The sequence below is a fragment of the Mytilus californianus genome, unplaced genomic scaffold (assembly GCF_021869535.1).
Source record: "Mytilus californianus isolate M0D057914Y unplaced genomic scaffold, xbMytCali1.0.p SCAF_5, whole genome shotgun sequence".
NCBI classification, from domain to species: domain Eukaryota; kingdom Metazoa; phylum Mollusca; class Bivalvia; order Mytilida; family Mytilidae; genus Mytilus; species Mytilus californianus.
The window spans coordinates 74146370-74410158 of NW_026262701.1; the positions used below are offsets into that span (position 1 = coordinate 74146370).

General features: G+C 33.6%; 4 long non-coding RNA genes across 4 annotated transcripts; 3 read left to right on the plus strand and 1 right to left on the minus strand.

The window, feature by feature from the left end:
• Positions 1-81409: 81409 nt before the first annotated feature.
• Positions 81410-198927, plus strand: LOC127701443 (uncharacterized). Its single transcript, XR_007982038.1, has 2 exons — positions 81410-81563; positions 198821-198927. It is a non-coding gene; the product is annotated as an uncharacterized LOC127701443 (long non-coding RNA).
• On the minus strand, positions 112078-128298 carry LOC127701446 (uncharacterized). The gene is made up of 2 exons (XR_007982040.1): positions 128245-128298; positions 112078-112258 (listed from the first exon to the last, which is right to left on the minus strand). It is a non-coding gene; the product is annotated as an uncharacterized LOC127701446 (long non-coding RNA).
• On the plus strand, positions 120927-128253 carry LOC127701435 (uncharacterized). Its single transcript, XR_007982028.1, has 3 exons — positions 120927-121061; positions 125015-126507; positions 126904-128253. It is a non-coding gene; the product is annotated as an uncharacterized LOC127701435 (long non-coding RNA).
• Positions 189800-193162, plus strand: LOC127701442 (uncharacterized). Its single transcript, XR_007982037.1, has 4 exons — positions 189800-189828; positions 190772-190920; positions 191684-192318; positions 192971-193162. It is a non-coding gene; the product is annotated as an uncharacterized LOC127701442 (long non-coding RNA).
• Positions 198928-263789: the final 64862 nt, after the last annotated feature.

The window sequence follows — 263789 nt, forward strand, 5'->3', positions numbered from 1 at the left end:
TTTTAACCAAACACTTGTGCCTGTTAGGATATCTTTGACGGTAAATAATATTGAATCAAATTGGCCGTTAGGATATCTTTGACGGTAAATATTATTAAATTAACTCCGTATTTTTTAGTCATGGGCGGTTTTGAGCTTATTATTCTGTATAGGCATCTTTCTATTACAAAAGACTGTATTGACTCTTAATGTTTTGATTTGTCTGTGTCGTCGGGTTGCTGTCGCATTATTGTATACCTTTATATCCTTTTATTTCAAACCAAAGGATTGACTTGGGTATAGAAATATTGAAATCTCTAGACTTCTCCTGTCCGACAGTATACCTTGCTACAGGGGTGCATTCGTTTGGCTGTTCGGATGTATAAATACGCAGCTTTGTCCGTCCGTTCGGCTGTTCGGATGTATAAATACGCAGCTTTGTCCGGTCGGAATAAAAATGTCGTATATCCATTGCCTGGTGTAGTGAGAGTTTCACGCTATCTATACGTTAAAGAACCATTTAAATAACTCGTTGAGGGGGAAATACGATCTACGCACAAGATAAATGATTGAAACCTCTAAACAACAACAAAGATCAGCTAAAGCTTCAAATAAGTCACATTGTTTGCGCCTTTTGCAAGGACAATTGTAGATGAAAACAAAATTAAAAATAACAAAACCGACCAGTAAGACAATATCTAAAGAATAAATGAAACTGCCAAAATAAGTTGAATCCTTCTATAAATTGTTGCCAACATTTATTTTATCCATTTTTGCTTTTATGACTATACCAGATATAAAAAAAATTGACACAGCAAATTTTGTCACCTAGACGAGACTGTCGTTAAGATATGAGTTAGTGCCACTCAATGAAGATTTTTTTTCTGTTCTACTCCCTTCCTTTTAGTTTGGCTGGATAGGATACAATGTAACCCCTGATGTCGACTACGTTATTTATTTTTAAAAAATGAAAAAAAAGAGAAAAATGAGTAAAGAAATGTTGAAATTTACACGTAAAAAAATCAGATATAAATAAAAATAAAATATATAAAAATTGGAAAACAGTTTGAGACAATTATCAACTGAAGACTAATTATTATACATCACCAGAAGTCCATTACTGTACAACCCTCTATATAGTAAGGCGACCACGCTGTCCCCGTACTTCCAACGGTAATTGAAACGGGATTTAATCGATATTTCTATTAATAGTAACAAAAATCACTGGCTAGAGATTTTTCAATGCATTCTGGGTAGAGATAATTTATGCAAAACACCCTTTAACTCAATTAGCACACAGTTGAAAATAATATTTGAAAATCGACGTGTTAATGAATAGCAGATCCTAGATGCCATATTTTAACAGTGTCATGAGCCATGGTGATGGTTTTAATGTTAAACAATAAAAATGTTGGTATTATTTATCAATTAAAAACTACAATTATAATCGTCGGAATAAAAAAAATCTTACTTTTTTATACAAATCACGTTTTGTTTGAAAAATGTGCAATTAAAAAAATTAGGTCGGAAAATTGTGCATCCATATACAGTACAGGTAACCCTAATTTATGAATGAGTTGAAAGGAAAAAACATAACATTATATTTATTTTAAGCGTGTATTTTACGTTTTATAAATTTTAAGAAATAAGAGTTTCTATTTTAATATTGAACGGGAATTCTGCAGATATATAAAAATAAAATTGAGAATGGAAATTGGGGAATGTGTCAAAGAGACAACAACCGGACCAAAGAGCAGAAAACAGCACAAGGCCACCAATGGGCATTCAAAACAGCGAGAAAATCCCGCGGGCCTCAGCTGGCCCCTAAACAAAAATGTGTACTAGTTCAGTGAAAATGGCAGTCACACTAAACTAAAATTAAAAAAACATACAAGACTAACAAAGGTCCGAGGCTCCTGACTTGGGACAGGCGCAAACATGCGGCGGGGTTAAATATGTTTAGTTTAGGTTAAACATATTCATTTTTAGCAAACTTAGCAAATTTTACTCTCAATTTTGAAAATAAAAAGAGAAAACATTAATATTATGCCATTTCTTCAATTTAGAATATCTTCAATCCTGCGTAAGATCTTAACGGTAATTCTACCTAGGATAATGGTGTGGATTGACAAAGGTTGTCATTTCAGTCGGATCCGTTAAAATATATGTTTGCCATATACATGTTATAGAATAAAAATTGTAGGAAAAGTTGCAATCACGATCTTTGTAAACAAATAAATATTGAATATATAATGTTTATGTAAGTATACTTCATACTTGATTATGATAGTCTTACTGTAGGACAATTTGATTTAGTTTGTTCGAATACAAAATCAATCTCAAGGGTTGAGTTGGGTATAGAAATATGGTAACCCCTGGAATTGTCCGGTTTATACAGTAAATCCCTTTCTTACAAGCGTGTGATGTGTTCAGCAAACAACACATGATAAATCAAAACATAAATCCGAATGATATGCAGGCCTGAGGTGTCTTCAATCTTGTGTTTATAAAACGACTTAAAAAAATACCATAATTATGGACGTTGCATTGATGACTCCCGCACATCTCGCGAGGGAGAGCATAATGACAGATAGACAGAAGTAAAGTATATGCCTCTCACTTTAAAATAGATTGAAAACAAGAGAATTTTGAAATTCGAAATTGTTTTCAAGCCATCTGCAGCAACTAATATTCGGTTATTTTTGACAGATGTATTTTTGTACTAGCGAAGAAGAAACCTGTCTTTCGCTTATACATCACGGTATAAAGCTAGCTTCCTTGATGCCGTAAATATTAAACCGAGACATAATTCGTCAACACAACGTTCCATTTAAAAATGGAAGCAATTATGACTATATTTTGACAAAAGGAACTATATCTTTTAAATAGACGATACATTTTTAGTCACGGCAGATTTAATATAGTTTTTTTATAGTTTTTATTTGCCTCATGCGCAATTTAATGATAAGTGGTACCAATGTATTCTTTTATAAAATTTTATATCATTTTCTTCATGTTGAAAATGAAGTTTAAATAGATGGCAATAAGAAACTACCGAACTAAGTTGGCTCATTTTATTTTCAACAAACCGATCATTAATCAAACACTTAAGGATATTAATTAACATCTATCTGTTTGATAATAACATTTCTACCCATGATTCCATAGTTGAAAAACGAGATTTGGTAGGACCACGTATAGCGCTTAGACGGTTGCCAAAAACAAATCGACATGTAATTACAATCAATAACGGCAACTATAAATAAATGAGATATGGACGTATTTGTAAATAAATTCCTATTGCAGCCAACATTTCCCGGTTTCTGACAGGTTTGTATTTCCACTTACATACCGTCAGATTATTGGTCGGAGATAATCAACCAAAAGCACTTTGATCCTCTGAAATTGTAAATTATAGTATTTCGCTGGCTTTTTTTCCCGATCCTATTTTGGATCCCCTGATTCTAAGAGGGCGTGTCTAATTAGTCATGCCCGATTAACCTTTAGTAAATTGAATCTCAAATTAAAGACCTTCTACACCGGGTTAATAAGTTCGAGGTACAATAAGTAAACAAAAGAAATTCTTTATGAAATGAGATCGTCCCAGGTATCTTAGATAATTATTTTGCGTTGAATAAAAATGAAAAATGCACGAACAGGTTTGTAAATAACTTATCATCATTGCGTATTGTCATGTATTTACAAAGGACAAATGTATGTAACTTCTTAAAAGTAAATCTGAAGCTATTTGTTTGCTTGAAAAAGTATCCATATCATCAATTCATACACATGATATATATTTAATCATCGACGAGCTAAGTTTTTTGACGATTTTAAGAGTTAAATGATAAATGCAAAAATAATGATGTTTGCGTTAACCCATTCTCCTTATCAAATGGACAGTTGCCGCGTCAAAATGCACATTGATAATGACCCAGAATTTTGTTTCCTTCTGCTCAACAAAAAGGAACAGGTTTTGGGTTATTTTCTCAAATAATCTGAATCAACTTTGAATTGTAAATTCTTTCTTTTTTACGCCTATTAGTTACAATCAACCATTAAATATTAGGGGCGCAACCATTTTATTAAGATAACATGGTATTCAGAATTAAGAGTATAGCTAATCCTGATTGGTCGATATGTACACCCGTTATTTTTATCATTAGAGACTTCGTGCACTCTGCATTATACCGAAGGCAAAATAATATAGTTTCCTTAGCCCTAACGGAACTGAGATGTCTTTTCTACACTAGAACGGCACACGTGTTTTTGAGTGCAAAATTGATAGGCAAGGGAGAAAACTACAAATTACGTTAAGAAAAGCCACGACAACCTATATTTTTTGGACCAAAATTTACTGTCCGAATAATTTTTCTTTAATTGTAGCAAGGTTTCGTTAAAAACAATCCACTTTCTAAAGTCTGTATCTCGAAAAAGGCTATCATTGTCGCCTATGGGGAAATTAATTGTTTATTGCAATCTATACAGTGTCGACATTTCTTTATCACAGTGCTCAAAAAGTGCCAAAAACAGTAATTTTATTTGATATTTGATGTGAAACCGTATTTTTTGGTGACAAATGAATTGCTGATCATCTTGTTTTCAAGCTATAGTCTGTTTCATACTTGTATTGCGTGTTACAGTAGAAACAAGGGTTGGCTCGAATTTTGACTTACTGTGGCGAGACTATGTAATTTTCAGAACTTCTGCTGATTTGTTTGAAGCAAGCACGTACACATCTAGAGTTTGGATACAAAAATCGATTCTTAAACATGACGATATCGACCCAAGTGCTGTTATTGAAATTACCAAATTCAGTGAAAATGGACAGAAATGACCCCCTTAAAACATTAAAATGTTCAATTGAATTGCAAACTATAATAATTGCAATAGGCATGGCATTTTGAAGTTAAAGAATAGTTTTCAATGTTAGAATGCAAATATATTCACATTTTTCGTATTTTGAAATGCTATAGTCTGTTTCAAAAATGTACTTTTATACGAAAATGGTTTCATTTAAAACTGTCGTTCAAAATTGAACCGTAGCAGTTACATATTGGATCGATTTTGGTATCAATATAATCAGTACTTGATGACCTAGAAAGAATCATGGAAGTAAATGGTCATTATCTTCAGATCCTTTATAGCAGTACCGCATTTCCTAAAAAAATCAGGATTTTTTTCTTCTCCATTTTTTAGACTGGGGTCACCTGTGATAAATAATTGTGAAAATTCAGAGAGTAATGAGAGAACGTTTTGATGTTGATATATCTGTAGCATACATGTTTGTGCATCTTATGCATCATAAATTGCACGATTTTAGAAAATATTAAATACCGTATAGGTTACAATCAACCATTAAATATTCTGGGCGCAGCCATTTTATGAAGATAACATGGTATTCAGAATTAAGAGTATGGCTAATCCTGATTGGTCGATATGTGCACCCGTTATTTTTTATTATTAGAGACTTCGTGCACTCTACATTATGCCGAAGGCAAAATAATATATTTTCCTTAGGTCAACGGAACTAAGATGTCTTTTCTACGCTAGGACGAGACACGTGTTTTTGAGGGCAAAATTGATAGGCAAGGGAGAAAAGTACAAATTACGTCAAGAAAAACCACGACAACATATATTTTTTTAACCAAAATATACTGTCCGAATATTTTTTCTTTAATTGTAGCAAGGTTTCGTTAAAAAAATCCACTTTCTAAAGTCTGTATCTCGAAAAAGGCTATCATTGTCGCCTATGGGGAAATTAATTGTTTATTGAAATCTATACAGCGTCGACATTTCTTTATCAAAGTGCTCAGAAAGTGCCAAAAACAGTAATTGAATTGCACACTTGAATAATTAGAATAGGCATGGCATTTTGAAGTTAAAGAATAGTTTTCAATGTTAGAATGCAAATATTTTCACATTTTTCGTATTTTGAAATGCTATAGTCTGTTTCAAAAATGTACTTTTATACGAAAATGGTTTCATTTAAAACTGTCGTCCAAAATTCAATGTAGCAGTTACATATTGGATCGGTTTTGGTATCAATCTAATCAGTACTTGATGACCTATAAAGAATCATTGGAGTAAATGGTCATTATCTTCAGATCCTTTTTAGCAGTACCTTATTTACTCAAAAAATCAGGAGTTTTTTTTCTCCATTTTTAGACTGGGGTCACCTCTGATAAAAAATTGTGAAAATTCAGAGAGTAATAAGAGAACGTTTTGATGTTGATATATCTGTAGCATATATGTTTGTGCATCTTATGCACCATAAATTGCACAATTTTAGAAAATATTAAATAACGTATACAGTGTCGACATTTCTTTATCACAGTGCTCAAAAAGTGCCAAAACAGTAATTTTAATTGATATTTGATGTGAAACCGTATTTTTTGGTGACAAATAAATTTTTGTTCATCTTGTTTTCAAGCTATAGTCTGTTTCATACTTGTATTGCGTGTTACAGTAGAAACAAGGGTGGGCTCGAATTTTGACTTACTGTGGCGAGAATATGTCATTTTCAGAACTTCTGCTGATTTGTTTGAAGCAAGCACGTACACATCTAAAGTTTGAATATAAACATCGATTCTTAAACATGACGATCTCGACCCAAGTGCTGTTATTGAAATTACCAAATTCAGTGAAAATGGACAGAAATGATACCCTTAAAACATTAAAATGTTCAATTGAATTGCAAAATAGAACAATTAGAATCGGCATGGCATTTTGAAGTTAAAGAATAGTTTTCAATGTTAAAATGCAAATATTTTCACATTTTTCGTATTTTGAAATGCTATAGTCTGTTTCAAAAATGTACTTTTATACGAAAATGGTTTCATTTAAAACTGTCGTTCAAAATTCACCGTAGCAGTTACATATTGGATCGGGTTTGGTATCAATATGATCAGTACTTGATGACCTATAAAGAATCATTGGAGTAAATGGTCATTATCTTCAGATCCTTTTTAGCAGTACCGCATTTACTCAAAAAAATCAAAATTTTTTTTTCTCCATTTTTAGACTGGGGTCATCTCTGATAAAAAATTGTGAAAAATTCAGAGAGTGATGAGAAAACGTTTTGAGGTTGATATATCTGTAACATATATGTTTGTGCATCTGATGCACCATAAATTGCACGATTTTAGAAAATATTAAATACCGCATAGATTACAATCAACCATTAAATATTATGGGCGCAGCCATTTTATGAAGATAACATGGTATTCAGAATTAAGAGTATGGCTAATCCTGATTGGTCGATATGTGCACCCGTTATTTTTTATCATTAGAGACTTCGTGCACTCTGCATTATACCGAAGGCAAAATAATATATTTTCTCTAGCCCTAACGGAACTGAGATGTCTTTTCTACGCTAGGACGAGACACGTGTTTTGAGTGCAAAATTGATAGGCAAGGGAGAAAAGTACAAATTACGTTAAGAAAAGCCACGACAACCTATATTTTTTGGACCAAAATATACTGTCCGAATAATTTTTCTTTAATTGTAGCAAGGTTTCGTTAAAAAAAAATACACTTTCTAAAGTCTGTATCTCGAAAAAGGCTATCATTGTCGCCTATGGGGAAATAAATTCTTTATTGCAATCTATATATACAGCGTCGACATTTCTTTATCACAGTGCTAAAAAAGTGCCAAAAACAGTAATTGTATTTGATATTTGATGTGAAACCGTATTTTTTGGTGAGAAATAAATTTTTGTTCATCTTGTTTTCAAGCTATAGTCTGTTTCATACTTGTATTGCGTTTTACAGTAGAAAAAGGGTGGGCTCGAATTTTGACTTACTGTGGTGAGAATATGCCATTTTCAGAATTTCTGCTGATTTGCATGAAGCAAGCACGTACACATCTAGAATTTGGATACAAAAATTAATTCTTAAACATGACGATCTCGACCCAAGTGCTGTTATTGAAATTACCAAATTCAGTGAAAATGGACAGAAATGATCCACTTAAATCATTAAAATGTTCAATTGAATTGCAAACTAGAACAATTAGAATAGGCATGGCATTTTTGAAGTTAAAGAATAGTTTTCAATGTTAGAATGCAAATATTTTCACATTTTTCGTATTTTGAAATGCTATAGTCTGTTTCAAAATTGTACTTTTATACGAAAATGGTTTCATTTAAAATTGTCGTTCAAAATTCACCGTATCAGTTACATATTGGATCGGTTTTGGTATCAATATAATCAGTACTTGATGACCTATAAAGAATCATTGGAGTAAATGGTCATTATCTTTAGATCCTTTTTAGCAGTACCGCATTTACTAAAAAAATCAGGATTTGATTTCCTCCATTTTTAGACTGAGGTCACCTCTGATGAAAAATTGTAAAAATTCAGAGAGTAATGAGAGAACGTTTTAATGTTGATATATCTGTAGCATATATGTTTGTGCATCTTATGCACCATAAATTGCACGATTTTAGAAAATATTAAATACCGTATAGGTTACAATCAAACATTAAATATTATGGGCGCAGCCATTTCACGAAGATAACATGGTATTCAGAATTAAAAGTATGGCTAATCCTGATTGGTCGATAAGTGCACCCGTTATTTTTTTATTATTAGAGACTTAGTGCACTCTGCATTATACCAAAGTCAAAATAATATATTTTACTTAGCCCTAACGGAACTGAGATGTCTTTTCTACGCTAGGACGAGACACGTGTTTTTGAGTGCAAAATTGATAGGCAAGGGAGAAAAGTACAAATTACGTTAAGAAAAGCCACGACGACCTATATTTTTTGGACCAAAATATACTGTCCGAATATTTTTTCTTTAATTGTAGCAAGGTTTCGTTAAAAAAATCCACTTTCTAAAGTCTGTATCTCGAAAAGGGCTATCATTGTCGCCTATAGGGAAATTAATTGTGTATTGCAATCTATATGTCGGACCGAAATATACTGTCCGAATAATTTTTTTTTTAATTGTTTGAACGGATTTAAAAAAAATCCACTTTCTAAAGTCTGTATCTCGAAAAAGGCTATCATTGTCGCCTATGTGGAAATTAATTATTTATTGCAATCTATACAGCGTCGACATTTCTTTATCACAGTGCTCAAAAAGTGCCAAAAACAGTAATTTTATTTCATATTTGATGTGAAACCGTATTTTTTGGTGACAAATACATTTTTGTTCATCTTGTTTTCAAGCTATAGTCTGTTTCATACTTGTATTGCGTGTTACAGTAGAAACAAGGGTGGGCTCAAATTTTGACTTACTGTGGCGATAATATATCATTTTCAGAACTTCTGCTGGTTTGTTGAAAGCAAGCACGTACACATCTAGAGTTTGGATAAAAAAATCGATTCTTAAACATGACGATCTCGACCCAAGTGCTGTTATTGAAATTACCAAATTTTAGTGAAAATGGACATAAATGACCCCCTTAAAACATTAAAATGTTCAATTGAATTGCAAACTAGAACAATTAGAATAGGCATGGCATTTTGAAGTTAAAGAATAGTTTTCAATGTTAGAATGCAAATATTTTCACATTTTTCGTATTTTGAAATACTATAGTCTGTTTCAAAAATGTACTTTTATACGAAAATGGTTTCATTTAAAACTGTCGTTCAAAATTCACCGTATCAGTTACATATTGGATCGGTTTTGGTATCAATATAATCAGTACTTGATGACCTGTAAAGAATCATTGGAGTAAATGGTCATTATCTTCAGATCCTTTTTAGCAGTACCGCATTTACTAAAAAAATCAGGATTTGATTTCCTCCATTTTTAGACTGAGGTCACCTCTGATGAAAAATTGTAAAAATTCAGAGAGTAATGAGAGAACGTTTTAATGTTGATATATCTGTAGCATATATGTTTGTGCATCTTATGCACCATAAATTGCACGATTTTAGAAAATATTAAATACCGTATAGGTTACAATCAAACATTAAATATTATGGGCGCAGCCATTTCACGAAGATAACATGGTATTCAGAATTAAAAGTATGGCTAATCCTGATTGGTCGATAAGTGCACCCGTTATTTTTTTATTATTAGAGACTTAGTGCACTCTGCATTATACCGAAGTCAAAAAAATATGTTTTACTTAGCCCTAACGGAACTGAGATGTCGTTTCTACGCTAGGACGAGACACGTGTTTTTGAGTGCAAAATTGATAGGCAAGGGAGAAAAGTACAAATTACGTTAAGAAAAGCCACGACGACCTATATTTTTTGGACCAAAATATACTGTCCGAATATTTTTTCTTTAATTGTAGCAAGGTTTCGTTAAAAAAATCCACTTTCTAAAGTCTGTATCTCGAAAAGGGCTATCATTGTCGCCTATAGGGAAATTAATTGTGTATTGCAATCTATATGTCGGACCGAAATATACTGTCCGAATAATTTTTTTTAATTGTAGCAAGGTTTCGTTAAAAAAAAATCCACTTTCTAAAGTCTGTATCTCGAAAAAGGCTATCATTGTCGCCTATGTGGAAATTAATTATTTATTGCAATCTATACAGCGTCGACATTTCTTTATCACAGTGCTCAAAAAGTGCCAAAAACAGTAATTTTATTTGATATTTGATGTGAAACCGTATTTTTTGGTGACAAATACATTTTTGTTCATCTTGTTTTCAAGCTATAGTCTGTTTCATACTTGTATTGCGTGTTACAGTAGAAACAAGGGTGGGCTCAAATTTTGACTTACTGTGGCGATAATATATCATTTTCAGAACTTCTGCTGGTTTGTTGAAAGCAAGCACGTACACATCTAGAGTTTGGATAAAAAAATCGATTCTTAAACATGACGATCTCGACCCAAGTGCTGTTATTGAAATTACCAAATTTTAGTGAAAATGGACATAAATGACCCCCTTAAAACATTAAAATGTTCAATTGAATCGCAAACTAGAACAATTAGAATAGGCATGGCATTTTGAAGTTAAAGAATAGTTTTCAATGTTAGAATGCAAATATTTTCACATTTTTCGTATTTTGAAATACTATAGTCTGTTTCAAAAATGTACTTTTATACGAAAATGGTTTCATTTAAAACTGTCGTTCAAAATTCACCGTATCAGTTACATATTGGATCGGTTTTGGTATCAATATAATCAGTACTTGATGACCTATAAAGAATCATTGGAGTAAATGGTCATTATCTTCAGATCCTTTTTAGCAGTAACGCATTTACTAAAAAAATCAGGATTTGTTTTCCTCCATTTTTAGACTGGGGTCACCTGTGATAAAAAATTGTAAAAATTCAGAAAGTAATGAGAGAACGTTTTGATGTTGATATATCTGTAGCATATATGTTTGTGCATCTTATGCACCATAAATTGCACGATTTTAGAAAATATTAAATACCGTATAGGTTACAATCAACCATTAAATATTATGGGCGCAGCCATTTCATGAAGATAACATGGTATTCAGAATTAAGAGTATGGGTAATCTTGATTGGTCGATGTGTGCACCCGTTATTTTTTATTATTAGAGTCTTCGTGCACTCTGCATTATACCGAAGGCAAAATAATATATTTTACGTAGCCCTAACGGAACTGAGATGTCTTTTCTACGCTAGGACGAGACACGTGTTTTTGAGTGCAAAATTGATAGGCAAGGGAGAAAAGTACAAAATACGTTAAGAAAAGCCACGACAACCTATAAATTTTTGGACCAAAATATACTGTCCGAATATTTTTTCTTTAATTGTAGCAAGGTTTCGTTAAAAAAAATCCACTTTCTAAAGTCTGTATCTCGAAAAGGGCTATCATTGTCGCCTATAGGGAAATTAATTGTCTATCGCAATCTATATGTCGGACCAAAATATACTGTCCGAATAATTTTTTTTTAATTGTAGCAAGGTTTCGTTAAAAAAAATCCACTTTCTAAAGTCTGTATCTCGAAAAAGGCTATCATTGTCGCCTATGTGGAAATTAATTATTTATTGCAATCTATACAGCGTCGACATTTCTTTATCACAGTGCTCAAAAAGTGCCAAAAACAGTAATTTTATTTGATATTTGATGTGAAACCGTATTTTTTGGTGACAAATACATTTTTGTTCATCTTGTTTTCAAGCTATAGTCTGTTTCATACTTGTATTGCGTGTTACAGTTGAAACAAGGGTGGGCTCAAATTTTGACTTACTGTGGCGATAATATGTCATTTTCAGAACTTCTGCTGGTTTGTTGAAAGCAAGCACGTACACATCTAGAGTTTGGATAAAAAAATCGATTCTTAAACAGGACGATCTCGACCCAAGTGCTGTTATTGAAATTACCAAATTTTAGTGAAAATGGACATAAATTACCCCCTTAAAACATTAAAATGTTCAATTGAATTGCAAACTAGAACAATTAGAATAGGCATGGCATTTTGAAGTTAAAGAATAGTTTTCAATGTTAGAATGCAAATATTTTCACATTTTTCGTATTTTGAAATACTATAGTCTGTTTCAAAAATGTACTTTTATACGAAAATGGTTTCATTTAAAACTGTCGTTCAAAATTCACCGTATCAGTTACATATTGGATCGGTTTTGGTATCAATATAATCAGTACTTGATGACCTATAAAGAATCATTGGAGTAAATGGTCATTATCTTCAGATCCTTTTTAGCAGTAACGCATTTACTAAAAAAATCAGGATTTGTTTTCCTCCATTTTTAGACTGGGGTCACCTGTGATAAAAAATTGTAAAAATTCAGAAAGTAATGAGAGAACGTTTTGATGTTGATATATCTGTAGCATATATGTTTGTGCATCTTATGCACCATAAATTGCACGATTTTAGAAAAAATTAAATACCGTATAGGTTACAATCAACCATTAAATATTATGGGCGCAGCCATTTCATGAAGATAACATGGTATTCAGAATTAAGAGTATGGGTAATCTTGATTGGTCGATGTGTGCACCCGTTATTTTTTATTATTAGAGTCTTCGTGCACTCTGCATTATACCGAAGGCAAAATAATATATTTTACGTAGCCCTAACGGAACTGAGATGTCTTTTCTACGCTAGGACGAGACACGTGTTTTTGAGTGCAAAATTGATAGGCAAGGGAGAAAAGTACAAAATACGTTAAGAAAAGCCACGACAACCTATAAATTTTTGGACCAAAATATACTGTCCGAATATTTTTTCTTTAATTGTAGCAAGGTTTCGTTAAAAAAAATCCACTTTCTAAAGTCTGTATCTCGAAAAGGGCTATCATTGTCGCCTATAGGGAAATTAATTGTCTATCGCAATCTATATGTCGGACCAAAATATACTGTCCGAATAATTTTTTTTTAATTGTAGCAAGGTTTCGTTAAAAAAAATCCACTTTCTAAAGTCTGTATCTCGAAAAAGGCTATCATTGTCGCCTATGTGGAAATTAATTATTTATTGCAATCTATACAGCGTCGACATTTCTTTATCACAGTGCTCAAAAAGTGCCAAAAACAGTAATTTTATTTGATATTTGATGTGAAACCGTATTTTTTGGTGACAAATACATTTTTGTTCATCTTGTTTTCAAGCTATAGTCTGTTTCATACTTGTATTGCGTGTTACAGTTGAAACAAGGGTGGGCTCAAATTTTGACTTACTGTGGCGATAATATGTCATTTTCAGAACTTCTGCTGGTTTGTTGAAAGCAAGCACGTACACATCTAGAGTTTGGATAAAAAAATCGATTCTTAAACAGGACGATCTCGACCCAAGTGCTGTTATTGAAATTACCAAATTTTAGTGAAAATGGACATAAATTACCCCCTTAAAACATTAAAATGTTCAATTGAATTGCAAACTAGAACAATTAGAATAGGCATGGCATTTTGAAGTTAAAGAATAGTTTTCAATGTTAGAATGCAAATATTTTCACATTTTTCGTATTTTGAAATACTATAGTCTGTTTCAAAAATGTACTTTTATACGAAAATGGTTTCATTTAAAACTGTCGTTCAAAATTCACCGTATCAGTTACATATTGGATCGGTTTTGGTATCAATATAATCAGTACTTGATGACCTATAAAGAATCATTGGAGTAAATGGTCATTATCTTCAGATCCTTTTTAGCAGTAACGCATTTACTAAAAAAATCAGGATTTGTTTTCCTCCATTTTTAGACTGGGGTCACCTGTGATAAAAAATTGTAAAAATTCAGAAAGTAATGAGAGAACGTTTTGATGTTGATATATCTGTAGCATATATGTTTGTGCATCTTATGCACCATAAATTGCACGATTTTAGAAAAAATTAAATACCGTATAGGTTACAATCAACCATTAAATATTATGGGCGCAGCCATTTCATGAAGATAACATGGTATTCAGAATTAAGAGTATGGGTAATCCTGATTGGTCGATGTGTGCACCCGTTATTTTTTATAATTAGAGTATTCGTGCACTCTGCATTATACCGAAGGCAAAATAATATATTTTCCTTAGCCCTAACGGAACTGAGATGTCTTTTCTACGCTAGGACGAGACACGTGTTTTTGAGTGCAAAATTGATAGGCAAGGGAGAAAAGTACAAATTACGTTAATAAAAGCCACGACAACCTATATTTTTTGGACCAAAATATACTGTCCGAATATTTTTTCTTTAATTGTAGCAAGGTTTCGTTAAAAAAAATCCACTTTCTAAAGTCTGTATCTCGAAAAGGGCTATCATTGTCGCCTATAGGGAAATTGATTGTGTATTGCAATCTATATGTCGGACCAAAATATACTGTCCGAATAATTTTTCTTTAATTGTAGCAAGGTTTCGTTAAAAAAAATCCACTTTCTAAAGTCTGTATCTCGAAAAAGGCTATCATTGTCGCCTATGTGGAAATTAATTATTTATTGCAATCTATACAGCGTCGACATTTCTTTATCACAGTGCTCAAAAAGTGCCAAAAACAGTAATTTTAGTTGATATTTGATGTGAAATCGTATTTTTTGGTGACAAATAAATTTTTGTTCATCTTGTTTTCAAGCTATAGTCTGTTTCATACTTGTATTGCGTGTAACAGTAGAAACAAGGGTGGGCTCAAATTTTGACTTACTGTGGCGATAATATGTCATTTTCAGAACTTCTGCTGGTTTTTTGAAAGCAAGCACGTACACATCCAGAGTTTGGATAAAAAAATCGATTCATAAACATGACGATGTATACCCAAGTGCTGTTATTGAAATTACCAAATTTTAGTGAAAATGGACATAAATGACCCCCTTAAAACATTAAAATGTTCAATTGAATTGCAAACTAGAACAATTAGAATAGGCATGGCATTTTGAAGTTAAAGAATAGTTTTCAATGTTAGAATGCAAATATTTTCACATTTTTCGTATTTTGAAATGCTATAGTCTGTTTCAAAAATGTACTTTTATACGAAAATGGTTTCATTTAAAACTGTCGTTCAAAATTCAACGTAGCAGTTACATATTGGATCGGTTTTGGTATCAATATAATCAGTACTTGATGACATATAAAGAATCATTGGAGTAAATGGTCATTATCTTCAGATCCTTTTTAGCAGTACCGAATTCATTTAAAAAAATCAGGATTTGTTTTTCTCCATTTTTAGATTGGGGTCACCTCTGATAAAAAGTTATGAAAATTCAGAGAGTAATGAGAGAACGTTTTGATGTTGATATATCTGTAGCATATATGTGTGTGCATGTTATGCACTATAAATTGCACGATTTTAGAAAATATTAAATACCGTATAGGTTACAATCAACCATTAAATATTATGGGCGCAGCCATTTTATGAAGATAACATGGTATTCAGAATTAAGAGTATGGCTAATCCTGATTGGTCGATATGTGCACCCGTTATTTTTTATTATTAGAGACTTCGTGCACTCTGCATTATACCGAAGGCAAACAAAAATATATTTTCCTTAGTCCTAACGGAACTGTGATGTCTTTTCTACGCTAGGACGAGACACGTGTTTTTGAGTGCAAAATTGATAGGCAAGGGAGAAAAGTACAAATTAGGTTAAGAAAAGCCACGACAACCTATATTTTTTGTACCAAAATATACTGTCCGAATAATTTTCCTTTAATTGTAGCAAGGTTTCGTTAAAAAAATCCACTTTCTAAAGTCTGTATCTCGAAAAAGACTATCATTGTCGCCTATGGGGAAATTAATTGTTTATTGAAATCTATAGGATCCCTCTTCATCAGACGTCTTAGTACTATTGTTAACTTTTGGAAAATTGCATAATACGTTGCCAAAGTTTATATGTAGATTGCCCACAGGTGAAAATGAACTGTTTATGTGGATAATATGGGTGCTCCACTCTATTTGAAAGTTATTTCGTAAGAACTTCTCTACATTTTTGTCGGGTGAAATATATCAACCCTATATTCTGTTGTCGGCATTGTCAACATTTTGTTTCAGTCTGTGGTCAATAACTTTGTAAAACCGAAAAAAGAAATTTTATAAAACTTGGACAAAAACCTAACAGTCAAAATAAAACATGATCACCATTGCTTTTCAGTTGTTCATTTTGGTCAGTATTTGTTGTTTACACTTTGAGACTTACAAAAATAAACTATTACATGAACACCAAGTATAGCGGTCAATAAGTTCAAGGAAAATTGTAAAGGAACACATCCGCACAGTTCTAAACCGGATGTTGATATATTGTACTATTAAAGTTGAATATTTCCGGATATGAACTGGATTTCAACCTTCAAATAATTTTACACTTTATTTGCGTAGTTAATGTTTTCTTAAAAGCAAAATTATTCTAAAACTATTAGCTAAAAATCTAAAATAAGCCTTTACCTTCTATATTGTTGTGTTCCATCAATTCAAAGCGTCCAAGGATGTCATGAATGTAACTGATCAGCCTATAATGCAAAAAAAATCAGCGTCAAGCAGTGGCCGCCATTACATGTAAGTGTAAACAATATTTTATTCAGAAAACAATTAAATAAAAAAACGTACATCAATACAATACATGGATTGGAAAACAAATTACGTGTTGAATGAGTCCTCTATTAATAATAATGTTGGCAGAGTTGGCGAAGTTGGCGAAGTTAGCAAACATTACGAACACAATTCTATACCTGAATGGGAATTCCGTATTTTTCACATATCAGGACTCGGGAATAATCATTAATATTTTGAGATCCTGTAAAGAATGCTTTATTGTTTTGGAAATTGGGGATGACACCCCTTCCTACCCCCATTTTCCAACTAATGTATAACTATAAAGTTCAAAGTTCATACAAAAAAGGTTCGTTGTTAACAGTGGTTTCTATCACGTCCGAAATGTTGTCTATAAATAAAAGTGGAAAAAACAAGCTATAAAACTATTGTTTTAAAATAGTACCTTCATTGTAAGTTTATACAGAAACAAAACTATCAAATGAAATTTGTGGTATGACATAAAAATGAAATTTTGATAATAAAATTTCGAAATTATTTTATTAACTGCAAACCTGGGAAGAGGAAAAGACATTTCATAAATGAATATCTATGTACATACTTTAACCCCGCGAAAGAGGAGAGGAAAAGAATAGGAATAAATCAGTAAAACACACAAATCGAGATATCTTTTTGGTATTTGTTTGGTTGGGTTGCTGTCAAAGCTACGTTCAGCCTGTATCTCCTTTAGATGTACTATGCATATAACTGGGCCATTTGATTTTTCGAATGATCGGATGACAACTTGAATTAGTACACACTATTGTGCACGAAATTGGTGTTTATGTTGATGTTCCGTTCACTAGCCATTGCAAACGTAATTTATATAATTCATATGACTGATTTTCCAACACAATACTATAAATAGATTTTAGCATACTATAAATAATTGTTATGCATAATGCAAGAAACTTGCCGTTTTCTTTCCGGCAACACTTTTGCATATTTAAGGAAATTATTCCAGTAATATCGTCCTAAATATACATGAAAAAATTGTCACTGGATGTTTATCAATTAATAATCAATCCATAAATTAATTTAGTGTGACATTATAAAGGAATGTAAATTTTAAAAACCGAAGAAGGAAGAAGAAAGTTTGTTTTTAATGTATATTATTTTACGACGTTTTGTTAATCTATACTGAGATTAACAGGATAATGGTAGTCATTAGTTGTCGTATACACAAACATGAGGTGAGATGGAATGCTTGCCACAGAGATATACTAATTCTGAAAATCGGGTTGAATGGTAGATCTTTGATTGTTTCTGTAAATTTTATAAACAGCTTTTATATACGCGGGACGATTCAGAGCTAGACATATTGTATAAACACTGGTCTTTTTTAAAAGACTACATGTTGCCCTCTGGATGCTCGTTACTAATATTGTGTTATGAGTTTCACACCGGATAACTGTTTTATATTGCTCCAAAGCGCATTCGTTCAAAAGTATACATTATAAGTTATTAAGAAATCCTAATAAACCCGTCGTTGTTTTCTGCTTATATTTATGTGGCAGTATTTCTAAGTCGGTAGACGATGACTTTGCTGATAGAAATGTGGCCATCGTTTCACAAAAAATCGTACCACAATCTTAGATCTTACGTCGGTCGTGCGTCAAATCGTAAGTTTTTGACCGTTTCATAAAGTGGAATTTTATTTTGATCGTAAACTTATGAGTGTTAACAGGCAGTCGTAAGTCAAATCGTAGTGATTTAACCTGTTGACATTTTGTTAAAATCAACAACATTACGTTATTTTACAGAAAATTAAGTTCCACTGGATGATCAGAATACATGTATTCATATTATTTTGTCCCAATCATAAGTAACTGAAATTTTAAATTCCTGAAATAATCGTAAAGGAGTAGGCCCAGTTATACCCCTTTTTAGCCCCAAAATATAGCAGTATTACAAAATTGTTAAAATGTAAATTTTTAGCTATTTATTGGAAAGAAGAATACTTCTGTTACATAAATATGGGCTGTTTTGACAATACAATGCACATGTATCGGGTACTAGCATCATTAAGTCATGCTAAATTACCGAAATCTTCGAAATTTTAGCATTTTGGTTAATTTTTAGACGGTTTCCGTCTGAAATGGAAGTGGCCGCATTTGTGTTCATTCTTAATATTTAAATGTAAGTTGTATTTAATGATAATACATAACATATATAAAGGTTGAGAATGAACACGGATGCGGCCACTTTCATTTTTGACAAAAACCATCTGAAAAATGACATATTATGGCATATTTGATAGATTTTTCATATTTAAGTTTGAATTTGAGCGTCTTTAATGACTAAATCAGTTCAAATCTTTCACATACACTAATTGAATCGACTGAAGTAGACACTTAAGTATTTAAAAAGTGTCCAAAATCTTTCATCAGATGAACCTGAATTTTGAGGACGAAATCGGCCCTTCCGGGACCTACTCCTTTACCGTTCCTATATTTGAGTTTATTTTAACTGAACTAAAACGAGCACCTTGCTTCCAAAAGTCCAAATATTTGACCATAAAAACTTAGAAGTGGTTGAGCTTGCACAGCACTGCCACTAGGGACATCTGCTATAATTAAGTGGGATTGTTATACGTTCCATGCAACTTGGTACTAAATATTCTCAAAAAAGAAAATTATAAACGTTTATTTACTAGTTCTTTAATCTATGTCATAAACAGCATTAAACACCCCAATTGTGGTGTTTTACACGGAGTTTATGAAGTTAACAATAAATATATATGTCAAGCTAAAATTGCAAGCATCCCCTATACCCTACAGCGGAGGACGGTGTTCTTTATTAAATAGACTTCTCTGTATATACATTACGATTTTTTGCAAACAAATAACAGTCAAGAAATTGAGAAAACAATAATTTATATACATGACTGTAATGGTAGAGTTGTTATGAATCCAAAGTTTCAATGTAATTACACCAGTTGCCATGCGCTCTATTAGGTCCGCGTTTTCTTTTGAGATATAAAATGTATGCTTCAACCCCGTACTCAATACCTGCTTTGTTCTTGTTTCATTAAAAACATTTCTATAATTCTAGGTTAATTTGAAAACTATGATAATTTACTTTGCCATTTTTGATTGTTTGTGTTAATATAAAATATTCATTTTCAAATTTAGAATGTTGTAGGTAAAAAAAAACTGAAATTTTCAAATCCTAAATATGTTTTCTTCATTTTCAATTTTTTGTTAAGGTGACGAGATTCTTATTTTAAAGCATTCCAGTGGATGAAAGGAAACATTGGAATTTCTCTTATTTGTTTTCAAGTCCCCACCTTGAGGAAAAAAAATAAATTCAAGACCCTACTTCCAAAGACATAAAAATTTCACACACCCCCTCCTCATTTCTCAATACTTTTGTTCGTTAAAACAAAAAATAAAAGCATACAATTTCTATTATAATTAGGTCTTTCCACTTTTCGGTGGAAAGACCTTTTGTTTTTGTTCTGATTTTTTTTACTTTCTTCTGCCGTCATAGATGTTTGTTTTTTACTTGACATATCGAAAGGATGTTTGGCCCATAATATTGTACAGTGATTATGATTTCACCATTCACCCTGTGTGACCGAACACTTTTCTTATAAGAGTTAGCTCCCCGCGAACTCTTTTCTTGTTATCTATATTTCTCTATAACCGTAAATGATATCGACAAAAATATTCGTCCACATTGTTTGTTTACTCTTAAGGATGTTTTGGTTAAGTTCAACTGAAGTGATACAATGACATCTTATGGAAGTTATTTCCCTTTTCAAATTTAAAAAAGGTGATATGTTGAATAAATTCATATTCCATAAGTCATAGAGACCTTAAGTCTGTTGATATGAAGTCCTTGGTTCATTTGGAGGAAATTGAGGTCAAGGTCACAGGTGAAGGTCATGTTCATAATTTTGAACTTTGCTTGTTTTCCTTTATTCTAAAAAAAACCGTAACAAATAATGATAAGATGCTTTTGGCAAATAATTGTTCACGACATGGCGCAACTTCAACCTTTTTAAGTCGAAGTGTTTCGTTCACCCTGTATAGGAATTTTCTCCCCTTATGTATTTGAAATCAGTATTACTCCTCAACCATACACGTGAATGACCTGGGATCTTTCGATTAGAGGTCACTGATCTATAACCTTGAAATTAAGGTCAAGGTCAAAGGTCAAAGGTCAATTTGACGTTCTAGATTTTGATCTTTGCTAAAAGTTCATTATAAAACCATTAGGTCTTTTGCAATAGGTTTATAGACATGACCTTTAAAAAGGTCGACCGGAAGTGACACTATTTTAACGAGAAGTAGTCTATTTCTTACTAATTTAATGAAAAATTACCTAGAAATTTTATATTTTTAGAATCAGTTTGAAGTAACAAATCATATGAACCAGAAGTAACATCTTCTAACACCGTTTTTTAAATTTAATTCTTTATTATCGATGTTGAGGTGTAAAGACCTTCAATTGTTCTCTGAACAATTAGTTTTTAATTATTATTATTATTATCCATATTATTATTATTATTATTATCATTATTATTATTATATAAAATATTGCATCAGTAGGGAATCTAGAGCTCCATGTGGGTTAGTTGTTTGTGACTTCAGGGAACTTTATTTGGATATGCCAGATATGGTCTCATTGACATTTACCACACCTTCATTCCATTTTAGCTTCAGATAAAAAATACTCTCCTGGAAGTACATGTTGAAACTTTGAATTTGGGATCTTAAGAATTGAGTCACGCGGAAATCATTTTCTTTGTGCCAAAATAATACAATTTTTGTTATTGTATGGGGAGCGCAAGGTAGGGTGCGCGTCTCTTGATTACGGATCTCTAGGTCATAAAGGAAAAATAGTGTATTTATCAATTAGTTATGGTTTTTGCATGTTTGAAATACAGAGTTGCTCAGATCGTTTGAACACAGTCCCCAATCAAAGTGCAACAGATAATTTACCAAGGCAGCCCCTAATTTCCCCCTCTTTGTAATTGTAGTAGTTATATCAGCTCGAACTAAATTCAATTCGCTATTGCTCGTGTATGTTTTTAGTTATTAAAATGTTGTACCTCTCGATTTTTCCTTTTAACTGTTCCTATAGATATGTTTGTCTTTGTTAATAATATATTCTATAATTATATACAATTTCATTACAATTTGAAGACAGTCCCTAGCATCGTCGATCATTGTACTTCTATGCATAAAAGAACACAGTGATAGGAGCATCAACAAATTACAAACAAAGAAATGAACAAATAGTACCATAAATTGCATCAATATATTAGTTATATTACTTGGCAGGAAATTGATGTTCCGTATTGAACATACAGTGGCAATATTTCATGCAGACGAAAACAAAAAATGTCAATTCTGTAAGATATGTCGGCAAGTATAAATGCATTTTTTTTTAAAAGATAGAATATTGGATAGGGCAGAAATTTTGGATTGCAACAGACCACTAACAGAACCATACTGACGTTGTAACAAGGAATCTTTAACGTGCAGAGAGTGTGGAATTCGCATGCACGGGGCATCGTTTTCCATACCGAGCGGACGTGGCTGCGTATTTATACATCCAGCACATCCGAACTGACGACCACTCCAGCGAGGGTTTTACGTCGTGACGAGAGAAGATCAGGCAGTACAATTTTTATCTATACTAGTCATTTCATTTGGGGTTGAAAGAGAGAACGTATAGTAGTTCCTATACGGCAACAGTTATGACATAAATGTAAAAGTACAAAGTATACTCCTCATGTATGAAAGAAAAACCTTTTTACGGACTCCACCTATAGCACGAGACAAAATTTGTAAATATCATTTAAAGAATTTATATATGGCGTAGATGTATGAGATTACGAAACAAATATAATGATGAACTATTTCTCCATAAAACCAAGGGATACATTGTATTCCACAAAAGACTCTTGATGTTCGTTGCGTTATATTGATTGATTGATTGCTGATGTTTAACGCCACTTTTATTACTCTGTGTTATATCGTGGAGAATCCAAGTCAATTAAGGTCAGAGTATGGCCACGAGCAGTGTTAACAGGCTAGTGATCGCTGTAGTTAAACTACTTAGACAACTCGTCCACCGAGGCCCCTATTTCGTTACAAAATTCTCTTGAATACTAATTATTTATTTATAGTTTTGTTTGTTGATAGTATTGAGATTTTTTTCTATCTTTAACATTTTCCTTCGAGTTTAGTATATTTACCACATGTATCTACTAGTATCTGTATAATTCGAAAATTCTCACAATTAAAATTTAAAAACAATTGCTAAAAAGTATGCACTTCAATTTGTGTAATACTTAAAGAGCATATTGATGTATAAATGTCCTATTCACCCGGTTTAATCTGTCATAGAAATAAATTAAAGCTGTATTTTAAGCATATTTATTAATTTATCACATCCATTATACATGTTGCTACGAACAGAATAACGGTATATAAAATAAAAACAAAACTGTCACGATTTCCCGATGGTAACAACATGACAAAATAAATGAAAGTGGCGATGGGCTCAAAAAATGACCCTTATCGCCTCTTGTCCTTATGGTTTGATCAAGATTTCAAGGGTTAATTTTCAATGAAATGTCAGTTAAAGCATGTATGAGGTTAAATTTTTGGTTTAAGTTACTTTGAGATCACATCAAAGTGAAACTTGGTGCGCATGTTCATTATGCAGAGAACTATTTAACAAATATGCAAAATTAACATGGAATACGTAATAGTGCGAGCAGGGATTGGTGTCCTATGGACACATATTCTTGCACCGATTCTTGTTAATGCATCGATTTATTTATTTAGCAGTAATGTTTTGGCCACAAATTGCTGACTGGTCCTGTAATTAAAGAAAAGTTATATAAGGGTCTGAATGGAGTTTACAGAATAGAGAATTAAGTGCTCACATTACAGAAAATGGGTAAAAAAAATAAAGAACTGGACAAAAAATAGGCCAAAATAATAAGGATAGAGAATAATGTGCAAAATTTATAAAGAGAAAAATGATGAAAAAAATTAAAGAATACAGATTTGAAGGATGTTTAATTTATCAATTAAAAAAAAAGTTATATGAGGGTCTGAATGGAGTTTACAGAATAGAGAATATAAAGGGCTAACATTACAGAAAATGGATAAACAAAAATAAAGAATAGAGAAAATAGGCCAAAATAATACTGATAGAGAATAATGTGCTGAATAGAGAATAATGTGCAAAATTTATAAAGAACAGAGAAAAATGGTTAAAAAAATTAAAGAATACAGATTAGAAGGAAACCCCGCCCAGACCCTCTTATATTCTTGATATCGCATTCTATAGTTACATTGAATTCACGGCCATAGCGCACTCCTAAAAAAAATGAGGCAAAGGGGGTCTTGAGATGTGCATCAGCAGGATTTTAGATTCGCCCTTTATAGACACACAAATAAAAAAAAATCAAATTGATTTTCGTCATGTACATGAATTAGAAATTTGGGGAAACGACAACGCCCAGATGTAAAAAAAAAAAAAAAAATACGTAGACATGCTTTTAAAAATCTTTTAAATATCCTGATGACCATTATATTTTTGGATGACACAGTAGCAAATACATAGCATAGCATTATAAAATATGAAATGAAAATATGCACATTAACGGTACTACAATCTGCCGATACCTATATTTTGGCATTGCACAAGGTCATGTTTTTCTCTGACTGTTAATGACGTCTTTACACTAAATCCATTGGATGTTGGATGTGTACTAATTGATATTTTAGTCTTAATTACGTGATTTTTGTATTAGTTGTTATTAGCTTTGAACAAGCTATCAGTAACTGCGAGTACTCTCAGATCTTTACTTAGTGTCTTATTTGCTGTTGGATGATAGATACGCTGACACATCCGGTCTGTGTTTTCGATAGATGTTTTCTGCTTTGTATCGATCTGATGAGTTATGCCCTTTTCAACTGATTTTAATAGTTTGTTCTTATGTTGTACTTTTACACCACTGTCCGAGGTAAGGAATAGGGTTTGGCGTCAGCAAACTAGTTTAACACTGCCATATTCTATATGTGCCTGTCCCAAATCAGGATCCTGTAGTTCTGTGGTTGTCCTTGGTTCATGTCTGTCATACCGGGGTATTTGTTTCTCGTAAATTGTTTTGTTATAAATTAGGCCGTTTGTTTTCTCAGTTGAATTGTTTCATATTTTTCAGGTCAGGACCTTTTTTATCCGACTATACGGTAAGAGGTTTTCTCATTGTTGAAGGCCGTACGGTTGCCTATGATTGCCTACATCCACTTCATTTGAACTTTGGTGGATAGTTGTCTCATTTGCATTCATACCACATCTCCTTATTTTTATATGGCTTTTTAACGGGAGCTTGGAATGTAGTTTTAGGCGTTTATAGCAAAATATCAGTTGTTCTGTAGTAAATCTCGATGTCGTGTCCCTTTGAAGTAATAGTCTGATTGAATCAGTATTAAAACTCAGAGGCGGATTTGACCGGGGGTGTGGGCTGTGGGATGGGGCGCCCCCTTATAGAGCTACACATATGTTTATGCGTAGACTTTTCATGTCCAAGTCCTAACGTTGTCTTGCCAGTGGGTTCCTCTTTAAAAAAAAATAGCCTAGACACGCATCAGAAACTATCACGATGCTTAAAGAATTTTATACTAGTTCATAATTAACATTTGAAGATACGTATAATTTCATGTAAACAATTTAGAAATTCATTTTGATTTGGATTCCAGAAATGCCGAAGTCCTAATGAATTTGTCTGGTATTTTATGATTCCATCATTCTTCAACAATACTATGATCAAAAATAGACTCAACTTGCAAAAAAACCCCACCTACAGCCATTTTTACGAATAAAACCAGAGCAAAAAATTATCTTAAAACTAGACGGAACACTTACCTCACAAAACCTTTTTACCATACAAACAAAAAATCTGATAACCATTTCAAAAACGACTTTGAAAGCTGAGCTGAAACAAAATCTGTGATATGAATTTTTTTCCTGGTTTTGAAAGAAAGAATCTTTTTTTAGACATTAATGCGGCTGTCAAAGAAAGCACCCTTTTTCTTTGTAGTCGTAAGTTTACGTTACGTTTACGATCACCTTTGTAAAACACTCGTAGCTAAAATCTTAAGCTTAACGTAAGTTTAATGGTAAACGTAAATCGTACGATTTTTTGTAAAAACCAAGTTCAGAAACCCCATGCAAACAATATATCAATAGAAACGAAATTCCCATCATACCAACACTTACTGTATCTTAGAACATTGTAGGATGTGTTCTCAGGTAGAATAACATTTTTGCTTTTTTTAGGGGAAATTTCAAGTTATTTCTATATTCCTTGTAGTAGTTCGTAACATTTCCGATAATCTTGTTGAATTTTTATATGCCCGTGTATTATGATATACCGTGACGTTGTCCGTCCGTCTTTCCGTTCGTCGTTAACACTTCGGAAAATAACCCAAAAACGCTCTCTCCAATTTTCATGAAACTTGGTGAATAATTTATATCGATTGCAGTAAGCTCCCTTCCTATTTTTAAAACGGTCAATTTATTACGATGACAATCGGCATTTGAATGAAAGCAGTCAGAAGTGAACAAGCTAGAAATGTATAGATGAAAAATCAACACAAACTTAGTACAAATTGAGGTAGCCTAAATAGTAATATGTAATATATAAATTAAGGACTTTCACTCAGTAAATACATCGTCCACGGTCAATTTAATCTGAACAGGTCCATATATAAAGTATTGACCTCGTCAAAAGTCAATGATTGATAAACAAGAAGGGAGACATACATGGGACAATAACAAAACATATGGGGGGGAGGTATGAAACTAAGGCGCAATAAAAAACATCGGGAGGAGGTAGGAGGAAAAACCTAAGGGGCAGAAAGAAACGTAAGGAGGAAAGAAGAAAATCCAAGGGCAATATAACACAAATTGAGAGAGGACGAGAAAACGAGGGAGAAAATACAAACTATAAGGAGGAACGAGGTAAAAAATTAATTTGACAATACAAAACATAATCAAGGTATTTCGGGGGTTTGCATTTTCGCGCCGTTTGCGCAGGTGGTTGCGAAATGATATCGTAAGTCATGCTTGTTGTCGTAATTAGCCATTTCAATAATGTTGATTATAAAAATAATCAATATTATTTAAATATATTAAGGAAAAGATGAATAATTGAAAATGCATTTTCATAACTTTATAAAGTTTATTGTTGCAATTTTCGATGTTGCAAATGCATTTCCGTTTTGGAAATATGGAACATGTTCATGACGTCTGAAAAGAGAGAAAGACAAGACACTTCATTTTATATAGAACACTTTAACTGCTTTTCATGAATACTGTAAAGCAGATTGAAAATTATAGATAACGATGTTCATTTTGGTAGCTTATGAAGCAGTTTCGCCATTGTCTTACATTAGAAAAGGTCATGCAAATATGCGAAATATGGATGTAAACAAAAGGGGAAAATTATACTGTAAATTAAGTATTTTACATCGTCTGCTAATGAATTGAGAACAAGTGACCCCCATTAAATCACCATTTGCAAGCATAAAATTAGCGGAAATGATTTCACAGCAAAATCCGTGAACAAAAAAACCAGTGACCCTGCTAAGTCTCAAATTTAATCATAGCTCATTGTAATTAACTACTTGTGATACATATTTGATAACTTGTGGACTAATGAATTGCAGGTAATTATGATAATTCGGTTCAGGTGTTACATCTCCATAAGGGGAGGACCATTTGATTTTCCGGGAAAAAAAGTCATGAACGTAGGAGATTTTTTGTGAACAGAATTTTCACTTTTTCTTGTTGCAAACCAGGAATATTTGATGCAGGTGATTTTTTCCCCAAGTCAGTCGTCATATGGATTTGTTTCGCCAACAATGTTGTTTTTATTCGCACCGATTCCTGAGTCCTGGGTCATTTCACAGAGATCTTACATAATTAAATTACAAATGTATGTTATTTGGCCAAGAACATGAAATTGTTAAAACACATTTTATGGATGCACCGTTTAGTCCGTTAAAGTTTAGACCGTTTCCCTATATACTAGGCTGTACAAATTATTTTTAAAAATAAATCATTTCACAAAACTACCTTTCCTATCTGTGGGTCAGGATGGACGGTCCTTCATTTCTTTCTTTTATAATTTTTCATACCATTTTTCTCTATTTGTTATTAGTTATTTGTTTTCCCATTTATCTGTATTTCTTATAATTTAACACCCCATTATTCCTTATTGTTTTTCTACTTTTATATTTTCTTTATTTACATGTACTGTGCACATTATTCTCTATTCTTTAAAGCCCATCTAGACCCTCCTATTTGATCCTGCAGAATCTTCAGGGAAAAACACAACTTTTTACTTTAAAGCAGGAAAACCTGTCTTGTCATAAAATGTCTTAAAATTTTTATGGCTTATTAGGCCTCTTTATAGGAAATTGCTACTGACCAGTCAGCATTTGGTTATAATCCTTTGGATTATACTAGCACAGTAAACTTTTCATGGACAGAATTAAAAAATCTACAATGAAGATTAATGCAAATCAGGTTACGCTAAAACAGTTCAGATTGACAAATAGTTCTTATACAATAAAAGTTATATGTTTACCCTAAATGGCAAAATGTTATTTGGTACAAATATTTCTTCTTCACAAAATGCATGTACTTTAACATAAAAAATAGCCAATTTGAGCATGTAGCAACTGAGAAATTATGTGATAAACCAGTCAATAAATTCCATTATACAGAATTATTTTAAAAATGTTGAAAATATATATAAACATAAATCATGACAAGTGAAAGTTTGTGCTATTTCTACATTTAAATGCATATGCAATCTGATATTCATGCACAATGAATCTGCATAATGTAGTATCCCAAACATTTCCTCAATGGCCGGTAACGGGTAATCCCCAATATTTTTTCTATATTTTTTCCAATGTACATATTGCCATGATTGTAGGGATCAGCTGTGCAAAGTTTAAAAAAAATCTACCCCATACCATTTTGGAGGTACGATAGCTATTTTTCAATATTTGCGATTTTCAACCTACCTGCGGAACCGTAGCTTTTAGGACCTAAGAGCTAAGGTTCCGCAGCTATTTTCAACCCAGATGCAACCATCTATCCATGCACGACAAAGCTATGTTTTTGTTAATGTGCACCCATTACGCCAACTAATTTTTACAATCGTAAAAATGGATGCCATTGTAGGGATGACGCGCTGTCAATTTAGCCCTTATAAACCGATAAATTTATCAACATAGCATCGTAACGATCCTTATATGCCAAATATAGACAAATGTATCTACTTGCTGTTGATCATCATTTAATTAACTTGTATGCCGTTAGTAAACCATTGTCTGATCAGTTGGCAGGGGGAATTTTCGAAAGTTCAAAAATATTTCAAAAAATTCTTTTAAATATTTCGTGAAAGGGCGACTAAAATTTTCAGAGTTTGAAGACTGATAACCCTAGATAAAACACACCTTCTCTGTTATCATTACTCATTAGAAAGGTATTTCACTTGACCCATATATATCAAGTTTTGTTACTGTGAATTTTTAATATTAATATGTCAACAAGTAGCCTGAATATACAGAAATAACATAATCTGAAGCGAGATGATGTATCAAATATTTTTGCTTTATACGTTTTAAAGACGAAATAGTCACCACAAACACGCCTGGACATTAAAAGGTGTACTCGAATTTCTCTTTTCGATGAAATTATTGACCATTTTTAGGATTTTTTCCGCAAAAACTGTCGCCCGGGGCAGAGATGCAAATTTATGCTTTTAAAAGATCAATCTTTTATCTTTGTGTGGATTTTTTTTCGGCGAAATTTATGCTTATGCACAAAAAAAAAATCCACATATATTGCTCCTACCACAATCAACTGTTTTGTTAAAATTTGTCTTTAATTTCAAAGTTTATAAATATCTCGAAGCTCCATACTATAATTTTAGTAAAAACACGTATATAAGAGGCATAGAATCTTAAATATTGCACCTTCACTTAACTTTTAAAGCCCATAGAAACAGATGCAAAACAATTCAAATATACCAACTTGGCCTTTCTTACCTTCTCTAATAAAGAGTTCCATTTATTTTGTTTAATTTCAACTGGGTATCCGCCTGTAAAGTTTGTTATTATGTCAGTTTAAAGAGAACCATTGACAATAGGTGAATGATATTTGTTGTGCAGTTGTAACAGCATTATCATATCTTATTTCCAGGGAGATTATTTCACCCTGCAACTTCAGTCATGTTTCATTGACTTTGAATGCCTGTACCAAGTCAAGAATTGTTTTCCATTCCTTTGATGTATTTGAACTTTTGATTGTGCCATTTTATAAACGACTTTCCGTTTTGAATTTTCTTGAAGTTCGGTATTTTTGTTATCTTACTTGTTTTTGCATAGTCTTCATCAGAAAGTATTGTCAATTTGATTTCAACAATTGCATTTAACTATCAAAAATTACATATAGACATGACGAATGATACATAAAATTGTGTCAACACTTTATTATTCTAGACTGACACTAGCCAGATATTGGTTAAGCGGAAATCGGCAAATTTCAATGGCCAATCCACTGTCTTTCGTACATCATTGTTAAAGTATTTTGACACCTCAAAATTATAGATCGTGCAAATAGGTTTCGATTTAATGCAAATTCATATTTACTTGTATATATACAACACACTTGGGATAAAGTGTTAAAAATACATGGAAAGTTGTATATACGCTTGTCCTGTTAAATACGTCTATGTTTAAAAAAAATTAACAAGTACTTTCCGATGAATTTTTCTTTTATTCCTTCAAATGTCAACATTTGTCTGAGATTCCCCCATAATGCATCTCGTTTACAAAAGAAAATATCGCTACTCCACATAAGGGACGGTTTTCTCGATTCGCACTTTCCACAGACTGATAAATGTCTAACACAAACAACTAAGACCAAATACAACTCTTTCCATTTTGGATCTTGCAGTTTAACGGTTGCTCCGTAAAAAGTATTTGTACATCTCAGTTCAATTGATTTTTACAATTACTAATTTATTTTTGTAACAGTTTTTCACGAAGATACATATAAACAGTTTTAACAGTTATTTTAAATAATTCAAATTTCTTAATTCAATACACCATGTACATATTTTGACAAATCTTCGAAAATTTACAATATACATTGACATTTTTTTTTATTTTGAAATTCCCTTTAGTAAGAATGCAAAACAAAATAATCTGTTTTAAAGGTATGAGATTCAATATTCTGCCATTAGTTTGATTTCTGTAATTGGATTATCGTTAATCCCATAAGCCCCAGCGACAATCTTGATGTAAATAAAATCGTTGACTATGATGAAAAATGCATACAGAAAAAAAAATATTTTGGAATAATTTAGTACTTTTGCATTATCTGTTTTAATCTAATAAAGAACTAACAAAAACAATACGGAAGACAATATAACTAAAATGTGCAGATTTTTGAGACAAAGATAATAGAATTAAGGTAAAATTGGAAATTGTCACAACTTGATGTACAAGAATATGCATATTTTTCATTTTTAGGGAAAAACCTATGACTATATACTAGTAACATATTTAATGATAAAAAGTATACGGACTCTGATTTCAGTATAGAAATAAACTTGCGTTTCCTCTAAACGGAATTTGACAATACGTTCATAGTTAATTAACGGCATTTTTCTCACGTTGACGTTTTACTTTCATTTGCCTGGAAATATCATGGCGGGTCATATATAATGACTTGAAAGGGATAACACAACTTTAATAATTTAAACTTAACGAAAGTATTGGACATATAATGCTTTGAAATGCGTCAAATGACTTATATGATTTAAACTTAACGAGAGTATTAGACATATAATGCCTTAAAATGGGAAATGGAACATAGCTCACATTGGATGTTCTCCTGTTTACCAGGGAATGAAGAAAACATTACAACAAAAACATTACAAATTCATTAATTATATGTAAAATATTTAAGTAAAATATTAGTTATGTCACTTTTTTAAACGTTTCTAATGAGTCATAAGAGAAATTCGTCTCTGGTTTGTATGAGAAAATTGTAAGTCACATGCATGCTATGCTTAATGCATTGATCAATGATTGTTTTAATTACAGAAACTGTTTGATGCTGCTTTGTCTGGTAATTTAGAAGATGTGAAAAAATATATAGCCGAAGGAGCTGACAAGGAATATAGATCGATATTATATGTAAGATTAACCAATACATTTAAACAAACAGCATGTCGATAAATAATGAGTATCTTAATACTAAATGTTTTAACTCATACCTCGTGTCAGTGTGTATGTCATCACTGAATATAAATTATCACCTGATTTAACATTGTTACGAGCAGCATGACAGGGTGCCTCTAGAGAAGCAACAACTGTCTTCCTTTCATGAACACTAGATTTAATAAATTAAGTAGTTTGAGTTGGAATTAATAAAGCTAAATGTTAAGTTTGTATACACTGTTATTGATAATATCTTCTTGTATGCCTTTTTGGATGCTTGCATCAAGGTTAATTGATGTTGTCTGAATCAATGATAATTATTGTTGTTTGAATCAATGGAAATCAACAGTGTTTAAATTAAGGATTATTACTGTTATTTGAATTAAGGATAATCACTATTATTTGAATCAATTATAAGTACTTTTATTTGAATCAATGGTAATTACTATTGTTTTAATCAACGAAAATTGCTTGTGTTTGAATAATAATAATTATTGTTGTTTGGATTAAGAATATTTGCTATTGTTTGAATCAATGATAATCACTGTTGTTTGTATCAACAATAAGTACTGTTGTGCTGATCAATACTATTCACTGTTGTTTTAATTAATGATACATGTAAGTACTGTTATTTGAATCAATGATAAGCACTGTTATTTGAATCAATGATAAGTACTGTTATTTGAATCAATGATACATATTGATATTTGAATCAATGATAAGTACTGTTATTTGAATCAATGATAAGTACTGTTGTTTGAATCAATGATAAGTACTGGTATTTGAATCAATGAGCAGTACTGATATTTAAATCAATGATAAGTACTGTTATTTGAATCAACTGTAAGTACTGTTATTTGAGTCAACGATAATTACTATTGTTTGGATACAAATGATTACTGTTGTGCGGATCAATGATAATTATTTTTGTTTGAACCACTGTTTATTGTTGTTGTTTAAATCAAGAATAATAACTATGGTTTCGATCACGAATAATTACTGTTGTTTGAATTAAGGATAATTACTGTTGTTTGGAACAAGGATAGTTACTGTTGTTTGGATCTCGGATTATAAATGTTGTTTGGATCAAGGATAATTACTATTGTTTAGATCACGGATAATAACTGTTGTTTTGATCACGGATAATAACGTTGCAGGGATCAACGGTCATAACTGTTTTAATTCTAATTACTATAATTACAATAAAATACTATGGACCGGCGAGTCTAAAACAATACAGACAGGACTTTCTTTTAGTTGTTTCATTCATTGTTTCCACTGTCGTTACTTAGACATTGCGTGACATTGAAACGTTTTAACACAACCAAATTTAACCAGCAATTATTTCGGGATATGTTCTATTTATATACATTTCTTTATGAAATTGTTCATAAATACAGCCATCGGATAATTTTCGACATCGAGAACCAATTCAGAATGCCATATCAATTCTAAATTATATGATTTTTTGTTATAAAAGCTAATTTGTACCGCAATTTGAATACCGATAATCAATTTAAAATAGCATAATACAGATAATTTTATTTCGATCAGGTCCTGGAACAGATATTCCTAAATATAAATTTTTGTTCAAATCCTAGAACATACAGATGAAAATCATAATTTGTTAATTTTTTTTAAGAACAAACTAAATTTTTACCAAATGGTATGACTTTTTGAACGCTCCCTCTTAATTAAAAGGAAATTGACAAGGATATTCCTCTTATATATATATAAATACTGTTCATAAACATTTTTGATATCAGATGAGGCATTCTAACTTATAATAACGCCATGAAAGTGATGATGGACGGAAAGACATACAGTAATTGCTTTAGGACACCACTGACTTGTTAACATTTTCTTAGTAAAAAACAGGACCAAATTGGCATTAAATCTTCATAGCATAACAGATTATTCCCTAACAAAAAAAGAATCGGAAAAGGGTCATGGTATTCCGGTCTTTTGCTATACCAATTACATAATAAATTTTCATATAATTACAAAAAAACGACAGAGGTTCTCTCAAAATCCGTTTGACGATTTAAAAAAAGTCGTTCCGATCTTTCACGATCATAAAATAATGCAAATTTATTCAAATAGTTCAATGTAGACCTACGTTTTGATTAATCTACTTTTAAATAATTGTGAGAGCCACTTGAGCTATAAATATAGAACGGCATTGTTCAGAGAATAGTAATTAAGTCATTCATGTAAGGGTAAAAATCATGTTTGTTTACATTGTTTATGTCATTGAAATGTTGAAGGGTAGTCTGACTTTTGTAATTTTGTAAAAACGGTAATATTTTAAAGTGTGATTTTCTGAGATTCAGATTAGAATGCTCAGCCATTTTGACAGACATTTTTTTAATTTTTTTTTCAAATTTGTCTTTAAAATTCAGTAAAGTAGATTATATATTGACCTTGCATGTGTCTTCTCGATAAGATTGCCTTCAAGATCTCTTACCAGAACTTTCACGATCATATCGCTATACTTGACCACCGCTACTTATTCTTTCACGATCATTTATCTCAATATGCGCGTCCGAATTTAAAGTATTTCTTTACTAAATTCCTTCGTATAAATAAGAAAAAACTCTGGTATAGATTTGGTTAAACCGCGAAAGTATTTCACGTGCATATATAACCAGTATATATAAATCCAAAATAACAATAACCCGTTTTACAACTTCTGTAACAAGTTTTGAACATACTTAACTATATCTAACGCAGGAGAAATCCCTACAGACAAACCAAACGAAATATATTTAAATTCTCTCTCGACTGCTCGTCCGAATATAAAGTATTTCTTTTCTAAATTCCTTCGTATAAATAAGACAAAACTATAGATTTGGCTGCTGGCTGTAACTTTGACAAAACAAAGGAGTAGATACTATTTGAATGAAATGCAAGATGGCTTAGTTAAAATTCTTAATACCCTAAAAAATCCAGAACTAATCTTTTATCAACTAAAAATTAAGATACCAAATTAGACACACTATTTCCAGTGAAATAAGTCCACCAATAAAATGCTAAATAATGTTGAAAACCATTTGAAATACACCACACTGCTTTGATTATTCGATAATACAAGGTCAACAATAAACCACATAAACTGGCAAAGTTTGGACTTCCGTTGAGAATAAAAATAGAAAAATAAATAGATTGAAAATCACAAACATTCATGTTTACAAATATAAATATATATTAAACTATCAAACAACATTTTGACATTTCAGACTGGGCGACCAAATACATAGCGCCTAGCGCTCATGTAAAATAATGATTGTAGTACATACATGTCAGTTCAAACTAACTAATTCAAGTCACCCTGCGTGGTAACTCAAGTCACCAGCATGACATACATAACTACAGTTCAAACTAGCTGTGACTCAAGTCACACTGCGTGACATATATAACTACAGTTCAAAATAACTGTAACTTAAGTCACACTGCGTGACATACATAACTACAGATCAAACTAACTGTTACTCGAGTCACCCTGCGTGACAATTATCATCGCACTGCGCGAAGATTGCTACATTTCATAACATCAAGTAAAGTTAACAACTATACTAACTTTTGTCACCATAAACCACCGTCGACAAACTTATTGAGATACATGTATAATATTAGGTAAAAAAACCAAGATTAAACAGAGGTTTTGCAATTAATATCTATAAAAAGGTACAGGAACATACAGTGGAAGAATAAGGTCATGCAAGATGTTTTTGTTTCGTTCCCACAAGATACATGTTGTTACTCGAAGATACATGTAGTATCTTGTTCCCTCAAGAAAGGGTTCTTGTTCCAACAAGATGGTATCTAGTTTCCAGAAGATTGTATACTGTTCCCTCAAGATAGTACGTGTTCCTGTACCCACAGGAGAACATCTCGTTCCCACGAGATAGTATCTTGTTCGAGATACTATATTGTGGGAACGAGATGTTATATATCTTGAGAGTACAAGAATACTTTCTTTAGGGAACAAGAACACTTTCTTGAGGGAACAAGATACAAGATAGTAAGGAAATAAAAAAAAAACAATCGTGCATGGCCTTATTCTGCAACCGTAAAAACATCTTGTTCTTAAGTAAGATTAATCATAAATTCAGCCTTCTATATGCAAGTCCAGCACACAACTATACACGAGAGTTCCCATCTTGTGTGGCGGTAAATTGCTCCGATAATCCGGAATGTTTTAATCTCCTTTATAACATGCTCTACTAACACCCTCCTCTTCTTGTGCAGTTTGTTAAATTAACGTCTCCTTTTTCATTGCAAGGCTGTCTTGCTATTTCATTGACTTTGTAAAGTGTCACGATAGGTTTTGTATTCTGGTAGATACTGTCAGCAAGGATGAAACCGTCGGCAGAAAATCAAGATCAAGTCCAGGACCTATACGCTTCATCTGCTGATACGCGAAAGCGTCATTATTAGGACCCTGAAACTCGGAATGAATATGACAGATATTTTTGATTATCCGTATAAATGAAATTGTTCCATAAATGTGCAGATTCAAAGGGCGGTTTCCGGATGTTAGAACCCACTTTTGTTTTTTCTTGCATAAATTCGGACAAAGTTACCAAAAATAGAAACGCTACAAACATCCATTTTCCTTAAACCCGATGAAACTCCCTATGAATAAATTATGGATCCGCTCCTGCCATACTAATATGAACAGAAATTACTAATATGAACAGAAAAAAACGGATCATAACTGGACGCTTGACTTTTCAAGCTTAGCTATGATCATTTTAATCATTCTGGTGGTAAAAATATTAATGAAAACTCAAGGCGGGTTTAGTATTTGTTATGAAAAGTGTACGGACAAGTGGAAAGAGTAACATGTGTAACCATTTTCTCTGGCTAAAATTCATATATCCCAAAAACCTAAATTCTATAAAAAAAAAAATATAGGCGACTAATAGCGACTAAAATGTTGATTCGCCCTCAGAGAAAATTTGTATAGTTTTAGGATTTTTTTCATTTAAGTTTATTGGAATTCCGCTGAATCTTTTCATTATTTTTTTTAACTCGGTCAACATGTCAATGGAGAGAAAAAAAGTTGGATTACAGAAGAGAGTATTTTGGTCGAATGGCAAACAATATAATAAATCAAATAAGATTGTACAAAAGTTAATTTGGTTATTTAAATACAGAGAAATGATATTTGGTGTTTGGATTGAACGAGAATTGTCGCAGATATAAAGGTCGAGTGAAATGCATATGTACATGTTACCATGCTCTCCTTGAGCAAAGGATAATTCAAGTTATTTCCATCATGTTAAATCTGTCCTCATCAATTGCTATACTCGAAAAGACCCAAAGCTACACTAAAACACTGAAATAGTTTTGATAACCTGAACGCAATAGGACTCTACCCCTGGTAATCTATTTGTAAAGTTAAATTAAAGTTCACGTAAATTGGTTTAACCCAATTGCATTTTATGAACCAGGCTAAGCCAATTGTCGTGAACTCCACCCGAGTAAGCTGAGTAAAGTTTAACCCGGTTGAAGTGATAAAGATCAAAAGAATTATCGTAAAATTGGTTTAGCCAGGTTGAAGTATTAAACCGGTGCTTATCAGGGTTGGAGATGGGCAAAAGATATATGAATGGGGGACGGAGTAAAAAGAGATAGAAAACAAACTAGGTAACAGAAAGGGGAAACACGCTGGGAAAAGTGAAGGGTGGGAGAAGAGGGGGTTAAAACGTGAGAGAGAGAGAGAGAAAAGAGAACGATTGAAAGGAGAAAAAAGACGATGGGTGGAATCGAGAGAGAAAAAGAGCGATAGAAGAAAGAAGACTAAAAACAAAAACAAAAAACAAAGTCTTTTTTAAATAGATGACTAGTATATTGCAAATAAGTCATCCAGGTATGAGTGTGAAAGAGGGAATAACCTCCCCTCCCCGTGCGTACCGACTACCGGTGAAAAACTGTCTGAATATCAAATACTATTTGGTACCCAATGTATTTTTAACACACACGAACCTCTTTTGAAAACCAATTGCTTTAAATAATAAAAAAAAAATACAATTTCTGCGTACTGAATACTATATACTCAATTTTGGAATACCGCGTACCATGCCTGCGCATACCCAACGTGTACAGGCAAATCTTGGGGGAGCACAATGATTGAAAAAAACTGTATCAAAGCAAAATGAAGCATAGGAGAAAGTAAAACGATAGACCGACGGAATCCGACATAAATACTCTATCTTTTGGTTGTAAATACGATTTGCAAAACGCTCTAGTTTTCACAAACACTTCAACAATTTGAAATGTTTGAATCTTAGGGTAGAAAGAATACCAAAAATAAATTGTTGAGGTGTTTGCGAAAACGACATAGCCTTGCACAACGTGTGTGTTATCAAAGGAAAGCGTATGAGAGTATGTTTTTCTGAATTTTGTGGTCCATATATTAGCTTTCTCTGATAATCTATTTTTCTGTAAAACCATTTTTTTTCGATTTATGTGCCCCCCACCCCCCCCCCCCCCCCATAAGATTTGCCTGTACACGGTGATAACGAAAATACTCTTTAAAAATATAAAATATAACGAAGACCGCGTACCAAAAGGGCTATACGCTCCTTACACTTAACCCCCCTCCCCTCTTTCTCCCATGTGATTCTGAATTCTATGATTGCTAAATAGAATTCAGATGGAATTGAGGACTGTGTAAAAAAAAATACAATAACTCGAATAAATACATGGCAACCAATTGAACAACTATTAAGGGAACGCCAATTTAACCTGAAAAGAGGGGGGGGGGGGGGGGGGGGGGGGGGGGGGTTTGGGCATGGCATGTTTATAATAATGTTATGCTGTTTTTTAGAGAGAAAAAATATATTTTGACCAGGAAGGTGTAAAAAAGAAATCTGAGAGCGGAGTTTTACCATGTAAAATAATGTTAAAAAATAAGATGTCTCAGTTGAGAACTAAAAAAAAATTTCGCGAAAACATCATTCTCACTACAAAAAACACGCCTCCTTCAAGTTATTTGGTCGGTCCCAAACTGATATAGACCGAAGGCGCTTAGAGCACGAATATAAGATAACCTCCTTTGAGGCGGACACGTATCCAGTCTTAAAACAGTTTGAAATTGAAATTTATACGAGAATATACTACGGTTACAAAGTAACTATATGCAAAATCATAATAATTGTGGGCAACTTATGAGTAAGCTCTCTACATAAATGCTTCTGTTTGGTTCGATATAACCCGTCGTGCAGGGAAGGTGCTTCCTGTGCGGATGTTGTTAACCGGTAAGCAACACCAGGTGCGCCAGCACCTTAACGTACCACAAATACGGTGGTCTGGGACAAGGCAACTAAATTTTACATACAACTTTTGACTATACTTATTTCGGCTCCAATATACATACACATTCGGCACTACAAATATTAAACAATAAAACGCACTACACTTGCACTACCAATAAACACGCATTCGGCTTATAAAATTACATACACCTTTTTGGTTTCTCTAAATTATACATAGCATTATTCAGAGGACTCACACTTTGGCTTTATTGTTTTGCTCTTTAAATCCTCTCCGCACATCGACATTTGGCTTTATTTTTTTTCTATCCGAAACGGCGGCATCCTCTCAAACTTTGGCATTACATTCTTAATTTCCAAATTTCCAGCATGGGCTACGGCAGTCCTCCTTTACCATTGCGTCCTATAGGTTTTTTCTTATATAACTTATTTAACTTTCAACATTATTATTTTTCTTTTTGATTTACTTTTGGCTTATTATTTTTCATTATTTATAACTTTTAATTATTTTTCTTTTGTTTATGTTCGGTTATTGAATTTTTATTTTTTGTTTTTAAATATATTAATTATTATATAATTGTATATAAATGTTAATATACCAAAGTCCGACAAAGGGCCGAACATGCAGACCTATTTAGGTATAGTCAGGTAGGTAAACTTCCCTCCGTCAGTTCGATCGAACGCCGACCATTCAGACCTTTTTGTATTTTGGTATTGTTGGGTCGTTAAATTCCCTTCGTCCCGAGAAGACGGATACAAAGCATAAAAAGGAATGAAAAATATTGACTTTCAGGTACCGAAAACGTTTGCGGTAAATTGTTTTTTATATAAAATTAATGTGTGATTTTCTAATTCTTATTCACATTTTTCTTTCGTTCAGTTGAAAGAATGTCCATGTTTTTGATAAGGGAGCAACCCTTTCATTTTTAGAGGAGGGGGGTACTTGGATAATAATGTATTTTTTATTTCTAACTTTTTTCGGCGAAATTTCGATTAAGCCTATTTTTTTTCACGTATGCCCACACCATTTTTTTTTTTGGTATTCTATATCATCTTATTTAACGGCCATTTTTTTATTCTGCCTTTTGATTTTCAAAATGCTCATTCAAAATTTATTTCACCATAAATTCGGGTCCTGCCTGTTTATTTCAAATTTGATCTAAGCACCCTCCAAAAATATTAAATGGTTGCTGCCTAAGGTTTATTTAAATAGATATAATTATATTAGGTACAACATTATGTTTAACGCATAAGCTTGACTGTTTAATTTGCTATTTAGGCACCGAACATTTAATTTTTCGGGGGGTGGGGGTGGCAGGCAGGGATTTTGATGCGGAAAGGAAATTTTGTTATTATGATAATGTTAATATAAGAAAATTTTGCTTTGAAAATTATCGAATGGGCAATATGTGTGCCATTTTTTTTAACTCAAGGTGCTGTCCGACTGTGAAATTAATTTCATTTCAGTCAAAATCAGGGCAAGAAATATTTTCATCTTAAAACCCCCAGTTCAAACTAATCGTAACTGAAGTCACCCTGCGTGACTATAATCATCGCACTGCGAGAAGATTTCTATTACAATGTTTCACAGATGATATCGGATATGTTCCCTTATGTCGTAACTACAATACCCTCCCTTTTCACGAATGTGACTTACCGAATTAGACTATTTACCGGATTTTTAATAACATAAGCAACACGACGGGTGCCACATGTGGAGCAGGATCTGCTTGCCCTTCCGGAGCACCTGAGATCACCCCCAGTTTTTGGTGGGGTTCGTGTTGCTTAGTCTTTGGTTTTCTATGTTGTGTCATCTGTACCATTATTTGTCTGTTTGTCTTTTTATTTTTGGCCATAGCATTGTCAGTTTGTTTTCGATCTATGAGTTTGACTGTCCCTCTGGTATCTTTCGCCCCTCTTTTACTACATTTGTAAAATCATAACATAACATAAAGTTTTTTTTTTTTTTTGTAGTTTTTTTTAAACTGTTCTAACACATACTTTGTAAATATCGTCACTTAATTATATATATGTATATAATATATATTCTCCAACATCTTTAATAGACTTTGATCACGGTAGGTATAGTGTCCGGCTAGGATCGTGGTTTTTCGAGTGATTTGATCGGGTTTTTTCGAGTGTGACCACTTTTTTTCGAGTGAATATGATCAAAAATGTAAACAAACAGACTTCCTTTTTGACAAGACGTGATAAAGAAGCTTGAGTTTAATATACAAGGTTATACAAGGTATGTAAGTATTTGAGATAAAAAGATATTATCAATCCGACATTATTTTTCGTTAAAAAAGTTAAATTTAGCCTTACAATGCTTGTATTCCAAAATACAGAATAAACCATTTTTATACACATATACCAATGCAAATTTCGAAGGAAATGCATCAACGCAATCTATATATCCTTAAAGATACAGAAACTTAACAAAAATTCTTGTTATTGCATGAAAAACGACATTTTGAGACTCAATTCATTTCTATATGTTCGGGTTTTTTCGAGAGCAGTCCTGGCTTTTTCGAGTGCGTCCGTGTTTTATCGAGTGATTATACAGATTTCCTATAGCTTAAAATGTTATGTGTTAGTGTATATACGTTTAAAACAACAAAAAAGGTACTTTTCAGGGCACGAAACCAATGCATTCATCAGTTTGATTATGGTGTACTAAGACTTACATTTTATAAACAAGTATAGTTCATTTGTATATATTATTGTTTGTCACATCTTATGAATTACATGTACAGTATATATTTGTGATGTCAACAATCTAATGTAAGCATAGACAATTTGGATTGAGATGTACATACATATAGTGACAAGACAAGACAAGACAATATTTTATTTAAGTCTCACCTCTTCATTTTATAAAACATACTTATAGTTAATAAAAAAATATGTTAAGACAGACAAGGGCTACTCTAAAAAGAATTATGAGAGAGTATCTAAAAAGTATATACAGTATTTAAAATAAAATTAGCAATATAAAATACTTCTTCTCTTCAATAAAATGTCATTGCAGATTTTGGCCATAAAAGTATATATTTTCATCTGCGAATAAAAATATAAATTTATCGTCATCAGACAAATGCATAAAACTAACATTAAATAGAGATGCTTGATAAAACAAATAACAACGCAAATCTTCATACACTGGACAATTCATTAATACATGTTTTTCATCTTCAATTAAAAGATTTTTATTACAATTGTTGTTAAAACAAATTCTATTTTCAACTTAAAAACCTTCATATCTTCCAGTCTCAATTTTCAAAGGAGCAGTACCACTTCTAAATTTTGCCAACTTAAGGCACTTCTATATTTTCCAGGTATGTTTTTTAATCAATAATTTTCTTCGCCAAATTCATTTTTAAACAGTTTGTAAGTTCGTAGTTTGCTACGCTCGTTTGACATTAAATCATTATACCATTGCTCTTTAAATCTATTAAAACAGATATTGTCAATAGTTTTTATAACATGTTTATCTTTAATTAAACCAGTAATGAGTATTACAAAAATGTTCCATATCAACTTCTTTAAACTTTGTGTGTACTCTGAAATTCCAATTTTTCAGTCTGCTATTACATATATTAGTTGCCCATATAAAAGCTTTTTTCTTTATTCTGTTATTACACATTTATGTAAATCTACTATATGTTCTAAAAATACATGTCCATCGTTTTACAATACATGGTATCCAACCATATCACCGTATAGGGCTAAATAAGGTGTGTACTTTTCAACACCCATAAAAAACGCATTGCCCTATTTTTTTACAGCATTAATGCAAGAGTATTCTTCAAATAAGATGGGTAATCATGTAAAAAACTATTATAATCACGAAATAGCAGTTAATTGACCTTATCGCATGTTTTTTCACTCGAAAAAACCCGAACTACACTCGAAAAAAATGAACCGATTCACTCGAAAAACCACGATCCTAGCCGGACACTATACTTACCGTGTTGATAATTATCTGTAAAGCGATCAACAATTCTATGCCAAATATCAGAGATTTAAAGTTATGTATTAGATACAATACAAAGGTAACAAAGAAACAGGCCGGTAACAAGCGTTGCCGGATAGTTTTTCTGCACGAGTAGTCAGGTCAAGGTCCGAGGCGATAGCCGAGGACCTTGACCTGACTACAAGTGCAGAAAAACTATACGGCAGTTTGTTTCCGGCCTGTTTTTTGTTACCTTTGTTTTGTATCTGACTTGTACGACGTTTCAAGAAAGAAGTAGTACATTTTGCATTTAGAAGAGGTAGCAAAATTAAACAGATTAGAGACTTAAATGACCATATACAGTTTAAACAAACTTTTTTTTTCACTTTCCTTCAGCTGAGAGTTTTTTTTTTTCTCAAGAAATTCAAAAATCTAATAATTTTATAAAAAAAGAACCATATCAAGTAAAAGATGAATGTCGTACACACTTGAGACTTTTTTAAATGCAACTTCGCAAGTAAGTAATGTAGGAAAAAGATTTAAGAGGTAAGCAAGCTAACATTTGATTTTTATTTGGGGAAAAACGGAAAGAGGAGGGGGGGGGGGTTAAACATTTGAAATAATAGGCTTGATCCTTTTTTGTTGAAAAAATGCAGGATGTGCCATTCCATTCCCCATTCCCCCTTAAAAAAATAATAAAAATCGTCCGTTTGCTCCCAAATATATGAATTCAATATATATGATTTCAATAACAGTATAAATGTATAAAAAGAACGAAGTTCTTATTTCATTAGTGAATGAAATGTTATGAAAAAATAGATGTTTGCTTGTTATTAGATATATATAGGCATATATTTTTTTTTTTTTTTAAATTTTCATGCTTGTAGGTCTCTAATATTATTGATCAGGATTAAACACGTGTCACAATTATGATCCAATCGCAGCTTACCGTCCAAAATTGGTGACATAAGTTGAAAGATTTTCTTCAAGATTTGCTGCCTATTTGGACGTGTATTACATGGACACTTATTATTTATAGGATCAATCGTGCATTGGTGAGTTGATAGGGATTTTATCTTTTGATTAGATTTGATTTTTTTATGTTTATATATTTACTGTCTTTTATATTGAAATATAAACGTCGGTACCAGCATTTCTTTACTTTCAGCATTGTCCAGAATACTATTCATGTCCATATATTGAAAAAATACATTTACGGACCGACCATTTAGCTTCAAAAGGGGTATGTTTTTTTCTCTGAGTAAGAAAATTAATTACCTTTTCAACGCTATCACCAAATATTTTTTTCGAAATTAGCACTTTAATATACTGTACTCGGAAAATCAGGAATCAGAACATTATTTTGTCATCTGCTTGACCACACTATATTTTTTCTCATAAAATTGGGGATCAGAATATTTTTTTTGTGGAAAAAACCATAACCCCCCTTTTGAAGTTAAATGGTCAATTCCGTAGTGTACTGATATGAATAGTAATATACTGGAATTGTTTGAAAAAAATACAGTTATTTGATGCCAACGTAAATATTTTAAACAGACAGGAAATATGTCGGTGAAACAAAAAGTTCAAATCTAATCGAAATTTAAAGTGCCCATGAACTCACTGATCATGCACGAGTGATTCTATTCATAAAAAGTGTCCGTGTAACAACTAAAAGTGTCCGTGTATCATCTATAAAGTGTCCGTGTAACACCCGTTAATGTACTGTTTTTCTATAGCTCTGCTGGGGGCAAAGTCGTACAAATAAGTTTGTGTTTATTTTTAGACAGTATAATTTAACAACAACAAGAGCAAGGAAGCATAATACATATATTACAATGGTGTACGATATGGAGCGTAGCATTATACATATACATACAACAAATTAAGAGTACGACTGACCTTGACTGGCCTTTAACGGACTTAAAATTGTTTCGAATTAGATATAACCACGTGTGTAAACTGGAGCAGCCCGTGCATAAGAATAAAATATGTAAATAATATCGTAGATATTAGCAATTTCTTAATAAAGATAGACAAATTATTCAGCACTCTCTCTAAAATAATCTGGTATATATTTCTCTTTCAAAATTTGATATCTGTGTTGACAAATATATAATTAGTTAAATTCATTCCCGACTGATCTGTATATATATATACCTACATTTGGGTAGTAAAATGCACACCTCGGGGGTACAAATGGACATTAACTGTACACCTCAGTATACTGTACAGTTGAGCTGTACACCTTAACTTTAGGTATATGTAAAAAAAAAAGTATAAATATTAGCAATGTCAAATTAATGCCACACGAAGGATCGATATATTGCGATCACAAAACGGTCTTGGTGGTAAAAAACTATTGAGGAATAAGAAAGATATTGATTTCTGAAGTGACATACCCCCATTTTTCTATATATGTCACTTTGCACCAAATCGGTACAAACCGAGTTAAAGTGTACACTAACTTTAATCACGATTAATTATTGGTTCCCCCATATATATGTTATGAAATTTGCACTCAAATGATAGTTTAATATATCTTTCATTTTTTGATACTTCAAACAAGCATCGGAACTTATCCGTTAAGAAATAATCTAAGATATATAATCGATCCTGACATATATATGCATGGTTTTCGATCGGCTTGAAAAAGATATACACATCCGGGCATTTGAATGTTTGTTTTCGTTTTAAAACAAAATGGAGGATGTCCAAGCGATGACCTATATCATCATTTAGCCGTCGGATAATGGTTTACAATGATTGAAATACGTAAATTAATGTAAGTTTTTATTCAATTATATGAAATAACGACTTCAACAAACAAAAGTATTCCTGAAAGAAGAAACAACGATCGTCGTTAACAATTGCCTGACATCTGTATTCTACGACTTTTATATCCATTCTAATTGATAATTCAGTGTTAGATAATTAAAATATATATTGTTCTCATCAATATATGTATAAGCCTGAATAGTTGGGCAATAATCTATAAAATGGGGGAGAATCTTGTCTATAAACAATTACAAAAAAGGGGGGACACATGCGTATGATCAATCTGAAAATGATTGAGACAAAATTGTTGTTATTGTTTGTTTTTCTTGTCCCATCTCCAATACGCTTTTTTAGCTCACCAGAGCCTGAAGGGCCACTAGTGAGCTTATGCCATCACTTGGCGTCCGTCGTCGTCCGTCGTCTGTCGTCGTCGTCTGTCGTCGTAAACTATTTAAAAAATCTTCTTCTCTGAAACTACTAGGCCAAATACATTTAAACTTAAACTAAATATTCCTTAGGGTATCTTGTTTATAAATTGTATCCAAAGTTTTGATCCATCGTCAAACATGGCCGCCTTGGCTAAAAATAGAACATAGGGGTCAAATGCAGTTTTTGGCTTATTTCTCAAAAACTAAAGCTTTCATAGCACATCTAACTGGGATAAAATTGTTCAATTGGTCAAGATCTATCAGCCCTAAATATTTCAGACGAATCGAACAACCCATTGTTGGGTTGCTGCCACTAAATTTGGTAGTTTTAAGGAAATTTTGCAGGTTTGTGTTATTATCTTGAATATTATCATAGATAGATATAAACTGTAAACAGCAATAATGTTCAGCAAAGTAAGTTCTACAAAAAAGTTAAATGACCATAATTGTCAATTGACCCCTTAAGGAGTTATTGCCCGTTAAAGACAATTTTACACAATTTGTTCATTAAGTTTGCTAACATTTAAAAATCTTCTCTGAAACTACTGGGCCAATTACCTTCAAACTTTAACTAAATGTGCCTTATGGTATCTTGTTTATAAATTGTATCCGAAGTTTTGATCCATTGACAAACATGGCCGCCATGGCTAAAAATAGAACATAGGGGTCAAATGCAGTTTTTCGCTTATATTTCAAAAACTAAATCTATTAGAGCAAATCGGACATGGGGTAAAATTGTTCAATTGGTCTAGATCTATCAGCTCTGAAAATTTCAGGCGAATCGAACAACCAATTGATGGGTTGCTGCAACCGAATTGGTAGTTTTAACAAAATTTTGTAGTTTTTTGTTATTATCTTGAATATTATTATAGATATATATATAAATTGTAAGCAGCGATAATGTTCAGCAAAGTAAGATCTACAAAAACGTTAATATGACCAAAATTGTCAATTGACCACTTAAGGAGTTATTGCCCTTTTTCAGTGAATAAGTTCATGGTCAAAGGTCAATGTCAGGTTATAAATTTTGATTTTGGCTTATCCTTGCTTCTTTTCAGAAACCGCATAAGCATGATTAGGTATGGACAATTTTTTCTCCTTATTTTGTTAGTTGCAGCATGTCTCAAAATGTTATTTTAGTTATAAAGGGTGCGTTAACTTTTGATGGGACTTTCCACCCCTCTTATACTTAAAATTAGCTGTATTGGGATAGAACTCATTTCCGATATTATAGTGGAGACTTGGGGTCATTTGATTTAAAGTCCCTGCTTTATGACCATGAAATGTATTCAAGGGCAAAGGTAAATTTGACGTTCTATATTTTGACCTTTACTCTATCTCATTATTTATACATGATAGAGCCATTGGGTCTTAAAAATAAGGTTGGAAGACATATGACATTGAAAATGTCAACCAGATGTAACCTTTTAACAACTTATCTCCCTTATTTGAAGAAAAAGGTTATGGGAACTATATATTTTTGGAATCAGTGTAAAGTTAGCTATTATTTGAAACTGAAGGTGACTTTGGTATACTGAAATTGGCTTATTATCTCCCCAAGTTGATGTAAATTTTGCTTTTAAAATTATATTTTCAAAATAAGTGTGTGATTTACTATTATTTAAGATGGGACATACTGTTTTAAAAATATATTTTAAAAAAAATAATTAAAAAAATATATTTTTAAAAAACTTTATTTAGTCGTTGAACTTGTCAATCTATTTTTTAAAAAGTAATAATTTTATATAAATGAAAAATTAATATTTTAATGTTACATTTGGTTAAGTCAGATCAACATTGCTAATAAAACATTATGAATTTAATTTTACACTTATGTTATTAAAACATAAAAATTTTAAGTTTTTTTGTGTCATTTTAAACTAATACAATGTATGTAATGTGTTTAAGCATCATGGAATACTTTGGGAGTTAAAAAATGCAGACTTTAAGCATAGTGAGTACATAATTTCTTCTTTTATAAGTCATAAAAACCTACATGGCTGTATGTTGAAAGATAAAAAAAAAATTATGCACCAACATAAGAACAAGGTAATGAGGATTGACATTTTGAAAGAAATGCATATTTATACAACTGAATGAGTTAGTTTGCCAGTGTTACTTATTACTTAACTTTTTTTATTTTTGCAAATCAAAATGCGGAAATATTTCATTGTGCATTTATACATAAGACAACTTGTAAATGAATGCTATCTTAGTTTCTTGGTTAAAAAATAATGTCACAAGTGTGGGACATTAAGTTATAGAATGTGTAGTAATTAAACATTGAATTAGTATATGTTGATTTTATTAAACATTAAATTTATATTATAAAAACTAATGTTTTTCAAAAATGATATTTAGGTAAAAACTCTATCATATCAATTAAACACTATAAATTCATTCAAATACCAATTTTATCATTATGACGCTGCATGTACATTAAAAATTTTACTTAAAATTCACAACAACAACCAACGTTATTAAAACATAAAAATAATTACGTTATAGATAGGTTACTAAATAATATGTTTTAACATTTGCTGGAATGACAGTCATCACGAACAACCGATACAAATGTGGCAGTACATGATGTAGGTTAAATTGCAAGTCAAACATTTCACTTTGCCATTTTCCTTTATGATTTAATTATATCTTTCAGTAACTGCCTTGCTTTGGATGAAAATTACTTTTTCATCCTCCAAATAGTATTGTTTCCATCCAAACATTTTATTAAAAACATAAGATGTGGTATTATGCTGTTTGCTAAGATTCTCTATTTACTGTCCATTACTGGTATAAGTTTCAACTCATCTTTTAATATCCAAGGATCACTATTTATTGGTAAGGCAGCAATCGCAAACAACTGACACTGCAATGTGGCAGCTAGTGAATGTCGGTTTTGAACACCAAACAATTCCTCTTTTCTTTTGGATGTAATGCAATCTTTCAGTTACTGCCATGTTTTGGATGAAAAGTGCTTTTTTATCTTCAAAACTGTTATGTTTTCTTCCAATGGTTTTGTCGGAAACATATGAAGTGGTATTATGTTGTCTGCTTAGATTCTCTATTTAATGTCCATCACTAATGTACGGTTCAATTTGTCTTTCAATATCCTATGACTGAAATGGAAAAGCACAACATAATTAAAAACCAATTGTTCAGAGAACAATTGAAGGTCTTTCCACCAAAAACCATGTATTTTAATATTAAAAGTAGTAAAATTAGGTTTAAAATGTCATTTCAATCGTCAAATGATAGCTTATTGTACGCTTATTCCAAAAATATATGGTTTCTATATAATTTTTTTTAAATAAGGGAGATAATTTGTTACTTCCGGTTTGAAAAATGTTACTTCCGATTCTATTTGAATATTTACTTGACACTGATTCCAAAAATATCTGGTTCTATATACTTTTATATTAATAAAGTACAAAAAAAAACTACTTCCGGTTTACACAAGGTCACCTCCGGTTGTTTTTTTTTCAAGGTTAAATGGTTTGAAACCTACTGCAAAAAGTCTCATGGCTTTATCATATAAACATATGAAGTAAAAGCAAAGGTCAAAATCTAGAACGTCAAATTAAGCTATGACCTTGAGATCAATTTCAAGGTCATTAACCAAGGACCTCAAATCAAAAGACCATAGGTCTTAATTATATTTGGTTAATGAGTTATATCACGATACACATATTTTTAAATACAAGAGGGGAGAAAACTCCCTTTTACGTTCAACGTACCATTGCAATCGAAATTTACGTGTTACGACATGTCGCAACTAACAATTTAGTAAAACTAATTTGTCTATATCTTATACGGTTTTTGGAAATAAGTGAAAATAAGCCAAATTCAAAAATTAGAATATGACCTTGACCTTTTACCTTGACCTAATTTTCATTTTTTTGGACCAAGAACCTCAAATCAAAAGATCCTAGGTCTCTATCACTTATGGTTTACAAGATAGAAATGCATATCACTTATATCAAATACATAAGGGGAAATAACTCTCATATGGAGTGTTCATATCGCTTAGGACAAATCATGCCAAGGATATAACGAGCAATTTTATAAAATAAATTTGTCGCTTTCTTTTACGGTTACGGAGGAGATGCAGTCACAAGGAAAACAGTGTTCGGGGAGATAACTCCTACAAAGAAAAGTATTTTTTTACGCAGGGTAAATTTCAAAGGTGCATAAACTGTTCGATATCATATACAAATATCTAAGCAACATATTGCGAAACAAATATTTATCGCAAGAACAAAATTAGGCTGAAGAAAGAAAATAAAATAATCAGAACAAATACAATAGGTCTTTCCACAGAAAAATGGAAAGACCTAATTATACAAGCCAGGAGTCAGTTTCACAAAAAAAACTTTGTAAGTATACTGAATTGTTCATGACTTACGATCAATCTTAATCGTAAGTTTTTTGCGAAACAAACTCTATTTTTAATATTTGCTGACAGGAGTCAACAATTTTTTGATAAATGTAATTTATGGTTGCTGATCTTAAATTGCATTCTGACAATTGAACTGAAATTAAACAATCATGTTTTGTTACTGTTTAGCTTCAACGTACTTGTAGCTATCATATTGGGGATCAGAATATATTTTTTAAGAAAAAAAAACATTACACCCAAATACCCCCATCTCCACCTCTTTATTCCTTTAAAGTTGAATGGTCATTCCCTTACATTATACATGTTTATGCAATAATTGATACTATCAAGGAGTACATGATTTATTTACAATTTGTAATTGGCTTTGAATTAGAATTTAGAAACCATGACTTGTATTTTATAATAAATGTTGTTATTCCACTGCATATTGATTTTGATAGCGAAATCAACATTTGATTGGTTGAAACTATCACACGTGATGTCGAACAAAACTTCATATTCCCCTCTGAGTATCATATTCCCCTCTGAACGTCAGGATTGCCTTATGCGACGTTACCTGCGATTAGTGTTTAAATAAATTATTTTGATAGGGTTTATTTAAAAAAATATTTCAAATATAAAAACAAATAGAATAGAATAAATAATTAATTAATTAACTTTAAAGCGGTACTCATTATCATTGTGTTTGTTGTGTTTAGTTAAACAAAACGAATAAGAAGACAATCGTGTAAATTTTATATTCAGAAGTAAAAAAAAGTATAGGCAGTGGAATAAAACATTCAATTCCCTTGGCTTCGTGAGATATGAAGATTTGTTCACCCTCGAAAAGTCATATTTCCCTCGGGCAATGCCCTCGTGAAATATGATTTTTCTTGGGTAAACAAACTCATATATCACTCAGGCACGGGAAATAAATGTATAGTGTTATACCCCCTCTCTGATTTTTTTATAGCTAAAACGCATTGTCGTAATTTGAGATCGGTTCTGCTAGCCATCTTTTAGTACATTGTAATACCATTTCGAGTTATTTCCCTTTGGATGCAATCACATAAGTTGAATAAGTTTCATGATTGGATCTGAGAGGAACAACATGGAGCTTGTATATCTGCGAATTATAACTGTAGACAATTTAAAAGAAGACTAGGTGATCGTCTGAGCTATAATTTTTAGATGCAGGGAATAAACATTTCAAGATCAGTCGGCTGTTCGTATATTTTCATATGAAAATGATTTATAGTACATGTATGTATGATAATTTTTTAATGACTAATGTCCACGTGGAGCTTTTTACACCTCAAAATACACACCCATTGTGACTTTTGCAGCCTCACTACATGTAATATTAGTGACAAGAACTGATCATGAGAAGGTACCAAAAAAGATAAACAAGGAGGGGAAAGAAGTTTGGGAACTTCACTTTTGTAAAGTCTATAGTCTTTATGTTACCATATACCTTATCGCTATTTGTCCACCATTACTGTACTACACACAGGTTCCAGTAAAATTTTGACCTAATACAAAATATATGACGCAAAATGTAAAAGTGATTGTTGTACAATGTTGTATGACGATTGACGTCAATAATTCAAGTGGGACAGATTCTAGGGTCAGCCGGGAATAGCTATAAGGTGTATTGAAGTGAACTGTTAGTTATTGGCATAGACATCAGACATGTCAAATATCGCAAACCCAGAGGCGGGCAAAACAAAAGTGTGTGATAGTTTAGCCAAAATGGACGTCACACTAAACTCCAAAACATACAGATGCCACATAAATGAACCAAAATTAAAAACTATCATACAAGACTCACAAAGACCAGAGGCTTCTGATTTGGGACAGACACAAAATTGTGGGATACAAGTTAAATCGGCACCTAAAGAAAAGTCAAATCGTCACCTGGTCAAATCGGCATCTATTTATAGTCAAATCAGCACTATTCAAAGTCAAATCTGCATCAGATAATAATTGATATAATATAAATAATTATTCATATGTATAAACTCAATTTCTAATTAGGTTTAACAAAATTTAGGTGGGATTTATTTCATCAATTAAATCCACAGGCACTCGTCTCAGAAAAAAAATTCCTATATACCTTTATATAACCATGATAACACAAGGTACTTAACTCGCGATTTAGAAAAATGTCAGCCGGTGCGAAATTCCGTTATATGCCAATTTCTCGGCTGTCAACCCCACTAAAACTTGTTATGTCGTAAATCTAAATTGATTTATCTTCACAATGGTGTATAACACGCCTACTTTTGTTGTCGGAATCATCCATAGCAATCCTACCCAAGTATGTCAATCTCCGGCTGACATTTTTTAAATCGTGAGTTAAGTAAGTACCTTTTGTTATATAAAGGTATATAGGAATTTTTTTCTGAGACAAGTGCCTGTGATTAAATCGATAAAAAAAAATCATCACATGTTAATCATTAAGCAGTTAGAATACATAAGTTAATTTGTTTGAAGTTTTCTCAACATTCTTTGACTGATGTTTTGATTAGTTTTCTTTTTAATTAATTAAGTAATAACTTTTATCAATTAAACAATTAACATGTTTATTGTTTTAACTCTATAAACAGGTAGTTATTGATGTTTTTTCTTCAAAAACTTAAATAAGAAACAATAAAGCCATTACCCAAGCTGTTATTAAATCATGAGAAAATTAGAACCAATAAAAGGGAAAACTATGAGCCCCCCTCATCACTATCACAATGTCAGACAACGGCTGTATTAAGTATACCAAAGTAGTTAGACCGAGACAAGAGGCAATACAGTGTGAAAAATGTTCAGGCTGGTAGCACAGAACCTGTAATACGGGTGACATCCCCCTTCAACTAAAAGTTGGAACTTTTATAAAGTTCAATTAACCATGAACCAAAGAGCATGCAAAATATTCATCTCTAAATAAAACGGACAAAATGAATAATTCTTATACCTACATTTCCCTGTCAGGAAGGTTTAAACAGCATTAAAACCAACAGCCATGCAAGATCTCAACTGTTCAAAACATGCATAACAAATATCCAATACCTTGAAGACATATTAAGTTGAACAACAACAAAAAAAACATATTAAAATCCACAAAGATGTTTTAAAGTCAATATTTGTAGATAACACCTTCATTTTAATGAAAAAAATAGGCATATTCCACATATTTTACATGGGTGCCGAAATGACTACATTAGGTGCCGATTTAACCAGGTGCCGATTTGACTATACCAGCCTAACCAGGTGCCGATTTGACCAGGTGCCAATTTAACCAGGTGCTGATTTGACTAGAATTAAAAATTGTGGTGGGTTTAAACATATTTTGTAAGATGTCAACCTTCCCAAAAATGCCCAATATACGGTCACTATATATAATACCAATGAAAAATACAAACAAACACAGTAAAACTCACATTTTATACAACACACACAAGACATTCATCATTTTCATTTAATTAAATCATTAAACAAATGTTTCATAAAATTGCAGTCATAGCTAGACTACTTGTATCATGTGTATGTTGGCACATTATATTATATTTAGCACCTTATTAAGAAGCACTATAGAAAATGAATATACATGTATATCCTGGCTTTATAATGAAGTAAAAATAGATAAATAGAAAATCCCCCCTTCCATGAAGTTGAAATCATCCCTTCGTAAATTTTACGGACGCCATCACGAGTTGGTTGACCGTTATGGAATAACCATTTCACAGTTGATATCGGATACGTTTCTTACGTTGTAACTACAATCCCCTTCCCTTTCATGAATGTGACCTACCGAATTAGACTATTTACCAGATTTGTTATAACATGAGCAACACGACAGGTGCCACAAGTGGAGCAGGATCTGCTTACCCTTCCAGAGCACCTGAGATCACCCCTAGTTTTTAGTGGGGTTCGTGTTGCTTATTGTTTAGTTTTCTATGTTGTGTCATGTGTACTATTGTTTGTCTTTTTCGTTTTTAGCCATGTCGTTGTCAGTTTATTTTCGATTTATGAATTTGACTGTCCTTTCAGCTGGTATCTTTCGTCCCTCTTTTACAGCAATCCAGACACGTTGAGAGTAGTACCTCTGGCCAAGGGAAGCCAGTCTAAATTGTAATGAAATGTTGTCTATCTTCATGATATTTGGAAATAAAGACATTAATTGAATACAAAGTTTACACAGAACACAACTGATAATAATTCTATTATTCGTTCCACTGTGCAAGTGTGCTAACACACTGATGGCAGAATAATTTTAAAAAACATTTTAACAACAAAAACATTATATATTTTTTTTTATAGTTTACTTCCATATATACTAACTTACTTTCACTTTCTCTTTCAATTGCTATTTATATCGTTACTCACCATAGCAAGATTGTGAGGTTTTAATTTCTCAACCTGATTTTGTACATCAGCAGGATTTTATTATTTGTTTATATCCTAATGAAGGTGGTCTAGCCATCAAAACATGTTGATCTCAATAAATTACTGGAGCATTCCTTAAAGTGTTGTTGTTATACATGCACAAATAGAACCTTCTACAGTTTTTTTATACGACCGCAAAAATTGAAAATTTTTTGGTCGTATATTGGTATGACGTTGGCGTCGTCGTCGTCGTCCGGCGTCGTCCGAAGACACATTGGTTTTCGCACTCTAACTTTAGTTTAAGTGAATGGATCTCCATGAAATTTTACCATAAGGTTCAATACCATGAAAGGAAGGTTGGGATTGATTTTGGGGGTTATGGTACCAACAGTTAAGGAATTAGGGGCCAAAAAGGGGCCAACAATAAGCATTTTTGTAACTTCCAGACAATAACTTGTGTGTAAGTGTATGGATCTCTCTGACATTGTACCACAAGGTTCCATATCACAAAGGGAAGGCTGTAATTGATTTTGGGGGTAATTGCCTCAAAATGTTAGGAATTAGGGGCCAAAAAAGGGGCAAAAAACAAGCATTTTTCTAGTTTCATGACCATTACTTGTGTGTAAGTGTTTGGATATTTCTGAAATTGTACTACAAGGTTCCATATCACAAAGGGAAAGCTGGAATTGAGTTTGGGGGTAATTGCCCGAAACGTTTAGGAATTGGGGGCCAAAAAGGGGCCAAAAATAAGCATTTTTCTAGTTTCCAGACAATAACTTGTGTTCAAGTGTATGGATCTCTCTGAAATTGTACTGCAAGGTACCATACCACAAAGGGAAGGCTGAGATTGAGTTTGGGGGTGATGAATCATAAGGGGGTTCAAAAAATTTTGGGGGGGGATTTTTTTTTTTCTTTTTTTTTTCTTTTTTTCCTTTTTTTTTTCTTTTTTTCCTTTTTTTTTTCTTTTAAAATTTTCCATTTTAAGTTGGTTATTTCTGATTTATATTTAAAAGCAAATAATAATGATATGGTAGGAGATACACACCAAACAGGATGTGTAAATTATTATATAATAAGTATTGTGCAATAGCAAGAAATTTTCAATTGCACAGTATTGCACAATAGCAAGAAATCTTCAATTGCACAGTATTGCGCAATAGCAAGAAATCTTCAATTGCACAGTATTGCGCAATAGCAAGAAATATCCAATAGCACAATATTGCGCAATAGCAAGAAATTGTCAATTGTACAGTATTGCGCAATAGCAAGAAATAATCAATTGCACAGTATTGTGCAAAAGAAGATACTTTGTATAAATTGCTTATTTCTTGATCAATTTCAATGGGGTTTTATTCTAGAATTCTTGGGGTTCTTTAATATGCTGAATCTAACCGTGTATTAAGTTTTTGGATTTTGGGCCCCGTTTTTAAATTGGTCCACATTGAGGTCCAAAGGGTCCAAAATTAAACTTTGTTTGATTTCATCAAAAATTGAATTATTGGGGTTCTTTGATATGCCGAATCTAACCTTGTATTTAGATTCTTAATTTTTGGTTCTGTTTTCAAATTGGTCTACATAAAGGTCCAAAGGGTCCAAAATTAAACTTAGTTTGATTTCAACAAAAATTGAATATATGGGGTTCTTTGATATGCTGAATCTAACCATGTATTTAGATTTTTGATTATGGGCCCAGTTTTCAAGTTGGTCCAAATCGGGGTCCAAAATTAAACTTTGTTTGATTTCAACAAAAATTGAATATATGGGGTTCTTTGATATGCTGAATCTAACCATGTATTTAGATTTTTGATTATGGGCCCAGTTTTCAAGTTGGTCCAAATCGGGGTCCAAAATTAAACTTTGTTTGATTTCAACAAAAATTGAATATATGGGGTTCTTTGATATGCTGAATCTAACCATGTATTTAGATTTTTGATTGTTGGGCCCCGTTATCAACTTTGTCCACATTGAGATCAAAAGGGTCCAAAATTAAACTTTGTTTGATTTCATCAAAAATTGAATATATGGGGTTCTTTGATATGCTGAACCTAACCATGTATTTAGATTTTTGATTATGGGCCCAGTTTTCAAGTTGGTCCAAATCGGGGTCCAAAATTAAACTTTGTTTGATTTCAACAAAAATTGAATATATGGGGTTCTTTGATATGCTGAATCTAACCATGTATTTAGATTTTTGATTATGGGCCCAGTTTTCAAGTTGGTCCAAATCGGGGTCCAAAATTAAACTTTGTTTGATTTCAACAAAAATTGAATATATGGGGTTCTGTAATATGCTGAATCTAACCGTGTATTAAGTTTTTGGATTTTGGGCCCCGTTTTTAAATTGGTCCACATTGAAGTCCAAAGGGTCCAAAATTTAACTTTGTTTGATTTCATCAAAAATTGAATTATTGGGGTTCTTTGATATGCCGAATCTAACCGTGTATTTAGATTCTTAATTTTTGGTTCCGTTTTCAAATTGGTCTACATAAAGGTCCAAAGGGTCCAAAATTAAACTTAGTTTGATTTTAACAAAAATTGAATTTTTAGGGTTCTTTGATATGCTGAATCTAAACATGTATTTAGATTTTTGATAATGGGCCCAGTTTTCAAGTTGGTCCAAATCGGGGTCCAAAATTAAACTTTGTTTGATTTCAACAAAAATTGAATATATGGGGTTCTTTGATATGCTGAATCTAACCATGTATTTAGATTTTTGATTTTTTTGGCCCTGTTATCATTTTTGTCCACATTGAGATCAAAAGGGTCCAAAATTAAACTTTGTTTGATTTCATCAAAAATTGAATTCTTGGGGTTCTTTGATATGCTGAATCTAACCATGTATTTAGATTTTGGATATTGGACCATAATAGGTGAATGTCCAATTTAAAATTTTTAAGTTCTTAGACCACATTCATTCTGTGTCAGAAACCTATGCTGTGTCAAATATTTAATCACAATCCAAATTCAGAGCTGTATCAAGCTTGAATGTTGTGTCCATACTTGCCCCAACTGTTCAGGGTTCGACCTCTGCGGTCGTATCAAGCTGCGCCCTGCGGAGCATTTTATTTTTAATTGTATATAAGTTGTTTATAATGATGATTTTAATTTTTTCAACAGAGTGATACTTGAAGTTTTGTGTATCAATGAAATGCAAATTCACTGGTTTGAGCATGGTGACAGTCAGCATGCATTGTTGTAAAATCTGCTGCACTTTTCTCAATCCACTGGTATGCATAATACAGCAAAGTCCATAGACGATTGGTGGATTAACAGAACAGAAAACCATGCTGGCAATGAACATCTTTAGCAAAAGGCTACAGCTACATGTACATGTACAGTAGATGCATTTTTTTTTTTTATTTCCCCAAAATAGGATAGAATTAGGATAGAATTCAAGATTAGGTTTGTAATACTCGTATAACATTTATTAATAACAATGAAAATTACAATACTAATTAATTTAAAATTGTGGTAGTAATAAGATAAATAATTGTATTATCTAGCTATGTAGGTGTTTCTTCTAAATCAAACTGTAAACCAAATATATCGTATAAATTTAGTTGACCCAAACTAAAATCTAATAAATAAACTGGGTGATTAATTATCTTTACCATAACACATGAATACAACAGAAAAAAACAAGATTTACAACTACAAACGATAAGACATTTGACAAAATCCGATGAGAATAACAAATCTAACTGTGTAGTCATATATCACTACAAACTGCTCAGAGTCTGAAAAGACCAGTTTTTGTGCTCGACCAGTAAAGTCGAGCACACATTTTACTCAACTAGTCTCGACATTGTCTCGACAGTACTTAACTGTACTTAATTGTACTCGACTAGGTCTTGACTTTACTTAATTAGTCTGATTCAGTACTTGATGATCTTGGTGTAGTCTGAAATGGTCTCAACCAAGGCTCGACCAGTCTCGACTCAGTCTTTACCAGTCTCGACCTGTCTCAACTTGTCTGGACCTTCAAATTTAGTCTTCACTGGTATGAATCAGCCCATCTAACTAAATTAAATAAAGATCTTACAAAATTCCAGTTTATTTGTTAGTTTGATTCATTGCTGTGAAATTAAAGAATTTAATTAATAGGTAAAAAAAAAATGATTAAATTCAGATAGGCATCTTTAATTTTTTTTATAACTTTTTCAAATCAACTTGGATTTTCATCTAACTATACAGCTACCTTGGTAATATATTAATCTTACTGAATCCCAGATTGTTAAGAAGTTTGGTGTATTGCTGTCAAATTTAAGAATTAAATTAATCTAGGTCCAAAAAGCTAGGATTTCCAGTTCAGACAAAATAGAGATAGTACACTTTAATTTTTTTTATAACTTTTTCAAATCAACTAGGATTTTCATCAAACTATACAGCTATCTTAGTAATATATTGATCTTACTGAATCATAGGTCATTATGTAGTTTGGTGTATTGCTGTCAAATTTAAGGATTAAATTAATCTAGGTCAAAAAAGCTTGAATTTGCATTTCGGACTATATTCAGATAGTACACTTTAATTTTTTTTATAACTTTTTCAAATCAACTAGGATTTTCATCAAACTATACAGCTATCTTGGTAATATATTGTTCTTACTGAATCAAAGGTCATTATGTAGTTTGGTGTATTGCTGTCAAATTTAATCTAGGTAAAAAAAGCTAGGATTTGCAGTTCAGACAAAATAGAGATAGTACACTTTCATTTTTTTTATAACTTTTTCAAATCAACTAGGATTTTCATCAAACTATACAGCTATCTGAGTAATATATTGATCTTACTGAATCATAGGTCATTATGTAGTTTGGTGTATTGCTGTCAAATTAAGAATTAAATTAATCTAGGTAAAAAAAGATTGAACTTGCAGTTCGGACTATATTCAGATAGTACACTTTAATTTTTTTTATAACTTTTTCAAATCAACTAGGATTTTCATCGAACTATACAGCTATCTTAGTAATATATTGATCTTCCTGAATCATAGGTCATTATGTAGTTTGGTGTATTGCTGTCAAATTTAAGGATTAAATCAATCTAGGTCAAAAAAGCTAGAATTTGCAGTTCGGACTATATTCAGATAGTACACTTTAAATCTTTTTATAACTTTTTCAGATCAACTTGGATTTTCATCAAACTATACAGCTACCTTGGTAATATATTGATCTTACTGAATCAAAGGTCATTATCTAGTTTGGTGTATTGCTGTCAAATTTAAGCTAGGTAAAAAAAGCTAGGATTTGCAATTTTGGACACAATTCAGATAGTACACTTTAATTTTTTTTTTTACTTTTTCAAATCAACTTGGATTTTCATCAAACTATGCAGCTATATTAGTAATATATTGATCTTTCTGAATCACAGGTCATTATGTAGTTTGGTGTATTGCCGTCAAATTTAAGAATTAAATTAATCTAGGTCAAAAAAGGTTGAATTTGCAGTTCGGACTATATTCAGATAGTACACTTTAATTCTTTTTATAACTTTTTCAAATCAACTTAGATTTTCATCTAACTATACAGCTACCTGGGTAATATATTAATCTTACTGAATCCCAGGTTGTTAAGAAGTTTGGTGTATTGCTGTCAAATTTAAGAATTAAATTAATCTAGGTCCAAAAAGCTAGGATTTGCAGTTCAGACAAAATAGAACTAGTACACTTTAATTCTTTTTATAACTTTTTCAAATCAACTTGGATTTTCATCAAACTATGCAGCTATATTAGTAATATATTGATGAATCACAGGTCATTATGTAGTTTGGTGTATTGCTGTCAAATTTAAGAATTAAATTAATCTAGGTAAAAAAAGGTTGAATTTGCAGTTCGAACTATATTCAGATAGTACACTTTAATTCTTTTTATAACTTTTTCAAATCAACTACGATTTTCATCAAGCTATACAGCTATCTTAGTTATATTATGATCTTATTGAATCATAGGTCATTATGTAGTTTGGTGTATTGCTGTCAAATTTAAGGATTAAATTAATCTAGATCAAAAATGCTAGAATTTGCAGTTCAGACTATATTCAGATAGTACACTTTAAATCATTTTATAACTTTTTCAATTTAACTTGGATTTTCATCAAACTATACAGCTACCTTGGTAATATAATGATCTTACTGAATCAAAGGTCATTATGTAGTTTGGTGTATTGCTGTCAAATTTAATCTAGGTCAAAAAAGCTAGGATTTGCAATTTTGGACAAAATTCAGATAGTACACTTTAATTTTTTTTATTACTTTTTCAAATCAACTTGGATTTTCATCAAACTATGCAGCTATATTAGTAATATATTGATCTTACTGAATCATAGGTCATTATGTAGTTTGGTGTATTGCTGTCAAATTTAAGGATTAAATTAAACTAGGTCAAAAAAGCTTGAATTTGCAGTGCGGACTATATTCAGTTAGTACACTTTAATTCTTTTTATAACTTTTTCAAATCAACTTAGATTTTCATCTAACTATACAGCTACCTTGGCAATATATTAATCTTACTGAATCCCAGGTTGTTAAGAAGTTTGGTGTATTGCTGTCAAATTTAAGAATTAAATTAATCTAGGTCCAAAAAGCTAGGATTTGCAGTTCAGACAAAATAGATATAGTACACTTTAATTTTTTTCATAACTTTTTCAAATCAACTAGGATTTTCATCAAACTATACAGCTATCTTAGTAATATATTGATCTTAATGAATCATAGGTCATTATGTAGTTTGGTGTATTGCTGTCAAATTTAAGGATTAAATTAATCTAGTTCAAAAAAGCTAGAATTTGCAATTCGGACTATATTCAGATAGTACACTTTAGATTATTTCAAAGCAACTTGGATTTTCATCCAAATCTATAGCTATCTTTATTATATATTATTTTTCCAAAAAAACAGGTTATTTGGTAATTTAGTTTATTGCTGTCAAATTTAAATATCTAAATTATAGGTATCTATCTGAATTTTGTCAAAACTGAAAATTTTGGCCTTTTTTTACCTATTAACTAGGTCATTAAATTTGACAGTAATACACCAATATACAAAACAACCTGTTTTTTTGCATGATAAATATATAATAAAGATAGCTGAAAAGTTTGATAAAAAACCAAGCTGATTTGAAAAAGGTTATGAAATTTTAAAAAAAGACACCTTTTTTTGTTAAAACAAGAATTTCATATCATTAACTTTCATAACAATCCTTGATAACCTTTTGAAAAAGGAAATGTGTTCCAAAGTTACAGTAAAAATGTATTTTAATCATATCTAAAAATATTTTTTGTCAAATTTAAAGACATGGCATACAAGAACCACTTTAATATGGTTTAATTACCTCAGTACAAGTGAGTTTTACAGGTAAAAAGAAAGCCCTACTTTTCTTAAACTTGTGTACTACTTATCTAGTGAATTCAAAAAGCCCTGCAATTTAAGTTTAACAGGATGTTGCAATTTGAATGAATGTTATTTAGAATTTAAAACTCTCTGGTAGGTGTGATCTTTTTAATAAGTTTCCCCAAGCAGGAGGTATTGCTTTATACATCACCACTAATCAGAAGAAATATTTTAATAATTTCTTTAAAGTTTGATCCCTTTTTGATATATTCATATTATCTATATAAAAAAGGGATAAAACATTTAAGAAATTATATAACTATTTCATATATACTTTATCCCAAATTATAATAAAAGATATATTTCAAATATCCTAGCTTTTTTTATCTAGATTAATTAAATTCTTAAATTTGACAGCAATACACCAAACTATACAATGACCTGGGTTTCAGTAAGATCAATATATTACTAAGATAGCTGTATAGTTTGATGAAAAAACAAGTTGATTTGAAAAAGCTATAAAAAAAATAAAGTGTATACTATCTGAATTTTGTCTGAAATTGCAAATCCTTGCTTTTTTTACCTAGATTAATTTGAATCTTAAATTTAACAGCAATACACCAAACTACATAACAACCTGGGATTCAGTAAAATCAATATATTACTAAGATAGTTGTATAGTTTGATGAAAATCCAAGTTGATTTGAAAAAGTTATTAAAAGAATTAAAGTGTACTATCTGAATATAGTCCTAACTCCAAATTCTAGCTTTTTTACCTAGATTAATTTAATCCTTAAATTTGACAGCAATACACCAAACTACATAATGACCTATGATTCAGTAAGATTGATATATTACTAAGATAGCTGTATAGTTTGATGAAAATCATAGCTGATTTGAAAAAGTTATAAAAAAAATTAAAGTGTACTATCTGAATTTTGTCCGAAATTGCAAATCCTAGCTTTTTTGACCAAGGTTAATTTGAATCTTAAATTTAACAGCAATTAATACACCAAACTACATAACAACCTGGGATTCAGTAAGATCAATATATTACTAAGATAGTTGTATAGTTTGATGAAAATCCAAGTTGATTTGAAAAAGTAATTAAAAGAATTAAAGTGTACTATCTGAATATAGTCCTAACTGCAAATTCTAGCTTTTTTACCTAGATTAATTTAATTCTTAAATTTGACAGCAATACACCAAACTACATATGGACCTGTGATTCAATAAGATCAATATATTACCAAGGTAGCTGTATAGTTTAATGAAAATCCAAGTTGATTAGAAAAAGTTATAAAAAAATTTAAAGTGTACTATCTGAATTTTGTCAGAAATTGCAAATCCTAGCTTTTTTTACCTAGGTTAACTTGAATCTTAAATTTAACAGCAATACACCAAACTACATAACAACCTGTGATTCAGTAAGATCAATATATTACTCAGATAGCTGTATAGTTTGATGAAAATCCTAGTTGATTAGAAAAAGTTATAAAAAATATTAAAGTGTACTGTCTGAATTTTGTCCGAACTGCAAATCCTAGCTTTTTTTACCTAGATTAATTTAAATCTTAAATTTGACAGCAATACACCAAACTACATAACAACCTGGGATTCAGTAAGATCAATATATTACTAAGATAGTTGTATAGTTTGATGAAAATCCAAGTTGATTTGAAAAAGTTATAAAAAAAATTATAGATGCCTATCTGAATTTAATCTTTTTTTTTACCTATTAATTAAATTCTTTCATTTCACAGTAATGAATCAAACTACCAAATAGACTGGTATTTTGTAAGATCTATATATAATTTAGTTAGATGAGCTGATTTACACCAGTGAAGACTAAATTTGAAGGTCCAGACTAGTCGAGACAGGTCGAGACTGGTTGAGACTGAATCGAGACTAGTCGAGACTGGTTGAGATAGGTCGAGACTGGTCGAGCCTTGGTCGAGACCATTTCAGACTACACCAAGATCATCAAGTACTGAATCAGACTAATTAAGTAAAGTGGAGACTTAGTCGAGTACAATTAAGTACAGTTAAGTACTGTCGAGACAATGTCGAGACTAGTCGAGTAAAATGTGTGCTCGACTTTACTGGTCGAGCACAAAAACTGGTCTTTTCAGACTCGGAGCAGTTTGTAGTGTATTGAATTTTTAGCCCCATTATCAAATAGATCCACATTAATTTATATATACATTTTTGTAGAGCCTGCAACTTTTGTCACAAAAGCGAGACATAGCGATCCTACATTCTGTTGTCGATGGTGTCCACAATTATTCACTCTGTGGTTAAAGTTTTTCAAATTTTAATAACTTTCTTAAACTATCCTGGATTTCTACCAAACTTGGACAGAAGCTTGTTTATGATCATAAGATAGTATCCAGAAGTAAATTTTGTAAAAAAAAAACCGTTTATCTGTATTTTATTTATAAATGGTCTTTGTTTTTCTGCCAGCTAACATTACATTCACTCAGTGGTTAAAGTTTTTAAAACTTTAATATTTTTATTAAAATATCCTGGATTTCTACCAAACTTGGATAGAAGCTTGGTTATGATCATAAGATAGTATCCAGAAGTAAATTTTGTAAAAAAAAAATCCGGTTTATCAGTATTTTACTTATAAATGGGCTTAGTTTTTTTGCCAGTTAACATTACATTCACTCTGTGGTTAAAGTTTTAAAAATTTTGATTAATTTCTTAAACTATCATGGATTTGTACCAAACTTGGACAGAAGCTTATTTATGATCAAAAGCTAGTATCTAGAAGGAAATTTTGTAAAAATGTATTTCCTATTTTTCCCTATATAACTTATGAATGGACTTAGTTTTGTTCCAGTTAATATTACATACAGTCTGCAGTTAAATTTTTCAAAACATTTATAAGATTCATAAACAATCCTTGATTTTTACCAAACTTGGACAGAAGCTTCTTACAATCAAAAGATAAAATCTAGAGGAAAATTTTAACAAAATTTTTCCCCATTATTGGTGAGCCTGAGACTTTTGTTGCAAAAGCGAAACATAGCGATCCTTCTTTCTGTCGTCATCCACAAAAGAAGGCAAGACACTGGGTTCCATCGAACCCTTACGATTTTTTTTATGAAGTGAACTCCTATAAAAACAGAGCTAATACACAATATGTATTGTCCATTAATGAATTATAATTAAATTCTTGGTATACTTGGATATTATGGTCCATTACAAAATAGATAAATTAAATTCTTGGTGCATTTGGATATGCTGATTCTAACCATGGATTTAGATTTTGGATATTGGACCATAAAAGGTAAAATCCAATTTCAGATTTTTCAGTTCTTTGGCCACATTAATTCATTCTGTGGCAGAAACCTGTGCTGTGCATGTCAAATATTTAATCACAATCAAAATTCAGAGCTGTATCAAGCTTGAACCTTTTGTCCATACCTGCCCCAACTGTTCAGGGTTCAAAATCCTGGATCCGCATCTGATTGGGGTTTTTATTACTTTTTTTTACATTTAGTGGAATATTTTTTTTATTTCAATACATTCTAATTCATGAGTATTTAACATATAAAATGTGCTTGGTAATATTAGGAAATGGATTGATATGACAACTTAAGCAACAAACATGAGATATACAAGTAGTTTGCTTCCAGATTCTTATAATTAAGTTCAATTTGGTAAATAATAATTATGTTCATGCCAAATAATATATACTGTTTAACTTTGATTAACACTAAACCAAGTTCTAAGAAGTGCATATAGTTTATACAAGTCGTTAATAAAAGTCCCACACTACCAATCAAGGTCCATAAAAAAACTTTTTATAAGATAAATTTGTAGATATATAAGCTGCCATGGAAAACAAGCATTCTAACACTCTAATATCGGCCACTGTTGGGAATTACATACGATGCTTTTTCAACATGATAGTCTTGAAAAGAACTGTCAGACGTCAGATCACCATGCATAGAATTTATCGAACATGCATACTAAGGTCGATAATATGAACTGATTGCAATATACTGATATGATGGGTCGGTTTTAATGAGAAACCTTATTTGGTAATGGTAGGTAAAAAAAATAATTCAATCGATCTTCTCTACTTGAAGCACAATCAAACAAATAATCCATTTCTTGAAGCAACAATCAGAAGAAGAAAAACATCTATCAGTTTTCTGTACTTGAAGCAACAATCAGGGGAAAAAAAATCTATCGTACCTCTTTACTTGAAGCAATAAGAAGAAGGAAAAAAATATTTCGATCTTCTATACTAGAAGCAGCAATCAGGAACAAAAATATCAATTTTCTCGACTTGAATCAACAATCAGACAAAAAATCTACAAAATTTATTTTTTTAAACCATTCGACACACTCGTCATTCTTGCGGCGGGATAAAGGATATTTATTGTGTACCTCAGGAGAGATATCAATAAAATATTTATGCATATATTTTCCTGAATTATGTGTGTTTTTCGTTTGATAAATATTAATGTAGAAAAATGAAATGATGATACAACTAGATTTATTTACCAGGCATGTAACACTTTAGTCTAAGTTATTTAACTAATAAGGGTGTGCTCAATTATATAAGTCATTTCGGAAACAAAATGTGGTTCTTTATCCAAACCATTCTAATAGATGAGATAGAATTAAACAAGAAAACAGTGGTTCATGCACAAACCCTATTTCGTCTTCCCCTTTGGTCAATACAACGAACAAAAATTGTATGAATTTTTTAAATGAGTTAAATAGCAATTCAAGCAATCTGAAAGTATTTTTCATTCTTTCCTATTATACATCAGAAAGGAAACAAAAAAGTTTAAAAAAAGATCCGTATAATTAAAAACATTTCTGGATTCCGCATTGTATGTCTTTAACTTAAGAGTAAAACTTCTTTTTGGTTACATTTAAACATTTCAAGCATGATTAACCCCGGCATTTTCACTGCCAAATTAACGGTTATATTTGTCACTGGACGTACAACAACAACATGCATGTTATCGGAATTGTGATTATGTTACGTGGTTCTGACGACAATTGAATATTAAGCGCTCCCATTATTTAACAGATGCCTTATTCAAATTTATCCACTCCCCTCAAATTCTATGCATTAATACTACGTTAAAATTATAACAACGAACATTTAAATTATATACATTTTTTACCATTGCAGTTACTGGAACTATCCATTCTGTTAAACCACAATATTACTAAGTTGTAGAAACTATCCGGGTATTTTTTTCTGTTTTTGATATAAGTATTAAAATGCAACAAACGATTTTTGCTGTACAAACTCGTTTAAATTTTTAAGCAGATGGTGAGCAAATCTTTAAGTGAGATTTATTTTTTTCTCTATGTTCATTTTTTAATAATGTTAATGTGGTCAATTTTACAAAGAGGGGGATATTGTAAAGTCTTTAAATATTTTTTCTCTAATCTTCATTATTGAATAATGTTAATGTTAAAATAAAAATAAGGAGATATGGTATGATTGTCAACTAGACAACTACCCGCCAAAGTACAAAAGAAGTGGATGTAAGCAATTATAAGCAACCGTATACGGCCTTCAACAATGAGAAAAAAAATCCATACCGTATAGTCGGCTATAAAATGCCCCGACATGAAATATATTAAACAACTAAATTGAGAAAACTAACGGCTTAATTTATAACAAAACAGTTTATGAAAACAAATATGACACGAACCAACGACAACCACTGAACTGCAGAATCTTGACTTGTGACAGGCACTTAAAGAATATGCCGCGGTTAATAAAGTTGAGAATGGAAATTGGGAATGTGTCAAAGAGACACCAACCCGACCAAAGGCCAAATATGTTTGTGAGTGCGCAACCCTCCCACTGAAATGTGTTCAATATTAAAAAGAGTTCAAATGAGTTACCGCAGCTACAATTTTGTAGATGCAGTTACAATAGAAATGACTCGCAATGGACATTGTTCGTTTTACCCGCTTGGATATCATCCGTGACAGAATTTCAGCCAAATTTTTTAAATAAAGTATCTTTTCAAAGAGAAAAAAAAACATTAAAAAAACTCTATTGATTTTTTTCATTCATATCTGTGAAATAATGCTTCCCATGTCTGATGATTTACAGAAAATTCTAAGAACTTCTTGTAAACAATTGAACCAGCTGCAACTAACTCTGAATTTTAAGATGTTTGCTTGGATAGAGTTGTAATTAAAAACTATTGACTAGGAAGTCATATTCAGTGTTTTAAGGTGTCATTTCAACAAGCCTCGAAACCATAAAAACCAAACAAATATCAAAAGTTTTTTTGTGTGGGATTCTTACATGTACTTTATGCTTGAAACACAGCAATAGTACCATAAGATGGGAACTCTGTTTTGTATATCCTGTGTCAAAGAGACATCTGAAGGATTTTTAAGACCTGTTAAACTATCACTTTTATACATTTGCCTTAATTTTAAACCATTGACACTTGCGAGCAATGCTAAAAAATACACAAAAGGCAAATTGGCATTATAATTTTGGAAATCTTTCATTATCGAAAAATTACATATAAACGAGGGCGTGGGTGGGGTTTACAGAGTATAGAATAATGACAAAAAAATATAAAGAATGAAACAAAAAATGAGACAAAAAAAAAGTAAAGAATAGAAAATAATGAGGTGCTAAAATACAAAGGACAGATAATTATGGAAAAAAGTATAAAGAATAGAGAAACCGTTACTAGGATTTTAGATTGTACATTACCAACAATTTTCAATGATTTAAAAAAAAAAACAACGTCAACGCCATATCACAAGCCAACAAATTCTTTATTCTTTACAAGATACTATAGACAGAATAAACCAGATGGGCATTCAAATATGTTTTTTTACCTATTTTTTTATGGGGGGATTCGTGCTAATTTGCGTAGCCATTTCAAAAGCTATTTTTTACAGTTTTTTTATGCTGTGCTGTTACCCCACTGTCCCAGGCTATGAGGGGATTGAATGCTCACAAACATATGTTTAGCCCCGCCACATCCTGCAAGTGTCTGCTTGTAGTCCGCAGCCTTTTATTCAGTTGTCTTGTGTTTCTGTCTGTTATAACTGATTTCCGTTTATTTTGTTCCCGTAAATCAGGCTGTTTGTTTCATTTTTCGTTTGAATTGGTTCACATTTTCCGTACCGGGGCCTTTTATACTTATTGTTAGAGGCCGTTATGTTGCACGTCTTTGCTTAAACCGTTGACTTGAACTTTGTCAATAGTTGTCTCATTGGCATATACCACATAACCTTTTTTTGTATATAAAACTAAAGAATGAGCAACACGAACCCACAAAAAAAATTTCTCCTCCTTTAAAATTACACGGACGATTAATATTGACCACTGTGGACTCATTATTATTCGTTGGATACCAATTTTCGTGGATTTCGTGGGTATAGGTAAACCACGAAATTAAATGTATAACGAATGACAAATTTTCCATAGGCTTGTATGCAGACTTCGGCAAAACCACGAAATTAAATATCTACGAACATGCAAGTTTTCCTTAATCCACGAAAATTGGTACCCACGAAAATAAATGATTCCACAGCATTTGGTACATGGTCGTGTTCTCAGCAACACATACATGAAGGTCATAAATTTGTTGAAATCAAATACTTCACTACTAATGGGTGCCGTAGGGGGTCCATTGGAGATTTCTTGACATGGAACAGATAGAAAACTCAGGGTAAGAATTCATAGAACAGACAAGGTACAGCGGCAAATATTTCATGTAAATTATGGACACAGAGAGTGTACACCGGCACCCTTTGAACAAAAATACCTTTTTCTTCTTCTAGGTACCTTCGTTAGTCTTGTATGATTTTTAATTTTAGTTTCTTTTGTATATTTCGGAGTTTAGTATGACGTCCATTATTACTGAACTAGTACACATTTTTGTTAAGGGGCCAGCTGAAGCACGGCTCCGGGTGCGGGATTTTCTCGCTGTATTGAAGACCCATTGGTGGCCTTCGGCTGTTTTCCGCTCTTTGGTCGGGTTGTTGTCTCTTTGACACATTCCCCATTTCCATTCTCAATTTTATTCACTACTATATTCGGCATTTATTCTAATGTTAACCCCACGTGGTAAAACATCACGTGTTGCAGGAATATATTATCTTGGACTCGGGGGGGGGGGGGGGGGGGGGAGAGGGGGAGGGATATTTCTTTCTTTTCATGCGGGGATTCCAGGAAGACAACATACCTGTATATATATATAACGGCACAGTAGATTTTTTTATTTGAATAAAAAAGAGTTGACGATCTTGTACATGAATAGATCGGTTAGAAAGCAAGGTTTGGATTGGAAAGCCTAATTCAAGGGGTTCCACAAGGAATTTTCTTATCTTATGAATTCTATATTCGGAGTATTGAGCGAGGATTTCTTGGCATGCCGAGGGTGATCCTGATCCTTAACACACTTTGAATGCACATGTAGCGCAGAGTCAGAATAGATCTAACTTCAACATATTTAAAGTCTAATTATTCAGCCTAATTATCTTATCACACATCAAAGAACACGCTTCAAGGAGCAGATGTCGCTCAACCGGAATTTTGCATAAAATCAAAATATTTCGAATAGTTTCTAGCAAAAAGGCAAAAACTTGGTAAAATCAGCATGCAAAAACACTAACTGCTACAAGAAGTTGACTGATGATATCGGTGCACGTGTGACTTGTTTTTAAATCATATTTTGCCAATCTTTTTTTGTCATTTAGTTTCAGTCTGTATAATGTATATTCTGTTTCGACCATTGCATAAATATGAGTACGGATAATTGCTTGGAAGGAATCGATTAAAGATTTACGTCATCTGTTGTTATTGCTTATAGACAAAATCGCAAAAATAGGTAAAATTCTTCATCTTAAGTCAATAAAAGAGTCGTCTGATAGTTTTGGAGAAATGGGTAGTAAGTAGTTCATGCCATTTTGAGCAATTTGGCCTCTATTAATAGATAATATTTTACAAGATAAAAGACATTACTTGCAGCCTATCGCTATATTCTTTTTTTTTAATTGGCTACCATATTGGTTGAAAGGCGAACTCTTTTTTGAAATAAGATACATATAGGACGATTTCGGTAAAGATTGTTTCTAATTTAAGGAATCCCTTTTGTACCAAAGATGAAATGTATACTATTTGTGTGTGCAAATTTAAATCTTGTGCGCAAAACTTTAAATCTTTTGCACATAACTTTTAAAAATTGTTTGTAAATCATATGTTGCCGATCTTGTTTTGTTATTTAGTTCCATTCTGTAAGCTATATAGTTTCAACAATTGCACGAGCACTTGCAATTTTAAGTCCAGCGCAAAAACATGGTGCGAATAGCTTGTAATCTTGTGTGCACAATTTTTAATCTTGTTCGCACAATTTTTTATTCTTGTGAGCACAACTTTAAATCTTGAACAAACGTTGTGCGCACAAGATTCAAAATTGTGCGCTTAAGATTTAAAGTTATGCGCAAAGGATTTAATGTAGCGCGAACAACTATTATACATTTCATCTTTGGCACTTAAGGGGCTCCATACTAGTTTGACCTGTGGTTTCAGAAGAATTAACAGCAGAACGACGACGACGACGGACGCTAAGTGACGAGAAAGGGTCACAGTGAGCTCTAAACGTTACATTTCGTTGGTAAAACCTCGGGAATTGATAATGTAGAAATTCGCTATTTGTTGTTAATTTCGAAATATGAAATTTTGAGTTATGAGTGTTACTGACAAGCTTTTAATAATTTCGACATACTGAAAATGTATAATGTCTGACATTTAATATGTAAAGTTCAGCCTAAGGGATTGATCGTTTAATAAATCATCCTTAAATAAAAGTTCAGCGGCAAATATTTCATGTATATTAAGGACGAACACAAATGTATTCAATGGATATGTTTTTCAAGGTACGTTTAATGTGGATACAAATTTCGCCATGCATCTTGTCACCTATACGGACCTATCAGAGAGTTGTTAAAGTGTTCCTCAATGCACGTTCATTGACAGTGGCACTCATCCTAGATGAGTCTCCGGATTTAACGTTCGTATTCCGACAGGGCGTGGCGCCGTATCTATACATACTGCATCGTCAAACGGCCGGATGCCCCACTTACGCTGCAGGAACTGGTGAAGTCTTTGGTTTACCATTTTTCTGCAACCCTGTCAATCATTTGAATGCAAAAATTGACATAGGAAATCTATTGCAGAAGCTGAAAAGTCCAGCGTTTGAGATCAAAAGTCAAGCCTTATAGATGTTAAGTACAGCACTTGGTTAAGTGTTAAGTGCAGTGCTAAATTTGTCAAGTCAAGCACTAATCTGAAAGATTCTACTTTACGGAAAAAGATGCGAATACAATCAACCTACACTTTTAAAGATCTGCTGTTGACACCATTATTACAGGACAACGCAGTGAAGGATAGCCGTATAAATCTTCAGATGTAAACAGTAGAGCTTCAGATGTAAAGCCTTGCGCTGGCGATATACAATACAACCCATGCAATATTGTATGAAGTCTAGCATTAGAGATAAATATTACTTCGCTGTAGACCAAAGGCTAGGACTTTAAATGGACAATTCGGCACTTGAGATGTAAAGTCTATTGCTGGATTTTAGCCTGCGTAAAAACACGACTCCTTACTAAATTGTCCTTAGTCTAGAACAGATGTGAATAAACTAAACAGAGGCTTCTTAAGATCTGCAAATGAACCCAACTGTATTGAAGGACTACACAGTAAAGCCCCCTAAAAAATCAAGCATCCACTGAGACGCGTGAGGTAAAGAAGGAAAATAATAACAAGAGATGTTTATTTCAGCGTAAGGGATAGATTGGTTGATTAAAATTTGTTTTCTAAACGTCCAGTGGCAAATATCTAATACATTTGTAGGATGAAAAACAAATTATTACAATACGTAGGATGAAGCCATGAAATGTTGACTTGTCTGGAAATCCAGGTTTATTTTGGATAGAGACAGCATTTTTTAATTGAAATACATAACCCCTTATAAAGACATTGCAAAGGTTAGGAGCGTCACACGCACCCTAAGCGAGGCATCAAATTTAACGTCCCTATTTCGACCGAGCGTAGCGGTATATTTATATTGAAACGCAATGGACGCATTAATGACAATATTTCTACACCCCAGTCAGGAGATGAGATGTGAAGTCTAACATAAAAGATGAAAAGCCCTGTTTTTGAGATGAAACGTCAAACGTTAGAAAGGTCAACTCCATCTTTTGCTTGGAAATTAATTCTCTGGAAAACCTTTCCTTTGAAAATGAGTCCGTGGTTAGTTGAATATGTCTGGAAAATTATTTTTCTTGTGAAATTCTTCAGATGTTAACGTGTTTCATCTTTCTTGCAAAACACGGAACTTGTCAACCAAGGAGCGAATTCAAATTCAGTGAATTGTTATAACTGTTTGTATAAAAATTAGTTTCCCTAGTAGTAAAAGTCCAATGTTATTAATTACTTGAAAAATATGGCAAAATTTCTATTTGGAATCTTGAAAAAAATCATGCTTTTTTCAATTTTGATTTATAGATTGTTGTTAGCGAAACGTCTAGTGACAACTGTTTCGTGCCGGTGCAATACAATTGCGCGCAAAAATCATTACGTTTGCGCGCAGCTTTTTATTACATTTGCGCGCATTCTTTTGCGTTAAACTCAGGTAATCACAGGTAGATTTACTTATATATCTACACTATTTTCGAACAGGATAAGTCCTTTTTATTATAATCAAAAGATTAAAAGTACCCGTTTTACATGTCATAACGTTGTAGTCATATTTGAAGCCAACTGTTTTAAGAAAACATTAAAATACTATAAGTACATGTACATAGCTGTGCTGAATAACATTGTTCATTGTAGTGACCATAGATGATTCTGGACCGTTCGAATCACGTCTGTATTTTGCTGACGGTGGTGATGCCCAAAGACGGTAAATCGGGGATTTACTGAAATACCTTTGCAATTATTAGCGTTACATCGCCATGAAATATCCTCTGACTAAGATGTTCTGTCGATATGGAAAGTAAATCCATCGCACACAAATGATTTTTTCCTACTTTGCTGAACATTTTTTGCTATTTAAAATTTCTCATTATCTATCATAGTTTTTAAGATTATAACCTTAAACTGTGAAATTTCATTAAAACAATAGTATATCTGGTATGATTGCAAATGAAACAACTCTCCACAAGAGACCAAATGACACAATAAATAACAACTATAGGTCACTGAACGGCCTTCAACAATGAGCAAAGCCCATATCGCATAGTCAGCTATAAAAGGCCCCGAAATGACAAATGCAATTAATTCAAACGAGAAACATTTCGGCCTAATTTATGTACAAAATATTGAACGAAAAACAAAAAGGTAACACAGCAACCAACGACAACCACTGAACTACAGGCTCCTGACTTTGGACAGGCACATACAGAATGTGGCGGGGTTAAACATGTCAGTGGGCGCCCCCCTAACCTGGGACAGTGATGTTGTAACTGTACTACAAAACTATAAAAATCAGTTGAAAAAGACTTAACTGATCAGATGGATATAAATTGAAGAAATTGGATGTGCTATCCCGTTTGAAATAAGTTTTTCTACAGGTATAACAAAACTTCAAAGGGGTTTGTGTTTGTACCGGCCGACAAAGCAGTCACCAATGTGGTGGTGGTATGCCGTAAATACTACATGGACGTTGTTAAGAATAAACATTTTAATTCATCTAAATTCAAGTCCGTGCGCTCCACAGAGAGTCAAATAGTAAACAAACATAGTTCAGACTTGTTCTTGTATTAAAATTTTTATTCTTAACAACGTCCATGTAGTATTTACGGCATACCAACACCACATTGGTGACTGCTTTGTCGGCCGAAACAAACTTAAACCCTTTGAAATTAAAAGGTCATCGTACGGCCATCAACAATGAGCAAAACCCATACCGCGGCATAGCAAGCTATACAAGACGACAAAATCACAAATGAAAACAATCAGTCAAATGAGAAAACCGGTGTAGCATCAACAAATCACAAATAATGAATCAACGACATGCTCCTGACTTGGGACAGGCACATACATGATATTGCGGGGTTAAACATGTTTGAGGGCGTGCTTGTGTTAAAAAGGGTTTAACTCATCAGATCTATAAAAAAAACACTTACAAAACAAATTACAAATCTGAGAGTACTCACGATTGCTGAAAGCTAGTTCAAAACCCATACACGTTAATAAGTATTAAGAAAAACATGTACTTGTATTTAAGACTAAAAGATCAATCAGTCCACATCCAACTACCAATGAATCTACGCATCATTGCCTTCACAAGGAACACTTAGATTCAAACATTTGAAAGTCATCTTAATGTATATATCTCAATGCATGAAAATAAACAGTTGGAGAATTACTTATATTGCTTGCAACTGTCTTTGGACTAGCTTTCGGTAACTGCGTGTAATCTTATATCGGTACTTTGTGTCTTTAGTATCATTTTATTGTTGTTTATATGCTTTATGTTCATGTAAATGGAAGGTTGAGCGCTCCAAAAATGTTTAGCCCCGTCAAACTATGTATGCATGTAACTGTTTCAAGTCTGTAGGGGCCTGTATTTTAGTAGTTGTTATTGGATGCTGATTATCATATTTGTTTTCGTTTGTTGTTTTGTACATAAATCAGGCTGTTTTTTCCTCGTTTTAATTGTTAATCATTTAGTCATACCTTGTCTGTGTAGCTTACCTTGCGGTCTGTTTTTTTCTCATTGTTGAAGGCCACACGACGACCACAGGCACAAGAAAGATTGTGACTGAAAAACAAGTACCTTTACTTTATTAACATATATATATATATATATATGATCTTTTGAAAGAAAAACAAGTGCCTGCATGTGAAGAAGACCTATAGAACTTTATTTATATCTACGTGATTTTGTCTCATGGTTGGCAATCTATCTATCTAGGTGGTTTTTGACGACCTTGACTGGCTGTTAAGCCCTCGCACGGTTGACAATCTTACCGCATCTTCTTATTTTTATATAAATGCCCAGTACATATTTATTTTGTTTCATAGCGCAATTAATCATTTTACAGCCTTCTTTCCATTTTCAAAATCCGAATATTGTGGTTTCTTTTTTTCAAAATAAGAGAAAACTCACACCCCCCCCCCCCCCCAAAAAAAAACCCAACAACAACATAAAAACAAAAAAATCAACGTAAAGATGAATAAAGAGACAGGGGGGTGGGGGTGGAGGGGTTCCGGGGTTGGAACCCCTCTTGTTTTTTGACGATCAATGCATTTGAATGGGGACATAAAGTTGGAACCCCCCCCCTTTTCATTAATGGCTGGATCCGCCCCTGAGAGACCTCTTTTTTCTATTATAAAGATAAATTTTGATTTTTATTGTTTATACAGAGAAAAGATTATGATACCTCAAAGAGGTCGCCGAAGAAGACACCCTCCCCATATTTGTAATTATCGATAAGAATCATAAATTAAGCCCTGCAGCTTCACAGTGGCAGTGCGCATGCACAAATTTGTGGGGTTTTCCAGAATTTGAAAGTGACAATATTTCTGTGTGTGTTTATACTTATCCACTTTTGTGTATTTTTTTTTATCTTCAATTACAATTAGTGTTTTAGTAATTTGGATATTTATTCGATCACATCAAACTTTCATTATTCATCATGTAAGTATTTTTTTAATCATATTATATACTAGTTTGAAGCAGCAAATAACCAACCGCAAAAGCCAAAACATGACGGGTATCCCTGACCATGTCACAGTTCAAAGTTCTCTAGCGTTGTGTATACGTTTACGTTTAACTTCTTTCCCGTCATCGACGTGACTGTCAGACGCTGCAGACGTACCAACAATGGCAACATGACCAAAGATAAACTGGACATATTCACTGATAATAATTGATAACCACATAATTTAATGTAAGTAGGGGCGTAGCTACCTTCTAAATGAAGTGGAATCACAAACTAAAGGGCGAGGGTTCTGGGGGCCGCCTAAGGCCCCCAGTATGTCCAGGGCTTTTGCCCCCCCCCCCCTCTACAAGACAGAGGGCAATGAATTTCTAATTTTACGCAGTTAGGAATTGTCGAAGTTGAAATTAATGAACTTTTTCATAGGGAATGGTACTTTGATCACGATCTTTTTCATGATCTGCGTTTATCCAGCTAATCAACAAATACTGTGTGCATTCGACCAGTTGTATGACAATATCTAGATGATAACAGTGAAGATACGTGTATTAAAAGTTTGGTGTATCTTTCGAACAAGAATCAGCAGTTTAGTGTCCGACTCGGACAGAAAATTCGTTATAAAATTGAATGACCAAATAGTCCAGTAAAACGAGTTAGAATTAACAATTTATTTAAATGCTTTAACAATCAACCATTCGTATAGCCGGTCCATATAGAAACGACTTCCAATTATCGAATCTATATATATACAAGATGTTTTTTTGTTAAATAGATGAAAACGTAATACATGTACTGGAAAATATGTACTTTTTTTTTTATAATAACAGCAGTTCCAACTTCTCATCTGCTAGTATACGGAAACTATTGATTGATTGAATTGTTATTAATGTCCGGTAGCAAATATTAAATGCACACCAGGTCAAGAATACGTTGACGTGATGTGAAAATGAACTATTCGTGTTGTCAAGACCTACATACTTGGTCAATTTTGAACTAGTTCACAAGGTAACAGTCATTATTCCCGGATAGATACGAGTTGAAGAGTCTTAGTTCTAGTACGATGTGTGCTATGGGGCGAAGCGGAAAATAAAAATTTGCAAGTTTTTTTGTTAACCCTAAAGGGATTATGTTTTTTTTTTGCATTCAAAGCGAGTCTACGTTATGGTGGTGGTACCGACAACTATGTAGCAGGTATTTTCTAAACAATGCCCGTAATATAAACAGTTTACACCAGTTGTATGTATTTATGGTACACATACATATCTTACATGATTACAAATTTCGCTGCATGTGTATTCCTCTTGCTTTTATTCTTTGTGCTGTTTTTAAAATGCATACATAGAAAGACCAATTCCTGTATATGTTAACTTTGTCCCCCTCTTTCTCTCTTTTTTTTTTTTTCTTTTTTTCTCTTTTTTTTTGTGTGAAAACGACGTGGATGCACGTGCTGCCGTGCCTCTGGGTAGCTACGCCCCTGGTAAGCACAGTTTTTTTTCTCTCAGATGCTTATGTCGATTCATCCATACACCAGTCCAGCCTTGGTCGTTTCGGCCATTATACTTTTTTCCTAAATGTTCTATCAATTATTTGAATTAAAAATAATAGGAAAGTAATTATTTCTGTATATGTGATATTGATTTTTTTAATGAAGATATGTATGATGCACAGTACAGAAAATGTCACATGCACCATTTCCATGCCTTTTATACGACATCGCTATTTGGAAATCTGTCCCGTTTGACCTGAGTATCTGCCCCGCTTGAACTATTGACATCATACAACATTCACTTTTCCATCGTGGCGTCATATATTTTGGATTATGACGTCAAAATTTTACGAGAACCTTTGTGATGTACAGTAATGGGGGACAAATAGTGATAAGGTCATGAAGGTGTATTAGCTCAGCTGGCACGAAGGGCCAAGTGAGCTTTTCTCTTCACTTGGTGTCCGTCGTTGTCGTTAACCTTTTTACATTTTGAACATCTTCTAGAGAACCACTAAATGGAATGAAACCAAACATGGCATGAATGTTCCTTATGAGGTGCTGACCAAGTGTTGTTACTTTGTAGCTGATCCATAATACAAAATGGCTGCCAGCGGGGGACTTCGTTTAACATAGGACCCTATGGACAATACATATAAATGTCTTCTTTTAGAGAACCACTAAATGGAATGAAACCAAACATGGCATGCATGTCCCTAATGAGGTGCTGGCCAAGAGTTGTCACTTTGTAGCCAATCAATCATCCAAGATGGCTGCCAGTGGGGATCTCAGTTTAACAAAGGAACCTTTGTGAAATACATACAAAAGTCTTCTTTTGAAGAACCACTGAATGGAATGAAACCAAACATGGTATGAATGTTTCTTTTGAGGTACTGACCAAGTGTTGTTACTTTGTAGCTGATTTGTCATTGTCCTTGTAAAGTCACTTACTACAATTTCAATGAATTAATTGGTAATTTCTATAAACTTTACAAAAGTCTTGCTTTTGATTAGATTACAGGACCAATATTAAACCAAATTTGGCCTCAATCATTATTAAGGTATCTGTTATGATTTTAATCTGTTTTTACATGATTTCCAAAACCAAAGTAGAATCAGGTGAGCGACACAGGCTCTTGGGAGCCTCTAGTATCTGACTATGCAGGATGGATTTTGCTCATTGTTGATGGCCGTACCATGTCCTATGGTTGCATCTTTTGCAATCATACCACATCTTCTTACTTGTATAAGCTTGTGATCAGCTTGGGACTCTGACATAAATACACCATATATATAGTATCAAACAAGAGACTGAACAAGGTTTAATAAAGGAAAGTCATCTTTTTTTTTAAATAGACCAATAGCAAAATTCGTAAATTTGTAAGAAAAATATAAATAAATTGCTTCGCTGAGCACAGCTGGATATGCCCGCAGAGGTCCAACCCTGAACAGTTGGGGCAAATATGGACACAATATTCAAGCTTGATACAGGTCTGAATTTGGATTGTAATTAAATATTTGACATACATGACATATTAAAGATTTCTTGCTGTTGTGCAATACACTGTGCTGTTGCGCAATACTTAGTAAATCTGTTGTCAGACTACAAACAAATAAAGTTCAATTTCTTCTCAATGTCATATTTGAAATTTATGAAAATCAATAGGGAGATTGCATCAATAGCTATAAATAATTCACCAAAGCTTCATGAGAACTGCTGAAAGCATTTTTGAGTTATTCTTCAAAAATTGGAAAATCTCCCCTTTTTTAATGAATAAAACCCCATAACTCAGAAATTAAAAATTTAAAATTTATAAAATTCTAAATGGAGCTTACATCAACAGATATAAACAATTCACCAAAGTTTCATGAGAACTGCTAAAAGCATTTTTTAGTTATTGTCCGAAAACTGAAAAATCCCCCTTTTTATACAACCGCAAAAAAAATTTGTGGTCGTATATTGGTATGACGTTGGCGTCGTCGTCGTCCGAAGACACATTGGTTTTCGCACTCTAACTTTAGTTTAAGTGAATGGATCTTTATGAAATTTTACCATAAAGTTCAATACCACAAAAGGAAGGTTGGGATTGAGTTTGGGGGTAATGGTACCAACAGTTAAGGAATTAGGGGCCAAAAATAAGCATTTTTGTAACTTCCAGACATAACTTGTGTGTAAATTAATGGATCTCTCTGACATTGTACCACAGGGTTCCATATCACAAAGGGAATGCTGGGATTGATTTTGGGGGTAATTACCTCAAACTTTTGGGAATTAGGGGCCAAAAAAGGGAAAAAAAACAAGCATTTTTCTAGTTTCATGACAATAACTTGTGTGTAAGTGTATAGATCTCTCTGAAATTGTACTGCAAGGTACCATACTACAAAGGGAAGGCTGGGATTGATTTTGGGGGTAATTGCCTCAAAATTTTAGGAATTAGGGGACAAAAAGGGGCAAAAATCAAGCATTTTTCTAGTTTCAGGACAATAACTTGTGTGTAAGTGTATGGATCTTTATGAAATTGTACTACAAGGTTCCATATCACAAGGAAATGCTGGGATTGATTTTGGGGGTAATTGCCTCAAAATTTTAGGAATTAGGGGACAAAAAGGGGCAAAAATCAAGCATTTTTCTAGTTTCATGACAATAACTTGTGTGTAAGTGTATGGATCTTTCTGAAATTGTACTACAAGGTTCCATATCATAAAGGGAAAGCTGGAATTGAGTTTGGGGGTAATTGCTCAAAACGCTCAAAAGCAAATAATAATGATATGGTTTGAATAGCTCAATTAATAAGTTATAAGTTCTTAGACCACATTCATTCTGTGTCAGAAACCTATGCTGTGTCAAATATTCAATCACAATCCAAATTCAGTGTGTATCAAGCTTGAATGTTGTGTCCATACTTGCCCCAACTGTTCAGGGTTGGACCTCTGCGGTGGTATCAAGCTGCGCCCAGCGGAGCATTTTATTTTATGAATAAAACCCTTTAACTCGGAAACGTAAAATCTAAAATTTATAAAAATCGAAAGGGAGCTCATGTCAATAGATATAAACAATTCACCAAAATTTCTTGCAAGTTGGGGAAAGCATTCTTGAGTTATTGTCGGAAAACTGGAAAATCCCCCCTTTTTTAATGAATAAAACCCCAAAAATCAGAAACAGTAAATCTGAAATTTATAACAAATGAAAGGGAGCTCACGTCAATAGATATAAACAATTCACCAAAGTTTCATGCATAATGGTCAGATGGTTAAAGCTTTTTTGAGTTAATGTCCGACATGTTGACGATGGACGGACAGACGGACGATACCATAATACATTGTACGTCCCGTAAACGGGCGAATAAAAATTTAAACCAGTTCTTTATGTGCACCAAAATTATATGTTTGACATAAAGACTGTACTTGTAAGATTTAGGTTAAAAAATGGTATCAGTTATTTCTGGTCAGGACAAGTTCCTGATGTCATGGATGTACAGCTTATCTAAAACAAAATTCAACATGATTTCTTATTACAACAATTGTAACTTCTTTACAATGTAATTAGAAAGTAAGAGAATAGTCAATTCAATCTGTCTTGCTAAATGATTTTTCTTGACACTTTTTACCCAAGATTATTTAAGAATTATCATGATTATAGAGTAATTCAGTTATTCACATTAAAGTTAATATAAACATGTTAAAAGTTAGCTTTTCGTTCAGAAATTAAAAAAAAGTGTAATCAGGTGTCTAATAGGTTACTTTTTTTGTGAGATTGTACATTAAAAATAGATATCACTACTGATTTTCTATACATTCCATTAAAAAACAGTCTTAAAGTTACTGAAAAAATATGTCAGGAGTGTATCAAAAGGATCAAAAACATATATGTATTTTTTAAAAGAAGAAAGCTTAAAATTGACCATGTTGAGTGTGAAATTTTCAGAGGATGTAATGACATGAATGAGATCATATTTGTTTGATTTCTTATAATTTTTATATAAAGTTTAAGCTTTTGCAATGAGATATACAAACTTTTGTTATTAGATATGAAAGAATACACTGAAAATTGGTGAAATTTACATATATATACATGATATATTTAAAAAAAAAATCCCTCAGTGTACATGGTGTAAGAGAAAAAAAAATGATTCAACTATATCATGTATATAGCTATTACCATGATTACCTTTAATTTAACAAATAAAAAAATTTCTTTGATATATTTTTTTTTTTTTTGTGCATTAACCTCTGGAAGTTTTGTAAACTTGAATGTCTATTGATTATAGTCATGATAGTAGGATGGTAAAAAATAGATTTGCAAGGACTTGATTTTTTACCGTGTTTGTCACACTTTGTAATCATTTTTAGCTCACCTGGCCCAAAGGGCCAAGTGAGCTTTTCTCATCACTTGGCATCCGGCGTCCGTCATGGTCGTTGTTAACTTCTTACATTTTGAACTTCTTCTAGAGAATCACTGAATAGAATGAAACCAAACATGGCATGAATGTTCCTTATGAGGTGCTGACCAAGTGTTGTTACTTTGTAGCCGATCCATCATCCAAGATGGCCGCCAGCTGGGGACTTTGTTCAACATAGGACCCTACGGACATGATGGACAATACATACAAATGTCTTCTTTTAGAGAACCACTGAATGGAATGAAACTAAACATGGCATGAATGTTCCTTATGAGGTGCTGACCAAGGTTACTTTGTAGCCGATCCATCATCCAAGACAGCCGCCAGTGGGGGACTTCGTTTGACATAGGACCCAATGGACAATACATACAAATGTCTTCTTTTAGAGAACCACTAAATGGAATAAAACCAAACATGGCATGAAATAGCTTCTCTACATCACTCCAAAGCAATTGCTCAGACATACATCATGGTTAATTACAATGTCTTTTAAGTTATTGTAAGGAATAATGATCAGAGCATGTAATGAGGTTCTGCGCAAACTTCCCAGTAATTCCCAAGTGTCTCATATTATAAGTTACATGCCTTTAATAACTATAAGCCTTGTTATTACAGCTAAGTTTATTCATTAAAAGCCTTGTCTCATTGATTTACTATGGTTAATGAAAAATTTATTAAATATAATTCAAAGATTAGTAATCAAGGCTATGCATTTAGTTCTGCGCAAAGCTTCAAGAGTACCCTAGAGCCCACTAAAAAAAATATTTATTATTTATTTTACAAATAACAAACATATATATGTTATTAGAGATTTAGAAAATTTAAGGATTAAAGAGTAGACAACTCATGAAAGTATCTGTAATAACCCTATAGAGTTATGGATATACCTGACTGTTTTGTAAACTTGAACGTACGACTTTTTAAACTGTCCACAGAACTGTCAGTCATATATGTCTATAAACATGCTTGCATTTGCTAATCAATCAAAAAGGGTGGACCTGATTTTTACGTATATTATTTTGGAAATAATTCATAAGGATATATATACATATACTGCATTTTCTGGCATTGAAGCTATTTTGAATATTTGAGGTGTTAGTCGAAGGACCATGTAAGCTATTGTCAACAATAAGCGCCAGTAGTCCGCCCGTCCACAATTCACATTTTAATTTTCTCCTCTGAAACCACTGGGCCAATTCGGACCAAACTTGGCAGGGATGATCCTTGGTAGGAGGGGATTTATGTTTTTTTTTGTCTCAAGTGGTGGTCAATAGGTCTATGGGGCCTAAGAACTTGAGGTTAACTTAAAAGTTTTAATATAGGCTTCAAAGGAAGGGGAAAGCTTTAAAAAACGTAAGAACCAGTAGTAGCAAGGCAGTCATATTGTCTGACTCATCAGAAGGACATGATGTTTCAAGTTTATATAAATGAAAGTCTTTGGGTCCATGGGGTCCGAGCAACTGGGGTCCATAGTTTAAACATTAGCTTTAGTTTGAAAATTCTGTAAAAGTCTTGTTCTTATGAATCAACAGTAGCAATGCAGTCATATTTTGCATGAAACATCAAAAAGATATGAAAATATTCAACTTTGAACAATGAAAAATATTACACGAACCAGCAACGATGAGGCAGTCATGTTTTGCATGAAGCATGAATAGGACATACAGATTCAAATTTATATAAATCAATGCCCAGTGATCTGTGGGTACCAGCATTTATGAGGACAAGGCTTATAATAGTCATCAATGTACAAAAGCTTTAAAAATATTCTTTAGAACCAACAATGATAATGCAGTCATATCTTGAATGAAGCACAAGTAGGATATGGAGATCTGGGATGCAAGCAGTGGAAGTCCAAAGATTAAAATAAACTCTTAATTGGGAAAAAACGCTATCAAAATCCTCTCTAGAACCAGCAATGACATGGCAGTTATATTTTGCATTTAGCATCACTTCTTTTACTTTTTCCTTTGATGTTGTAAAATATAAATTTATTGAAACTGATTTAATCAAAATATTTTATAATGATCAAAAGCCTTCGACCTCGACCTGAATATTAATGCCATCAATTACTTATCAATTATGGACGTTTGACGAGGTCAATTCGTTGTTATATGGACCTGTTGAAGCTATGTCGACAAAGAACGTAATCTGAGGTTGATATTTTGATTTAGCAGGTCCATATAACAACGCTTTGGTCGAGATAAAAGTCCTTTATATTTATATTACATGTAATATATCATGTATATGTATACGTAAGAATAAATAATAAACATAAGATGTGTGACGTTCTCTATTATGTCCTGTCATATATATGGGTTATTGTATGAAGAAGGCCGGTAAGAGAATATCATCGTCTATGATGCAGAAATACGAAATAAATATAAAAGTTTTGCAACTGATACAATTGTTATGTCGGCTAGATAAGTACTGATATTCAGAGATCAATGTGTGCATTTTTTTTTGCGAATCAAAATTTGCGTTTAATATTTGTATTGCGATTTCAGTAAATGTTAAATAAAATGGTTACTGATAAAATCAAAATACTAGTTTTTAGCTCACCGGGGCCCTTATGTGAGCTTATGCCATCACTTGGCGTCCGTCGTCATCTGTCATCGTCGTCTGTCGTCGTAAACTATTTCAAAAATCTTCTCCTCTGAAACTACTGGGCCAAATACCTTCAAACTTTAAATAAATGTTCCTTAGGGTATCTAGTTTATAAATTGTATCCGAAGTTTTGATCCATCGACAAACATGGCCACCATGGCAAAAAATAGAACATAGGGGTCAAATGCAGTTTTTGGCTTATATCTTAAAAACTAAAGCTTTTAGAGCAAATCTGACATGGTGGTAAAATTGTTCAATTGGTCAAGATCTATCAGCCCTGAAATTTTCAGACAAATCGAACAACCAGTTGTTGGGTTGCTGCCACTAAATTGGTAGTTTTAAGGAAATTTTGCAGTTTTTAGTTATCTTGAATATTATTATAGATAGATATAAACTGTAAACAGCAATAATGTTCAGCAAAGTAAGATCTACAAAAAAGTTAATCAGACCATAATTGTCAATTGACCCCTTAAGGAGTTATTGCCCTTTAAAGACAATTTCACACAATTTGTTCATCAAGTTTGCTAACATTTAAAAATCTTCTCCTCTGAAACTACTATGCCAATAACCTTCAAACTTTTACTAAATGTTTCTTAGGGTATCTTGTTTTTAATATGTATCCGAAGTTTTGATCCATTGACAAACATGGCTGCCATGGCTAAAAATAGAACATAAGGGTCAAATGCAGTTTTTGGCTTATATCTTAAAAACTAAAGCTTTTAGAGCAAATATGACGGGTAAAATTGTTCAATTGGTCAAGATCTGTCGGCCCTGAAATTATCAGACGAATCGAACAACCCATTGGTGGGTTTCTGCCACCAAATTGGTAGTTTTAACAAAATTTTGCAGTTTTTTGTTATTATCTTGAATATTATTATAGATAATTATAAACTGTAAGCTGCAATAATGTTCAGTAAAGTAAGATCTACAAAAAAGTTAATCTGACCAAAATTGTCAATTGACCTCTTAAGGAGTTATTGCCCTTTAAAGACAATTTTACACAATTTGTTCATCAAGTTTGCTAACATTTAAAAATCTTCTCCTCTGAAATACAGGTGAGCGATTCAGGCTCTTGAGAGCCTCTTGTTATTAATGCAACGAACATCCTGTTGAATTATTCGCATTAATAAAATCATTGCAACAATTTCTAAATTTGCAGTACTTCATCAGTATTTGCGTCCTGAACTTCGAGCATTCATCGTTAATATTTGGTTTGCTTGTCCTTTGATACTGTCAATTGATGATTAAGTACTTTTGAAGGAATTTAAGACCAGTACATTTCCAGTTAATTTCGACTGTTTCTTTGTGTGTGTGTGTGTGTGTGTGTGTGTGTGTGTGTGTGTGTGTGTGTGTGTGTATGTTTTGTTTTCACATGAAATTTAACCCTTGAACAAAACTATTCAATCTTCTGAAAATAATTTGCGTCTGTCCAAAATTTGTGATTGTCTCTATATATGTTGTAATTGCTCGACATATTTGAAGATAAAGTGTTGTGTCCGCCAATTTATCCACTTGGTTATTTTGATGGAGATATTTTAAGGTTCATCATATGGTTATTGGTTTCCAACTTTATTGGAGATCAAGTTTGAACTCCAGATGTCTAGTTTCTTACGGGATGCATGTTGTCTCTTTGACATTACTACATACTCCTTCTTTTTCATTTTCATTTAAAGATAAAAATGAAATAGACACAATTTTTGTACCTGTAGTCAAAACATTTCTGGAAAAAGGGGTTAATGAGCCAACTTTTGGACTGTCGACTAAAGGAGGTGTCGGAAAAGTAGACTGTCTGACAAATGGGGAAGTCTGACTTGTGGACTGTCGGAATACAGCGCATCCTTCTCAGCTCACATAGCTAACCAGCACTTTATCAGGTGGCAGAAAGGGGATGTCTTAAATAGGATTGACATGTACGTTCCCCTAACTTCGATCTGATAAGTAAATCTTAGAACCTGCTTTTAACAATGTTGACTTTCGACCCTTTTTGGTGCCCCTATTTCCAGAATTGAAGTGAAAAAACCAATAGCAAACTCTGATCTGCATTTGGTCCTGGTAACCCTTTCCTAGGCATCAAGTACATTTTGTAAATCAATCCACTGCAACTTCAAAGGACAAGGGGCATTACAGGGCCTTTTTCATCCCAGCATTTTACAAACATTTGAAGCTCATCTTACCAAGGTGCTATATATATATTGACAGGGCTTAAAAATCAATTATCATGAAAAGGACATATTTGTGTAGATGTCTTGAAGAATCATGACTATAACTGAACATTTAAATGGAGGAATCAGTAATCACTCATTGTTGTGCTTTGCAATTGGTAATCCCATAAAAATGAAATGTTATCTTCGGTTGTCATTAAACCATTTCCTTTAGTAATAAAATTACCTCACCTGAAAGTGAATGAAATAACGCAACCAATTAATCATTAAAAATAACACATTGTGATAAAATAATCAGCCTCAAAATGTCCTGGTAATCATGGAATCAAAAAGCCTCACATAGTCCCGTATCGTTATAGACATACAGCAAAGAATTCCGTCTTGAACTTGCATTGCAGTGAGATTGTTTAAAGTATCACTGTGACTTTGAGATGAAGAATAGCAATAAAACTGATGTTCCGTTGCTTTGATCTTTGTCAAGTGTATGTAGAAATTTCGTGTCATGAATTTATACACCATATTCATTGTTTCTTATTACCCAAACAATTATTGTGAACAGACAACGACAGACCTACACATGATAATAAATCAAATATTTGCATCAGTATAGACATTTGGGAAATTTGTGTGCAAAATATTAAAAGTTGAGGGTATTTTTTTTTTTTAATGATGCTCTACACATTAAAAAATGTAATGGTTCTACATGTTTCTGGAAAAAGTTAACTAGGCTATGAATAAAAAGAGTCAATTATGATCAACATAAATTCCAAAAATTAAAAATACTTTTTGATATGCAGACAAACATGTATCTATCAAAACTTCAATTTGGTAATTAAATGATGTCCATTACCCAAAATATCATCGATTTAAGAAACTGTTAAATTCTGTTCTAAATGAGGGATAATTTTCGTAACTCTTTGTTACTTCCAAAAGTCTCCCACATGACCCCAGACCATCTTGTGAACCAAACTGAATGGAAGTATCTACCTAGTCTTTCAACATTAAGTCAGACACTGTACAAAAGCATAAAAACAATTTTAATTTGGCCTGGCATATTTCTTTGATGTATTTTCTCAAGTACTGCATGGCATATATAGATATAAGAAGATGTGGTATGAGTGCCAATGAGACAACTCTCCATCCAAGTCAAAATTTATAAAAGTAATTAACCATTATAGGTCAAAGTACGGTCTTCAACAGGGAGCCTTGGCTCACACCGAACAGCAAGCTATAAAGGGCCCCAAAAATTACTAATGTAAAACCATTCAAATGGGAAAACCAACGGTCTAATCTATATAAAAAACGAGAAACACTTATGAACCACATCAACAAACGACAACTACTGAACATCAGATTCCTGACTTAGGACAGGTGCAAACAATTGCAGCGGGTTTAAACGTTTTAATGGTACCAAACCTTCACCCTTTTTCTGAAACAATAGTGTAACATCATAACATAGAAAGACACACTATAAAATATCAACAGAAATGGCTTAACTCAATCAAAGGACATATTAACACCAGTGAACATACACTGAACAAATAATTTGATCTATGATACAATGTAAATACAAAATAAATAAACTAAGGGAAGAATAATAAAAGTAACATGTTATACCGCTATGAAATGTTAAACAATTTAAGAAAAACAATATGCTCGAACAAAAATAACAGTTCAAATAGAGAAATGAAATATTTTTACAAAACAAATAGTTTTGATGTTCATAGTACGAAGTGAAAATTTATAGTAATTACTAATACCAAACACTTATCAAAGCTGGTATATAGACCAGATATAACCCTGAATAACATTAAATAACAAAATAGCATTACAATTAGTATCAACAGGTCAAATAAACAAGAAAGTACGATTTGAGAGTACTCGCAGTTACTGACAACTAGTTAAAAGCCAAAAACAAATAATAATAAAAAAAATCATGCATCAGAGACTAAAATCAACTAAAACACATCCCAGGGATTTAGTATTTTAATGTCATGTACAGTCAAAGAAGACATGACTTGTGCAATGCCAAAAATAAATGTATCGACAGGCAGTAGGATAGTTAGGATTTTAACCTCTTTATAGATCAAAATGAACGTGGGTGTGTCTTTATACATCCCCTTTGAAAAGAATACAAATTTAGTTATGTTTTAGTTTGCTGATGACAAAATCGATATTAGTGCCAATGTAAACTATATTCAAAGATCTAATTACAACATTGGTAAGATAACCTTTACTAATAAGTTTGTTTAAAGGTTCGATGAGTTTACACGGACCACATAGTGATTTCCGCGCTTTAAGTACAATATTACCGTAAAATTTAGGTTGTGAAATACCGTTTTTAATCAGTTTTCTACAGGTACAGCCAAATTTACTAATCAAATCTTTGTATCTATGAAAGAATATAGTAAAAGTTTTACGTAATTTATGGTAACGAAATCCCTGACTTAATAATTTACCAGTCATTGCCAGTGATGCATTGATTACGTTCGTTAAAATCTATGACATCACTACACACATGCCATAATGATTTAAATGGGATTTATGGAAGTTATTTAATTTTTTTTTTAAATATGATTGTATATGTAATGAACTCCAAAGTATTCTTAAGATGTATACTGTGTACAGTATTCACATCGTAAACTTGTAAATTTTTACTATTTCGTATTTGCATAATAACAATTATAACAATGCCATAAATGTCATGTCATTCACTTATGTCTTGTAAAAATGTATGTATGCTCTGTAGTTTGAACACCAAAAAGATCAATAAAAAATGTATATAAAGAGTGGCTATCTAGAAAATTTGCAAGGTTTATTTTGTCGACCTCTTCAAAGTTTTCCAAAGCACATAACACAGCTTCATTCTCACATGACCGGTACTAAAAAGATATCCATAATATCCGGTTTTACCTAACCAAACATTGCTTCTTCAAATATAACTCAGTCTGGTGCAATTGAACCATGAAAAATTTAAAGTTTTGTGCACAAGTTTGAAAGTTGTGCGCTCAAGATTTAAAGTTGTGCACACAAGATTTCAAGTCGCGCGCACAAGATTTAAAGTCGCGTGCACAAATAATTTAAATTTCATCTTTGGCACTTAAGGGGCTCCGTACTATTGTGTATTGAGCATTGTGACAATAAACCTGGGAATAGTAAACTAATATATTATGTCTCAGAATAAACTGATTATTTCTAAACGGTTACCACGTGACATTATCATGATTATGTAAAAGCAAGCTTGAAGAAAATTAACTAAACGATTATTTCTGTTATAAATATTTATCTTAGGTCGGAAAGCATCATTATAATTAAACAAAACGATATTTCTGTCAAAATATTTAATTTCATTAAGATACACTAACAGACCAAAAAAATATTCATTAACATTATTATGTATAAACTAAGACTTAATTCGTCAGTAATAGAATATAATGTATAATGTTATATTATGTCCAACATGTCTGAACAGTGAATACATTATGAAAATTTTATGCAACTTATGAGCACCAATTATCAGGGATGTGTACACACAAGTTAGTTAAATATAAATTTTAGTGAATGAAAAAAATACTTCACAACGATTTTAAATCCTTGCATCTCACAAAAAAACGTATCAAAATATTTTGCAATAATCATTTAATTACTATATTTATACGTTATAATTATTTAATTTCGCTTTAGTATGGTTTTATAAGTATCTGCTTATATTTTGTATAGCAATATATTCATATAATGGAAATATATAGAGTTGAAGAAAGGATTGATTTAATATATATATATAATGTCCATCAGTAAATGTTTATTTTTATTGATATTATATTTTAAAAATTTTGGAAATGATTCATTAACAGGAATGTATGTTGATTAAATTTCAATTCTTTTTGTTTTGTTTTTGTCTCGCCTTGACGGAGTCAAAAAGCGAGACATAGGTATACTGTTTCCGGCGGCGGCGGCGGCGTCAACAATGTATTAGTTTGTGACTAGGTCTAGTTCATGGTGAATCACTAGTGGTAGGTCAATGATATTTGGTATGCAGTTGTATTAGCATTGGCACATCTCATTACCATGAAGATTATTTGGCCCCGCCCCCTCTGTCAAGGTCTATTGACTTTGAAACTTTTCATAGTTTACATGTATTAGTTTGTGATTAGGTCAATTTATGGGGAACCACTAGTGGTAGGTCAATGATATTTGGTATGCAGTTGTATAAGCATTGGCATATCTCATTTCCATTGAGATTATTTGGCTCCGCCCCCTTAGTCATGGTCTATAGACTTTAAAAATTTTGCCAAGTTAACATGTATAAGTTTGTGATTAGGTCAGGTCCATGTGAAGTGTAACTCTCACTACAAAAGTCAAAAAGTCTGAAAAGACCAGTTTTTGTCTGAATTTGCATGAATTTTTACTCGACATTCTTAATTTGTCTGAATAATTTTTAAAAATTCTTGACTTAGTATGAATTTGTCTAATAAGGTTCTTAATTTTTCTTGACAATTGTCTTGACAGTATGAACAGAATGTAGGACAGAAAGTCATAGGACAAAAAGTCACGGACAAAAAGTCACGGACGAAAGTCACAGGACAAAAAGTCACAATTCAGTTTTGAGATTATTTTTCTCTGAACAAGAAAACACTAATTTTAAAAATACATTTTTAAAATTTTTTATTGAACTATAATATATGAAGCAACTTTGTAACTAAAATTTATTCAATAAATATCAATGATGATCAAATAATTGTTATGATAACTAAATGTCAAAGTGGTTTGGCACTTAAATGGCTTCATGGTGCCAAGAAATATATTATTTGCATGATTAAAATTTAATAATTTTTCATTTATCAAGGCTTATGAACAATTTTCTGAACTTAAAAATGAATAAATGTAAAAAAAGAAATTATTTGAAGATCTTTCTCTTATATATTCAAACAATTGTCAATAAATAATTTGTGACTTTATGTCCTGTGACTTTTTGTCCTGTGACTTTCTGTCCGTTTACCTATGAACATTGTCTTAAAATTTCTCGACACTTCCTGTATCATCTGATAAGAGTCTCGACCAATTCTTGACTGTCTTAAATTTGTCTCGATCTGTCTTGACATATTCTTGACATTCTTAATAATGTCTGAATATGTCTCGACATATTCTTGACATTCTAAATAATGTCTGAATATGTCTCGACACATTCTTGACAGTCTTAAATATGTCTTGACACTATCTCAACAGTATAAAATTCGCCTGAAATGTGAACAGACTTATTCAGCACTGTTTATGACATTCTATTGCTGTTGTATACTCCTTTTTATTATGGCTAAACTAAACTTTGAAGAATCAAGGATTAATTTGGTATAGTAAGATACCCTTTTGGTGCAACTAAGTTGGAATACCCCGAATAATCCCCCATGTAGTTTAATTTTGATTTATTTTTATAAAACATTCAAGTAATTGTTTTCACTTGGAATATAAGTCGAAGGTATTGACAAACAGCATTTAGATTTTTGCCGTTCGCAAAACTGCCAGTCAAATTTGCTTTACTAAAATAGGTGTCTTGTATCTCTTTTGGACCCCACAATTCATCTTTTGGGTATGTGTGGCTAAAAAAAGAGGGGGGGGGGGCTTTCGTTTAGGTCAAAGAATTTGTTCCCATCTTGATTCAAAAACCTTATTTATTTTTTAGAACAACCCAAAAACATTTTTTATTCAAATTTGAGTGTTGAATTTTATAATTTTTTAACAAAAATAAATATTTGTGATAACTCCTTCCTGAAAAAAAAAATGTTTAGATCTATATTATGCATGTCTGTTTGAGAACCATTTCATAAGACCGATGATTTCTATAGAAATCATTGATGGGACCCATTATAAATACATTTTTTTTATTATTCCTGGAGTAGATAATAATTTTCTTTTAATCTTTGGGATTTATTCAATTTGTTTTTATGTTGAAATAATTAATTTCATAATTTTGATGAAGAAAATCCATTTCAATTCAATTTTTTTTCATCAAAATTATGATTTTCATTTTCATCTATCAACAAACTTTTTAAATTGTAGTGGCATGGTCGGTCAACTGATAAGTTGTATGGCTGATTACAGGTAAAGCAATAACTTCTATTTGACAGTTGCGTGTACTCTGGGGTGTGGAATACCTTAGTTTTATGGGGAACATCCTGTCCATGTGTAATACTTAATATATTCCAACAGATGACATTACACAAATTTTTCTTCTGTTAAATGAATGATTTGTATATCATCATAATTTGCTATTTATATAAACCACATTTTGGTATAATAATTATTTACCATATCAACATTGAATATTATGAATGTAGAATGAAATATGTCTACAGTATGATTGGTTTGAATCATTTAATTTATAAGATTTAGGAATCAAAATTTGTAATTATTTAAAAACCCACATTGAAATTGTTTTATATCAACACACCCACATTTGAATTATTTTATACTTTAGATTTCATAGCCATATTTGCATTTGTAAAAATATCAGAGACATATATACACATATTTATATATGTCTCTGAAAATATTTATATACCCAATTTCAATTATTTTACATGCCCAACTTTTATTTTTGTTGTAAAGAAGTGTAACTTGAAACAACAGTATATCATATAAAGAGAAATAAAGATTAAAGTTATATCATGAATATTGGTCATGATTTGTAAAACTCAGACCTGTCAAGTAAATTTAAGACACGATTCAAAATGTTCAGAATATGTCAAGCCATACTGAGAAAAAATAAGAATGTCGAGAATATGTCGAGAAATTTCTAGACAGTATTCAAATGTCAAGAATTTGTCAAGAAATTTTAAGACCATATTCAGAATGTCGAGAATATGTCGAGTAAATTTCATACAAATTTAATATAAATGAGAATTTGTCAAGAAAAATTAAGACACAAGTCATACTTTTGGAGAATGTCGAGTAAAAGTTCATGCAAATTAAGACAAAAACTGGTCTTTTCAGACTTTTAGACTTTTGTAGTGGATCTGTGGCATGCAACTTATAAGACGGTTTTGTATTTTGTTTTTGCGAGTTACACACTAGCTCCATTGGGACCTCTTATATACTAACACATTTTTTGTCAGGCCAGGGTTTTTTAATTTGTTGATTTATGGATCTGCTGACCCTATTTTTCCTTTAGCAGAATAAAAATAAAATTGACATTTCATGCATTTTTATTTCTGATGGCCATAACAAATACATTATCCCTGAAATATAAATAAAAATCTTTTTTATGCCTTTAAATGCATTAAACATTAACAGAATTGATTACACATTGTGTTGTAAAAATATAAAAATTCAATAATAATCTGGAGTGTCTACGTATGTATAGATTATTGGGTTTTCTACACATTTATATCATAAAATATCAGCCGCGAGCCACAATGTGAACTTTTTTGTCGAGTGAGCGCAGTGAACGAGCTAAAAAGCTAAAAAGCTTCACATTGTGTCAAGCGGCTGATATTTTACGTTATCTATACGAAGAAAACCCGATTCTTTGTTTATCGTTCTATTACTGGTCTTTTTCCCCTCCCTAAGACAGTTTTCGCTTGACAAAAGCAAGCTTGATAATGTCTCCTCTCACATTGTGACGTCGCTGATAACTTTTCCACAGACATTGTGACGTCGCTGATAATGCCTGGTCTCGTCTCAAAGCCGTGATACGAGAATTACGGAGCGACTGAGCAGGGTGATATAGGTGTAGGGAAGGACGATAATTTAAAATAGACAATCATAGTGAAATGTTGTTCTCGCAAATTATTTTGAAGAACAAAACCAACAACTTCAATACCAGAAGTAGAAGATTGGGATTCATTTTGGGGGTAATTGTCAATTTTCCAAAGAAAAATTTGGGGTCACAATTTATTTTGCTAATGCTTTGTATATAGTCTGAAAACAGTATTGTGCAACAGCACAGTGTAGTGCACAAAAGCAAGAAATCTTCATTTGAACATAAATTCCAATCCAATAACCAATTTCAAGTTCTTTGACTTCATTTATTCTGTGTCAGAAACCTATAATGTGTCAAATATTTAATTACAATCCAAATTCAGACCTGTATCAAGCTTGAATATTGTGTCCATTTTTCCCCCAACTGTTCAGGGTTAAACCTCTGTGGTCATATCCATTCTTGTTTCCATTCTCAATTTTATTAACAGATTTTCCTTTGGTAAACAAAATTTAAAAATAAACTTTCAGTTCACAGTTTTATTGTCTCATATACATGAATCTCTTTTTATAATCTATATATTTATGAATAAATACTGAATTAGAATAATGATTTTTATCTTAATTTACATTTATAGCATGTATACAAGTAGCTTACTGTAACATTATACATGTACAAAATGTAACAATCACAGAAGAGACACAGTTTTTTTGGATACCGTTACAAATTTTTTAGTGACTTTAGATCGTCAACATGGTCAATGACAGTAACTTAATGTCTTCGTACCATTACATTTTACTCAAAAATCACCTCAAGGCTCAACAATAACTTGCTTAATGTTTCAGTGACAATAAATAGCAATACTTTACATGCTTTATAAGCTTTTCATCAACTGCAAGACGCAGCAAGAGAACAATACTCTCATAGAGATGAAAATTGTATTTAATAAACATTTGTTTCAAAATTTTTGAGCATAGATCACAATGTACAGTCAGGGGTGTAACTTAAACAAGTTATCAGAGAAAAATAACATGCATGCGTTATTACAGACACTTCATGAGTTGTCTACTGTTTTTTCCTTAATCTGTAGTAGCATATGGTGGTTATCAGTTGAATATATCATAAATATTTTATCTTTAGTGGGCACTTGGGAATTCTTGAAACTTTGCGCAGTAGCTTAATATATTACCTTGATAACTAATTTTCTAATTCCATTAATACAATTTTGATCAACCATGGTAAATCAATGAGACATAGGCCTTTAAGGGAAAACTAAGCTGTAATAACAAGGCTTTAGTTATTACAGGCATGTAACTTATTATATGAGAGTAAATGAGACACTTGGGAATTACTTGGAATCTTGCACAGTGCCTCATTACAAGCTCTGATCATTATTTCTTACAATGAATTGAAATACATTGTGATAGATGTCTGAGCAAAGGCTTTAAAGAGATGTAGAGAAGCTGTAATAACACCCTTTGGTTATTGCAGGAATATATTTTCTGTAATAACATAGGTGTTACCGTGTACTATGTATGATTGGTAAACTATGAACTGTTATATCTTTGCCAAGTTTAGTATACATAAAGAAAATTATAATATCAATAGAACTTGTGAAAAATTTAACAAAATAAAGGTTGTATATTGTCCCTTTGAAACATGTAACATACATATGTTATCACAGTTTTTTGGAAAATGACGCTATCAGCGGCATGTTTCCAATACAATTGACCAGAACTTACGGAAGTCGATTATTGCCTCCGCCTACCGCACTCAGTTTCATATTTACTATTTTACATACAAACTGGAATCTGCTTGTATTACGCTACACTCGAACAAAGTGTTGTAGTCGGACGGGAACCAGTTTACATACTTTATTTTATTTACCAAAAAGATATCTTGACCTGTCCATATGTTTTTTGTTATTAAATGGTATTTGGAGCTATCCCTTTGTTATATTTTTCATATTTATTCGAGCTTTCACTTTTATGCACATGTCTTACAATCGTAAACAATCGGTATGTATAGATGATAAATAGATCCGTTTTGTTATGGTGTTGGACTTTTTACCCTCCAATGATCAGCAATCGCTAGACAAAATAGTTCTCCTAAATAATGTCAGCCTTTCATGCCATTTCAACTTTACAATCATTAAAAAAAGTGAAAATCGGAATCAATTTGATATCCATTGGATAGAAACTGGTCTTTATCCAGATTTACAAAGATTTTAAAAATCGGAAATTAGTAATACGGTTATACCAACGCGGTGCGTATGAATCTTTGTTTACAAAACAGGATTTCGGAACGTCTCTAGTTTTTAGATCGTAAGTCACGATAAACTCAAACTGAAAGTAAACAGTTGTTTGTAAGACGCAGGTTTACTCACCATAAACAAGCTGAAACGTTCAGTATGGCATATATATTAGGTTAAAGACGGTCCCATTCATTTAAAAAGCATTATGAAAGTAGACGATGGGATTATTTCAGGTTTGGGGAACGAGTAAATTATCAAAAAGTTCATTTCTTGACGACCTCATAATTTCATCATGTAGATGGTACAAATCGATTTTTACTGTTTACTGTCGCTTCTCATGTTTTGTATTTACGGTCGTTTATTTTTAAACCCGAACCAGGCATATGCATTCTGTAATTGTGCAAATCTTCGTTCTTTGGTCAATTGGCTTATGGATATATAGTTGTATCAATTTCAACTCTTACATTTTTTTTTTAAAAATATATATATGCATTACACATGCAATGGCAGTACCTTTCCAATTACTATTTATGTGTTGTGTCTAAATTAAAGTTGTAACACTTTATAGTGACTGGAAAGGGTAGAAAAATTCATCAGATGAGAAAAGGCTGAAGATACTTCAAACGGCACCGAATCATTAGATATTGCATCTTATAAAAAGAAACTGAGATTTGGATAGTTCCACTTCAAGGTCAAAATGTTTATCTCTTGTGAAATGAAATTAAAAAAAATATTGTAACACTGTAGTTAATTAATAAAGATACTATTACGTGTATTTCTGTATTGGCCTTATTATTGGTTCTCGGCCAGCAGTCAAACGGCACCGAATCATTAGATATTGCATCTTATAAAAGGAAACTGTGATTTGGATAGTTCCACTTAAAGGTAAAAATGTTTATCTCATGTGAAATGAAATAAAAAAAATATTGTAACACTGTAGTTAATTAATAAAGATACTATTACGTGTATTTCTGTATTGGCCTTATTATTGGTCCTCGGCCAGCAGTATTGGCCTTCCGCTTCGGCTCAGACCAATACACCCAAGACATATAACAAGGCCAATACAGAAATACTTACGCAATGATATTATAGAATGACAGTATGGTTCAATAGTGGGAATCAGCCCCTCAACTACTTTTTACATAAATATTAACTTCTGGCTTCAACGCTTTGTTCGTCTTGTCTGGAGATCTTGCTGTAGTTCCAGTTCAGCAAGCATTTTAGAGACGTATCCCATCCATCCTCTTTTGACTTGTAATCTCTGGTGATAGATTTTGCCGCTTGACATTGTATCCTTTCAAGCTTGTTTTTTTTGTTACCGTGTAGGGGTCCCATACTATGGCTCCATATTAAATTATAAGATCCATTCCTAAAGATCTAGATCATTGTTCTAATCTGACACACATTTCAATAACTGGAATGCTACCCAAGTTGAATATATGGTGACCCACGAGAACAGCATTATCACTATTGAAATTGTGTTTAATACCGTGATTGTTCAATGTCATTAACTTAAATGGAGACAGACATTTGACCTGAAAGACATGAAAGGTGGTGTGGGAGTGCAAAATCAAAACTAACTGACTATGATATATGGTTAAAGAATGAATATCAATTAAATGGGTCAACATGGTCAAGGGCAGAGTTGTTATAAAATAACAATATGGCAGAGAAGTGGTTTCAAGTTTCATATAAAGCGATCTGACTGACATGAAATAAAAAATCGACGGAGTATCCCTATTTGTCTAATCTTCAAGGTGAAATAAAACTAGTAAAACAATATTATACTATTGTCTAAATATACAGAAATATAATTTGCTTAAAGTAACAGAAATAACTAGGTCACTAGTAACTTATTTAATGAGTATGTGGGGTATAAGAGCTTGCTAACAACAGGCTCTTCATAATCATTTGGTTTGAAAAGGATACTAGTAGTCTATATTCTTGATTTAGAAAAATGTAATTGCAAGAAAAAAATCACATTACTTAGAATACTTTAGATCATTCAGGTAGTCTTTATTTATATGTACAAAAGAACAGCCAGTAGTCATTGGATATTGTAGATCATTCAAATAGTCTTGACCTTTTTATTAGTACAAAAGAACAGCCAGTAGTCATTGGATATTGTGATCATTCCGGTAGTCTTGGCCTATTTATTTATACAAAAAAACAGCCAGTAGTAATTGGATACTGTAGATCATTCAGGTAGTCTTGACCTATTCATTTGTACTGAAAAAACAGACACATATACGAATATCAATTATATGCTTACGAGACATGTTGCAATGTTAAACTTATTACGGTATGTGAAAATCAAGACTTGCATAAAAAATATCACAATATTAGAGACAGTGGCGTCATTTTTCCTCAGAGCTTTCAGCTCTTTGATTGATATTTCAGCCCACAATAACGACATGTATGTTATTTTTCTCTAATAACTTATTTAAGTTAGACCCTTGACTGATGTAGATAAAGGAAGTTTTGGCAAAATGGTCATCTAGAAGTACCTTTTGATACTAACTACCACACACACTTGCCAACAATAGAAATGACAGCCATTGCTAAATAAGTGTCTTCCCATAGTTCTTTGTCATAAATAAAGCCAAGGAACTGTCTACTCAATGTTCAATTCAACATGAAGCATTCATATAAAGCATTGGCAAAAATCTTCTCCCCTGACACAGATATATTAAAGGATACTAAAGTCTCAAATTTTGTCAGACATGAGGCCAACAGACCAACAAATATGCTAACACTGAGCACTGTAACGTATACACATATATATGTATAGTTGCTACCTTGCATGTCACTAAGAACAGGAATTTATGTCATCAAGAAATTTAATAAATAAATAACAGGCTATTATTTCAACTTGGAATTATTTCTAATTATGGAATTTGAATAATTTTTTGTGTTTGAAATTTTTAATGAATTCCATGTTTATTCTGTATTTTAATGTTCTGTGTGGTGCACAACACTTTCTATTATATAGAAGATAGCATATTTTCAATAGAATGTACTGTGCCGCTCACAACACTATCTATACAAAATACATTGTATGGAAAGTGTTATGCACCACTTAAAACATTATAATACAGAATGAACATGGAATTTATTAAAAATTTCAAGCACAAGAAATTATGCAAATTCCATAATTAAAAATAATTCCAAGTTGAAATAATAGCCTGTTAAATCAGAATAATTGTGTGATGGCCTTAATAAGCTTGTTTGATTACAACCAATTCAAATTCAATATATTAAATGACACATTTAAAATGATTTGGCATGAAGAACTGAGAATGGATATGCTGGATGGTGTCTATGAAATTTGGCTGGTTATGATAAGTAAGGCTAAGGCATCTGGTCACAGTAGGTAAATTAAAACTAGGTGAACAATTCAAGCTCCTGAGAGCCTTTATGTAGTAACATCGCCTCTGAGAATTCTTTATAAAAAGCATATATATTTATAAATAGGACTATACTGTATATTGCCAACAACATAATCATGATAATAGTACTTGATTCATAAATCTTCATTATATAAATATACTATAAAACATGACTAAAAGCTTCAAAATATATGTAGTATTAGTTAGTAGTTCTTTATATTAAACAGGACTAGGAAAATCTAAATGAATCATAAAACATTAGGCCAGGAAAATGTAAGTACTTTTTATTGATTATAATGTATTTTTGCATTTATTTGGTGGTCTTAAATTGGATATTAATTATAAACAGATATTAAAGAAAAATGAAAATGCGCATTCACGAGTGAAATTAGTATTATTGGAATTTTTGATAACGCAAACTGATAGTGTGCGTTTGAAATGTGATCTATAATGTGAATGAATCAAGACGTGTAGGATAGTTGGGCAACACAGTGAATACAATTTTCAAAACCGTACCATAGTACAAATATGTAGATGTTATAAGGTTAAACTATTAAAACAAACAAACAAAATAGAATTGAAATTTTATGATAAAGATACGTTCCTGTTAGTAATTTTTTTCCAAAATTTTTTAATATATATACATGTAGTATCAATAAACACAAACATCAAGTACTTACGGATGGACATTTTATTTATCAAATGAATCTATTTTTATACGACCGCAAACAAATTTTTGTGGTCGTATATTGGTATGACGTTGGCGTCGTCGTCGTTGTTGTCGTGGTTAGGCGTCGTCGTTGTCGTAGTCGTCCGAAGACACATTGGTTTTCGCACTCTAACTTTAGTTTAAGTGAATGGATCTCTATGAAATTTTACCACAAGGTTCAATACCACAAAAGGAAGGTTGGGATTGATTTTGGGGGTTATGGTACCAACAGTAAAGGAATTAGGGGCCAAAAATAAGCAATTTTGTAACTTCCAGACATAACTTGTGTGTTAGTGTATGGATCTCTCTGACATTGTACCACAAGGTTCCATATCACAAAAATAATGCTGGGATTGATTTTGGGGGTATTTGCCTCAAAATTTTAGGAATTAGGGGCCAAAAAAGGGGCAAAAAACAAGCATTTTTCTAGTTTCATGACAATAACTTGTGTGTAAGTGTATGGATCTTTCTGAAATTGTACTACAAGGTTCCATATCACAAAGGGACAGCTGGAATTGAGTTTGGGGGTAATTGCCTAAACGTTTAGGAATTGGGGGCCAAAAAGGGGCCAAAAATAAGCATTTTTCTAGTTTCCAGACAATAACTTGTGTTCAAGTGTATGGATCTCTCTGAAATTGTACTGCAAGGTACCATACCACAAAGGGAATGCTGGGATTGATGATGGGGGTAATTTCCTCAATATTTTAGGAATAAGGGGCCAAAAAGGGGCAAAAAACAAGCATTTTTCTAGTTTCAGGACAATAACTTGTGTGTAAGTGAATGGATCTCTCTGAAATTGTACTACAAGGTTCCATATCACAAAGGGAAGGCTGGGTTTGAGTTTGGGGTAATTGCCCTAAACGTTAGGAATTTGGGGCCAAAAAGGGGCCAAAAAACACATTTTTCTAGTTTCCAGACACTAACTTGTGTTCAAGTGTATGGATCTCTCTGAAATTGTACTGCAAGGTACCATACCACAAAGGGAAGGCTGGGATTGAGTTTAGGGGTGATGAATCATAAGGGGGTTCAAAAATTTGGGGGGGGGGGGGGGGGGGGGGGTTTTCCTTTTTTTTTTCTTTTAAAATTTTCCATTTTAAGTTGGTTATTTCTGATTTATATTTAAAAGCAAATAATAATGATATGGTAGGAGATACACACCAAACAGGATGTGTAAATTATTATATAATAAGTATTGTGCAATAGCAAGAAATTTTCAATTGCACAGTATTGCACAATAGCAAGAAATCTTCAATTGCACAGTATTGCGCAATAGCAAGAAATCTTCAATTGCACTGTATTGCGCAATAGCAAGAAATATCCAATAGCACAATATTGCGCAATAGCAAGAAATTGTCAATTGTACAGTATTGCGCAATAGCAAGAAATATTTAATTGCACAGTATTGTGCAAAAGAAGATACTTCGTATAAATTGCTTTAATTTCTTGACCAATTTCAATGGGGTTTTATTCTTGAATTCTTGGGGTTCTTTAATATGCTGAATCTAACCGTGTATTTAGTTTTTGGATTTTGGGCCCCGTTTTTAAATTGGTCCACATTGAGGTCCAAAGGGGCCAAAATTAAACTTTGTTTGATTTCATCAAAAATTGAATTATTGGGGTTCTTTGATATGCCGAATCTAACTGTGTATTTAGATTCTTAATTTTTGGTTCCGTTTTCAAATTGGTCTACATTAAGGTCCAAAGGGTCCAAAATTAAACTTAGTTTGATTTTAACAAAAATTGAATTCTTAGGGTTCTTTGATATGCAGAATCTAAACATGTATTTAGATTTTTGATTATGGGCCCAGTTTTCAAGTTGGTCCAAATCGGGGTCCAAAATTAAACTTTGTTTGATTTCAACAAAAATTGAATACATGGAATATATGGGGTTCTTTGATATGCTGAATCTAACCATGTATTTAGATTTTTGATTTTTGGGCCCCGTTATCAACCTTGTGTACATTGAGGTCAAAAGGGTCCAAAATTAAACAATGTTTGATTTCATCAAAAATTGAATTCTTGGGGTTCTTTGATATGCTGAATCTAACCATGTATTTAGATTTTGGATATTGGACCATAATAGGTGAATGTCCAATTTAAAATTTTTAAGTTCTTAGACCACATTCATTCTGTGTCAGAAACCTTATTATGCTGTGTCAAATATTTAATCACAATCCAAATGCAAAGCTGTATCAAGCTTGAATGTTGTGTCCATACTTGCCCCAACTATTCAGGGTTCGACCTCTGCGGTTGTATCAAGCTGCGCCCTGCGGATTATTTTATTAAATTCTACCATTCTACTATATGAATAGATTAAGCCTCCGGGTGCAGGAGTTTCTCGCTGCATTGAAGACCTATTGGTGGCCTTCAGCTGTTGTCTGCTCTATGGTCGGGTTGTTGTCCTTTTGAAACATTCCCCATTACCATTCTCAATTTTATTTTATACTATACAAAATATAAGCAAAGACTTATAAATCCATACTAAAACAGTACAGAAAAATTAACATTATGATAGTACTTAATTAAATTTTGTTATGATTATTGTAAATTATATATTAGATTTTTTTGTGAGCTGCAAGGATTTAAAATCTTTGTGAATTGAAAACACACAAGTATTTTTATTCACGACCGTTTAAAATTTAAATATTATATTAATTTATCTTACTTTTATATTACAATACAAAAAAATAAATAACAATTACTTATAAAACCTTACTAAAACGGTAGGAAATAATTAATGTAGAAATATATTTATTGTTGTTTATCAACATTTTTGTTGAGCCTGCGACTTTTGTTGAGCCTGCGACTTTTGTCGCAGAAAGCTCGACATAGGGATGATAACTGGATAAGTGATCTGGCGGCGGTGGCAGCGTTAGCTAACTTCTTAAATGCTTTATATTTTAGAAGTTAGAAGACCTGGATGCTTCATACTTTGTATATAGATGCCTTATGTTACGAAGTTTCCGTCTGTCATATGTCCATTGTCCTTGACCTCATTTTCATGTTTCAGTGACTACTTGAAAAAAAAGTCAACATTTTTTGTAATGTTAATTTCTTTCTTATTATGAGTAATAGGATAACTATATTTAGTATGTGCATACCTTGCAAGGCCCTCATGCCCATCAGACAAATTTGATTTGACCTCGACTTCATTTCATGGATCAGTGAAGACGGTTAAGTTTTCGTGGTCAAGTCCATATATCAGATACTATAAGCAGTAGGTCTACTATATTTGGTATATGGAATGATTGTAAGGTGTACATGTCCAACTGGTAGGTGTCATCTGACCTTGACCTCATTTTCATGGTTCAGTGGTCAAAGTTAAGTTTTTGAGTTTTGGTCTTTTTTTCTAATACTATATGTAATAGGTCAACTATAAATGGTGTATGGAAGTATTTTATGATGTACATGTCAGTCTCACAGGTTTTATTGACCATGACCTCATTTTCACGGTTCATTTCTCAGTGTTAAGTTTTTGTGTTTTGGTCTGTTTTTCTTCAACCATGTCAACTATAAGCAATAGATCAACTATATTTGATGTATGGAAGGATTGTAAGGTGTATATGTCTGTCTGGCAGGTATCATCTGACCTTGACCTCATTTTCATGGTTCATTGGTCAATGTTAAGTTTTCATTGTTAAGTTTGTTTCTTAGAAACAATGCAATAAGCAATAGGTCAAATATGTTTGGTTTATTGAATGATTTTAAGGTGTACATGTATTTCTCTTTGGCTTATCTGACCTTGACCTCATTTTCTTGGATCATGTTAAGTTTATGTGTTACTTGTAGTAAAGCTTTGTATTTAGAACTATCAACATAAAATCAATGGTTAGTAAAGAAGGCGAGACATTTCAGCGTGTGCACTCTTGTTTTTGTATGATGCAAGGATTTATTCAGATTTAATTATTATGCATGTTTCATTTACAAATGAATATTTAAAAATACCAAAGCAGATCTAGAGTATCTTGTCATATAAATACTTATTTCTTAATTGCAACTCTGAAAATATTCTGACTTCAATTTAATATTTAGTTTCTACAGAAACATAAATACAGTATATATTTTGTATATATTTCTTTGATTTCTATTGAATTAATTAAATTGAATACTTTTGATAATAATATTATCTTTCTGTTTTCCGATCTAATATACACATTCAAACGTGAATGTTCTCTCCTTAGTCTATGATGAAAATACACACGTGGTTATATCTTCAGACATAATTAGTTTACATGTTATCATGACAATGCACAATACCACGTTATAATTGACCTAGATACACACAGCGTACAGGGGTCGTTTAAAACAAATATAATTGCGTTGTCATAATACTTGTTTAGAAACTTTCACATCAAAGTGCTTATAAACATTCACATTATTAAAAACACATATGTTTTGTGAAAAGGCAAAAAGGTTCTTATATTTAAACCATTTATTGACTGCAACCTAGCCTTATTGTTTACTTTCCAATTTACTTTGATGGTGTAATGTCACGTGGTAGCCTAGCCATAGAGGGACCGTATCAAAGAGTAGATAACAACCTGTATAAATGATCGAAAACTTTAGAGACGTTCCGAGAATTTTATTCCGACTTCCGGCCGAGAGATATCGAGTGGCCCATAGACACATCCAAAACTCGCCAATATAAACCTGTGCAAGCCATTTGACCTTGAAAATATATTGCCTCAGGGAGGGTTCACGCAAAAAATTATAAGCATAAATTGTCATATCTCATTCCAACAGAGACTATATGGCTATGAACCTTTAGTCATGGTTAATTGACTTTGGATGTTTTACATCATTAGTTTACATTTGAAGGTAGTTGCCATTTTAATTTCAACATTGCATTTTAAAGTATATCAAAATTATATACAAGCAAGACTTATAATTATCAACGGAGTATTGAACAAAATTCTGTGGATGAAATTTTAAGATATATGTAATCTCCATTAAAGGGAATCCCCTCTTTCTATATAAATTCTATATATATATTTATTGACCTATTTCACTAATCTTTGATTGTTTTATTTGATGGAAATGTTAAAACCTACATATGTATATATCAATTTTTATTTTCAAATGCAGTTTCACAAGTTCTTATAATTAATGCATACAAATTTTCATCAAAATAAAATAAATTACCCATATGTATATATATATTCACTAAAAAAATATATGTCTAATTTTCATCATGTCCCTGTCGATTTATCATGCAAATTATTTGATTCACTAATTAAACCCATAATTTTATATAAGAGCGAAATTTGGTTTATGGAAGATTATATTACTCAATTTTTAGAGCCATAAACAGAGCCAAAATGCATGGAACTAACTGTGATATTTTATCCTTGACAGATTGATTCAGCTTTGAGAAAGTGCTTCATAAATTTTGTAAAACTGTTCTTGGATTTAAAAAAACCTCATGTAATATAGCTGCAAACTCTGAGTTAGGACGGTTTCCACTTGACTCCTTTATAAAAACTCAAGTTTTATTATATTTTTGTAGAATTAACTGCCATGAAATAAACCCTCTTGTTAAAGAAGCTTCCAAAGTAAATAAGTCTATGTCTGAAGATGGAATATATACTTGGTACACTTCTGCCAAGCACATTTTTAAAAATTTTAATATTGATGAACAAGAATACATTGATTTTGATAAACCTTTTAAACTTATAAAAATTTCACTTAAAAAAACTTTTAAACATATTGTTAAAGAAAAGTATGATAAAATCACTCTTGAAAAACTTTCAAATATCGATAACAGTTCAAAACTTTACCTTTATAGTAAACTTAAAAATGAAATTAAACTGGAAGACTAAAGTTGCTCAATCTAAACAATTTTAATAGTCGTCCACATTTAACAAGTGACCATAACTTGGAAATTGAAATAGGTCGGTCACTCGATATAAAAAAAATTCAAAGAGAACACAGAGTGTGTAAAGTTTGTAAATTTTAGATGATAAAGAACACTTTTTCCTTCATTGCCAAATCAACAGTAATATTAGAAACCCCTAATAAATGCAATTAAAACCCATTATTCTAATTTTAACCAGCTTGACTCAAACTCTAAACTTAAAACTATTTTAGATCCCAATAAACATGATAAAGATATTTTGTCTAATGTTGTATGCTATATAAAGCAATCAATGGAATTGCAAAAAATAAGGTCCACATTGGTCAATTATCTATATATATATATTATTAATATTAACATGACTTGTTTAACACTTTTTTTCATGTTTTGTATGTTTCTTGTCACTTGTGTATATCATGTTTGCATTTTAACCCTTCAGGGTTTCACTTTTTGCAATAAAGTTATATATAAAAATTTACAGATAATACTTTGCCTGAATTTTAATGGTTATATTAAAGTACTTTTAAACATTCAAGGCCTATGACATGTTTGACATGAATTCCTTTTGTCTTGCCTTGAAGGAGTCAAAAAGCGAGACATATATAGGTTTATAAAAATAAGAAGATGTGGTTATTATATGATTGCCAATGAAACAACTCTCTGAAAAATGTATTCCACAACAAGAAACATGTATCATTCACTGAGTATACAGTTTTGTACCAGCTCTAAATTATCCTAAATAATATGCACATAGAAAATGGATAAATTACGAAGGATTATAATAAGATATACTGGATTGGTCCTGGACCCGCAGTGTTTATTTCATTAATTATGGAATAAGGTTTATATAATCTTTAAGTTAATGAATTTAAATCATGACAATGTATCAGCAGTTCTAAATTTTATATATTTATCCAAAGTATCTAATACAGTTATAACAATATAAAGTCTACCAAAAATATTGAAAGAGCTTAAGTAATACACATAATATGACTCATCAAGATCGCACTAAAATAACCTGTCTTACTAACTTTGTTTTAAATTCATTTTCAAGGATGGTAGTTGCAATTAGGTCAAACAGAATGTGGTTATTTGATATATAATTTGTAATTTTCATACACACATTCTCCACCACTGTGAAATAGAGGCACTATATGGGATTATTTGGCTGTGTTTAAAATATTTTATGAAATCTATTATTGGTACCTATTTTGATATTTGTAACCTATTGCATAATTAATTCTTTATATATTGTCATAAATGTCATATAAACAAATTAAAAATGTTTGTGACAAAAGCACATACTGGTATATATTTGATATGAAACATAAAATACAAATGCAAATAAATACAAATATTTTATTGACACAAACTCAATTACAATAATTGGCAACAGCCCATACAACTAGTACACAAATGGTAATGATGCAGCAATTAAACAATACTACATAACATATTAATAGGCACATTTGAACAATGAAATTTGCAGTTATATATATATATATATTAATATACATAGGTTAATGTAGAATAGGCTACTGACATACATACATTGTATGTTATAGCTTCATAATGTTCATATTACTCATTTGTCTGGACATTTTTCCTTAATTCAAATGATTGATTAATAAAAGATGATATTAATCTAAGTGTTTTCTACACTTGTTATTAAGTAGTAGTTTGATATATTCGTCCTCAGTTTTGGATTGTTTGTCATAATTTTTAAAATTGGACAATTTTGATATAAGGACATTTCTTTGTGATTCATATTTTGTACAGTGCAAGATAAAATGTTTTTCGTCTACTATTTTATTATTATGACATAATTTGCACAACCTTTCTTCTCTGTTAACTCGCAGGTACCTGCCCCTTTCAATTTCAAGATTGTGTGCACTTAGCCTAAGTTTTGTCAAAGGTGCCCTAGCTATCTTTCAACATATTCAATTGATCAACATAGTGTGCACATTTATTTGAAAAACAATAATGTCGAAAAAATTATAATTTTTATGATTCCGTAATATATGAATTCTGTTCCTGTAAAATTTGGTCATGAATTCGTTGTTTTATTTGAGCAAGCATAGGTTTAATAGGTACATGGAAAGATGTTAAATACGAGAAGCCTAGATTTTGGATACATTTCTTCATATTACTTGTCCATATGTTGTTTTCTCTTTTTTAATAAAAATGTCAAAGGCTTTTTTTAAATCAATAAATGCAGCATAAACCACTCCTATGTTTAGTCCTGTATTGTTCAATAATTGATTCCAATGAAAAAATATGATCAGCTGTTCGATTATGTTCCATAAAACCAATTTGGTTTTTATACGACCGCAAAAAATTTTTGTGGTAGTATATTGGTATGACGTTGGCGTCGTCGTCGTCCGGCGTCGTCGTCGTCCGAAGACACATTGGTTTTCGCACTCTAACTTAAGTTTAAGTGAATGGATCTCTATGAAATTTTACCATAAGGTTCAATACCACAAAAGGAAGGTTGGGATTGATTTTGGGGGTTATGGTACCAACAGTTGAGGAAAAAGGGGCCAAAAAGGGGCCAAAAATAAGCATTTTTGTAACTTCCAGACATAACTTGTGTGTTAGTGTATGGATCTCTCTGACATTGTACCACAAGGTTCCATATCACAAAGGGAATCCTCAGATTGATTTTGGGGGTAAAATTTTTGCCTCAAAATTTTAGGAATTAGGGGCTAAAAAAGGGGCAAAAAACAAGCATTTTTCTAGTTTCATGACAATAACTTGTGTGTAAGTGTATGGATCTTTCTGAAATTGTACTACAAGGTTTCATATCACAAAGAGAAAGCTGGAATTGAGTTTGGGGGTAATTGCCAAAATGTTTAGGAATAAGGGGCCAAAAATAAGCTTTTTTCTAGTTTCCAGACAATAACTTGTGTTCAAGTGTATGGATCTCTCTGAAATTGTACTGGAAGGTTCCATATCACAAAGGGAATGTTTGGATTGATTTTGGGGGTCAATGCCTTAAAATTTTAGGAATTAGGGGCCAAAAAAGGGGCAAAAAACAAGCATTTTTCTAGTTTCATGACAATAACTTGTGTGTAAGTCTATGGATCTTTCTGAAATTGTACTACAAGGTTCCATATCACAAAGGGAAAGCTGGAATTGAGTTTGGGGGTAATTGCCCAAATGTTTAAGAATAAGGGGCCAAAAGGGGGCCAAAAATAAGCATTTTTCTAGTTTCCAGACAATAACTTGTGTTCAAGTGTATGGATCTCTCTGAAATTATACTACAAGGTACCATACCACAAACGGAAGGCTGGGAATGATTTTGGGGGTAATTGCCTCAAAATTTTAGAAATTAGGGGCCAAAAAGGGGCAAAAACAAGCATTTTTGTCGAGCCTGCGACTTTTGGTCTTTTTTTCTAATACTGCATGCAATAGGTCAGCTATATTTGGTGTATGGAATGATTGTAAGGTGTACATGTCTAGCTGGCAGGTGTCATCTTACCTTGACCTCATTTTCATGGTTCAGTGGTCAAAGTTAAGTTTTTGAGTTTTGGTCTTTTTTTCTAATACTATATGCAATAGTTCAACTATATTTGGTGTATGGAAATATTTTATGATCTATATGTCAGTCACGCAGGTTTTATTTGACCTTGACCTCATTTTCAAGGTTCATTGCTCAGTGTTAAGTTTTTGTGTTTTCGTCTGTTTTTCTTAAACTATAAGCAATAGGTCAACTATATTTGTTGTATGGAAGAATTGTTAGCTGTACATGCCTGCCTAGCATGGTTCATCTGACCTTGACCTCATTTTCATGGTTCATTGGTCAATGTTTAGTTTACTTGGTTAATGTTAAGTTTATGTGACAGTTGTAATAAAGCTTTATATTTAGGACTATCAACATAATATCAATGATTAGAAAAGAAGGCGAGACATTTCAGCGTGTGCACTCTTGTTCTAGTTTCAGGACAATAACTTGTTTGTAAGTGAATGGTTCTTTATGAAATTGTACTACAAGGTTCCATATCACAAAGGGAAAGCTGGGTTTGAGTTTGGGGGTGATGAATCATAAGGGGGTTTAAAAAATTAGGGGGGGATTTTTTTTTCCTTTTTTTTTCTTTAAAATTTTCCATTTTAAATTGGTTATTTCTGATTTATATATAAAAGCAAATAATAATGATATGGTTTGAATAGGTAAATTAAAAATTTTTAAGTTCTTAGATCACATTCATTCTGTGTCAGAAACCTATGCTGTGTCAAATATTTAATTACAATCCAAATTCAGTGCTGTATCAAGCTTGAATGTTGTGTCCATACTTGCCCCAACTGTTCAGGGTTCGACCTCTGCAGTCATATCAAGCTGCGCCCAGCGGAGCATTTTATCGCTAATCAAATTGTTGCATTGGGTAAATTTTAACAATCTGGCATGTATAATCTTGTTAAATACTTTTCCTAGGTTTGAACTGATAGAAATCCCTCGGTAATTTCTAGGGTCAGCCTTACTAACCTTTTTGTGATACAAAAATACAAGTCACAAAAGATTTAAAGTGATTTTGGTTTTAGTATAATACTGTCTAGATTTCGACAGAATGTGACTTTGCATGCATATTTATATAATTCACTCAGCAAAAAGGGACACCCATTGTGCTTTATGGAATTGTTTGAGTTTTATCTGATTGTTCCAGATTAGGGAGCCTTCAACTTGCACTGTCATGCAATGTTTGAGTGTTTGCTTCATTTTTGAGTCCTCACTCATGCACCTATTTAAGATGAAAAACAGCAAAGAAGGTGCAAATCATTTGGGTTTTTTTTTGTCTCCTGTGCAATGCATTATGACCCTTAGAAATATTGATAATTTGGAAAATTGCATTGTTAGCGCTCTCATGTGTACAATTCTTTGCCAGATTTATATAAAACTTATATCATAGGGTTATACTTATGTTGTAGGTTTATATCAAATATGTCTGAGACAAGGTCGAAAATCAGTGCCGATTGATAATTTCTATTAGAGTTATGGCTTTTAGAAATATAAATAATATGGGAAATTGCATTGTTAGCCCTCCCCTGTGCACAATTCCTGCCAAATTTTTATGAAACTTATATTGTAGGTTAATATCAGCGATGTCTTGGATGAGTTCAAAAATAAATGCCGATCACATTATTTTTAAAAAAGTTATGCTCCTTGGAAGTATTGATTATATGGAAATTTGTATTGTATAAAGCGCTCTCACTTGTCCAAATTTGCCAGGTTTTTAACAAATTCATATCAAAGGTTAATTATAAATAAGTGTAGTTGAATCAAACATTTTTGCCTAAATGGTTACTCAGATAATCTTTAGACCTGTTAACCATTAGTTAAGTTGATGTGTTGAGGCCTTATCTATAGTACTGTTTAAAGTACCATTTTTATGATACATTTCAAGACTTCGTTGATTTGCATTTCAGCATTTTTGAGTGGGCATTCACGTATGACAAAGCCTTGGACAATGGAGGTGGCATATATTTAGATGTAGCTCACCTTGCCTGTTGTTCGTCGTCTGTTAACTTTTACAAAAATCTTCTCCTCTGAAACTACTCTGTCATATTTTACAAAACTTAGTCACAATCATCATTGGGGTATTTAGTTTTAAAAAATGTGTCCGATGACCCCGCCTGCCAACCAAGATGGCCGCCATGGCTAAAAATAGAATATAGGGGTAAATACAGTTTTTGGCTTATATCTCTGAAACTAAAGCATTTAGAGTAAATCTAACAGGGATAAAAATATTCATCAGGTTTAGATCTATGTGCCCTGAAATTTTCAGACAAATCATGCAGACAACACGTTGTTGGGTTGCTGCCCCTGAATTGGTAATTTTAAGGAAATTTTGCAGTTTTTGGTTACTATCTTGAATATTATTACAGATAGAGATAAACTGTAAACAGCAATAATATTCAGCATAGTAAGATCTACAAATAAATCAACATGAACAAAATTTTCAATTGACCCATTAAGGAGTAATTGCCCTTTATAGTCAATTTTTAACAATTTTTCATAAATTTTTGTAATCTTTTACAAAAATCTTCTCCTCTGAAACTACTGAGACAAATTTAACCAAACTTGGTCACAATCATCATTAGGGTATTTAGTTTGAAAAATTTGTCCGATGACCCCACCTGCCAACCAAAATGACCGACATGGCTAATGGTGAGCAATACAGGCTCCTTGGAGCCTCTAGTTTTCTTGTACTATATGCAATAGATCAACTATATTTGGTGTATGGAAATATTTAACAATGTACATGTATGTCAGTCTTGCAGGTTTTATTGGACCTTGACCTTATTTCTCAGTGTTAAGGTTTTGTCAAGCCTGCGACTTTTGTTGAGAAAGCTCGACATAGGGATAGTGATTTTGGGGCGGCGGTGTTAGCTTACTTCTTAAAAGCTTTATATTTTCAAAGGTAGAAGACCTGGATGCTTCATACTTTGTATATAGTTGCCTTATGTTATGAAGTTTCCGTCTGTCATGTCTGTCCATTGTCCTTGACCTCATTTTCATGGTTCAGTGACTACTTGAAAAAAAGTAAAGATTTTTTGTAATGTTAATTTCTCTTTTATTATGAGTAATAGGATTACTATATTTAATATGTGCGTACCTTGCAAGGTCCTCATGCCCGTCAGACAGTTTTCATCTGACCTCCACCTCATTTCATGGATCAGTGAACACGGTTAAGTTTTCGTGGTCAAATTCATATATCAGATACTTTTAGCAATAGGTCTTCTATATTTGGTGTATGGAATGATTGTAAGGTGTACATGTCTAACTGGCAGGTGTCATCTGACCTTGACCTGATTTTCATGGTTCAGTGGTTAAAGTTAAGTTTTTTTGTTTTGGTCTTTTTTCTAATACTATATGCAATAGGTCAACTATATTTGGTGTATGGAAATATTTTACAATGTACATGTCAGTCTGGCCGGTTTTATTTGACCTTGACCTCATTTTCAACGTTCATTGGTCAGTGTTTGAATAGTTTTTGTCGAGCCTGCAACTTTTGTCGCAGAAAGCTCGACATAGGGATAGTGATCCGGCTGCAGTGGCAGCAGCTACAGCGGTGGCAGTGGCGTTAGCTAACTTCTTAAAAGCTTTATATTTTAGAAGCTAGAAGACCTGGATGCTTCATACTTTGTATATAGATGCCTTATGTTACGAAGTTTCCGTCTGTCATATGTCCATTGTCCTTGACCTCATTTTCATGGTTCAGTAAAATTGAGAATGGAAACTACTTGAAAAAAAAGTCAACATGTTTTGTTATGTTAATTTCTTTCTTATTATGAGTAATAGGATAACTATATTTAGTATGTCTACCTTGCAAGGTCCTCATGCCCGTCAGACAATGTTGATTTGACCTCGACCTCATTTCATGGATCAGTGAAAAAGGTTAAGTTTTCACGGTCAAGTCCATTGTATATGAAATGATTGTAAGGTGTACATGTCCAACTGGTAGGTGTCATCTGACCTTGACCTCATTTTCATGGTTCAGTGGTCAAAGTTAAGTTTTTGAGTTTTGGTCTTTTTTTCTTATACTATATGCAATAGGTCAACTATAAATGGTGTATAGAAATATTTTATGATGTACATGTCAGTCTCACAGGTTTTATTTGACCTTGACCTCATTTTCATGGTTCATTTCTCAGTGTTCAGTTTTTTGTGTTTTGGTCTGTTTTTCTTCAACTATAAGTAATAGATCAACTATATTTGATGTATGGAAGGATTGAAGGTGTATATGTCTGTCTGGCAGGTATCATCTGACCTTGACCTCATTTTCATGGTTCATTGGTCAATGTTAAGTTTTCATGGTTAAGTTTGTTTCTTAAATACTATAAGCAATAGGTTAGCTATATTTAATGCCTAAATTGATTGTAAGGTGTACATGCATGTCTGTCTGGCATGGTTCATTTGACCTTGACCTCATTTTCATGGTTCATTTCTCAGTGTTAAGTTTTTGTGTTTTGGTCTGTTTTTCTTCAACTAAAAGCAATAGATCAACTATATTTGATGTATGGAAGGATAATGTAAGGTGTATATGTTTGTCTGTCAGGTATCATCTGACCTTGACCTTATTTTCATGGTTCATTGGTCAATGTTAAGTTTTCATGGTTAAGTTTGTTTCTTAGATACAATAAGCAATAGGTCAACTATGTTTGCTTTATTGAATGATTGTAAGGTGTACATGTATTTCTCGTTTGGTTTATCTGACCTTGACCTCATTTTACTTGGATCATGTTAAGTTTATGTGTTACTTGTAGTAAAGCTTTGTATTTAGGACTATCAACATAAAATCAATGGTTAGTAAAGAAGGCGAGACATTTCAGCATGTGCACTCTTGTTGTGTTTTGGTCTGTTTTCTTAAACTATAACCAATAGGTCAACTATATTTGTTGTATGGAATGATTGTTAGGTGTATATGTCTCTCTGGCAGGTATTATCTGACCTTGACCTCATTTTCATGGGTCATTGGTCAATGTTAAGTTTGTTATGCCCACGCCGTAGCGGAGGGGGCATTAAGTTTTACCATTGTCTGTCTGTACGTATGTCTGTACGTCCATCCGTCCGTACGTCCCAAAATTGGTTTCCGTTCTCTAACTTTAGTTTGCCTCAACCAAATGTTATGAAACTTATACACAATGCTTATTACCACATAACACAGATCAAGTTTCAATTTTGGTGGCGTCACTTTAACCGTTCTAGAGTTATGCCCCTTTACAAATGGAAACGTTCTCTAACTTTAGTTTGACTCAACCAAATATTATGAAACTTATACACAATGCTTATTACCACAAAACACAGATGAAGTTTGAATTTTGGTGGCATCACTTTTACCGTTCTAGAGTTCCCTTTACAAATGGAAAAATTGCTTTTCTCATCACTTGGCGTTCGTCGTTTGCGTCCATCTTCGTCGTTGTCTGTCGTCGTTAGCTTTTTACAAAAATCTTCTGCTCTGAAACCACTGGGCCACCAAATTTGGCCAAAATCATCATTAGGGTATGTAGTTTAAAAAATGTGTCCGATGACCCTGCCAACCAGCAAAGATGGCAGCCATGGCTAGAAATAGAACATAGGGGTAAAATGTAGATTTTGGCTTTTATCTCTGAAAACAAAGCATTTAGAGTAAATCTGACACATGGTAAAACTGATTATCACATGAAGATCTATCTGTCCTGAAATTTTCAGACAAATCTGACAACCTGTTGTTGGGTTGCTGCCCCTGAATTGGTAATTTAAGGAAATTTTGCAGTTTTTGGTTATCATCTTGAATATTATAGATAGAGATAAACTGTAAATAGCAATAATGTCCAGCAAAGTAAGATCTACAAATAAGTCGTCATGACAAAAATTGTCAGTTGACCTCTTTAGGCGTTATTGCCCTTTATAGTCAATTTGTTGTAAATTTTTGTAATCTTTTACAAAAATCTTCTCTGAAACTACTGAGACAAAGTTAACCATACTTGGCCATAATCATTATTAGGGTATCTAGTTTGAAAAATTTGTCCGAATACCCCACCTTCCAACCATCATGGCTAACTTGGTTAAAAATAAAATATAGGGGTAAAATGCAGTTTTTGGTTTATATCTCTGAAACTAAAGCATTTAGAGCAAATCTGACAGGTGGCTAAAATGTTCATCAGATTGAGATTTATCTGCCCTGAAATTTTCAGGCGAATCCTACAACCTGTTGTTGGGTTGCTGCCCCTGAGTTAGTAATTTTACAGAAATTTTGCAGTTTTTAGCTCACCTGGCCCAAAGGGCCAAGTGAGCTTTTCTCATCACGTGGCGTCCGGCGTCTGGCGTCCATAGTCCGTTAACTTTTACAAAAATCTTAATTCTCCTCTGAAACTACTGAGCCAAATTTAACCAAACTTGGCCACAATCATCATTGGGGTATCTAGTTTAAAAATGTGTCCGGTGACCCAGCCAACCAACCATGATGGCCACCATGGCTAAATATAGAACATAGGGGTAAAATGTAGATTTTGGCTTATATCTCTGAAACCAAAGCATTTAGAGCAAATCTGACATGGGGTAATATTGTTTATCAGGTCAAGATCCATATGCCCTGAAATTTTGAGATGAATGGGACAACTTGTTATTGGGTTGCTGCCCCTGAATAGGTAATTTTAAGGAAATTTTGCAGTTTTTATACGACCGCAAAAAAATTTTTGTGGTCGTATATTGGTATGACGTTGGCGTCGTCGTCGTCGTCGTCGTACGAAGACACATTAGTTTTCGCACTCTAACTTTAGTTTAAGTGAATGGATCTCAATGAAATTTTACCATAAGGTTCAATACCACAAAAGGAAGGTGGGGATTGATTTTGGGGGTTATGGTACCAACAGTTAAGGAATTAGGGGCCAAAAAGGGGCCAAAAGTAAGCATTTTTCTAGTTTCATGACAATAACTTGGTGTGTAAGTCTATGGATCTCTCTGACATTGTATCACAAGGTTCCATATCACAAAGGGAATGCTGGGATTGATTTTGGAGGTAATTGCCTCCAAATTTTAGGAATTAGGGGCCAAAAAGGGGCAAAAAACAAGCATTTTTCTATTTTCATGACAATAACTTGTGTGTAAGTGTATGGATCTTTATGAAATTGTACTACAAGGTTCCATATCACAAAGGGAAAGCTGGAATTGAGTTTGGGGATAATTGCCCAAAAAGCTTAGGAAAAAGGGACCAACAAGGGGCCAAAAATAAGCATTTTTCTAGTTTCCAGACAATAACTTGTGTTCAAGTGTATGGATCTCTCTGAAATTATACTGCAAGGTACCATACCACAAAGGGAAGGCTGGGATTGATTTTGGGGGTAATTCCCTCAAAATTTTAGTAATTAGGGGCCATAAAAGGGCAAAAAAACAAGCATTTTTCTAGTTTCAGGACAATAACTTGTATGTAAGTGTATGGATCTTTATGAAAGTGTACTGCAAGGTTCCATATCACAAAGGGAAAGCTGGGTTTGAGTTTGAGGGTAATTGCCCTAAACGTTTAGGAATTTGGGGCCAAAAAGGGGCCAAAAAACAAGCATTTTTCTAGTTTCCAGACAATAACTTGTGTTCAAGTGTATTGATCTCTCTGAAATTGTACTGCAAGGTACCATACCACAAAGGGAAGGCTGGGATTAAGTTTGGGGGTGATGAATCATAAGGGGGTTCAAAAAAATTGGGGGGGGGGGAGGATTTATTTTTCCTTTTTAAATTGGTTTTTTCTGATTTATATATAAAAACAAATAATACTGATATGGTTTGAATAGGTAAATTAAAATATTTTAAGTTCTTAGACCACTTTCATTCTGTGCCAGAAACCTATGCTGTGTCAAATATTTAATTACAATCCAAATTCAGTGCTGTATCAAGCTTGAATGTTGTGTCCATACTTGCCCCAACTGTTCAGGGTTCGACCTCTGCGGTCGTATCAAGCTGCGCCCCAGCGGAGCATTTTATTGGTTATTATCTTGAATATTATTATAGATAGAGATAAACTGTAAACAGCAATAATGTCCAGCAAAGTAAGATCTACAAATAAGTCGTCATGACCAAAATTGTCAGTTGACCCCTTTAGGAGTTATTGCCCTTTATAGTCAATTTTTCGTAAATTTTTGTTGTCTTTTACAAAAATCTTCTTCTCTGAAACTACTGAGACAAATTTAACCATACTTGGCCATAATCATTATTAGGGTATCTAGTTTGAAAAATTTGTCCGATGACCCCACCTGCCAACCATCATGGCTGACTTGGTTAAAAATAGAACATAGGGGTAAAATGCAGTTTTTGGTTTATATCTCTGAAACTAAAGCATTTAGAGCAAATCTCACAGGTGACAAAAATGTTCATCAGATTGAGATTTATCTGCCTTCAAATTTTCAGACGAATCCGACAAACCGTTGTTGGGTTGCTGCCCTGAGTAAGTAATTTTACAGAAATTTTGCAGTTTTTTGTTATCTTAGGTATCATTATAATATCTAATATCTAATACTATTAATTATGATTTTAACCTTATTTTACATGATTTCCAAAGCATCAGTAAATACAGGTGAGCAACACAGGCTCTTGAGAGCCTCTAGTTTCAGTCAAATTTGTCAACTGTCTACCTAATATTATACAATAATAAAATGAGTACTTGTGGCATGATTGCCAATGAGATAACTTTGTACCAGAGACCAAAGGGCAGGTGGATGAGTACTGAAAATTGTCTCTTGTCCTCGACATCAGGAATACTGATATAAGCATTTTTTATCGTAAAATACTTACTTACAGATTGTGGTTTGAAAGTATATTTCTTTCCTAGTAGAAATTTATATCCATTTCTAGTACATTTCTAACAAACTTTTGGTACATTGTAAGTCTCCGTTCACTTTATTTTTAATGTTTTGCAGCTAAAAGTATTATTTCAAATTGGACAGTGTTCAGCAGCAAGTATTACAATGTGATTTGGATGAGATTAAAAGGTATATATCTTGAGGCACATACTGACCCATAGAATAAAGAGAAGAAGGAAAGACAGTGAAAAACAGGAAATATTTGAAAGGGTAAACATTTATTTTTCAAAAAAAAAAACTGATTATGGTCTTCTTAAATTTCATTACTGTGATAAAGATTTATGTTAATTTCCATCAGGAAATTGGTATACCTTATTTCATATTAATTGGTACAAAATATGCTTTACAACCAAATATAGTGTATAAAAATAAAGAAATATTGTGTTTTAAGTAAACAATATAAAAAAATATCCTGTTCTGCAATTGAGTAAAAAGAACCATTTCATTGAAGGAACTGGGATGTATAAGTAATCTCCCACACATTGCGCTTACTAAGATTTGATTTCATTCAAATTTGTCAACTGTCTACCTAATATTTTACAATAATAAAATGGGTACATGTGGCATGATTGCCAATGAGATAACTTTGTACCAGAGACCAAAGGCAAGTGGATGAGTACTGAAAATTGTCTCTTGTCCTCTACATCAGGAATACTTATATAGGCATTTTTATACGACCGCAAAAAAATTTTTGTGGTCGTATATTGGTATGACGTCGTCGTCCGAAGACACATTGGTTTTCGCACTCTAACTTTAGTTTAAGTGAATGGATCTCTATGAAATTTTACCACAAGGTTCAATACCACTAAAGGAAGGTTGGGATTGATTTTGGGGGTTATGGTACCAACAGTAAAGGAATTAGGGGCCAAAAAGGGGCCAAAAATAAGCATTTTTGTAACTTCCAGACATAACTTGTGTGTTAGTGTATGGATCTCTCTGACATTGTACCACAAGGTTCCTTATCACAAAAGGAATGCTGGGATTGATTTTGGGGGTAATTGCCTCAAAATTTTAGGAATTAGGGGCAAAAAAAGGGGCAATAAAAAAAAGCATTTTTCTAGTTTCATGACAATAACTTGTGTGTAAGTGTATGGATCTTTCTGAAATTGTACTACAAGGTTCCATATCACAAAGGGAAAGCTGGAATTGTGTTTGGGGGTAATTGCCGAAACGTTTAGGAATTTGGGGCCAAAAAGGGGCCAAAAATAAGCATTTTTCTAGTTTCCAGACAATAACTTGTGTTCAAGTGTATGTATCTCTCTGAAATTGTACTGCAAGGTACCATACCACAAAGGGAAGGCTGGGATTGATGATGGGGGTAATTGCCTCAATATTTTATGAATTAAGGGCCAAAAAGGGGCAAAAAACAAGCATTTTTCTAGTTGCAGGACAATAACTTGTGTGTAAGTGTATGGATCTTTCTGAAATTGTACTACAAGGTTCCATATCACAAAGGGAAAGCTGGGTTTGAGGTTGGGGGTAATTGCCCTAAACGTTTAGGAATTTTGGGCCAAAAAGGGGCCAAAAAACACATTTGTCTAGTTTCCAGACAATAACTTGTGTTCAAGTGTATGGATCCCTCTGAAATTGTACTGCAAGGTACCATACCACAAAGGGAAGGCTTGGATGAATCATAAGGGGGTTCAAAAAATTTTGGGGGGGATTTTTTTTTTCATTTTTTTCTTTTTTTCCTTTTTTTTTTCTTTTTAAATTTTCCATTTTAAGTTGGTTATTTCTGATTTATATTTAAAAGCAAATAATAATGATATGGTAGGAGATACACACCAAACAGGATGTGTAAATTATTATATAATAAGTATTGTGCAATAGCAAGAAATTTTCAATTGCACAGTATTGCACAATAGCAAGAAATCTTCAATTGCACAGTATTGCGCAATAGCAAGAAATCTTCAATTGCACAATATTGCGCAATAGCAAGAAATATCCAATAGCACAATATTGCGCAATAGCAAGAAATTGTCAATTGTACAGTATTGCACAATAGCAAGAAATATTTAATTGCACAGTATTGTGCAAAAGAAGATACTTCGTATAAATTGCTTATTTCTTGACCAATTTCAATGGGGTTTTATTCTTGAATTCTTGGGGTTCTTTAATATGCTGAATCTAACTGTGTATTTAGTTTGTGGATTTTGGGCCCTGTTTTTAAATTGGTCCACATTGAGTTCCAAAGGGTCTAAAATTAAACTTTGTTTGATTTCGTCAAAAAATTGAATTATTGGGGTTCTTTGATATGCCGAATCTAACCGTGTATTTAGATTCTTAATTTTTGGTTCCGTTTTCAAATTGGTCTACATTAAGGTCCAAAGGGTCCAAAATTAAACTTAGTTTGATTTTAACAAAAATTGAATTCTTAGGGTTCTTTGATATGCTGAATCTAAACATGTATTTAGATTTTTTATTATGGGCCCAGTTTTCAAGTTGGTCCAAATGGGGGTCTAAAATTTAACTTTGTTTGATTTCAACAAAAATTGAATATATGGGGTTCTTTGATATGCTGAATCTAACCATGTATTTAGATTTTTGATTTTTGGGCCCCGTTATCAACTTTGTCCACATTGAGGTCAAAAGGGTCCAAAATTAAACTTTGTTTGATTTCATCAAAAATTGAATTCTTGGGGTTCTTTGATATGCTGAATCTAACCATGTATTTAGATTTTGGATATTGGACCATAATAGGTGAATGTCCAATTTAAAATTTTCAAGTTCTTAGACCACATTCATTCTGTGTCAGAAACCTATGCTGTGTCAAATATTTAATCACAATCCAAATGCAAAGCTGTATCAAGCTTGAATGTTGTGTCCATACTTGCCCCAACTGTTCAGGGTTCGACCTCTGTGGTCGTATCAAGCTGCACCCTGCGGAGCATTTTATTTATCGTAAAATACTTACTTACGGATTGTGGTTTGAAAGTATATTTCTTTCCTAGTAGAAATTTATATCCATTTCTAGTACCTTTCTAACAAACTTTTGATAAGTCTCCATTCACTTTATTTTTAATGTGTTGCAGCCAGAGTTATTTTTTCAAATTGGACAGTGTTCAGCCACAAGTATTACAATATGATTTGGATGGAACAAAAGCAATGCACATATCATGATGCACATACTGACCCATAGAATAAAGAGAAAGAAAGATAGTGAAAAACAGGAAATATTTGAAAGGGTAAACATTTATTTTTTTAATCTAATAGACTGATTATGACCTTATTAGATTTCATTACTGTGATAAAGATTTATGTTAATTTCCATCAGGAAATTGGTATACCTTATTTCATATAAATAGGTACAAAATTTGCTGTACAACCAAATATAGTGTATAAAATTTCAGAAAAATTGCATTTTAAGTAAACAATGTAAAAAAATATCATGTTCTGCAATTGAGTAAAATTTTAAGATTCATTTCATATAAGGAACTGGGATGTATAAGGAATCTCCCACACATTGCACTTACTAAGATTTTATTTCATTCAAATTTGTCAACTGTCTACCTAATATTTTACAATAATAAAATGAGTACTTGTGGCATGATTGCCAATGAGATAACTTTGTACCAGAGACCAAAGGGCAAGTGGATGAGTACTGAAAATTGTCTCTTGTCCTCTACATCAGGAATACTTATATAGGCATTTTTTATCGTTAGATACTTACTTACGGATTGTGGTTTAAAGTATATTTCTTTCCTAGTAGAAATTTAAATCCATTTCTAGTACCTTTCTAACAAACTTTTGATAAGTCTTCATTCACTTTATTTTTAATGTTGCAGCTAGAGTTATTATTTCAAATTGGACAGTGTTCAGCCGCAAGTATTACAATGTGATTTGGATGAGATCAAAAGCAATGCAAATATCATGATGCACATACTGACCCATAGAATAAAGAGAAAGAAAGATAGTGAAAAACAGGAAATATTTGAAAGGGTAAACATTTCTTTTTTTAATCTAATAGACTGATTATGACCTAATTAGATTTCATTACTGTGATAAAGATTTATGTTAATTTTATCATCAGGAAATTGGTATACCTTATTTCATATTAATTGGTACAAAAATATGCTTTCATTACTGTGATAAAGATTTATGTTAATTTTATCATCAGGAAATTGGTATACCTTATTTCATATTAATTGGTACAAAAATATGCTGTACAACCAAATATAGTGTATAAAATTTCACAAAAATTGTGTTTAAGTAAACAATGTAAAAAATATCCTGTTCTGCAATTGAGTAAAGAGTCATTTCATATAAGGAACTGGGATGTATAAGTACTCTCCCACACATTGTGCTTACTAAAATTTAATTTCATTCAAATTTTTCAACTGTCTACCAAATATTTTACAATAATAAAATGAGTACTTGTTGCATGATTGCCAATGAGATAACTTTGTACCAGAGACCAAAGGGCAAGTGGATGAGTACTGAAAATTGTCTCTTGTCCTCGACATCAGGAATACTGATATAAGCATTTTTTATCATAAAATTCTTACTTACAGATTGTGGTTTGAATGTATATTTCTTTCCTATTAAAAATTTATATCAATTTCTAGTACCTTTCTAACAAATTTTTGATATGTCTCCATTCATTTTATTTTTATACGACCGCAAAAATTAAAAAATTTTTGGTCGTATATTGGTATGACGTTGGCGTTGTCGTCGTCCGAAGACACATTGGTTTTCGCAATCTAACTTTAGTTTAAGTGAATGGATCTCCATGAAATTTTACCATAAGGTTCAATACCACAAAAGGAAGGTTGGGATTGATTTTGGGGGTTATGGTAATAACAGTAAAGGAATTAGGGGCCAAAAAGGGGCCAAAAATAAGCATTTTTGTAACTTCCAGACATAACTTGTGTGTTAGTGTATGGATCTCTCTGACATTGTACCACAAGGTTCCATATCACTAAAGGAATGCTGGGATTGATTTTGGGGGTAATTGCCTCCAAATTTTAGGAATTAGGGGCCAAAAAAGGGGCAAAAAACAAGCATTTTTCTAGTTTCATGACAATAACTTGTGTGTAAGTGTATGGATCTTTCTGAAATTGTACTACAAGGTTCCATATCACAAAGGGAAAGCTGGGTTTGAGTTTGGGGGTAATTGCCCTAAACGTTTAGGAATTTGGGGCCAAAAAGGGGCCAAAAAACACATTTTTTTCTAGTTTCCAGACAATAACATGTGTTCAAGTGTATGGATCTCTCTGAAATTGTACTGCAAGGTACCATACCACAAAGGGAAGGCTGGGATTGAGTTTGGGGGTGATGAATCATAATGGGGGTTCAAAAAATTTGGGGGGGGGGGATTTATTTTTTTTTCCTTTTTTTTTCTTTTTTTCCTTTTTTGTTTCTTTTAAAATTTTCCATTTTAAGTTGGTTATTTCTGATTTATATTTAAAATCAAATAATAATGATATGGTAGGAGATACACACCAAACAGGATGTGTAAATTATTATATAATAAGTATTGTGCAATAGCAAGAAATTTTCAATTGCACATTATTGCACAATAGCAAGAAATCTTCAATTGCACAGTATTGCGCAATAGCAAGAAATCTTCAATTGCACAGTATTGCGCAATAGCAAGAAATATCCAATAGCACAATATTGCGCAATAGCAAGAAATTGTCAATTGTACAGTATTGCGCAATAGCAAGAAATATTTAATAGCACAGGATTGTGCAAAAGAAGATACTTCGTATAAATTGCTTATTTCTTGACCAATTTCAATGGGGTTTTATTCTTGATTTCATGGGGTTCTTTAATATGCTGAATCTAACCGTGTATTTAGTTTTTGGATTTTGGGCCCCGTTTGTAAATTGGTCCACATTGAGGTCCAAAGGGTCCAAAATTAAACTTTGTTTGATTTCATCAAAAATTGAATTATTGGGGTTCTTTGATATGCCGAATCTAACTGTGTATTTAGATTCTTAAATTTTGGTTCCGTTTTCAAATTGGTCTACATTAAGGTCCAAAGGGTCCAAAATTAAACTTAGTTTGATTTTAACAAAAATTGAATTCTTAGGGTTCTTTGATATGCTGAATCTAAACATGTATTTAGATTTTTGATTATGGGCCCAGTTTTCAAGTTGGTCCAAATCGGGGTCCAAAATTAAACTTTGTTTGATTTCAACAAAAATTGAATATATGGGGTTCTTTGATATGCTGAATCTAACCATGTATTTAGATTTTTGATTTTTGGGCCCCGTTATCAACTTTGTCCACATTGAGGTCAAAAGGGTCCAAAATTAAACTTTGTTTGATTTCATCAAAAATTGAAAATTGGGGTTCTTTGATATGCCGAATCTAACCGTGTATTTAGATTCTTAATTTTTGGTTCCGTTTTCAAATTGGTCTACATTAAGGTCCAAAGGGTCCAAAATTAAACTTAGTTTGATTTTAACAAAAATTGAATTCTTAGGGTTCTTTGATATGCTGAATCTAAACATGTATTTAGATTTTTGATTATGGGCCCAGTTTTCAAGTTGGTCCAAATCGGGGTCCAAAATTAAACTTTGTTTGATTTCAACAAAAATTGAATATATGGGGTTCTTTGATATGCTGAATCTAACCATGTATTTAGATTTTTGATTTTTGGGCCCCGTTATTAACTTTGTCCACATTGAGGTCAAAAGGGTCCAAAATTAAACTTTGTTTGATTTCATCAAAAATTGAATTCTTGGGGTTCTTTGATATGCTGAATCTAACCATGTATTTAGATTTTGGATATTGGACCATAATAGGTGAATGTCCAATTTAAAAATTTTAAGTTCTTAGACCACATTCAATCTGTGTTAGAAACCTATGCTGTGTCAAATATTTAATCACAATCCAAATCCAAAGCTGTATCAAGCTTGAATGTTGTGTCCATACTTCCCCCAACTGTTCAGGGTTCGACCTCTGCGGTTGTATCAAGCTGCGCCCTGCGGAGCATTTTATTCTAGTTTCCAGACAATAACTTGTGTTCAAGTGTATGGATCTCTCTGAAATTGTACTGCAAGGTACCATACCACAAAGGGAATGCTGGGATTGATTTTGGGGGTAATTGCCTCAAAATTTTAGGAATTAGGGGCCAAAAAGGGGCAAAAAAACAAGCATTTTTCTAGTTTCAGGACAATAACTTGTGTGTAGGTGTATGGATCTTTATGAAATTGTACTACAAGGTTCCATATCACAAAAGGAAAGCTGGGTTTGAGTTTGGGGGTAATTGCCCTTAACGTTTAGGAATTTGGGGCCAAAAAGGGGCCTAACAACAAGCATTTTTCTAGTTTCCAGACAATAACTTGTGTTCAAGTGTATGGATCTCTCTGAAATTGTACTGCAAGGTACCATATATACCACAAAGGGAAGGCTGGGATTGAGTTTGGGGGTAATTGCCTCAAAATTTTAGGAATTAGTGGCCAAAAAGGGGCAAAAAACAAGCATTTTTCTAGTTTCAGGACAATAACTTGTGTGTAAGTGTATGGATCTTTATGAAATTGTACTACAACGTTCCATATCACAAAAGGAAAGCTGGGTTTGAGTTTGGGGGTAATTGCTCTAAACGTTTAGGAATTTGGGGCAAAAAAGGGGCCTAAAAACAAACATTTTTCTAGTTTCCAGACAATAACTTGTGTTCAAGTGTATGGATCTCTCTGAAATTGTACTGCAAGGTACCATACCACAAAGGGAAGGCTGGGATTGAGTTTGGGGGTGATGAATCATAAGGGGGTTCAAAAAATTTAGTGGAGGGATTTTTTTTTTCTTTAAAATTTTCCATTTTAAATTGGTTATTTCTGATTTATATATAAAAGCAAATAATAATGATATGGTTTGAATAGGTAAATTAAAAATTTTTAAGTTCTTAGACCACATTCATTCTGTGTCAGAAACCTATGCTGTGTCAAGTATTTAATCACAATCCAAATTCAGTGCTGTATCAAGCTTGAATGTTGTGTCCATACTTGCCCCAACTGTTCAGGGTTCGACCTCTGTGGTCGTATCAAGCTGCGCCCCAGCGGAGCATTTTATTAATGTTTTGCAGCTAGAGTTATTATTTCAAATTGTGAAAAAGGCAGATATTCAGTGTGAATTTTTGCCAAGAAAGACCAACAGGTTTGTAGGTTATTATGAATAGAATTGAGAATGGAAATTGGGAAATGGTCAAAGAGCAGAAAACAGTGCAAGGCCACCAATGGGTCTTCAACACGGCGATAAAATTCTGCACTTGGAGGTGGGCTTCAACTGGCCCCTAGACAAAAATGTGTACCAGTTCGTGAAAATTGATGTCACACTTAACTATAAAACATTAAAATGAATTAAAATTAAAAACCGTACAAGACTAACAAAGTCCGGAGGCTCCTGACTTGGGACAGGCGCAAAATTACACTGGTATGAAACATGTTTAGTGAGATCTAAACCCTCCTCCTATACCTCTAGCCAATGTAGAATTAACAAACCCATGCCAATATGCACAGTAAAACTCAAAGAAGTCTGAGTCCGATGTCAAAATAGGTAACAAAAGAAACTAAACACTCGACTCCAATCTTAATTGACTAGGATTGTCAGTTTTCCTATCCACGGTCGGTGGTTTTCTCCGGGCACTCTGGCTTCCTCCACCAATAAAAACTGGCCGCCACGAAATAGCCCAAAAGCGGTGCTTAAAAGTGGCATTAAAACACCAAAAATTTTAAAAAAATCAAATATATCAAATTTAGTATAATTATATTATTTGTTATACCCCACTTAGGGGTATTATGTTTTTCGGTCTGTGCATCCATTCGTTCATCCGTTCATCCTTTCGTTCATCCATCCGTCTGTTTGTTCGTTCATCCGTCTGTCCCGCTTCAGGTTGAAGTTTTTGGTGAAGGTAGTTTTTGATGAAGTTGAAGTCCAATCAACTTGAAACTTAGTACATATGTTCCCTATGATATGATCTTTCTAATTTTAGTGCCAAATTAGAGTTTTTACCCCAATTTCACGGTCCACTGAACTTAGAAAATGAAAGTGCGGGTGGGTCATCCGTGTACTATGGACACATTCATGTTTTTCATAAAATATAGCCTTGTTTTTTTTTAATCAGTAAATATGGAACATGAACTCATTGTTGATGAAAAGATACATAAATGTAGTCATGAAGAAAAATGATTTAGTTCGCCAATGGTGAGAATTTTTCTTGGCAATCTATCAAAAGGAACATTGTAAAAGTTTTCTTGGCTTCAATGAAAGGGTATAATCAGTTACTGTTGATTCATTCAAGATCGTGGGATACCAATTTTCGTGGATTTCGTGGGTACAGGGCAACCATGAATTTCTATGTTCAACGAACTACAAATATTCTATAGGAATGATTGCAGACTTTGACAAAACCACGAAATAAAATATCAACGAAAATGCGAGTTTTCCTTAAACCACGAAAATTGGTACCCATGAAAATAAATTAATTCACAGTATGCATAAGTAACAGATAACTTCAATCAATTGCATGTAGACACTCAGGTCCAGACATGTATTGGTCTTGTTAATGGTCTGACACCTGAGTTTTTATGTTTCATTGATCAGACAATAATTTTTGTTTAGTTAATAGCCATTTCAAACAAAATTCATTTTGATTTCATTTTAAATCAACCTTTTTCATCACATTAATTTTAGTTTTGAGAATGATTTGTATTCATTTTAGGTAAACCTTGTGCACCTGAAGGTCATGGTTATGTGATGGCAGATGGATTTATTCACGCTGAAGTGACAGCAAGTATGTTTAATGTTTCCATCATTAAATTTATTTTAGGTAAATCTTTTTCGCCTGAAGGCTCTGATTACATGATGGCAGATGGTTTAATCCAACCTGAAGAAACAGGAAGTATGTTTAATATTTCGTTGATTAAATTAACAAATTTCATACATATTCAATTTTCAAAAATTTTATTAATATTCCTTTTTTTCAAAATTTATTCACATCATGAAATTTCTGTTTTTTTTTCAGTTTGTAAATAGATATAAGAAGATGTGGTATGAGTGCCAATGAGACAACTCTCCATCCAAGTCAAAATTTATAAAAGTAAACCATGACATGTCAAAGTAAGGTCTTCAACACGGAGCCTTGGCTCACACCGAACAGCAAGCTATAAAGGGCCCCAATAATAACTAGTGTAAAACCATTCAAACAGGAAAACCAACGGTCTAATCTATATAAAAAACGAGAAACAAGAAACACTTATGAACCACATCAACAAACGACAACTACTGAACATCAGATTCCTGACTTAGGACAGGTGCAAACAATTGCAGCGGGTTTAAACGTTTTAATGGTACCAAACCTTCACCCTTATCTGAAACAATAGTGTAACATCACAACATAGAAAGACACACTATAAAGTATCAATTGAAATGGCTTAGCTCAATCAAAAGACATATTAACACCAGTGAACATACACTAAGTCTTTTTTGCCTAAATGTTAATTGTTTTGAGAACATCATTGAAATATAGATCTTTAAAATGATCATTTCCTGCAGACACAATCATCTTAAGTTATGATTTCTGACCACAATAATTAAAAGTAAAACATGAAACGAGTGTCCAATGATTTGACAAACTACAAAATGTTGGCAAGGTGACCACACTGACCCAAATTTTGGCTCACACCGAACAGCAAGTTATAAAGGGCCCCAAAAATTACTAGTGTAAAACCATTCAAACAGGAAAACCAACGGTCTAATCTATATAAAAAACGAGAAACAAGAAACACTTATGAACCACATCAACAAACGACAACTACTGAACATCAGATTCCTGACTTAGGACAGGTGCAAACAATTGCAGCGGGTTTAAACGTTTTAATGGTACCAAACCCTTATCTGAAACAATAGTGTAACATCACAACATAGAAAGACACACTATAAAATATCAATTGAAATGGCTTAGCTTAATCAAAAGACATATTAACACCAGTGAACATACACTGTAAGTCTTTTTTGCCTAAATGTTAATTGTTTTGAGAACATCATTGAAATATAGATCTTTAAAATGATCATTTCCTGCAGACACAATCATCTTAAGTTATGATTTCTGACCACAACAATTAAAAGTAAAACATGAAACCAGTGTCCAATGATTTGACAAACTACAAAATGTTGGTAAGGTGACCACACTGACCCAAATTTCATCAATATTCCAGTTTCAAAAATTGTTTACCTCATGAAATATCCTTTTTTAGCTCACCTGGCCCGAAGGGCCAAGTGAGCTTTTCTCATCACTTGGCGTCCGTCGTCCGTCGTCCGGCGTTGTCCGTCGTCGTCGTTAACTTTTTACATTTTGAACTTCTTCTAGAGAACCACTGAATGGAATGAAAACAAACATGGCATGAATGTTCCTTATGAGGTGCTGACCAAGTGTTGTTACTTTGTAGCGGATCCATCATCCAAGATGGCCGCCAGGGGGGGACTTAGTTTAACATAGGACCCTATTGGAAATACATACAAATGTCTTCTTTTAGAGAACCAGTGAATGGAATGAAACGAAACATGGCATGAATGTTTCTTATGAGGTGCTGACCGAGTGTTGTTACTTTGAAGCCGATCCATAATCCAAGATGGCCGCCAGCGGGGGAATTAGTTTAACATGGGACCCTATGGGAAATACATACAAATGTCTTCTTTTAGAGAACCAGTGAATGGAATGAAACGAAACATGGCATGAATGTTTCTTATGAGGTGCTGACCGAGTTGTTACTTTGAAGACGATCCATAATCCAAGATGGCCGCCAACGGGGGAATTAGTTTAACATAGGACCCTATGGGAAATACATTCAAATGTCTTCTTTTAGAGAACCACTGAATGGAATGAAACCAAACATGGTATGAATGTTCCTTATGAGGTGCTGACAGAGTGTTGTTACTTTGAAGCTGATCCATCATCCAAGATGGCCGCCAGCGGGGGACTTAGTTTAACATGGGACCCTATGGGAAATACATACAAATGTCTTCTTTAGAGAACCACTGAATGGAATGAAACCAAACATGGCATGAATGTTCCTTATGAGGTGCTGACCAATTGTTGTTACTTTGAAGTTGATCCATCATCCAAGATGGCCGCCAGCAGGGGACTTAGTTTAACATTGGACCCTATGGGAAATACATACAAATGTCTTCTTTTAGAGAACCAGTGAATGGATTGAAAGAAACATGGCATGAATGTTTCTTATGAGATGCTGACTGAGTGTTGTTACTTTGAAGCCGATCCATAATCCAAGATGGCCGCCAGCAGGGGACTTAGTTTAACATGGGACCCTATGAGAAATACATACAAATGTCTTCTTTTAGAGAACCACTGAATGGAATGAAACCAAACATGGCATGAATGTTCCTTATGAGGTGCTGACCGAGTGTTGTTACTTTGAAGCCAATCCATAATCCAAGATGGCCGCCAGCGGGGGAATTAGTTTAACATATGACCCTATGGGAAATACATACAAATGTCTTCTTTTAGAGAACCAGTGAATGGAATGAAACGAAACATGGCATGAATGTTTCTTATGAGGTGCTGACCAAGTGTTGTTACTTTGAAGACGATCCATAATCCAAGATGGCCGCCAGCGGGGGAATTAGTTTAACATAGGACACTATGGGAAATACATTCAAATGTCTTCTGTTAGAGAACCACTGAATGGAATGAAACCAAACATGGTATGAATGTTCCTTATGAGGTGCTGACCGAGTGTTGTTACTTTGAAGCTGATCCATCATCCAAGATGGCCGCCAGCGGGGACTTAGTTTAACATGGGACCCTATGGGAAATACATACAAATGTCTTCTTTAGAGAACCACTGAATGGAATGAAACCAAACATGGCATGAATGTTCCTTATGAGGTGCTGACCAATTGTTGTTACTTTGAAGTTGATCCATCATCCAAGATGGCCGCCAGCAGGGGACTTAGTTTAACATTGGACCCTATGGGAAATACATACAAATGTCTTCTTTTAGAGAACCAGTGAATGGATTGAAAGAAACATGGCATGAATGTTTCTTATGAGATGCTGACTGAGTGTTGTTACTTTGAAGCCGATCCATAATCCAAGATGGCCGCCAGCAGGGGACTTAGTTTAACATGGGACCCTATGAGAAATACATACAAATGTCTTCTTTTAGAGAACCACTGAATGGAATGAAACCAAACATGGCATGAATGTTCCTTATGAGGTGGTGACCAAGTGTTGTTACTTTGAAGCCGATCCATAATCCAAGATGGCCGCCAGCGGGGGACTTAGTTTAACATGGGACCCTATGGGAAATACATACAAACGTCTTCTTTTAGAGAACCACTGAATGGAATGAAACCAAACATGGCAAGAATGTTCCTTATGAGGTGCTGACCAAGTGTTGTTACTTTGAAGTTGATCCATCATCCAAGATGGCCGCCAGCGGGGGACTTAGTTTAACATAGGAGCCTATGGGAAATACATACAAATGTCTTCTTTTAGAGAACCACTGAATGGAATGAAACCAAACATGGCATGAATGTTCCTTATGAGGTGCTGACCATGTGTTGTTACTATGAAGCTGATCCATAATCTAAGATGGCCGCCAGCGGAGGACTTAGATTAACATGGGACCCTATGAGAAATACGTACAAATGTTTTCTTTTAGAGAACCATTGAATGGAATGAAACCAAACATGGCATGCATGTTCCTTTTGAGGTGCTGACCAAGTGTTGTTACTTTGAAGCTGATCCTTCATCCATGATGGCTGCCAGATGGGGACAATGTTTAACAAAGGACCCTATGGACAATACATACAAATGTCTTCTTTTAGAGAACCACATACTTAATGGATTGAAACCAAACATGGCATGAATGTTCTTTATAAGGTGCTGACTAAGTTTTTTGACTTTGAAGCTGATCCTTCATCCATGATGGCCGCCAATGGGGGGGACTTCCTTTAACATAAGACCCTATGGGAAATACATACAAATGCTTCTTCTAGAGGTGCTCTTGAGAGCCTCTAGTTTTTTAAAGTTAAATCATTTAAACTGACAAGTTTTGTTGTTTTCAGAACATTATTGAAATATAGATTCTTATAATAGAGTTCGTGAAATTTTAATTTTCATACCCCCGCTTTAAAAAAGTGGGGTATACTGTTTTACCTCTGTATGTCCATTCATCCGTCTATCCATCAGTCCATCCATCAATCCGTCCATCCGTCCAATGAATATTTTTTCGTCGCATCTTTCTCAGGAACTACATCATAAGGATTTCTAAAATTTGGTTTCAGGGTTTATATGAGTCAGCTATATATACTATGTGATGCATTTTCAGATTCATCACTCAACAACTTTCTGTTTACCTTTTCTCAGGAACTACAATACAAGGATTTCTGAAATTTGGTTTCAGCGTTTATATAAGTCAGCTATACCCTGTGATGCGTATTCAGATTCATCACTCAACAACTCCCTGTTTATCGAACACTTACATTATTTTACACATGAGTAGCCAAGTTGAAAATTTTCTTCACATTTTTCTCAGGAACAATAATACAAGGATTTCAGAAATGTGGTTTCAGGGTTTATATAAGTCAGCTATACCGTGTGATGCGTTTTCAGATTCATCACACAACACCTTCCTGTTTACTGAAATATTTGGGCGGGTGTATCATCAATGAGCAGTTGTTTCACTTGTTTTATCTTTCTGGCTAAATAATTTAAAGTTATGATTTCTGATCACAATAAGTTAAACAGGAAACCAGTGAAGTGTGCAAAAAACAGTTCTTAGAAATTATGTTGGTTCCAAGATACAACAGGAAAGTATTCCACTTTTTCACTTGTGCTTACTATATCTCTAGGTGATAAAGAAGATGTTGCTAAAACAAAGACAGTAGAAATGAAGACGCATAATGTAAGACAATGATTTTTTTCAATAATTTCAATTATTTGCTGAATTTAAAGTAATTAGATCAATTATAACACTGAAATTTGTTAACATTGAACCGCTAGAAAAAAATGAAATTTGTGTAAGCAGAAGTTCTGTATCCAGTTATATATGTTCATTGTATTTGATTTGATAGTTTAACCTGAAATCAATAAAAATCAAAATACGTCAATATACAAATTCACAAGTAGCTTTTTGAAAAGAGCTTTTGAATTGGCTACATGAAACAATACAATACATTTTAAAACAAGATAGATACACACATACATACATCCAGTGTTTAATACAAAAGCACTGAAATTAAGGCACTAGGCATATCTTAAGCAGCATGATATCACAGTATTTGAACTTTAAATAAAGCAATGAAATGTGGGCTTGGATTGCACTGGCATAAGCTGCCATTCCACATAGATGTTAAATTTAAAATCTTTTGTTACTTTGTCTCTAATCTGAAATAGCTTGACATCTCATGTCCCAATCATTACTGTCAACTGACCTGATTTTTGTAGATCACACCTGGGAATTCAATATGTATATATATCTGTTGGAGAAATGAGTGTCCCTTAACTATTTGTAACCATTTAATTTTGTTATCCCTTTTAATCCATGTGGTCTACAAATGTTGCACAGAATGTAAGCAACAGTGATATCTTCTTTTTCATTACCTGCCTCCTGTGTATTAAGGACCACATTTGCTATAACTGATTTCTTGTTATAGTTGGGGTTTATAATACTCAGTATTAAAAGAAAGTGTGAAGAAAACAATAAGAGGACATTACTTTATGTTGATATTTATACCCCCGCATTATTATACCCCCTCTTTAAAAAAGTGGGGGTATACTGTTTTATTTTACCCCAGCTTTAAAAAAGTAGAGGTATACTGTTTTACCTCTGTCTATCCGTCCATCCATCCGTCCGTCCTTCCGTCCGTCCGTCCGTCAGTTGGTCTGTCCCATGAATATTTTTCTCAGGAACTACATCATAAGGATTTCTGAAATTTGGTTTCAGGGTTTATATGAGTCAGCTATATATACTATGTGATGCATTTTCAGATTCATCACTCAACAACTTCCTCTTTACCAAACACTTGCAACATTTTACATATGACATCCAAGTTGAAAATTTTCGTCACATTTTTCTCAGGATCTACATTACAAGGATTTCTGAAATTTAGTTTCAGGGTTTATATAAGTCAGCTTTACCGTGTGATGTATTTTCAGATTCATCACTCACCAACTTCCTGTTTCCTGAACACTTACAACATTTTACACATGACATCCAAGTTAAAAATTTTCGTCACATTTTTCTCAGGAACTTCATTACAAGGAATTCTGAAATTTGGTTTCAGGGTTTATATAAGTCAGCTTTACCGTGTGATGTATTTTCAGATTCATCACTCACCAACTTCCTGTTTCCCGAACACTTACAACATTTTACACATGACATCCAAGTTGAAAATTTTCGTCACATTTTTAAAAACTACATAACAAGGATTTCTGAAATTTGGTTTCAGGGTTTAGATAGGTCAGCTTTACTGTGTGATGCGTTTTCAGATTCATCACTCAACAACTTCCTGTTTACTGAACACTTACATCATTTTACACATGACATTCAAGTTGAAAATTTTCGTCACATTTTTCTCAGGAACTACAATACAAGGATTTCTGAAATTTGGTTTCAGGGTTTGTATAAGTCAGCTATACTTGTGTGATGCCTGTCAGGTTCATCTCTCAACAACTTCTTGTTTACCGTCAAGTATTTGGGCGGGGGTATCATCAGTGAGCAGTAGCTCGCAGTTTCACTTGTTGTTATTTAAAAAGATAGAGTTCTGCTGAAAATTCTCTCTTGCACTATGTCACATACATCAATTTTGTTTTTGTATATATTTTTTAATCAAGAATGCATGAGTCTCTGATATTTTATGACTTCGAACTCAAAAGTTTGTTTAGTTCAGCTTTGTTTCATCAGAAAATGCTTAGAAAGGATACTGTGGATTCTTTATTAAGTCTCCCAAACGAAGTTTGGGAAGACTTATTGGTTTTGCTCAGTTCTTATTATTAAGGTCTTTCCTTTCTTAATGGAAAGACCTAACTGTATTTCGTTTGTTTTTTTTCCTCCGCCGTTTTCAAAGTCAAACGTCAAGAAAAGTACGGCAAATGGTTTTTTTTTTAAATGTTTCTTGCCACATGTCGCAACTTTAAATAATTTTAACCGAAGCGATCCAGTGACTTCTTAAAGGAGTTATTTCCCCTTGAATATTTTACTTTTCAATATGCATATGAATCTCATGAACCGTAAGTTGTAAAGACCTAGGGTCTTTTGATTTGAGATCATTGGACCATAACTTGAAAATATAGGTCAAGGTCAAAGGTCAAGATCATATTATAGATTTTTGATTTCCCTATAATTCTCAAACGGTTATAGATAGAGAAAATTTAAATAGTGAAAAATGCTTGGTACTTCAAGGGGCAACTTTGTTACATTATGATTGTATTAGTTTTACCATTATGTAAGGGACATAACCCCCATTGACGGTTTACTAAAAGACATTATTAGGCAAATCTCTTTAACCAAAGGTCCTAGACCCATAATGTCTTTTGCAATGGCATTGTGGACCACTGACCTTGACCAAGGTCACAAGGTCAAAGGTCAAGGTCATGTCAAAAAAGGCAAATTATGTGTTTTTGACCTTATTTAAAGGGTTTGATGTGTGTTTTAATGCTTTTGTAGGTTGACATTGACCTTTAACCTTACTACTTGTTAAGTGATCTCTCAAAAGATAAATCCCATGTGTTTAGATATAGTATTTAGGCTTTCAATTCCGTTTTCGCATGATCAAAGTGGATCCATTCTCTGTGTTAACCAACCAACCAACCAACTAACTAACTAACTAACTAACCAACCAACTAACCAACCAATCAATCAATCAATCAATCAATCAATCAATCAGTCAATCAATAATCAACCAACCATTCAATCAATCATTGCATGCATACATGTTTCCGTCTCATGTGTTTAATATGGGGTAAAAGATCTCATTTGTTTTTTTTTTTGCTTGTTTCAAGAGACCACCATATCCCATATGTTAAATTTATTAACCAACCAACCAACCAATCAATCAACCAATCAATCAATAAACCAACAAACAAATCAACCAATCAATCATTTAGTGTATGCATGTTCCCGTCTTATGTGTTTAATACGGGGTCCAAGATCTCCTTTGTTTCTTTTTCGCTTGTTTCAAGGGACCCTATCCCACGTGTTTAATTAACCAACCAACCAACTAACCAACCAACCAACCAACCAACCAACCAATCAATCAAACAATCAATCAAACAATCAATCAGTCAGTCAGTCAATCATTGCATGCATGTTTCTGTCTCATGTGTTTAATATGGGGACCAAGATCTTATTTGTTTCTATTTCGATTGTTTGAAGAGACCATATCCCACGTGTTTAATCAATTAATTAATTAATTGATCAATCAATCAATCAATAATCAACCAACCAATAAACAACCAACCATTCAATCAATCATTGCATGCATACATGTTTCCGTCTCATGTGTTTAATATGGGGTCCAAGATCTCATTTGTTTCTTTTTCGCTTGTTTCAAGAGACCATATCCCACATGTTAAATTAACCAACCAATCAATCCATAAACCAACCAACCAACCAACCAATCAATCATTCATTCATTGTATGTATGTTTCCATCTCATGTGTTTAATATTGTATTTACATCTCTTCTGAAGAAAAAAAAATCCACATGCTTGTTATCAGATGTTCTGGGAAACTACATGTCCAATTGACCCCAACATTTGCAGTCAGCAGGGTATACATGTATTACATCTTCATAAAACAACGTGGTGCAGATATCTCCCAAGAATTTTCCTCGAGAAAAGAAATTGCAATGCCGTAAAAATCGCTTGCTAGTTCCGTAAATCTCAGTGAAATCCTTCAATAAAATGTCCGCTCCTAGATTGAAATACAAATCTGTGTTACAAACTGCTGCTGAAAAATGTACATTGTATGAAAATAATCAATAAACGTGTTTTAAAGTTACACAGGATCAATTAAATCCAAAGCATGCACTGCTCGTGAACTGTGATCGAAACGTCAATTACCTACAATGACAAAAGAAATACATTGTGTGTATTCTGTCGCTATACATGTTGTCTGTCCAACGTCCCCACCTAAAAAGAAATAAAAATACTAAGTTTTCGCTATTATAAAGCTTCGTCACGTGACGCCACAATCTGGCGCGAGACAAAGACGCGCGCGGGACCTAAAATAGAATAAAAACTTTCCAAACTAAATATAGAAACTTAACCAACATAATATGGACCTTTCAAAGAAAGAAAGAAAGAAAGAAAGAAACAAACAAACAAACAAACAAACATACATACACATATATCAATCAATCATGTTTCAGAAGAGGGAAAGACCGTTTACAATTGCTTTTTAAAGCAATTGATTTATATAATTCTTCTTCTTCTTCTGCCGCTTTTAAATTTCAACTTGTCCGCACCCGTTCTCCAAAACCCCTTGTCAGATTAACTTAGGGTTTCACAATATGTTAGACTAACATGTCTAGTGGTGCAATCAGGGTTTTGTTTGTGCAATAGGGTTTATAAAGGGGTACTTTGAGGGGCAAAAAGAAAGGAGGGTTTTACTATAGAACCCTATGGGATTTTATTTTTTAAAATTTTCAAATGAATATAAATTGAAAACCGTTTGTGATAGACACAATATTTTTAATTGAAATGTTCTAAATGATAAAGCACATTAAATGAAATACAGGGTTAGTCCCCAGGGGTCAACCCCACCCCCTGCCATTTAAGAAAGTTCTGATACCTTGTAAGTGGTCAAGATCCCCACCCCTAAACCATATATATTCTGGTTTGTCATGCTAAGATGGTTTGAATGATATACAGGGTTAGTCCCCAGGGGTCATCCCGACCCCCTGCCATTTGCGAAAATTCTAATATCTTTTAAATGGTTGAGATTCCCACCCCTAAACCATATATATTCTGGTTTGTCATGCTAAGATGGTTTGAATGATATACAGGGTTAGTCCCAAGGGGTCATCCCGAACCCCTGCCATTTGAGAAAGTTCTCATATCTTGTAAGTGGTCAAGATCACCACCCCTAAACCATATATATTCTGGTTTGTCATGCTAAGATGGTTTGAATGATATACAGAGTTAGTCCCCAGGGGTCATCCCGACCCCCTGCCATTTGAGAAAGTTCTCTTATCTTGTAAATGGTCGAGATCCCCACCCCTAAACCATATATATTCTGGTTTGTCATGATAAAGCACATCAAATGAAATAAAGGGTTAGTCCCCAGGGGTCACCCCCACCCTCTGCCATTTAAGAAAGTTCTAATATCTTGTAAGTTGTCAAGATCCCCACCCCTAAACCATATATATTCTGGTTGGTCATGCGAAGATGGTTTGAATGATATACAGGGTTAGTCCCCAGGGGTCATCCCGACCCCCTGCCATTTGAGAAAGTTCTAATATCTTGTAAATGGTCAAGATCCACACCCCTAAACCATATATATTCCTGTTTGTCATGTCTCGAACATTTGAATGACGTATAGGGTCAGTCCCTAGGGATTCCCCCCACCCCCAATGTTCTAGTATCTTGTAAATGGTCGAGATCCCCACCCCTAAACCATATATATTCTGGTTTGTCATGCGAAGATGGTTTGAATGATATACAGGGTTAGTCCCCAGGGGTCATCCCTACCCCCTGCCATTTGAGAAAGTTCTTATATCTTGTAAATGGTCGAGATCCCCACCCCTAAACCATATATATTCCTATTCGTCATGTCTAGAACATTTGAATGACATATAGGGTCAGTCCCCAGGGGTTCCCCCACCCCCAATGTTCTAGTATCTTGTATTAAAATGGTCGAGATCCCCACAACTAAACCATATATATTCAGGTTTGTCATGCTAAGATGGTTTGAATGATATACATGGTTGGTCCCCAGGGGTCATCTCTACCCCCTGCCATTTGAGAAAGTTCTAATATCTTGTAAATGGTCGAGATCCCCACCCCTAAACCATATATATTCCTGTTCGTCATGTCTAGAACATTTGAATGACGTATAGGGTCAGTCCCCAGGGGTTCCCACCACCCCCAATGTTCTAGTATCTTGTTAATGGTCGAGATCCCCACCCCTAAACCATATATATTCAGGTTTGTCATGCCAAGATGATTTGAATGATATACAGGGTTAGTCCCCAGGCATCACTAATGCATATAACTTTATTGGACCAAACCAATTTTCACTGGACTTTGCCCAATGTCAGGCGACCCTTGGAATAAGAATTATGGGAGCTTCGTTTGGGAGACTTCGTAACAGCATCCTGTTACAATCATTTCTTGTTATTCATGAAATTCCAATCTTTGTGTATTTTGTGGATATAAATGTTGAATAAAGTGTAAATTTTCTTTTGTCTTGTATACAGACTTTGGAAAAAGAACAAAATCAAATATCCACAAAACCATAAACTTTCCTTAATCCACAAAAATTGGTATCCACAAAATAACTTCTTTCTATTCTTATTTCAGATTTCATATGATTTTTCAAAATTGGATTTTTCCGATGAAGAAGATATTCCTCCACCACCATTACCCTCTCAGTTCATAGCACCTGTTCTACCACCAAACTGGAAAGATGCCAAGGACTCAACGGGCAAAACCTATAATTTCAATGTCTTAACTAGGTAATGATGTAATATAGGCTTTATATTCAGTAAAATTTATCAGTTTTGAAAATTGAGTTTTCAAGAAGTAGACAGCTTTTTGGCCAGGTTTGATACAATTTAAAAAAAATGGCTAAAATGTATGGTAATGTTTGGCAGATTGGCGGTTGGGCAGGGACATCTGGATACCTAATTTGTGTAATCAACTTGTGTAATTAACTCCTCCTACAGTTTTCAATCCAGATTCCTGAAACTTCACAGAAAGATTGCACATATGTTGAAGTTTTGCACATGATCTTTTTTATTTATTTGTTAGGAAAGAGACTTTAAGTTGTTACATATAATGTGCAATTACTGTAAATGCTAGTATAAATGAATGAAATGTGAAATTTTTAGCTCACCTGGGCCAAAGGGCCAAGTGAGCTTTTCTCATCACTTGACGTTCGTCGTCCGTTGTCCTTCGTTGTCGTCCGTCGTTAACTTTTACAAAAATCTTCTCTGAAACTACTGGGCCAAATTTAACCAAACTTGGCCACAATCATCATTGGGGTATCTAGTTTAAAAATGTGTCCCCACCCCTAAACCATATATATTCTGGTTTGTCATGATAAAGCACATCAAATGAAATAAAGGGTTAGTCCCCAGGGGTCACCCCCACCCTCTGCCATTTAAGAAAGTTCTAATATCTTGTAAGTTGTCAAGATCCCCACCCCTAAACCATATATATTCTGGTTGGTCATGCGAAGATGGTTTGAATGATATACAGGGTTAGTCCCCAGGGGTCATCCCGACCCCCTGCCATTTGAGAAAGTTCTAATATCTTGTAAATGGTCAAGATCCACACCCCTAAACCATATATATTCCTGTTTGTCATGTCTCGAACATTTGAATGACGTATAGGGTCAGTCCCTAGGGATTCCCCCCACCCCCAATGTTCTAGTATCTTGTAAATGGTCGAGATCCCCACCCCTAAACCATATATATTCTGGTTTGTCATGCGAAGATGGTTTGAATGATATACAGGGTTAGTCCCCAGGGGTCATCCCTACCCCCTGCCATTTGAGAAAGTTCTTATATCTTGTAAATGGTCGAGATCCCCACCCCTAAACCATATATATTCCTATTCGTCATGTCTTGAACATTTGAATGACATATAGGGTCAGTCCCCAGGGGTTCCCCCACCCCCAATGTTCTAGTATCTTGTATTAAAATGGTCGAGATCCCCACAACTAAACCATATATATTCAGGTTTGTCATGCTAAGATGGTTTGAATGATATACATGGTTGGTCCCCAGGGGTCATCTCTACCCCCTGCCATTTGAGAAAGTTCTAATATCTTGTAAATGGTCGAGATCCCCACCCCTAAACCATATATATTCCTGTTCGTCATGTCTAGAACATTTGAATGACGTATAGGGTCAGTCCCCAGGGGTTCCCACCACCCCCAATGTTCTAGTATCTTGTTAATGGTCGAGATCCCCACCCCTAAACCATATATATTCAGGTTTGTCATGCCAAGATGATTTGAATGATATACAGGGTTAGTCCCCAGGCATCACTAATGCATATAACTTTATTGGACCAAACCAATTTTCACTGGACTTTGCCCAATGTCAGGCGACCCTTGGAATAAGAATTATGGGAGCTTCGTTTGGGAGACTTCGTAACAGCATCCTGTTACAATCATTTCTTGTTATTCATGAAATTCCAATCTTTGTGTATTTTGTGGATATAAATGTTGAATAAAGTGTAAATTTTCTTTTGTCTTGTATACAGACTTTGGAAAAAGAACAAAATCAAATATCCACAAAACCATAAACTTTCCTTAATCCACAAAAATTGGTATCCACAAAATAACTTCTTTCTATTCTTATTTCAGATTTCATATGATTTTTCAAAATTGGATTTTTCCGATGAAGAAGATATTCCTCCACCACCATTACCCTCTCAGTTCATAGCACCTGTTCTACCACCAAACTGGAAAGATGCCAAGGACTCAACGGGCAAAACCTATAATTTCAATGTCTTAACTAGGTAATGATGTAATATAGGCTTTATATTCAGTAAAATTTATCAGTTTTGAAAATTGAGTTTTCAAGAAGTAGACAGCTTTTTGGCCAGGTTTGATACAATTTAAAAAAAATGGCTAAAATGTATGGTAATGTTTGGCAGATTGGCGGTTGGGCAGGGACATCTGGATACCTAATTTGTGTAATCAACTTGTGTAATTAACTCCTCCTACAGTTTTCAATCCAGATTCCTGAAACTTCACAGAAAGATTGCACATATGTTGAAGTTTTGCACATGATCTTTTTTATTTATTTGTTAGGAAAGAGACTTTAAGTTGTTACATATAATGTGCAATTACTGTAAATGCTAGTATAAATGAATGAAATGTGAAATTTTTAGCTCACCTGGGCCAAAGGGCCAAGTGAGCTTTTCTCATCACTTGACGTTCGTCATCCGTTGTCCTTCGTTGTCGTCCGTCGTTAACTTTTACAAAAATCTTCTCTGAAACTACTGGGCCAAATTTAACCAAACTTGGCCACAATCATCATTGGGGTATCTAGTTTAAAAATGTGTCCGATGACCTGGCCCGCCAACCAAAATGGCCACCATGGCTAAAAATAGAACATAGGGGTAAAATGTAGATTTTGGCTTATATCTCTGAAACCAAAGCATTTAGAGCAAATCTGACATGGGTAAAATTGTTCATCAGGTCAAGATCTATCTGCCCTGAAATTTTCAGACAAATCAGACAACCTTGTTGTTGGGTTGCTGCTCCTGAATTGGTAATTTTAAGGAAATTTTGCAGTTTTTGTCGAGTCTGTGACTTTTTCGTCGTTGGCGGCGTCCACAAATATTCACCCTGTGGTTAAAGTTTTTGAAATTTTAATAACTTTCTTAAACTATTCTGCATTTCAACCAAACTTGGACAGAAGCTTGTTTATGATCATAAGATAGTATCCAGAAGAAAATTTTGTAAATAAAAAATCCTTTTTTTTCCGTATTTTACTCATAAATGGACTTAGTTTTTCTGCCAGTTAACATTACATTCACTCTGTGGTTAAAGTTTGTGAAATTTTAATAACTTTCTTAAACTATCCTAGATTTGTTCCAAACTTGGACAGAAGATTGTTTATAATCATAAAATAGTATCCAGAAGAAAATTTTGTAAAAAAAAAAAATCCTGTTTATCCGTATTTTACTCATATATGGACTTAGTTTTTCTGTCAGTTAACATAACATTCACTCTGTGGTTAAAGTTTTTCAAATTTTAATAACTTTCTTAAACTATCCTGGATTTGTACCACACTTTGACAGAAGCTTGTTTGTAATCATAAAATATTATTCAAAAGTAAATTTTGTTAAAAAAAAAATCCTGTTTATCCGTATTTCACTTATAGATGGACTTAGTTTTTCTGCCAGTTAACATTACATTCACTCTGTGGTTGAAGCTTTCAAATTTTTAATAACTTTCTTAAACTATCCTGGATTTGTATCACACTTGTACAGAAGCTTCTTTATGATCAAAAGCTAGTTTCTAGAAGGAAATTTTGTGAAAATTTATTTCCTGTTTTTCTGTATATTACTTATAGATGGACTTAGTTTTATTCCAGTTATCATTACGTACAGTCTGCAGTTAAAGTTTTTAAAACATTTATTAGATTCATAAACCTTCTTGGATTTTTACCAAACTTGAACAGAACTTCTTACAATCAAAAGATAGTATCTAGAGGAAAAATTTTTAATAATTTTTTCCCCATTTTTGTTGAGCCTGCGACTAACAGCAAAAGTAGGCGAGACACTGTGTTCCACGGAACCCTTACAAATTTTTGGTTATTATCTTGAATATTATTATAGATAGAGATAAACTGTAAACAGTAATAATGTTCAGCAAAGTAAGATCTACTAATAAGTCAACATGACCAAAATGGTCAATTGACCCCTGAAGGAGTTATTGCCCCTTAAAGTAAATTTTTAACAATTTTTCGTGAATTTTTGTAATCTTTTGCAAAAATGTTCTCCTGAAACTACTGAGACAAATTTAACTAAACTTGGCCACAATCATCATTAGGGTATCTATTTTAAAAAATGTGTCTGATGACCCAGCCTGCCAACCAACATGGCTGACATGGCTTAAAATAGGACATAGTGGGAAATGCAGTTTTTGGCTTATATCTCTGAAACTAAAGCAAAAGTATAATGGTTTCATTATTTCATGCATCAATTGTAAACAAAAATATCAGGTGAGCGACACAGGCTCCTTGGAGCCTCTAGTTACTCATGTTAAATTTGTCTTTTCAACAGTTTTCTCAATTTTCATTAAAACAATTAAACAGATAAGAGGAAAACTGATATTTACGTAAGTTTATTAAGATGTGAACAGTTCACAGAACTACTTTTAGTAAACTACTTACGCTTAACAAATGGTGATAAATTTTATCCTCTTTTTGTACTGTGTGTTTAACCTTTAATCAATACCCAATATGTCTTTTATTTATTCATTTCTATGGCAAATCTAATCTTAAAAACACATATGACATGCATCACAGTCACAAATAAATTCACATATAATTTGTGCTTTAGGAAACACTGTGGACTCCTCCAAAAGTTGATGATCAGTTCTCTAGACAGGTTAACACATATATGGATATTCCTTATAATTCTAGCAATGTAAGTATACTCCTTATTTCAAACATTTAAAGATCTCCGAATCCCGATGGTCTTACTGCTGTGCAAAGGTTTGAAGGTGAAGTGCGATTTTGATTACGCTGAAGTGCAATTGTAGCATTGTGAGTTGTCTTGTTGATAGCTGAAGTGCAATTGTGGTAACGCGGAAGTTCGATGGATCACATAAAGTATATTTTCAATATAGAAGACAATTTGTTTGTAAGAAGCATTTTTTTGACTTTTTTCGGTTAAGAAGGGGATTATAAAACCCATATATTAAAGGAAACGAGGAGTGATTGGCGTAAAAGGGAGAGTCAACCTTCTGTAGCAGATTTTTTTTCTGAAAATCTACAAGTTCTTTTTTACGTATGATGGAGCGTGGCATTCTTTGATTACACACAGGATCGTAGACAGCGCAAAAAGAAACTCATTAGAAGAACGACGTAAATATGAAATGTTAACCCAGAATTATGTTCACATGCAGAAAATCAAAGAGGACAATCACTCATTTAATATGCAACCAAAACTAAGGACATACATAGAAAATAACAAATTCAATTTATATACTAACCACTTAAAAAAGCTTCCTCTCATAATAATTGAACGTCTGTTGATTTTAAACAACCATCACACATTATATAGACCATTGCACATCAGCAAATGGTCATTCTCACTTCAGCGTGACCATCGCACATCAACTTGACCATCGCACATCAGCATCCCCATCTCACCTCCGAGTCCTACACATTTACACAGGAATAATTTTAAACCAAAAGTTGAACATTTTTCATTCTTTAGAAAATAAAGATGATAATGTGAGACCAAGTTGTCAATTGAATATGAAAGTTAAATAAAGGACATTGAAAACCATGGACTCAAGTAAATGAGTAAAACGATAGTTAGAAAACCACAATACTGTGTGAGACGATAGTGAAAACAATCTGATTTAAACTGATATGGATTTTTGTTATATTGTGATCATATACAGAAGCAACAGATTAAGTTTGTTGTAGTTGATTTATTTTGTTTACAGAAGTAGACATGCTAAATTAAAAAATTACTATTTCTCGAAAGTAGGTTAACACTGCAAAGATTTATATAATTTATGCTGTCAATTCAATATCATTTGTGATGTACCAATTTTTTAAGGATTTTATAGGTACAGGTAAACCACAAATATAAAGGTTACACAAACAACGAAGTTCCCTCCGTTTGAATGCAGAATCAGGTATCCAAAACAATATGATTTGTTCTTTATCTCAGAAAATTGATACCAATGAGCGAAAATTAAAATTTTGACACTTGAACTTTATAAAAGAACTTTATGAAAAATGTTAATGATTGTTTATATTAAAATATTGCTACTAGTCTGTTAACACTGAGGTTGTGAGTCCAAACCTCACACATAGCAGGTGTGTTTGACTCCAATCCTAATTGACTAGGATTGCCAATATAGTCATAGTGCTGTAAGTGGTGTTAAACACCAACAATCAATTTATCAACCAATCAAATATTGCATTATTCTTAGAATTTGGATTTTTGTAATTGTAGGATGCAGCTATTTCAAGAAAAGAATCCAAAAACACTGAGAGGAGTAGAGACGGTGTACCAGCAAGTGAAACTATAACCTTAAAATCTAAAAATGCCCACTTGTCACCAGCTGCAGGTTCAGAGAAATTAATTGCACCTCTATATACTGCAACACCTATTTTTGATATTTTAGATCACTTGTAAGTTACTATTTATACAGCAAATTTGTGAATATAACGATACATAAAGATAATAAAAGAGAATCACCTATAATATTTGATACCTGTATTACAACAGACCACATCCACCACCAACTAAATCTTAAGAAAAATTTCTAAAAACAACTGATAGCCCATGATCCAGATAGCCTGACTTAATATAGGGATGGCACAAAATGTGGTGGGGATAAAACAGTTTTATTTGGTTTTTGTCTATCTAGACGATATTTCATTTCACTGAAATGCACAAATGAATTCCTTATTAGAGCAGAAACTACCAACAGGATGACCACTAACTAGAAACGATTTACATATAATTTGGCAGGTAGGATTAAGATATGTTGTTGGTATGATACTGCTGCTCAAGAAAACATGATTTTGAGAACATAAAATTGAAAAAGTGCATGTTTGCTTTCAAACTATATGTCCTCCATAGAGTGAATCTATTGTCATCAGGATCAGCTGCACATATTATCTCTAGTTAACATTTATTTTATTACTTTTAGGTATATCAGAAGTGTGGCAATGGACACGAGTTGGTACAAATGACACATTAGGCACCATTGGTAACATGAGCATAACGTTAGAAAGTTGTTTTTTTTTTACAGGGCTTTTTGCCAGATGAGGTACATAAAATTAAAGTTCATTTTTATATAAAACTTGATTAGCACTCCACTGATAAAACAACCGACAACTTTGACTTCAATTATTTTTGAAAATCTGCATATGATAGTTCAGGGTATTATGTTTTCTGTTTTATGTGTCAGTCCTTAGTTCCGTTCATTGATTCTTACTGTATCAAATTATATATTTTTAGTAAAATTGTTCAGCAAAGTATGATCTACAAATAAGTCAACATGACCAAAATTGTCATTTGACCCCTTCATTAAAAAAAATCATGCATCTAAGACTAAATGCCTGTTTTAAACTATCCTTTGTTCCATTTATGTAAATAATTTCTATAGAATGTTAATGTCTGTTAAATGTTTGGTACCAAACTTCAAATTAGTTATTTATACTGTGAGACAGATTTTGAGATCTGTAACCTACTTCCTGTTTGCCTCATGCATATTAATATATGTTCCTCTGATTGATGCAAGTATAAGAAATGTTAGAAGCATTTTCCTCAACAACTACAAACCACGGTTTCTTCATATTTGATACCAAACTTCATATTATATTAGATTTTACTCTGTGCAACATTTTCAGCTTTGTACACTCCTCTTCATCATATTTGCTGCATACTTATATGTTTTTTACATTAATGAAAATGGCTCAATAAGGTCCTCATATGGCCCCTATTTCCAGCTTGAATTTCAAATAAGGATTTGTTGACTAATTATCATAATGAATCAGTACTAAAATGATAATTATATATGGAAGATGCATCTTTTTGTTGAAAATTTACATATAAGCATTATTTTCATAATGTCACATAATTTATTTTTCCATATCAGTTTAAAAAAAAAAAGGTCAAAATTTCCATTGATTTTTCGGGCTGGAAACATGCATGTACATTTGTTAACAGAAATTATCTTTTCACATACTGTTTGTGATAACACTTTCCATATTTGACTTACAAACTTTTGACAATATTTAGTTTGTCAATGCCTGCACTCTAATGTTTTATGGACCTAATATGTTTTGAATTCCAGAGGATTTTATCAAATTACACCAAAATCTCTACTTTTGCATGGCCTGTTTTGGTTGTAAATTTTATCGCTTTATAAGAAAAAAAATCACCTTCTTATGTGTCTCATCAGCTTGAAATATTTATTATCTTGAAACAATGGACATCATTTGGAGCCAAATATAACCCTTATGAAACATACTCCTTTGGTGCTTCTGAAGCAAGTTTCTGGATTTGCCTAGCTTTTTCAGGATTTCTCAAACCAAAAAATGTGAGAGCCAAGGATGTGTAAGAACTTAAATAATATTAGAATTTAAGAAATGTATGTTTTAAGTCATATGTCAGGTACATAATAAAAAAAAATATTAGCTGCATATAGCTACAATTTGTCAAAGGAAGTCTTCAAAGTTGCCAGTTAGCAAGTATCATATATGTATATAAAATATAATATAATAATAATTCAATCTTGCAGCGATTGGCAAACCAAAAAGACCTTGTGTGTTTTGTTGAAAATTTCAAACTCATCTGACCAGACATCTAAAAACAATATATGAAGGAGAAGATGATGTAATAGTTGCAATGCAACTCCCACCAAGGGATAGAAACCAGGCATTTGTTATGTTAAAGAGAAAAGGCTACCTTAATTATAACTTATTGAAAATGAAAAATGATAATTTTATCGAAAAAAATCTATTAAAGAACGAAAACCAAGAAAAGACAGAGATGTTGAGATAGAGAAAAGAGTAATGTGCTCTTCTTGCAACGGTTTTTTTGTAAAAGAACATATGAAGAATTTCAAAGTAAAATGTTTTGCAGCAGAAGGATACACTAGGGTACCTGTTGCTATACCCAAGGAAACTGTTAAAGATGTCAAACACACAGAAGAATATAAGGAAGATATTTTGAGTTCCTTTTTCATTAATATAGGAAGATGGTATCAAGAAAAGACAAGTCTCAGCAAAATAGGAAAAGCATTATGAAGCAGATGAGAACAATCGCCAATTTATATTTCTATGTAAAAGGAGAGGCTGAGAAATCGGGTATAACTGTAATATCTGCATTAGATCTTTTAAAATGGAGAACTTTTCTGTTTTTATGGATGGAATTTATTCAATGGCAGCGAAAGATGATGGAGGGATGAAGTCAGGACTGAAAAAGGGTGTTGGTCATCTTATACAGAATGTCCTTTCACACTTAAAGGGACAATATATTTTACAAACCAAGAAAAATGAAATGAGTAAAGTTGATGATTTCAAACATTATTAGAATATTATAAAGGAGAAATATTTAGTGATGCTGAGTATATAATTGCAAAAAAAAAATAGGCAAGAAAACTTGAAACGACCTCAACAGTTACCAGTATAGGATGACATTAATATGCTTAGACAGTTTATCTCAACACAAATAAAGAGTTGGATGACCCTTATAAGTTTTTAGAACCAAATGAATATATACCTTTCTCAGAGATCTTATAGTTAGTAGACTAACATTATTCCATGCAATAAGAGGAGGGGAACCAAGCAGACTCACTTTAAAGGAATGGATAGATGCAAAGGAGGATGCATGGGTAGATGAAAACCAAATGAAAAAGGTAAAAAACCCAGAGGAGTGGGAACTTTTTCAGAAATATAAATTGACATATCAATCTGGTAAATGTGTTAGTCAACTTCTCTCAATTCTCATCCCTGAAGACACATGGAAGGCCATGACAAAGCTAACAGATCAGTACATTAGACAAGCAGCAGGTGTTAAACAAACTAATTTATATGTATTTCCCTTATATTAAAGATTCAAACTTTCATGTATGCGGCTGGAAAAGTGTAAACAAAATTTGAAAGAAGGCAGAATTATCAAAAAGGATTACTCAGATGAGGCATTACATGTCAACTGTATTTGCCACTTTGGAGGTGCTACAAGAGAAGACATATGGGACATTCTGAAGAAGTTAACAAACACGTTTATCAATGTCCATTGGCAATACAAGAAATTACTAAAGTGGGGAAGTTCTTTTACCAATTTGATTTAGGTGAGTTTCATTTATGTTCTGAGATAAATCGAGTAAACATATTGATTTCGCATGGTCCAAACATCAGATTTATAGCTATTGTGATCTAAATCTTCTATTTTATCAAACAAGACAGTTACATTTTACTCTCAAAATAGTTTAAAGTTCCATTAATTTCTGAGAAAGCTGCAGAATGCAAGATATAAGGATTGCTATCTGTCGGCATTGACAGCAGAGTAAACTATTTGTGTACAAATGTATATTTCAGAAAGTAGAAGACCTGAGTGCTTCATATTTTGTTTGAAAATATACAGAAAAAATCATGTTCATGATGATTACTCAACCCATTTTAACCATATTAGAAACATAAGTTAATTATAAAATTCATACATGGAGTTGTTACTTTTTTCTTTCCTCGCCATTGACTTATTTTATATTTGAGCCTATGGAAAATGTGAAAGAATGTTTTTTTCCCTGAAAAACCCTAACTTTAAATCAGCTGACTATAGGATTAACTGGAACAATTTACATCAACAGCTCTATTACAACAGTCAGTGCAAACAGGCAAAAAGAGACACATGATTATGTATAGGAGGTATAGAAACATCTTCAAGGTGGTGAGAAGGAGTTAGATGCAAACATTACAAAGATATAAACCTATAACAGTATATATAAAAAAATTATGGAAAATTAAAACTAATCAAAATCCTTCCCACATAGACATTTTCATATAAGAGCAATTGTTTTGCAGATAGGAAGGTACAAGTATTTTAGGAGGATATTAACAGACTTGTTAACATTGTAACTTGTATTCGAATTTTTAACTTTTGCAATCAAGGCAATATACTTCAATGTGAAATCTTTTAAAATAAATTTATTTATAGGTCAACTAACTGTCAACTAATTGATGCAGTGAACGAGGAAGAATACCAGTGAACTCTTCTGCTATGTAATGAAAATGTTGCATTAGTAAGTCTTTAATATGTCCTAGGTGCTTTAAGATTGTTGTCATATATATATATACAACTCGTCTAAACATCAGCCCAACAATGTTAGATCTGTAAAAACAAATTTTTTTGTTCTTCCCTCGCTGGGATTCGAACTCATGCTACTGAGATATCTTGACACCATATCGCCTACACTGTATCCGACGCGCTAGACCACACGACCACCTAGGCTTAAAAATAAAGCTTTTGGTGGCCGGGTATTACCTTTCCTCATCAGTTTTAATCTAGCATCGTAATACACTACATGATATATAAGGCATGAATATGGAATTGTTACAGATAAGCTGCATTATCGCTATTTTATGAAAAATTTCCTTTGATCTTACTGACTGATAATTTCCTTTCTCAGCGGAGTCGAGTGATATGAAAATTATTGCTAGAAACTAAGGAGGCATGTGCCGTTGCTAATGAAATTGACATGAAATTGACAACATCGTCATAGGTAAAATAGCGATAATCTATAAATATATCTATTGTAAAGGATCCTAAAAATTAATGCAAGATACAGTCACAGAAATAATTATATTTATAAGTACGTCTGAACCAGTGACGACTCTACAACAGATTTATTCATTGGATCACCAGCAGTGATGGTGATACATGGCTGTGTATATATATATATATATATATGTAGGACTCATAACCGCGTTGGTACTGCGAACCCAGTGGTCACGCTGAAGTGCGATGGTCCACGCTAAAGTGCGTTGGTTAACACGCTGAAGTGCGCTGGTGACATTGTGACATTAACTTGTTGATAGCTACTCTGACCTGCGATGGTGGCTACACTGAAGTGGGATGGTCTTCCTGTGACATTGAGTAAAATGCAAAATGTACATGGGCTGCATGAAATAACATCATTAAGATTTGACCAAAGTAGCTGCTAGCCTCGCATTTGGAAGATCGTTTAATTTCTGTTCAGGTCAAACCAAAGATTTTTTAAAATCTAATTTTACAGTTGCCATTTCTCCGATTAGCACGTAACAGTATGGAGTCAGATTGGATGGTTCAGATAAGCATATTAATGGGTTTTAGTGGAAGAAAATGTCTTTTTATGGGGTGTTCATGGGCGATATAAAAAGGTCCAGCGTATGTGTCTATTTATAGTACTGAGCAGGGTCCATCTCATTTCATAAAATATAACTTGTTCACATCATGACAAACTTAGAAATTTCTCCCAACAATCATTCATTCATTTATCTGATGTAGGAACAGTGTCCAAGAAGTAAAAATTAGCCGATTATATTTATGCTTGACATATAGCTTCTGGCTGAGGTGGAGAAATTTGGAAGTACACATAGGGACCAGTCGGGTTTATTTTCGGCTGAACTTGTTGTAGAAGATTAACACTGTAACCACAATAACATTATGCTAGAGTGCCGGTGTTCTTATAAAGCAGGATTTATCACGGGAATAAAACAACATTATATCAACTTTATTTAGCAAAAACATAGCTAATAATTAATTTTATCATTAAATTGTCTACACAAATCATGTGACGCATACTTGAAGAGAAGTCAAAATTTATATCTAAATCAATATATTTTATCTATTGTGTGCTAAAAGTTTGTGGCATACTTCCGAACACTGGTTAGCACATTTGCTGTCCCAAGTTCATCTTTCAGTTGCTTTCCTCCCCATGATTTTCTGCCTGAAATGGTTAAACATATTTTTGTAACCTCCACCTGTACTGCTCAAAACTGTTCGTTACATTTTATTAACCGGAATTTCGAAGGAAATATCGGTTATTAAAATTGTGATATACGGCGGGCGGCTGGGCGATTCGGGCGGCTGCTAAACAGTGTCAGCACAATAACATGAAAACGCTTTAACAATTTTTTTTCTAATTTAAATATGTTGTTTCCTGGGACTTAATGAAGGTCTCTGTTAATTTTCAAGATTTTAGTATATCTCCTTTGTGAGTTATCGCCATTTTTAATATCCAAAAGTAGAATTTTTAAATATTTTACTGTTGTTATCATGTTATGATTTGTCTTATCTCAGAATAAAAATTGGAGTGACAGATTTATTTGAAAATTATCTATTTCCTAAGTGGTAATGATTATAAGCTATATCATTAGACATTTTAAAGATTATTACATTATTAATTATGTTAGAGTACTATATTAAACAACCATAGTTCTGTTCAATTAGATATTATAAATATTTCAGCATATGATAATGATTTATTTTCATTATTAATTAGATCTTGGAAATATTTTAGCATATGATAATCATTGGAGTGACAGATTTATTTGAAAATTTTCTGTTTTCTGATAAGATCTGTAGGACTGTATATATACAGTTTGAAACTTACTAGTATTACTGTATAAATGAAGTTTGGAATTTACTGTTCATTATTAGACATTTTGTAGATAATTAAGTGTCCGTTTATCATATATATTCTTAACCCTACCCCCTTTTCAATTTGATAATGTGCTTTTATCTTGTAAACTGTTGAGATCCCTACTCCTAAACCATATATATTCTTGTATGTGACAATGAAACAAATCAAATGAAATATTGGGATAGTCCTCGGGTTCACAGCTACCCTCCTTTTTTTTGAAAACTTGTAAATGTGCAAACTCCCCACCCTGAAACCATATATATTCTTGTATGTTACAAATTAAATGAAATAAAAGGTGAGTCCCCTGGGGTCACCCCCAGCGTGTCTGTTTGAGAACTTGTAAACGGTCGAGATCCCCACCCCTAAACCATATATATTTTTGTATGGGACAATAAAAGAAATCAAATGAAATAAAGGGGAAGTCCATTGTGGTAACCCCCCACCCCCTTCTGTTTGAGAAATTGTAAATGGTTGAGATCCCCACCCCTAAACCATATTTATTCTTGTATTTGACAATAAAACAAATCAAATAAAATTTAGGGGAAATCCACGAGGGTAAACCCCACCCCCTTCTTTTTGAAAACTTGTAAACGGTTGAGATCCCCACCCCTAAACTATATATAATCTTTTTTGGGACAATAAAACAAATGAAATGAAATTTAACGGAAGTCCACGGTGGTTAACCCCACCCCCTTCTTTGTATACGACCGCAAAAAAATTTTGCGGTGGTATATTGGTATGATATCGTCGTTGTCGTCCGGCGTCGTCGTCCGAAGACATATTGATTTTCGCAATCTAACTTTAGTTTAAGTGAATGATCTCTATGAAATTTTACCATAAGGTCCAATACCACAAAAGGAAGGTTGGGATTGATTTTGGGGGTTATGGTACCAACAGTTAAGGAATTAGGGGCCAAAAAGGGGCCAAAAATTAGCATTTTTGTAACTTCCAGACATAACTTGTGTGTTAGTGTATGGATCTCGCTGACATTGTACTACAAGGTTCCATATCACAAAGGGAATGCTGGGATTGATTTTAGGGGTAATCGCCTCAAATTTTAGGAATTAGGGGCCAAAAAAGGGGCAAAAAACAAGCATTTTTCTTGTTTCATGACAATAACTTATGTGTAAGTGTATGGATCTTTCTGAAATTGTACTGCAAGGTTCCATATCACAAAGGAAAAGCTGGAATTGAGTTTGGGGGTAATTGCCCAAAACGTTTAGGAATAAGGAGCCAAAAAGGGAAGGCTGGGATTGAGTTTGGGGGTGATGAATCATAAGGGGGTTCAAAAAATTGGGGGGGGGGATTTTTTTTCCTTTTTAGCTCACCTGGCCCAAATGTATTCCTTTAGAGAACCAGTGAATGGAATGAAACCAAACATGGCATGAATGTTCCTTATGAGGTGCTAACCAAGTGTTGTTACTTTGCAGTCTGTCCATCATCCAAGATGGCCGCCAGCAGGGGACTTAGTTAAACATAGGACCCTATGGGAAATACATACAAATGTCTTCCTTTAGAGAACCAGTGAATGGAATGAAACCAAACATGGTATGAATGTTCCATATGAGGTGCTGACCAAGTGTTGTTACTTTGCAGTCGGTCCATCATCCAACATGGCCGACAGCTTGGGACTTAGTTTAACATAGGACCCTAAGGGAAATACATACAAATGTCTTCTTTTAGAGAACCACTGAATGGAATAAAACAAAACATTGCATGAATGTTCCTTTTGAGGTGCTGACCAAGTGTTGTTACTTTGCAGTCGGTCCATCATCCAAGATGGCCACCAGCGGGGGATTTAGTTTCACATAGGACCCTAAGGGAAATACATACAAATGTCTTCTTTTAGAGAACCACTGAATTGAATGAAACCAAACATGGCATGAATGTTCCTTATGAGGTGTTGACCAAGTGTTGTTTCTTTGCAGCCGATCCATCATCCAAGATGGCCGCTAACCGAGGACTTAGTTTAACATAGGACCGTATGGACAATACATACAAATGTCTTCTTTTAGAGAACCACTGAATTGAATGAAACCAAACATGGCATGGATGTTCCTTATGAGGTGCTGACCAAGTGTTGTTACTTTGCAGTCAGTCCATTATCCAAGATGGCCGCCAGGGGGGGGGGGGACTTAGTTTAACATTGGACCCTATGGGAAATACATACAAATGTCTTCTTTTAGAGAACCACTGAATGGAATGAAACCAAACTTGGCATGCATGTTCCTTATGAGGTGCTGACCAAATGTTGTTACTTTGCAGTTGGTCCATCATCCAAGATGGCCGCCAGCGGGGGACTTAGTTTAACATAGGACCCTATCGGAAATACATACAAATGTCTTCTTTTAGAGAACCACTGAATGGAATGAAACCAAACATGGCATGAATGTTCCTTATGAGGTGCTAACCAAGTGTTGTTACTTTGCAGTCTGTCCATCATCCAAGATGGCCGCCAGCAGGGGACTTAGTTTAACATAGGACCCTTAGGGAAATACATACAAATGTCTTCCTTTAGAGAACCAGTGAATGGAATGAAACCAAACATGGCATGAATGTTCCTTATGAGGTGTTGACAAAGTGTTGTTTCTTTGCAGCCGATCCATCATCCAAGATGGCCGCTAGCCGAGGACTTAGTTTAACATAGGACCGTATGGACAATACATACAAATGTCTTCTTTTAGAGAACCACTGAATTGAATGAAACCAAACATGGCATGAATGTTCCTTATGAGGTGCTGACCAAGTGTTGTTACTTTGCAGTCGGTCCATCATTCAAGATGGCCGCCAGCAGGGGGCTTAGTTTCACATAGGACCCTAAGGGAAATACATACAAATGTCTTCTTTTAGAGAACCACTGAATTGAATGAAACCAAACATGGCATGAATGTTCCTTATCAGGTGTTGACCAAGTGTTGTTTCTTTGCAGCCGATCCATCATCCAATATGGCCGCTAGCCGAGGACTTAGTTTAACATAGGACCGTATGGACAATACATACAAATGTCTTCTTTTAGAAAACCACTGAATTGAATGAAACCAAACATGGCATGAATGTTCCTTATGAGGTGTTGACCAAGTGTTGTTTCTTTGCAGCCGATCCATCATCCAAGATGGCCGCTAGCCGAGGACTTAGTTTAACATAGGACCCTATGGGAAATACATACAAATGTCTTCTTTTAGAGTACCACTGAATGGAATGAAACCAAACTTGGCATGAATGTTCCTTATGAGGTGCTGACCAAGTGTTATTACTTTAAGCCAATCCATCATCCAAGATGGCTGCCAGTGGGTGACTTAGTTTAACATAGGACCATATGGGAAATACATACAAATGTCTCCTTTTAGAGAACCACTGAATGGAATGAAACCAAACTTGGCATGAATGTTCCTTATGAGGTGCTGACCAAATGTTGTTACTTTGCAGTTGGTCCATCATCCAAGATGGCTGCCAGCGGGGGACTTAGTTTAACATAGGACCCTATGGGAAATACATACAAATGTCTTCTTTTAGAGAACCACTGAATGGAATGGAACCAAACATGGCATGAATGTTACTTATGAGGTGCTGACCAACTGTTGTTACTTTGCAGTCAATCCATCATCCAAGATGGCCGACAGCTGGGGACTTAGTTTAACATAGAACCCTAAGGGAAATACATACAAATGTCTTCTTTTAGAGAACCACTAAATGGAATGGAACCAAACATGGCATGAATGTTCCTTATGAGGTGTTGACAAAGTGTTGTTTCTTTGCAGCTGATCCATTATCCAAGATGGCCGCCAGCTGGGGACTTAGTTTAACATAGGACCCTATGGGAAATACATACAAATGTCTTCTTTTAAAGAACCAGTGAATGGAATGAAACCAAACATGGCATGAATGTTCCTTATGAGGTGCTGACCAAGTGTTGTTACTTTGTAGCCCATCCATCATCCAAGATGGCCACCAGCGGGGGACTTAGTTTAACATAGGACCCTAAGGGAAATACATACAAATGTCTTCTTTTAGAGAACCAGTGAATGGAATGAAACCAAACATGGCATGAATGTTCCTTATGAGGTGCTTACCAAGTGTTGTTACTTTGCAGTCTGTCCATCATCCAAGATGGCCGCCAGCGGGGGACTTAGTTTAACATAGGACCCTATGGGAAATACATAAAAAATGTCTTCCTTTAGAGAACCAGTGAATGGAATGAAACCAAACATGGCATGAATGTTCCTTATGAGGTGCTGACCAAGTGTTGTTACTTTGTAGCCCATCCATCATCCAAGATGGCCACCAGCGGGGGACTTAGTTTAACATAGGACCCTAAGGGAAATACATACAAATGTCTTCTTTTAGAGAACCACTGAATAGAATGAAACAAAACATTGCATGAATGTTCCTTATGAGGTGCTGACCAAGTGTTGTTACTTTGCAGTTGGTCCATCATCCAAGATGGCTGCCAGCAGGGGACTTAGTTTAACATAGGACCCTTAGGGAAATACATACAAATGTCATCTTTTAGAGAACCACTGAATTGAATGAAATTAAACATTGCATGATTGTTCCTTATGAGGTGTTGACCAAGTGTTGTTTCTTTGCAGCCGATCCATCATCCAAGATGGCCGCTAACGGGGGACTTAGTTTAACATAGGACCTTATGGGAAATACATACAAATGTCTTCTTTTAGAGAACCCATGAATTGAATGAAACCAAACATTGCATGAATGTTCCTTATGAGGTGCTGACCAAGTGTTGTTACTTTGCAGTCGGTCCATCATCCAAGATGGCCACCAGCGGTGGACTTAGTTTAACATAGGACCCTAAGGGAAATACATACAAATGTCTTCTTTTAGAGTGCCACTGAATGGAATGAAACCAAACTTGGCATGAATGTTCCTTATGAGGTGCTGACCAAGTGTTGATTTACTGTTCAAGATGGCCAATAGGATATTTTATTAGATATTTGTCCTATTAGAATCGAAATAATTCATGGAAGCCATAGATTTGTTGGAAATTTACACATGGCCCAGGCCATGTGTAAATTTACAACAAATCTATGGCTTCCATGAATTATTTCGATTCTAATAGGACAAATTCTGTCATTGAAAAACTGAAGCGAGGGTGGGTATGCCGTGTATGTGGCTGTTCTATTTTACCCACTGTTAGATAAATGTAAAAAAAAATCTAATAAATCTGTAGCTGGCATGAATCATTTCTTAAATAACCGCTAGAAAAAAGTGATTGATTCTTTTAATTCTCAAACCCATCATTTGACATTTTTAATTTACATTTTTTTCTCGTAAGCTACCGTCAAATTCACTGTTGACATTTTGTAACCAAGGAGCCGCCATGTTGATTTGCTGAATAGAATAGAAAAAAAAGTAACACCTACCTCAAAATTTTATTTTAATGCAATATTATCCGAGTTTAGAAGGTAAACGCAAAGGAAAACCCTTCAGCTTTGTCGTTTTCATTCATATGACGTCATGTTTTGAAATGACGTTAATGCGCCAAAAACATTCATGGAATTTCGTGGAATTTTTATTTATTTTGATTTTGTACATTTTTCGATCTCTAATGCATAAGTTCTTTTTGTTATGCCTCAGAATAAGAAAAAAGGTTCTGTGGATTTTTTTTAATTGTAATTTTTAACACAGCGAAATCGACATAGCGTTTGCACATAGGGGTCATCCCCACCTTCTTTCTGTTTAAGAACTTGTAAACGGTCGAGATCCCCACCCCTAAACCATATATATTCTTGTATGGGACAATAAAACTAATCAAATGAAATATAGGGGAAGTCCATTGGGGTAACCCCTACCCCCTTTTTATTTGATAACTTGTAAACGGTCAAGATTCCCACCCAGAAACCATATATATTCTAGTATATATGGAACAATATATCAAATCAAATGAAATATAGGGGAGGTCCACGGGGGTAAACACTACCCCCCTTCTTTTTGAAAACTTCTAAACGGTTGAGATCCCCACCTCTTAACCATATATATTCTTGTATGGGACAATAAAATAAAGTACTCTCCTTTTTTTTGAAAACTTGTAAACGGTCAAGATCCCCACCGCGAAACCATATATATTCTTGTATGTTACAATAAAGCAAATGAAATGAAATAAAAGGTGAGTTCCTTGGGGTCATTCCCACCTTCTTCCTGTTTAAGAACTTGTAAATGGTCGAGATCTCGCTCCTAAACCATATATATCCTTGTATGGGACAAAAAAACAAATCATATGAAATAAAGGGCAGGTCCCCTGGGAAAATTAATCAGTTTGTGTGTGTTATATTTGAACATAAATTAAATATATATAGGGTTCTTTCAAGTGCTGAATCTAAACTTGTTTTTAATTAGATAATAATCTATTTTTATTATAAGATAAAGTTTTTGACATTGATAGATAAGTTGCAGATCTGTATTATTTTTTGACACATGAAAGAAACAATATTAGCAACTATTAATTAAATTTGATTATAATATGGAAATAGATATAACATCATATCTGATTTTAGAGAAGTATTTTGCTGGTTTTTTACTGGTTTTTGGAAATAAGTTTGAGTTATTTGTTTTGAAAAGTGATGTGTTTAATTGATAGATATAAAATCATATCTAATTTTAGAGATTTATGAGTGGTTAAGTCATATCTAATTTTAGAGAATTATTTTGGTGTTTTGTTACTGGTTCATGGAAATAAATTTGAGTTATTGGCGAAATATCATTGTTAAATTGTTTGAAACTTTTTTGGTAGGCTGTGTGTCTGTCTGTCTGTCTGTCTGTCTTTCTGTCTGTTTGTCCTTCAGTTTGGCGAATCAGTTTGCCACACTTTTATGCCTGTAGTTGAGGGGGCATTAAGTTTTACCCTTGTCTGTCTGTAAGTACGTATGCTGTATGTCCCAAAATTGGGTTTCGTTCTCTATGGGACAATAAAACAAATCAAATGAAATATAGGGGAAGACCATTGGGGTAACTACCTCCCCCTTCTTTTTGATAACTTGTAAGCGGTCAAGATCCCCACCCTGAAACCATATACCTATGTTCTTGTATGTTACAATAAAACACATCAAATCCATTTTTAATATCCAAAAGTGGAATTTTAAAATATTTATCTCTAGTTATTATTTTATGACTTGTCTTATCTCACAATAAAAATTGGTGTGACAGATTTATTTGAAAATTATCTATTTCCTAAGCGAGTCCCCTGGGGTCACCCCAACCCCCTCCTGTTTGAGTACTTGTAAACAGTCGAGATCCCCACCCCTAAACCATATATATTCTTGTATGGGACATTAACACAAATCAAATGAAAAAATAGGGGAAGTCCATGGGGGTCATCCCCAACCCCTTCTTTTTGAGAAGTTGTAAACAGTCAAGATCCCCACCCCGAAACCATATATATTCTTGTATGGGACAATAAATCAAATCAAATCAAATATAGAAGTCCATGGGGGTAACCCCCCCCTTCTTTTTGATAACTTGTAAACGGTCGAGATCCCCACCCCTAAACCATAAATATTCTTGAATGGGACAATAAAACAAATCAAATGAAATTGAGGGGAAGTCCCTGGGGACACCCCCATCCCCCCTTTTTTTTTGAAAACTTGTTAACAGTCAAGATCCCCACCCGGAAACCATATATTTTCTTGTATGGGACAATAAAACAAATCAAATGAAATATAAGGTGAGTCCCCTTGGGTCACCCCCACCCCCCTCCTGTTTGAGAACTTGTAAACGGTCGAGATCCTTACCCCAAACCATATATATTCTTGTATGGGACAATAAAACAAATCAAATGAAATATAGGGGAAGTCCAGGGGGGTCACCCCCACCCCCCTTTTTTTTGAAAACTTGTAAACAGTCAAGATCCCCACCCCGAAACCATATATATTCTTGTATGGGACAATAAAACAAATTTAATGAAATAAAAGGTGAGTCCACTGGGGTCACCCCACCCCCTCCTGTTTGAGAACTTTTAAACGGTCGAAATCCCCACCCCTTATCCATATATATTCTTGTATGGGACAATAAAAAGAATCAAATGAAATATATGGAAAGTCCATGGGGGTAACCCCCACCCCCCTTCTTTTTGATAATTTGTAAATGGTCGAGATCCCCACCCCTAAACCATATATATTCTTGAATGGGACAATAAAACAAATCAAATGAAATTGTGGGAAAGTCCCCTGGGGTAACCCCCACCCCCTTCTTTTTGAAAACTTGTTAATGGTGAAGATCCCCAACCCGAAACCATATATATTCTTGTATGGGACAATAAAACAAATCAAATGAAATATAAGGTGAGTCCCCTTGGGTCACCCCACCCCCTCCTGTTTAAGAACTTGTAAACGGTCAAGCTTTTCATTATTAATAAGATAATACCACATTCAGGTCCAAAGGATCCTAAATTAAACTTTTGTTTAATTTCATCAAAAATTGTATTCTTTGGTTCTTTGATATGCTGATTCTAACAATGTTTGAGTGTTAAATCATATCGAATTTTAGAGAACTTTAATAGTCATCACTGATTGTTGTTATTATATTATTGATTATAATTTGAAAAATTGCATCATATCTTATTTAAGAGAACTATTTATCCAGTTTGAGTTATTTCCATTTGCACAGAAAATATTATGGATAAAATTAACCTGTGTTTCAAATCAACATAAATTAAATATATATATAGGGTTCTTTCAAATGCTGAATCTAAACTCTATTTAAATATTAGATTTTTAGGCCCAGTTTTCAAGTTGGTCCAAATCAGGGTCCAAAATTAAACTTTGTTTGATTCAACAAAAATTGAATTTATGGGGTTCTTTGAAATGCTGAATCTAACCATGTATTGAGAGATTTTGGATTGTGGGCTCCTTTATCAAATTGGTCCACATTGAGGTCCAAAGGGTCCTAGATTAAACTTTTGTCTGATTTCATCAAAAATTGAATTCTTGGGGTTCTTTGATATGCTGATTCTAATATTGTACTTAGATTTTGGATATTGGACCATAATAGGTATTTAAATGTCCAATTTCAAATATATCAGTTCTTTGACTACATTCATTTTGTGTCACAAACCTATGATTTGTCAAATATTCAATCACAATCTAAATTCAGAGCTGTTTTAAGTTTATTTTTTCATTTCTGTCTTTCCTTGCCTGCGAATCCATGTTGTTTTTTTAAAAGTAACATTGTATTTGAAAACGTCACAATATTCAAGCAGCATGCCAAACCATGGCACTTCAGCGAAAGGACCATCGCACTTCGGCGTGGACCATCGCACTTCAGCGTGACCATCGCAATTCAGCCTCTCCATCCTACCTCCGAGTCCTACATATATAGAAAATAAGAAGAATTAGTATGATTGCCAATGAGATAAATCTTCACCTGAGATCAAATGATGTATATGGTTAGCAACTATAGGTCCCTGTATGATCTTCAACAATGAGCATAACCCATACCATCATGTTAACTTTAATTCTTTTTACAGCATTTCTTGTGGAGTTTATGCCTAAAGGCAGTAAGATTTGTTTAACATCATATACTAGCAGTTTTATAATCATAATTTGCTTATATGCCTTTTGGATTTTACCACTAATTTGATTACTGTGGATTCATTATCATTCGTTGGATACCAATATTCATGGGTTTCGTGGGTACAGGTGAACCACAAATTCAAATGTTCAACAAATTACAAATTATTTAATAGGCTTTGTATGCAGAGTTTGGCAAAACCACGAAATCCAATATCCACCAATATGCAAGTTTTTCTCAATCTAGGAAAATTGATACACACTAAAAATTTATGTATCCACAGTAGTTATTTTAGTCGGGGAAAGCATGATTTATATCTATTATAAAAATAAGGAAATGTGGTTTGATTGCCAATGAGACAACTATCCACAAAAGTTCAAATGAAGTGAATATCATCAGTTATAAGCATAGGAATCGTATGGCCTTCAAAAATAAGAAAATCTCATACCATATAGTTGGCTAGAAAATCCCCAACATAAAAATTAGACATGGAAGGTAACGCTCAGGATAAAATTTGAATATCACTGCCCAGGCCACGTGTAAATTTCCATCAAATCTATGGCTTCCTTGAATTATTTCTTAATTTTCACTGTAGTACTGGATAGGATAACACTTTACTCATGCATAGTATTTCTTTATTTTAAACAAAGATAAATCATTTGTAAATTCTACACAATTTTTTTGAAAATTGCCAATTTAACAAAGACTTATAGTAGAAATTCAATGGTGGATTACTCCTAAATGGAAAGCTGCATATGCACCTTTGACCTTGTATGTACTCTTTATTTTTTTTTTTAAATTTCATGCTATTTCACTCAATCTTGAAATATTCTGAGTGGATTAAATGTCAAAAACACATTTTAGGGGAACTTGCCTTGAAATAGGACTATTCCATGCATATTAGTAGGCAGAGCAAGTCACCATGAATATTAGTAGGCAGGTATGATTTGATAATTGTGCATAGTACTAGTGGCACCAGCTGATCCAACTAAAACCGCTAATATGGCATATTCAAACTCTAGTACATAGTGGAATTAAACCATATATACACCACTGTTGGACACCATTATTGAAATTATTATTCTGATAAGAATATTCCTCCATGCAGCCTGCAACAATTAGCAAAACCTATACTGCATAGTAAGCTATAAACGACCATGAATTGACAAATGTAAAACAATAAAACTGAAGCATCCTGATTTATGTACAAAACAATTATAAAAAATAAATATGATATACAGCAACAATCACCAAATTAGTGGGTCCTCACTATGGACAGGTACATGCAAAATGTGGCGGCTTAAACATGTAAGCTGGCACAAAACTCTCCCCTAACATGGGACAGTGTATGTGCATAATCTCAGACTGAATCTTTAAAAATATAAATTGGAAATAACTTTTGAAAGTGATAGGATTGGATAGTGTACACATTTCTGTACAAACATTATTTGATACACCAGAAATAGCTGAGAATAATGCCTGAGATAAATATTTCCACTAATTCTTCCACAATATTCATCTGAACTTCTGCCAAGTTTGCCTTTGGTTTTTTAATTAACTGCCTATAGCGCCCTTGGTGCTTTGATTTGTTGATCCAATCAGTCAATCAAATGATTTACCTTTGTTTCACTTTCAATGTTGACATTCTTTTCTTTTAATAACTAAACATGCGTAAATCATGCTTAATTCATCTCTAGCTAAGGGGTTAAATTGAAGTTCACATGAATACGGATTCAATGAGGTCAAATTATTCACTTGCAAGTGAATAATTCATCAGCAATGTTTCTTGGCTTATTTTGACAAAATTGAACCATACTGGCTGTTAAAAGTGAATTATTATTTCACTTTCATTAATGATTGAACAAAAAAAAAAATCATAATTTAATTCTTTATATATCTCGTAGCTAGTGCCCCTTTAAGGAGTTATTGCCCTTTATAGTCAATTTTTAACAATTGTTCATAAATTTTTGTAATCTTTTACAAAAATCTTCTCTGAAACTACTAGGCCAAATTTAACTAAGCTTGGCCACATATGCAATTATCATTAAGGTATCTAGTTTAAAAATGTGTCTGATGATCCCACCAGCCAACCAAGATGGCCGCCATTGCTAAAAATAGAACATAGGGGTAAAAGGCTTATATCTCTGAAACTAAAGCATTTAGAGCGAATACAATATGGGGAAAAATGTTCATCCGGTTTAAATCTATCTGCCCTCAAATTTTCAGACAAATCAGACAAACTGTTGTTGGGTTGCTGCCCCCGAATTAATAATTTTAAGGAAATTTTGCAGGTTTTGGTTATTATCTTGAATATGATAGAGATAAACTGTAAACAGCAATAATGTTCAGCTAAGTAAGATCTACAAATAAGTCAACATGACCAAAATTGTCAATTGACCCCTTAAGGAGTTATTGCCCTTTATAGTCAATTTTTAACAATTTTTGTAAATCTTAAAGGCCAAGGGAGGTTTTCTCATCACTTGGCATCTGTCGTCCGGTGTCGTTGTTGTTAACATTTACAAAAATCTTCTCTGAAACATTTTTGCCCTAATTTAACCAAAATTGAACACAATCCTCATTTGGGTATCTAGTATTAAAAATGTGTTAGATGACCCCCACCTGCCAACCAAGATGTCTGACATGGCTATGAATAGACCAAAGGGGTAAAATGCAAGTTTTGTCTATTATTTTGAAAACTGTTGTAAATAGAGAAAATCTGACGGATAAAAATGTTCAGAATGAAGAGCTCTACCAATTGTCCTCATATATACGTCCAAACTATCAGACGACTTCTTATAGGAGTTATTTCCCTTAAATGACAAATTTTACCATTTTTGTTCATTTTTGTCTTTTATCTTGAAAACTTAAATAAATAGAGAGAAACTTTAAATTGCAAAAATAATCAACATGACAAGTTCTACACATTAGTCTGCATGGTTGAAATCGTCAGTCGACTTCTCATTAGAGTTATAGCCCTTTGATGACGATTTTTACAAATTGTTTGTGTTTTTGCCTTATATCTTAGTTACAAATTATAAAAGATAGATAGAAACTTAAATAACCAAAATGATCAGCAAGACAAGATCTTTAAATAAGAGGATATGGAGGAAATGGTTCAACGACTCCTTAAAATGGAATTATTGCCCGTTGATGACGATTTTTACATTTTTTTTGCATTTTGCCTTATATGTTAAAAAACTATAATAGATAAATAGACACTTAAATCACAAAAATGATTAACAAGGCAAGTTATACTAACAAGTAAAATGTTGCTGATATTGTTAGTAGACTGTCACTCTTTGTAGGAGTTATTGTCCTTAAATTGGAATTTTTTTTTACCCTCTTTTGTGTTTTGAGCAAAAATTTAAGAAAAAAAAGGGACACTTAACAGACTAAATGATCAGCAATACGAAATCAACAAAACATAGATTTATATCATGAATTTGCTCTCGTCTACAATGTTGGAGAGTGTCCTTTGTTGAATATGCACATAGACCAAGGTGAGTGACACAGGCTCTTTAGCGCCTCTAGTTTTATTTGCTAGTTCTATAAAATATTTTTGAAACTTCAGGCAACATGGTTACTAAAGCTTGTTAACAAGAAAAAAAGGGGTGAAAATTTGATTGGTTTACTTCCGGTGATGGTTATTATCTTATATGCAATGGAATGTTATGTGAAATTTTCACTGTAGACTACTGAACACGATAAAACTTAACTCATGCCAAGTATTTCTTTATTTGAAACAAAGATAAATTCTGCACAATTTTTTGAAAAGCTTCAATTTAACAAAGACTAATAAGGAAAAATCAATGGTGGTATTACTCCTAGACTAAGATATTAAATATGATTAATCTTCTGCAAAAAAAGTCTTGTCAGAAGATTAAGATATAGTCCAGATAAAAGATTTGTTCCTACATTAATTACCTTGACAAAAACATCATAGAATTTTACCAAACCTTCTTCATTGTCAAGAAATAGCATCTTAAGAATTATTTTTTGAATTTGACTTATAAATGGACTTGAACTCTGGTATGGAAATAATACCTTTAACAACAGCAGTCACAGGCAAAACAGGTTTATGGCAAACCTTCTACGAATATTTTGAGCTAGTAATTTTATTTTATTGTGTAGATTGTTGAAGCATTGGCAGTTCTTTGAGGGTCAAATTGCATAACTATTTATATAAATGACAATTGAATTTTGTAGTCATTTGTTTTCAAGATGGCTGAAACATTTCTTTCTGCTGGTGATGTCCAGTTTGTTATGACAGTAGAAGATCTAAATCAGTAATGTTTTCTCATTGGGCTGTCATATGTGGTGAGAATTTTTGAAATATAATATGTAGATTACATTCTTTTATTTTCAATTTTTTTTTATAAACATTTGAGATACAGTATCATTAATCACAATTGTAAGTTTAGTAAAGCTTTTTTGTTAAAAAGAAATGGAGTGTGTATCAGTTGTGTATTTTTGAATTTTTAAGAAAGAAAAAGATGTATTGTCTACATGCTAGAATTTAAACCTTACTTTACTGAATTTAGAAAAATATATTGATATTTGTTATTTTTTCATATGAATGAGAGTTCATTGCTATTGTCATATTTAGTATACCTTACATATGTGAAAGATAACAATTTTAAAGTTGATTTTAAGTTTTTAACAGTTTCAATGCATTTTTTATATTAATGTCATTCAAAACTTCAAATTGAAAAAAAAGTTGAATATATGTTTTATATACTTGAATGGCTAAGTTTTACTAGAATACAAATGTACGTGAACTTTCTTGTTTATTTACAAAAGAAAAAATCCTTTATATTATCAAACTCTTCAGAAATTTACTGCTATTGAATTATTGTCTTTCTGTACACTAAGTTGCCAATATTTTCCCGTATGCAGTGACTTTTACTATGAGACCTCTCGTTATAACTGATTCTTAACGAACAAATTTAATACATTTGTACAACAAATTATTTAACAACTGTTAAAAAAAGTTCAATTTGCATGCATTGGTTCCATTATTTAGATAACATTAAAATATTACAAGAGACTCTTTTCGTAAGACTCTGAATTTGAGTTATGTTTTTTTAGGTCGATTAAAAGTATATCAGTCTATTATTTTAAAGAGATTTGTCAAGGTATGTTATGTCTTATTGGCTATTAATGTTTAACAGGGGTGTGCTCCTCAAACAAAATAGGGGAGACAGAATTATGAAGAATACTGAAATCGATATTACACATGTTTATCTGTCACCATTACCAAGTGTTTAACCAATATGATATCTCTGTCAACTCACTTGTGACATGTTTTCATGGTCTTAGATCTTTAGATATTAAAATAGTTGTACGTTCTGTTAAGTTACTGATTGTATCCTATCCCTGATTATGACATTTTGACTGACTGTGGATTCCCATGGAGGGTGATACTGTAAATTCAGAAATTATTGCGATGTTTTTATTATTGCGCAAAATGCGACAGGGTTATAATTGCAATAATTTAAACTCGCATTTTGAAATTTTTTGTATGAATTAAACAGGATTTTTCTCAATATTACAAAAATTAAAATCGCATTTTAGTCTAAAATGACAAAATCGCAATAATAAATGCACGCAATAATTTCTGAATTTACAGTACATGCAAAGCTGGAGACACTAACCCCTGTAGATGCTCCTGAACTTGCTCCTTTAAGAGTTCATGCCATTTCCTCAGTTTTGATTTTTAAATTGAATTTTTATGGTTTAAAGGATTTATGAGATTTAAACTTCAGTGATTTTCTGTTGCCTATTAAATATATCAGAACTAATGAAACTCATGTCTAACACTTAAATGAAGGGAAATTGAGGTCAACTTATGTTTTCCATATACATTATTAAAAGTATAAGATAAATATCTATTACAATTGTAGCAGAGGTGAGGGTTTGTTTGATGGACCTGTACCACTTTTAAAGACCAATGGTTATCTTAAACATGTTAAAGACTATATTAAGGTAGAGATTAAGAATTTAGTTGACTATTATAGTCAGAGCATCATGACCCCAAATCTCCCTCTTTGGAGACATCCTGGCTGTGAGCTTGTTTATCATGCATGTAATAAGAAATTTATATCTTCGCACTATCTAATCATATAATAACATTAAGTACTGTATCTTACTGTATCATACTTGCTATATATAACTCAACAACTGTGCATGGAACTTTGTCTTTATAAAAATAAGGAGATGTGGTATGTTTGTTAATGAGACAACTATCCACTAAGTTTAAATGAAGTGACTGTAAGCATATTAATTGTATATTTATGAATGTAGGAATATTATGCTTTAAGTCTCCTACAATTTTTTTTTCATCTCTGCTCAGTAAAGTCGGTAATATACCCGGATCACTGTATCTTATAAACATAAGTAGATTTGTATTTTTGCCAATAGACCAAACATCAAAAGGACATGCAGATATTTGAACATATAAAAATTCACTGTACTACTTTCAGCAATTAGGAAACCCCATCTTTTCATTATAGTTGATTCATCATTCCACAGTCTGCATCTGTAACTCCTTATAAATCAAAAATTATTTCATTAGACACCAATGATGCAGCATTGCAACCATATATTACACAAATGAAAAAAGATAAAAAAAAAGAAGTTGTAATAGTTTACTTCATGATCATTTTTTCGTCTTCATGAAGTCATCCAGTGGAATCAACAACTTGCTGTTCCCTGGACAGATTACAGAGTTAGCTAGTGAGTACTAATGAATCACAGTATTCTGGAATTGTAAAGTTGTCTGACATCATTAGTGTTTTACAGTCTTCTGAGTTTTACAGTCGGCTATTGGAAACAATAACCTGATATTAACTGAAATTATACATCCAAATCCATGTACTATAGAGACAACAGTACCTTGTAAAGATGTTGAACAACTCTTGCAGGCATCAGGGTAATTTTAAAGAAATTTTGCATTTATCTGAAACTAATTTTAGAAATGACAACTATTTAATGACTATAACAGGAAATTTGTGTTACTCAAGGACTACATTCATGTTCCATTTGTTTCAGCCCAATTATCATATGTGTCATTTTTGGGTTGACTATATATATAGCTAACGAAAGAATGTATCTCACCACTTGATATTTACTTGTTTTGTGCTTTTGGACAGGTTCAAATAACAGAAAAGTAAACAGCTCACATTTCTTGATCGCTATGTAGAAATAAGGAGACGTGATATGATTCCTAATGACACAACTTTCCAACAAAAACCAGACAAATGAGAAGATTTTGGATTATTTATTGCCCATGACGTCAACCTCCTGCAATGAAGAGTAAAATCACAAAAATACTTAACTCTGAGGAAAATTCAAAAATGAAAGTCCCTAATCAAATGGCAAAATCAAAAGCTCAAACACATCAAACGAATGGATAACAACTGTCATATTCCTGACTTGGTACAGGCATTTTCTTATGTAGAAAATTATGGATTGAACCTGGTTTTATAGCTAGCTAAACCTCTCACTTGTATGACAGTCCCATCAAAATCCATTATATTGACAATGATGCGTGAACAAAACAAACAGACACAATAGGTAAAAATGTCAAAAAAAGGGGTACAGCAGTCAACAAACAAATGTAACAAAGAAGCGCAAAAGGCATACATCAAATTTAACATCCTCATTTTGCTTTTTTAGCTCACCTGACCTGAAAGGTCAAGTGAGCTTTTCTCATCACTTTGCGTCCGTCGTCCTGCGTCCGTCGTCCGTCGTCCGTAAACTTTTACAAAAATCTTCTCCTCTGAAACTACTGGGCCAAATTTGACCAAACTTGGCCACAATCATCATTGGGGTATCTAGTTTAAAAAATGTGTCCGATGACCCCGCCAACAAACTAAGATGGCCGCCATGGCTAAAAATAGAACATAGGGGTAAAATGTAGATTTTGGCTTATATCTCTGAAACCAAAGCATTTAGAGCAAATCTGACATGGGGTAAAATTGTTTATCAGGTCAAGATCTATCTGCCCTGAAATTTTCAGATGAATTTGACAACCCGTTGTTGGGTTGCTGCCCCTGAATTGGTAATTTTAAGGAAATTTTGCCGTTTTTGGTTATTATCTTGAATATTATTATAGATAGAGATAAACTGTAAACAGCAATAATGTTCAGCAAAGTAAGATCTACAAATAAGTTGTCATGACCAAAATTGTCAGTCAACCCTTTTAGGAGTTATTGCCCTTAATAGTCAATTTTTAACAATTTTTCGTAAATTTTTGTAATCTTTTACAAAAATCTTCTTCTCTGATACTACTGAGACAAATTTAACCATACTTGGCCATAATCATTATTAGGGTATCTAGTTTAAAAAATTTGTCCGATGACCCCGCCTTCCAACCATCATGGCCGACTTGGTTAAAAATAGAACATAGGGGTAAAATGCAGTTTTTGGTTTATATCTCTGAAACTAAAGCATTTAGAACAAATCTGACAGGTGGCAAAAATGTTCATCAGATTTAGATTTATCTGCCCTGAAATTTTCAGCCGAATCAGACAACCTGTTGTTGGGTTGCTGCCCCTGAGTAAGTAATTTTACAAAAATTTTGCAGTTTTTTGTTATTATCTTAGATATCATTATAATATCTAATATCTAATACTATTAATTATGATTTTAACCTTATTTTACATGATCCAAAGCATCAGTAAATACAGGTGAGCGACACAGGCTCTTGAGAGCCTCTAGTTTATTTCATAAGAATTAATTCTACAACTCAAATTAAATTTGTAGCATTTTTTATGTGACTGATTCTTTAAATGATATGTTAATGACCCAATCAAAACCTTTGAAGATAATTGTTAATCTGTTGTCAGATCATTTGATCTTTGGTTAATTAGTGTTATCACTTCCAGTTACAAGTGCGCAACAATTAAAATGTTTACTTTGCAATTTCTTCCAATCAAAACAATTTGCTATGCCTTGGGCTTTAAATCTTCATAAAACATGACCAAGTATTGTCTAACCTACACTTCAGCAGATGGAATTTCTTGACAAAAAATGTATGCCTTACTGTTACGAGAGTTTATGTAGTGAAAAAAGTTTAAAAAATGATATATACAAATACCTAGATGGCTGAAAAGATTTATGAGCCTTATAAGGTTACAATTCAATATCATGCAGTTATAAAGTAAGTCACATGAATATCCCTTTTGATACTTGAAAAGAGATCTTCCAACAATGCTGCTTTGTGTTTTTTTTTATGTTATAGTTTACATGTGTGGATGTTCATGTAAAATGTTCTGGTTCACAGCACTAACAACTTTGATTATCAATATATCCTTGTAGATTTCAATTGACTGTACTTTTTGTTACACTGTGAGTCAAACATTATCTCTAACTTTTTCTTTTTGATTTTTAGAGGGATGATGGTTAAAGAGATGAAGAAGCAGTACATGTAGATGATAACTTCAATGCATTTAAGGGTATGATATGATGTTCTGTGATTTTATGGCCCCACCACAAAGTGGTCGGGGCCACATACATGTAGTGTTACCTTTATCTGTCATTCCACAATAGTTATGCAGACTTTTTTCTAAACGACTTTAATAATTAGCTGATTTTATAGAGTTATAGATCGAGTTTATGTTTGTTGATCTGCTCCACTGATTTTTGTGAAAAATTACTGGCATTCGACTTTGAAAATAACAGTTACTGTGGATTCATTATTTTCATGGTATCAATTTTTTGTGGATTGATAAAAACTTGTATTTTTTTCGTAAACATTTATTTTTTTGAGGGTTTTTTTTCAAGTCTGCATACAACCTGATGGAAAATTTGTAATATGCTGAACATTAAAATTCATGGTTCACCTGTACCTACGAAATCCACGAAAATTGGTATCCAATGAATAATAATGAATCCACAATGCATTTTCTTCTAAAGTTTTCATGAAAGTTTGGTGAATTGTTTATATCTATTGACATAAGCTCCCTTTTGATTTTTATAAATTTTAAATTTTATGTTTCCGATTTATAGGATTTTATTCATAAAAAGGAGGTGATTTTCCAGTTTTCGAACAATATCTTTAACATGCTTTGAGCAGTTTTCATGAAACTTTGGTGACTGGTTTATATCTATTAAGATAACCTCCCTTTAGTAGTCCCCTACCGATGAAGTCAAAGGGGACTTTAGGTTTGCACTCGTTCCGTCTGTCTGAAGCCTAAATGATCAACAATTAAAGGTCTTCAAAACAGAGATTTTTGTCATGAATTATATCTTGTCTACAATGTTGAGAGTGTCCTTTGTTGAATATGCACATAGACCAAGGTGAGCGACACCAGTGCTTTAGAGCCTCTAGTTTCTTTGTGCTGGAAGATATTGATTTGGTATTTGGTGTATTATTTTAATAATCATGACAAGTTACAGATCAAGTTTGAATTTTGTTCCAGTCTGATGATTTTGTGCAGAGTTATGGTCTTTTGACTTAGAAAATTCACTCAAATAATCAGTTTTCCACACTTTTTTTAGCTCACCTGGCCAAAAAGGCTAAGTGAGCTTTTCTCATCACTTGGTGTCTGACGTTGTTGTCTGTGTTAACTTTTACAAAAATCTTCTCCTCTAAAATTACTGGGCCATATTAAATCAAACTTGGTCACAATTATCATTGGGATATTTAGTTTAAAAAATGTGTCTGAAGACCTCGCCTGCCACCCAAGATGGCCGACATGGCTAAAAATAGAACATAGGGGTAAAATGCATTTTAGGCTAATATCTCTGAAACTAAAGCATTTAAGAGCAAATCTGACAATAAGTTAAAATGTTTCATTAGGTTAAGATCTACCGGTATCTGCCCTGAAATTTTCAGACAAATCAAACAACCCGTTGTTGGGTTGCTGCCCCTGAATTGGTAATTTTAAGGAAATTTTGCAGTTTTTGGTTATCATCTTGAATATTATTATAGATAGGGACAAACTGTAAACAGCAATAAAGTTCATCAAAGTAAGATCTTCAATAAGTCAACATGACCAAAATTGTCAATTGACCCCTTAATGATTTATTGCCCTTTATAGTCAATTTTTAACACTTTTTCTTTAATTTTTGTATTCTTTTACAAAAATCTTCTCCTCTGAAACTGCAGAGACAAATTTAACCAAACTTGGCCACAATCATCATATGGGTATCTAGTTTAAATATGTGTCCAATGACCCCGTCTGCCAATCAACATGGCCGACTTGCATATGGCTAAACATAGAACATAGGGGTAAAATGCAAGTTTTGTCTATTATTAGCTCACCTGGCCCGAAGGGCCAAGTGAGCTTTTCTCATCACTTTGGCGTCCATTGTCGTCCGTTGTCGTCCGTTGTCGTTAGCTTTTTACAAAAATCTTCTCCTCTGAAACCACTGGGCCAAATTTAACCAAACTTGGCCACAATCATCATTAGGGTATCTAGTTTAAAAAATATGTCTGATGACCCCGCCAATCATCCAAGATGGCCGCCATGGCTAAAAATAGAACATAGGGGTAAAATGTAGATTTTGGCTTATATCTCTGAAACCAAAGCATTTCGAGTAAATCTGAAATAGGGTAAAACTGATTATCAGGTCAAGATCTTTCTGCCCTGAAATTTTCAGACAAATCTGACAACCTGTTGTTGGGTTGCTGCCCCTGAATTGGTAATTTTAAGGAAATTTTGCAGTTTTTGGTTATTATCTTGAATATTATTATAGATAGAGATAAACTGTAAACAGCAATAATGTTCAGCAAAGTAAGATCTGCAAATAAGTCGTCATGACCAAAATTGTCAGTCAACCCATTTAGGAGTTAATAGTAAATTTTTAACATTTTTTTATAAATTTTTGTAATCTTCTACAAAAATCTTCTTCTCTGAAACTACTGAGACAAATTTAACCATATATGGCCGTAATCATTATTAGGCTATCTAGTTTAAAAAATTTGCCCGATGACCCAGCCTTCCAACCATCATGGCCGACTTGGTTAAAAATGGGGGTAAAATGCAGTTTTTGTCAAGCCTGCGACTTTTGTCGCAGAAAGCTCGACATAGGGATAGTGATCCGGGGCGGCAGCTACGGCGGCGGCGGCGTTAGCTAACTTCTTAAAAGCTTTATATTTTAGAGGGTGGAAGACCTGGATGCTTCATACTTTGTATATGGATGCCTCATGTTACGAAGTTTCCGTCAGTCACATGTCCAATGTCCTTGACCTCATTTTCATGGTTCAGTGACTACTTGAAAAAAAAGTTAAGATTTTTTGTAATGTTAAATTCTCTCTTATTATAAGTGATAGGATAACTATATTTGGTATGTGCGTACCTTGTAAGGTCCTCATGCCTGTCAGACAGTTTTCACTTGACCTCAACCTCATTTCATGGATCAGTGAACAAGGTTAAGTTTTCGTGGTCAAGTCCATATCTCAGATACTATAAGCAATAGGTCTAGTATATTTGGTGTATGGAAGGACTGTAAGGTGTACATGTCCAACTGGCAGGTGTCATCTGACCTTGACCTCATTTTCATGGTTCAGTGGTTATAGTTAAGTTTTTGTGTTTTGGTCTCTTTATCTTATACTGTATGCAATAGGTCTACTATATTTGGTGTATGGAAGGATTGTAAGGTGTACATGTCTAGCTGACAGGTGTCATCTGACCTTGACCTCATTTTCATGGTTCAGTGGTTATAGTTGAGTTTTTGTGTTTTGGTCTGTTTTTCTTATACTGTATGCAATAGGTCTACAATATTTGGTGTATGGAATGATTGTAAGGTGTACATGTCTAGCTGGCAGGTGTCATCTGACCTTGACCTCATTTTCATGGTTCAGTGGTTATAGTTGAGTTTTTGTGTTTTTGTCTGTTTTTCTTATACTGTATGCAATAGGTCTACAATATTTGGTGTATGGAATGATTGTAAGGTGTACATGTCTAGCTGGCAGGTGTCATCTGACCTTGACCTCATTTTCATGGTTCAGTGGTCAAAGTTAAGTTTTTGAATTTTGGTCTTTTTTTCTAATACTGCATGCAATAGGTCTACTATATTTGGTGTATGGAATGATTGTAAGGTGTACATGTCTAGCTGGCAGGTGTCATCTGACCTTGACCTCATTTTCATGGTTCAGTGGTCAAAGTTAAGTTTTTGAGATTTGATCTTTTTTTCTAATACTATATGCAATAGTTCAACTACATTTGGTGTATGGAAATATTTTATGATCTATATGTCAGTCACGCAGGTTTTATTTGACCTTGACCTCATTTTCAAGGTTCATTGCTCAGTGTTAAGTTTTTGTGTTTTGGTCTGTTTTTCTTAAACTATAAGCAATAGGTCAACCATATTTGTTGTATGGAAGAATTGTTAGCTGTACATGCCTGCCTAGCATGGTTCATCTGACCTTGACCTCATTTTCATGGTTCATTGGTCAATGTTTAGTTTACTTGGTTAATGTTAAGTTTATGTGACAGTTGTAATAAAGCTTTATATTTAGGACTATCAACATAATATCAATGATTAGTAAAGAAGGCGAGACATTTCAGCGTGTGCACTCTTGTTGGTTTATATCTCTGAAACTAAAGCATTTAGAGCAAATCTGACATGTGGCAAAAATGTTCATCAGATTTAGATTTATCTGCCCTGAAATTTTCGGACGAATCTGACAACCCGTTGTTGGGTTGCTGCCCCTGAGTTAGTAATTTTACAGAAATTTTGCAGTTTTTATGCCCCTGCCGTAGAGGTGGGGGCATTAAGTTTTACCCTTGTCCGTCTGTACGTACGTACGTCCGTCCGTACGTCCCAAAATTGGTTTCCGTTCTCTAACTTGAGTTTGCCTCAACCAAATGTTATGAAACTTATACACAATGCTTATTACCACAAAACACAGATCAAATTTGAATTTTAGTGGCGTCACTTTAACCGTTCTAGAGTTATGCCCCTTTATAAATGGAAAAATTGCAAAATTTTTAGTTTCTGTTCTCTAACTTAAGTTTGCCTCAACTAAATGTTATGAAACTTATACAAAAGGCTTATTACCACAAAACACAGATCAAGTTTGAATTTTGGTGGCGTCACTTTAACCGTTCTAGAGTTATGCCCCTTTATAAATGGAAAAATTGCAAAATTTTTAGTTTCTGTCCTCTAACTTAAGTTTGCCTCAACCAAATGTTATGAAACTTATACACAAGGCTTATTACCACAAAACACAGATCAAATTTGAATTTTGGTGGCGTCACTTTAACCGTTCTAGAGTTATGCCCCTTTATTAATGGAAAAATTGCAAAATTTTTAGTTTCCGTCCTCTAACTTTAGTTTGCCTCAACCAAATGTTATGAAACTTATATACAATGCTAATTATCACAAGACACAGATCAAGTTTGAATTTTGGTGGCGTCACTGTAACTGTTCTAGAGTTATGTCCCTTTATAAATGGAAAAATTGCAAAATGTTTAGTTTCCGTCCTCTAACTTTAGTTTGCCTCAACTAAATGTTATGAAACTTATATACAATGCTAATTATCACAAGACACAGATCAAGTTTGAATTTTGGTGGCGTCACTGTAACTGTTCTAGAGTTATGCCCCTTTATAAATGGAAAAATTGCAAAATTTTTAGTTTCTGTTCTCTAACTTAAGTTTGCCTCATCCAAATGTTATGAAACTTATACACAATGCTTATTACCATAAAACACAGATCAAGTTTAAATTTTGGTGGCGTCACTTTAACCGTTCTAGAGTTATGCCCCTTTAAAATGGAAAAAATTGCAAAATTTTTATTTTCTTCTAAATATCAAGTTATTTTTAAAATTGGAGTTATCTTCCTTTTTCCATGATTATAGTTGAATCAACTACAATCAATGCTTTATACAATGCAATGTTTAATTTTGACTTCCACTGATAAAACACAGATCAAGTTGAATTTGGGTAGTGTCACTTTAACCATTATTGAGTTATGCCCCTTTATAAATAGAAAAATTGCTGAATTTTTAGTTTCTGTTCTCTACTTAAGTTAGCCTCAACCAAATGTTATGAGACTTACACACAAAACTCAGATCAAGTTCAAATTTGGGTAGCGTCACTTTTACTGTTCTTCAGTTATGTCCCTTTATAACTATATGATATGCAAGCTGGGGCATCATCTGTGTCCACATGTGGACACTATCCACATTTATTTTTTGTTATTATCTTAGATATCATTATAATATCTAATATCTAATACTATTAATTATGATTTTAACCTTATTTTACATGATTTCCAAAGCATCAGTAAATACAGGTGAGCGACACAGGCTATCAAGAGCCTCTAGTTTTTAAAACCATCATAAAGAGAGAAAATCTGACCCTAGAGTGAAAATGTTCAGATTGTTGTGCTCTACCAATTTTCCATACATGTCTAAACTGTCAGATGACTTCTTATAGGAGTAATTGCCCTTAAATGACAAATTTGTACCATTTTTTTTTAATTTTTGCCTACTAAATTGAAAACCATAATAGATACAGAGAAACTTTATAGAATGTCAGGTTTAATTATTTTACATGTGGATGAAAAATAAAAGTCACAAAAACATCAACTATGCAGCAATTGCTTTAACAGCTTTTAAGGCTTTGATTTTTTATTGTCTCCATTTGCAACCATTCAAACAAATGGAATACAGTGTTACGGTAGAAGATACAATTGGAGAATTGCATTGCTAGAAACCATTCGAAAAACTGAGGAGACATCCAATGAACAAATTATTTGCCATTAGGAAGATCTATGCAGGCTTGGTTTATCGTCAATGTCAGCTGTTTTCCTAAATATTTCTCATGAAGCTAATATGTGTAAGTATCTGGTCTTAGACTTTGTAATGACAATATGGACGTTTCTGTGTCTCAATTAGAAAAAATACATTTCAAAATGAATATGGTTGTAGTGTAAAATTCCACCGAAAGAAATTCCAAAAGTAAAAGAAAATCAGAAAATTAGAAAAATTAGAAATTTTACCAAAATAGAAAGCTATATTTTGTTTGTTGCTTAAATGTAAAAATAAAAAGAATTTACAAAATGTACAATAAATCAAAAATAAAATTTTGACAAAATAAACAAAATATATATTAAAGATATATTTGACAATGCATAGCAACATAAGTGGCTAATATCTCTGAAACTAAAGCATTAAAAGCAAATCTGACATGAAGAAAAAATGTTCATCAGGTTAAGAGCTATCTGCTCTGAAATTTTCAGACGAAGCAGACAACCCGTTATTGGGTTGCTGTCCCTGAATTTGTAATTTTAAGGAAATTTTGCAGCTTTTGGTCATTACTGGTATCTTGAATATTATACTAGATAGAGATAAACTGTAAACAGCAAAAATGTTCAGCAAAGTAAGCTCTACATATAAGTCAACATGATCAAAATTGTCAATTGACCCCTTCATGAGTTATTGCCCTTTAAAGTAAATTTTCCCAATTTTTCGTAAATTTTTGTAATCTTTTACAAAAATCTTCTCCACTTAATCTACTGGGCCAAATAGAATTTAACTAAGCCACAATTTTCAATATGGTATTTTGATTGAAAAATATATCCGATGACCCTGTAATCCAACCAAGATGGCCACCATGGCTGAAAATAGAACAAAGGGGTTTACTATAGAAGTCTATGGGAAAATTGTAAAAAAACAATTTTAATCGGTCACAAAAACTATTAAAATAATGATAAGGGGTCTTCAGTAACTATATATATTTTAAGACTACAATGGGATGACCTGCTTTAAATTTAATTACTGGGCCGAATTAAACCAAACTTGGCCTCAATCTGTATTAGGGTATCTAATACTATTTATTTTGATTTCAAACTGATTTTACATGACCTCCAAAACCACAGTAGATACATGTGAGCAACACAGGGTCTTAAGAGCCTCTAGTTTATCTCCCCTAGGCCTGTGACATGCAAGACTTAAGGATTGCTATCCGGCAGCAGTGGCATAAACTATTTGTATAAAGCTTTATACTTTAGAAGGTAAGAAGACATGGATGCTTCATACCTTGAATGTAGGTGTTTTATGTTACAAAGTACTTGTCTGTCACCATGGTCATATGTCCATTGTCCTGGACCTAATTTTCATGGTTCAGCAACTGCTTGATAAAAAAATGGGCCGCTCAAGCTTTTCTCATCACTTGGCGTCCGCTGTCCATCGTTGTCGTCATCCATTAACTTTTACAAACATCTTCTCCTCTGAAACTACTGTGCCAAATTTATCCAAACTTTGCCACAATCATCATTGGAGTATCTAGTAAAAAATGTGTCCTATGACCCCGCCTACCAAGCAAGATGGTCGACATGGCTAAAAATAGAACATAATGGTAAAATGTGAGTTTTGTCTATTATTTTGAAAACTATTATCAATAGAGAAATATGTCAGTAGCAAAACTTACAAAATTGTTAAACTCTACCAATTGTCCATATATGTCAAAACTGTAAGACGACTTTTAATAGGAGTTATTGCCCTTAAATGACAATTTTTATCTTTTTTTCATTTTTGCCTACTGTCTTGAAAAACTATGATAGATTTACATGATATAGAGAAACATAAAATCAGAAAAAATGATCAGCAAGACAAGTTCTACAAATAAGTCAAATGGTGAAAATAGTCAGTCAACTACTTCTTAGAGTAATTGCCCTTTGATGATGATTTTTACCAATTTTTTTGCCTTTAAGCCTTTTATCCTAAAAATTATAATAGATAGATAGAAACTTAAATAACAAAAATAATCAGCTAGACAAGATCTTTAATTAAGATGGAATGGAGGTAATCCTCCTACATCTATCTCCTTATTCAAGTTATTGCCCTTTAATAACAATTTGTACATTGTCTGCTAACCTTTTCAAAAATCTTCTCTGAAACTTCTATGCCAAATTTAACCAAACTTGGCCACAATGATCATTAGGGTATCTGATTAAAAATGTGTCTTGTGAACCCACTGCCGAACAAGATGGACAACATGGCTAAAAATAGAACATAGGGGTAAAATGCAAGTTTTGTCTGTTATTTTGAAACTGCTATAAAAAGAGAAAATTTGACAGCCGCTAAAATGTTCAGAACATTGAGCTTTACCAATTGTCCTGATATGTCAAAACTGTCAGACTAATTTTACCATTTTTTTCATTTTTGCCTATTATCTTGTAATCTAAAATAGATAAAGATAGACTTTAGAATGCAAAAATGATCAACAAGACAAGTTCTATAATAAGTCTAATGATTGAAACATTCAAATCAATTCCTTCTTAGAGTTGTTGCCTTTGATGATGATTTTTACCAATTTTTTGTGTTTTTGTCTTATATCCTATAAGTTATGATAGATAGATAGAAACTTAAATTAGCAAAAATGATCAGGAAGACAAGATCTTCAATTAAATCAGGAATGGAGGAAATTGTCCAAAACTCCTTATTCGAATTATTGCTCTTTATGACAATTTTCACCATTTTTTTTGTGCTTTTGGCTTTTATCTCCGAACTTATAATAGATAAATAGACACTTTAAATCACAAAAATGTGATCAACAAGTCAAGATATACTAACAAGTCAAATTTTGCCGATATAGTTAGTAGGCTGTCACTCTTTTAATTTTTAACCGTCTTTTGTGTTTTGAGTAAAAACTTAACAAGATAGAGAGAAAGTGAACAGACTTAATGATCAGCTATACAAGATAACAAAACAGATTGTTTTTCATGAAGTCTATTTTCCTGTACAATTTTGGATATGCACATAGACCAAGGTTAGTGACACAGGCTCTTTGGAGCCTCTAGTTTAATTCTCTATATATTTAGTATATATTTTTGTCTTATATCCTATAAATTATGATAGATAGATAGAAACTTAAATTAGAAAACAATTATCAGGAAGACAAGAGCTACAATTAAATATGGAATGGAGGAAATTGTCCAAAACTCCTTATTCGAATTATTGCTCTTTATGACGATTTTCACCATTTTTTTTGTGCTTTTAGCTTTAATCTCTGAACTTCCTGTACAATTTTGGATATGCACATAGACCAAGGTTAGTGACACAGGCTCTTTTGCTTCTAGTTTAATTCTCTATATATTTGGTATATGGGTTCTGACAGACAGTTTACCTGACCTCTACCTCTTTTCATGATTCAGTGATTAATGTTAAAGTTATGTTATTAAGTCTGTTTCTCAGATACAGATACCATAAGCTGTAGGTCAACTATATGCATTTTATGGAATGATTGAAAGGTGTATATGTTAGTCTGGCAGGTTTCCTCTGACCTTGACCTCATGATTCAGTAGTCAATGTTAATTGTTTTTGTTTTGGTCTGTTTTTCAAATGCTGTACACACTAGGTCAACTCTATTAGTTGTATGGAATAATTGTAAGATTAACATGTCTGTCTGGCAGGTTTCATTTGACCTTGACCTCATTTTCATTGTGCATTGGTCAATACTTAGTTTTCTTGGGTAAGTGTCTCTCTTGGATATTAAAAGCAACAAGGCACTATTTTTGGTGCATTGAATTATTATCAGGTGTACATTGTCTGGAATGTTTCATTTGAACCTATCCTCGCTATGTTTTCCTGGTTAAGGTAGTTCGGGGGTTTAAATTTTCGCGCCTTCTGCGCAGAAAGTTACGCATTCTCTTGTCGTAAACAAATATTTTTACGATAACCTGATAAATACAAAAAACATTCGTAAACAATTTTTTTTCAGCGGATAACTTACTTTGAATAATATTTTTTGCAATCATTCAATGAAACGAATATGTTTAATTTATCTTATTATATGACGAAATGTAGCATGTTTACTTCCGGTAAAAGTGAATGGTGAGTAGTCGAAAAAAATCTCAAGAAAAAAGAGAAGATATGAAACAAGTGAACCGCTTATTAAGATGACTGACTTGATTCTCAGGAATAATACATATTGAGAATCATTTTGGTGTATTATTAAGCGGCTCACAAATTAACATCACTGAAACTGGACTTGAAAGTGACGGAGCACCCTTTGAAAAAAATGGCCATGGAGGTAAGATGTTAATTTCGCAATGCGACAATCGCAATAAATAATAGTCTGCTCTAAAGAAATTATGCCGTCGATCAGAAACCACAAGGGGCAATTCTCACAAACAAAATCTGTCAAAAAAATAACAAAATTAATTCTAGATAGAGTTCTGCAAAAACATAAAAACAACAACCGAGTATCAGATCATTCCTATGCTACATTTTGTAAGCCCATAGCACCAACAGAGAACATTACAGCAAGCACATTAACGGATGATGACTTAACATATATACCACCTGATCTTGTACCGTTAAGTCACTGTAGACTAGTGACCGAACTGGACACATTGGCTAACCAGCTAAAAGGTTGCAGAGAATGTAGTTTACGTTTACATTTGCATGATGCAAAGGGAGTCCGGTGCTATGGTCTGACCGGCATAGTGTACATTATTTGTAAACACTGGTCATGTCAAACCTTAAACAGAATTAAACTAGGCAAGGTCCACTTTGGGAGAGAAATGAATGGTGTTGGAATTTTTGATGTCAATACGAAAGCTGCAACAGGTTTCTTTCATGTAGAGTTTCTAACCTTCCCAACCGCACATATGTCACCTGACATTTTTATTAGTCCTCTGGAAAAATAGTAGTGTCTGTTGACTTTCTTTTATGTTCATCTCATCATAAATCTGTTATTTATAAAATAGCATAACATTTTCTTTGTTGTAAAATTGAGACTGGAAATGGGGAATGTGTCAAGGAGACAACAACCTGACCAAAGAGCAGAAAACAGCCACCGATGGGTCTTCAACAATGAGAAAATCCTGCACCCTGAGGCATGCTTCAGCTAGTCTCGTAACAAAAATGTGTACTAGTTCATTGTATGAGGACGTCATACTATATAAATATAGCTACATCATGTACATGTAAACTCTGAAAGACCGAAATATATAAATATGAACTATAATTAAAAATCATAAAAGACTAACAAAGGCTAAAGGCTCCTGATTTGGGACAGGCACAAAAATGCGGCAGGGTTAAACATGTTTTGTGAGATCTCAAGCCAATGTAGAAAAAACAAACACACAGCATGGCTATATGCACATTAAAACTCAGTTTAAATGAAGTCTGAGTCCGATGTCAAAATAGGTAACAAAAGAAACTAAACAAAATGACAATTATACATAAATTAACAAATGACTACCAGCTGTTACTGACATGCCAGCCCAAGACCTCAATTTAACTGATTGAAAGATTATGTTTCATCATATGAATATCAACACTATCCCTCCCGTTAGGGGTTAAGTATCATACTATTTGTCGTCTGTTTATGTAGTTCATACGTGTTTCTCGTTTCTCGTTTTTATATAGATTAGACCTTTGATTTTCCCGTTTGAATGGTTTAACACTAGTATTTTTGGGGTCCTTTATAGCTTGCTGTTCTGTGTGAGCCAAGGCTCCGTGTTGAAGGCCGTACCTTGACCTATAATGGTTTACTTTTTATACGCCCGTTTACGGTACGTATTATGGTATACAGTTGACAGTCTGTCAGTCCATCTGTCCGTTCGTCCGTCGTCAACATGTCGGACATTTATTCAAAAACGCTTTTACCAATTTGCATGAAACTTTGGTGAATTGTTTATATCTATTGACGTGAGCTCCCTTTCGTTTTTTATAAATTTCAGATTTACTATTTCCGAGTTTTGGGGTTTTATTCATTACAAAAGGGGGGATTTTCCAGTTTTCGGACAATAACTCAAAAAATATTTCACCAATTTGCATGAAACTTTTTGTGAATTGTTCATATCTATTGACGTGAGCTCCCTTTAGTTTTTTATAAATTTTTGATTTACCGTTTCCGAGTTTTGGGGTTTTATTCATTAAAAAAGGGGGGATTTTCCAGTTTTCAGACAATTACTCAAAAACAATTTTACCAATTTGCAAGAAACTTTGGTGAATTGTTTATTTCTATCGACATGAGCTCCCTTTTGCTTTTTATAAATTTCAGACCATACGTTTCTGATTTATGGGGTTTTATTCATTACGAAAAGGGGGATTTTTCAGTTTTCAGAAAATAATTCAAAAATGCTTTCAGCATTTTTTATGACACTTTGGTAAATTGTTTATATCTATATTGTAAGCTCCCTTTTGATTTTTATAAATTTTCGATTTTACATTTCCGAGTTATTAGATTTTATTTGTTTATAGTCTGACTACAGATTTACTAAGTAATGCGCAACAGCACAGTGTATTGCACAACAGCAAGAAATCTTTCATATAACCAATTTCAAGTTCTCTGACTACATTTATTCAGAAACCTATAATATATCAAATATTTAATTACAATCCAAATTCAGACCTGTATCAAGCTTGAATATTGTGTCCATTTTTGCCCCAACTGTTCAGGGTTGGACCTCTGCGAGCGTATCCAGCTGCGCTCAGCGAAGCAGTTTATTTAAATTGTTACTTGGATGGAGAGTTGTCTCATTGGCACTCATACCACATCTTCCTATATCTATCATAAAATATATAAGAAAAACATAACCCTGTACATCTGTACATGTATAGAAGAATAACATATAAATTATACTTTATTTCAAATTGAAGAAACAAGGCACTTTTGAAGGGGCAACATAATAAGAAAATAACAATTAAAGCAATACAAAAGAACAATACTGACAGAAAGAATTACTTGATTGAGAAAAATGAAAAAAAAAAGCACATCATGTACAAAATCATTAATTATATCTTGGATTTAATATATAAATTATAGCATCAAACACATTTATAACACCATCTGTCTACTGGTATATAAATATATAATTCATCTAAACATCAGCCGAACAATGTTAGATCTGTAAATTTGCTTTCGCAAATTTATTTTGTTCTTCCCTCGCCGGGATTCAAACTCATACTACTGAGATATTGTGGCACAAAATCGTATTGCACTATATCCAACACGTTAGACCACTCGACCACCTAGGCTTCACATATACATATTACATTAAAAAACAATTCTGATAGCCTCAATTACAGAATTTGTAGTGATGATGAAAGGCCTTGTGAAAAACACTTCATTCATTAAACATGTTAAAAAATACACATTGAACCAATTTTTTTGATGTATTCACAATTCATTTTTATTAAACATCTTTTAATAAACAATACAGAAATGATACATACTGGTATTGGCGAGACTCAGCTCAAAAACTTTTTGTCATCACTTAATGTCCATTGCATAGATGCAAAGACCTTGAAAATTAGAGAAAATGAAGCCGGCAGTGTTCTTGATAATCAGGCCATCATGTCACAACAAAGACACTTGCAAAGGGAAATATTGAATTCCACAACAGGTTTGATAACAATTATGGCTATTTTGTATTTATATACATTTACTTATACTTTACTTTATAAGCCTGATGAGTACTTGATAATATTGGTATAGTCTGAATATGGTCTCGACAAATGCTCAACCAGTCTGGACTCAGTCTCTACAATCTCAACCAAAAAAAAAAAGCAAGAATTTTCAGTTTGTACTTAAATCAGATAGTCACCTTTAATTTTCTTTCTAACTTTTCTAAATCAACTTGGATTTTCATAAAACTATACAGCTATCTTAATTATATATTGATCTTACAAAATGCAGGTAATGTGGCTATTTTGTTGATTGCCATAAAATTTAAGGATTTAATTAATAGGTAAAAAAAAGTCACAATTTTCAGTTTGGTCTAAATGCATAAAGATACCTATAAATTAAATTTTAAAATTTGACAGCAATAAACAAAAGTTGCGAAAACTACCAAATAACCTGGTATTTTGCAAGATCAATATTTAATTGAGATAGCTAAAGATGTTGATGAAAAATCAGAATTATAACTTGAAAAAGTTATGAAAATATTTAAAGGTGACTATCAGAATTTAGTCCAAACTGAAAATTCTAGCTTTTTTTAACCAATTAATTAAGTCCTTAAATTTGATAGCTACACTCTAAACTACCAAACAACCTTGCATTCTATAACATCATCATATAATTCAGATAGCTATATAGTTTAATGAAAATCCAAGTTGATTTAGAAAAGTTTTATAAAAATTTAAATGTGACTATCAGAATTTAGTCCAAACTGAAAATTCTTGCTGTTTTTACCTATTAATGAAATCCTTTAATTTGACAGCAATACACCAAGCTACCAAACAATATGGCATTCTGTAAGATCAATATATAATTGAGATAGCTGCAAAGTTTTATGAAAATCTAAGTTAATTGGAAAAATTTAAAGTTATAATTAAAGGTCACTATATTAATTTATTCAGAACTGAAAATTCTATTTTTTTCTACCTATTACAGCAGATTCCATTGAGTGTGTAGCCAAAGGTAATATCTTTGGTTAGCTTGCTTGTTAGCTGAACCGTGAAGTCATTGTTAGGTTAGGTAAACTACCCTACTTTAAGAATAGACTTGTCCGACAGAAAACCAATCGATCTGTCTGTTTGACTATGCTACTTCGAAAGGAGGGTAGTATACCTGACCTAATAATGACTTCACGGTTCAGCTAACAAGCAAGCTAACCAAAGATATTACCTTTGGCTACACACTCAATGGAATCTGCTGTAATCAAAGCCTTTAATTTGACAGCAATGAACAAACTACCAAATAACCTGAAATTTTGTAAAATTAATATAAAATTCATTATATAGTTAGATAGGCTCATTCAGACCAGTCTAGACTAAATTTGAAGATCAAGATTGTAGACACAGGTTGAGACAGAGTCAAGACTGGACGAGCATTTTTCGAATCAATTATACAGACTATACCAAGATTGATATTAATTAATCACACTAGTTAAGGACAGTCAAGACCAAAGTGGATTACAGAAGTGGTCTATAATTACTGCTTATTTCTATATATATATATATATTATATGTGCATTTTTTTCCTATTAAATTAGAAGATCAAACAGACAGTAGAAGTGGAATATGCATAAGTACTGATACATGCTGGCAGACAAAAGGATCTGGCCGATCGTACTACAGCTTATCAGGTAAAAATGACAGTGCTTATTTCATGTCCATTCAGTGTGATCACCTGGTGGGGTGGATCTATAGAAATGCATTTTGCTTGTTAAATATTAGTTACTTTCTTTTTGGAATATACCCCATTATAAAAAAAAAGATGTGGTATGATTGCCAATGAGACAACTCTCCACAAGAGACCAAAATGACACAGAAATTAACAACTATAGGTCACCGTAAGGCCTTCAACAATGAGCAAAGCCCATACCGCATAGTCATACCCATTAGTCCAGGCATTATACCCCAAATATACACAGCAAAAAGTTTTATATATTCTTACTTGAGGAAGACTAAAAAATCATGATTTAAAATTCCTATGGAGATTTGCATTGAAAACGGGAGATAACTCTGCAAAAAAAGGCAGAAATATCAATTAAAATTGATACAAAAATTATAACTTTACTGCTTCTATTCTATAGAATGTATTGATTGTTGATATTTAAGCCTTCTTTAGAGTATAACAAATAACTCTTAAGGTGTTTTCCTATCTTTTATCAAGCTACATTCTAGATTTCGTCATTCATTAGTTGACCATTTATTAAATTTTTCAACAAGTCAAGGTAAAAAATCTCAAATCTAATAAAAATAATACAGCAGATATTCTTCTTTTTGTGGTTTAAAGTTTCTTTAAACAAGGTACTGGTAGATGCTGAACAAATATAATATACAGATATAAACTAAACCAAACTTTCACATTATTTTTTCAAAATGGTCACAAAGCCACAAATTTGCAATTTGTTAAATGAAAAAAACAAAAAAATACCAATAACTCTTCGGTTTTGTACATTTCATGAGCAACAACATTTTAGTATATGGGGTTCTTTGATATGCTCAATATAAACCTGTTCTTTTCAAATCTTGGCTTGAACATTGTGATTTAGATATAAAACTTCAATATGTTGCATTTTGAAGAAGTTTCAACACTGATTGGAAAAACCACAGGCAAAGTTGTAAACCATAAGGTTTGCATATCAAGCTGTAGAATTTGTGAAAGGGCAAAGGGCAGAGGTGTCTTACCACGACAACATAAGTGTAGAAAGAATTGGAGTGGTTCGGCAAAGGTATTTACCATATGAAAGCAATAACAATGGTAATAAACAGCTGCGCCATGAGCACATGATACGCCCATCACTTTTTCAAAGAAAAAGTTCAATTACTTCTCAATGTCATATTTCTAATGTATAAAAATCAAAAGGGAGCTTACATCAATAGATATAAACAATTCACTAAAGTTTCATGAGAATTGCTGAAAGCATTTTTGAGTCATTGTCCAAAACTGGAAAATCACCCCTTTTTTAATGAATAAAACCCCATAACTCGGAAATGTAAAATCTAAAATTTATAAAAAACCAAAGGGATCTCACATCAATATATATAACAATTCATCAAAGTTTTATGCAAATTAGTTAAAGCGTTTTTGAGTTAATGTCCTACATGTTGACAACAGAAGAACAGACAGACAACGATATCTCATGATACGTCCCGTCATCATTGCATTGTGAAAACAAACAACACCTCAATATTTACTTTGAAAATAAGTTGTAATTTTGAATTGGCATATTCAATGTTTAGTTGATGAAAGTGAATGTGAGGACCATTCATTCTTTAGTGTTTGCAAAACATTTCAATTTCAAATAATTGACAGATTATTAGAATTGTTAGATACAACTGTTGAATTAATCAAACCTTGTACGCTTTCATTTTTGAGGAATTTTTACAAAAAATTTTGTCAATGCAAAGTTTAAGGCTTTTGATAATCAAATATGGGGTTGTGGTATCATCTAAATGTTTACTGAATACACATTATTTTAAAAACTGATTCAGGGTATGGAACCAGATATGGAAGTCGAAATGTTAAAGGAATTAGATGAAAAAGGAGTGGATATATTAGAAGTAGTAGGAGATGATGATTCCACAGGTTTTGACTGAGCCAAGCGATTAATAATGCCCAATTCAAAAATGGAAAAAATAAGTGATAGAAATCATATCAAACATAACATTATTTCAAAGATAAATGAACTAAAGCCAAAACACAAAGAGTTAACTGGAATGGTTTGTGACGCAATTGTTAAAAACTTTACATACGTTGTCAACCAGAATGTAGGTAATCCAAGTGGTATTGAGGACGGCCTACATGCATCAATAAAACACATATTTGGCGAACATGATAACTGCAATGAAACTTGGTGTGGATACCTTAAAGACAAGGATTCCTATATCCATTCAAATCTTCCTCGTGGAAAAGACCTATGTTCGTCTGAACACAGATCAGATCTTGAGAAACTGTTTATTCAAAAAAGCTATCTAACTTGGGCTCATCACAGGCAAATGAAAGCTTTAATAACTTAATTGCTCTCAAAGCTCTAAAAACCAAACATTTCTCCACATCAGCATCTTTAAATTACAGAGTCAGCTCAGCCGTACTCCAAAAAAATGAGGGTTATAATTATGTTGCTGAGGTATTATTTGATAAACATCCTATACTTAATTGCAATTAAGACAAATGAACAGAAATTAGCAACTTACATTAAGGCTTTAATAATCACAATGAACATGTAATAAATGCAATCTCACTTCATATATATATATATATATATATACTTCTCTATTAAAAAAAATAAACTAAAAAAATATAAAAATAAGAAAATACGGTATGATTGCAAATGAGGGGGGGTAGGAAGGCACTTTTTATTTGACCCAACCATGCATACATTTTAAATTGGATATTTCATATAAATGTTCAGGCAATCTTTCTTAGATAACCACCACCCATCAAATTTTAATAAAAGTGCTGTCCTCCTTCCCATAAATTAATTCTGGAAAAGCCCTTACTTTTACAGCCTTTAAAAATGAGCAAAAAAACCAATACATTATGATATCAACTGTTAAAGATTCCTGGGTAAATATTCTGATTATTCTACATCAGGTCAAGATTAATCTCAATTTTGCCAAATTCTATTCAATGATTGATTATTGCTGCTCAAAATGTAATATTCATACTACAAAATGCCTTCAACTTTCATTACAAAAGCATACAAAATATGATTTTTTTAAGGAATTATTATAAAGATGATAAAGACTTGCATGATTTTAAATGAATTGATTTTTCAGTTAAACACATCTATAGGCCTGTCACCTGGAAATGAGACCCTAAGCAGGGGTAATAAATTAAACAAGAAGAGAGAGGGCAACAAAAACAGATTAAAAAGCAAACAGGGAAAAAAACAACATAAAGTTCTCAAAAAGAAACGCCTACAAAAAACAACAGTGGCTGAAGTCAAAGAAGGGAGAACATACCACAGTTCAATCAGTAATAATTCTTATATTGACAGAAAGTATGATGTGCTTTTTACTTTTGAAGAGGTCAATATACATAATTATTATTATAATAGAAACATAGCATCAATATATACTTTAAAATAGAAACAAGGCTTAGGATATATAAAATAACCTTTGATACATTTGATCATTATATCCAAATAGAAGAATGCAACACCATCAGGTCCATGCATATGTAATATTCATGTATATATTTTTATGTCCCCAGGTCAAAAAAGTTTTCAAATTATAAAGTGACTGTGCAATTAATCACCAACTGTGAAAATGCGTGAGATTTCAGCCAGACATTAAAGTTATATAATTAACATGAAGATGTAATCATGAAATTTACCAGACTTCTGAAGTATTGCAATTTTTGGGACAATTTAGTCACAAAATATTAATGAATTTTAGTAGATTTTGATATTTTATAAAGTTGAAATTATTTTCTTTCAAAGACTTGGTATATATTATTTTAATTAGGGTTAGAAGATTTTGCAACAATAGACATAGAAGAAATACCTGCAGTTCCTGAAGCTGAAACCTTTACAACATAGATGATGCACCAATAGTTTGTTTTGATTTAAAGACAAATGGTTTAAGTAAGTTATACATAATTATACTTCAGAAATGAGTTACCTCAATTATAAAAAAATATTTCAGTGGATAATGTTAAAATTGAAAGAACTGGATTTTTTCATGACATCAAAGATATAACAATATCTACAGAAACACATTATCAATGTCTGTATATACTGTGTAAAGCCAAATTTTAAAGTCAATGCATTTTGGCTGCCTTATGAATAAAGTATATTAAGAGGATCATGAATGCTTTTGATGATTATTCTAATGTTCTTTTTTTCTTTTAGTTGAAATAAAACCAAAAACTGAAAATTGCTGAAACAATACATTTAAGGGGCAATAACTCTTTCATTTTTTTTAGCAATTTACACTTTGCATCTACCTTATTTTGGAAGTGAGATAAAATACAAAGATGATAATTTTAGAAAAATATTTACAGACCAGTGGAGCTAATCTTTTTTTTTTTAGTTATTTCAATGAAGAGAGATATGAAATAAGGAGATGTGGTATAATTGCCAATAAGACCATCAACGAAAGTTCAAATGAGGGGGATAGAAGACTTAGTCCTGTTTATAATTTTTTGACAATTAATTGCTTTTTCGAAATACCTTTTACAGTTTAGATGCACAATAATAAACAAAATGTTTAACTTCAGGTATATATTCTGATATAACCCAGATAGCTGCATGCACCAAAGACAGTTCCTTCAGTCGATATATATTTCCAGACCAACAAATTTCAAGAGAAGCATCAGAAATAACAAAAATCACTATTGTAGGACAAAAAATGTATTACAATGGTAATGCTGTTGTTTATAAGCATAAACATGAAAGAATGACTGATTTTTAACTTATTTGTATTTGTCAAGTTTCACAGATAAACCTGTATTGATAGGACATAATATAAAACGATTTGACTGCCATGTTTTATTTCATACCTTAAAATCTATGAATATGTACAGTGAACTATGTGCAAGAACTGTTGCATTTTTAGACTCTTTGAATTTGTTTAAACTCGTTTCACCTGGCTTGTCATCTTATAGCCAGTCTTTTCTCGTTGATAAACTATTAGTCAACAGTATGAATCTCATAATGCTGTGTATGACACAAAATTACTTTTTAATTTAGTCACTGAGAAAGGTAATGTTTCTCAATTTATTAGTGAACTTGCTTTTTCACCTAGCTACCCTCAGTTATACCAGATGCAATTGGCCAACTTGAAAACTTTTGAAGAGCTAGTTCAATCAAAATGTCTGTCAAAAGCTATGGCACTAAAGACCAAAAGGTATAACCTAAGGTTTCAACATTTCCAATTAGCAGTACAACGAAATGACATGGCAGGACTCAAAGCCTTAATGACAGAAAAGTCTTCAACTGGGGTAGTTAGAGTGACATCAAACAAAATAATTATACAAAGAGTATATGAGTATCTAATTAGTCACAAGTAAAGGAAAAATATGTTTGTTAAGGTAGTCAGTCAGTGGTAATACTTTAAGAGCATATGATACAGTTACATGGGAGGTCATGAAGTTTTAACGTAAAATATTATTCCTCCTGTATGATAAGAATTAGAAAATTGATCGTTGTTATGCAGAACTTTACCTTAACTAACCTTTTGTTGAAATTCATGATCAGAGATAAACATTAATGTGTACTGTAAATTAGTGTAAATGGTAGTGTGAGCCCTGCTGTAATATTTGTAAATGTATTGTAGACATATCTTCATGATATAAACCAAATAGTTTTGATAGTTATACAACTTTATATGAACCTTGAATTTTTTTAGATATCAATTTTTTTAAGTTTGTGTAATAATTTATTGTTGATTGGAAAACCATTTCTTACTGGAGGAGATGCATTTGAGTTTTTAATGCATACATAATCCAGTGAAGTAATCTATCCAGCTATAACCCAAATTTTGATCATAAAGATAGACTGTATGAACATAGTATGATAAATTTTGACTGTACAGTTTCTTGAAAAAAAGTTCAACTTGAGATAAGAGTTTCAAAATATGTTGAGTTAACAGTTCTATAAATCTTAGTCTTTTCTGTGTTTTTTTATATATATTTTGGTGGATTTTTTTTATTGCTTGTACAGGCAATTAGAACAAGTATATAGAAATTTTTGGAAAATAGCTTAACAATTATAAAAAAGCAGTAGGAACAATTGTAGTCTCTCAGGTGTTTATATTAGTAAAAAGACATCCAATGTTATTTAGAAATGTTATTGCTGTTGGAACTTTAAAAAATCTATTTATAGATAACATACTTTCATCTGTTTGTACAGAAGTATCAAAATACTGTATATTCAAAAAGTAAAATTTTGAATGAGATGTCTGGCATAATTATACTCCTACCTCTGTGGATGGGAAAGAAGGAGATCTCCATCTTTAAAAGATTGAATATGGGATAAAATGATATCAGAAAGACTTATACAAGTTACGGCAAATATATTCAAACAAACACTATTTTGATGACTTCAATCATGACTATTTGATGTTTACATGATGATACATGTATTCACTTATTGGTTAGGTCAATGTTTGTGCTGAACATAGTTAATGAAATTTTACACATATTCATTATGATCTACATTTTGCAAATAATTGTATAATAAACCAAATTAGGGTTAAATCTAGAATTTGTCATGTTGAAGTCCAAAGCAAAATGTCTTAATGTTTTTAAAAATTTATATTATTAGCAAGGCTTTTGCAAATTTTATTCAGTGAAATTATTTAACCTAGCTACTACAAACAGTATTTCTAACTGAGAAAAACATGTTATTTATTTGGCATCTTTATTTAATTATATATGTACAAACAAACGTAAGAACAGATATCCATTGAAAATAAAATAAATGTATTAGATCACATGTTGTTGTTTCACTTCTATCAAGAAATATGCTTAGTCATGTTAATTCCCTAAATCAACTCGGTAACACACAAAAAGAAAAACAATTATAATTATAATCACCACATAATACTGGATAATCAAATGGAGTGGAAAAAGGGGGGCACTTACTGTGCTGATTATGTGTGGTAGTGATGGTAAGTCTATTTTTTGTCAAATTTATTCGGAATGTATTTTTTTAATATTAAAAAGAAATGAAAAGAAAACAAGAACAATAGCTCACATTTATATGAATCTTTAATGTGTGATAAAAGAAAGATTAACCATACTAATGGGACATTCGAACTCATATCATAATAAGAAAATAAACAGAAAATGCCATGTTTCCTTTACATAATATTTTATGTTGGTGCTCCTCTAGAAATGAGTCTTATATATTAAGCAAACACAGCCTATTTACACCGAAATCTAATCTGCACATGATACTTAATAATACTTCAAAGTTTGATAAGAAAATGCGAAGGAAACTGCAAGATATCAATCATAACATTTGGTAAAAGCAAACTAAAGTTAGAGAAAGGAAAGGAAAAATTCAGCAATTTTTCAATTTGTAAAGGGGCATAACTCTAGAACGGTTAAAGTGACACCAACAAAATTAAAACTTGGTGTGTGTTGTGTGGTAAAATCATTTTGATAAAGTTTCATAACATTTGGTTGAGGCAAATAAAAGCTGGAGAACGGAAATCAAATCTGGGACGTTCATACGGACGAACAGACTTACATACGGACAAGGGTAAAATTCAATGCCCCCTCAGCTACGATGGGGCATAAAAATTAGCAACTTCTGTCATTTTTTTCCTGTGAATATTCAAAAAGAGAGGTTTTTTCCAATTTCCCCTATATCCATTCAGAAATTAGCCTATTTGTACCCATTTTCAGAGGTCAAAAAATCTCTTGAATGGCCGGTGACCCCAAAATTTAATTCCAATTTTATAAAAAAGAGACTTCAAGCTTTTCAGTATGAAAAAATGAGCAACTTATGTCATTTTGTTTGCTGTGAAAATTTAATGAAAGAGGTTTTATGTCCATTTTCCCTATATTTAGCCTTTTTGCACTCATTTACCGAGGCCAAAAAATCTCTTGGATGGCCGGTGACCACCAAATATTTTCCAATTTCGTAAAATAGAGACATCACGCTTTATAGTATGAAAAAATGAGCAACTTCTGTCATTTTTGTTTGCTGTGAAAATTCAATCAAAGAGGTTTTATGTCCATTTTCCATATATCTAGCCTTTTTGCACTCATTTTCACAGGTCAAAATATCTCTTGGATGGCCGGTGACCCCCAAATTTTATTCCAATTTCATAAAATAGAGACATCAAGCTTTTCCGTATGAAAAAATGAGCAACTTCTGTCATTTTGTTTGCTGTGAAAATTCAATCAAAGAGGTTTTATGTCCATTTTTCCTATATTTAGCCTTTTTTGCACTCATTTGTAGAGGTAACAAAATCTCTTGGATGGCCGGTGACCCCCAAATTTTATTCCAATTTCATAAAATAGAGACATCAAACTTTTCAGTATGAAAAAATGAGCAACGTCTGTCTTTTTGTTTGCTGTGAAAATTCAATCAAAGAGGCTTTATGTCCATTTTCCCTATATATCCATATAGCCTATTTGCACTCATTTTCAGAGGTCAAAAAATCTCTTAGATGGCTGGTGACCCCCAATTTTTTTTTGGATTTTTTCAATTACCATGCTACAAAATTTAAGTTCACAAAGTATAAGAAAATTCTGTCATTTTTATACGACCGCAAAAATTAAAATTTTTTTGGTCGTATATTGGTATGACGTTGGCGTCGTCGTCGTCGTCGTCGTCCGAAGACACATTGGTTTTCGCACTCTAACTTTAGTTTAAGTGAATGGATCTCCAATGGTACCAACAGTTAAGGAATTAGGGGCCAAAAAGGGGCCAAAAATAAGCATTTTTGTAACTTTCAGACAATAACTTGTGTGTAAGTGTATGGATCTCTCTGACATTGTACCACAAGGTTCCATATCACAAAGGGAAGGCTGTAATTGATTTTGGGGGTAATTGCCTCAAAATTTTAGGAATTAGGGGCCAAAAAAGGGGCAAAAAACAAGCATTTTTCTAGTTTCATGACAATAACTTGTGTGTAAGTGTTTGGATATTTCTGAAATTGTACTACAAGGTTTCATATCACAAAGGGAAAGCTGGAATTGAGTTCGGGGGTAATTGCCTGAAACGTTTAGGAATTGGGGGCCAAAAAGGGGCCAAAAATAAGCATTTTTCTAGTTTCAAGACAATAACTTGTGTTCAAGTGTATGGATCTCTCTGAAATTGTACTGCAAGGTACCATTACACAAAGGGAAGGCTGGGATTGAGTTTGGGGGTGATGAATCATAAGGGGGTTAAAACAAATTTGGGGGGTTGGGGGGGGGGGGGGGGGGGGTTGGGGGGGGTTGGGGGGTTTTCTTTCTTTTTTTCCTTTTTTTTTTTTTTTTTTAAATTTTCCATTTTAAGTTGGTTATTTCTGATTTATATTTAAAAGCAAATAATAATGATATGGTAGGAGATACACACCAAACAGGATGTGTAAATTTTTATATAATAAGTATTGTGCAATAGCAAGAAATTTTCAATTGCACAGTATTGCACAATAGCAAGAAATCTTCAATTGCACAGTATTGCGCAATAGCAAGAAATATCCAATAGGACAATATTGCGCAATAGCAAGAAATTGTCAATTGTACAGTATTGCGCAATAGCAAGAAATATTCAATTGCACAGTATTGTACAAAAGAAGATACTTCTTATAAATTGCTTATTTCTTGATCAATTTCAATGGGGTTTTATTCTTGAATTCTTGGGGTTCTTTAATATGCTGAATATAACCGTGTATTAAGTTTTTGGATTTTGGGCCCCGTTTTTAAATTGGTCCACATTGAGGTCCAAAGGGTCCAAAATTTAACTTTGTTTGATTTCATCAAAAATTGAATCATTGGGGTTCTTTGATATGCCGAATCTAACTGTGTATTTAGATTCTTAATTTTTGGTTCCGTTTTCAAATTGGTCTACATTAAGGTCCAAAGGGTCCAAAATTAAACTTAGTTTGATTTTAACAAAAATTGAATTTTTAGTGTTCTTTGATATGCTGAATCTAAACATGTATTTAGATTTTTGATTATGGGCCCAGTTTTCAAGTTGGTCCAAATCGGGGTCCAAAATTAAACTTTGTTTGATTTCAACAAAAATTGAATATATGGGGTTCTTTGATATGCTGAATCTAACCATGTATTTAGATTTTTGGGCCCCGTTATCAACTTTGTCCACATTGAGGTCAAAAGGGTCCAAAATTAAACTTTGTTTGATTTCATCAAAAATTGAATTCTTGGGGTTCTATGATATGCTGAATCTAACCATGTATTTAGATTTTGGATATTGGACCATAATAGGTGAATGTCCAATTTAAAATTTTTAAGTTCTTAGACCACATTCATTCTGTGTCAGAAACCTATGCTGTGTCAAATATTTAATCACAATCCAAATTCAGAGCTGTATCAAGCTTGAATGTTGTGTCCATACTTGCCCCAACTGTTCTGGGTTCGACCTCTGCGGTCGTATCAAGCTGCGCCCTGCGGAGCATTTTATTTTTCTATACCCCTGAACTACATTAAGTCTATTTCTAAGATGCTATAAGCAATAGCTTATATGTATGTTGGACTCTAAAGTGCAATGGTCACGCTTAAGTTCGATGGTCACGCTAAAGTGCGATGGTTGTTTGTGTTTAAGTGCGATCAGATATCACACTAAAGTCCGATGGTCTAACGGAAATGTGGTTCAGACAATGGTTTTTATATTATATGAGTTCAAGAGTCATGTACACACCAATGCAACTTACAAACACCCAACTCTGATAAATATTGATTTGTATTACCATCAAAACTTCCGGCAAGCTTTGTCTACTTGAGGTACACATCAACTGCACCTCATGTACAGACCAATGCAATTAAATACACCCAACTCTTATGAATATTGATGTGTATTACCATCAAAACTTTCGACAGGCTTTGTCTACTTGAGGTCCACATCAAATGTACCTCTAGTACAGACCAATGCAACTTACATACACCCAAGTCGTCTGATAAATATTGACATCAAGTACAGAACAATTCAATATAGACACACCCAAATATAATGAATATTAATGTATTTTACCATCAAAACTTTGGACATGCTTTGTCTACATGAAGTACACATCAACTGCACATCAAGTACAGACCAATTCAATCTACAAACACCCAACTCTGATAAATATTGATGTGTATTACCATGAAAATTTTCGACAGGCTTTGTCTACTTGAGGTACACATCAACTTTACCTCAAGTACAGACCTATTTAATCTACTTACAACCAACCCTAATGAATACTAATGTGTGTTATCATTACAACTCTCGAAAGGAGTTGTCTACTTGAGTTACACATCAACTGTACCAACAGTACAGACCAATCCAATCTACATACTCCCACTTCCGATGAATATTGATGTGTTTTATCATCAAAACTTTGGACAGGCTTTGTCTACTTGAGTAGTACATCTACTGCACCTCAAGTACAGAACAATTCAATCTACATACACCAAAATATAATGAATATTAATGTATATTAACATCAAAACTTTGGAGATGCTTTTTCTACTTGACGAACAAATCAACTGAGCATCCGGTACAGACCAACAATGATTACATAAACAAAAACATAAAAAACATTAATGTGTACTAGTATTACAATCAAAAATTTCGACAGGCTTTGTTTACTCGACGTACTCATCAACTTTAACTCAAGTACAGACCGATTGAATCTACATATAACCAACACTGGTGATTACTAATGTGCGTTACCATTTAAACTTTCTTAAGTCTTGGTCTACTTCAGGTACATACCAATGCAACTTACATACACCCAACTCTGATGAATATTGATGTGTATTCCCATCCAAACTTTCGACAGGCTTTGTCTACTTGAGGTACACATCAACTGCACCTCAAGTACAGACCAATGCAACTTACATACACCAAACTGTGATGAATATTGATATGTATTACCATCAAAACTTTCGACAGGCTTTGTCTACTTGAGGTACACATCAAATGTACCTTTAGAACAGACCAATGCAACTTAAATACACCCAACGCTGATGAATATTGATATGTATTCCCATCCAAATTTTAGACAGGCTTTGTCTATTTGTGGTACACATCAACTTTACCTATAGTACAGACCATTTAAATCTACATACACCCAACTCCGATGAATATTGATCTGTAATACCATCAAGACTTTCGATAGGCTTTGTCTACTTGAGGTACACATCAACTGTACCTCTAGTACAGACCAAATATTTACATACAGCCAACTCTGATGAATATTGATGTGTCTACTTGAGGTACACATCAATTGCACCTCACGTACAGACCAATGCAAGTTACCTACACCAAACTCTGATGAATATTGATATGTATTACCATCAAAACTTTCGACAGGCTTTGTCTACTTGAGGTACACATCAAATGCACCTCACGTACAGACCAATGCAACTTACATACACCCAACGCTGATGAATATTGATATGTATTCCCATCAAACCTTTGGACAAACTTTGTCTACTTGAGGTACACATCAACTGTACCTCAGGTACGGATCAATGCAACTTACATACACCCAACTCTGATGAATATTGATGTGTATTCCCATCTAAATTTTCGACAGGCTTTGTCTATTTGCAGTACACATCAAGTGTACCTGTAGTACAGATCATTTCAATCTACATACAGCCAACTCTGATGAATATTGATGTGTCTACTTGAGGTACACATCAATTGCACCTCACGTACAGACCAATGCAAGTTACCTACACCAAACTCTGATGAATATTGATATGTATTACCATCAAAACTTTCGACAGGCTTTGTCTACTTGAGGTACATATCAAATGTACCTCTAGTACAGACAAAAATGCATCTTACATACACCCAACTCTGATGAATATTGATATGTATTCCCATCAAAACTTTCGACAAACTTTGTCTACTTCAGGTTCACACCAACTGCACTTCAGGTACAGATTAATGCAACTTACATACATCCAACTCTGATGAATATTGATGTCTATTACCATCAAAACTTTCGACAGACTTTGTCTATTTGAGGTACACATCAACTGTACCTCTAGTACAGACCAAATCAATTTACATACAGCCAACGCTGATGAATATTGATGTCTATTACCATCAAAACTTTCGACAGGCTTTGGCTACTTGAGGTACACATCAAATGTACCTCTAGTACAGACCAATGCAACTTAAATAAACCCAACTCTGATAAATATTGTCCTCTAGTACAGAACAATTTAATCTAGATACACCTAAATATAATGAATATTAATGTATTTTACCATCAAAACTTTGGACATGCTTTTTCTACATGAAGTACACATCAACTGCACCTCAAGTACAGAACAATTCAATCTACATACATCCAAATATAATGAATATTAATGTATATTAACATCAAAAATTTGGACAGGCTTTGTCTACGTGAAGTACACATCATTTGTACCTCAAGTACGGACCAAATCAATTTTCTTACACTCGAACCTAATGAACAAGCATGTCTATTATTAACAACAATTTTGACTGTTTTATCTACTTGACGTGAAATCAACTGAATCGCAAGTACAGACGTACTATATTTACATGAAACAAAATCCAAGGAACAATAATGTGTATTACAATCAAAACATTCGACCGGCTTCGACGTACACATCAACTGTACCTCAAGTACAGACCAATTCAATCTACATACACCCAACAATGAATATTGATGTGTATTAGCACCAAAACTTTCGACAGGCTTTGTCTACTTGAGATACACATCAACTATACCTCAAGTACAGACCGATTGAATCTACATACAACCAACCCAAATGCATACTAATGTGTGTTACCATTGCAACTTTCGAATGGATTTGTCCACTTGTTGTACACATCAACAGTACTTCAAGTGCAGACAAATTCAATCTACATACACCCAGATATAATGAATATTAATGAATATTATCATCAAAACTTTGGACAGGCATTGTCTACATGAAGTACACATCATTTGCCCCTCAAGTACAGACCAATGCAACTTACATACACTCAACTCTGATGAATATTGATGTGTATTACCATCAAAACTTACGATAGGCTTTGTCTACCTGAGGTACACATCAACTGTACCTCAAGTACAAACCAATTCAATCTACATACACCCACTTCTGATGAATATTGATGTGTTTTATTGTCAAAACTTTCGAGAAGTTTTGTCTACTTGAGGTGCACATCTACTGCACCTCAACTACAGAACAATGCATTCTACATACACCCAAATATAATGAATATTAATGTATATTACCATCAAAACTTTGGACAGGCTTTGTCTACATGAAGTAAACATCATTTGTACCTCAAGTACAGACCAATTCAATTTTCATACACTCGAACCTAATGAACAGATATGTCTATAACCAATAACAATTTTGACAGTTTTTTTTCTACTTGACGTCAAATCAACTGAATCTGAAGTACAGACCTACTATGTTTTACATGAACCAAAATCCAAGAAACAATAATGTGTATTACAATCAAAACATTCGACCGGCTTTCTCTATTCGACGTAGACATCAACTGTACCTCAAGTACAGGCCAATTCACTCTACATACACTCAACTCTTATGAATATTGATGTGTATTAGCATCAATTTTTTCGACAGGCTTTATCTACTTGAGGTACACATCAACTGTACCTCAAGTACAGACCAACACAATGAATACTAATGTGTGTTACCATTACAATTCTCGAAAGGATTTGTCTTCTTAAGGTACACTTGAACTGTACCTCAAGTACAGACCAATTCAATCTACATACAACCACCTCTGATGAATATTGATGTGTATTATCATCAAAACTGTCGGCAGGCTTTGTCTACCTGAGGTACACATCAAATGCACCTCAAGTACAGAACAATTCAATCTACATACACCCAAATATAATGAATATTAATGTATATTACCATCAAAACTTTGGACAGGCTTTGTCTACGTGAAGTACACATCATTTGTACCTCAAGTACAGACCAATTTAATTTTCATACACTCGAACCTAATGAACATGCATGTCTATTACCGAAAACACTTTTGACAGTTTGTTTCTCTACTTGACGTCAACTCAACTGAATCTTAAGTACAGACCTACTACGGATACATGAATCAAAATCAAAAGAACAATAATGTGTATTACAATCAAAGTATTCGACCGGCTTTCTCTATTCGACGTATACATCAACTGTACCTCAAGTAAAGGCCAATTCAATCTACAAACACCCACCTCTGATGAATATTGATGTGTATTACCATTAAAACTTTCGAAAGGCTTTGTCTACTTGAGATACACATCAACTGCCCCTCAAATACAGACCAATTGAATCTGCATACACCCAAATATAATAATTATTAATGTATATTACCATCAAAACTTTGGACAGGTTTTGTCTACACGAAGTACATATCATTTGTACCTCAAGTACAGACCAATTAAATCTTCATACCATACAAACTAATGAATAGGAATGTCTATTACCAACAACAATTTTTTCAGGTTTTCACTATTTGACGTACAAGTCAGCTGAATCTCAAGAACAGACCAACTACGTTTACATTAACCAAAACCTAAGGAACATTAATGTGTACAACAATCAAAACATTCGACAGGCTTTGTCTACTCGACGTACACATCAACTGTACCTCAAGTACAGACCGATTGTATCTTCGAACAACCAAACCTTGATGAATACTAATGTGTGTGTTACGATTTAAACTTTCGAAAGGCTTTGTCTACTTGAGATACACATCAAATGTCCCTCTAGTACAGGCTTATTAAATCTGCATTTACCCAACTCTGATGAATATTGATATGTATTACCATCAAAAGTTTCTACAGGCATTGTCTACTCAATGTACACATCAACTGTACCTCAAGTCACATTGGACAGATATTGGCTATGCTTCCCCGTAGTCACCTTACATTGATAATCTGGTTTTTTTTAGACAGATATGACTGTGGTAATCTCTGGTTACCTTACTTACATGGATGTTTACTTTAGTTACACAATATCACCTATCACAGATATGGATTTCTTTACCTCTGATCACAATACACAGATTTTGACTTTGGTTATCTCTATTCACCGTATCCTGATATTCTGTTCACATTGCACAAATATTTTATTTGGTTACCTCTGGTCACCTAACACATATATTCACTTTGGTTACCTCTGGTCACCCAACACAGAAATTCACTTTGGATAACTCTGGTCACCTTGCCATATATTGACTTCGGTTACTTCTGGTTACCTTACACTGATGTTCTGGTCACCTTACGCATAAGATTAATTTGATTATCTCTGGTGACCTTGCAAGAATACTGACTGTGTTTACCTCTGGTCACCTTACAATTATACTCTGGTCAGATTACACAATTTTTTATTTTGGTTACCTCTGGTCACCTTACACATATATTGACGTTGGTTACCTCTAGTCATATTGACTTTGGTTACCCCTGGTTACCTTGCACAGATATTGACTATGGTATATTGTGGTTACCTTACAATGATGTTCTTGTCACATTACACAGATATTTGATTTGGTTACCTCTGGTCACCTATCACATATTTTGACGTTGGTTACCTGTAGTCATTTTGACTTTGGTTACCTCTGGTCACCTTGCACAGATATTGACTTTGGTATCTTGTGGTTACCTTACAATGATGTTGTTGTCACATTACACAGATATTTGATTTGGTTACCTCTGGTCATCTTGCACAGTTATTGACTATGGTATCTTGTGGTTACATTACAGTGATGTTCTTGTCACATTACACAGATATTTGATTTGGTGACCTCTAGTCACCTAACACATATTTTGACGTTGGTTATCTCTGATTAACTTTCAAAGAGATTGACTAGGCACCCCCTTGGTCATCTTATAATGAAAAATCTTGTTCTTTCTGCTCGACGTACACATCAACTGTACCTCAAGTACAGACCGATTGAATCTATATACAACCAACCCCGATAAATACTAATGTGTGTTTTCATACTTGAGGTACACATTAACTGCACCTTAAGTACAAACCGATTGAATCTACATACAACCAACCCTGATGAATAATAATGTGTGTTACCATCGAAACATTCGATAGGATTTGTCTTCTTGAGGTACACATTAACTGCCCATCAAGTACAGACCAATTCAATCTACATACACCCAAATATGATAAATATTAATGTATATTACCATCAAAACTTTGAACAGGCTTTGTCTACATGCAGTACACATCATTTGCACATCAAGTACAGACCAATTCAATTTTCATACACTCGAACCTAATGAACAGGAATGTCTATTACCAACAACAATTTTGACAGGTTTTTTCTAATTGACGTACAAATCAAGTGAATCTCAAATACAGACCAACTACGTTGACATCAACTAAAACCTAAGGAACATTAATATGTATTACAATCAAAACATTCGACAGGCTTTGTCTACTTGACGTACATATCAACTGTACCTCAAGTACAGACCGATTGTATCTTCGTACAACCAAACCTTGATGAATACTAATGTGTGTTACTATTAACACTTTCGAAAGGCTTTGCCTACTTAAGTTACACATCAACTGCCACTCAAGTACAGACTAATTCAATCTGCATACACCCAACACTGATGAATATTGATGTGTATTACCATCAAAAGTTTCTACAGGCATTGTCTATTCGACGTACACATCATCTGTACCTCAAGTCACCTTGCACAGATATTGGCTATGCTTCACCCTGGTCATCTTTCTATTTTGTGTCATTTGTACACTTATTTGTCTGTTTGTCTTTTTATTTTTGGCTATGGCGTTGTCAGTTTGTTTTCGATCTATGAGTTTGACTGTCCCTCTGGTATCTTTCGTCCCTCTTCTACAAGGATAATCTGGTTCTTTTTAGACAGATATGACTGTGGTAATCTTTTGTCACCTTACTTACACAGATGTTAACTTTAGTTACACAATATCACCTATTACAGATATCGATTTCTTTCCCTCTAATCACAAAACACAAATTGTGACTTTGGTAATCTCTGATCACATTATCCTGATGTTCTGTTCACATTACACAAATATTTAGTTTGGTTACCACTGGTCACCTAACACATATATTCACGTTTGTTATCTCTGGTCACCCTACACATAAATTCATTTTGGATAACTCTGGTCACCTTACACATACATTGACTTTGGTTACCTCTGGTTACCTTACACTGATGTTTTGGTCACCTAACGCATATGATTAACTTGGTTATCTCTGGTAACCTTGCAAGGATATTAATTATGTTTACCTCTGGTCACTTTACAATTATAATCTGGTCAGATTACACAATTTTTCAATTTGGGTACCTCTGGTAACCTTACACATATATTGACGTTTGTTACCTCTAGTCATATTGACTTTGGTTACTCCTTGTCACCTTGCACAGCTATTGACTATGGTATCTTGTGGTTACCTTACAATGATGTTCTTGACACATTACACAGATATTAGTTTGGTTACCTCTGGTCACCTAACACATATTTTGACGTTGGTTACCTGTAGTCATATTGACTGGTTACCTCTGGTCACCTTGCACAGATATTAACTATGGTATCTTGTGGTTACCTTACAATGATGTTCTTGTCACATTACACAGATATTTGATTTGGTTACCTCTGGTCATCTTGCACAGATATTGACTATGGCATCTTGTGGTTACCTTACAATGATGTTCTTGTCACATTACACATATATTTAATTTGGTTACCTCTGGTCACCTAACAGATATTATGACGTTGGTGACCTCTGGACACCTTACACATATATTGACTTTTATTACCTCTGATTATCTTTCACAGAGATTGACTAGGCTTCACTCTGGTCATCCTACAATGATATTCTTGTTCTTTCTGCTCGACGTACACATCTACTGGACCTCGAGTACAGACCGATTGAATCTACATACAACCAACCCCGATCAATACTAATGTGCGTTACCATTAAAACTTTTAAAAGGCTTTGTCTACTTGAGGTACACATCAACTCCATCTTAAGTACAGACCGTTTGAATCTACATACAACTAATACTGATAAATACTAATGGATGTTAGCATTGAAACATTCGAAAGGATTTGTCTACTTGAGATACACATCAACTGAACCTCAAGTACAGACCAATTCACTCTGAATACACCCAAATATAATAGATATTAATGTATATTACAATCAAAACTTTGGACAGGCTTTGGCTTAATGCAGCACACATCATTTGTACCTCAAGTACAGACCAATTCAATTTTCATACACTCGAACCTAATGAACAGGAATGTCTATTACCAACAACAATTTTGACAGGTTTGTTCTACTTGACGTACAAATCAACTGAATCTCAAGTACAGACCAACTACGTGTACATAAACCAAAACCTAAGGAACATTAATGTGTATTACAATCAAAACATTCGACAGGCTTTGTCATCTCGACGTACACATCAACTGTATCTCAAGTACAGACAGATTGTATCTTCGTACAACCAAACCTTGATGAATACTAATGTGTGTTACCATTAAAACTTTCGAAAGGCTTTGCCTCTGGTCACCCTACACAGAAATTCACTTTGGATAACTCTGGTCACCTTACATTGACATTGGTAACCTCTAGTTACCTTACACTGATGTTTTTGTCACCTTACGCATATGATTAATTTGGTTATCTCTGGTAACCTTACAAGGGTATTGACTATGTTTTACCACTGATCACCTTACAATTATAATCTGGTCAGATTACACAATTATTTAATTTGGTTACCTCTGGTCACCTTACACATATGTTGACGTTGGTTACCTCTAGTCATATTGACTTTGGTTACCTCTGGTCACCATGCACAGATATTGACTATGGTATCTTGTGGTTACCTTACAATGATGTTCTTGTCACATTAAACAGATATTTCATTTGGTTACCTCTGGTTATCTTACACAGATATTGACTATGGTATCTTGTGGTTACCTTACAATGATGTCCTTGTCACATTACACATATATTGAATTTGGTTACATGTGGTCACCTAACACATATTTTGACGTTGGTTACCTCTAGACACCTTACACATATATTGACTTTGGTTACCTCTGATTACCTTTTACAGAGATTGACTAGGCTTCGTCAAGTACAGACCGATTGGATCTAAATACAACAAACCCTGATGAATACTAATGTCTGTTACAATTAAAATTTTAAGAGGCTTTGTCTTCTTGAGGTATACATCAACTGTGCCTCAAGTAGAGACCAATTCAATCTACAAACAACCAACACTGATGAATACTAATGTGTGTTACCATTTAATCTTTCGATAGGCTTTGTGTACTTGACGTATACATGAACTGTATTTCAAGTACAGACCAATTCAATCTACATACACCCAACCCTAATGAATACTCATGATGAGTGTTACCTTTTAATCTTTGGAATTGTCTACTTGCTGTACATATCAAATGCACATCAAGTACAGGCAAATTCAACTTACATACAACCAATACTGATGAAAATTGATGTGTATTACCATCAAAACTTTCTACAGGCCTTGTCTAATTAAGGCACACATCAATTGTAAATCAAGTTAAGACAAATTCAATCTACATACATTCAAATATAATGAATATTGATGTGTATTACCATCAAAACTTTTGAGAGGCTTTGTCTACTTGAGGTATACATTAACTGTACCTCAAGTATAGATCAATTCAGTCTAGATACAAACAACTCTGAAGATTATTGATGTGTATAACCATGAAAACATTCAGCAGTATAATTCAATCTACAAACAACCAACACTGATGAATACTAATGTGTGTTACCATTTAATCTTTCGATAACCTTTATGTACTTGACGTATACATGAACTGTGCCTCAAGTACAAACCAATTCAATCTACATACAACCTACAATGATGAATACTAATGTGTGTTACCATTTAATCTTTCGATAGGCTTTGTCTACTTTAGGTATGCATGAACTGTACCTCAAGTACAGACCTATTCAGTCTAGATACATCCAACTCTGAAGAATATTGATGTGTATAATCATCAAAACATTCGACAGGCTCTGTCTACTTGAGGTACACATCAACTGTTCCTCAAGTACAGACCAATTCAATCTAGATACACCCAACTCTGATGAATATTTATGAGTATAACCATCAATACTTTCGACAGGCATTGTGTACCTGAGGTACACATCGACTGCACCTGAAATGCAGACCAATTCAGTCTACATACACCCAACTTTGATGAATAATGACGTGTATTACCATCCAAACTTTCTACAGGCTTTTTCTACTCGACGTACACATCAACTGTACCTCAAGTACAGACCAATTCAATATACATACAACCAACCCTGATAAATACTAATGTGTGTTAAAATCAAAATGTTCTAAAGGCTTTGTCTAATTGAGTTATACATCAACTGTACCTCAAGTACAGAGCGATTGAATCTACATACAACCAACCCTAATGAATACTTATGTGTGTTACCATTTAATCTTGAGAATTGTCTACTTGCAGTACATATCAACTGTACCTCATGTACAGATCAATTCAACCTACATACACCCAACTATGATGAATATTGATGTGTATTACCATCAAAACGTGCGACAGGCCTTGTCTAATTGAGGGACACATCAATTGTACCTCAAGTTAAGACCAATTCAATCTACATATATTCAAATATAATGAATATTGATATATATTGCCATCAAAACTTTGGACCGGCTTTGTCTCCTTGAGGTAAGCATCAATTGTACCTCAATTACAGACTATTCAATCTACATACAACCAAATATGATAAAAGCTAATTATATTACCATCAAAACTTTGTAGAGGCTTTGTCTAAATGAAGTGCACATCATTTGTATCTCTTGTACAGACCGATTGCATCTCAATACAACTAACCCTGATGAATACTTATGTCTGTTACCATTAAATCTTTTGACAGGCTTTGTCTACTTGAGGTATACATCAACTGTACCTCAAGTATAGACCAATTCAGTCTAGATGCAAACAACTCTGAAGAATATTGATGTGTATAACCTTTAAAACTTTCAACAGGCTCTGTCTACTTGATGTACACATCAACTGTACCTCAAGTACAGACCAATTCAACCTCGATACACCCAACTCTAATGAATATTGATGTGTATAACCATCAAAACTTTCCACAAGCTTTGTCATCTCGACGTACACATCAGCTGTACCTCAAATACAGACCAATTCAGTATACATACAACCAACCCTGATGAATACTAATGTGTGTTAAAATCAAAATGTTCGAAAAGCTTTGTCTATTTGAGGTATACATCAACTGTACCTCAAGTACAGAAAGATTGAATCTACATACAACCAACGCTAATGAATACTTATGTGTTTTACCATTTAATCTTGAGAAGTGCCTACTTGCGGTACATATCAACTGTACCTCATGTACAGATCATTTCAACCTACATACACCCAACTCTGATGAATATTGATGTGTATAACCATTAAACCTTTCAACAAGCATTGTCTACTTGAGGTACACATCAACTGTACCTCAAATACAGCCCAATTCAATGTACATACAACGAACCCTGATGAATACTAATGTATGTTACCATCAAAATGTTCGAAAAGCTTTGTCTACTTGAGGTACACATCAACTGTACCTCAAGTGCAGACCGATTGAATCTTCATACAACCAAAACTGATGAATACTAATGTGTGTTACCATTTAATCTTTCTTTAGGCTTTATCTACTTGAGGTATAAATGAACTGTACCTCAAGTACAGACCAATTCAATCTACATACACCCAACTCTGATGAATATTGATGTGTATTACCAACAACACTTTCGACAGGCTTTGTCTTATTGAGGTACACATCAATTGTACCTCAAGTTAAGACCAATTGAATCTACATGAATTCAAATATAATGAATATTGATGTGTATTACCATCAACAATTTCGACCGGCTTTGTCTACTTAAGATAAACATCAATTGTACCTCAAGTTCAGATTATTCAATCTACATACAACCAAATATAATGAAAAGTAATAATATTACCATCAAATATTTGTAGAGTCTTTGTCTACATGAAGTGCACATCATTTGTATCTCAAGTACAGACCGATCGGATCTACATACAACTAAGCCTAATGAATACTAATGTCTGTAACCATTAAAACATTTGAGAGGCTTTGTTTTCTTGAGGTATACATCAACTGTACCTCAAGTACAGACCAATTCAATCTAGATACACCCAACTTTGGTGAATATTGTCGTGTATTACCATCTAAACTTTCTACAGGCTTTGTCTACTCGAAGTCCACATCAACTGTACTTCAAGTACAGACAACTTCAATATACGTACAACCAACCCTGATGAGTACTAATGTGTGTTACAATCAAAATGTTCGAAAGGCTTTGTCTACTTGAGGTGAACATCAACTATGCCTCAAGTGCAGACCGATTGAATCAACATACAACCAACCCTAATGAATACTAATGACTGTTACCTTTTAATCTTTAGAATTGTCTACTTTCTGTACATATCAACTGCACATCAAGTACAGACAAATTCATCCTACATGTAACCAATACTGATGAATATTGATGTGTATTACCATCAAACCTTTCGACAGGCTTTGTCTGTTTGAAGTACACATCAACTGTACCTCAAGTTCAGACCAATCCAATCTACATTAAACCAATTATGATGAATATTGATATGTATTACCATCAAAACTTTCGACAGGCTTTGTCTACTTGAGATACACATCAATTGTACCTCAAGTTAAGACCAATTCAATCTACACACCTTCAAATATAATGAATATTGATGTGTAGTACCATCAAAACTTTCGCCCGGCTTTGTCTACTTGAGGTAAACATCAATTGTACCTCAAGTATAGATTATACAATCTACATACAACCAAGTCTAATGAATGCTTATGTCTGTTATCATTAAAACTTTTGAGGGGCTTTGTCTACTAGAGGAATACATCAACTGTGCCTCAAGTACAGGCCAATTTAGTCTAAATACACCAAACTCTGAAGAATATTGATGTGTATAACCATTAAAACTTTCGACAGGCATTGTCTACTTGAGGTACACATCAACTGTACCTCAAGTACAGACCAATGGATCTACACACAACCGACCCTAATGCAAACTTATGAGTGTTACCTTTTAATTTTAAGAATTTTCTACTTGCTGTACATATCAACTGCACTTCAAGTTCAGACCAATTCAATCTACATACAACCAACTTTCATGCATATTGATGTGTATTGCCATCAAGACTTTAAACCGGCTTTGTCTACTTGAGGTAAACATCAATTGTACCTCAAGTACAGATTATTCAATCTACATACAACCAAATATGATAAAAACTAATCATATTACCATCAAAATTTTGTAGAGGCTTTGTCTACATGAAGTGCACATCATTTGTATCTCTTGAACAGACCGATTGGATCTAAATACAACTAACCCTGATGAATACTAATGTCTGTTACCATCAAAAGTTTTGAGAGGTTTTGTCTACTTGAGGTATACATCAACTGTGCTTCAAGTACAGACCAATGCAATCTACAAACAACCAACACTGATGAATACTAATGTGTGTTACCAGTTAATCTTTTGATAGGCTTTGTCTACTTGAGGTATACATGAACTGTACCTCAAGTGCAGACCAATTCAGTACAGATACAAACAACTCTGAAGAATATTGATGTGAATAACCATCAAATTATTCAACATGCTCTGTCTACTTGAGGTACACATCAACTGTACCTCAAGTACAGACCAATTCAATCTAGATACACCCAACTCTAATGAATATTTTTAATGTGTATTACCATCAAAACTTTCCACAAGCTTTGTATACTCGACGTACACATCAGCTGTACCTCAAGTACAGACCAATTCAGTATACATACAACCAACCCTGATGAATACTAATTTGTGTTAAAATCAAAATGTTCGAAAAGCTTTGTCTATTTAAGGTATACATCAACTGTACCTCAAGTACAGAACGATTAAATCTACATACAACCAACGCTGATGAATACTTATGTGTGTAACAATTTTATCTTGAAAATTGCCTACTTGCGGTACATATCAACTGTACCTCATGTACAGATCAGTTCAACCTACATACACCCAACTCTGATGAATATTGATGTGTATAACCATCAAAACTTTCGACAAGCATTGTCTACTTGAGGTACACATCAACTGCACATCAAATACAGACCAATTCAATGTACATACAACGAACCCTGGTGAATACTAATGTGTGTTACTATCAAAATGTTCGATAAGGTTTGTCTACTTGAGGTACACATCAACTGTACCTCAAGTACAGACCGATTGAATCTTCATACAACCAACACTGATGAAAACTAATGTGTGTTACCATTTAATCTTTCGTTAGGCTTTGTCTACTTGAGGTATAAATGATCTGTACCTCAAGTACAGATCAATTCAATCTATATACATCCAACTCTGATGAATATTGATGTGTATTACCATCTACACTTTCGACAAGTTTGTCAAATTGAGGTACACATCAATTGTACCTCAAGTTAAGACCAATTGAATCTACATGCATTCAAATATAATGAATATTGATGTATATTACCATCAAAACTTTCTCCCGGCTTTGTCTACTTGAGGTAAACATCAATTGTACCTCAAGTACAGATTATTCAATTTACATACAACCAAGTCTAATGAATACTTATGTCTGTTATCATTAAAACTTTTGAGAGGCTTTGTCTACTTGAGGAATACATCAACTGTGCCTCAAGTACAGACCAATTTAGTCTAAATACACCCAACTCTGAAGAATATTGATGTGTATAACCATTAAAACTTTCGACAGGCATTGTCTACTTGAGGTACACATCAACTGTACCTCAAGTACAGACCAATGGATCAACACACAACCGACCCTAATGCAAACTTATGAGTGTTACCTTTTAATCTTTAGAATTTTGTACTTGCTGTACATTTAGACTGCACTTCAAGTAGAGACAAATTCAACCTACATGCAACCGATACTGATGAATATTGATGTGTATTACAATCAAAACTTTCGACAGGATTTGACTACTTGAGGTACATATCAACTGTACCTCAAGTTCAGACCAATTCAATCTACATACAACCAATAATGATGAATATTGATGTGTATTACCATCAAGACTTTAGACCGGCTTTGTCTACTTGAGGTAAACATCAATTGTCCTCAAGTACAGATTATTCAATCTACATATAACCAAGTATGATAAAAACTAATTATAGTACCATCAAAATTTTGTAGAGGCTTTGTCTACATGAAGTGCACATAATTTTAAATTGTTAAACAGACCGATTGGATCTAAATACAACTAACCCTGATGAATACTAATGTCTGTTACCATTAAAAAGTTTTAAAAGCTTTGTCTACTTGAGGTATACATCAACTGTGCCTCAAGTACAGACCGATTGAATCTTCATACAACCAACACTGATGAATACTAATGTGTGTTACCATTTAATCTTTCGTTAGGCTTTGTCTACTTGAGGTATAAATGATCTGTACCTCAAGTACAGATCAATTCAATCTATATACATCCAACTCTGATGAATATTGATGTGTATTACCATCTACACTTTCGACAGGCTTTGTCTAATTGAGGTACACATCAATTGTACCTCAAGGTAAGGCCAATTGAATCTACATGCATTCAAATATAATGAATATTGATGTGTATTACCATCAAAACTTTCGACCGGCTTTGTCAACTTGAGGTAACATCAATTGTACCTCAAGTACAGATTATTCAATCAACATACAACCAAATACAACAAATTAATTATATTACCATCAAAACGTTGTAAAGGCTTTGTCTACATGAAGTACACATCCCTTCCGGAGCACCTGAGATCACCCCCAGTTTTTGGTGGGGTTCGTGTTGCTTAGTCTTTAGTTTTCTATGTTGTGTCATCTGTACTATTATTTATCTGTTTGTCTTTTTATATTTGGCCATGACGTTGTCAGTTTGTTTTCGATCTATGAGTTTGACTGTCCCTCTGGTATCTTTCGTCCCTCTTTTATAACCACTGGGTCGATGTCTCTGCTGGTGGACATTTTGTCCCCGAGGACATCATCCGCCCAGTAGCAAAATTGCATGAATTTACGAAGATCTAACAGGATACTGGCTCGGACGTCGCCCAGTATAAAAAGGTCCGAAACAGACGTCACCATGGACACGGTGTCGTCTGATAAGGCAGGTGTCCCCTCATCTCGAGCTCCAGACATGACAAATATCCCAAACATGACGCATTCAGATCATCATACTAGTGACAATAGCAATAGTACACATACACAGCCATGTTCAGTTCTCCTTAAAGGTATAAAACCACTAATTCACAGCCCCATTGCTTTCTATGTTAAATTCTGCAATTTCAAGCATAAATGGCTACTTTGTCTGAAGTTCAAATAAAGTGGCAGTTATTTCATGTCAAAACTGTACTTTATGCTGACTTGTGCTGAAAAAATCAACATACCTTTAATTGCATATTAGAGCGTACTGGTTCCCGGAAGTTTGATAGTACAAAAACAGGAACTTCTGATCTGAACAACAGGCCAAATGAGCCCTCCTATTAAAATTGCATATACTTCTTTATTATTCAAATAAAACTTTCAACAAGGGTTCTACAGTGATCCCAAGTCCCCAAGCTTTCATTTGATACTAAAACTACCCAAATATTCCCACTATTGACAAAGATACAGCTATGCGTAGGAACTATTTTGTTTAAAATATGTACTACTTTCTTGTATGTTCTTTCCGACCGGGCCTGAATTAGTGGTGCTATACCTATAACAGCACCAAACTTGTTATATTGACTTCTGCTTGACTTAATTTCCTTCTATGATCTATTTCTAGCATAGAAAAACACATAAAGCTTTTGTCAAAACACTATATCACTGAATTCAAGCTCAAATTGGACTGGTAGTAACATATGCGTTAAATAAAGAAAACTACATATGGATACCAATAGTGACAGATATGACACTTTTTCAATTTTTACCAGTTCTGATTTGTTAATATCTACTCAAATAACAGTGTTCTTACCTATATGTCTTATTTTTATCAGAAATTCTTCCTTGAATATAAATACAGTGGTCCAAACATGAAATATAATTGATAATTTTGTCCCCCCTTTTTTCTACATGTTGGAAAAGGAGAGTGCTTTGGTAAAAAAAATCATACTTTTATGTATAAACATGGATCAACAAGAGCAATTTATGTATCTCCAAGCTAGACAACTTGCTAAAATGGTTATTAAATGCATTTCAAGAGAGATTTTGGAATTCCTATATAAGTATACACCAATTTTCCTTGAAATAAATAATTCACCAAGAAACACATTAAACTTGAACACTCACTAGATAATTTGACCAAAAACAATATTTATACTATAAACTAGTCATAATATACAAGTTTCATTGGTTTCAGTGTTAGATAATCCAAAAATTTAAATTTCAGGTAAAATCTTAACTGTGTGCATGCTAAATGACCAAAAAAGGCTAAACTACCTTATTGTAGCAATTTGAGGGCTGTAATTTGACACTAACATAATTGTTACATAAAAAAAATAATGTAACATGATTTCTGACAACAAATGTGACCAGTTTTCACTGTAAAGGGTATGATTTCTAAAAATAGAATTTCACATGCCTGTCAGTAATAGGTATAAAACCACTAATTCACAGCCCCATTGCTTTCTATGTTAAATTCTGCAATTTAAGCATAAATGGCTACTTTGTCTGAAGTTCAAATAAAGTGGCAGTTATTTCATGTCAAAACTGTACTTTATGCTGACTTGTGCTGAAAAAATCAACATACCTTTAATTGCATATTAGAGCGTACTGGTTCCCGGAAGTTTGATAGTACAAAAACAGGAACTTCTGATCTGAACAACAGGCCAAATGAGCCCTCCTATTAAAATTGCATATACTTCTTTATTATTCAAATAAAACTTTCAACAAGGGTTCTACAGTGATCCCAAGTCCCCAAGCTTTCATTTGATACTAAAACTACCCAAATATTCCCACTATTGACAAAGATACAGCTATGCGTAGGAACTATTTTGTTTAAAATATGTACTACTTTCTTGTATGTTCTTTCCGACCGGGCCTGAATTAGTGGTTCTATACCTAAAGACATTTTGGATTTTGATGACTCTGAACAACACTGTCTCATTTCGAAATGTGGAACTAATGGCTGCAAAACTTGTGAAATTTTAATAACAGACGCTCAATTCACTAGCAATTTAACTAAAAAGTCTTACTTTACTAGAAGTTACGATGATCTGAATTGTAAATCTATAAATGTCGTCTACGGATTAGAGTGTAACCTTTGTGGATTGGTTTACGTCGGTGAAACGAAAGGAATGCTTAACAAACGTATGTGCGGCCATAGAACAGATATCAACCTCAATGCAAACGACATTCTGTACCAGCATTTTAATCAGCCTGATTATTCCATCGTTTCTATGACAGTTCGTATAATCGAAAAAATATACCACAAGACTAACAATCCTCAACTTGCAACGCCTCTCCGTAGACAAAAAGAGGACTACTGGATTCGACAATTGGGAACTGCGACACCATATGGTTGCAATGACAAAATTGATGGTATAGGTATACTATCTAGTCCTTCCTGTAGCTCGGTGAATGTGATGAATATTTTCAACTCTACTCCTCGACGTAAACGCAGTCATGGTCATCGTCATTATACATCACCTACTTTGCATGATGTCTCTATTAATGACTTGCTGCCATTTATACAAAAGCCGTTAGGTATTCATCACATTCGCACGAAACTGTATTCATTACCCCTTTCAAAACTTCATTCTCTGTTCAATTTATGTTCGGAAACCACTGTTACAAACCCTCATTCAAACCAATACAAACTTACAGCTATTATTTCGGATATTGCAAGTCACAGACTTTTCAAACCAGTTCGCATTGGAAAAAATGAAAAAGAGAAAAGATCTTTTCTTAAACTTTCCTTTGCCAACATAGGTCTCGATGGCGTCAACTTAGGCAATATCCTTCATCATAAATTAGTTCAGTCGAAAATACCTCCTTATTTTAAAGATCAGTCTGTACCAATAATTTCTTATACCTATACCAAACCAATTGCAACTAAAATTTTTCAATTACAAACACGTTTTGCAGGATCTCAACATTGACGACTTCAAGTCTAAACCTCCTGATTGCACCTGTGCTAGTTCCCAATTCACATATAATCCGGCTGGCCACGTTATTACCGGAGACCTCAACATTGTTAATAACACTTCCCAGCGAAATTTGTTATCCAAAGGTCCGAAATATCGTGAGCCTAAATCCATCAATTGGAAATACAACTTCAAAATACTGATGGATTCAGTCGAGGATTATGCCAGGCAATGGGCTAAACGCGAGAAAGAAGACGTAGATACTCTTTCCGAATGGATTAAGGCTGAGAGGTCGTTGATACAAATCCGAATTAAGAAACTAAATGGGCATATTAATACCCACGCTACATCAATTTTTAAAGACCCAAATTTTGCAAAACACTTGTCCTACCTCCATGACAAATATGTTGTTGTCCCCGCATATAAAGCCCCAAACAACATCGTTTTTGTGTGTAAATATCATTACATAAACTGCTTGATAAATGAATTAGGTATTGACAATTCACTTGGAAACTCAACATATACCCTCACGACACTTACCAAAGAGGAAACCCTAGATAATCATAGCTCTGTTCTGTGTTCCTTTGGAATTTCAACCAAAGACGAAGAACTGGATCTTCCATCACTGTAATGGATACCTAAACTACATAAGTGTCCTTACAAACAACGGTATATTGCTGGGTCTTCCAAGTGCTCCACGAAACCTAATTCTAAATTATTAACATCTATTTTATCAGCAATCAAAGCCGGGCTCCAAAGTTATTGTGAAACTGCCTATTCTAGAGGTGGCGGGAATCAGATGTGGATACTAAAAAATTCCAAAGATCTTTTAGAGTACATACAATCTAAGACTCTCTCATCTTGCAATAGTATTAAAACATTTGACTTTTCTACACTTTACACAAGTATTCCCCATTCCAAACTAAAAGACAAATTGAAAGAGTTGGTATTACTTTGTTTCATTAAAAAGAATGGCCAATGTAGATACAAGTATCTTGTCTTGGGGAGGGATAAATCCTACTTTGTAAAGAATCACTCTGATTCAAACAAAAAATTCTCTGAAACTGACATTATCAAGATGCTTGATTTCTTGATTGACAACATATTTGTTACGTTTGGAGGACGTGTTTTTCAACAGACTGTCGGAATTCCAATGGGAACCAATTGTGCCCCTCTTCTTGCCGACTTGTTTCTTTATTATTATGAGGCTGACTTCATACAGGAGCTTCTTAGGAAGAGAGATAAGAAGTTAGCAATATCCTTTAACTCTACGTTCCGCTATATAGATGATGTTCTCTCACTAAATAATACAAAATTTGGTGACTATGTTGAACGAATCTATCCCATCGAACTAGAGATAAAGGATACTACAGATACAGTTAAGTCTGCCTCATATCTTGACTTACATCTAGAAATTGACAATGAGGGTCGGTTGAAAACAAAACTTTACGACAAAAGAGATGATTTCAGCTTCCCAATTGTGAACTTTCCATTTCTATGTAGCAACATTCCAGCAGCGCCTGCATACGGAGTATATATCTCCCAATTGATACGATATTCCCGGGCTTGTGTTTCCTATCATGATTTCCTTGATAGAGGATTGCTGCTCACAAGGAAGCTATTAAACCAAGAGTTCCAAATGGTGAAATTGAAGTCATCCCTTCGTAAATTTTACGGACGCCATCACGAGTTGTTTGACCGTTATGGAATAACCGTTTCACAAATGATATCGGATATGTTCCTTATGTCGTAACTACAATACCCTTCCCTTTTCACGAATGTGACTTACCGAATTAGACTATTTACCGGATTTGTAATAACATAAGCAACACGACGGGTGCCACATGTGGAGCAGGATCTGCTTACCCTTCCGACACACCTGATATCACCCCCAGTTTTTGGTGGGGTTCGTGTTGCTTAGTCTTTAGTTTTCTATGTTATGTCATCTGTACTATTATTTGTCTGTTTGTCTTTTTATTTTTGGCCATGACTTTGTCAGTTTGTTTTCGATCTATGAGTTTGACTGTCCCTCTGGTATCTTTCGTCCCTCTTTTGTATCTCAAGTACAGACCGATTGGATCTAAATATAACTAACCTTGATGAATACTAATGTCTGTTACCATTAAAATTTTAAGAGGCTTTGTCAACTTGAGGTATACATCAAATGTGCCTCAAGTAGACACCAATTCAATCTAAAAACAACCAACACTGATGAATACTAATGTGTGTTACCATTTAATCTTTCGATAAGCTTTGTGTACTTGACGTATACATGAACTGTACCTCAAGTGCAGACCAATTCAATCTACATACACCCAACCCTAATGAATACTTATGAGTGTTACCTTTAAATCTTTAGAATTGTCTACTTGCTGTACATTTCAACTGCACATCAAGTACAGACAAATTCAACTTACATACAACCAATACTGATGAATATTGATGTGTACTACCATCAAAACTTTCGACAGGCCTTGTCTAATTGAGGTACACATCAATTGTACCTCAAGTTAAGACCAATTCAATCTACATACATTCAAATATAATGAACAATGATGTGTATTGCCATCAAAACGTTTGAGAGGCTTTGTCTACTTGAGGTATACATCAACTGTACCTCAAGTATAGGCCAATTCAGTCTAGATACAAACAACTCTGAAGAATATTGATGTGTATAACCATCAAAACATTCAGCAGACCAATTCAATCTACAAAAAACCAACACTGATGAATACTAATGTGTGTTACCATTTAATCTTTTGATAGGCTTTGTGTACTTGAGGTATACATGAAAAGTACCTCAAGTACAGAAGTATTCAGGCTAGATACATCCAACTCTGAAGAATATTGATGTGTATAACCATCAAAACATTCGACAGGCTCTGTCTTTTTGAGGTACACATCAACTGTACCTCAAGTACAGACCAATTCAATCTAGATACACCCAACTCTGATGAATATTGATTTGTATAACCATCAATACTTTCGACAGGCATTGTGTACTTAAGGGTACACATCGACTGCACCTGAAATGCAGACCAATTCAGTATACATACACCCAACTTTGATGAATTTTGACGTGTATTACCATCCAAACTTTCCACAGACTTTTTCTACTCGACGTACACATCAACTGTACCTCAAGTACAGACCAATTCAATATACATACAACCAACCCTGATGAATACTAATGTGTGTTAAAATCAAAATGTTCGAAAGTCTTTGTCTAATTGAGTTATACATCAACTGTACCTCAAGTACAGAGCGATTGAATCTACATACAACCAACCCTAATGAATACTTATGTGTGTTACCATTGAATCTTGAGAATTGTCTACTTGCAGTTCATATCAACTGTACCTCATGTACAGATCAATTCAACCTACATACAACCACCTATGATGAATATTGATGTGCATTACCATCAAAACGTTCGACAGGCCTTCTCTAATTGAGGGACACATCAATTGTATCTCAAGTTAAGACCAATTCAATCTACATATATTCAAATATAATGAATATTGATATGTATTGCCATCAAAACTTTGGAACGGCTTTGTCTCCTTGAGGTAAACATTAATTGTACCTCAATTACAAACTATTCAATCTACATACAACCAAATATGATAAAAGCTAATTATATTACCATCAAACCTTTGTAGAGGCTTTGTCTAAATGAAGTGCACATCATTTGTATCACTTGTACATACCGATTGGATCTAAATACAACTGACCCTGATGAATACTTACGTCTGTTACCATTAAATCTTTTGACAGGCTTTGTTTACTTGAGGTATACATCAACTGTACCTCAAGTATAGACCAATTTAGTCTAGATACAAACAACTCTTAAGAATATTGATGTGTATAACCATCAAAACTTTCAACAGGCTCTGTCTACTTGAGGTACACATCAACTGTACCTCAAGTACAGACCAATTGATCTAAACACAACCGACCCTAATGCAAACTTATGAGTGTTACCTTTTAATCTTTAGAATTTTGTACTTGCTGTACATATCAACTGCACTTTAAGTACAGACAAATTCAACCTACATGCAACCGATACTGATGAATATTGATGTGTATTACAATCAAAACTTTCGACAGGCTTTTTCTACTCGACGTACAAATCAACTGTACCTCAAGTACAGACCAATTCAATATACATACAACCTACCCTGATGAACACTAATGTGTGTTAAAATCAAAATGTTCGAAAGGCTTTGTCTAATTGAGTTATACATCAACTGTACCATAAGTACAGAGCGATTGAATCTACATACAACCAACCCTAATGAATACTTATGTGTGTTACCATTTAATCTTGAGAATTGTCTACTTGCAGTACATATCAACCTACCTCATTTACAGATCAATTCAACCTACATACAACCAACTATGATGAATATTGATGTGTATTACCATCAAAACTTCAGGCCTTCTCTAATTGAGGGACGCATCAATTGTACCTCAAGTTAAGACCAATTCAATCTACATATATTCAAATATAATGAATATTGATATGTATTGCCATCAAAACTTTGGAACGGCTTTGTCTCCTTGAGGTAAACATCAATTGTACCTCAATTACAGACTATTCAATCTACATACAACCAAATATGATAAAAGCACATTATATTACCATCAAAACTTTGTAGAGGCTTTGTCTAAATGAAGTGCACCTCATTTGTATCTCTTGTACAGACCGATTGGATCTAAATACAACTAACCCTGATGAATACTTATGTCTGTTACCATTAAATCTTTTGACAGGCTTTGTTTACTTGAGGTATACATCAACTGTGCCTCAAGTATAGACCAATTCAGTCTAGATACAAACAACTCTGAAGAATATTGATGTGTATAACCATCAAAACTTTCAACAGGCTCTGTCTACTTGAGGTACATTCAACTGTACCTCAAGTACAGGCCAATTCAACCTCGATACACCCAACTCTAATGAATATTAATGTGTATAACTCTAAAAAGTTTTGATGGTAATACACATCAATATTCATTATATTTGAATGTATGTAGATTGAATTGGTCTTAACTTGAGGTACAATTGATGTGTACCTAAATTAGACAAGGCCTGTCGAAAGTTTTGATGGTAATACACATCAATATTTATCAGTATTGGTTGTATGTAAGTTGAATTTGTATGTACTTGATGTGCAGTTAATATGTACAGCAAGTAGACAATTCTAAAGATAAAAAGGTAACACTCATAAGTATTCCTTAGGGTTGGGTATATGTAGATTTAATTAGTCTGTACTTGAGGTACAGTTCATGTATACGTCAAGTAGACAAAGCCTATCGAAAGATTAAATGGTAACACACATTAGTATTCATCAGTGTTGGTTGTTTGTAGATTGGATTGGTCTGTACTTGAGGCACAGTTGATGTATACCTAAAGTAGACAATGCCTCTTAAAACTTTTAATGGTAACAGACATTAGTATTCATCAGGCTTAGGTGTATTTAGATCCAATCGGTCTGTAATTGAGATACAAATGATGTGTACTTCATGTAGACAAAGTCTTTACAAAGTTTTGATGGTAATATAATTATTTTTTTTTACATATTTGGTTGTATGTTTATTGTATAATCTGTGATGTTTATCTCAAGTTGACAAAGCCGGTCGAAAGTTTTGAAGGTAATAGACATCAATATTCATTATATTTGAATGTATGTAGATTGAATTGGTCTGTACTTGAGGTACAGTTCATGTATACCTCAAGTAGACACAGCCTATCGAATGATTGAATGGTAACACACATTATTATTCATTAGGGTCTGTTGTATGTAGATTCAATCAGTCTATACTTGAGGTGCAGTTGATGTGTACGTCAAGTAGACAAAGCTTTGCGAACATTTTGATGGTAACACATATAAGTATGCACCAGGGTTGGTTGTATGTACATTGAATTGGTGTGTACCTCAATTAGACAATGCCTGTCGAAAGTTTTGATGGTTATACACATCAATATTCATCAGAGTTGGGTGTATGTAGATTGAATTGTTCTGTACTTGAGGCACAGTTCATGTATACCTCAAGGAGACAAAGCCTATTGAAAGATTAAATGGTAACACACATTAGTTTTCATCAGGATTGGTTGTATGTACATTGTAGCGGTGTGTACTTGATGTACAGTTGATGTGTACCTCAAGTAGACAATGCCTGTCGAAAGTTTGGATGGTTATACACATCAATATTCATCAGAGTTTGGTGTATGTAGGTTGGATTGATTTGTACATGAGGTAAAGTTGATATGTACCGCAAGTAGACAATTCTCAAGATTAAATGGTAACACACATAAGTATTCATTAGGGTTGGTTGTATGTAGCTTCAATCGCTCTGTACTTGAGGTAGAGTTGATGTGTATCTCAACAAGACATAGCCTTTTGAACATTTTGATGGTAACACACATTAGTATTTATCAGGGTTGGTTGTATGTAGATTGAATTGGTCTGTATTTGAGGTACAGTTGATGTGCATGTCGAGTAGACAAAGCATTTCGAATGTTTTGATTGTAATACACAATAATGTTTCTTAGGTTTTGGTTTATGTAAACGTAGTTGATCTGTACTTGATTATCAGTTAATTTGTACGTCAAGTAGAAAAAGGCTGTCAAAACTGTTGTTGGTAAAAGACATTCCTAATCATAAGTTCGACAGATTTAATATTGAACTGATTTGTACTTGAGATACAAATGATGTGCACTTCATGCAGACACACACTGTCAAAAGTTTAGATGGTAATAAACATTAATACTCATTATATTTGGGTGTATGTATATTGAATTTGTCTGAACTTGAGGTACAGTTGATGTGTAGCTCAAGTAGACAAAGCCAGTCGAAAGTTTGGATGGTAATACACATCAATATTCATCATAGTTGGGTGTATGTAGATTGAATTGGTCTGAACTTGAGGTACAGTTGATGTGTACCTCAAATAGACAAAGCCTGTCGAAAGTTTTGATGGTAATACACATCAATATTCATCAGTATTAGTTACATGTAGGTTAATTTGTCTGTACTTGATGTGTAGTTGATTTGTACGTCAAGTAGAAAAAGTCTGTCAAAATTGTTTTTGGTAAAAGACATTCCTGTTCATTAAGTTCGACAGATTGAATATTGAATTGGTTTGTACTTGAGATACAAATGATGTGCACTTCATGTAGACAAACACTGTCAAAAGTTTTGATGGTAATAAACATTAATACTCATTATATTTGGGTGTATGTATATTGAATTGGTCTGAACTTGAGGTACAGTTGACATGTACCTCAAGTAGACAATGACTGTCGAAATTGTTGATGGTTATAAACATCAATATTCTTCAGAGTTGGGTGTATGTGGGTTGAATTGATCTGTACATGAGGTACAGTTGATTTGTACCGCAAGTAGACAATTCTCAAGATTAAATGGTAACACACATAAGTATTTATTAGGTTAGTGTATTTAGATCCAATCAGTCTGTACAAGAGATACAAATGATTTGCTCGACCTGAATATGCATGAAATATTTGCCACTGGAGGTTAAGCAACCAACAATCAATCAAATGATTTGCACTTCATGTAGACAAAGCCTCTACAAAGTTTTGATAGTTATATGATTAGTTTTAATTATTTTTGGTTGTATGTAGATTGAATAATTTGTACTTGAGGTACAATTCATGTTTACCTCAAGTAGACAAAGCCGGTCTAAAGTTTTGATGGTAATACACATCAATATTCATTATATTTGAATGTGTGTAGATTGAATTGGTCTGACCTTGAGGTACAGCTGATGTGTACCTCAAATAGACAAAGCCTGTCGAAAGTTTTGATGGTAATACACATTAATATTCATCAGTATTGGTCTGTACTGGATGTGCAGTTGATATGTTCAGCAATTAGACAATTCTAAAGATTAAAATGTAACACTCATAAGTATTCATTAGGGTTGGTTGTATGTAGATTCAATCGGTCTGCACTTGAGGCACAGTTGATGTGCACCTCAAGTAGAAAAAGCCTTTAGAACATTTTGATGGTAACAAACATTAGTATTCATCATGGTTGGTTGTACGTATAATGAATTGGTCTGTACTTGAGGTAGAGTTGATGTTGACGTCAAGTAGAAAAAGACTTGAAAGTTTTGATGGTTTTACACATCAATATTCATCAGAGTTATTGTATCTAGATTGAATTGGTCTGTACATGAGGTTGATGTTTACCTCAAGTAGACAATGCATGTCGAAAGTTTTGATGGTTATACACATCAATATTCATTATATTTGAATGCATGTAGATTGAATTGGTCTTAACTCGAGGTACGATTGATGTGTACCTCAATTAGACAAAGCCTGTCGAAAGTGTTGATGGTAATACACATCAAGATTCATCAGAGTTGGGTGTATGTAGATTGAATTGGTCTGTACTTGAGGTACAGTTCATTTATACCTCAAGTAGACAAAGCCTAACGAAAGATTAAATGGTAACACTCATTAGTATTTATCAGGGTTGGTTGTATGTATACTGAATTGGTCTGTACTTGAGGTACAGTTGATGTGTACGTCGAGTAGACAAAGCTTGTGGACAGTTATGATGTTAATACACATTAATATTCATTAGAGTTGGGTGTATATAGATTCAATTGGTCTGTACTTGAGGTACAGTTAATGTGTACCTCAATTAGACAGAGCCTGTCGAATGTTTTCATGGTTATACACATCAATATTCTTCAGAGTTGGGTGTATCTAGACTGAATTGGTCTGTACTTAAGGCACAATTGATGTTTACCTCAAGTAGACAAAGCCGGTCGAAAGTTTTGATTGTAATACACATCAATATTCATTATATTTGAATGCATGTAGATTCAATTGGTCTTAACTTGAGGTACAATTGATGTGTACCTCAATTAGACAAAGCCTGTCGAAAGTGTTGATGGTAATACACATCAATGTTGATCAGAGTTGGTTGTATGTAGATTACATTGGTCTGTACTTGAAGTACATTTCATTTATACCTCAAGTAGACAGAGCCTAATGAAAGATTACATGGTAACACACATTAGTATTCATCAGTGTTGGTTGTATGAAGATTCAATCGGTCTGTACTTGAGGTACAGTTGATGTGTACCTGAAGTAGACAAAGCCTTTCGAAATTTTGATTTTAACACACATTAGTATTCATCAGGGTTCGTTGTATGTACATTGAATTGGTCTGTATTTGAGGTACAGCTGATGTATACGTCGAGTAGACAAAGCTTGTGGAACGTTTTGATGTTAATACACATTTATATTCATTAGAGTTGAGTGTATCTAGATTGAATTGGTCTGTACTTGAGGTACAGTTGATGTGTACCTCAAGTAGACAATGCCTGTCGAAAGTTTAAATGGTTATACACATCAATACTCTTTAGCGTTGGGTGTATCTATACTAAATTGGTCTGTACTTGAGGCACAGTTGATGTATTCCTTAAGTAGACAAAGCCTCTCAAAAGTTTTAATGATAACAGACATTAGTATTCATTAGGCTTGGTTATATGTAGATTGAATAATATGTACTTGAGGTACAATTGGTGTTAACTTCAAATAGACAAAGCCGGTCGAAAGTTTTGATGGTAATACACATCAATATTCATTACTGTAAATTCGGAAATTTTTGCGTGCATTTATTATTGCGATTTATGAAGAATTGACAATAATGCGAGATTAATTATTGCGATTTCAGGAAAATCTGCATACAGATGCATATATCAGATATCAGAATGCGAATTTGAATTATTGCGATACTATCCCAGTCGCATTATTCGCATTAATAAAAACCTCGCAATAATTTCTGAATTTACAGTATATTTAAATGCATGTAGATTCAATTGGTCTTAACTTGAGGTACAATTGATGTGTACCTCAATTAGACAAAGCCTGTCGAAAAAGTTTATAGTAATACACATCAATATTCATTAGAGTTGGATGTATGTATATTGAATACAGTTCGTTTATACCTCCAGTAGACAAAGCCTAACGAAAGATTAAATGGTAACACTCATTAGTATTCATCAGTGTTGGTTGTATGAAGATTCAATCGGTCTGTACTTGAGGTACAGTTGATGTGTACCTCAAGTAGACAAAGCTTTTCGAACATTTTGATGGTAACACACATTAGTATTCATCAGGGTTCGTTGTATGTACATTGAAGTGGTCTGTATTTGAGGTACAGTTGATGTGTACCTCAAGTAGACAATTCTTGTCGAAAGTTTTGATGGTTATACACATCAATATTCATCAGAGTTGGGTGTATGTAGGCTGAATTGATCTGTACATGGGGTATAGTTGATATGTACCGCAAGTAGGCAATTATCAAGATTAAATAGTAACACACATAAGTATTCATTAGCGTTGGTTGTATGTAGATCATCGTTCTTTACTTGAGGTACAGTTGATGTATACCTCAAATAGACAAAGCTTTTCGAACATTTTGATTTTAACACAAATTAGTATTCATCAGGGTTGGTTGTATGTTGACTGAATTGGTCTGTACTTGAGGTACAGCTGATGTGTACGTCGAGTAGACAAAGCTTGTGAAAAGTTTTGATGGTAATACACATTAATATTCAATAGAGCTGGGTGTATCTAGATTGAATTGGTCTGTACTTGAGGTACAGTTGATGTGTACCTCAAGTAGACAGAGCCTGTTAAATGTTTTGATGGTTATACGCATCAATATAATTCAGAGTTGTTTGTATCTGGACTGAATTGGTCTGTACTTGAGTTACAGTTCTTGTGTACCTCAAGTAGACAAAGCCTATCAAAAGATTAACTGGTAACACACATTAATATTCATCAGTGTTGGTTGTTTTTAGATTGCATTGGTCTGTACTTGAGGCACAGTTGATGTATACCTCAAGTAAACAAAGCCTCTCAAAAAATTTAATGGTAACAGACATTAGTATTCATCAGGGTTAGTTGTATTTAGATTCAATCAGTCTGTTTGAGAGGTACAAATGATGTGCACTTTATGTAGACAAAGCCTCTACAAAGTTTTGATGGTAATATAAATAGTTTTTATTATATTTGGTTGTATGTAGATTGAATAATCTGTACTTGAGGTACAATTGATGTTTATCTCATGTAGACAAAGCCGGTCTAAAATTTTGATGGTAATACATATCAATATTCATTATATTTGAAGGTGTGTAGATTGATTTGGTCTTAACTTGAGGTACAATTGATGTGTATCTCAAGTAGACAAAGCCTGTCGAAAGTTTTGATGGTAATACACATCAATATTCATCATAGTTGGTTGTATGTAGATTGAATTGGTCTGACCTTGAGGTACAGATGATGTGTACTTCAAATAGACAAAGCCTGTCGAAAGGTTTGATTGTTATACACATCAATATTCATCAGTATTGGTTATATGTAGGATGAATTTGTCTGTACTTGATGTGCAGTTGATATGTACAGCAAGTAGACAATACTAATTATATATAAAGATTAAAAGGTAACACTCATAAGTATTCATTAGAGTTGGTTGTATGTTGATTCAATCGGTCTGCACTTGAGGCACAGTTGATGTTCACCTCAAGTAGACAAAGCCTTTTGAACATTTCGATGGTAACAAACATTAGTATTCATCAGGGTTGGTTGTACGTATATTGAAGTTGTCTGTACTTGAGGTACAGTTGATGTGGACGTCGAGTAGAAAAAGCCTGTAGAAAGTTTGGATGGTAATACACGACAATATTCACCAAAGTTGGGTGTATATAGATTGAATTGGTCTGAATTTCAGGTGCAGTTGATGTGTACCTCAAGTACACAAATCCTGTCGAAAGTTTTGATGGTTATACAAATCAATATTCATCAGAGTTGGGAGTATCTAGATTGAATTAATCTGTACATGAGGTACAGTTCATTTATACTTCAAGTAGACGAAGCCTAACGAAAGAATAAATGGTAACGCACATTAGTATTCATCAGTATTGGTTGTATCAAGATTCAATCGGTCTGTACTTGAGGTACAGTTGATGTGTACCTCAAGTAGACAAAGCCTTTCGAAAATTTTGATTTTAACACACATTAGTATTCATCAGGGTTAGTTGTATGTATACTGAATTGGTCTGTACTTGAGGTACAGTTCATGTATACGTCGAGTAGACAATTCTTGTCGAAAGGTTTGATGGTTATACACATCAATATTCATCAGAGTTGGGTGTATGTAGGTTGAACTGATCTGTACATGAGGTACAGTTGATATGTACCGCAAGTAGGCAATTCTCAAGATTAAATGGTAACACACATAAGTATTCATTAGCGTTGGTTGTATGTAGATTCAATCGGTCTGTACTTGAGGTACAGTTGATGTGTCCCTCAAATAGACAAAGCGTTTCGAACATTTTGATTTTAACACAAATTAGTATTCATCAGGGTTGGTTGTATGTATACTGAATTGGTCTGTACTTGAGGTACAGCTAAAGTGTACGTCGAGTAGACAAAGCTTGTGGAAAGTTTTGATGGTGATACACATTAATATTCGTTAGAGTTGGGTGTATCTAGATTGAATTGGTCTGTACTTGAGGTGCAGTTGATGTGTACTTCAAGTAGACAGAGCATGTCGAAAGTTTTTATGGTTATACACATCAATATTCATCAGAGTTGGGTGTATGTAGGTTGAATTGATCTGTACTTGAGGTACATTTGATGTGTACCTCAAGTAGACAAAGCCTTTCGAACATTTTGATGGTAACACACATTAGTATTCATCAGGGTTCGTTGTATGCACATTGAATTGGTCTGTATTTGAGGTAAAAATGATGTGTACCTCAAGTAGACAATGCATGTCGAAAGTTTTTATGGTTATACACATCAATATTCATCAGAGTTGGGTGTATGTAGGTTGAATTGATCTGTACTTGAGGTACATTTACCTCAAGTAGACAAAGCTTTTCGAACATTTTGATGGTAACACACATTAGTATTCATCAGGGTTCGTTGTATGTACATTGAATTGGTCTGTATTTGATGTACAGTTGATGTGTACCTCAAGTAGACAATGCATGTCGACAGTTTTGATGGTTATACACATCAATATTCATCAGAGTTGGTTGTATGTAGGTTGAATTGATCTGTACTTGAGGTACAGTTGATGTGTACCTCAAGTAGACAAAGCCTTTCGAACATTTTGATGGTAACACACATTAGTATTCATCAGGGTTAGTTGTATGTATACTGAATTGGTCTGTACTTGAGGTACAGTTGATGTATACGTCGAGTAGACAAAACTTGTGGAAAGTTTTGATGGTAATATACATTAATATTCATTAGAGTTGGGTGTATCTAGATTGAATTGGTCTGTACTTGAAGTACAGTTGATGTGTACCTCAAGTAGACAGAGCCTATCAAAAGATTAACTGGTAGCACACATTAGTAATCATCAGTGTGGATTGTTTGTAGATTGAATTGGTCTGTACTTGAGGCACAGTTGATGTATACCTGAAGTAGACAAAGCCTCTTAAAACGTTTAATGGTAACAGACATTAGTATTCATCAGGGTTAGTTGTACATTTTGTATTTAGATCCAATCGGTCTATACAAGAGATAAAAATATGTGCACTTCATGTAGACAAAGCCTCTACAAAGTTTTGATGGTAATATAATTAGTTTTTATCATATTTGGTTGTATGTAGATTGAATAATCTGTACTTGAGGTACAATTGATGTTTACCCCAAGTAGACAAATCCTGTCGAATGTTTTGATGGTAATACACATTAATATTCATCATAGTTGGTTGTATGTAGGTTGAATTTGTCTGTACTTGAAGTGCAGTTGATATGTACAGCAAGTACAAAATTCTAAAGATTAAAAGTTATCACTCATAAGTTTGCATTAGAGTCGGTTACGTGTAGATCCATTGGTCTGTACTTGAGGTACAGTTGATGTGTACCTCAAGTATACAATGCCTGTCAAAGTTTTAATGGTTATACACATCAATATTCTTCAGAGTTGGGTGTATTTAGACTAAATTGGTCTGTACTTGAGGCACAGTTGATGTATTCCTCAAGTAGACAAAGCCTCTCAAAAGTTTTAATGGTAACATACATTAGTATTCATTAGGCTTGGTTGTATGTAGATTGAATAATCTGTACTTGAGGTACAACTGATGTTTACCTCAAGTAGACAAAGCCGGTCGAAAGTTTTGATGGTAATACACATCAATTTGCATTATATTTGAATGCATGTAGATTGAATTGGTCCTAACTTCAGGTACAATTGATAAGTACCTCAATTAGACAAAGCCTGTCGAAAGTGTTGATGGTAATACACATCAATATTCATCAGAGTGGGGTGTATGTAGATTGAATTGGTCTGTACTTGAGGTACAGTTCATTTATACCTCAAGTAGACAAAGCCTAACGAAAGATTAAATAGTAACACACATTAGTATTCATCAGTGTTGGTTGTATGAAGATTCAATCGGTCTGTACTTGAGGTACAGTTGATGTGGACGTCGAGTAGACAAAGCCTGTAGAAAGTTTGGATGGTAATACACGACAATATTCACCAAAGTTGGGTGTATATAGATTTAATTGGTCTGCATTTCAGGTGCAGTTGATGTGTACCTCAAGTACACAATGCCTGTCGAAAGTTTTGATGGTTATACAAATCAATATTCATCAGAGTTGGGTGTATCTAAATTGAATTGGTCTGAACGTGAGGTACAGTTGATGTGTACTTCAAATAGACAAAGACTGTCGAAAGGTTTGATGGTAATACACATAAGTATTCATCAGTATTGGTTACATGTAGTGTAAATTTGTCTGTAGTTGATGTGCAGTTGATATGTACAGCAAGCAGACAATTCTAAAAATTAAAAGATAACACTCATAAGTATTCATTAGGGTTGGTTGTATGTTGATTCAATCGGTCTGCACTTGAGGCACAGTTGACGTTCACCTCAAGTAGACAAAGCCTTTCAAACATTTTGATGGTAACACATATTAGTATTCATCAAGGTTGGTTGTACGTATATTGAAGTTGTCTGTACTTGAGGTACAGTTGATGTGGACGTCGAGTAGACAAAGCCTGTTGAAAGTTTGGATGGTAATACACGACAATATTCACCAAATTGGGTGTATATAGATTGAATTGGTCTTCATTTCAGTTGCAGTTGATGTGTACCTCAAGTACACAATGCCTGTCGAAAGTTTTGATGGTTATACAAATCAATATTCATCAGAGTTTGGTGTATCTAAATTGAATTGGTCTGTACTTGAGGTAGACAATACTAATTATATATAAAGATTAAAAGGTAACACTCATAAGTATTCATTAGAGTTGGTTGTATGTTGATTCAATCGGTCTGCACTTGAGGCACAGTTGATGTTCACCTCAAGTAGACAAAGCCTTTCGGACATTTCGATGGTAACAAACATTAGTATTCATCAGGTTTGGTTGTACGTATATTGAAGTTGTCTGTACTTGAGGTACAGTTGATGTGGACGTCGAGTAGAAAAAGCCTGTAGAAAGTTTGGATGGTAATACACGACAATATTCACCAAAGTTGGGTGTATATAGATTGAATTGGTCTGAATTTCAGGTGCAGTTGATGTGTACCTCAAGTACACAAATCCTGTCGAAAGTTTTGATGGTTATACAAATCAATATTCATTAGAGTTGGGAGTATCTTGATTGAATTAATCTGTACATGAGGTACAGTTCATTTATACTTCAAGTAGACGAAGCCTAACGAAAGAATAAATGGTAACACACATTAGTATTCATCAGTATTGGTTGTATGAAGATTCAATCGGTCTGTACTTGAGGTACAGTTGATGTGTACCTCAAGTAGACAAAGCCTTTCGAACATTTTGATTTTAACACACATTAGTATTCATCAGGGTTAGTTGTATGTATACTGAATTGGTCTGTACTTGAGGTACAGTTCATGTATACGTCGAGTAGACAATTCTTGTCGAAAGGTTTGATGGTTATACACATCAATATTCATCAGAGTTGGGTGTATGTAGGTTGAATTGATCTGTACATGAGGTACAGTTGATATGTATTGCAAGTAGGCAATTCTCAAGATTAAATGGTAACACACATAAGTATTCATTAGCGTTGGTTGTATGTAGATTCCATCGGTCTGTACTTGAGGTACAGTTGATGTGTACCTCAAATAAACAAAGCGTTTCGAACATTTTGATTTTAACACAAATTAGTATTCATCAGGGTTGGTTGTATGTATACTGAATTTGTCTGTACTTGAGGTACAGCTGATGAGTACGTCGAGTAGACAAAGCTTGTGGAAAGTTTTGATGGTAATACACATTAATATTCGTTCGAGTTGGGTGTATCTAGATTGCATTGGTCGGTACTTGAGGTGCAGTTGATGTGTACCTCAGGTAGACAGAGCATATCGAAAGTTTTTATGGTTATACACATCAATATTCATCAGAGTTGGGTGTATGTAGGTTGAATTGATCTGTACTTGAGGTACATTTGATGTGTACCTCAAGTAGACAAAGCCTTTCGAACATTTTGATGTTAACACACATTAGTATTCATCAGGGTTCGTTGTATGTACATTGAATTGGTCTGTATTTGAGGTACAGTTGATGTGTATCTCAAGTAGACAATGCATGTCGAAAGTTTTTATGGTTATACACATCAATATTCATCAGAGTTGGGTGTATGTAGGTTGAATTGATCTGTATTTGAGGTACATTTGATGTGTACCTCAAGTAGACAAAGCCTTTCGAACATTTTGATGGTAACACACATTAGTATTCATCAGGGTTCGTTGTATGTACATTGAATTGGTCTGTATTTGAGGAACAGTTGATGTGTACCTCAAGTAGACAATGCATGTCGACAGTTTTGATGGTTATACACATCAATATTCATCAGAGTTGGTTGTATGTAGGTTGAATTGATCTGTACTTGAGGTACAGTTGATGTGTACCTCAAGTAGACAAAGCCTTTCGAACATTTTGATGGTAACACACATTAGTATTCATCAGGGTTAGTTGTATGTATATTGAATTGGTCTGTAGTTGAGGTACATTTGATGTATACGTCGAGTAGACAAAGCTTGTGGAAAGTTTTGATGGTAATATACATTAATATTCATTAGAGTTGGGTGTATCTAGATTGAATTGGTCTGTACTTGAAGTACAGTTGATGTGTACCTCAAGTAGACAGAGCCTATCAAAAGATTAACTGGTAACACACATTAGTATTCATCAGAGTGGATTGTTTGTAGATTGAATTGGTCTGTACTTGAGGCACAGTTGATGTATACCTGAAGTAGACGAAGCCTCTTAAAACGTTTAATGGTAACAGACATTAGTATTCATCAGGGTTAGTTGTACATTTTGTATTTAGATCCAATCGGTCTATACAAGAGATAAAAATATGTGCACTTCATGTAGACAAAGCCTCTACAAAGTTTTGATGGTAATATAATTAGTTTTTATCATATTTGGTTGTATGTAGATTGAATAATCTGTACTTGAGGTACAATTGATGTTTACCCCAAGTAGACAAATCCTGTCGAAAGTTTTGATGGTAATACACATTAATATTCATCATAGTTGGTTGTATGTAGGTTGAATTTGTCTGTACTTGAAGTGCAGTTGATATGTACAGCAAGTACAAAATTCTAAAGATTAAAAGTTATCACTCATAAGTTTGCATTAGGGTCGGGTGCGTGTAGATCCATTGCTCTTTACTTGAGGTACAGTTTATGTGTACCTCAAGTAGACAATGCCTGTCGAAAGTTTTAATGGTTATACACATCAATATTCTTCAGAGCTGGGTGTATCTAGACTAAATTGGTCTGTACTTGAGGCCCAGTTGATGTATTCGTCAAGTAGACAAAGCCTCTCAAAAGTTTTAATGGTAACATACATTAGTATTCATTAGGCTTGGTTGTATGTAGATTGAATAATCTGTACTTGAGGTACAACTGATGTTTACCTCAAGTAGACAAAGCCGGTCGAAAGTTTTGATGGTAATACACATCGATTTGCATTATATTTGAATGCATGTAGATTGAATTGGTCTTAACTTCAGGTACAATTGATGTGTACCTCAATTAGACAAAGCCTGTCGAAAGTGTTGATGGTAATACACATCAATATTCATCAGAGTGGGGTGTATGTAGATTGAATTGGTCTGTACTTGAGGTACAGTTCATTTATACCTCAAGTAGACAAAGCCTAACAAAAGATTAAATAGTAACACACATTAGTATTCATCAGTGTTGGTTGTATGAAGATTCAATCGGTCTGTACTTGAGGTACAGTTGATGTGGACGTCGAGTAGACAAAGCCTGTAGAAAGTTTGGATGGTAATACACGACAATATTCACCAAAGTTGGGTGTATATAGATTTAATTGGTCTGCATTTCAGGTGCAGTTGATGTGTACCTCAAGTACACAATGCCTGTCGAAAGTTTTGATGGTTATACAAATCAATATTCATCAGAGTTGGGTGTATCTAAATTGAATTGGTCTGAACTTGAGGTACAGTTGATGTGTACTTCAAATAGACAAAGACTGTCGAAAGGTTTGATGGTAATACACATTAGTATTCATCAGTATTGGTTACATGTAGTGTAAATTTGTCTGTAGTTGATGTGCAGTTGATATGTACAGCAAGTAGATAATTCTAAAAATTAAAAGATAACACTCATAAGTATTCATTAGGGTTGGTTGTATGTTGATTCAATCGGTCTGCACCTGAGGCACAGTTGACGTTCACCTCAAGTAGACAAAGCCTTTCAAACATTTTGATGGTAACACATATTAGTATTCATCAGGGTTGGTTGTACGTATATTGAAGTTGTCTGTACTTGAGGTACAGTTGATGTGGACGTCGAGTAGACAAAGCCTGTAGAAAGTTTGGATGGTAATACACGACAATATTCACAAAATTGGGTGTATATAGATTGAATTGGTCTGCATTTCAGTTGCAGTTGATGTGTACCTCAAGTACACAATGCCTGTCGAAAGTTTTGATGGTTATACAAATCAATATTCATCAGAGTTTGTTGTATCTAAATTGAATTGGTCTGTACTTGAGGTACAGTTGATGTGTACCTCAAGTAGACACAGCCTGTCGAATGTTTTTATGGTTATACACATCAATATTCTTCAGAGTTGGGTGTATCTAGACTGAATTGGTCTGTACTTAAGGCACAGTTGATGTATACCTCAAGTAAACAAAGCCTCTCAAAAGTTTTAATGGTAACAGACATAAGTATTCATTAGGCTTGGTAGTATGTAGATCCAATCGGTCTGTACTTGAGATACAAATGATGTGCACTTCATGTAGACAAAGACTCTACAAAGTTTTGATGGTAATATTATTACTTTTCATTATATTTGGTTGTATGTAGATTGAATAATCTGTACTTGAGGTACAATTGATGTTTACCTTAAGTAGACAAAGCCGGTCGAAAGTTTTGATGGAAATACACATCAATATTCATTATATTTGAATGCATATAGGTTCAATTGGTCTTAACTTGAGATACAATTGATGTGTACCTCAATTAGACAAAGCCTGTCGAAAGTGTTGATGGTAATACACATCAATATTCATCAGAGTTGGATGTATGTAGATTGAATTGATCTGTACTTGAGGTACAGTTCATTTATACCTCAAGTAGACAAAGCCTAACGAAAGATTAAATTGTAACACACATAAGTATTCATCAGTGCTGGTTGTATGAAGATTCAATCATTCTGTACTTGAGGTACAGTTGATGTGTACCTCAAGTAGACAAAGGCTTTCGAACATTTTGATGGTAACACACATTAGTATTCATCAGGGTTCGTTGTATGCACATTGAATTGGTCTGTATTTGAGGTACAGTTGATGTGTACCTCAAGTAGACAATGCATGTCGAAAGTTTTGATGGCTATACACATCAATATTCATCAGAGTTGGGTGTATGTAGGTTGAATTGATCTGTACTTGAGGTACAGTTGATGTGTACATCAAGTAGACAAAGCCTTTCGAACATTTTGATGGTAACACACATAAGTATTCATCAGGGTTCGTTGTATGTACATTGAATTGGTATGTATTTGAGGTACAGTTGATGTGTACCTCAAGTAGACAATGCATGTCGAAAGTTTTTATGGTTATACACATCAATATTCATCAGCGTTGGGTGTATGTAGGTTGAATTGATCTGTACTTGAGGTACAGTTGATGTGTACTTCAAGTAGACAAAACCTTTCGAACATTTTGATGGTAACACACATTAGTATTCATCAGGGTTCGTTGTATGAAGATTCAAACGGTCTGCACTTGAGGTACAGTTGATGTGTACCTCAAGTAGACAAAGCCTTTCGAACATTTTGATTTTAACACACATTAGTATTCATTAGGGTTAGTTGTATGTATACTGAATTGGTTTGTACTTGAGGTACAGTTGATGTGTACGTCGAGTAGACAAAGCTTGTGGAAAGTTTTGATGGTAATATACATTAATATTTATTAGAGTTGGGTGTATCTAGATTGAATTGGTCTGTACTTGAGGTACAGTTGATGTGTACCTCAAGTAGACAGAGCCTGTTGAATGTTTGATGGTTATACACATTAATATTCTTCAGAGTTGTTTGTATCTATACTGAATTGGTCTGTTCTTGATGTACAGTTCATGTATTCCTCAAGTAGACAAAGCCTCTCAAAACTTTTAATGGTAACAGACATTAGTATTCATCAGGTTTGTTGTACATTTTGTATTTAGATCCAATCGGTCTATACAAGAGATAAAAAATATGTGCACTTCATGTAGACAAAGCCTCTACAAAGTTTTGATGGTAATATAATTAGTTTTTATCATATTTGGTTGTATGTAGATTGAATAATCTGTACTTGAGGTACAATTGATGTTTACCCCAAGTAGACAAATCCTGTCGAAAGTTTTGATGGTAATACACATTAATATTCATCATAGTTGGTTGTATGTAGGTTGAATTTGTCTGTACTTGAAGTGCAGTTGATAGGTACAGCAAGTACAAAATTCTAAAGATTAAAAGTTAACACTCATAAGTTTGCATTAGGGTCGGTTGTGTGTAGATCCATTGCTCTGTACTTGAGGTACAATTCATGTGTACCTCGAGTAGACAATGCCTGTCGAAAGTTTTAATGGTTATACACATCAATATTCTTAAGAGTTGGGTGTATCTAGACTAAATTGGTCTGTACTTGAGGCACAGTTGATGTATTCCTCAAGTAGACAAAGCCTCTCAAAAGTTTTAATGGTAACATACATTAGTATTCATTAGGCTTGGTTGTATGTAGATTGAATAATCTGTACTTGAGGTACAACTGATGTTTACCTCAAGTAGACAAAGCCGGTCGAAAGTTTTGATGGTAATACACATCAATTTGCATTATATTTGAATGCATGTAGATTGAATTGGTCTTAACTTCAGGTACAATTGATGTGTACCTCAATTAGACAAAGCCTGTCGAAAGTGTTGATGGTAATACACATCAATATTCATCAGAGTTGGGTGTATGTAGATTGAATTGGTCTGTACTTGAGGTACAGTTCATTAATACCTCAAGTAGACAAAGCCTAACGAAAGATTAAATAGTAACAAACATTAGTATTCATCAGTGTTGGTTGTAAGAAGATTCAATCGGTCTCTACTTGAGGTACAGTTGATGTGTACCTCAAGTAGACAAAGCTTTTCGAACATTTTGATGGTAACACACATTAGTATTCATCAGGGTTCGTTGTATGTACATTGAATTGGTCTGTATTTGAGGTACAGCTGATGTGTACCTCAAGTAGATAATGCTTGTCGAAAGGTTTGATGGTTATACACATCAATATTCATCAGAGTTGGGTGTATGTAGGTTGAATTGATCTGTACATGAGGTACAGTTGATATGTACTGCAAGTAGGCAATTCGCAAGATTAAATGGTAACACACATAAGTATTCATTAGCGTTGGTTGTATGTAGATTCAATCTTTCTGTACTTGAGGTATAGTTGATGTATACCTCAAATAGACAAAGCTTTTCGAACATTTTAATTTTAACACATATTAGTATTTATCAGGGTTGGTTTTATGTATACTGAATTGGTCTGTATTTGAGATACAGCTGATGTGTACGTCGAGTAGACAAAGCTTGTGGAAAGTTTTGATGGTAATACACATTAATATTCATTAGAGTTGGGTGTATCTAGATTGAATTGGTCTGTACTTGAGGTACAGTTGATGTGTACCTCAAGTATACAGAGCATGTTGAATGTTTTGATGGTTATTCACATCAATATTCTTCAGAGTTGTTTGTATCGGGACTGAATTGGTCTGCACTTGAAGTACAGTTCATGTATACCTCAAGTAGACAAAGCCTATCAAAAGATTAACTGGTAACACACATTAGTATTCATCAGTGTTGGTTGTTTGTAGATTGAATTGGTCTGTACTTGAGGCTCAGATGATGTATACCTCAAGTAGACAAAGCCTCTCAAAACTTTTAATGGTAAAAGACATTAATATTCATCAGTGTTAGTTGTATTTAGATCCAATCGGTCTGTTTAAGAAATACAAATGATGTGCACTTCATGTAGACAAAGCCTCTACAAAGTTTTGATGGTAATATAATTAGTTTTTATCTTATTTGGTTGTATGTAGATTGAATAATCTGTACTTGATGTACAATTGATGTTTACCTCAAGTAGACAAAGCCGGTCTAAAGTTTTGATGGTAATACACATCAATATTCATCAGATTTGGATGTATGTAGATTGAATTGATCTGTACTTAAGGTACAGTTCATTTATACCTCAAGTAGACAAAGCCTAACGAAAGATTAAATGGTAACACACAGTTTTGATGGTTATACACATCAATATTAATCAGAGTTTGGTTTATGTAGTTTGAATTGATCTGTACTTGAGGTACAGTTGATGTGTACCTCAAGTAGACAAAGCCTTTGGAACATTTTGATAGTAACACACATTAGTATTCATCAGGGTTCGTTGTATGCAGATTCAATCGTTCTGTACTTGAGGTACAGTGTATGTATACCTCAAGTAGACACAGCCGGTCGAAAGTTTTGATGGTAATACACATCAATATTCATTATACTTGAATGCATGTAGATTGAATTGGTCTTAACTCGAGGTGCAATTGATGTGTACCTCAATTAGACAAAGCCTGTCGAAAGTGTTGATGGTAATACACATCAAGATTCATCAAGAGTTGGGTGTATGTAGATTGAATTGGTCTGTACTTGAGGTACAGTTCATTTATACCTCAAGTAGACAAAGCCTAACGAAAGATTAAATGGTAACATACATTAGTATTCATCAGTGTTGGTTGTATGAAGATTCAATCGGTCTGTACTTGAGGTACAATTGATGTATACCTCAAAGAGACAAAGCTTTTCAGACATTTTGATTTGAACACACATTAGTATTCATCAGGGTTGGTTGTATGTATACTGAATTGGTCTGTACTTGACATACAGCTGATGTGTACGTCGAGTAGACAAAGCTTGTGGAAAGTTTTGATGTAAATACACATTAATATTCATTAGAGTTGGGTGTATCTAGATTGAATTGGTCTTTACTTGAGGTACAGTTGATGTGTACCTCAAGTAGACAGAGCATATTGAATGTTTTGATGGTTATTCACATCAATATTCTTCAGAGTTGTTTGTATCTGGACTGAATTGGTCTGCAATTGAAGTACAGTTCATGTATACCTCAAGTAGACAAAGCCTATCAAAAGATTAACTGGTAACACACATTAGTATTCATCAGTGTTGGTTGTTTGTAGATTGAATTGGTCTGTACTTGAGGCACAGATGATGTATACCTCAAGTAGACAAAGCCTCTCAAAACTTTTAATGGTAAAAGACATTAGTATTCATCAGTGTTAGTTGTATTTAGATCCAATCGGTCTGTTTAAGAAATACAGATGATGTGCACTTCATGTAGACGAAGCCTCTACAAAGTTTTGATGGTAATATAATTAGATTTTATCTTATTTGGTTGTATGTAGATTGAATAATCTGTACTTGATGTACAATTGATGTTTACCTCAAGTAGACAAAGCCGGTCTAAAGTTTTGATGGTAATACACATCAATATTCATCAGAGTTGGATGTATGTAGATTGAATTGATCTGTACTTGAGGTACAGTTCATTTATTCCTCAAGTAGACAAAGCCTAACGAAAGATTAAATGGTAACACACAGTTTTGATGGTTATACACATCAATATTCATCAGAGTTTGGTGTATGTAGTTTGAATTGATCTGTACTTGAGGTACAGTTGATGTGTACCTCAAGTAGACAAAGCCTTTCGAACATTTTGATAGTAACACACATTAGTATTCATCAGGGTTCGTTGTATGTAGATTCAATCGTTCTGTACTTGAGGTACAGTGTATGTATACCTCAAGTAGACACAGCCGGTCGAAAGTTTTGATGGTAATACACATCAATATTCATTATACTTGAATGCATGTAGATTGAATTGGTATTAACTCGAGGTACAATTGATGTGTACCTCAATTAGACAAAGCCTGTCGAAAGTGTTGATGGTAATACACATCAAGATTCATCAAGAGTTGGGTGTATGTAGATTGAATTGGTCTGTACTTGAGGTACAGTTCATTTATACCTCAAGTAGACAAAGCCTAACGAAAGATTAAATGGTAACACACATTAGTATTCATCAGTGTTGGTTGTATGAAGATTCAATCGGTCTGTACTTGAGGTACAGTTGATGTATACCTCAAACGGACAAAGCTTTTCGAACATTTTGATTTGAACACACATTAGTATTCATCAGGGTTGGTTGTATGTATACTGAATTGGTCTGTACTTGAAATACAGCTGATGTGTACGTCGAGTAGACAAAGCTTGTGGAAAGTTTTGATGTAAATACACATTAATATTCATTAGAGTTGGGGGTCTAGATTGAATTGGTCTGTATTTGAGGACCAGTTGATGAGTACCTGAAGTAGACAGAGCTAGTCGAATGTTTTTATGGTTATACACATCAATATTCATTAGAGTTGGGTGTATCTAGATTGAATTGGTCTTTACTTGAGGTACAGTTGATGTGTACCTCAAGTAGACAGAGCATATTGAATGTTTTGATGGTTATTCACATCAATATTCTTCAGAGTTGTTTGTATCTGGACTGAATTGGTCTGCAATTGAAGTACAGTTCATGTATACCTCAAGTAGACAAAGCCTATCAAAAGATTAACTGGTAACACACATTAGTATTCATCAGTGTTGGTTGTTTGTAGATTGAATTGGTCTGTACTTGAGGCACAGATGATGTATACCTCAAGTAGACAAAGCCTCTCAAAACTTTTAATGGTAAAAGACATTAGTATTCATCAGTGTTAGTTGTATTTAGATCCAATCGGTCTGTTTAAGAAATACAAATGATTTGCACTTCATGTAGACAAAGCCTCTACAAAGTTTTGATGGTAATATAATTAGATTTTATCTTATTTGGTTGTATGTAGATTGAATAATCTGTACTTGATGTACAATTGATGTTTACCTCAAGTAGACAAAGCCGGTCTAAAGTTTTGATGGTAATACACATCAATATTCATCAGAGTTGGATGTATGTAGATTGAATTGATCTGTACTTGAGGTACAGTTCATTTATACCTCAAGTAGACAAAGCCTAACGAAAGATTAAATGGTAACACACAGTTTTGATGGTTATACACATCAATATTCATCAGAGTTTGGTGTATGTAGTTTGAATTGATCTGTACTTGAGGTACAGTTGATGTGTACCTCAAGTAGACAAAGCCTTTCGAACATTTTGATAGTAACACACATTAGTATTCATCAGGGTTCGTTGTATGTAGATTCAATCGTTCTGTACTTGAGGTACAGTGTATGTATACCTCAAGTAAACACAGCCGGTCGAAAGTTTTGATGGTAATACACATCAATATTCATTATACTTGAATGCATGTAGATTGAATTGGTATAACTCGAGGTACAATTGATGTGTACCTCAATTAGACAAAGCCTGTCGAAAGTGTTGATGGTAATACACATCAAGATTCATCAAGAGTTGGGTGTATGTAGATTGAATTGGTCTGTACTTGAGGTACAGTTCATTTATACCTCAAGTAGACAAAGCCTAACGAAAGATTAAATGGTAACACACATTAGTATTCATCAGTGTTGGTTGTATGAAGATTCAATCGGTCTGTACTTGAGGTACAGTTGATGTATACCTCAAACGGACAAAGCTTTTCGAACATTTTGATTTGAACACACATTAGTATTCATCAGGGTTGGTTGTATGTATACTGAATTGGTCTGTACTTGAAATACAGCTGATGTGTACGTCGAGTAGACAAAGCTTGTGGAAAGTTTTGATGTAAATACACATTAATATTCATTAGAGTTGGGGGTCTAGATTGAATTGGTCTGTACTTGAGGACCAGTTGATGAGTACCTGAAGTAGACAGAGCTAGTCGAATGTTTTTATGGTTATACACATCAATATTCATTAGAGTTGGGTGTATCTAGATTGAATTGGTCTGTACTTGAGGTACAGTTGATGTGTACCTCAAGTAGACAGAGCATATTGAATGTTTTGATGGTTATTCACATCAATATTCTTCAGAGTTGTTTGTATCTGGACTGAATTGGTCTGCAATTGAAGTACAGTTCATGTATACCTCAAGTAGACAAAGCCTATCAAAAGATTAACTGGTAACACACATTAGTATTCATCAGTGTAGGTTGTTTGTAGATTGAATTGGTCTGTACTTGAGGCACAGATGATGTATACCTCAAGTAGACGAAGCCTCTCAAAACTTTTAATGGTAAAAGACATTAGTATTCATCAGTGTTAGTTGTATTTAGATCCAATCGGTCTGTTTAAGAAATACAAATGATGTGCACTTCATGTAGACAAAGCCTCTACAAAGTTTTGATGGTAATATAATTAGATTTTATCTTATTTGGTTGTATGTAGATTGAGTAATCTGTACTTGATGTACAATTGATGTTTACCTCAAGTAGACAAAGCCGGTCTAAAGTTTTGATGGTAATACACATCAATATTCATCAGAGTTGGATGTATGTAGATTGAATTGATCTGTACTTGAGGTACAGTTCATTTATACCTCAAGTAGACAAAGCCTAACGAAAGATTAAATGGTAACACACAGTTTTGATGGTTATACACATCAATATTCATCAGAGTTTGGTGTATGTAGTTTGAATTGATCTGTACTTGAGGTACAGTTGATGTGTACCTCAAGTAGACAAAGCCTTTCGAACATTTTGATAGTAACACACATTAGTATTCATCAGGGTTCGTTGTATGTAGATTCAATCGTTCTGTACTTGAGGTACAGTGTATGTATACCTCAAGTAGACACAGCCGGTCGAAAGTTTTGATGGTAATACACATCAATATTCATTATACTTGAATGCATGTAGATTGAATTGGTATTAACTCGAGGTACAATTGATGTGTACCTCAATTAGACAAAGCCTGTCGAAAGTGTTGATGGTAATACACATCAAGATTCATCAAGAGTTGGGTGTATGTAGATTGAATTGGTCTGTACTTGAGGTACAGTTCATTTATACCTCAAGTAGACAAAGCCTAACGAAAGATTAAATGGTAACACACATTAGTATTCATCAGTGTTGGTTGTATGAAGATTCAATCGGTCTGTACTTGAGGTACAGTTGATGTATACCTCAACGGACAAAGTTTTTCGAACATTTTGATTTGAACACACATTAGTATTCATCAGGGTTGGTTGTATGTATACTGAATTGATCTGTACTTGAAATACAGCTGATGTGTACGTCGAGTAGACAAAGCTTGTGGAAAGTTTTGATGTAAATACACATTAATATTCATTAGAGTTGGGGGTCTAGATTGAATTGGTCTGTACTTGAGGACCAGTTGATGAGTACCTGAAGTAGACAGAGCTAGTCGAATGTTTTTATGGTTATACACATCAATATTCTTCAGAGTTGGGTGTATCTAGACTGAATTGGTCTGTACTTAAGGCACAGTTGATGTATACCTCAAGTAAACAAAGCCTCTCAAAAGTTTTAAGGGTAACAGACATTAGTGTTCATTAGGCTTGGTTGTATGTAGATCCAGTCGGTCTGTACTTGAGATACAAATGATGTGCACTTCATGTAGTCAAAGACTCTACAAATTTTTGATGGTAATATTATTACTTTTCATTATATTTGGTTGAATGTAGATTGAATAATCTGTACTTGAGGTACAATTGATGTTAACCTCAAGTAGACGAAGCCGGTTGAAAGTTTTGATGGTAATACACATCAATATTCATTATATTTGAAAGCATGTAGATTCAATTGGTCTTAACTTGAGGTACAATTGATGTGTACCTCAATTAGACAAAGGCTGTCGAAAGTGTTGATGGAAATACACATCAATATTTATCAGAGTTGGGTGTATGGAGATTGAATTGGTCTGTACTTCAGATACAGTTCATTTATACCTCAAGTAGACAAAACCTAACGAAAGATTAAACGGTAACACACATTAGTATTCATTAGGGTTGGATGTATGTAGATTCAATCGCTCTACTTTTGAGGTACAGTTGATGTATACCTGAAGTAGACAAAGTCTTTCGAACATTTTGATTTTATCACACATTAGCATTCAGCAGGGTTGGTTGTATGTATATTGAATTGGTCTGTACTTGAGGTACAGTTGATGTGTACGTCGAGTAGACAAAGCCTGTGGAAAGTTTAGATGGTAATGCTCGTCAATATTCATCAAAGTTTGGTGTATATAGATTGAATTGGTCTGCATTAAAGATGCAGTCGATGTGTACCTGAAGTACAAAATGCCTGTCAAAAGAATTGATGGTTATACACATCAATATTCATCAGAGTTGGGTGTATCTAGATTGAATTGGTCTGTTCTTGCGATACAGTTGATGTGTACCTCAAGTAGACAGAGCCTGTTGAATGTTTGATGGTTATACACATCAATGTTCTTCAGAGTTGGATGTATCTAGACTCAATTGGTCTGTACTTGAGGTACAGTTCATGTATACCTCAAATAGACAAAGCCTATCGAAAGATTAAATGGTAACACACATTAGTATTCATCAGTTTTGGTTGCTTGTAGATTGAATTGGTCTGTACTTGAGCCACAGTTTATGTGTACGTCGAGTAGACAAAGCCTATGGAAGATTTGGATGTTATTACAAGTTAATATTCATCGAAGTTGGGTGTATGTTGATTGAATTTGTTTGAACTTGGGGTACAGTCGATTTGTACCTCAAGTAGTCAAAGCCTGTCGAAAGTTTTGATTGTAAAACACATCAATATTCATCAGCATTTGTTGCATGTAGGTTGATTTTGTCTGTACTTGATATGCAGTTGATATGTACAGCAAATAGACAATTCTAAAGATTAAAAGTTAACACTCATAAGTTTGCATTAGGGTCGGTTGTATGTAGATTCAATCGATCAGTACTTGAGGTACAGTTGATGTGTACCTCAAGTAGACAATGTCTGTCGAAAGTTTTGATGGTTATACACATCAATATTCATCAGAGTTGGGTGTATCTAGATTGAATTGGTCTGTTCTTGAGGTACAGTTGATGTGTACAACCTCAAGATAACAGATCCTGTCGAATGTTTTCATGGTTAAACACATCAATATTTTTCAGAGATGGGTGTATCTAGACTAAATTGGTCTGTACTTGAGGCACAGTTGATGTATACCTCAAGTAGACAAAGCCTCTCAAAAGTTTTAATGGTAACAGACATTAGTATTCATTAGGCTTGGTTGTATGTAGATCCAATTGGTCTGTACTTGAGATACAAATGATGTGCACTTCATGTAGACAAAGACTCTACAAAGTTTGATGATAATATTATTACTCCTCATTATATTTGGTTGTATGTAGATTGAATAATCTGTACTTGAGGTACAATTGATGTTTACCTCAAGTAGACGAAGCCGGTCGAAAGTTTTGATGGTAATACACATCAATATTTATTATATTTGAATGCATGTAGATTGAATTGGTCTTAACTTGAGGTACAATTGATGTGTACCTCAATTAGACAAAGGCTGTCGAAAGTGTTGATGGAAATACACATCAATATTTATCAGAGTTGGGTGTATGTAGATTGAATTGGTCTGTACTTGAGGTACAATTCATTTATACCTCAAGTAGACAAAACCTAACGAAAGATTAAACGGTAACACACATTAGTATTCATAAGGGTTTGTTGTATGAACATGATGTATAGTTGATATGTACCCCAAGTAGACAGTTCTCAAGATTAAATGGTAACACACATTAGTATTCATTAGGGTTGGATGTATGTAGATTCAATCGCTCTACTTTTGAGGTACAGTTGATGTATACCTGAACTAGACAAAGTCATTCGAACATTTTGATTTTATCACACATTAGTATTCATCAGGGTTGGGTGTATGTATATTGAATTGGTCTGTACTTGAGGTACAGTAGATGTGTACGTCGAGTAGACAAAGCCTGTGGAAAGTTTTGATGGTGATGCTCGTCAATATTCATCAAAGTTGGGTGTATGTAGATTGAGTTGGTCTGCATTCAAGATGCAGTCGATGTGTACCTCAAGTACAAAATGCCTGTCAAAAGTATTGATGGTTATACACATCAATATTCATCAGAGTTGGGTGTATCTAGATTGAATTGGTCTGTTCTTGAGGTACAGTTGATGTGTACAACCTCAAGATAACAGAGCCTTTCGAATGTTTTTATGGTTAAACACATCAATATTTTTCAGAGATGGGTGTATCTGGACTAAATTGGTCTATTCTTGAGGCACAGTTGATCTATACCTCAAATAGACAAAGCCTCTCAAAAGTTTCAATGGTAACAGACATTAGTATTCATTAGGCTTGGTTGTATGTAGATCCAATTGGTCTGTACTTGAGATACAAATGATGTGCACTTAATGTAAACAAAGACTCTACAAAGTTTTGATGGTAATATTATTACTTTTCATTATATTTGGTTGTATGTAGATTGAATAATCTGTACTTGAGGTACAATTGATGTTTACCTCAAGTAGACGAAGCCCGTCGAAAGTTTTGATGGTAATACACATCAATATTCATTGTATTTGAATGCATGTAGATTGAATTGGTCTTAACTTGAGGTACAATTGATGTGTACCTCAATTAGACAAAGGCTGTCGAAAGTGTTGATGGAAATACACATCAATATTTATCAGAGTTGGGTGTATGTAGATTGAATTGGTCTGTACTTGAGGTACAGTTCATTTATACCTCAAGTAGACAAAACCTAACGAAAGATTAAACTGTAACACACATTAGTATTCATCAGGGTTCGTTGTATGTACATTGAATTGATCTGTACATGATGTATAGTTGATATGTACCCCAAGTAGACAATTCTCAAGATTAAATGGTAACACACATTAGTATTCATTAGGGTTGGATGTATGAAGATTCAAGGCTCTACTCTTCAGGTACAGTTGATGTATACCTGAAGTAGACAAAGTCTTTCGAACATTTTGATTTTATCACTCATTAGTATTCATCAGGGTTGGTTGTATGTATATTGAATTGGTCTGTACTGGAGGTACAGTTGATCTGTACGTCCTGTAGACAAAGCCTGTGGAAAGTTTTGATGGTAATGCTCGTCAATATTCATCAAAGTTTGGTGTATATAGATTGAATTGGTCTGCATTAAAGATGCAGTCGACGTGTACCTGAAGTACAAAATGCCTGTCAAAAGCATTGATGGTTATTCACATCAATATTCATCAGAGTTGGGTGTATCTAGATTGAATTGGTCTGTTCTTGAGGTACAGTTGATGTGTACCACCTCAAGATAACAGAGCCTGTCGAATGTTTTTATGGTTAAACACATCAATATTTTTCAGAGATGGGTGTATCTAGACTAAATTGGTCTGTACTTGAGCCACAGTTGATGTATACCTCAAGTAGACAAAGCCTCTCAAAAGTTTCAATGGTAACAGACATTAGTATTCATTAGGCTTGGTTGTATGTAGATCCAATTGGTCTGTACTTGAGATACAAATGATGTGCACTTCATGTAGACAAAGACTCTACAAAGTTTTGATGGTAATATTATTACTTTTCATTATATTTGGTTGTATGTATATTGAATAATCTGTACTTGATGTACAATTGATGTTTACCTCAAGTAGACGAAGCCGGTCGAAAGTTTTGATGGTAATACACATCAATATTCATTATATTTGAATGCATGTAGATTGAATTGGTCTTAACTTGAGGTACAATTGATGTGTACCTCAATTAGACAAAGGCTGTCGAAAGTGTTGATGGAAATACATATCAATATTTATCAGAGTTGGGTGTATGTAGATTGAATTGGTCTGTACTTGAGGTAAAGTTCATTTATACCTCAAGTAGACAAAACCTAAGGAAAGATTAAACGGTAACACACATTAGTATTCATCAGGGTTTGTTGTTTGTACATGGTGTATAGTTGATATGTACCCCAAGTAGACAATTCTCAAGATTAAATGGTAACACACATTAGTATTCATTAGGGTTGGATGCATGTAGATTAAATCGCTCTACTCTTGAGGTACAGTTGATGTATACCTGAAGTAGACAAAGTCTTTCGAACATTTTGATTTTATCACACATTAGTATTCATCAGGGTTGGGTGTATGTATATTGAATTGGTCTGTACTGGAGGTACAGTTGATGTGTACGTCGAGTAGACAAAGCCTGTGGAAAGTTTTGATGGTAATGCTCGTCAATATTCATCAAAGTTGAGTGTATGTAGATTGAATTGGTCTGCATTTAAGATGCAGTCGATGTGTACCTCAAGTACATAATGCCTGTCAAAAGTATTGATGGTTATACACATCAATATTCATAAGAGTTGGGTGTATCTAGATTGAATTGGTCTGTACTTGAGGTACAGTTGATGTGTACCTCAAGTAGACAGAGCCTGTCGAATGTTTTTATGGTTATACACATCAATATTCTTCAGAGTTGGATGTTTCTAGACTGAATAGGTCTGTACTTGAGGTACAGTTCATGTATACCTCAAGTAGACAAAGCCTATCAAAAGATTAACTGGTAACACACATTATTATTCATCAGTGTTTGTTGTTTGTAGATTGTATTGGTCTGTACTTAAGGCACAGTTGATGTATACCTAAGTAGACAAAGCCTCTTAAAACTTTTAATGGTAAGAGGCATTAGTATTCATCAGGGTTAGTTGTGTTTAGATCCAATCGGTCTGTACAAGAGATACAAATGATGTGCACTTTATGTAGACAAAGCCTCTACAAAGTTTTAATGGTAATATAATTAGTATTTTTTATATTTGGTTGTATGTAGATTGAATAATCTGTACCTGAGGTAGAGTTGATGTTTACCTCAAGTAGACAAAGCCGGTCTACAGTTTGGATGGTAATACATATCAATATTCATTATATTTGAATGTGTGTAGATTGAATTGGTCTTAACTTGAGGTACAGTTGATGTGTACCTCAAATAGACAAAGCCTGTCGAAAGTTTTGATGGTAATACACATCAATATTCATCAGTATTGGTTACATGTAGGATAATTTTTTCTGTACTTGAAGTGCAGTTGATATGTACAGGAAGTAGACAATTCTTAAGATTAAAACGTAACACTCATAAGTATTTATTAGGATTGGTTGTATGTAGATTCAATCGGTCTACACTTGAGGCAAGTTCATGTGCACCTCAAGTAGACAAAGCCTTTCGAACATTTTGATGGTAACACACATGAGTATTCATCAGGGTTGGTTGTACGTATATTGAATTGATCTTTACTTGAGGTATAGTTGATGTGGACGTCGAGTAGACAAAGCCTGTCGAAAGTTTGGATGGTAATACACGTCAATATTCATCAAAGTTGGGTGTATGTAGATTTAATTGGCCTGCATTTGAGGTGCAGTTGATGTGTACCTCAAGTACACAATGCCTGTCGAAAGTTTTGATGGTTATACACATCAATATTCATCAGAATTGGGTGTATCTAGATTGAATTCGTCTGTACTTGAAGTACAGTAGATATGTACCGCAAGTAGACAATTCTCAAGATTAAATGGTATTCATTAGGGTTGGTTGTATGTAGATTTAATCGTTCTGTACTTGAGGTACAGTTGATGTATACCTCAAATAGACAAAGTTTTTCGAACATTTTGATTTCAACACACATTAGTTTTCATCAGGATTGGTTGTATGTATACTGAATTGGTCTGTACTTGAGGTACAGTTGATGTGTACGTCGAGTACTTTTGTTTACTTCAGGTACATATCAACTGTACCTCAAGTGCAGACCAATTCTAATTACATACACCCAACTTTGATGAATGTTGATGTGTATTACCATCAAAACTTTTGACAGGGTTTGTCTACCTGAGGTAAACATCAACTGTTTCTCAAGTACAGGCCAATGCAACTTACATACACTCAACTGTGATGAGTATTGATGTGTGTTAACATCAAAACTTTCAACAGGCTTAGTGTACTTCAGGTACGCATCAACTGGACCTCAAGTGCAAACCAATGCAACTTACACACACCCAACTCTGGTAAATATTGATGTGTATTATCATTATAACTGTCGACAGGCTTTGTCTACTTCAGGTACGCATCAACTGGACCTCAAGTGAAAACCAATGCAACTTACATACATCCAACTCTGGTGAATATTGATGTGTATTACCATTAAAACTTTAGACAGGCTTTGTCTACCTGAGGTACACATCAACTGTACCTCAAATATAGACCAATTCAATCTGCATACACCTCAATTTGATGAATTTTGATGTGTATTACCATCGAAACTTTCAAAAACTTTGTCTATTTGAAGTACAAATCAACTGTACCTTAAGTAAAGACCTACTCAATCTACATATGCCCAACACTGATATAAGTGATGTGTATTCCCTTCTAAACATTCAACAGGCTTTGTCTACTTCAGGTACGCATCAACTGTACCTCAAGTACAGACCAATGCAACTTCCATACACCCAACTCTTATGAATATTGATGTGTATTACCATCAAAAATTTCGACAGGCTTTGTCTACCTTAGGTACACATAAACTGTACCTCAAGTGCAGACCAATGCAACTTACATACATTTCACTTTGGTGACTATTGATGTGTATTATCATCAAAACTTTTGACAGACTTTGTCAACCTGAGGTACACATCAACTGTACCTCTAATACAGACCAATATAAGCTGCATACACATCACTTTGATGAATATAGATGTGTATTACCATAAAAACTTTCGAAAGCTTTGTTTACTTCAGGTACACATCAACTGTACTTCAAGTGCAGACCAATTTAAATTACATACACCCAACTTTGATGAATGTTGATGTGTATTACCATCAAAACTTTTGACAGGGTTTGTCTACCTGATGTACACATCAACTGTACCTCAAGTGAAGACCAATTCAAATTACATACATCCAACTTTGATGAAAGTTGATGTGTATTACCACCAAAACTTTTGACAGGGTTTGTCTACCTGAGGTACGCATCAACTGTATCTCAAGTACAGACCAATGCAACTTACATATACCCAACACTGATGAATATTGATGTGCATTACTATCAAAACTTTCGACAGGCTTTGTCTACCTGATGTACACATTGACTGTACCTCAAATACAGACAAATTCAATCTACATACTTCTCACTTTGATGAATATTGATGTGTATTACCATCAAAACTTTCGAAAGCTTGTTTACTTGAAGTACAAATCAACTGTACCTCATGTAGAGACCTTTGCAATCTACATATGCTCAACTCTGATGTAAGTGATGTGTATTACCAGCATAATATTCAACAGGCTTTGTCTACCTCAGGTACGCATCAACTGTACCTCAAATGCAGACCAATGCAACTTACATACACCCAACTCTGATGAATATTAATGTATATGTCCCTCCAAACTTTAGAAGGCTCTGTTTACTTTAGGTACATATCAACTGTACCTCAAGTACAGACCAATGCAACTTACATGGACCCAACTCTGATGAATATTGATGTGTATCACCATCAAAACTTTAGAAAGCTTAGTCTACTTAAAATACAAATCAAATGTAACTCAAGTACAGACCTACTCAATCTACATACACCCAACTCTGATGTAAGTGATGTTTATTACCATTAAAACATTCAACAGGCTTTGTCTACCTCAGGTACGTATCAACTGTACCTCAAGTACAGACCAATGCAACTTTCATACACCCAACTCTGATGAATATTGATGTGTATTACCATCAAAACTTTCAACAGGCTTTGTCTACCTGAGGTACACATCAACTGTACCTCAAGTGCAGACCAATGCAACTTACATACATCTCACTTTGATGACTATTGATGTGTATTACCATTAACACTTTCGACAGGCTTTGTGTACCTGAGATACACATCAACTGTACCTCTAATACAGACCAATATAACCTGCATACACCTCACTTTGATGAATATTGATGTGTATTACCATAAAAACATTCGAAAGCTTTCTTTACTTCAGGTACATATCAACTGTACCTCAAGTGCAAACCAATTCAAATTACATACACCCAACTTTGATGAATGTTGATGTGTATTACCATCAAAACTTTTGACAGGGTTTATCTACTTGAGGTACACATCTAATATACCTCAAGTACAGACCGATGCAACTTATATACACCCAACTCTGATTAAAGTTGATGTGTATTACAATTAAAACTTTCGACAGGCTTTGTCCACCTGAGGTACACATCAATTATATCTCAAGTACAGACCAATGCAACTTACATACACCCAACACTGATAAATATTGATGTGCATTACTATCAAAACTTTCGACAGGCTTTGTCTAACTGAGGTACACATTGACTATACCTCAAATACAGACGAATTCAATCTACTTACACCTCACTTTGATGAATATTGATGTGTATTACCATCAAAACTTTCGAAAGCTTTGTCTACTTGAAGTACAAATCAACTGTACCTCAGGTACAAACCTACTCAATCTACATACACCCAACTCTGATGAATAGTGATGTGTATTACCATCAATATTTTCGACAGGCTTTGTCTACTAGAGGTACACATCTAATATACCTCAAGTACAGACCGATGCAACTTATATACACCCAACTCTGATGAATATTGATGTGTATTACCATCAAAACTTTCGAAAGGCTTTGTCTACCTGAGGTACGCATCAACTGTATCTTAATTACAGAACAATGTAACTTAAATACACCCAACTCTTATGTGTATTAATGTGTATTACCATCAAAACTTTTGACAGGCTTTGTCTACTTCAGGTACACAACAACTGTACCTCAAATACAGACCAATTGAATCTACATACACCTCAATTTGATGAATATTGATGTGTATTACCATCAAAACCTTCGAAAGCTTTGTCTACTTGAAGTACAGCCAACTGTACCTCAAGAACAGACTAACTCCATGTACATACAATTAACTTTGATGAATAATGATGTGTATTACCGTCAAAACGTTCAACAAGCTTTGTGTACTTGAGGTACAAATCAACAGTACCTAAAGTACAGACCAATTTAATCTACATATAACCAACTCTGATGAATATTGATGTGTTGTGAATTACCATCAAATCTTTCGACAGGTTTCGTCTACTTGAGGTACACATATACTGTATCTCAAGTACAGAGCAATGCAACTTACATACACCCAACTCTGATGAATATTAATGTATCTTTCCATCCAAACTTAAGAAGGCTCTATCTACTTCAGGTACACATCAACTGTACCTCAAGTACAGACCAATGCAACTTACATATACCTCACTTTGATGACTATTGATGTGTATTACCATCAACACTTTCGACAGGCTTTGTCTACCTGAGGTACACATCAACTGTACCTCTTATACAGACCAATATAACCTGCATACACCTCACTTTGATGAATATTGATGTGTATTACCATAAAAACGTTCGAAAGCTTTGTTAACTTGAGGTACACATCAACTGTGCCTCAAGTGCAGATCAATTCAAATTACATCCATCCAACTCTGATGAATAGTGATGTGTATTACCATCAAAACTTTCCACAGGCTTTGTCTACTTGAGGTACACATCTAATATACCTCAAGTACAGACCGATGCAACTTATATACACCAAACTCTGATGAATATTGATGTGTATTACCATCTAAACTTCCGACAGGCTTTGTCCACCTGAGGAACACATAACTGTATCTCAAGTAAAAACCAATGTAACTTACATACACCCAACTCTGATGAGCATTAATGTGTATTCCCATCAAAACTTTCAACAGGCTTAGTCTACTTCAGGTACGCATCAACTGTACCTCAAGTACAGAAAAATCCAACTGACATACACCAAACTTTGATGAATATTGTTTTGCATTACCATCAAAATATTCAAAACTTTTGTTTACTTCAGGTACACATAAACTGTACCTCAAGTGCAGACCGATTCCAATTACATACACCCAACTTTGATGAATGTTAATGTGTATTATCATCGAAACTTTTGACAGGGTTTGTCTACCTGATGTACACATCAACTGTTTCTCAAGTACAGACCAATGCAACTTACATACACCCAACTCTGATGAGTATTGATGTGTATTTACATCAAAACTTTCAACAGGCTTAGTGTACTTCAGGTATGCATCAACTGGACCTCAATTGCAAACGTATGCAACTTACATACACCCAACTCTGGTGAATATTGATGTGTATTACCATTAAAACTTTCGACAGGCTTTGTCTACCTGAGGTACACATCAACTTGACCTCAAATACAGTCCTACTCAATCTACATGTGCCCAACACAGATGTAAGTGATGTGTATTACCATTAAAACATTCAACAGGCTTTGTCTACCTGAGGTACACATCAACTGTACCTCAAATACAGTCCAATTCAATCTACATACACCTAACTTTGATGATTATTGATGTGTATTACCATCAAAACTTTCGAAAGCTTTGTCTACTTGAAGTACAAATCAACTGTACCTCAAGTACAGACCTACTCAATCTACATATGTCCAACTCTGATGTAAATGATGTGTATTACCATCAAAACATTGAACAGGCTTTGTCTACTTCAGGTTCGCATCAACTGTACCTCAAGTACAGATCAATACAAGTTACATACACCCAACTCTGATGAATATTGATGTGTATTACCATCAAAACTTTCGACAGGCTTTGTCTACCTGAGATACGCATCCACTGTCCCTCAAGTGCATACCAATGCAACTTACATACATATCAGTTTGATGACTATTGATGTGTATTACCGCCAACACTTTCGACAGGCTTTGTCTACCTGAGGTACACATCAACTGTACCTCTAATACAGAACAATATAACCTGCATACACCTCACTTTGATGAATATTGATGTGTATTACCATAAAAACTTTCGAAAGCTTTGTTTACTTCAGGTACACATCAACTGTACCTGAAGAGCAGACCAATTCAAATTACATACACCCAACTTTGATAAATGTTGATGTGTATTACCATCAAAACTTTTGACAGGGTTTGTCTACCTGAGGTACGCATCAACTGTATTTCAAGTACAGACCAATGCAAATTACATACACCCAACTCTGATGAGTATTGATGTGTATTTCCATCAAAACTTTCAACAGGCTTAGTGTACTTCAGGTACGCATCAACTGTACCTCAAGTACAGACCAATTCAACTTACATACACCCAAATCTGATGAATATTAATGTGTATTCCCATCAAAACTTTCAACAGGCTTAGTCTACTTCAGGTACGCATCAACTGTACCTCAAGTACAGAAAAATCCAACTGACATACACCAAACTTTGATGAATATTGTTTTGCATTACCATCAAAACTTTCGAAAGCTTTGTTTACTTCAGGTACACATCAACTGTACCTCAAGTGCAGACCAATTCAAATTACATACACCCAACTTTGATGAATGTTGATGTGTATTATCATCGAAACTTTTGACAGGGTTTGTCTACCTGAGGTAAACATCAACTGTTTCTCAAGTACAGACCAATGCAACTTACATACACCCAACTCTGATGAGTATTGATGTGTATTTACATCAAAACTTTCAACAGGCTTAGTGTACTTCAGGTACGCATCAACTGGACCTCAAGTGCAAACCAATGCAACTTACACACACCCAACTCTGGTAAATATTGATGTGTATTATCATTAATACTTTCGACAGGCTTTGTCTACCTGAGGTACACATCAACTTGACCTCAAATACAGTCCTACTCAATCTACATGTGCCCAACACAGATGTAAGTGATGTGTATTACCATTAAAACATTCAACAGGCTTTGTCTACCTGAGGTACACATCAACTGTACCTCAAATACAGTCCAATTCAATCTACATACACCTAACTTTGATGATTATTGATGTGTATTACCATCAAAACTTTCAAAAGCTTTGTCTACTTGAAGTACAAATCAACTGTACCTCAAGTACAGACCTACTCAATCTACATATGTCCAACTCTGATGTAAATGATGTGTATTACCATCAAAACATTGAACAGGCTTTGTCTACTTCAGGTTCGCATCAACTGTACCACAAGTACAGATCAATACAAGTTACATACACCCAACTCTGATGAATATTGATGTGTATTACCATCAAAACTTTCGACAGGCTTTGTCTACCTGAGATACGCATCCACTGTCCCTCAAGTGCAGATCAATGCAACTTACATACATATCAGTTTGATGACTATTGATATGTATTACCGCCAACACTTTCGACAGGCTTTGTCTACCTGAGGTACACATCAACTGTACCTCTAATACAGACCAATATGACCTGCATACACCTCACTTTGATAAATATTGATGTGTATTACCATAAAAACTTTCGAAAGCTTTGTTTACTTCAGGTACACATCAACTGTACCTGAAGTGCAGACCAATTCAAATAACATACACCCAACTTTGATGAATGTTGATGTGTATTACCATCAAAACTTTTGACAGGGTTTGTCTACCTGAGGTACGCATCAACTGTATTTCAAGTACAGACCAATGCAAATTACATACACCCAACTCTGATGAGTATTGATGTGTATTTCCATCAAAACTTTCAACAGGCTTAGTGTACTTCAGGTACACATCAACTGTACCTGAAGTGCAGACCAATTCAAATTACATACACCCAACTTTGATGAATGTTGATGTGTATTACCATCAAAACTTTTGACAGGGTTTGTCTACCTGAGGTAAATATCAACTGTTTCTCAAGTACAGGCCAATGCAACTTACATACACTCAACTGTGATGAGTATTGATGTGTGTTTACATCAAAACTTTCAACAGGCTTAGTGTACTTCAGGTACGCATCAACTGGACCTCAAGTGCAAACCAATGCAACTTACACACACCCAACTCTGGTAAATATTGATGTGTATTATCATTATAACTGTCGACAGGCTTTGTCTACTTCAGGTACGCATCAACTGGACCTCAAGTGAAAACCAATGCAACTTACATACATCCAACTCTGGTGAATATTGATGTGTATTACCATTAAAACTTTCGACAGGCTTTGTCTACCTGAGGTACACATCAACTGTACCTCAAATATAGACCAATTCAACTTACATACACCCAAATCTGATGAATATTAATGTGTATTACTATCAAAACTTTCGACAGGCTTTGTCTACCTGAGGTACACATCAACTGTACCTCAAATACAGTCCAATTCAATCTACATACACCTAACTTTGATGATTATTGATGTGTATTACCATCAAAACTTTCGAAAGCTTTGTCTACATGAAGTACCAATCAACTGTACCTCAAGTACAGACCTACTCAATCTACATATGTCCAACTCTGATGTAAATGATGTGTATTACCATCAAAACATTCAACAGGCTTTGTCTACTTCAGGTACGCATCAGCTGTACCTCTAGTGCAGACCAATTCAAATTACATACACCCAACTCTGATGAATAGTGATGTGTATTACTATCAAAACTTTCCACAGGCTTTGTCTACTTGAGGTACACATCTAATATACCTCAAGTACAGACCGATACAACTTATATACACCAAACTGTGATGAATATTGATGTGTATTACCATCAAAACTTCCGACAGGCTTTGTCCACCTGAGGAACACATCAACTGTATCTCAAGTAAAGACCAATGTGACTTACATACACCCAACTCTGATGAGTATTAATGTGTAATCCCATCAAAACTTTCAACAGGCTTAGTCTACTTCAGGTACGCATCAACTGTACCTCAAGTACAGAAACATCCAACTGACATACACCAAACTTTGATGAATATTGTTTTGCATTACCATCAAAATATTCAGAACTTTTGTTTACTTCAGGTACACATCAACTGTACCTCAAGTGCAGACCAATTCAAATTACATACACCCAACTTTGATGAATGTTGATGTGTATTACCATCAAAACTTTTGACAGGGTTTGTCTTCCTGATGTACACATCAACTGTTTCTCAAGTACAGACCAATGCAACTTACATACACCCAACTCTGATGAGTATTGATGTGTATTTACATCAAAACTTTCAACAGTCTTAGTATACTTCAGGTACGCATCAACTGGACCTCAATTGCAAACGAATGCAACTTACATACACCTAACTTTGATGAATATTGATGTGTATTTCCATCGAAACTTTCGAAAACTTTGTCTATTTGAAGTACAAATCAATTGTTACTCAAGTACAGTCCTACTCAATCTACATATGCCCAACACAGATGTAAGCGATGTGTATTACCATTAAAACATTCAACAGGCTTTGTCTACTTCAGGTACGCATCAACTGTACCTCAAGTCCAGACCAATGCAACTTACATACATCTCACTTTGATGACTATTGATGTGTATTACCATCAACACTTTCGACATGCTTTGTCTACCTTAGGTACACATCAACTGTATCTCTAATACAGACCGATATAAGCTGCATACATCTCACTTTGATGAATATTGATGTGTATTACCAAAAAAACTTTCGAAAGCTTTGTTTACTTTAGGTACACATCAACTGTACCTCAAGTGCAGATCAATTCAAATAACATACACCCAACTTTGATGAATGTTGATGTGTATTTCCATCTAAACTTTTGACAGGGTTTGTCTACCTGAGGTACGCATCAACTGTATCTCAAGTACAGACCAATTCAACTTACATACACCCAAATCTGATGAATATTGAAGTGTATTACTATCAAAACTTTCGACATGCTTTGTCTACCTGAGGTACACATCAACTGTACCTCAAATACAGTCCAATTCAATCTACATACACCTAACTTTGATTATTATTGATGTATATTACCATCAAAACTTTCGAAAGCTTTGTCTACTTGAAGTACAAATCAACTGTACCTCAAGTACAGACCTACTCAATCTACATATGTCCAACTCTGATGTAAATGATGTGTATTACCATCAAAACATTCAACAGGCTTTGTGTACTTCAGGTGCGCATCAACTGTACCTCAAGTACAGACCAATACAACTTACATACACCCAACTCTGATGAATATTGATGTGTATTACCATCAAAACTTTCGACAGGCTTTGTCTACCTGAGATACGCA